The sequence below is a fragment of the Euleptes europaea genome, chromosome 7 (genome assembly GCF_029931775.1).
Source record: "Euleptes europaea isolate rEulEur1 chromosome 7, rEulEur1.hap1, whole genome shotgun sequence".
Classification (NCBI taxonomy): Eukaryota; Metazoa; Chordata; class Lepidosauria; order Squamata; family Sphaerodactylidae; genus Euleptes; species Euleptes europaea.
The window spans coordinates 51,378,630-51,666,987 of record NC_079318.1 but is presented as its reverse complement, the minus strand read 5'-3'; the positions used below and the strand labels follow the sequence as shown (position 1 = coordinate 51,666,987).

The 288,358-nt window shown below is 43.1% G+C and overlaps 2 protein-coding genes across 3 annotated transcripts; one reads left to right on the top strand and one right to left on the bottom strand.

Moving 5' to 3' along the window:
* Positions 1 to 85,086: 85,086 nt before the first annotated feature.
* SMYD2 (SET and MYND domain containing 2) lies at positions 85,087 to 136,145 on the top strand. Its single transcript, XM_056853075.1, has 12 exons — positions 85,087 to 85,265; positions 95,500 to 95,563; positions 111,999 to 112,109; positions 115,149 to 115,209; positions 117,380 to 117,504; positions 118,782 to 118,849; positions 120,541 to 120,643; positions 123,351 to 123,461; positions 124,989 to 125,109; positions 126,600 to 126,774; positions 131,774 to 131,882; positions 135,849 to 136,145. The coding sequence occupies exons 1-12, from the start codon at positions 85,087 to 85,089 to the stop codon at positions 135,927 to 135,929; spliced, it is 1,308 nt and encodes a 435-aa protein (XP_056709053.1). The 3' UTR covers positions 135,930 to 136,145.
* Positions 136,146 to 143,299: 7,154 nt separating this feature from the next.
* Positions 143,300 to 266,264, bottom strand: PTPN14 (protein tyrosine phosphatase non-receptor type 14). 2 transcript variants are annotated; one of them, XM_056853072.1, is made up of 19 exons: positions 266,238 to 266,264; positions 207,297 to 207,619; positions 200,901 to 201,070; positions 179,297 to 179,394; positions 175,290 to 175,357; positions 171,170 to 171,240; positions 170,666 to 170,753; positions 168,607 to 168,695; positions 167,843 to 167,930; positions 167,180 to 167,262; positions 162,863 to 162,920; positions 162,503 to 162,581; positions 159,628 to 161,087; positions 156,981 to 157,124; positions 153,477 to 153,695; positions 151,265 to 151,393; positions 148,229 to 148,460; positions 146,798 to 146,961; positions 143,300 to 143,607 (listed from the first exon to the last, which is right to left on the bottom strand). In XM_056853072.1, exons 2-19 carry the CDS (start codon positions 207,468 to 207,470, stop codon positions 143,479 to 143,481), a joined length of 3,543 nt encoding a protein of 1,180 aa, XP_056709050.1. In that variant the 5' UTR covers positions 207,471 to 207,619; positions 266,238 to 266,264; the 3' UTR covers positions 143,300 to 143,478. The 2 variants fall into 2 exon arrangements, with proteins under 2 accessions (XP_056709050.1, XP_056709049.1); XM_056853071.1 differs by lacking the exon at positions 266,238 to 266,264 and adding an exon at positions 265,594 to 265,689.
* Positions 266,265 to 288,358: the final 22,094 nt, after the last annotated feature.

The following is a 288,358-nucleotide window of genomic DNA, read 5'->3' as shown; positions in this document are numbered from 1 at the left end:
CCATGGCGCAGAGTGTTAAGCTGCAGTACTGCAGTCCAAGCTCTGCTCACGACCTGAGTTCGATCCCGACGGAAGTCGGTTGCAGGTAGCCGGCTCAAGGTTGACTCAGCCTTCCATCCTTCCGAGGTCGGTAAAATGAGTACCCAGCTTGCTGGGGGTAAAGGGAAGATGACTGGAGAATGCCCTGGCAAACCACCCCGTAAACAAAGTCTGCCTAGTAAACGTCGGGATGTGACGTTACCCCATGGGTCAGGAATGACCCGGTGCTTGCACAGGGGACCTTTACCTTTAGGAACATATTTAGAAAAGTTTGCTATGAATGTGCAGAATTGAGGAGTGTGTTTGATATGCACAGGGAAGGAAGGATCCGCCCCCCCCCCCCAGAGAATATCTTGCTGTAACCGATGTGCCATTAGCTGGGTCTAAAATAAAAGACAAACAGCTCATTGCATGTTTGGCAGCACATCACTGGCTTTTGTCACAACATAGAGCAGCATTTGAAATACTATTTGATGTATTTCATTTCCTTGTTAAAGAAAGACAAGAAAATGAAAGGAAGAGGTGTTTCCTCTGATGTTTCTTCACCTCCCTGAATGAATTGTGCCTTTATTTGGGGGTTGTTTTTTTGTGTGTGCTGCCGTATTTATTTCTGCCACCTTCAAATGCATATTATTTTAGAGATCTGATACCATCTACTGTTATTGCCGGCTTTTCACATCTTGCACTTATCAAACAACTACAGTCAGAAACATGTCAAGGTTCACACAGGCATTGCACGTCAATCGGAAAGCTGGCCCTGGCCCCCACCCAGTATCTACATCTACACACCCCACAGTGGAGTGAAATTTATAGCTGATCTAGGAAGCTCATCATCAGGGACTGCCCAGAGGCTCACAGTCTATTCGCTCGTATACCGGTACCAGCTGTTATCTTTTGCTGAGTTTCCCTGCCTGATTTATTTTAGTCAAAGGAGCAAAAAGGACTTACATTGCTAACGATGATCTCTCCCGTATGGAGTTTGTCAATATGTTTCCGTTCAACCTTTCTGGAGAAATATTGTTTCATAGCCAGTTTCAGAGAGTAGCCAGGTTGGTCTGCAGCGGAACAGCTAGATTCAAGTCCAGGAGCCCCTTAGAGAACAAGAAGGTTTTCGGGGTATAAGCTATCAAGTGTCAAAGCTCCCTTTTTCAGATACAAGTTGGAATGGAGATCTCTGAGTCCTTATATCCCAGTCAGAAAGTGAAAGGGGTGTTGCAAAGGAGGAACTCAGGATGCAGAGTTAACAATACACTCAGTAGTCAGCTTGCTTAAAGCAGAGGGGAAATACTTGGGGGCAGAAAATTAGCGTTTATCATGAGATAAGAATCCCATGTCCCTGTTCAGCCCTGGGGGGTCCATTGCTCCGATAGAGATCAGTTCACCTGGAGAAAACGGCCCATTTGGCAATTGGACTCTATGGCATTGAAGTCCCTCCTCTCCCCAAACCCTGCCTTCCTCAGGTTCCGCCCCACAACCTCCCACCGGTGATGAAGAGGGACCTGGCAACCCTAGTCAGGCTCAGTGTTGTCCAATCAGCAATGTCAAAGTTCTAGTGTTGTCTGGAGTTGGCCCCCTGGCTTCCCTGGACATCCTCAGCCCCCCTTACACTCACTGGGCAGTGGTGCGATGCTGCAAGAGGTCCTCCAGGGTCCAGCTGTGTGGCAAGGGGACACAAAGCTGTGGCAGGGGGGCAGCTGGTGCCACCAGACACCCCTGCAGTCTCCTTGCCTCTATCTCAGTTGGAGATGGCCTGAGTGCGGCAGAAGGAAGTGGTGGGGTCCACTTTCCTCTCTCGGCCACTGTTGAGCCCACCCCTGGAGCCAGCAGAAGGCACGGCTCAAGCAACACAGTGAGCAGAAACCGCCAGAGGACTGCCTCACTGGCAAGGATGCTGGGAGGTCAAGCAGGAATGAGGTGGGAATTGGCCAGGGGCAGGGAGGGATGAGCCAGCATCAGGATAAGAGGAGAAAGAGGGTAGTTGGAAGAAAGGGGGTGGGACACCACTCAGCTGAGAAGGATAAGGGGTGGGAATGGAGATGGGCAAGGTGTAGGGTTGCCAGGTCCCTCTTCACCACCAATGGGAGGTTGTTGGGGCAAAGGACTGAGGAGGGCAGTGTTTGGGGAGGGGAGGGACTTCAGTGCCATAGAGTCCAATTGCCAAAGTGACCATTTTCTCCAAGTGAACTGATCTCTATTGGCTGGAAATCAGTTGTAATAGTAGATCTCCAGCTTGTACCTGGAGGTTGGCAAACCTAGCAAGGAGGGATGAGGGAAGATGAAGGGATAAAAGGAAGAGACACCCAGATGGCTGGAGAGAAAACAGGCTGGAGGGTCAGCCAGCAACAGGTGGACCTTACAGCCATGGGAGCCAGGACCTCCAGTTGTCAAGGCCTGCCTCCATTCTGAGGCCAGGCAAAAGGGGCAGGAACCATGGTAGAGTTAAAGTGGCTTGGAAAGACCAAGGGAGCGCATCACAGGTATTTTTTCAGCACTCACGTTCCTACATCTCCATTTATAGTCTTCTTGAGTACCCAGCTTGCTGGGGGTAACAGGAAGATGACTGGGGAAGGCACTGGCAAACCACCCAGTAACCAAAAGTCTGCCTAGTAAACGTCGGGATGTGACGTCACCCCATGGGTAAGGAATGACCCGGTGCTTGCACAGGGGACCTTTACCTTTTTTTTACCTGGGATTTTTAAATCTTTCAGATAATCTATAGTTACTAAAGCATGCCTCTTGCAATATGAAGGCAGACACATCTTGTCTCTTGCTGCAAGTCTAAGCGATGTAGAGGTGCCTGCAATCAATCTAAATTTCTATAAATCTGTATTTAAAGCCTGGCTTCCATAAGTAGTTAGTAATGTATTTTTCACAATGATCTACAAACCCACACTCCAACTCATATTCCTTGCCTTGATAAATAGTTTAGTCAAACAAATGTGCTTAGAAAACCAATCTTACCGGTATGTGCTCTGTGCTTTGCAGTATTTCCTGCCCCCATCCCCCTCAGGTGTGCTCTTCCCAGGAGACTGGCGGTTTAAAAAACAAATCCTGCGGTAAGTCTTATTTTTCCTAGAAAATCTCCAGATAAGCACAAGGTGAATCATGTTTTTATTTTAATCAAAAGCCCATTCTTTACATTCTTTGACACTGGTGTTCTTCTTTTTTTACACTGAGCAAGGTTCTGTAAACTTCTGAATTCAAAAGGACAGAATTGTCATTTGGGATTCTTTCAAGGATTATTTCACAGCATAATAAATGTGTACTTGTTACTCCTGTGTTGTGGGAGGGTTAAAACAAAGAAAATTCCTTTCTATATCAGACCAAAGTTGCAGAATTGGAAGAGCTAGAATTGAGTCCAGTACCTTAGAGCCCAACAAGATTTCAGGGATATAAACTTTCAGGATAATTGCCCTGTCCTGGATAGCCCAGGATAGCTCGATCTTGTTAGATCTCAGAAGCTAAGCAGGGTGGCTAGGGTTGCCAACCTCCAGGTACAAGCTGGAGATCTCCTGCTATTACAACTAGGGATCAGTTCACCTGGAGAAAATGGCCATTTTGGAAATTGGATTCTATGGCATTAAAGTCCCTCCCCAAACCCTGCACTCCTCAGGCTCCACCCCAAAAAACAAAGAGGTTAGTATTTGGATGGAAGACCACCAAGGAATATCAGGATCGCAACACAGAGGCAGGCAATGTCAAACCACTTCTGAACATCTCTTGCCTTGAAAACCACACAGGGTCGCCATTAAGTTGTGACTTTGACTTTCAAGAGCTTATATCTCAAAAAGCTTGTTGGTCTCTAAGGTGCTAGTGGACTCTAATGTAACTCGCCTACTGCAGACCAACGTGGCTACCCTCCTGAAACTAGAGTTGGAAGAGACTTTGCAAGCCATCTAGTTCAGCCTGTTGCTCAGTGCAGGAATGCAAAACAAGAAGATTCCTGAAAGACAGCTGGTCAACCTCTGCTTAAAGACCTCCAGCAAGAAGGAGCCCACCCATCCCTCTCCTAGGTAATTGGTTCCCTTGTCAAACTGCTTTTACCATTAGGAAGGTTCTCCTAATGTTCAGTTAAAATATCCTCCCATTACTTAAGACATTCAGCAGAGCAGCAAAGAACAAGTATATACTTATGCATCATTTATATGTGAAATTTTAAGCCCTCACTTCTCTAAAATGGATCGGAGGTGGTTTACAATGTTATCTAAAACCATAAGAGCACAGAAATAAAACAACTAAGGAATAGTTCATTCCATTGCCACACAACCAGATGCCCTTCTTCAGCCTTAATCTTAAGGCCATCTTCCGCATGACAGGCATTTGAAGAGCACAATTATGCCCCCTCCTCAGTCTTCTCCAGTCTAAATATTTACAGTTCTTTCAGCCTTTTTCTTTCATTGGACTTGTTTCCAGACCATCTTTGTTGCCCTCCTCTGAACCATTGTGTCCCTGTCTTAGATCTGGGCACAACACTCTAGATGAGGTCTCACTAGTACAGGACAGAGTGGAAAAATTACTTCTCATGACTAGAATGCTACTTCAACATCCTGTTTCTCCTAGTGCCCAACCAGATGCTGTCAGGAAACCTACAGGCATGAGACATCATGTCAGTATTCTGTTGGGATGTGTTCTAGGCATGGGAGGATGATTGGAGTAACTGAAGAAAGTTGGAGATCTTTGGAGGAGGGCACATGTGGGGTTATGCCAGGGGAAAAGTTCAGAATGATCCACTGATGCAGGGTTGTTGAGGGCATCCCATGGTCCCATTATGCCATCAGCCGATCAACATTAGTGTGTCTTAATCTGGTATACCGTGCTCTCCCAGCTACCATATTACATGGATCCCTGCAAATGGGGTTTCAAATCCTCTTATGCCCCATGACATATAAACAACTAACCTTTTGACAGGAGGACATGAAGGGAGGGATGAATGGACAGCCTGGGCATTTTACCCAGTCACTTCTACAACTCAAATGGGCAAGAAATCTGCAGAGACAACCCATGGCCTCCTTAAAACAAGGGTTTAAGTCCCACTGACAGGAGGAGTGTCCCTCTTTTTCTTTTGTTTTGTTGTCTGTAAGGGAGGTGAAACATTTCTGTGCTGCCTTTCCACCCAACTCAGGGTCTCCAGGGTGGCTAACGTTTCAAACATTAAAACAACACTTAAAATATAAAAATTAGAGAAAAAAACAAATAAAACATAACAACATAGGCAGAGATCAGTTCACCTGGAGAAAATGGCCCCTTTGGCAATTGGACTCTATGGCATTGGAGTCCCTCCCCTCTCCAAACCCCGCCCTCCTCAGGCTCCGCCCCAAACACCTCCAAGTATTTCCCAACCTGGGAAACAATAGACATTCCTAAAAAGAACAAACAACAGAGACCTCAACAAGATGAGATCCTTGAGATTCATCACTAGATCTACAGACATCATCATTTTTAAAAAATTAGCTGCAGTGAAGGCTGCTTTCTATGGGACTACAGAGTTATTGCACCATGGTCACTCAGTGATATGGGGATATGAATCTGGGTCTTCCACATCAAGTACTCCAACCAATACATAACACTGGCTGTCTGAGCTGATGTTTAATCCAAACAGGATAGAGAGACTGTTGTTAGGAAACACAGATAAGAAGTTGGATGGGGAAATGCCAGTCTCTCTGAAAGATCAGGTTCATAGTTTGTGGGTTCTGTGACCAGAGGTCTCCTTTCCTCTGCATCCCAAGCTGACAAATTGGGGTGGGGAGAAAGGCAATCAGCAGGATTTTTTTATCACCCCCCCAACCTACCTAATTTGCTGCATCGTAGCTAATCAGGGAGGTAGCAAAGTTTCCAGGATGGGATACCAGAAGAACCTGACTTCCAGGAGCTCTTGATTACTCCCTGCCCCTAAAAAACATTGCTGGGTACAGAGCAAAATTTCCCCAGCAAGAGATCAGAAGCAGAGTCCCAGCTGATCCCTCATCAGCTGAGAGTTAGTTGCTTATGGCTACAAATAGTCTGTTCCTGCAAATAGACCGAACAGGCTGTGAACAGCTAAACAGCATCAATTAATTGGCTGCCTGGTCATCACTAGTGTACAAGAACTGAGGTGAACTGTCATGTATTTCAGCATCCCTAGCCCTGACCTGGATGGCCCAGGCTAGCCTGATCTCGTCAGATCCCAGACGCTAAGCAGGGTTGGCCCTGGTTAGTATTTGGATGGGAGACCACCAAGGAAGTCCAGGGTTGCTGTGCAGAGGAAGGCACTGGCAAACCACCTCTGTTAGTCTCTTGCCATGAAAACCCCCAAAAAGGAGTCGCCATAAGTCAGCTGCGACTTGACAGAACTTTACACACACAGTTCTTTCACTAAAATTATGATTTATTAGAAAGAACCCTAAGGAAAAGCTCAAATTTTCTACTTCTTAATATTCATATCGATGTTTATATTTTGAAGTTTCTGCTTTGTTTTGATTGCTTTTACTGCTTTAAGCCATTTTAAAAGCTGTTTAGTTACATAGCAGCATAAACATTCAGTAAAATAAATAAATGAATTCATGTGTCAAGAATTAGAGAATGGGGAAATTTAGTAATGAGAAAATTTTCCTTGATCTTGCAAGCATCAACATGGCTGTTTGGTTGCAATCAGTAAACATCTGCTTCATTTCTCTTATTGTTACGTAAGTGCACTCCAAAGGAAAGGATCATCCTCCAGTGCTCCTTTCTACACCAGTACCATTTGCTTATGATACAACGCCTGGGACGAGAAGTACGAAATCCATAAACCTTTGGGACAAAATCCCAGCATCGTTGTCCCCTCCCATGGCTTTGCAGATGTAGCTGTGTTGGGTTTTCCTGCACAGAAAAGCTGAAAGTAAACTTCATTTATGCCTGACCTCCTTGGCCTTCACAGCTGGAACGTGTTGGGAATCACTTCTGGCACAGGAAAGGTTAATTGTCTCCTGCTGGGAGATAGGAGCTGAGCCGAGGATGCCACATTTGGTCAGAATTAGAGTAAATGAGGTTTTCTTTATACCACTGCTCATTCTCAACATGTTGATAGGGCATTAGTTCACAGTCACTTTTGCTGGAATTATCAAATCTGCTCAGGAAGCTTCATTAGGATATTAAACAAGACTTAATAAGTGAAAGTGATTTGCATTGCTGATAATCATGCGCATTAATCAAGCCAGCTTCTGTCTCCCTCTCTCTCTTCCTCTGCAATATGCTTCGCGTCCCATTGTAAAGCCTCTTTAATTCTGGGCAGCGTCTTAAAAAGAGAAGCGTTTTCGTTTTAGAAAGCCATTTTTATAATGATTTACTTAGCAAAGATCACTATAAATAATGTCCAACTCACTTCTCAGCTTTACCCATCAATATAATTAATAGTGTGTGGAGTTTGTGATCAGGATATGGGCCAGATGTGTTCCCTTTTATCAGACATAGATAGCACTTACTTTAATAAATTCAGACCGGGGAACTTTGGAAGCCAAATAATGGCATTTCACACTTTAATCTGGAGTCACACAGCAGCAGAAAGTCACAAAACAAGGTATATTTTGATATGTTCTGCTGCTTTGTGTTTAACCAATCTTATTGTATACAAAGAAAGCTGAAGCTTGTGCCTAATACTTTTCTGAATGCATTCTAAAATAAAATGATTATTAGATGATGTTGTTTGTCTTACTTTCTGCATGACCTTTCCAATGCCTGTAATATTGTTTCTGATTATTTCTGTTCTTTTCAAACAGCCTTATTCGTCTGATTTAATTGGTAGGTTATCCTCAGAGAGGCAGGTAAGCATAGGCTTACCTAGTGAGATTCATGGCTAAGAATCTTGTGGGTCACCTGTACTCTACTGTGAACACATGAAGCTGCCTTTTACTGAATCAGATCCTTGGTCCATCAATGTCAGTATTGTCTACTCAGACTGGTAGTGGCTCTCCAGGGTCTCAGGCAGAGGTCTTTCACATCACCTACTTGCCCAGTCCCTTTAACTGGAGATGCCGGGGATTGAACCTGGGACCTTCTGCATGCCAAGCAGAGGCTTTACCACTGAGCCACAGCATCTCCCTGCCCACACTGAACTGCCCACACAGGAACTTTGGATCCTGTCACTGAATGCTGAAATAAGCCCCACTGAAATAAATCTTTAGATAGGTTAAATAGTACCATTTATTCCTACATTTTAATATATCTTTCTGTTGCTAAACATCAAAATACTTGTCTGATTAAACACCGTCAGTATAGATGATTATTTTCTCACCTGTATGGATTTATCATAAAGATTTTTTTAATAAACATTTGGGAGGAGATGGAGGCTTCCAACTATGGAGACAGCATAATCGTCCCAGAATCACCTGGTCAGACACTATCCCTTTGACCAACATCCTGATTTTAAATCATCATTCACCTAAGAATAACCTAACCTAAGATGACGATGATTTAACGATGTATATCCTGCTTTTTTATATATAACTGCCAAGCAGCTTACAAGAAAATTAAAAAGTTAAAATGCACTAAAATAAAACAGCCAGTAAGTAACCCCAAAGAGAAAACCAGCAAAGCAATAATAAGAAAAATTGGATGCCAGCGAAAAGATTAGCAAAATACCAGTGACATTATTAACTCAAACCAAAATCCCACCAGGACAGGATAATCTTCACTTGTCTTCTGAAACCAGAAGGGATTGGGAGGGAGTATAAAGTCTCGGTGATACAGCCAGCAGGCTCTGTTGTCACACGTGACCACTCCTTCCAAGCTCTGATGGTGCTGGAACTAGGGTTACCAACCTCTAGGTACTAGTTGGAGATCTCCTGCTATTATAACTGATCTCCAGCCAATAAAGGTCAGTTCAACAGAAGAAAAATGGCTGCTTTGGCAATTGGACTCTATGGCATTGAAGTCCCTCCCCTCCCCAAACCCCACCCTCCTCAGGCTCCACCCCAAAAACCTCCCACCGGTGGTAAAGAGGCACCGGTGGCCAACCCTAGGTGGAACACAGATCGAAGCCTCTCCAGATGACTTAAGTGAGCAGGCTCATGTTACAGAAAGCAGGCTTTAGTCTCAAACCATGTAGGGCTTTAAAGGTCAAAAGTTTCAATTAGCCTTGGAAACAAAGAGGAAGCCAGTGAAGTTAAATTAATCATATGCTCGAAATGACTTGTCCCATTCAACAAATGGGCATTCTGGACCAGCTGCAGGTTTTGAAAAAAAAAATCTAAGTCAAACCATGTAGAATGTATAGAAGTCACCTGTGAGGGTCTTGTGTCTTGGATTCCCCCTTCCCCTCTTTGTTCTTTGCCTATCTCTTTGAACTCGTAAAAGCAGTTCACACCTCCCTATGCCTCCCTGCAACCAGGCGCCTCTTCTGCCTTTCCCAGGTGCCCTCCCCTGCCGCGCTTCCTGTAAGCACTCCCTCGGGCCGAGTCCGGCCTTGAAGATCTGATAGTCCTAGCAGTCTCGCTGGGACCCGTTTGATGTTTTGTATTGCACCAATCTATCTTGTAACTTCCCATAACACTAGTGTGAACCCCAGTGCCCTGGAGTAGATATATTTTGTAACCCTGGTATGCCAGCTCACTTGCAACTTTAAACTCGTGTCTGTCTCATCTATCTGAAGCCTTCAATAAATCCTTTGTTTCTGCATCCTAGCCTGAGCAGTGATTTTGCGAAGTTAGCACAAGAGGTGGGAACTCTCACATTAAGTTGCAAGTCTCTGCCTTTTCGTTCTGCATCTGTACCTTTCGGGACAGTAATGCCAGGCGAGGAGGATACCTCTTCCCCCCCGGGTTCTCCGGAGAAACCCGAGGTTCCGGAGAAACCTGACCCTAACGAGGAGGGTGCCAAGCGGAAGGTGCCCGGTGCCCCCCACCCGGGACCGGGCTTGGGTACGAAGCCCAAGAACACCTTTAACTCTTGGCTGGACTCTCCTAAGGGCTGGTCGCTCTCCCGGACCGAGATGAAGTCACGCCGGATGGCTTTTCCCAGCACGGGACTCGAAGACGACCCCGCGCGTAGGGAAGCCCTGATGGACAAGGAACGGAGGCAATAGCAGGAGGAACGCCAAGCCATGCTGGAGCGCATGGATGCCATGCAGACCGTGATGGGTGAGATGGCTGCCGCCATGGACGCGCTGAAGGTACAGCCTCCCCCCGGCAACCCCCCGGATGGGACACCGGCGACTCCCCCCGTTCTGCCCAGTACTCCGACCCGTCGGGACCTGAAGATCACGTACGACGGCTCCGGGGATCAGTTGACCTTCTTTATGGTCCAAGTGGACATTTTTATGCGGGAGCAAGGTCGGACCTTTACTTCCGAGGAGTCCCAGGTCCAATACGTAGCCTCCCTACTACAAGGTGAAGCGGCTGCGTGGATGGTGTTACAATATGAACTCTGCTCCCCCGTACTGCGGAGCCTTGACGAGTTCATGGTCGCCCTCCGGAACAGGTTCGAAGACCCGAACCTGGGAGAACGGGCCAAGGCCACTTTGATGCAACTGCGCCAAGGGACTAAGTCGGTGGCGCAGTATGCGAGTGAATTCCAGTCCCTTTCCAGCAGGATCTTGGATTGGAGTGAAGCCACTAGAGTACAGTGCTTCAGGGAGGGTCTGAACCCGGACCTCCAACATTGGGCCTTCATGCAAGGTAACCCCCCAGACGTCGAAGGTTGGGTCCGCCACGCTGCCGATATCGAGAATCGGAAGCAACTTTTGACCCTGTCCAAACAACGAGTCGGACAAGATCCAAAGGCCCGGGGTGACAGGACCGGCGGCAGGGACTCCCGACCCATGAGCGGGGGCGGTCCCTCGACAGCCGAGCGCCGCAAGCGGTTCGAGACCGGAGTATGCCTGACTTGTGGAGGTAAGGGGCACTTCGCCTCACAATGCCCATCCCGCTCGGGCCGTCCAGCACCTCCTCGCCAGGCACCAACCGAGCCGGAGAAAGCCCCGGCGGAGGGCCAACCCCGGCGCCGTAGTGGAGCATCGGGCCAGCGGAGTGCACCCTCCGCGCTGCACGCACGCCCTCAAGATGGAGCATCCTCCTCAACTGGTCCATCGGGACCTCGGATTATAAGTACTACCTTCGACTCAGCCGAGTCACGGATTACAACTACCACTGCCTCATCTCCTTCGTCCAGCGAGGAGGAAGAGTGGGAGATGCCGGCAAAAAACGCCGTCGGTCTGCTGTAAAGGGAGCTCCTCAGCAGACCGCCCCAGTCGTTGTGCAAGGAGCTCCACCGATGGTAAGCACCCAAGAGGACAATGTGTATATTCGGGCACACCTTTCCCTACCAAAAGGGGGCCCCGTCTTAGAATTTCCCGCCTTGGTAGATTCGGGGTGCGCCCGCACCTTGATTAGTGAGGAAGCGGCCAAAAGGTTAGGCGTTCGACGCAAACGGCTCCCGGGTCCCCTCCGCTTTTCCCAAATGGATGGCAGTGACTTTAAGAAGGGACCCGTTACTCACCGTACTACTGCGGTGATTATGGCTGTAGGGGAACATTGGGAACGTTTGTACTTTACCATTGCCCCCATAGTTGCCCCCATAGTCCTGGGGATGAATTGGTTACAGGGGCATAATCCCTCGATCGACTGGGTCAAACGGACACTCACGTTCCCTGAGGACCCTTGTGGGGTGCACGACAAGGACCGAGTGCTTTGCGCCCCGGCCGCAGCGTTGGTGGGGTCCCCCTCCCCGATTACCTCTCCGCCCCGTCTACCCGCGGAATATTCCCAGTTCGCGGACGTATTCGATGTGAGGGAATGTGACGAATTGCCCCCACACCGAGACACGGACTGCGCGATTGAGATCGTGGGGGAAGGCAAGTTGTCCAAGGGGAAGGTTTACCCCATGAGCCCCAACGAAAAGACGGTGCTGCGGGACTATCTGGACACCAACCTCGCAAGGGGCTTCATTCGCCCCTCCAAAGCCCCGTACTCTGCCCCCGCCTTCTTCGTTAAGAAAAAAACGGGGGACTTAAGGCTGTGCATTGACTTTCGCAGACTGAACGCGGTGACCCAGTCTAACGCTTACCCCCTCCCTCTCATTCCAGACCTTCTAGCGCAATTGAAAGAGGGCCGGATCTTCACCAAATTGGATTTGGTGGAAGACTACCACCGCATCCGCATTAAGGAGGGGGATGAATCCAAGACTGCCTTTTCTAGTTGTTCGGAATGTTTACCTGGTTATGCCGTTCGGACTTTCGGGGGCTCCGAGTGTTTTTATGCAATTAATCAATGAAGTTTTACATGATTTGTTATTTCGGGGGGGGGGTGGTATTTCTGGATGATATCCTCATATATTCTGAAACCATGGAGGAGCACGTAAGATTGGTTCGCGAAGTCCTCCAACGCTTGCGGGAGCACAAACTGTATGCCAAAGTGTCTAAATGTGAGTTTCACCAGCCCTCCATCACCTTCCTAGGCTACGTGATTTCCCACCAGGGCTTAGAAATGGATCCCGAGAAGGTTCAAGCTGTGCGGGATTGGGAACCCCCCACCACACGCCGCCACCTACAACAGTTTTTGGGGTTTGCCAACTTCTACCGCAACTTCATCCCCAATTTCGCGCAGGTGGCCCTCCCCCTCACTTCCCTTTTGCGCACCAAGGGAAAGGGGGCGAATGCCGCTCTGCCCTCGGCCCGGTTGCAGTGGTCCCCTCCCTGTCAGCAGGCGTTTGACGAGCTAAAATTGCTTTTTTCGTCAGAGCCAGTTTTGGCCCACCCGGACTGCACTAAGCCGTTTGTAGTCCAGGTGGACGCCTCGGACGTGGCCATGGGAGGGGCTCTCCTGCAAAGGGACGAGGAGGGGAAGTTGCGACCATGCGCCTACTTCTCCCAAAAATTCTCCCAATCCGAAATCAATTGGGCAATTTGGGAGAAGGAGGCGGCGGCGGTGAAACATGCCCTCACCGTTTGGAGGCATTTCTTGGAGGGGGACGAGTTTCTGTTTGAGGTGTGTACCGACCACAAAAATTTAGAGGCCCTCAAGGGGGCTAGGAAACTCAACGCTAAGCAGATTTGGTGGGCGCAATTTTTCGCCAAATTCCGCTTCACCCTCAAACATGTCCCCGGAAAAGAAAATGCCCTGGCGGATGCCCTGTCCCGACTGCCCCAGTATCGCAATGATTTTGAACGTCCTGTGGACTCCCTCTTCACCCCAGAAAAACGAGGGGAAGTCCCGGGACTCGCCGTCACTACCCGGTCTCAAGCCCGCCTGCCAGGGAGTCCCCTGCTCAAAGGTATCCCGGAAGCCTTCCAGCAAAGACTCCGGGACGCATCCCTGCAAGAGGTGGAGCGACAAATCCTTCCTGCGGGCATGGAGCAAAAGGACTCCTGATGGGTGCAAGGGGGAAAACTCTATGTCCCGACATCTCTCCGCAAGGAGGTTCTGGGACTGGTCCACGGGGCCAAACTGGCGGGTCATTTTGGTTTTGTAAAAACGCTGCATCTAGTGAGGAGGCAATTTTGGTGGCCCAGTATGAGAGCCGATGTGGAACTGTACGTGCGCAGCTGCCCCATCTGCGCTACGGCCAAGAAAAGGATGGGAAAGCCCCCTGGACTTTTAAAACCCCTGGAAAATCCCACCCGACCCTGGGAGGTGATCGCCATGGATTTTATCACCGATCTACCTCCCAGCCGGGGTAAAACGGTCCTATGGGTGATCACAGACCTTTTCTCCAAACAGGTCCACTTCGTTCCCTGCGCCGGACTCCCCTCGGCCCAGGGGTTAGCCAAATTATTCGTCACCCATGTCCTCAGGCTACACTCGATCCCCAGAAAGGTCCTCTCCGACAGGGGGGTCCAGTTCGTCGCCAAATTCTGGCGGGCCTTCCTAAAACTGATGGGGGTGGAGGAGCAGGGTCTCTCCTTGGCTTACCACCCCCAGACCGATGGTCAAATGGAACGGGTAAATGCAGTGGTCGAATGTTACCTCCGTTGCTATGTCAATTACCACCAGGATGATTGGGTGGATCTGCTGCCGTTTGCCGAATACGCTTACAACAATGCCCCCCACTCCTCCACAGGTTTCAGTCCTTTCCGGGTAGTGTACGGAACGGAGTTCGGTCCTTTCGGTTCCACTCCTGTCACCCCCGAGCTCGAGACGGTCCCAGAGGTCCAAGAATGGGTACGGGTGGTCCAGTCTACCTGGCCCTGGTTACTCAAAAACCTCGAACGGGCCAAACGCAAATACAAGGAACAAGCTAACAAACATCGGTCCCCGGGCTGGGAGCTCAAGGTGGGGGGGCAAGTCTATCTCTCCACCAAGAACCTGCGCTCACTCCGGCCCTGTAAAAAGCTGAACGATCGATACGTGGGACCTTTCCCCATTTCCCGGGTGATCAATGAAGTCACTGTGGAACTAGACCTACCAAAGACCCTTAAGGGCATCCATCCCGTCTTTCATATAAGTCTCCTCAAACCTTACGTGGCCGCCCCCCAGTTCCACTCCCCTCCGAAACCCGAAGTTCCTACTGTAGTGGGAGGGGACACCCATTTGGAAGTGTCCAAAGTATTGGATTCCAAATGGAAAAAGGGGAAATTGTTCTATTTTGTCCGGTGGAAACATCTGGGACCTGCTCACGATGAATGGGTGGCAGCTCCCCACATGGCAGCCCCCCGACTGGTTCACGAATTCCACTGCGCTTATCCCGATAAGCCCCGTCCTCCTGACCTTGCGGGAGGGGGGCCTTAAGGGGGGCAGAATGTGAGGGTCTTGTGTCTTGGATTCCCCCTTCCCCTCTTTGTTCTTTGCCTATCTCTTTGAACTCGTAAAAGCAGTTCACACCTCCCTATGCCTCCCTGCAACCAGGCGCCTCTTCTGCCTTTCCCAGGTGCCCTCCCCTGCCGCGCTTCCTGTAAGCACTCCCTCGGGCCGAGTCCGGCCTTGAAGATCTGATAGTCCTAGCAGTCTCGCTGGGACCCGTTTGATGTTTTGTATTGCACCAATCTATCTTGTAACTTCCCATAACACTAGTGTGAACCCCAGTGCCCTGGAGTAGATATATTTTGTAACCCTGGTATGCCAGCTCACTTACAACTTTAAACTCGTGTCTGTCTCATCTATCTGAAGCCTTCAATAAATCCTTTGTTTCTGCATCCTAGCCTGAGCAGTAGGGCTGTCAATTCGGTTCGGCCCGAACTGAAAATCAGCCGAATTTCCCTTGATTCGGCGGTTTTTAGTTCGGACGGATCCGAACTCAAAAATGGCGGGCAACCGGGGGGGGCCGAATTCAGCGAGTTCGGGAGTTCGGCGAATAAATTCGGCCAATTCGGCCGTCAGTAAGCAGCATAACCGTCAGTAAGCAGCATTCTCCTTCCCCGGCCAATCGGTGGCCAAGCTGGGTCTTCTTCTGGCCAATCAGTCAGGATTGAGTGCTGGAGGAATCAGCTGATGTGCGGCCGGCCGGGGAAAGAGAGAGAGAGAGGGAAATCCTCATGTGTGTGTGAGGGGGTGCTTGTGCACATTCGTTCCTTTCCGTGGCTGCAGGGGGCGCATTTTTTGGGGTACCGACCCCAAACTTTCAGGGGATATTCAGACAGGTTTTTTTAAGAGACCACCCAAGTTTTGTAAACATTGGGTCAGGGGGTCCCGAGATATGGGCTCCCCCCCTTTTTTCTTTCCATGGCTGCAGAGGGCGCATTTTTGGGTGTGGCGACCCCAAACTTTCAGCGGAGCATCAGACTAGGCTTCTTAAGATACCCCCCAAGTTTTGTAAACATTGGGTCAGGGCCCCCCGAGATATGGGCTCCACCCCTTTTTCCTCTCCCCCCTTTTCCATTTTCGTGGCTGCAGGGGGCGCTTTTTTGGGGGTTCAGCCCCCAAACTTTTGTCATAGCTTCAGAGAATCCCTCTTAAGAGACCACCCAAGTTTTGTAAAGATGGGTTCAGTGGGGGCTGAAATATTGGCTCCCCCCCTTTTCTCTTTCCATGGCTGCAGGGGGCGCATTTTTGGGTGTGCCGATCCCAGACTTTCGGCGGAGCTTCAGTCAAGGCTTTTTAAGAGACCACCCAAGTTTTGTAAACATTGGGTCAGGGCCCCCCGAGATATGGGCTTTCCCCTTTTCCCTATTGGGATGAATGGATCACCCTCGAGAGATGCATGCATATGGATCTTATATTGGATACAAATGGGATCATATTGGATTACCCAGCCTCCCAGCCCCTCCTGCTGGAACAGAAGACAGCCACAGTAAGACCCCTTTGGGGGCTTTAATCTATATTTTTTCTTTTCTGTGTGTGTGTGGGGGGGAAAGCAGAGTCTGTGTGTGTGTGTGGGGAGGGAGCAGTTTCTGTGGGTGGGGGGGGGGGAAGCCAAAGGGGGCTTTTGCCGGTTCTGCCTGGGGTGTGTGTTCCCCCTCCAGTCTCTCTCTCCCTGGTTTGAGGGGGGGGGGCTTCATTTTTATTCTTCAGGTTTTTCCTCATTCATAAGATCAGTTAGGTTATTGATGCTTGCTCAAAACTGGTTTTCAAATGGTGACTTAAAGAATGCATCTGCCTGGTCCCAAGTCCAATGCAAAAGGAGACATTCCACCCCCTCCTGCTCATTATGCATAGCTAGCTGCCTCTGTCCCTTTCCATGGTATGCAAACTCCCAGGTGTCAGGTGTTGCTATGCACTGTTGCAAAGGTTTTGCATTGCGTGCTTGTGTTGCTTTGCAGTTGTATTGTTTTGCAAAATTCTTCACACCTGCCCCGCCCTTTGCATATTTGCAAAGGGGTTGCTCTGCAGTTGTGTTGCTTTGCAAAGTTCTTAGCACCTGCCCCGCCCTTGCTCTCATCAGCTGTTTGTCGGGCCGGGAGCTTTGTGCGTGGGCGGCAAGCTCTGCGGAGAGATCCACATTAAGGGTGGGGGGGACCCCTTTCAGGGCCCATATCTCAGCCCCCCCTGACCCAATCTTTACAAAACTTGGGGAGTCTTTCAATATACGTCCTTTGAAGCTCTGCTGAAAGTTTGGGACCTCTAAGCCCAAAAATGCCCCCCCCAGAGCCGCGGAAAGGCGCGGTTGTGTTTTTAATGGCTTTATTCGGCCGAATTTTTTTCCCGAACTTTGAATTCCCGCCGAATTGAACGGATCCGAAGTGGGGGAGTTCGGACTTCGGCACGTACCGAACCCACAAGGGCCAAATTCGGCCGAATCCGAACTGTACCGAATTTTTTTTTTTTTGACAGCCCTACTGAGCAGTGATTTTGCGAAGTTAGCACAAGAGGTGGGAACTCTCACATCACCAAGGCATGCCTGGAAAGGCTAGTTGGCATTTTAGCTGAAGATGGTAATAATCTCTGTTGCCTACTCAGACCTTCTGAATCAAAGCAAAATCCAGAAGAACGCCCAAACTGTAGTTCTGGACCTTTAGAGAGGAGGCACCAGCAACTAAATCTTCAACCCGCAGCAATTCCATTTTGTGAGAATTGAGCCTCCGTTTGTTTTCCCTCATCTAGGCCATCATAGATTTCCAATCACTGGTTAAAAGCCAATTCACAGCTTCCTTAAGACCAGATAAAGAGCTGTCATCTTCATATTGATGGCACTGTACACCAAACCAACAAACTAAAAGGGGGAAAGAAAGGCCCAACCTAAAAACAAAAGCTGAGTACCCAAAGGTTGGGTGGAGAGAGACTAGATAATACAGAGAAATGTGTACACCAAACCTCCTAATTTCCCTCCAGTTGTTTCATGTAAATGTTAAACAGTACTGAAGATGGGACTTTGCAGAACACTACAGACCAAACACAGACAAGCAGCCTCCCAACACCACTTTCTAGACCAGAGATCCCCAGCCTGGTGCCCATGAGCACCATGATGCCTCTTGATATGTTCTCTGGGCCTTTCTTGGTTCTTCCCCAATGAATTCACAAAGCATAGAGCCACTCTAGGCTTTCTTCCACTTCATTGGAGTAGAAGGTACTTCAGAAAAGCCCAGGAGACATCAGTTGTCCATCTTCTGGGGGCACCCATTTAGAAACAGCTGTCTCCATCACAGGAATACTCTTGGGTTGGAACTTTCCAATGTTTTGTGATTGGATCCATACCTCATAGCAGCCACTTTGTGATTGGTCCCACACCACACCGTGGCAACCATTTTATTGTGGTGCCTTCTATCCATACTCAAGATTTCCCAAATGCCCACAGGTTCAACTAGGTTGAGAACTCCTGTTCTAGACGCTTCCCTCCATGAATTATTGGAACCAATATACAGCTGCAATCTATCTGACCTGACACTTCCTAGATGAAGGTCACTGCATGTGGTTTCCACAAAGAGGGAGCCACAACAGAGAATGCTCAGGTAACATTAAACCTATTTATTAAAATATCACTTCTTTTAGAAAGAGCACTGATCTGCATTTGCACGGCCTCCTGACTGAACATGCTTCTCAAATTCACATGTATTTCGAAATGGTAAGCAGGTATTTTTTTAAAAAAATTGAATGATCCCAAACAAATGACTTCAGGTCTGATTCGAGGCATCGATAGCTAAGTGGATGCTAATGATGCAGGTTGGCCATCTTAATTTGTGGTTAAGTTACAGCACGATGGTGCTTGAAAATGAACACCTCCTGTTCTCAAGTTTAACGGCTGCATCCTTGGAACACAGGGGAGCTGGAAACCATTGAGCATGTATTTTTTTAGATGTCCCCTTTACAAGTCAGCCCGCTTCAATATTATTGACCCTTTGATTAGGGAAATGGGCTCTGTTGATGAGGGTGAATGGACCGAAAGATTTCTGCTGGGAGACAGCTCACCAATCACCACCCAGGTTGCAAAATATTGTGAAGTAGCAATGAAGCTACATCGCCTCAATGTTCCCTAATCTGTGGAAGTATAAAATTGGGTGATTCCTAATTTTGTTGGTCTTGGTTGTAAACATCTACTCTGTATAGTCAATTTCTGTTTTATCTGGCATATTAGCCACAAATAAAATTTATTTATTATCCTTGGAACAGGATGAGATAGAAATCTAATGAATAAACTCTGAACCGCTGCCTATGGGCTGCTCTTGAAATTGCCTTGCACAGTAACTTGCTGGTAATTTCTATAATGGTACGCTAATGGCAATGGGTTACTGGACATCTTGCTGGGAGCATTTGTACAATGTGTCAGTATCTGTCATGTCATCATGTCATATCACATTCTGTGTGACATAGCCTTTGGAACTGCATACTTGGAGGTTCAATCAGAACTCAGCCACTGTTTTCACTCTAGTGGTCATTGAAGGGTGTTTGGAACAATGATATTTCTTAACACTTGCGAAGTGATAAAATTAATTTTGAGAGCCAGTGCGGCGTAGTGGTCAAGAGCGGCAGATTCTACTCTGAAGAACCGGGTTAAATTCCCCTCTCCTCCACATGAAGCCTGCTGGGTGACCTTGGGCCAGTCACAGTTCCCTCAGAACTCTCTCAGCCCCATCTGCCTCACAAGGTGCCTGTTGTGGGGAAAGGAAGGGATTGTGATCGTAAGCAGCTTTGAGACTCCTTAAGGTAGAGAAAAACTGCAATATAAAAACCTACTCTTCATCTAATTTTGCATTTCTAGTGAGTCGTTTGGGACTGAAATGGGAAGTGGGAGGTAGGAAAATTGTGCTCCGTGGGTGGAAGTCCTTGTACCTGTGGAAACATTAGTCTGGATCCTAGCTGCTCTAATGAGATAGAGCAGACTGTGTGTGTGTGTGTGTGTGTACATATATATAGATATTTGCTCATATGCACAAATGCTCACTCCCAATTATGCACAAAGGGGCTCACTCCCAATTATGCACAAGTCTGCATCCTTAACCATGTTTAATAAGGACATATACAGTTAGAAAGTTTAGCTGGATAGCCCAAAGTTACCATCCAGGAATTTGTGATGAGATACAGGCAATGCATAAGAGTATAAGGTTCTAACAAAATCTGGATGAGGGAGGGAACAGGGGAATTTAAAGGATAAGATTGTGGGGAGACAAGCTTACTGCCCAGAGAAATAGCCAGCTAAGTTCCTGGGATACACAGACCAAAGAAGCAGTCCTTAATTGGAAACACTTGCAGATATCAGACAAACAGTGCAATCCTATGCAGAGTTACTCCAGTCTAAACCAATGGGCTTAGACTGGAGTAAGCATAGGATTGCACTGTTTGTTTCATGCAGTTCTTCTGGGTGGGTGGCTCTGTCCTGTTAGGTTTTTGGATGACTCCTTAGATCTTGTTGATCTTCCATGAATTCCCTCCTCAAGTATTCCCTCCTCAGGTTGATCTTCCATAAATTCCCTTGCTCATCCAATACTTGATACCAGCAAGATGGCAGCTTAAAGTCCAAGGCTGGACATGGGCTAGAATCTTCACATCCACTAATTTCAAGGACATGAGTGGCGTGATGATGGACTGTAATTCAATTTGTAAATATACTTGTTATTCTTGCCTTCTTCATCCTCACTATCAAAGATTTGGAAAAGGAAAGAAAAGGCAATTGGTTCAACTGGCAAGGCAGGTAGTGGTATTTGCACTAGAATAACAACCACATTCTTTTGGGCCTCTCAGCCATCACACAATGAGCAATGTTAAAAGTGGAGCTATACTAGGAATGCTATGTATTGAAAATCCTCTGAGAGCCAGTAAAACTGTCATGGTAAGCAAGCATAAGGGGAGATAAGAGCTTCTTGTAGCTGACAATAGGGATGTTTTTGAAATTCTCCTCATCTGAATTATTCAGATTTTGGAAGCCTTGTTTCCAGAATTAAGCCAGTGCAATCTCCATTATTCTATTGTTCATTTGTTTCCAGATTTTGTACATAACACTGTACATGTGCGTCTTACCATAGTTTTCAGATCCTTCACATTTCCCTTCCTACGTTTTTCTGATGTTTCTATGTAGTTTGTTTGTCTGTTTGCAGTGGTTTATCAATGTATACATTGTTTCCCATTTTTTTGTATTTGGTGTTTTACCAGTGAGCAGGAGTGTAAATATATATGTTGCCAGCCCGCTTTCGTCTGCACACCCTCCCTCCCAGCCTGAAGGGATGTACGGCCAGTGACACCATGAGCATGTTCCACAGGGCACACAGCACATCATGGGGAGCAACTGCCGTGTTTTGCGCCTCACAGGGAACAGTGCAACGGTGAACACAGCAGAGGATTCTGGGACAAAGATCACAGCAATGCTTCCAAGGAAGCCTCTCTGGGAGAAATCACGGTCTGCCAACAGGACAACAGCAATTAAGCCATGCCAGGCAAGAAGACAAAGATGCCTGTTTCTGTCTTGTACATGATATGCAATCACTGACCATTAACACAATTCAGACATGAAGTGCCCTGTGACAATCTGGAACCTCCAACTCAAAGCTTCCCATTGTCCCCAAAGCTCCTGCCCAAGACATAACCCACCTTAACACCTCCAGCTTTTGTAATCCTGAATCATAATCATATCAAAAACTGCCCTTCATGGCGCCATTTAGTCAGTTCTATAGTCTTCTGCCCCGACCTGGATGGCCCCAGGCTAGCCTGATCTCGTCCTATCTCAGAAGCTAAGCAAGGTCAGCCCTGGTTAGTATTTGGATGGGAGACCACCAAGGAATACCAGGTTGCTGTGCAGAGGAAGGCACTGGCAAACCACCTCTGTTAGTCTCTTGCCATTAAAACCCCATAAGGGGTTGCCATAAGTCGGCTGTGACTTGACGGCACTTTACACACACATTACACACATAGTTTTCTCCTGATTACTCTCAATTATTCCTTTATCCTCTGTCGTAACCTTTTGTTTTCTGAAAAGAACCATTTTATGCTATGTTTTTGTGCCAAAAACAGCATAATTAACCTGGCTTTGGAACCAAGAGTCTGACCCTGGATACCAGCTGAACTGTAACAGATTCCCAACACATACTGGATCCCTCTTCTTCATCTGATGTCTTTGCAGAATAGGACAGGTAATCTCTGCTCTCCCCATGATCTATCCCATGCTATTTTCCAAACCACTATCCCCTATTTTTTGTAGCTTTAGCTCAAAGATTAACTCCTGCTCCAGATTGGAAGAGCTCTGCTGCATATGTGTAAATTGTTGGCTGAGCACAGCAGTAGGGGTAGGGGGTTTGCCAGCCCAGGGCATTAGCTAAGGCAATGGGGGGCAGGTAAGCACCTCTAGCTAGCCCTATGCAAACCCAGCTGGAGTGGGGAAAGGCAAGGAGGGGTTTAAAGAGGAACAAGGCTCAGAGAAGGGAGGGATGGTGCTGAGCTAGGCCAGAATGTTGGGAGCCCCAGGGATAAAAAGGGAGATGTCAGAAGAGACAGGGGAGTTGAGTAGGGTTGCCAACCTCCAGGTGGTGGCTGGAGATCTCCTGCTATTACAACTTATCTCCAGCTGATAGAGATCAGTTCACCTGGAGAAAATGGCTGCTTTGGACTCTATTGCATTGAAGTCCCTCCCCCTAAACCCTGCCCTCTTCAAGATTCTCCCCAAAAACCTCCCGCCGATGGCAAAGAGGGACCTGGCAACCCTAGAGTTGAGGAAGGTAAGCTGGCTGGGAAAGGCTGAGAGGGTGCAAAGAAGGGAGGAAGAGGACCCTAAAGGAGGAGATGGGCCTAGTTTTCCAGCCCCAATCTGCTTCTGTGGTGATGGACTGATGGTTTCTTTTAATTCATACGAGGTTTTTAGTAGCTGGAACGTCAGATTCTCTTGGTTGGTTTCTTTAGAAATTTTCATTTTCTCTTTTGACCACAACCATAGATGAAATCCACCGGTCAAACATGATTTCTCAAGTCTTATCATTTCTGGTTTTTGTATCTAGTCCGTTATCGCAACAAGGGTAGCTGCTTGGTGATATAGTTTTAAATTAGGTACTGCTTGACCACCTCTTTTCTTCTCATATTGAAGTACTGCAAATCTTACTCTGGGTTTTTCCCCCGTTCCATATAAATTTGTTTATCGCTCGTTGCCATTTTTCAAGAGTTGTTTTTGGAATTCTAATGGGTAAAGTCAAAAAAAGGAAATTTATTCTTGGTAAAATGTTCATTTTATTTACAGCGATCCTTCCAAGCCAAGATAGTTGTAGTCGATTCCACCTCTCGAAGTCTTCTTCTATATATTTCCAAAGTTCTTTGTATTTTAAATCAAACAACGTGTCCAGCCCCATGGGAATTTTTATACCTAGGTACTTATGATGCCTTCGTCTGTTTACTACATGGACACTGTAGTTGACACTGGCATTGGACTGTAATTCATTACGTCTTATACTATATAACAGTACATATAGTTGTTTTTGAGTATCCTGTTAACCTGTATTTGTAACCTTGTAGAGTGATTTTTGTATGTCTGAGCATACAATATTACTCACCAGTAAAATTGCCTACAGTTAACCATTTATTGGACGTTGTTCTTTGTTATATTATTTTTCTAGCCACATATGCTGTTGCTTGTGTTAAATTAGATGTATTCAGCATAGATCCTCTTTTTGATTGTTTATCTCTGAATGCAGCCTGCATTTTTATTTATTTGTTTATAGTCCACCTTTCTCACTGGGACTCAAAGCAGATTACCTGAGTGAGTCAATACAATCAACAAGATGGGACATCTGATAATGCAATGGGGTTAGGGTTAAAACCAATCAGAAATCTAGAAACAGAAATGAGGCAAAGCATAAGTACTTACACACTTATGATGCAAAATGATATAGTAGCATCCTACTTACAGCAAGCTATGTAGAGTCGTCCCTAATCATTTATCCAAGTAAGTTTGGAAGTGGCATTGTGATTGCCACAAGGCTCAGTCAGTCTTCATAGCTGGCTAGAGAAAGGGGAAGGAAGTGGCTTCATGCTTCTCACAAGGAGAGCTAGCTAATCAGCACTTTGCACAGCTAGCTTCTGCTGGATACAAAGAACAAACATTTCTTTCCTGAGCTGGATTCTCATAGGAAGGTCGCATGTCTGTTTAAAAAAGGGTAAAGTGAGCACAGATCCACAGTAGACTCATCCTCAAGGTGTGTAAACTTGTACGAAGCCTTAGTTATATGTATTGCCACAATTCCAGACAATCTGGTGGTATCTCAAGCAATATTATAAGTTGAGCCATTCCCATTACCAAGTTCTCCGAACATTCCACTCCATAATATCACAAAGCTCAGAAAAATAGGCAAACGGAAGACATTCCAGACAAAAAAAAGATTTGATCAAGCACATCAAGTGAAACAGTGAAATGACCACCTACATTAGTTCTATGCTGGGGCATTTAGAAAAGCAGCAGTAGAAACTTCACATTCATTTGTTAGAGGTTTCACAACTACAATGTCTCCTCCCTCTCCTAAAAAGGGGGCACATTCAAAGCTCTCCTCCCTCTTTTTTTTTGTTAAAATTCTTCAAATACTTTGCACTTAAATGAATGCATGAAATGATGGCCTTCCACATCTACTCTTTTCCATGAATTGAAACACTAGGAACCAGGTGCTGAGGCTTGAGAGGACATTGTTCTACCTTCAACATCTGGCTCTTTAGGAGGCCATAGGAGAATCTTCAAAGATGCATCTCTGCCTCTCGCATGGTTAGGCTGCTGGTTGCCGGCTTTATCTTCTTGGATGTAATTTTCCCTTTGATTCACCCATAATTCTGAAACGAACTGATGCATTTGTATCCATTTTGAATACAGTTCCATACAAATGCTTCATTTGATCTCAAGGCAGGTCTTTTTATTTCCTCTCATATGATCTCAGCATTAATTTCTGTGATGGTTGAAGAACTGCACACATTCACCATAGTTGATATTACACACAGTACCATTCCCTCCCCCCCCCACCTAAAATAACAGTTCTTGGCCATACCGATGCACATTAACTTTGTGCCCCCCCCAAAAAAAACCCATTCTATATTGTTAAAGGCTTCAGTTCAGATTTGTTTCAAAACTTAAACCTGAAGAAGCAAGTTAAGTTGGCAAGTGTTAGCTAATCCATAGTATGTATTGTGAGCATCATTGTGGTTCATGAATATTGCTGTGGGCTAGAAAGCAAACTGCACAGCCTTGACTCCAGGTAATATTTCATTGCTGCTTGCGCACCCTTGGTATAATTCTGAACTTTCCACTGAATACTTAGCTTTCTTTACCCTTTTACATGAATTATTTCTCTCAAAATGTACAGTGTTCCAACAGTGTTTAATGCAGTTTTTTTCTTACGGCATTAAGAAAGGAAGTATGTACCACTTAATTACCGTATATACCCATGTATAAGCCGACCCGCGTATAAGCCGAGGTGCCTAATTTCTCCCCAAAAATGGGGAAAAATTAGGCACCCGTGTATAAGCCGAGGGTCGGCTTATAACCCCTCCCCCCCCCCGCAGGCTTACCTTCAGGCCCGCCGAAGGCGGTGGCGGCGGCGGTGGCGGGCCCCCCAGGGGCCGCAGGATGCTTCCCTTGGCCCTTCCAGGGCGGGGGGAGCCGGGTGCGCCCGGCGGCGGGGGCCGCACAGCCTTCTAGAGGCCGCAGGATGCTTCCCCCGGCCCTTCCAGGGTGGGGGGAGCCAGGTGCGCCCGGCGGTGGCCGCCGCACGGCCTTCCAGAGGCCGCAGGAGGCCCTCACAGGGCGCTCCTGACCGGGGGAAGCCGCATAAGTGGCGGCGGCGATGGCGGCGGCGGTAAGTTGCCCCCTCCCTCCTCCCTAAATTGGTTGTTACCAAAATAAATTATACAATATTCTGTCTTTTTTTTATATACCTTGAAATATAGTGACAGAATATATTTTCCTTTCTTTAAATTTGTTAGTTTTCAATGGACAATTATTAAACAAGCTGTCTTAATCCAGTAATATACTGAAGGAAAGTGTTTAGATTGCCATAATTTCTACTATTAAAAGCTGTGTACCATCTTTAAGGGTAACACACAAGCAACTGGGCTGACAGCTCCAATCATACCCACTTGGTAGAATAGGAGTAAGACACATCCCCGCCTCCTCCAAAGTTCAGGAATTGTTATTCTATAGAAACACTAATGCAAGACTACATATACTGGCTCCAAGTAAAATAGGTACTGCTTTTTGTTGATAAGTTCTATTATAAGTCAGTCACGGATCATTTATGTATAGGACTGGAATGCCATTTCTTGTCTCCATAACTCAAGAAGAAACTACAAAGAAGCAAAGGGGATTGGAGAACAACAGCTCCCAGGCAAAGAAAGCTATGCATCTCTCCCCTTTAGTTTGTATCAAAGCAACCACCACGCTATTCAATACCTTGAGCCCACTCAGGATGACAGCAAAGTACGACAGATTTCTCCCTCCACTTGACCCAGCTTCGTGTAATTTCAAGAGGCAGAGAGACTCAGAAGAGAAAGCTGCGCAAGTAGGAACCTGTCCTTCGTCACACACAAAAAATACTGAGAGCAAAACCAGCAGTATACAAATTCAGAAGGAAGTGCAGAAGTCGAATAAGCACCAGATGCTTGGCTGCCTGGGAACCTAGAAATTTGATGCTGGTGTCGAGGAATTTAAATATTGACTCAGCTCCCTGTCTAGCTACAGATTTGATCCTGGCTTTCAAAAGTTAAGGCATGGAAACATTTCTTTCCAGATAAGCACCAAAGCATGTATGTGGGGCTAAGCTGCCCTCCAATTAAATAAATTTTAATTGATAAATGAGCTAGATTTTGATCAGTTGATCCATTAACTACATACATTAGAAATTAATAGCATGTATTTACACATGGATAAAAATGTTTCTCAAGGAGATAAAACATAATTTTATTAATCTTGTGCTCTGTCCTGTATGACACTGGAGTTCTGTGACTGGAACTCCAGATATGTTATTTGGCCCTAAAAATAGCCAGGGGCCCAATATGGGTCAAGGCCATGGTGCCAGTGAAAGATGGTTTTAACTCTTCTTTTACACCATTTCTCCAATCAAAAACACCACCCCCTGAGTTCTGCAGCCTTGATCCATATTGGGTCGCATTTTAGGCTGAAAGGACATATCTGGAGTTCCAACCCACTTTGTGTACAAAGCATTGTCTGAGCTAGATGCTCCCATGTGTGTGATGGTTTGCTCAAACTATCCTTCTGTCCCCTTCATTAATGAAGGGAGCAAGATTGTACAAATCAAGACTATGTGTTGTATACACATCTCAACATACATGTGTTAGAGATAAGTGTGTTCATTACTGAATAATGATCAAGGTCTTGTAGGCTGGAGAATGGGCTCTGAGTCATAGGATCATATCTCTTTTTTTCAAAAGAAGATGGAAAATCCACATTTTATTTTGTAACTCAAAAAAGAATGCACCTTTCCCTTCATGCACATCCAACAGCATTTTCTGCAGCAAATTACATAAATAGCTGAGAACTTTCTGTTTTCAGCTGGTTTTCAGTGACCAAATTTATGGTGTAATTTACAAGGTGATTTTAGTTAATAGTCCAAGGATGGCGAATCTGTTCAGGAAATTTTGGCAGATGTTGCTTTTCAAACCACAATACCTTACTAGAATTCCCTCTTCCACCCTATTAGGAGCCCTCATCTATATTTATTACATTTGTATTTTGCTTCTTCTCCAAGTACCTCAACTTGGCATTCTTGGGTGTTCCTCACAACAAGGTAGATTAGCTGAGAGCAGGTGACTGGTTTGAGGTCACCCAGGTCTCCAACACTATAATTCCAAACAGAGTTATACCCGATGGGTTTAGTACCTTAGGATTGCTCTTCACCACTACACCACTCTGTTTATTGTGGAACAGGCTGGCCATCCCAGCTTACAGAATTTTATGCTTTAGATAGCATTTTTTTTAATTAGAGCTTTAAAAAAATTATGAAACAATCAGAGGCTAAAATATACATAACTAAAATTTACTTAGAGAAAATCGGCGAAGCTTCTATCCAATTTTATTCTTTATTTCACATCCACAAACATCATTTCCTCGGTCTTGGCCTAAGGCATTCACTGTTAAGTTTTTTGGCTCAAAACTCTACTGTTATGATGGCTTTTCCCATTCCCCCCAGTCCTCCTCTTGCATTTCATATCCTTTTCAAACAGTCTTTTTCTAGAGCTTCTTGTCAGACCTACTTCCACTGCTTCCTGGAGTGCCTCCATAGACTGTGGCAGATCCTCTTCTCTTCAGTCGCTTTCATATACCACGAACGTGTCTGAATTTCCGCGGTGCTACACTTATGAAGTCAGAGGACAGCATTCTTTTATTAACTGCTGATAATATTGCCTTTGTTTCCTGTGTTCCTTTCTTCAGAAAAGCCACCCGGGATAAGATAACAGCAATTATAATTCATTTTCTCTTCATTTAACTTGATAGTCTATATAATTTCTTTCCAACACATTCAGTCTCTTTAAATAGCTTGACATTAGAAAGGCTACACTGACCTGTGACACATCTACAAAATACCTAGGAGTAACGCTTGGTGTTAACCTTCAATAAACGGATGGATTATATTACAAATAATAAGATGGATAAATATAGGCGCAGACTATGAATTAAACATGGCCCAACTTTGCATGATGCTAATTTATTCTGGCACATCTTGATCATTGAAATGCAGCTGTGTCATTCTCAATGCTTTTTAATTGTCCAGTAGTTGTCCTTTATAATTCAGCTGCTGCCTACTGTACAACATACAGTAAATTGTAGCAACTATTCTACAACATATGGTGCATTTCATAAGACCCCACTTTCAATATAACCATAGAAAACTCAGGCTACAGAACACTGTAGTGTTGCATTTGCAAAATGGGCATGATCTCTTTAGACTGCTGGAATCTCTAAAATCAATGAAGATGGGTCTTCTTAACCATACAACGAGTGAGCAATGGTTAGAGGACAAGAGAACATACAATGCTGCTTTCAATGTATTCATCTCCATTGTGGACATCTCCTGCTCTGCCCAGTCAGATTCATAACAAAAAAGGGTCTTTTACACTCATCTGTGCTGTTTAGTTTCAATGGATAGCTCTTTTAGTTTGGGAGGGGTTCCACTCAAGCACCTTTCAATCAGGGCCATAACCTAAATGGAGTCATATGACACCTTAAAGAGTAACAGATTTATGGAAACATAAGCTTTTATAAGTTAAAGCCCACCATAAGCTAGTGAACTTGCAAAGACTGTATAAATCATCCCTGAATATCCCATGAATGGATTTGGGTTGGATTTTAGAGGCTCAGTATAGAGGCAGTCTTTTCAGTATAATTTATTGTTATTTTCAAGTTCAACTGGAAATTCTGAGAGACCATATGACAATTGGTCCTAAATTTTCATGAATAATAAATTCAGTGATGTAATCAATCGTATTTTAGAGTAAGTATCAGTTTTCCAACATGAATTTTACAATATTCCACAGATAATTACCATTTCTGTTGTAAGTTCTAAGATATGATCTCCCCTTCTCTGACTCTTCCTAACGTAGCAAATGTGTACATTTTCACAATTCCCTACTCATTTAATAACCAGTTATTAACTGAAGGCGATACCAGACTGTTCCAATATTGTATTACCAACATCATTTATTTTGACGGGATATTTAACCCCAAGCAGTTAGGGTTAGGCAGAGCATTTCTGTTACCTTTTGTGGTCTGGTTCAAGCAAATATGTTCATCACTTAATGACTGTAACCTCAGTCAGGTAAACGGCATGTGTGAATGTGCAATCACTGATTTAAGATTACAGCTAGAATGTTCAACTGTGAATTTACTCAACCCAGGTTGAATAAACTAGCAGTGAAAAATCCAATGATCTGTCCACATGTGTGAATGGCACAAGGATACAATGCACAGCTAGTCCTTATGAGGGCTGGCCAGTTAGTTGGAAATGAAACCATCTCCTTGGACTATCACTGTCTCTTATACCTATGTAAAGGTAAAGGTCCCCTGTGCAAGCACCGGGTCATTCCTGACCCATGGGGTGACATCACATCCCGACGTTTACTAGGCAGACTTTGTTTGCGGGGTGGTTTGCCAGTGCCTTCCCCAGTCATCTTCCCTTTACCCCCAGCAAGCTGGGTACTCATTTGACCGACCTCGGAAGGATGGAAGGCTGAGTCAACCTTGAGCCAGCAACCTGAAACCGACATCCATCGGGATCGAACTGTCGTGAGCAGAGCTTGGACTGCAGTACTGCAGCTTACCACTCTGCTCATCGGAGTACCTTATACCGTATGACAGCCTTCAGTATGAACATATTGGTCCATTGGGCTGAATAATATAGAAATATCAAGACATGGCTATTGGTTCTGGAAAATGATGCTCTTTAAGCTGGTAGTCCATATGATCCAGAATCAACATCACTTCAGATTTTAGTATGGTTCACAACGTCACACTGACTTGCAGGTGTGCATAAACCATCACAGTTTTCAGAAAGAACTTTGCAATTATCTGGTATTACTAGAAACACAATACTTTTCAGTACAGCAAGTTTACACAGTTAGCTTCCAATCATCTGATAAATTGAGCAGTCAACTAATATGCATTCAGTTGATAATTTGGCTTTGACACCTGGCAATCACTCTTTTTTGAACTTAGAATTTAAAAAAAATTAAGTCAGTGAAGCAGCCCTGAAAAATAAATATATTATATAAAAACACCTGGGTTTTGAATGAGAAGGTAAATACCTAATCTTATTAACAAGACATGTCCACTCCATATTTACCAAATTCTGATTTAATGTCATTCTGATACATTCAACAAAACGCTTAGTTTCCTTTAAAAAATGAGGAAATCCTATAGAGCAGAAAATAATAAATACCTGAAATTGTATGTTTAATTCATATAGCAAATTACCAGAGATTACTTGTGCAAGTAGCTACAGTGTGTCCTTAAAAATATTCTTTAACTGAGGAAAAGTTTTCTGACCTTTGGAGGAAATGCTTGCTTCTAGCTATGAGTAGAAAGCGATTTCCTTCTTTCTCTGTTGTGTTAAGAATCTTTTCTTCTTATAAAGAAGGCACCACAGTGGTTTATAACTGCCATGAAAGCCTGAAATCCTTTTGAGGTTAAGCTACTCAGCAATTCAACTTTTACTACAGAAACTTTGAAATTCAAAAAAGAAAAAAAAATAATGTAAGTTTTTGAAGGACATGTGTTGCTGTAGGAGATCCTCTTAATTAAAAGTGATTGCCTGCTAGGAAATCATGCTTTTAAAAGTTTCATGAATTTATTAGAACCCTGAAGGTATCTTTGTATGCACAGGACTTTACATGCCATTTATGCAATTTTTGTTTCAGATCTGTTTAAAGCTTCACCAATACTCCCTGAGCAGGGAACAGCTCTGCTGGCATTTGTATGTATTTTGGCTAATTGAATTATGTGAAAATACATACTAATGAAGCTCTACTAGCGATGTTTGCTGAGGATAGCATACGACTCATTTCTTCTCAATTAGGGGATCTCTCTCTCTCTCTCTCGCACACACACACACACACTTTTAGTGGTGAATTAATATGTTTGATAGACAGATTCCTGCAGCACTTTGGGGAAGAAATAACAATTTGTTTCGAAGCATTATACTATAAAGTACTCTTAGAGTGCGTGCATGCGCACCTCTGTGATTAATTTTTTTCTAACAATATATGAATATTTCAACAGTAAGCAAATAAGGCACGATCCAACAAAAGGAAGTATCCATGGAAAGCACAGTCCTAAGCACATGTACTCAGAAGGAAGTCCTGCTCAGTTCAGAGGAACTTACTCCCAAGTAGAGTGTAAAACTGAAACAAACTCTGATTTAATTCCAAATAAGCATACATACATCAGGGTACTTCTCCCCCTCCGAGGTACCATCAGTTTGAGGCATGTCATGGCAGAAGATATAGGTATTTGGACATAGACTTAGCACAATCACGTTTGGGGTGGTGGGGTGGTGGGGTGGTAAGAGAGTTATTGAATCTTTCCCTCATCTGTCATATTTTCCCACTGCACTGCCTTACCCCTCCCCCTGGCAATGTTTTGCCAGTGAGTGGTATCACAGACCTGTAAGGGCCAAAGGATGCTTGGGGAATGGATTGGGGTGTAAGAAGTGGAACAAGGATTTAGTGTCTCTAAGGAAACCCACAATGAAAAGTTTTGAATTATAAAAAATAAAAGTAGGCTACCCAAATTATTTCATGAAATATAAACTATGTTAAAAGAACCTTTCTCATGTTATTAGATCTTGGGGGTCACCCTGTAAAAATGATCAGTGGTACTGTCGAAGGCTTTCGCGGTCAGAGTTCATTGGTTCTTGTAGGTTATCCAGGCTGTGTGACCGTGGTCTTGGTATTTTCTTTCCTGACGTTTCGCCAGCAGCTGTGGCAGGCATCTTCAGAGGAGTAACACTGAAGAGACACTGTCCTTCAGTATTAATCCTCTGAAGATGCCTGCCACAGCTGCTGGCGAAACGTCAGGAAAGAAAATACCAAGACCACGGTCACACAGCCCGGATAACCTACAAGAACCAATGATCAGTTGTACATTTGGAAGAGACAACAGATAGTACTATATTACATGATGTATAGTTGACTTACAAAATACACTGCCATGGGAAGGATAGTGGTCATTAGGTTACATTTGTTTAAGTAGTAGGCAAAATATTCCTTCCTAGAGGCACCTGGTTGGCCACTGTGTGAACAGACTGCTGGACTTGATGGACCTTGGTCTGATCCAGCATGGCCTTTCTTGTGTTCTTATTCATGGAAAACAGGTTTGAGGAATCCAGGCATGACCACCGATTCCTCTTCCAAACTCTCCCATAAAACTTAGGACGGAAGGGTCTAGGGTCTAGGGTGCAGGAACAGAATGTTACTCATCTGTATCCCGAGCTCAACAGACTTGGACTATTGCACTATTTTGGGGGGTGGGGGATGAAAGAATTTCCAGTTGATTACCCTCATGTGCACTCACAGCTTGTGTTCCTATGGGATAAATGCACAGAGATTTGCAAGTTTAATTTAGATTCAAGAATCCAGGTATATAATTGCAGAATTACAAGGGATAACCCATAAAAACAGAAAGCTGGAATTCTTGACCCTTTTAGAGAATAAATAACAATTGCCTATTAGTTTAATCTTAATTCCTATACAATACTGTAACACATAGCTATTTTTCTTTGCGAGCAGATAGAGCACTTTACTACTGCTATTTAGATGAGAGAATAATTGCTTGGGGACAAAAAGCCTGAACTGTGGGAAATTATATCAAAGTAGAAATACATGAAACTAGCTGCACTAGAGGTGTGCTGAGTTTCTCAAAATCCACGACTGCATTTACAATTGGCTAATTTCAGACGAGAAAGTAGCTCAGGTGTGCATGCCTTTTTATTGTTTCAACTCAAAGATTTTAAGAAATGGTTTGGGTTTTTATTTTAAATTTCAGCTCTGATGTTTTGCTCTTAATAGTGTTATATGGGATTGGGACAGACAGTCAACCCGATAAAGGCTTCTGAGTTCATGAAATGAGTGAACCCGACACAAAATCAAGATTTAATTTTTCCCTTATATTTCTTTATTGTTTTGTCCACTGTTTTAGTTCTTCTCTTTTTGCTATGGTGTTTGTGCAATAGCATGTATTATGTACAAATGTTGGATGGGTTTTCCATGCAATGTGTATAGTCATTGTACATATACTATAAATCAATTAGAGGTATAATGCTGATTTACTGTTACAAAAATATGCTGGAAAGTATGTACATTTTACATGAAAATTCAAATAATGTTAAAAATTTATATTTCAATGGAAATATTCTGGTCAAGGAAACAGAAAATGGCACAAAAATAAGGAATCATACTTCAATTTGCTCAAGGGAGAAGTGAAATCAAAATTAGAATTTGGAGGTTGAAATAGAAGGAATGAGAAATTTGAAGTCAACCCAAGTAGGCCATTGTTGATTTTGAGTTGACTGTTGTGGCACTACAGAAAATGGAAATAAATAAATGCACATTCAAGAATTCGGAGAACAAAGGCCACAGCTTTATTGGTTACAACAGATGGAGCATTGGCGAGGCATAGTGCACGGATCCAAGCATCGAGTGACCACCCTGTCATCCGATAGAACGATCCCCATCCCACGTGTTGTGGTAGCAATCAGAGTGGCAAATCAGTGGTTCCACTAGGACATAAATCTCTGAGTGATTCCTACGCTACTTGGGAGTGGAGCTACATGACAGCCCCTGAGCTGGGCATCCATGATAGGAGTCGATCCCAAGACTCCTTATTGGGGTCCCCAAATGGGGGAAGGCAGGCACGCAGGCATATCTTCCCCAAATTGGATCCGTCCCAATGCCAAAAACATCCCAAGCTGTGACAAAAGTAAAATGAACAACCCATAAAAAATGGAGGGGGGGTGTCATGAGTCAGCCTGCAGAGACCTACTCTGACGAAGGGGAATTAGAAGCCAGAACAGAGGGACATCCTCAGGCAGAAGTCCCACAGGAGCAACCACAGGGACTACAGCCTGCCAGAATAGAGGATCAGCCAAAGTCAGGAGATGACTCACCATGCCTGCAGCCTGCCAGCTCAAGGACTCCGGTTGGACCTGACCCCTTGCAACATGCAGTGTCTCCAGAGGCCTCGCCAAGGCCACTGGAGCAGAGAAGAAAACAGGTCCGTCTGGCAATGCAGCAGAGATGGCAGAATGCTAGACTGAAGGCTTTACAGAGGAACCTCCCCAGTAGCAGTGATGAGGAAGAGCAGGGCTGAAGCACCACCTGTGAACTCAGCCTCATCAGCAGCAGCTGGCTCTGCTACAGCAGCAGGGGAAGGGATTTAAGCCATCAGTTAGGCTTTGCTGATGTGCAAGCAACTTGTCACCAACCTCCTTGTGTACCGGCCTTGTTTCCCTGCTATCCTTTGGATTCCTGGTATCCTGACTGTTACACTGACTTCTTGGACTGGCTTTGACTAACACCTCAGACTTCCCTTGCCGGTATTGTGATCTTGGACTTTGCCTGAACTGTGAATGACCTTGGACTGTTCTCCAGACTACGCTTCCAGCTTCCAGCCCTCGCTCCTTGCCTGCACCACGACAGGGGGGGAGTTTCTAATGTCACCAGCAAACAGGCTGTGCAGCCGGGTGAGGAACCTTTAAATAGGCACACGGGGTGGAGCGACACAGGAGCACCTGCGTCATTCCCCCATTCACCTGCCCCAGAAACAGCCCTCTCTCCCCATGCAGCAATAGACTGCATGACGAGAGGGGTGGGCAGGAACCACCTGGCAATGCGGCAAGGCGAGAGCAGCAAGAGCGACCCGCCCATGAAAAGCTCTGTTTCAGAGTGGAGCTGCAGCCCGAGTGCCGCAACGGGCAACCCTGGTAATTTCACGGCCACATGCTTTAGCATGATAGATCCACATGGCCAACAGGATCCAGTGGCGAAACTAAAAGCTTTGATTGCTCATAGGTTCTTTAGTCCATAACAAGAAGGCAGCATATGATTTGGATCAGCATTTTTTATTTATTTACATGCCACTGCCGCCCCGCCCCCCAATCATTCTCAGTGGCATGCCAAGCATGCTAAACCTTCACCGTGGTACCAGCCCAACAACTAAAAGCTGTGTTCTACCCAGACAGCATTTCAGCCTGAAAACTAATACAGAGATTCAGCCGGACTCTGTTATAGAGCTAAATCCCCACCTTGCCCCTGTCTCTGACCTGGAAGAATCTGCTAGTGTTTCTCCTTAACCCATCAGCTCTTGTCCTGTTTCTGCCCCCCTGATACCAGTGATCCTTGATTGATCTGCTCATGTTCTATCTCCCCTAGTTCTGCCCCCTGAGGCCAATATTTTTGAAATCCAAAGTTGGCAGCCCTAGTTCCAAAAGTCAGATCCTGATAATGTCAGCAGATATCCAACAATGGTTCGACTCGACTGAAGCGAGCGGTAGCCATGATGGGAAGGGCTTTCCCCCTGACGCCCATTATGCTGAAGCGGATATATGAATAGCTGTTTGCTAAGTATGAATAAAAACAAAATGATTTACTGTCTTTATCCGTCCCTCTACTATAAAAACCAGAATATAGCAGCTTACCCAAGGCCATCCAGCAAGTATTCAACTGAGCAAAAATTTGAACTGAGGTCTCTCTTATCCAGGTCTAACCTAGCAAGAGTACACCTTTTAGGTATTACTTTCCAGGATTAAGTGGTAGAGCTATTTAACGAGCATGGCATCTGAACAAGGCTGAAAGCACCCATAGGACGAGAAGCAGATTCTGTTAGTCATACACGACATAAGCGCAGTGTGAAATGAAACCTTGAAATCAAAACAAAGATTCACTTGTCGTGAATGGGAAATTAAAGGAGATTTCTAATCCTTTCTTTTTTTAAAAAAAAACACCATTCTGTATCCCTGTTGCCATGTCCACCCTACATCTGAAGACCCACTTGGTGCTAATGTCTTGTAACCTTGCATGCAAAAGGAGTCAAGGCCAACTCAATTCCAAGTTTCCTGGCACTGCTACATGTTCAGAAACCCACAAGTTGTTTTGTCTTGAGGTGGGGGCGGTGGGAGAGGACAACCTGGTCTCCCCAGCAAATGTCAAGACCCTTGTTGAGATACAGACAATGTCTCCAGACTCCCATTATGTGATTTCAGCTCAGAGCTCCAAAAAAAGTATTGATAAGGAGCACAAAATAAAAGAGAGAAATCAAGAGACACTGAGTAATATGTTTGCAAGTCTTCTTTATTGTTATAAACAACTCAAGCCATAATGAGAGGTAGAAAAATGAATCTGGGACTTAACAGTGGCCTTGGGGTTTTTTTTATCATGTCTTTTACTTGGGTGAAGGGAGAAGGTGGAGAAATGTATTTGATACATGAGAATTGTGTAGCTGTCCAGCCAACCAATAAATCACACTTCTCTTGGGCAGCCTCTTCACTCTCATTTGAAAGGGTCAGCCTCAGTCAGGTCTATTGTATCCTATCCCACTGAATTATATATTTGTGGAAAACGAGCTTTGCGGCAAAGACATTTCCATATTGTCAAGGGTTCCTCTTTGTGTTGAACACTTCTCTCTGCACTTGTCAAAATAGAGATGTTTCTTCAGGCCGTAGCAAAATGAGAATATTCAGAAATCACCCTGAATTCTATGAGACACTTTCTGTTATTCTATTTTGCAAACATCTCCCCATGATTAAGAAGGCAGTATTGCTATCCCAGGTGATCTCCAAACTTATTGTAAATTATCCACAAAACTGATCGACATCTGATTTCCAGCAGCACTGTTTGCCTCCTATTTCAGAATAGATGCCAAACCTCTGTTCCATGTAGATAGATCACGATGGGTAGCCGTGTTAGTCTGACACTAGCAGTAGAAAAGACTAGGAGTCCGGTAGCACCTTAAAGACTAACACAATTTCTGGCAGGGTATGAGCTTTCGGGAGCCACAGCTCACTTCTTCAGATATCTTCTCTATTCCATGTATTTGTGTTAGAAAGCCACGAGGACCGGAACACATACATGATTTTAACATGACAAATGCAGGTATAAAACCCCACTTACTTGGAAGCCTGTCCCACTGATCTTAGTAAGAGTTGAACATGACTGGAGAAATCAGTGAACATGAGGCTGCTGCTGAAATTGTACCGACATGGAGCTTCTCCATCTGTGTATCATGTCGTTATTGAAACATGACATGACATCATCATGTGTGTATCTCATCCCAAATAGCAGCCAATAACATGAAGCAGGACAGAGAAACACATAACCTGATGATGCCATGTTACACATGCCCATAATACAGGGAGGGGAGGAACTCAACATGGCTACCAGTTTTGGCAATCCTGTTTTCAGTTTCTCATTCTGCTGAACTTCTTAACAAAAGCAGCAGTGTTACACCAGTGCTTCCACAGGAAACAACAGTAGTAAAGAACAAATTAGGATTGCCAACCACAAGGTACTAGTTGAAGATCTCCTGCTATTACAACTGATCTCCAGCTGACAGAGAGCAGTTCACCTGGAGAAAATGGCCACTTCAGCAATTGGACTTTATGGCATTGAAGTCCCTCCTTCCCAAAACCCCACCTTCCTTAGGCTCTGCCCCAAAAATCTCCCGCCGGTGGCGATGAGGGACCTGGCAACCCTAGAACAAATCCATGTCCTTAAATGCCACTGTACACACAAGGGAACCTGGAATGGGCTGCAGTTCCTCAATGTATGTGCACCTAGGTAAAGTTAAAGGTCCCCTGTGCAAGCACTGGGTCATTCCTGACCCATGGAGTGATGTCACATCCCGACGTTTTCTAGACAGACTTGTTTACGAGGTGGTTTGCCATTGCCTTCCCCAATCGTCTTTCCTAGGTACTCATTTTACCGACCTCGGAAGGATGGAAGGCTGAATCAACCTTGAGCTGGACTGCAGTACTGCAGCTTACCACTCTGCGCCACAGGGCTCCTAGGAGTTTGTACCTAGGAGTTTGCAAAGGTTTTAATACCCCACTAGAATGAGCAACCATCCCCAAAGGTCAGCAAAGAGAATGGCTTCAGCAAGATCTCTCCATCAGCTTGCCCAACAGCAGTGGTTTATAGGCAATACCAGAGCCCTACCCCATGAAGTCAGAAGCCAACTAAGGCACCCCTGGGTCCTAGTGTCTCTCCCACCTACCATCTTCTCCAAGCTGAATATAGGATTCTAGCTAGTGCCTAATTCTTCATACCATTTAAGAGTGTGCATCTCTTGTAACTCCAGAATAACTATGGCAAACAGAATTCTAAATATCAACTGTGGAATGTGTAGGACTGCAAAAGGCCAGCTGCTGCCGCCTTGGTTCCAAGGAGATTAGACACAATAAAAATGTTTCAAATAAATAAATAAATCTGAATATCATTCCTAAAAATATGGCTAATTTGAATGCATAGGAGTTGCCCCTTTCAGTGTTCAGTTAAAGCTACATTTAGCACTGTTGAAAGGTAGAACATATGACACCACAAACCCTTGTCTCTCCCCTGGTGTATAACTGGCCTGCTCAGCTGTTCTTCAAACTAGGCTCTTGAAATGCCCACTAAAGCTTTCAGAATTAATACATGTTATTGCCAGTAGATGTCAGTAAGTGATAATGAAAAACGGATTATGTGAAACTCAGCCAAACTATTACCACAAGTTTAATTTCAGTTGTTACTAGGCTGTAGCCATATCCTATGGTTTCTCAAATGACTACCAAGTACATTCCTTTTCTGGGGGGAAACAAAGATGACTGTTTCATGTTCAACAAGAGGGTGCCCATACTAACCTGTGACTGTCCTTGAGAACACTGTTAAAAGTCAAAACACCGGAAATACGACTTTGCCCACAACAGCCTCCCAGATTCTGACTGCAAGAGCTTTGAATCCAAACTACAGTTTCCAGATAAAACACAATGGTGTTCTCCTCTCAGAACTCTTCTGTGACTCTACTTCCTTCATCCCAAACCTTCCCTGAAATCTTTTAGAGCCCAGTGGCGAAGAGCAGTAAAGCTGCAGTACTGCAGTCCAAGCTCTGCTCACGACTTGAGTTCAATCCCAAGGGAAGTTGGTTTCAGGTAGCCAGCTCAAGGTTGACTCAGCCTTCCATCCTACCGAAGTTGGTCAAATGAGTACCCAGCTTGCTGGGGGTAAAGGGAAGATGACTGGGGAAGGCACTGGCAAACCCACCCCATAAACAAAATCTGCCTAGAAAACGTCGGGATGTGACGTCACCCCATGGGTCAGGAATGACCAGGTGTTTGCACAGGGGACCTTTACCTTTTACAGCTCAAACACTGGGTTTGGGGGGGGGGGATCATAGCACCTAGAATAGCCTCCCAGAGGAGAGAACTCCTAAACTGGCCTGTTTTGGAGGTATTATAAAGCCTTTCTGTTTAAAAAGGTATTGGATGGAGGATGATTTTTTCCCCTTCTTCTGTGGTACTGAGAATTTGGCATACAATACTCAGCCAACCAACAGGACCCTAAAACCCAGCATCAATTAAGTAACAGAAGCAAAAGTCAACATCAACCCAGTAGCCATAACAAGAGCTCTGTTGTGTAGCAGCTGGAGTGGCGGATTGGTGAAACACTAGATTGAAGTCCCCGTTTGGCCATGAAGCTCCTTCGGGGTCCTTGGGCCAGTCACTCTGTCAGCCTCACCTACCTCACAGGACTGTTGTGATGATAAAATGGAGGAGAGATGGACGATGTACACTGACCTGAGTGTTTTTTGGAAGCAAGGGCAGGATAAAAATGTAATTATAAATAAGCAAGTGGGATGCACAAGAATTTGCAGAGGATGGGTATCCCATTCCTCTTTTGCTTCCCCCCCTTCTCCCTACCCTTTCTCTCGCTCAGTCTTTCTTCTTCTCACAGTCATTCTTTCTCTTTCTCTCTTGCTTCACTCAGTCGGTCTTCCTCTGGGTCTGTATATCCCTGCCCCCTTCTCTCACAGCCCCACTCCTCCTCCCTGCTGCCTGCTTTCATCCTTGGCAGCAGTAGTGCTGCTCACGGCTTCCTCACCACCTGCCTGCCAGCTTGGTTGCTCCCCTAGATGTGGTGGTGACCCTCTTGGGCAACATAGTGTTGCAAGATCTCTGCTTTTTCCTGGTAAATTGAGGTTTTGAGGCCTTTTACCTTTTTTTTACCCTTTTCTTTAATTTTCAGAATTTTTCTGCAAACGGGAGGTCCCCCAAGTTTATAGAAAGATGCTCTTTCTCTGCACATGGCCCTGGTCTGCAGATTTAAGTATTTGTAGGTGGAGCCATGACCATTAGCTATATCATCTCCCCACTTTCGATCTTTACTAGGCAGCTGAAGACAGTTTTAGGACTGCATATGACTTAGTTTTTATTTTTTTAGATTTTCTATTGCCTTTTATGTGTTTAACCGTTGTTGTATTTATACTATAAGCCGCCTTGAGTGCCACAAGGAAGGAAAGTGGCTAACAAAAGTTTTAAATAATAAATAAATAAAATATTGATTCCCAACTCAGCATCAATTAGGTTAAACCAAAGCCTCTGATGGTGGTAGCATGCAGAACTATACTTCATAAGAAAACCTGAATGTGTAGACAAACTTATGTTGGAGAAGACAGGCCTTCAGGTATCCTAGTTCCAAAATCAGTTTTTTGAACTTGGGAACATATAGACAGCAAAGTTGAAACAAGATTAGGGATGCCAACTTCGGATTAGGAAATTCGTAGAGATTTGGGGTGGTGCTTGGGGAGAGCAGAGTCTGGGAAAGGAAGGGGCTCGATAGGGGTGTAAAGTCGTAAAGTCCACCCACTAAAGGTTCCATTTCTTCCTCTGTAGTCTGGAGAGGAATTGTGTTTCTGGGAAAACTTCAGGTCCCACCTGGAGGCTGGCAATGGTATGATGTGGTCAAAGCAACTCTTCCCAGACACCAACTAGGCAACCAGTTGGCCCAGCTGAAGTTCCTAAAAAAATTTCAATGGTAGTCCTACCTACAACATCTTACAATAGCACAATATGGACCCCCCCCCAAGATGTGTGACTGTAGCCAGCTCAGATGACCTCATTAGATAGCCTTAGACAAGGAGTGCTCTCTCTCTCTCTCTCTCTCTGTCTTTCATTTTTGAAACAGGAATTGTAATGAAATGCTGGAAGGTTATAAACAATAAAGACAATATAGAACATCTGCACACTGAAAATATAACATAAGCTGATTTACGACAATCATAAAGTCTCTCCTTTAAGCTCCTTGGTGTAGGGATGTACAAACCACTATAAGCATTTGGCAGGCAGTGTATGAATTTATTTTATTTTATTTGTGAAAATATGCATACTTTGACTCTTAACACATTGCTCCCATGATAGGTATTAGCAGTATAAGTGACAATATTAACAGCAGAATACCAATATATAAACAATTAAAAGACCCACAACAAATCCAACAAGTAAATTGTATCAATAGCATCTAAAAATCAGCACAAAGAATTAAAAGGCAGTATGAATGGAGTTTAAAAGCCAACCAAAAGCAGGACACTTACAAAATATATTGATAAATAGCCTAGGGAAGGAATGTTTTTGTCCCTTAAAGCTCAAGGGCTTGAAGCTCATAGGCCAGGTTGAAATAATGTGAGGAGGAAATTCAACAACTGAGGTGCCACATCAGAAAAGACCCTGCTTCTGGTGCTCACCAACTTACTTGTAATACTCACCCAATTACCGTATTTTTCGCTCCATAGGACGCACCGCTCCATAAGACGCACCTAGTTTTTAGAGGAGGAAAACAAGAAAAAAAACTTGTTTTCCTCCTCTAAAAACTTGTGTTATGGAGTGAATGCCAGCTGGGCGCGTGCGCGTCGGGATGGCGCGAGCTGGGAGGCGGGCGGGGCGGGGAAAGCCGGCTGGGCGCGCTGGATTGGGGTGCACAGAGCCATCTCGTGTCATTCCAGTGCGCCCAGCCGGCTCTGTGCGCACATTTGCTCCATAAGACGCACAGACATTTCCCCTCACTTTTGAGGAGGAAAAAAGTGTGTCTTATGGAGCGAAAAATACAGTACATGCATTCTCTGTAGAAGATCTTTTGTTCTCAGGCAGGTTCACACAACCATAGTAATGACAGCTGTAAAAGACAGCTGTAGATGGGAACTGTTCTAAAATTTTACATAGTACACATGATGTAACCATGGACGTTTGCTGTTGCATATCATGACCTGGAATGTGTAGATAGCCCTGTTTCTGAAGCAGGTTCTTGGATTTTAGTCCCTTTCAGCTTTGTGATTCTACTGCAGCAGCCTCCATTAAGGAAGGAACAATTAATGCAGTGATTCCCCTGGTCTGATTTGCACCTCCCTCATATCCTACTATGGGAAACTGAACTGAGGGCAAGCTGTTGACAGGCATGTGAAAAATGACTCTGCTCTTGTCGGGTGGCTGAATAAAAACCTCATGACAAAAGCTTTGAGCCATCTGCATCTGTTTGCGCATTGACCCCTAAGGGCCTCCATCTAAGCCGAACAAAATTCAATAGCATGGAGCCCACTGCTGAACTTTCATGGCAACCTCTGCACAGAGGCATCCTGGAGGAAAGGAGGTCAACATACACAAAGAAGAAGGACTTGGGCTTCTGTCAGTGACTCCATTCAGACATAGTGGGAAAACATGGCTTATTTGAACAACTATCATATACCGTACTTCAAGGGATGTTTTCTTCAGAATGGGCCATTTCCAGCTGATGAGAAAAGTATCACCTCCACTCCAGCTACAATTTACCTTCATTTCAATCCTCCTTCATCAGTATGCTAAAGAAACCCATCAATGACCTCACCTTGGGATGTCAGGTGTAATTTCTCCTCTTCCCGCTGAATTTGGGGGGCAGTTACCTTCAAACTGCCCACTCACATTCAAACTCGAGCCTGATCTGATCCCATGCCAAACTATGAGGGAGCTTGGCATTTAAGAGGGGAATGGTCATGTTCATGGAGGATAGGGCTATCCATGGCTACTAGTCAAAATGAATACTAGTCATGATGCATATTTATTCTCTCCAATATCAGAGGAGCATGCCTATTACTTCAATCTAGGTGCTTCAATCTAATCAGAACAGAGCAGGCCACCCTCCCAGCTGTCCTCTGCTTAGGCAGGATTAGGGTTGGAAATCCCATCAGTGTACTTGGGGAGGGGGATGGAAGGGGGCAATGAAGAGATTTGTTTCCCCAAGTGATTGTCTCCTTCATGTTAATCTTGCAAATTATAACTTCCTAGGGTTGCCAGGCCATGCCTGACAACTAGAAGCAGCTGGGGGGGGCAGGGACATGGGGGGTGTATGTTGTTGGATGCAGCATTATGTCACTTCTAAAGAAAACCAGGAAGTGATGGCTGGTAGCTCTAGGAATCAATGGAAACCATAACTTCCAGCAATTCCTAGAGCTACCTCCTGTCACTTCCATGTTTTCTAGGAAAGTGATGTCACGGGACATGGTTTAACAATTTTTTTTTACTCTAACTGCTGCTCCAAGCAATTGTAGGCAAAGCAGGCTGCCAGCAGGAGGCCTGGGAACCCTATAATTTTCCTTGCTGCGAGGTAGGTTTGCCAACCTTCAGGTGGTGGCTAAAGATCTCCTGAGATTACAACTGATCTCCAGACAAGAGAGATCACTTGGAGAAAATGTCCTCTTTGGAAGGTAGATTCAATGGCATTCTACCCCACTGAAGTCCCTCTTCTCCCCAAACTTGGCAGTTATGGAAAACTGGAAAATTTGTCTGTTTATCTGAAGAGAGTTGTAGTCAAGCCAGCATGGTGTAGTGGTTAAGAGCGATGGTTTGGAGTGGTGGATTCTAATTTGTAGAACTGGGTTTGATTCCCCACTCCTCCACATGAGCGGCGGATGCTAATCTGGTGAACCAGGTTGGTTTTCCCACTCCTATACATGAAGCCAGCTGGGTGACCTTGGGCTCGTCACAGTTCTCTCAGACCCACCTACCTCGCAGGGTGTCTGTTGTGGGGAGGGGAAGGTGATTGTAAACTGCATTGATTCTCCTTTAAGTGGTAGAGAAAGTGGGCATATAAAAACCAACTCTTCTTCTTCAAATTTTCTGGCTCTCACAATAGCCAATGTAGTCAGCTTCATTTATAAAGTAAATAAAATTATTAACATCATTATCTGATATACACAGATAATCCTAACACCCTTAATAGGAGTTTTTGCTGTTAGTTTGCTCCACCAAACTTGTTTTCTAAAGTCAACTCTGGTGTCATAGAGTCTAGATTAAATATATTATCTATATTAAATAGATTGAACGGATGATGCCTTATTGCAGGACAGAGCCAGAATAAGACAAGTTGAGAACGTAACAAAGAAAAAGTAATTTAGTAATTTTGAGGGGAGGGAGTGTATATTTAGAGGCAACTCATCATCTGAGGCCCTAAACTGTAGTTGAGTTTGTACTTAAATCTATCCCTGTTGAAGGATATAGATCCAGTGTTAACATACTGCTCAGCCTGTTCCTAAATAAGTTTATTCAGAAATAAGTTCCACTGAGTTGAAAGGCATTTACTTCTTGCAAGTGCAGCTTTAGCTGTTAGAATAAAAGCAAAAGCAAACAAACAAGGCAATTAAATTAGCAATTCATTTTCCACAACCTAGAACAACGATAAGAACGAAAACCTTTCCTGTAACAATTCCAGAAGATATTACTCTGTTTTTTCCAAACACATGCTTAAACACAACCTCCATCAAAACTCCCAAACACATCCGAATATCACATGCTTGCTTCTTCACAGAGAAGGAAATGACCTCTGCTCCTCAGCAGGAAGCTACTCACACCATCCTGCTGCTCTTTCCACATGGAAAGCCCAGCAAAGTTATAAGAATTCCAATCAAGTGAAAACAGTTTTTTTGTTATTCCTGCTTTTTCAGTGAAGATGTGTAGATATATGTCTACCCCATGGGACTATTGGGCTGCTGCCCTATATATCTAATCCTAATTAATTTTTCCGAGTTCCACTAAATAGATATGATGGTTCCTCCTCAGGTGATCTTCACTGGTGACCATATTAAAAAAACCTTTAGCCATCACGTATTTAAGACCATCATGAAGATTAAAAATGGACTGAAGGCCTCCACCGCAAATCATCACTGCTAATTTTTGGGAGGTGTTGTGGAAGCAATCAATTCAATGAGCAAAAAAAAAAAAAATGAAATGTCTGAATTGTTTCAGATAACAACACCAGGGTGACTGCAGAGGATTTGCTCCACGCACTAACCGTTTTCTAGGATGTCAGACATCAAACTAGGGTTGCCAGGTGTTGGCTGGAGATCTTCTGCTATTACAACTGATCTCCAGGTGAGTTCATTAATGAGTTTTCTTTGTGCATGCACTAATTCTCATGTTATGTTCAAGGCATGTACAACTCAGTGTGTGATTTGAACTCATATTTATCCAGGTACTGGTCTCCGGTTTCATTTGTAAAGTGAGCATGTTAGCTCTTTCTTTCAAACAGACATATGCACATGTGTTCACTTTAACATGTGAACTGGGAATGTATGGAGAAGACAGTTGTCCCCCAGGGGAGACTCCTGCATTAAACTGCTGAATTAGAATTCATCAGTAAGTTTGGTATCTTCTCCCAAGAATGTAATAATGTCCTGGGATTCATCAGTCCTGGGATTTACCAGTTTGCAAACCTAGGGAATTACTTTATCACCAATGACTGCTATTGTGAATGATCTCTGTACTTCTCTTGGTTACATAATAATATTTCACACTGTACTTCCTGCATTTCATGTCCTATCAAAGCTGCTGTTTAAATTTTTAAGGGACGGATCCAGACTAAATTTTCCAGTGGCAGAATGGAACTTTCCTCTTTCCCTCCTTCCTCTGCAGACCACTGATCTCCACTAAATGCTGCTCCTGGAGGATAGGAATTACAGGGAGGAGGAATCAGCAGTAATTGCCAATTCAGTCTGAATCCAACCCTATGCTGCCTTGTGAGGACTCACTTTCACACATCTAATGAAGTGGATTCTAGGCCACAAAGGTTTATGCTAGAATAAGAGCGTGTTAGTCTTTAAGGTGCCACAGGACTTAGGATTGCCAGCTCCAGGTTGGGAAATACCTGGAGATTTTGGGGGTGGAGCCTGAGGAGGGTGGGGTTTGGGGAGGAGGGGCTTCATTGGGGTATAATGCCATGGAGTCCACCTTCCAAGTGGCCATTTTCGCCAGGTGAAGTGATTTCTGTGACCTGGAGATAAGTTGTAATAGCTGGAGAGCTCCACTTACCACCTGAAGGCTGGCAGCCCTAACATGACTCCTGTTTATTTTTGCTGTGATTGACTAACATGGCTACCCCTCTGGATTGATTACCAAGAATATAGAAGATTTTGATTATTCATGGACATCAGTAGTAGACAACTAGCAGCCCATGGGCTGCATTTGGCCTGTACACAGCCACCCTCTGGCCTCTGAATCAAACAAGCAGCCAGATACTTTGTTCTCCTCTCTTCCCTTCCATCTACCCATCAGCAATCCAGATTTGTTAAGAAGAATCAAGCTACGCAATGGCCAGCAGCAGCCCCCACTCAGACCATTTGCACAGTTCACTTCCCTTCACATATTTTTTTCGGAGTAAGCTGACATGTGGTTGGCTTTGAGGCTACAACAACAACATTTCTTGAAAATAAAAAAGACAGAAAAATAGTTTTCTTGTCGCAGTTTAGCAGACCATAAGTGCTTTACAGAAGAATATAAAAGCCTACTATTGGCAAGGGTTAATAGCTAAGTGCTTAACAAAAACTCTACTTTGCTCCTTGACTAGTCCATTTTATTTCGATAGCACAAGATACTTCTAGCTAGCTCCTTGGGTGGAGTACACTCAACCCCTTTCCATTTGCCAAAAAGGGGAATTATTCTTGAACAGAATAAAAATTGCAGCTTTCAATCAACGTACTTCCTATGGTATAAGTAATTGTGATAGTGCATAGGCTAAGTCCTGTTAGGGGAAGGGAGAGGATTGGTTGGAGTGTTAGCCTTTTGCTATCTATTTTGCTCCAAGTGTGTGAGTTGGCCAGGCCCAAAAAAAATGCATGACTCAATCAGCCATGAGGGCCTTGATCTAAGCGTGAGACAATGAGAAGCATTGAAGATTTATAGTCTTGCTACCAGAATCTCATTATTTGGAGCAACAACAAAGATAACACTTGCAGATGATATCAGAATAACAAGAGTGTTTTTCTTCCTGTTGATCATATGATGGTAGTTTCTTTGTTCCTGGTCTAGCTAAAGGAATATGTGGGTGGTTCTTTCCAAGGGAACATAGGTTACTTCAGAATAAAAGGAGAAAATACTTTAATATCAGCAACGAGTGGGCTTCCTTGATCTGCATTAAGATATAGGAATTCTCTACTTTTTTACCATTCTCCTACTTGACCAGATACCCATATACTCCAACTGATAATACCTACAGAGGCAGCCCCTATTTCCTGGTACCCGTTCCTGGTAAACTTTCCTTACTTTGCATGTGATGTTTCCTTTTGTTTGTTTGTTTTTGCTGTCCAGTCACTGTTGACTTATGGTGACCCCATAGGGTTTCAAGGCAAGAGACAATCAAGGTGGTTTGCCATTGCCTGGCTCTGCATCACGATCCTGAATATCCTTGGTGGTCTCCTGTCCAAATACTAACTAGGGCCAACTCTGCTTAGTTTCTGAGATCTGACGAGATTGGGCTATCCTGGGCTATCCAGGTCAGGTATATTTTCTATAGAGTTACAAATTCTGGATTGGGAAATTCTTGGAGATTTGGGGGTACAGCCTGGGAAGGAAGAAGTTTGGGGAGGGGAAGGACCTCGGTGAGGTATAATGCCATAAAGTCCACCCTTCAAAGCAGCCATTTTCTCTAAGGAAACTGATCTCTATTATCAGGTTGTAATTCCAGATCTCCAGGCCCTGCTTGGAGGTTGAGAACCCAATTTTCCTGTAATAAGTCCTTCTATTATTTAGCCTCAACAAACACCGCATCAGGATTTCTCAGTTTCCCAACTTCCCTACTGCACAAGGGATCGCAGATGGAATAATTTTCTGGAATAGAAATTTGGCTTGAATATGACACCTCATCTAAGCCTTGATCTGATGCTGCAGTGTGAGGCAAACTTAACAGAGATGTTAAATTGCTTCAGTCACTCAGGAAGATGCTGAGGGTCTCCTTAAGTGAACTCAGCCAGAAATTTTGTTAGTCTTTAAGGTGCTACTGGACTCTTGCTCTTTTCTAATGGTATAACTTTATTCACAATAAACAAAGATAGGAGCACAAGGCCTACAAGAATCCTGCAGAGCACTTTGTCTAGCACCCTGTTGCAGGTTTGTAACACGTTCTGCATTCAACTACCCAGAAAATATAGGGAGGTTCAATGAAAAAAAATTATTTCTCTTCTAAAGATACCTCCTTCAGCTAATTATCTTCTCCAGTCCAATGGTCAGGATAAACACATGATCCAAAACATTTATTTGTTTGTTTGTTTGTTTGTTTATCAGACTTATAAACCGCCCTCCCTAGCAAGCCGGCTCAGGTCGGGTAACATCATTTTAAAAATACTACAATATACAATAAAAATATATAGTAAAATCCATAATAAAACCATCAATACAATTCGAAAAACCTAACATGATGGCGCACAAGTCTAAAAGCTGTAGGGACCGTACAGATGGTTTTTGTTGTTCCCACTAAGGGGGGGAAAAGGGGGGAAGGCCAGTAGATTGTATAGATAATATGAGCAAATATAGGCGGCTGTTCTCAATTGTAGGCCTGGTGGAAAAGCTCTGTCCGGTGGAAAGGCCTGGTGGAAAACACCAAGCATGTGCTCAAAAAAACTTTACTAATTGGTTCAGATCTCCATTTGGCTTTACATGATTTGAGAAACATTCCTATTTCAGGTCCAGAACCAAGCCCATCAACTTATGGTAGTGCAAAGAGTATGACATCTGGGACCTGCTGCTAGACACCAGATTATGAGGTGTGGTGTCATATTAGGGTTGGCAGGTCCCTCCTCGCCACCGGTGTGAGGTTTTTGGGGGTGGAGTCTGAGGAGGGCGGGGTTTGGGGAGGGGAGGGATTTCAATGCCATAGAGTCCAATTGCCAAAGTGGCCATTTTCTCCAGGTGAACTGATCTCGATTGGCTGGAGATCCGTAGTAATAGCAGGAGATCTCCAGCTAGTACCTGGAGGTTGGCAACCCCATGTCATATACTGTCCTCCTTGATGGCTGCTCAAAACTGGCAAAAATTGACAAAGAACAGGCCTCTGTAGTGGTTGACCATGGAAGAGTGATAGAGGCCTCTTTCCTGGGGTGTCACTTGGCCTGGGAAGCCCACGTCACAGAGGAATGCACATGCGTGTGGTTTTCCCCTTTCGTTGGCACTCACATTCACTACTGCTTTATTATTTATGTATTTGTTCCATTTCTACCTTGCTGCATGCTTCAAAAAGCCTTGGGGCGGTGAAGCTAGAAGTCCTCTATTACCCACTCAGCATACCAGCTTGCAGCTGTAGGACGTAGGGCTGGCAGCAACCAACCTGATGAGCCTGCTCCTATTGAGATTTGCTCATCACTATTAATTTCTTTCCTGCTTCCTGACGGATTCAGGAGCAACTTATTGAAATTCTTCTTCTCCCGCCTTAGTGGAATCCAGCTCAGCTGCTGTCAAATCTGCCAAGAGACACAGCAATGGCACTGTGATAAAATAGGTCCAATTCTCTCCCAATCTTAATTTCCTGGGGAAGAACAGAACTCATTAAATAATTATCGACTGTGACAAGAAAGTAGCCAGCCAAACACTTGCTGCTAATCTAGGCATGACAGCAGGACTATACCTTTCAAAGCGGTAATTAGCTAGATGAACAACAACATAAGTACCAGACAATGACATGGAAAGGACTGTCCCTAAAGGACAGATTCATTATACATAGAGTTTTAGTGTTTGCATGACTTATGAATGGTATTTTGCATTACACAATGGCACTCTTTCTCGTCTTTTTTTGTTCTTCCTACTCAATATACGCAAAGTGAAAAAAGGAGAATATGTAGTTATGTAGTTATAGGTAAATACTGAGCACCAGGTGAAAGGTTATCCTTGCTCACTGCATGCATATGATGGGACGGAGTCATTACTGGTCACAAAAGGATGTATCTTACCACTCAGCATGTTAAAATAGGCATTTGAAGAAGAAGAAGAGTTAGTTTTTATATGCTGACTTTACCACTTAAGGAAGAATCAAACCAGCTTACAATCACCTTCCCTTCCCCTCCCCACAACAGACACCGTGTGAGGTGGGTGAGGCTCAGAGAGCTCTAAGAGAGCTGTGACTAGCCCAAGGTCACCCAGTTGGCTTCATGTGGTGGAGTGGAGAAACTAACCCAGTTCACCAGATTAGTGTCTGCCACTCATGTGGAGGAGAGTCCACCACTCCAAACTACCACTCTTAACTACTACACTATGCTGGTTCATTTGTTTGTTTATAAACTTTCCAAGTGGTGCACTTTCCTGAACAAAATGGGACTTGCTTTTGAGTAGGCCTCCTGAGAATCGCTCTCAAAATGTCTAATCGCAACAACAAGGGACCCAATACTATTGTGCTAGTATAAACTGGCAAAGATCTGCAAAAGTGAATGAAGCTATGCTGGTTATGCCAGCTGAAGTTCCACCTTAATAATTCATAATTTATTTGCTTCTGACTAGCAGAGAATTCATGTCTATGTTACAACAGTTAATTGATTTCCATTTCAGTTGTTACCCAATTTTCTTCTTCAAGAGTCCAAGTGGTCGGTAGACAACTACATACAATAGCAAACAGGTCATGTAGTGGCAGACTGATGAGAAGATCAAATAAGCTTTTGCTATGCCAGCACCCCTAGAGGAATCTAGGGCCTCAGGCCACCCCAGAACATAGAAAAAGGGACCACTAAAGGTGCCCCCACTCACTTGTCGACCCAGAGAACAGACACCAAAAGATTTGGGGGGGGGGGGAACCTGAGGATGGCAAGGTTTGGGGAGGGGAAGGATTTCAATGGGTTATAATGCCATAGAGCCCACCTTCCAATGTGGCCATTTTCTTCAGGTGAAGTGTTCTCTGTCACCTGGAGATCAGTTGTAATACCAGGATACCTCCAGCCACCACCTGAAGGTTAAACCCTATAAGAAGCCCATGACTAGGAATTCGGGCTTGAGATACAACTCTTATCATCCTTACCACCTCAAAAACAATTTACCCTTCAGTCAGTTCATTCGATTAAAAAGAAATTCCTCACAAGTAAAAGACTATGAACAAGCTGCCCAACATTTACAAGTTGACTTGGCCGATAGAGGATATCCAGACAATGTAGTATATCGTGCCAAGCTCAAAGCAGGCTTGAGAGACCGATCCTCAATGCTTATTCCGAAACAGAAATCAAACAACAACAACAGAATCTTTTGTTCACTTACCTTCAGTCGTCATTCTTCCTCTATCCAAAGGATTATTAAGAAACATTGGCATCTTCTATCCACTATACCAGGCTGCTCTAATCCACCCACTTTTGGCTTAAAACGTAATGTCTCTTTAAGAGACCGTCTTGTCCATTCAGACTTTCTTCCCAAGAGACTTTCTCCTTCTATCAATGGACACTTTCCTTGTGGCTCCTGCTCCTTCTGTCCTTTAAGTTTGCCCCTAAAAACTTTTACATCAACTACCTCAAATTTTACTTTTACATTAAATCAATTTTCAAACTGTTCCACTAGTAAATGTGTCTACTGCGTCTCATGCAAATGTGGAAAGCTGTACGTGGGCAGCACGATTCGCCAAGTTAAACTTAGGATAGGTGAGCATAAATCTAGGATTAGACAAAAGGTTTTAGATGCCCCCCTCACTTTGCACTTTATTAACAATAAACACAGCGAAGAAGACATTCGCTTTTTTGTAATCTGGACTTACAAAGGCAATCAATTTGATTTGGAAAATGTACAAAAGATTTTATTACAACAAGAAATGTGCTTTATACATTTATTTAAATCTTATTCTCCATTTGGGCTTAATAACGAAATGGACTTGTCTTGCTTTTTATAGCATTCTTTCAATTTTACAATTATATATGCCAGTGGCTTAAATTAATGATGTGTCACTTTAAGTTAGGTTCCCTCTAAGGTTGTTGTGTTAGATAACTATGTATAAATTAACTTCACCTGTAACCTCATTATCTGACTTTGAACGGAGCAGCCTTTCAAGCGCTTTTGAATTCCCTTGATACTTTCAGAGAATTAATTACTTTGGTATTAAGGTATGTCAGGCAGAATTTTGTTCTTTTTTAAGAATTTTGTTCTTTTTTAAGTTTTATTGTGCAATGTTTAAATTAACCTATTTATTGTAAGCATGAAAGAATATTTATTTATTTATTGCATTTATAGAGGAGCCTTATCTCCCGTCATTTAAACGGTGCGCTGATGAAGCCGCCGCTGCGGCGGTGAAAACGTTAAGTTAATCCGGACTGCGTTTCGATTTGATCACTTCCACCGTCTTTTTAAGAACATTCATGAATGAATAATATTTTGGACTAGCTTATTAATTCCAGACGACTACATTGAAGACTTCTTGAGAGCTATGTATATGTTTATTGTATTGTGTTGTTGACTTGTGTCTCAGTTCACCCTTGCACTTTGTTCACTCTCACTAAAGTTTTGTTTTGCATTATAGAATATTGGTACTTATCCTTTTTGAACTGCTGTACCACCTGAAGGTTGGCAACTAGGGCTGTTGAAAAAAAAATCGGTTAAATTCGGATTCGGCAAAATTCAGCCCTTTTTGATTCGGGAAATGCAGAAGTCTGAACTCCCCCGATTCGGATCCGTGGAATTCAGCAAGAGATTCGGAGTTCGAAAAAAAAATTGGCCGTTTAAAGCCATTAAAAACACATTTGTGCCTTTCCGCGGCTCTGGGGGGGCATGTTTGGAGGTAGAGGTCCCAAACTGTCAGCGTAGCTTGAGGGGACCCTTCTTGCAAGAACCCCCAAGTTTTGTGACGATTGGGGCAGGGGGTCCTGAGTTATGGGGCCCAGAAGTGGCCCCCATCTGCCCATTGCAATAAAGCAGTTACAAACACATTCGTGGCTTTCCGCGGCTCCGGGGGCTGAGCCTTTTTGGAGATAGAGGCTCGAAACTTTCACTGTAGCTTGAGGGGACCCTTCTTGCAAGAACCCCCAAGTTTGGTGACGATTGGGTCAGGGGTCCAGAGTTATGGGGCCCGGAATGTTGGTGTTTGGAAGAAGTATCAGACACCACAGCAGCGAGTAAATACAGCAGAGTCAGCACGTAGTATAAAAGTGCTATTTTATTATACAGTGACAAAATGCTACGCAAAGCAAAATGCTACGCAGAACATTTAGTGACAATTTAGTTGGATTTTTTGGCTTACTTTACAATGCAATTTTGGATGAGGGAACATCCCCGGAGACTTGGTCACATGCATTTATATCATTGATACCTAAAGAAGGAAGAGATCCAGAAAAAACATCCAATTATAGACCTATATCGCTGTTAAATGTGGATTACAACATTTTTGCTTCGGTTTTGGCATGTAGGATAAAACAATTCATTAAGGATCTTATACACGAAGACCAAGCAGGTTTCATACCAGGAAGGCAAATAAAAGACAATGTAAGAATTTTACTAGACTCACTGGAATATTATGACCAGAATATCCAACAAACTGCGGCTTTTGTATTTTTGGATGCAGAAAAAGCCTTTGATATGGTCTCCTGGAACTTTTTGAAATGGATTTTGGATAAATTGAATTTTGGAGATCGTTTTCAGAAAGGTATATCGGCTATTTATACCTCCCAACAGGCTAAAATTTTGGTTAATGAATCAATGTCAGATAATTGCCAAATCACGAAAGGGACCAGACAGGGATGTCCCTTGTCTCCACTTTTATTTTTGTTGGTGTTGGAACCGCTATGTGTGAAACTAAGAAGTATGGAGGACATCCGCGGGTTAAGAATTAAAAAACATGAATTTAAGTTGAGAGCATTCGCGGATGACCTACTGTTAATTTTGGAGAACCCAACACAGTCAATGAATATACTTCGGGAGACTTTGGACGATTTTGGGAAAATATCAGGCTTCAAAGTGAATCAAGAAAAAACAAAGATAATATTTAAAAATCTACCGGAAACACAGCAACAGGAATTTATATCATATACTGGTTGGGAGAAAGCCAACAAAGTTAAATACCTGGGAATTTGGATTACTGCAAAGAATAAAGATTTGATAACCAACAATTACCTCAAATTATGGGGTAAGATTAAAACTGATATGATTATATGGTCAAATAAAAAATTGTCACTAATGGGACGTATTTCAACGATTCAAATGAATGTCTTACCGAGGATGCTCTTCTTATTCCAAAATTTGCCAATAATATCACACACTAAATATTTTGATACTTGGAGGAAAGACATTTCAAACTTCATCTGGCAAGGGAAAAAACCAAGGACTGCTTATAAATATTTGGTGGATCTAAAAACTAGAGGAGGTTTAGCACTGCCTAATTTTCAACTCTACGCTGAAGCGGTAGCTTTAGTATGGCTAAAAGACTGGATGAATTTGTCAAATATACGTTTGCTAGACTTGGAAGGTTATAATAACTTAAGTGGATGGCATGGCTATTTGTGGTATGATAAAATTAAGTTACAAGCAACATTTCGTAATCATATAATCAGGTCCTCTTTACTTCGTATCTGGATGAGATATAAACACATCTTGGAACCAGAAACACCGATGTGGATATCGCCTCAAGAAATGCTAACATTGCGCCCACTTAGACCAGACAAATTTATTACTTATCAAGATCTAATTAATTGGGACGGAAAGAAATGCTCACTAAAAGACTTTCAACTTCTTAAGGATGATTTACAATGGCTCCAATACTACCAAATTAAATCAGTTTTTGTACAAGATGCTAAAAAAGGTTTTTCTAAAGAAAAATCTTCTTTTCAAAGGATTTTACTAGATAATAATACAAAACTGATTTCTAAAATGTATAATCTCCTTTTAACAATATATTGTGAGCAGGATACGATTAAACCAACTATGATCGATTGGGCTCAAAATGTGGGACATGATATTGCTTTAAATAAATGGGAACGACTATGGTCCAAAGATCTAAAAGGAATAAAAGCACAGTCAGTGCGAGAAAACATTTATAAAATGATGTATAGATGGTATTTAACACCTAAGAAAATTGCAAAGATTTATAAAACAATGTCCCCTATCTGTTGGAAATGCAACAAAGAAATTGGTTCCTTTTATCACATGTGGTGGACCTGTGACAAAGCTAAAGACTTTTGGGACATGATCTATAATGAATTGAGACTAATACTACAAAAGAATATACCCAAAACACCAGAAATGATGTTATTGAGTATGATTCCAGACGACTTATCAACACAAAGAACCTTTTTGATTTATGCCACAACAGCTGCGAGACTGCTTTATGCAGCGAAATGGAAAGGGTTAGAAATTCCTGAGAAAAAAGACTGGATTGTTAAAATGTTTGAAGTGGCAGAAATGGCAAAACTCACAGCTATTCTAAATGAAGAAAATGACGCTCGGTTTCTGGGGGGATGGGGGGCGTGGATGCATTATTGTGAATATGAGTTAAAATTGGGAAGAATGGAAGAATATTTTCTAATCTGATCCAGAGGATTATTTTTGGTCTTTTTTATAATGAATAAGCATAATTATATTTACTAACAGATTATGGTTGTTTTTTTTTATATATGGTATTGATAGTTTATTAAGATTAGATTAACTACGACGGGATGAACTTTTTATTAAGAGGAAGATAGAGGTGAAGGGGAAGTCAAAAATTTTCCATTTCTTTTTTTTCCCCTCTATTATATGTTATGGAATTATAACAACTTTAGGTTAGAATTGAAACTTTATATTGTCATAGATGTTGTTTAATGCAATGGAAAATTTCTAGTATAAAACCCAATAAAATTTATATATATAAAAAAATGCTACGCAAAGCATCTACTTCTCACAACCCACAACCCAATACATATATGACGCACCTATATACATATCTGGCATAGTCTCCCAGCCAATCAACTGTTGGCTGCCTTGTCTCCAGGACCATCTAGCTCAGTCCAGTACAAGCCAGTTTTTCTGCTCAGTCATTGAGCTATCATGTGACACCACCAATCACCTGGCTGTCACTTAGATCCTTTACATCTGCTTGCCATGTGCAGTCTTACATGTCAACACTCCTCCTAGACTGACATTGCAAGCCCCAATGAATCCCGAAATTTCACAAATTTCTCCACTGGTAAACATTTAGTAAAAACATCAGCAATGTTGTCACTTGAAGCACAATGTTCCAGTTTTATAAACCCATTGTTCACCGCTTCCCTGACATTGTTGTATCTTATTGTTATATGTTTACTCCTAGTTCTGATGCCTAGGTCTCCTGCCAACTGCTGCGCTGCTGTATTATCACAAAATACCCTTACAGGCAGACTCCATTGCAGGTTTAAATCTTTAACCAGTTGTTGTAGCCACTCCAACTGTATCTCACAGTCACTAATGGCTGAGTATTCAGCTTCACACGTACTAGTGGAGACGTGAGTTTGTTTCAAAGACTTCCACATGATGAGGGCCCCATGCAGATACACTGCATACCCTGTAGTGGATTTCCCGTCTTCCCTGTCTCCCCAACTAGCATCACTGTAAACAGTGACTGGCTCCTCCTCATCAGCTTTGAGTTTTAACTTAGCTGAAGAAGTGCCCTTCAGATACCGCAGCACTCTCTTTGCTGCTATCCAGTCTTTTTCATAAGGACAAACACACCTTTGACATAATAAATGTACAGCCATACAAATATCAGGTCTAGTCCAACAAGACAAGTATAGCAATGACCCCACCAGGGACTGATATAGCACCTTGTTGTGGAACTCTTTGTCATCCACCTCCCGGGCATACCCTGTTGTCATGGGGGTATCAGTGCACTTGGCTTCTGTCATTCCAAATTTCTTTAGAAGCTGTTCAATTTTCTTGGTTTGGTTTAATTCAAAACACCCCTCTGAGTCTCTGGTTATTTCAACCCCCAGATAGTTTTGAATATTCCCCAAATGCTTCATTTTGAACACACTCCCAGCAGCCTGTTTGAACCACTGCAATTGTTCCTCTGTGTGGAACATCAGGCAGATGTCGTCCACATAAACCACCAGCACACATTCCGTGTCACCCACGCATTTAGTGAACATGCAAGGATCTGCCACTCCTTGCTTGAAACCTAGTTTAATTAAGGCCTTGCTAAGGCATTGTGACCATGCCCGAGCACTTTGTTTTAAACCATAGATGGCCTTATGCAGTCTCAGCACTCCCAGCTCATCTTTGCTTGCAAACCCAGGAATTTGTTCCATATATAATTCCTCACTCAGATTTGCATTCAGGTAGGCAGTAGTAAAATCAAAATGATGCACCTGCATACTGTCCCTTGCAGCCTTGCACAGTGCAGCTTTTAAAGACTCTGATTTTACAGTTGGGGCAAACACCTCGTCAAAATCCTGTCCCTCCCTCTGAGAATAACCCTTGGCCACTAACCTGGCCTTCCTAAGGATTTTCCCATTAGGCAGATATTTGACTTTGTATAGCCACCTGCACCCAATTGCTTTCCTTTGATCAGGCAGGTGAGTCAGGGAAAATACCTTATTATCCTGGAGAGAGTCATACTCTGACTTCATGGCTTCAAGCCAACCCTCCTTTTCTTTCCCTTCTAGCAACAACACCTCCTGGTAACTTTGTGGCTCCTTCACATACACATGGTTAACATCATTTGTTTCAAAACCATATCTTACAGGAGGAACTCCCTTGTTGCTCCTGCTTGACACTCTAGGCACAGACCTTCCACCTTGTTCACTCTCTGATGAGGCCCTACTAGGAGATCCCTCCAGTTCCACTTCATTCTCATCATGAGAGCTGTTAGACAAAGGAAGTATCTGCTGAGACACCTGATGCCCATGGATCTTATCCCAATTACTATTTTCACAGAAATTGGCTGATCTGCTGTAACTCAGACAATTGTGTTCATTGGCAAACCTGTAGGCTTTCATGCCTGTTTGATACCCTAGGAAAGTGAGCTTTTTGGCTCTAGCTCCTCCTTTCCTTCTCTGGTTTAAAGGCACATTTACCCAGGCTTTCACTCCAAACACTCTGAGATAGCTCAGACTCGGGTCCTTTTTGTACAGTGCCCTGTATGGGATATCATCTATGGATCTGGTCCAGATCCGATTAGAAATATAACAAGCTGCCTTTAAAGCCTCAGCCCAGAAAGTCATAGGCAGTTCTGCATCTCGCAGCATGGCATACATTTTTGTTTGCAACATCCCACCATGCCTTTCTGCAATACCATTTTCCTGAGGGGTTGAAACATTAGCCACCCTGTGTTGCACACCTTGTTGCTGCAACCACTTGGCAAATGCATTGGACATGTACTCGCCCCCAAAGTCTGTCTGTAAAGCACTTAGCTCTTGACCAAGCTGCTTCTGTACTCTTCTAGCCCAGTACTTGAAGGTCTCAAACACATCTGATTTCTTTTTGATGGGAAACACCCAGGTGAATCTGCTGTGATCATCTGTTAAAATTAATGCGTACCGGTTCCCTGAATGGCTCTCTCTAAAAGGACCTATGACATCGCTGTGATATAACTTTAGAGCTCTTTCAGACCTTCTATCACTGTGCCTAGCCACTGGGTAGGCTTTAGATTTGACACACTTACAGACCTCACAGTCTAGAAACCTTTCACACTTTTTCACTTTCTCTTTACCCAGTAGAGATAGTGTTTTATTTATTGCCTCATATCCAGAATGAGCCAGACGTCTATGCAATAAATGAATGCAGCTGTCATGCAAGCTTTGATTAAGTACTGTCTTAGCCTTCACATGAACATTCTCCACCACATATACATTATGACATAGCTTCCCTCTCAAAAGCACCTCTCCATTCTTTGCTATCTGGCATGATTTTTCAGCAAAAGTCACAGTAAACCCTGCATTATCTAATGCACAGACACTTAGCAAATTTGTTTCAATAGTGGGCACACAAAGCACCTTTTTAAAGACATAGTCCAGTGCAGGGAACCTCACACTTCCCTCACACACCACATCTGCGTTGCTTCCATCAGCCAAGCTTACATGCTTCAGGCTTGAACTGTGTGATTCCTGTAATTGCTCCTTACTCTGGCAAATTGTTTGAGAAGCTCCAGAGTCTAGGATCCACATGCCAGTAGAGTCATTAGTCTCTGTCCTCACTAATGACGCTGTCTGGCTTCTGGCTGCGCCTGCTGATGACTGCTCCCCTCGACTCTTTTTCTTGACGTCAGGGCAGTCGCGTTTTAAATGCCCTTTCTGACCACACAAAAAGCATCTTCTTACATTTAAAGCCACATGTTGTAAATCCAACGACAGGTGCTTTTTCTCTGCAAACTTTTCTCTGTTATCTTTTCCTCCCTCGGACCGGGCAGGCTTCCCAGATGCCGACGCAATCAATCTCCGTTCAAACTCCAACAAACGCCCAGCCGCGTACTCCCATGTCAGCTGGCCTGTGTCCAGAGACTCCAAAGAAGTGATTAACATATTGTAATCCTCCGACAGAGAGCTTAATAGTATGAAGACCTTGTCTTCCTCCAACACAGCTTTCCCCCTCTGTTCCAGCATTTGAAAGCACTCTGCTAAAGAGTTCATGTGCAATCTCACTGGCTCTCCACTTTTCAAAACCGTCCGATACATCTTTCGGGTGATAGCCATCAAAGAGCCAGCTGTCTTTTGTACATAAACTTGTTTAAGGGAATTCCAAGCTGTTTTCGCCTTCAAAGCTCCCGTAATATAAACAAGCTGGTCGTCTGCCACGCTCAGCACTATGGTCGCTAGTGCCTTCTCATCTTTAATTACGTCTTGAGCTGTTTCTGGGTCTGGGGGGTCAGCTACATAATTCCACAACGCCTCTCTCTTGAGATAGTGCTGCATTCGCAATGCCCAGACCTCATAGTTGGTGGAGGTGAGCTTGTCCACAAGCAACGCTGTAGCCGCCTGTGCCATGTCGTCAGCACCCGGCACCTCAAGCTCTGTATCACTCTCCTCCTCCGCCCCTGACAACTCACTGCCAGCAGATAGGCTCGCCTCCTCCTCTGCTCCCGACAATTCACTGCCAGCAGATAGGCTTGCCTTCTCCTCTGCTCCGTCTGAATTCACCTCAGACATTCACTCGCTCCCACTGCAGTCCACGGCACTTGTTCCACAGATAAACCTCTGTTCAGAACCTCCAGCACCTAGTGCAGTCGTTCTGGGCCCATAGCCCTGTTGGTGTTTGGAAGAAGTATCAGACACCACAGCAGCGAGTAAATACAGCAGAGTCAGCACGTAGTATAAAAGTGCTATTTTATTATACAGTGACAAAATGCTACGCAAAGCATCTACTTCTCACAACCCACAACCCAATACATATATGACACACCTATATACATATCTGGCATAGTCTCCCAGCCAATCAACTGTTGGCTGCCTTGTCTCCAGGACCATCTAGCTCAGTCCAGTACAAGCCAGTTTTTCTGCTCAGTCATTGAGCTGTCATGTGACACCACCAATCACCTGGCTGTCACTTAGATCCTTTACATATGCTTGCCATGTGCAGTCTTACATGTCAACACGGAAGGGGTCCCCCCATCCTTAATGTGCATCTTTATTACATTCCCTCATTGGAGTAAAGCCATAAAGCACAGTCGCGGCTTTCCACAGCGGGGCATTTTTGGAGGTAGAGGTCCCAAAATTTCAGCGTAGCTTGAGGGGACCCTTCTTGCAAGAACCCCCAAGTTTTATGAAGATTGGGTCACGGGGTCTGAAATTATGGGGCCCAGAAGGGGTCCCCCCATCTTTAATGTGCATCTTTATTCCAGTCCCTCATTGGAATAAAGTCATAAAGGTTCCCCCCTCTCAAACCAGTACGGCTCGGCCCCAAACGGGAAAAAAACTAAGGAGGAGGAGACGCGGGTGCCGAGCGGCGCCGGGGAGAGACTCATACAAGCCGCACCGTTGCACTCAATCCCAGGCTAGGGGCAAAAAACAAAAGCAGAGCACAGCACACTCCCGCAGAGGCGAGCGGGCACCTCCCCAGGCAGAACGGGTGAAACCCCCCCGTCAAACCAGTACGGCTCAGCCCCAAACGGGAAAAAAACCAAGGAGGAGGAGGTGCGGGTGCCAAGCGGCACCGGGGAGAGACTCACGCAAGCCGCACCGTCGCACTCAACCCCAGGCTAGGGGCAAAAAACAAAAGCAGAGCACAGCACACACTCCCGCAGAGGCGGGCGGGCACACACCCTCTGCAGAACAGGCTACGCCCCCCCACTCAAACCAGTACGGCTCGGCTCAACCCCAAACGGGAAAAAAACCAAGGAGGAGGAGGCGCGGCCCAGGTGCTGAGCGGAGAGAGACTCGCTAGCCGCCGCAGACTCAACTTTAAACTTTAAAACTTTAAAAGCAGCACACTCCCGCATAGGCGAGCGGGCACACACCCCTCGGCAGAACGGGCGAAAGCCCCCTTTGGCTTCCCCATCCACCCACAGAAACTGCTCCCCCCACACACATCCACACAGACTCTGCTTCCCCCCCACACACACACACAGGAGAAAAGGTATAGAGAAAAAAACCCAAATCAAACTGTGTGGATGTCTTCCAGCAGGAGCACAGAGAAGTAAATCCAATCCTATTCCAGTAAGCACCAGCAGCTCGGCCCAGTCAGGAATCGGATCTCTCAGCAGCACCGCCACCAAACTGGAAGGCAATGAATACAGTCGGGACGGGAGGGGAGGGACGGGAGTTTTTAGACTCTTCTCCTGGTCATTTAAAAAGTGAGAATCCCTGCTCTGATCGGCCAGGAGAAGACCCAGCTTGGCCACCATTGGCCACGGGAGAATGCTGCTTACTAACTGACGGTTATGCTGCTGATTCTGAGACCCCAAATTTGCCGAATTTATTCGGCACGCCCTGACCTTGCCGAATTCGGCTCGTCGTTTTCCCGCCTTTTTTTATTTTTATTTTTTATTTTTTTATAGATTTTTTATTTATATAATTGAAGGGGTACAGGAAAAAAAAGGGAGGGGTAAGCGTTGTAAGTATAAAAACAATAGATATTAAAAAATAAGCTCAGTAATATATTGTAAATTGTATATTATAAATTGTATATTATAAAACGATTTCTATGCCAAAAAAAACCAGATTAATACAATATGTCATTCAGTTATTTAAGACAAATTATGTAGTACATTGCCAGCATATTTCATCTGATTAGCTGCAAGTCATATAAGTGTAGAATGACGCCCACTTGTCATCAAATTGCTCTGTGGATTCACCGGATTTTAAATTTATCTCGAAAGTCATCTTAGCCATACTGGCGTATTCCAACAGTTTTTCTTTCCAGTCTTCTATTTCGGGGATGTAAATTTGTTTCCAAGTTCTTGCCAGAACCGTTCTGGCTGCAGTTGTAACATACTTAAAAACATCATGATATTTTGAAGGCAAGTTTTGTGGCACTATACTGAGTAAGTAGAATTTTGAATCAAATGTGAACTTAGTATTTAGCATCGACTGGAGTTCTTGGTGAATTCTTTTCCAATATATTTGTATCTTTGGACATGTCCACCGTTTTCCCGCCTTTTTTTGAATTTGGTTCCATTTGAACTGAAAACCGCCGAATCGGAGAAAATTTGGCTGTTTTTCGGTTCAGGATGAACCAAATCGACAGCCCTATTGGCAACCCTATTCAGGTACAATCCTGGACCTTGCTGACTCTGGATGCACCCCTGCCTGCGTTGCCACTTCAGATCTCCTGCAGGTAAGGGCACTGGATAGTTGTTACCCTCAAGCGTGCCTCTGCATCAACAGCTTCTTCCTGCCTCACATGAGCACATAAAGTTGCTTTAGACTGCGTCAGGCTATTGGTCTATCAAGGTCACTGTTGTCTACTCTGACTGGCAGCAGCTCTCCAAGGTCTCACACAGAGCTCTTTCACCTCACTTACTAACCGTTCTTTTAACTGGAGATGCCATGAATTGAACCTGGGGCTTTCTGCATTCAAAGCAAATGCTCTGCCATTGAGCCACAGTCCCATCCCCTCACACCTCCCTGCACCACCTCACTTGCCACTGCTGCATACGCCTAAAAAGCCCTGCATGCAATAATATACATTTTTATATGTGTGTGTGTGTGTTTGCATTACAAACAAAATCTAAAAGAGGGATGAAACAGGAAAACAATGAATATTTCTAATGCTTACCATTTGAAACCATTTTTTTCCAATCACCTTTTCTTTAACCATAACTTGATTAAAAGTTGGGGCCAGATAAAAGTGAATCTGTCTTACAGGCTATCTGTACCTTGCATGAAATAGTCCATACATACATTTAGGATACTAAACAATGAACACCCCCCCCCCAAAAAAAAAACTTCACTGATGCCACTTAGACAAACAACCTCCTCTCCAATCTTGAAATCCCTACTATCCACAACCCCCCCCTTTCAGAATCTGAGCAATACCTCTGAAATGACTAGGCTAAATTAAACATGGATAAATATTTGCCTGACTGGGAGCAGGAGGAGGCCGTGTTTAGAGTGTGAGAATAAATCCAAGCAGAGATAGATGAGCTGGCGAAATGGCTCAAAGATGTATACAGTTTATCACGCGGCCCTGTTATTTATCACACGATTATTGCAAACAAATATTTGGTGTGGGGGGATATAGATGTACACATGCACACAGAACCAGACAGAGCCAAAGTTTTTTTGGCGCGTGGGTCATGCATTCATTGCAAATTGTGAGTCTGTGGCTAACGCTTGTTCCAGAATTGCTTCTCAGCTGCCAACCCACTGAAGCGCCTCAGGCTTCAACCTCATCCTTTGTTTGCTTGCCCATTAAAGTTCTTATCCCACACTCCCTTTTGGCAAAAGATTCCATTATTTCTGCCTTATGCTGGCCTAGGCCGTTCTCCTGCCTTGCTTTCTATTAACCTGGGGCAGCAAAAGCCAGGAGTAAACTGAAGCAGCTGGTTACAGATTCCACTATCTGACTAGGAAACAGCTGCTTTGCAAAAGGGCCACAGTGGAAAATATATACCACAGCGATGGGTCATATTTTAGGCAGACAGAGGAATAAGAGAATGAAGAAAATTTTCATTTGCACATCTTTAATTGCCGGGGGTGGGGTGGGGAAATAAGAGTTCATACATCACTCTTCCCGAATGTCATGCCATACTCAAGTAGCCCTTTCCAGGTATGTTCTTGGCACTGCCTTGCTCCATTATCTATCTGTGCACCAGTGTCCATTGGCTCTGTTTCATACCTCAGTGTGAAAATGATTTCTGGATTTTCAGTATAAATTAATATTTACTGGTTGGTTATTTTTGGCATTGTTGTCTTTGACAGCATTTAGTGGAAATGGCAAACAGGGGAACCAGATTCAGGTCTATGGGCATTTACACTTGGCTAGGTTCATTTAGATTGGGGTAATAGAGAGCAAAATCAGACAGATTCAAAGCGCTGTAACACACACACCCGTTTTTCGCAAAACCTTCCTGTTTTTCCTATAAAAACTATATCCATGACTCAGACCCTTCTTTATGATATGGCCTGCCTAATAAAGAAAAGAGCAAAGAATAAAAAGAGAAACAAATCACAGAATTCCCTGTTTTAAACAAGTAATAAAACCAATAAAATAACATTACCATAAAAAATAGAAACATAACAGTGGCAAGTATAAAACCCAACAGGGATTTCTATTCCACTAAAATTGAATTATCAGAGACTCCATGAACCTAAGAGAGCTTCAGAAGGACATGACACTTCTAATTTTTTCAAGGGAACTCAAAGTGGCCTACAGCATCATTCCACCCTCCTCCATTTTATCCTCACAACAACAACCTGATTCTCCCAGATCCTTGGGCCAAACTAGATGAAACTGTCTTCCTGAGTTCCCCTTGGCGATGTGCCTGCATTTTGCAGAGTGAATTGCCACTGAGAAATTCCTTAATAGCCCCATGATAGCTTGATTCTTGTCGGGATCGATGTGGTGGAGGGGGAGGAGGGGCTCCTATCTCCCCCATGCCTTTTTTCCAACCCAAAACTGCAACTAACAGCCCCTCTCCACTGTTTCGGGTATGAAAAATGCCATGCCCCGACCAGAATCAGGCCCCTTCAGGGCTGTTCAAAGGAGTTCCTTAGCAGGCACTCACTCTACAAAATGGAGGCACATCCCCAGGGTGAACTTGGGGACACCATCTCATCTTAGTTTGGCTCCCAGTCTGACACTTGGACCATTACACCATTCTGGACTAACTGATCACAGTGATAGAGATGAAATACCGTAGCACACAATTTTCCAAAAGAAAAAAGAGTCTATCATTTTCCAGAATGCCACAGTCTATTTCCCAAATACTTTGCCTTCTATCCACTTCCCCTCTGAGTTATCAGTTGTGCACACCTTTAAAGGGAGGGCCAGAGGGCTGCCAAGCCCCTAGTGGGGAAGGGCAATCCCCTGCCCCAAGCTCCCATTTCCCACTGCTGTTCAGAGCAGTGGTGGAAGAAAAAAATGGCCTGATGGCTTGACAGTTTTACTATAGAGTTTCCAGCAATTCCTAGAGACAAATGATGTCCCAGAAGTGACATCACAATGCTGCCACTGCCTCTCATGTCCCCACGATCCCAGTCACCCAATAGTTGCCAGGCCAGGCCAGGCCAGGCAACCCTAGCAATGATTCAGTAGTAGTAGCTTTTCATGTGGAAGATCTCATGTTCAGTCCTTGGTATCAGCTTTCTCACCTGAGACCCTGGAGAGATGCTGCCAGTTACAGTAGTCAATACAGAGCTAGACAGACCAATAGCTTTACTCGGAATAAGGTATCACCACATCTTCCTTTTTAGTTATGCTTGCCAACTTCTGAAAATTTAAAAGAAGGAAATTTACGATCTTCCCCTTGATTCTGAACTCCCTCTGCTTGACCCAGGATGATCATTAAGTCAAAACCCCAGAGTTGCTAGCTTAATATTTCTATTCATTGAGATCATCATATTTCTAAACAGATGTTTAAAGAAAAATATGATGGTTGAGACTGCCAGGCTTTAAGGATGAATGGTAAATTAAGCATTCTGCTCTGTTTATAAATTCTAATCAAGGCCTCTCCAGCTTAGATTTTTGGCAAAGGAGCAAATTAGGCATTGATTAAGAAAGTTTGCTAAACCTGCTCGCAGGAACCTTGGATCTGAATTCTCTAGCAGCAACAATATAATGAGTACTGTAGGCCTAACAACTACAGATTACATGCAAATGCACATAATTGTTCAACTATGGAAGATTTAGAGAACAACCACTTTGGGTGGTGTGACTTGGAACACTGAAGCAGCGGCATGAGGTGGCAGAACCATTTCCCCATTCCAAATCCCTACCCCCGCCCCCCAATGCCTTTTCATGCAGCAGAGTTTTCACTGTGGAAGAGCAGCCATGAAGGGGCTGGGAAAGATTCTTAAGTGTAAGGATGTGTCGCTGGTGATCAAGATCAGGTTAATTCATGCCATAGTATTTCCTGTTACTATGTATGGGTGTGAAAGCTGGACAATTAAGAAAGCTGACAGGAAGATAGTAGATTCCTTTGAAATGTGGTCGGAGGAAAGTTTTACGGATACCGTGGACTGCCAGAAAGACAAATCAGTGGGTTCTAGATCAAATCAAGCCTGAACTCTCCCTAGAAACTGAAATGACTAGACTGAGGCTCTGGTCACATTATGAGAAGACAAGAGTCACTGGAAAAGACAATCATGCTAGGAAAAATTGAACATCAAGGAAAGAGGATGAGATGGATTGACTCTATAAAGCACTGGTTCCCAACCAGGGGTCCGTGGACCCCCAGGGGTCCGCGAGAACTAAATTAAGGTCCGCGAAACAAAGTTATAAACCCATAATAAATTAATATTTTCAATTAAAAGTTCTCTATTATAAAATATATATATTCAAATATTATTTTAAGCTTAATGTTTAACTAACAGTTATGATTAAAGTTTATTTTCAAATTCTCGGAATTTTTATTTTGAACCTTGGGGTCCCTGCACTGAACAAAAAAGTCCTAGTGGTCCCTGGTCAAAAAAAGGTTGGGAACCACTGCTATAAAGGAAGCAATGGCCCTCAGTCTGAAGGACCTGAGCACGGCTGTTAACAATAGAACATTTTGGAGGACATTAATTCATACCATCACCGTAGGTCGGAAGCGACTTGACGGCACTTAACACACACACATATACTTCACAGTGGGGAGAGCTGCTTGGGGCTGATTTTGAAGCAGTCAGGGGAGAAAGGGTTAAAGTTTCCTGTGTTGCTTCTGATCACATCCCCTGAAAGTGCTTGTCCAAAAAAGGGGTCCTTGGGATATTGTTGCACTTGTATATAACATATACCTGGGGCCTTATTCAACTTTCAGATGACACATTGCAAAGCATGCAGATAAGCTGTGCTGTCTTGCAGTCATCTTCTGTAAATTCACCTCTAGGAAAACTTGCCTTAATTGCCAATCACACAGCCCTGTAGGGGCATTATAAATCATGTACACTGTTGGTAGATACAGAGGAATAGGTAGGGTTGCCAACCGCCAGGTACTAGCTGGAGATCTCCTGCTATTACAACTGATCTCCAGCTGATAGAGATCATTTCACCTGGAGAAAATGGCTGCTTTGGCAATTGGACTCTATGGCATTGAAGTCCCTCCCCAAGCCCCCTCAAGCTCCTCACCCAAAATCTCCAGGTATATTCCAACCCAGAGCTGGCAACCCTGGGAATGGGACTGGACTTGCTGGGTCCCACCACCTTAATGTCTATGTTTGTAGTGAACTCTATGTGCTGACAAGAATAAACACATATGCTCTTCCATGTAATCTGGAAAGCTGCAGAAAGCAGCATTCCCAACTCATGGAGGAACTAAGCATGTAGATTGTATACGTGTAGGGCTTGCTGCAAATGTTCAGCTGTATGCATAGACATCAAGGGTAGGGCCAGTGAGCAAGATTCGACTCTCCTCTAAGCAAGTACAGAGTATGCAGTGTTCTACGTCTGCACAGAGCTAAAGTTCAGAGACCCACAGCTGCAGACAGCATTTGTGGGCCCCAGAGTAGGGTTGCCAGGTCCCTCTTCCCCACCGGCGGGAGATTTTGGGGGCGGAGACTGAGGAGGGCGGGGTTTGGGGAGGTGAGGGACTTCAATGCCATAGAGTTCAATCGCCATGCGGCCATTTTTCTACAGGTGATCTGATCTCTATCGGCTGGAGATCAGTTGAATTAGCAGGAGATCTCCTGCTACTACCTGGCAGTTGGCAACCCTACCCCAGAGTAAGCCTGGCTTGGGTCCCTCCCTTTCCTTGTGCATTTAGAAACAAATCAGCAGTCTTGGAAATGGTCTGATGCTTTCTCTCACTTCCATCCTTGCCTGTGGTTTCAGCCAAACAACAGATCTCCAGACTCCTAGAGTACCAGGCTTTTATAGAAGTCCCCACAGCATGCCATCCATTCCTACAGCAGCTCTGCAAAGGACCAGAACAAAAGCCAACTCAATAGATCAAACAGCAAAGCAGGACAGGAGAAGAACAGCCAAAACAAAAAAAAACTAGAGGGCTCCTGCCCAAAAGCAGAAGAGATGGGTGATGGTGGGGCGTGTATACGCATACTGCAGGATGAACTTGAGTGCATAGATTTTGTTTGTGTCATCTAAATTCAGATAAAAGGCCTCTTTGCCAATAGTTTCCTAACCTCCACTAAATTCAAAGCACAGAAACAGCACTTTGTTGAAGCAGCCTGGATGATCCTATAACAGCCAGGGGTGGGGGTGGGGGGACAGAGAGCGAGAGAAGCATTTACCTTAAGTACCTTCATCGTGCCATGCAGGATTAATCACTTAAGAAATCCTTCAGCCGTTTCTAAAGCGAAAAGAAACAGCAGAGTCATTGCTGGGGCCATGAGAGCCAGGGCTTATTTTAATGAATTAATGGAAGGCAAGTCACTCCAAATGACAGCACCACACCGTTTTCCATCTGGTCTATTGTGTAGCGGTTCCAGGTTACTTGCAACTATAAATGTTGATTCTAAACATGAGGGCCTATATTGTCTAACTCTGTCTGCTGCACACTAAAACATTATTCTGCCATAACAGCTTTTAAGGCCGGCCGTGGGTGTGCAAGCCTGTCTGCTTGAAATGAATGTGTGCACGCCACTCCCCCCTTTTATCATCTTAAAGTGAAACTTCCTAACTGAAGCAAGGCCATTGAGCTGAGCTCTTGGTGACACTGATGAATATTCAGGCCAATGTCTTTCAAATGTTATTGTGATTCACCTTCCCCTCCTTCCTTCCCCGGCTTCAGTCATCTTGCTGGCTCAGAATTTTTACTTTTGTCTCGAACCTCAGCTGCCTTTGGTTTATTGCAGATGACTGCTATTGTCTTTGTTTCTTTTATCCGCTTCACTGTGTCTCATTTTCCTAAAGTACCTGGCACCCATTTTTCCATAACATTGTTCCTTTGTTTCAGGAAAAGCATAATTTCAGGAGACAGCAGAAATATGGTTCCGAAGGCCAAGGGGTGACATCCTCTCTCACCTGATCTTTATTCATATTTGGTTTTAATTGCATTCTTTTTTATTTTCCATTTCTCAAGCACCTTGCAACTCCCTTCCTCCCTGACAGGAAGATGCATTTTCTTTCTCATCAAATTGCTTTCCTATGGCTTTTCTATTCTTCAGAAATCTAAGGCCCTTCTGGCACCTACTGGCTTTCTCTTGCTTACTGAACATTTAGCCTTGACATAGCTCATTGCTGTTCTAACGTTTGATAGTCTCGTCTTTCTTAAGCTCCATGACCTCTACCACCCTTAAAATCATTCCAACAATTGTGTTGAAAATAAATCTTCCTTATGTATGTTTTTAACTAGGCAGTGCTAGACTAATGAATTAGGTGCAGTGGTGACTTTATCAAAACAACCTTTCTCAGAATCATTCCTGATGTGCTAAGTCTTACCAAAATGGCATCTACAAGAAATATGTGTTCCATATAGGGTGGCCAGGTCTCTCACAATAGTGGGAGACCTCTAAGCCTGGACCCCACATTCCCTACCACCACTCAACAGGGTGGCGGGGGGTGAATTGAGGAGGTGAGTCCACATTGTGCCAATGCCACAGTGTCAACTCTGGCACAAACCAGAATTAATCATAGAGTTTGAATCATAGAGGTGAATCCTAGAGCATTGTGCCACTGTGATGATGTCATTTCCTATTCACACCAGAAGTGACATCATGGTGTCTGTATGACACTGATCAGGTAGGTCTCCACCCCCAACAAACTCCCATTGGGTGCCAGCAGTCCATATCTCACAAATTTCACAATGAAAAAGTGGGACACACTTGTATGTGTTGTGTAACACTTCTACTCTCACACAAAAGCCCACCAGATATAATGCTTGGCTGTGATTTATTTTAACTATGGTAACTTCATGAATCCAGGACTCATCTTGCAGACAACCACTCAAATCTTGAATCGCCTCAGTAAATGCTGGTTGTTTCTGCTCTTTCCCCTGTCTCCCTGAAGTGACCTGGCTGGTATACACCCGAGGGTTCTTAAGGAACTCAAATGTGGATCTATCAACCAGCACCTGTAACATCTCTAAAACTGGCCTCCATACCAGAGTAGCAAATGTTATGTGGATTTGTAAAAAAAAGGTTCCTCAGAGGAATCAGGAAATGACAGGCCACTTAGCCTAACATCTGTTCCAAGCAAATTAGTAGAAACTGTAATTAGAGGTAAAAATATTGAGTGCATAGAGGACCAAAACCTGCTGAGGGAAGATCAGCTTTTGACAAGGTACCTCCCCAAAGACTCCTGAGTAAGTTTGGCTGGTATGAGGTAAGAGTTCAGTATAAAGTGTAAAGTGCTGAACATTAGAACAAAAAAAAAAAAATCCAAACTTTAAATATATGCTGATGATGAGATCTGACTTGGCAGAGAGTGGGAGTGAAAGAGAACTTGAGGTTGTAGTGGATAGCTTGATGAAAATGTCAACTCTGAGCAGTAGTGATGAAAAAGTCAAATTCCATGCTGGGGGTGATTAAGAAAGGGACTGAAAACATAATGACCAATATTGTAATGCCCCTACAATGATCTACGGCGTGGCCTCATTTAGATTGTGCAGTTTGAGTCACCATATCGCAAAAAGGAGATTACAGAGCTGAAAAAAGTGCAGAAAAAGGAACTAACTTGATTAAGGGTTGGAGCACCTTTCCTAGGAGCAAATGTCTGGGAATGTTCAGTTTAGAAAAAAGATAAGCGAATGGGACACAGTGGAAATTTATAAATGTATACATGAGGTAGAAAAGTAGATGGAGAGCCTTTTCTACCTCTCCCATTACACTAGAACTCAAAGGGCACCCAACGAAGTTGCAGGGAAACCGGTTCAGGATATACAAAAGGAAAAGCTTCTTTACTCAACAAGTAGTTAAACTATAGAACACACTGCCAGAGGATGTAAAGACAGTCACAAACATAGACGGTTTTAAAAGGAGTTTAGAAAGTTTCATCAATGACTAAAAGATACAGTGAGTAAACAGAACTTCCATATACAAAAGTGGCAAACCTCAGCATCAGGGGAAGGCCTTGGCCTCTAGGTTCTGTTTGTTGGTCCTCCATGTAAATTGGTCGGCCACTGTATGAAATAGGATGCATCTGACAGTCTTATATACCAACCTACATTACAATTCTAACAAACAGAACTAACCAGCAGAGAGGGACTCCACCCCATGAGACTAAACCAACACACACAGATATCAGAGGGAGTTACAGACTGTTCCACTGTAATGTATACGATAAATACACCACATCTCCCTTCTTTACTTCGGGGTGCTCACTCAACACAATTCAAACATTACCTAGATATGGAGCCAGAGGTTGCTAGCACTTCACTCACCATTGGGGTTGGCCTTTACCGATAATCCATCACATAGTCTTTCAATTTAATAGGCAACTTGACCACCCACCCACTCTTAGGTAGAATGTCAGCGGGTTTGGGAAAGATACTTGGAGTGTAACCACCTTCATGTTCTTGTGGGTCTGGAACTTCATCAATGATCTGTCCTGGGATTGCCTCATCAGGTGTTACAACAAGTTCTGCAGGTACTGGGGAATAATATTTTCTGACATGCCTCCTAATCTTATAATATAAATGTCTGCTTGGTGTTTCCAATATATAAGAACATGGTTCAGCCATTGATCCCTTGACTGATGTTGGTACCCATCCTAGTAGGAGTGGAAGAGGCACCCCCTGTTTATCACAGTAGTTCTTTTGTTGACACTGGAGATTCTTTAACTTCCAATGACCTTCAGTTGGTAATCTTGGTGTCAGTGTCACTGACATGGCTGGCAAAGTTGCATAAAAGCAACAGGAGCTGTGCAGGGGCATATTAAACACCTGAAATGTTTCTCAAATTGAGTAAAGCCAAATTGAGATCTGAGCCATCTAATGTCATGTTAAACATATGTTTGATGGTTTGGACCATGAGTTTGATCACTGGACTGGGAATAGCCAGGATTAGAGAGTGTAACAGCAAATTGTTTCCTCATTGCACTAGCAAAAGAAACATGGTAACAAATAAGTTCTTTAGAAATACCATGACACACAAACAAAACTTTCATCTTGGTTACAACCATGCCAGCTGTTTTATCCAGCAATAACATAACTTCTGGATATTTTGAATAATAATCAACAGCCATAAGATAGAAGTGGCCACTGAGCTCCAAAATATCAGTTGTCAGTTTGAACCAAGGCAAGTCTGCATTCTCATATGAAATGATTGGCTCTCTGTAGTTGTTAGGTTGAAAATGAGTCTTGTCGTGAACTGTGAAAGTTGCAGTCCGATTATACGTAACATAGAACTCTGAGGAAGAAATCGAAATAAGGCAAACCGGGGCTTGTCAGTTTCTCTCCATCTACAGCCTTGTGCTGAGTTTTTCTTGAGCACGCAGGATCAGGTTTCCTCCGATCCAACGTGCATCTGCATCTACAGCCAATAGAGATCAGTTCACCTGGAGAAAATGGCCGCTTTGACAATTGGACTCTATGGCATTGAAGTCCCTGCCCTCCCCAAACCCCGCCCTCCTCATGCTCTGCCTCAAAAATCTTCAGGTATTTCCCAACCCGGAGCTGGCAACCCTATTTCCACATATAGGGAATACAGGTCCCTTTTACCACCTTAGCAGTCTATCACTTCATTTTGTGGCATGTATAGACCCAGACTAAGATGCAGCCAAAACAAAACAAAAAACAACAAAAAAAAACCCCAGAAAAGGCACAATCAGGTACATTTTCACTGCAATCTTAAACAAAGCTACATCCTTCTATACACATTGACTTCAGTAGATTTAGATGGGTATAACTCTGCTTAGGGTTGTAGTGTTTGACACAGCTGCAAAGTTTGGATCCTACATTTTGTAGGAACCATGCATAGGATCACAGGTGAGCTAACCTTGTGAAATGACTTGTCTGAGTGGGTGAAGAAGACTCCTATACTTCTATCATTCCATGGAATGTGCAAAACAGAAATATTCTGTAGGGTATTTTTATAAAGGGATTAGAACTGTAGTAGAAACAGTTGAGGAGGGTGCCCTTATAACAGAATAAGATAGTAGTTTACTACTGCAAAGGTTCTCATAGGTATCATCTTGCTTTGACTTCATTGTCTTCTACCTTTCTCATTTCACTTTCTGCATTGTTCATAATATACTGTTCACATTGTTTTCTAAATTTATCTACTGAGATCATGTGCGTGAAATGCTGTGAACACTCTAAAGTGCTATATACATGCTAAAATGTATTATTATCACTGCCATCTACACAGTGTGCAACTTCATCCTGGCTGAAGCCTTAAATTAAGTCTTTATGGGCCTAGTGAGCATGGGAGTGTTGCACAGCATCTGGGTATTTAATATTCATTTATAGTCAAGTAATGTTGCCTGATTTGTGAACACATTGCTTACTGTTGTTCAGGGGGAGGGGGCACAAAATTCCTGAGACGTTCTACAGTTAAGTTCAAAATAGCTGTTGTATGTATGTGTTAACAGCATTTACACAGATAAGAAATAAAATAACCAATTGACTCCTACATGGTCAAGGCATTCATTTTAATATCCTCTTAATGAAACTCTAGCATGTATTATATTATCCATTTTATATGCCCTTGAGCCAGGGTAATTATATTATTAGCTAAGAAAAGGTGGAGGACAGTGGCCACAGCTTTCTTTTATAAATGGCTAGATGGGAAAGATGGAATAATTTATAGAGTCAACAAGACGATAAGTCTCTTCAACCACCGATTCTTTGAACAAAAAGATTCCATCTTTTGTGGCTAGTCCTTAAACATCATATGGTTTCACAAATGTTTGCTGAAGTAAAAAAAAAAAAACAGTATGAAAATGACTCAAAGAGGAACAAAACAAACTGTGCCTTAACAGCTGCCCCCTTTGGGAGGCAACTCAGTAAAGTGCCGGATACCATCAGTGTGATCGCTTTGAATCAACAGCTTATTTTTCTAATGGGGCTGTCCTTGACAGGACACAAAGAGATATGCATAAGGAATGACATGTTAACCATGACCTACTCATCCTTTCAAATCTTTTCTAACTAACAGCCATACGTGGTACTAAGTAAAACACTTCTTAGAACATTCCATAATTCAGTTACATATTCATATCCATCCTATTATTATTATTTTTTTAAAAAAACAAAACCTTTTTCAGCTACATGATATACTGAGAAAATGTATTAGTCCAATGACTGTAATAGTTGTCATTTTCCTAATTATTGGATATCTATAACAATTACTGCATGCTGTTAAATGGTAGCACCCCTCATGAATTAGGAAACAATTTTATTATCATGTGCATCTAGAAAGCCGGTTACCATATGGAGGCAAATTATATAGCAAGACAAAAGTTGCTATAGGTGCATGGTGAATGCCAGTCTTAACTTCCCTACTCTATTCTTAGCTATCTTTGCCTTGTCTCCCTCACCCCGCCCCCCAGTAGTTCCTGCATCCAGCTTGCTTTTTAGAACGTGGAATGTTCAGACATGCAGGAGACAGCATGGAAGGAATTGATTGGTCTACAGGCTGCTGATATAATGTGTGTTATGTGCCATCAACGTGCTTCCTGAGCTTTGTGGTGGCTGGGGATGGCATAGCCAAGACGCCTCCAAAGCTGTTCCCCGTCCGCTTAAAGGCTTCAAAAAGCCTTTAATTTTTTTTCTTACGAAAATGGGGCATTTTGCCCCGTTGAAAACAGTGAGGCTGTGCCAGCAAAAACCTGGCGCAGCAACGCTGTTTCAGAGGGGGGCCTTCCCAGCCCGAAAGGGGTCAGGAAGCTGCCTACTGGCAGCTCTGTCCGCCGGGAAACCGGCATGGGGATTTGCGCTGGTGGGATGCTGGCGGGGGGCCAAGCTGGTATCCCTGGGCCATGCTGCCGCAGCAGCTCAGGGAGGCCGGCGTGACCGCCCCAACACCAGCGTCCCTGACTCTTGTGGTGGCGCAAGTGGCCTGGGCGCCGGCACAAGCAGCCCGGATGCTGGCGCAGCCACTTGCTATCTTCCTGAGCTCTTTTCAGACAAGAGCTCAGGAATGGGCTGCCCTGGTGACCCAATGAATCAAGGACCATGTATAAGACGACCCCTGTTTGTTTTTTTTAACCCAAATGTCCTATCGTTAACAGCCTTGCTCAGGTCTTGTAAACTGAAGGCCATGGCTTCCTTTATTATTCCATCTCATGTTGGGATTGTCTTGTTTCCTGCTGCCTTCAACCTTTCGTAGCATTATTGTCTTTTCCAGTGAATCTTGTCTGCTTCCTGTTTTGCAATGCACACCAAGGTGGACAGGCCACAAACCTGGAATTCAGCATTCATTTCCGATCTCTACTGGGAGCACAGGACCAAGATTGTGACTGCTCAGAGAGCTGTAGCTCATTTGAAGGCAACCCAGAAGTTCTCCTGGAGATGTAATCCATATGTTTTTATTGACTTAAACTCCAACAGGTATAGCAGGGCATGCTTGAGTTAACACAAAATGGCACTTGAGAGGTTGCTGCTTCTCATCAAAGGAAATAATGAACTTGAAGCCATCTGAGCGCTGAGTGTCATTTTCACACTTAACAGCTGCCCTTGCCGTTTCCCATTGACATCTAATAACTGTCATCGTGACCTGCTGCTGAAGCCACATTTGTGTTCCTGTCACTCTGTCTTTGCAAAATTGCATGCGGGCTTTTTGCACTGATACAGATTGCAAGCCTCACATACATCCTATTCAGGGACAACAAATAAGTACACAGGATCAGGTGCAAAACCTGCCATGCTGGTGCTCCGCCAGATGCTGAGGCATGATGGAATCTCCCCATAGTGAAGAATCCAGGACAATGGCTGAGCCGTGCTGGAATCCCTCTCTCTTTCTCTACCATTTCCCAGCATTCTTTCTAAAACGTTGCTCATTCCTTAAAATCACCTTCATTCTCAATTGCTGTTTTTATTCAATTTGAAGTTTATAGGCCACTTTTCCAGTGACCTGCATAAGGCAGCTCAACAAACAGTAAGAGCATAAAGCCCACCAATAAAAAGCAGCTACATAATTAAGAGGCAGTATGGTGTAGTGATTAAGTTGTTGGACTAGGACCTGGGAATAGGGTTGCCAACCTCCAGGTAATAGCAGAAGGTCTACTGCTGTTACAACTGATCTCCACCCGATAGAGATCAGTTCACCTGGAGAAAATGGCCGCTTTGGCAACTGGACTCTATGGCATTGAAGTCCCTCCCCTCCCCAAACCCTGCCCTCCTCAGGCTCCATCCCAAATCTCCAGGAGCTTCCCAACCTAGATCTGGCAACCCTGGCTCCCCATCCCCCACCGGTGGCAGGGGGGCGGGGATTTGGTAACCCTATTGATAGCATGTTGGAATGTACTATTTGATTATAGTAGCTTGACAAAGTAGTGGGCCGTGGATCAGTGGTAGAGCATCTACTTTACAAGCAGAAGATTCCAGGTTCAATCCCTGGCATCTCAGGTAGTAGGTGATGTGAAAGACCTCAGCCTGAGACCCTGGGGTGCTACTGCCAGTCAGAGTAGGCAGTATGACCCTTGATGGATCAATGATCTGACTTTAGTATACTTCAGTATAAGGCAGTTTTGTGTGACAAATCTAATTTGTTTACAAGTGCCCAGATTATACCTCATTTCCTACAAACCAGCACTGTACAGCTTGCCTTATCACTCATAGTAATTGCTACGATAGTTTAGGAGTCAACAAGGCAAGGGCCCAGTGTTCACATTCCATTTAATTCAGTAGGACTTTCTGTCTTTTAGCTTCGTATCCAAAACCTATGCAGAGTTAGACATATTTAAACCCATGGATGTTAAGGGATTTGTGTGCCCAACTCTGTGTGGATCTGGCAGTTAGTTCCCTCCCCTGGGAAATAAAGCATGGTTTGGGCCCAAATATGGCTTCGTCTCCTTCCTTTTCCTGTTAGTCTCCTTGTCCTAAACTCTAAGAAGCAGTGAGAAGTCTGTCTTTTTAATAACTCTGCATATGGCTGGCCGCTTTGGTTTTTCAGCTCTACCAGGACTGTGCATATAACGTGAATTGTCTAACTCATTAGTCATAAGGCGAAACTGTCTCTGGATACCTCTGCAAGCCTTCCAAGTGCCAGTCAACGAGTAGCATTCAAAACTGTATTTTGTGCCTGTGAGAAAATATTCAGGCGCCCCATTTGCTCTGTGGACCCAGCATTACTGCTGGAGAAGTAAAGTAACGCAGATGCGAAAATATAGTTTCTTCCATCTTCATTTAGCCTGGAAGATGACTAACCTACATTGAACTGGACTTTCTGACCACGTGGATCCATGCCATGGTAACAGAGAGGTTAGACTACTGTAATGCACTGTATACAGGTCTGTCACTGAAGTCAGCTGGGAAACTCCAGCTGGTACATAACACTGCAGCTCACTATCAGGAGCTTGGTGGAGTGTGCATATTATAACTATTCTGCAATTACTCCATTGGTTACCAACCAGTTAACGGTTCAATTCAAGGTACTAGCCATCACTTAAAATGCCCTTTATGGCTTTGGATGCACATATGTATAGGACTGACTCTCCTGTTAGGCTTGGCTGTGGCAGCTTCATTCATCCAAGCAAAGTCTTCTGAAGGTACCACTATGCAAATAGGTAAGATCAGCAACTGCCCATACCTGTGCATTCTTTGGTATGGACTCTATCTTGAGGAATAGCCTGCCTGGGGAAGTTAGGAAGTAGGGCTGTTGATTCGGTTCGGCCCGAACTGAAAATCAGCCGAATTTCCCCTGATTCGGTGGTTTTTAGTTCGGGAGGAACCGAACTCAAAACTGGCGGGCAACCAGGGGGGGCGAATTCAGCGAGTTCGGGAGTTCGCGAATAAATCCGGCAAATTTGGGGCCGTCAGTAAGCAGCATAACCGTCAGTAAGCAGCATTCTCCTCCCCCGGCCAATCGGTGGCCAAGCTGGGTCTTCTTCTGGCCAATCAGTCAGGATTGAGTACTGGAGGAATCAGCTGATGTGCGGCCCGGCCAGGGAGAGAGCGAGCGAAATCCTCGTGTGTGTGTGTGGGGGTGCTTGTGCACATTTGCTCCTTTCTGTGGCTGCAGGAGGCATATTTTTGGGGGTACAGACACAAAACTTTCAGTGGAGCTTCAGATGAAGCTTCTTAAGATACCCCCCAAGTTTTGTAAACATTGGGTCAGGGGGTCCCGAGATATGGGCTCCCCCCTTTTCTTACCATGGCTGCAGGGGGCGCATTTTTGGGGGTACAGACCCCAAACTTTCAGTGGAGCTTCAGATAAAGCTTCTTAAGATACCCCCCAAGTTTTGTAAACATTGGGTCAGGGGGTCTCGAGATATGGGCTCTCCCCCTTTTCCCTCCCCCCTTTTCCATTTATGTGGCTGCAGGGGGCGCTTTTTTGGGGATATAGCCCCCAAACTTTCAGCATAGCTTCAGACAATTATTCTTAAGATACCACCCAAGTTTTGTAAAGATGGGTTCAGTGGGGGCAGAAATATCGCCTCCCCCCCTTTTCTCTTTCCGTGGCTGCAGGGGGCGCATTTTTGGGGGTGCAGATCCCAAACTTTGAGAGGAGTTTCAGACCAGTGTTCTTAAGAGACCACCCAAGTTTTGTGAACATTGGGTCAGGGGGTCCCGAGATATGGGCTTTCCCCTTTCCCCTATTGGGATGAATGGATCAGCCGATCCTGTGTGCATCTTCTCCAGAGCAAAACGTCCCGTGCCTAATTGGAATCATCTTGGATTACAAGTTCTCCCCAGCCCCTCCTGATGGAACAGAAGACAGCCACAGTAAGACCCCTTTGGGGGCTTTAATCTATAATTTTTCTCCTGTGTATGTGTGTGTGTGGGGGGGAAAGCAGAGTCTGTGTGTGTGTGGGGAGGGAGCAGTTTCTGTGGGTGGGGGGGGAAGCCAAAGGGGGCTTTCGTCAATTCTGCCTGGGGTGTGTGTTCCCCCTCGAGTCTCTCGCTCCCTGGTTTGAGGGGGGAGGTTTCAGTTGTGTGTCTTCTGGTTTTCCCTGTTGCAAAGGTGTTGTTTTACAAGGTTGTGTTGCTTTGCAAACTGTTGTCGGGGCTGGGAGCTTTGTGTGTGGGCGGCAAGCTCTGCTGAGAGATGCACATTAAGGGTGGGGGGACTCCTTTCAGGGCCCATATCTCAGCCCCCCCTGACCCAATCTTTACAAAACTTGGGGAGTCTTTCAATAAACGTCCTTTGAAGCTCTGCTGAAAGTTTGGGACCTCTACCCCCAAAAATGCCCCCCCAGAGCCGCGGAAAGGCGCGATTGTGTTTTTAATGGCTTTATTCGGCCGAATTTTGTTTCCGAACTTTGAATTCCTGCCGAATTGAATGGATCCGAAGTGGGGGAGTTCGGACTTCGGCATATCCCGAATCTAAACGGGCCGAATTTGGCCAAATCTGAACTATACCGAATTTTTTTAAATTCAACAGCCCTATTAGGAAGGTTCCTACACTTCTATCATTCCACAGACTGTATAAAACAGAGAAGTTCAGGGTAGCATTTTTATAAGGAAATAGGATTGTAGTATAATTGAATGGTTCAGGAGGGCACTTGTTGTATAAAGGAAAGAGGGATGTAATCTGGTGCAGTGCTTATTGTATGTATTCTCTTTTTCTTACTAAATTGTCTCCTACTTCTGCAACCCATCTCTGCATTGTTATGAATGTATGTTATATTGCATACTGTTTTTGTTGCCTTTTGAAATCCTAGTCCTATTGCATTATTCAATGGATATGCTACTTGGTTTTTATATTTTGTTATCTGCCTTGAGTCTCAGTGAGAAAGGCAGGTAAATAAAGTGCCTTCTTTGGTTAGGCTCCACAGACTTTGTGGAGCAGTTTTATTCCAATGGACATTTGCTGATTGATTTACAGTTACAGCATCTGTAGAAGGTATTGTGAGTTCTGGGTGTTTTGGGGGCAAAAGACATGCGTGTAGCTTGAACTGAGTTCAAGTGAATGTTCTATTCTTGTACCAGTTCTGTGTATTATAGAACTTTATTTACTGTTATACACTTTTCCCTGACCTGGGTGACCCAGGCTAGCCCAGTCTCATCAGATCTTGGAAGCTAAGCAGGGTCACCCCTGGTAAGTATTTGGATTGGAGACCACCAAGGAATTCCAGGGTTGCTGTGCAGAGGAAGGCAATGGCAAACCACCTCTGTAACTCTCTTGCCTTGAAAACCCTACGGAGTCGCCATAGGTCAGCTGTGACTTGACAGCACTTTACACACACACACTATACACTTTGACATCATGTAAAAATAGGGCAATAATACCTTTCCAATAAATAAATAACTTGCAGATTCTTGCTCCAACATTTCAGAAGCCCCATTCTGCATTAATGCAAGTCAGTGATTTTGAGCTATGCCCTCATATTACTTTACACTTCAGTAGTACTTACTTATTAAATCTTTCTTCTCATGCCCTCAGGCAACCTTCTGCAAATATAGAATGCCCTCTGCTTACACTCATGAGGGGCGTCTAACATGTTCAGATTTTTCCATGATTCGTTTCATATTTTCCTCCTGCGAATAATTTCATCTTTTGCTGTGGTTTGATTAAAATCAAGACTAGTTTTGCATGCATTTGTGTTCTGAAAAGCATGTCCACATTGTAGTTTCAGTGCCTTGACTTAGAACATAACCACACATTCCAGAAAAAAAGACCTTGTTGTGGGGGGCAGTTCTGTTCTGCCCCTTAGCAACTGGCCCATTGGTTTCCTCAAGCCTCTCATTCCCCATGAAACTACTGCAGAGATCATGGAGTCAATGGTCATCAGTACACAGATAATACTCAGTTCTAGCCCTCCTTTCAAACCAGGGAGGCAGCGGCAGTGCTGGAGGTTGGATGAACTGAAAAACTGAACTTAATCCAGAACAAAATGGGATTGGATTGGATGGAGATCTGACAGAGGAACAGGTGCAGAACTTGTTCTGGATGGAGGTGTACTATCCCGGAAAGAGCACGGTTGCATTCCAGGAGTGTTCCTGGACTCATCTCTGCCCCTAAATAAACAGATGCTGTATATGGCTAGGTGTACTTTTGACACCTTAGGTTGTGGCTTTTTCTGGGGAAGGCAACTTGGGGCCGCTGTCACTCATGCCTTGGAAACATGCAGATTGGATTTCTACACTCTACATGTGGCTGTCTTTGAAAACGATCTGGTGGAGAATGGCATTCAACTGCTTGAGGATGCAGCTGCCAGAATGCTAGGTGGGGTTTGCTGCAAAGAACATGTGATGCTCATTTTGGCTCCCACTTTGGTTCCAAGCCCAATACCACATTTTGAAATGTAAAGCCCTATACTGAGAGCCGGTGCTGTATAGTGAAGTGTTGGAACAGGCCTAGAGAGACCTCTACTTGCCATTAAAACTGGTAATCTTTAGCCAGTCCGTTCTCTCTCAACCTAATCTCAAGTTGTTGTAAAACATAAGGGAGAATAGTGCATGCTAATCTGAGCTGCTTGAAAGAATGGTGGGATAAAAAGACAATAATTGAATATGTATCTGCCTTTGTTTTGAGATCCCATGAGAGGACTCTCCTGCAGGAATCCACAATGGCTCATGAAGATTTGCTGGAGACTTGTACAAAGGCCTTCATTGTGGTTGTGCCTGGACTCAGGAACTCCTCCAGGAGTTGCATTTAGCCCCCTCACTGTAGGATTTCTGAAATTAACTTTATTCAAAAAAATCTTTGAATAGACCCCCACCCCCCGTTTTAGTTACAGTTTTATTAATATAACACTGGTTGCTGAGAATTGTTCAACTTTAAAGTCTATGGGAGAATTGTAGGGATTTGCAGGGAGTTGGAGTTTGCTGTGTTACCTTTCATTTTAGCTAGGGATGTTTTAGCTGTTATTGTAAGAAGCTTTGAACCAAGAGTAAAGGCAGGATATAAATCTTCTAATAAAATAATAAAATCTGGCTGACTGGAGATTTCTGCATCCTGCTCAAGGAATTATTGCTACACACGGGTATGTTTTCTCCACATATTAAAGAAATAAAAGGCCAGTTCTCCCACCACCTATACATGAAGATCTTGAAAGTCCTAAATAGATGTTCACTTACTCTAATATTTGGCCAAAGCTTATTCCTTATGCACAATTAGGGCAGAGAAGGACTCTGAAAGAATAAATTGTTAGGGTTAGGTTATGGACTTGGTTAATGCCAGAACACTGCATTAGAATTGGTGACGTGATACATAGGAAACAGTGCCACCGCAAATGAGTCGTGTTACTAGGGATGTATTAAAACGGAAGAGGGACAAACAAGTTGTTGTAAGCTGCTTTGGGCCCTCATTGGGGAGAAAATACATAAACAAGAAGAATATCCACCGGAAACAACTGAAGGCCCATAACAGGCAATAACGGGAGCCAAGGATGCCAAGAGACTTGAACGGGCTATCCAAGGATGTAATGGGCCAATATTAGACTGAACTCACAAGGGATGGTTTAATAATTATCCCTCATTGAAACTGGGAGGAGGCGTAGTGGTTACAGTGATCTGGCCACCCGGTGAGTTCACAGTGGAAATGTGATTTTAAACCAGGCACCCCTTAACTCTTTGCCATAAGGCTATTCCAGGGCTGGTGCTACCATTAGGCGAACTAGGCGGTCGCCTAGGACGCAAGCCTCAGAGGGGCGCAGAACTGGCCCGAGGGGCACAGTTTTAAACAGATTAGTTTCTTGGGGGGGGGAATGCAACTGACAATTTATATTTTTTATTTTAAGGTAAGTACCACAACGGTGCTATGGAATATAATTAATTATAATGTCTTTATATACAAAGTTTTGTGCTTTTATTTTTTCTACAAGACATCTGCTTTTGAAAGGGGGTTAGCAATGGTGGTGGTGGGGGCACAGTTAGCCTTGCCCAGGGCACAAAAACGACTGGCCTTGGTTATCCTTATTACTATTATGCCCATTTATGAATGGGAGGTTTTGCCTTGGATTTGCCACTTTCTAGATGTACATTTCCCCCATCTGAATTCTCCGAACTCTGCACGGGGGCTTATTGTGGAGTTTCGAGAATTTGGATGGGAAAAACGTGCATCTAAAGAGTGGCAAATCCAAGGCAAAACCTCCCATTCATAAATGGCCAATAACCCCCCATGCAGAGTTTTGAGAATCTGGATGGGGAAAACGTGCATCTAAAGAGCGGCAAATCCAAGGCAAAACCTCCCATTCATAAGTGGCAAATAACCCCCCATGCAGAGTTTTGAGAATTTGGATGGGGAAAACGTGCATCTAAAGAGTGGCAAATCAAAAGCAAAACCTCCCATTCATAAATGGCCAATAACCCCCCATGCAGTTTTGAGAATTTGGATGGGGAAAATGTGCATGTAAAGAGTGGCAAATCCAAGGCAAAACCTCCCATTCATAAGTGGCAAATAACCCCCCATGCAGAGTTTTGAGAATTTGGATGGGGAAAACGTGCATCTAAAGAGTGGCAAATCAAAAGCAAAACCTCCCATTCATAAATGGCCAATAACCCCCCATGCAGAGTTTTGAGAATTTGGATGGGGAAAATGTGCATGTAAAGAGTGGCAAATCCAAGGCAAAACCTCCCATTCATAAATGGCCAATAACCCCCATGCAGAGTTTTGAGAATCTGGATGGGAAAAACGTGCATCTAAAGAATGGCAAATCCAAGGCAAAACCTCCCGTGCATTAACGGGCCGACTTCTCCAGCCCCTTTCCCTCCACGGCTCCCCAACCCCCCCCCCCCAGGTTCGCGGGCAGCTCAAAGTCTTCGCCGCTCCCTACGGGCCTCCCTTTTGCGGCAACCCTGGAGCCACCGCGGCGCTTGGCTCGCCGCTCAGCGCGCGCGCCCTGCCTGCCCGCGTGGGCTCTAGGACCCAGCGGGCTCCCGGCGCGCTTTTCCCAGGGAGCCGGCGGCGGCTGTTGCCCATGCCCATGTAAGTGCTGCGGGGTCTGGCTGGGGCCGGGCGCGGCGGCTGAGCGCGTCCCATTAATAGCAACGGGAGAGTTCCATTAATAGCGCCGACGGAGCTCCTGCGAAGGCGGCCGAGATGCGCTCGGGGGCCCGCTGCGAGTCGGGGCTGGAGCGGTTCCAGAGCCCGGGCCGGGGCCGGGGGCTGCGGGCGTCGCGCCGCTTCGCCGTGGGCGAGCTGCTCTTCTCCTGCCCGGCCTACACCTGCGTGCTGACCGTCAACGAGAGGGGCAACCACTGCGAGTGCTGCTTCGCCAGGTACCGCCCGGCCGGCCCTGTCGGGGAGGGGAAAGGCCGAGCCTCTGCGGCCTGGGCGCCGGGATCCCCGCTGGGTCCTAGCACCGCCCGGGCCGCGGCCCTGGGAAAGGCGCGGGGCTTCCGGGTGGTTGCTTTCCATTGGAGGAAGACCCAAAAAAAGGGGGGGGCGCCTTAGGGCGATATTATGCGCTTTTAACTCGAATCCCCCCCCTTCCATCTCCTCCCTGAACCCACGTAGATTGGGGTAGGCTTTGGCCTAGGGTAGCCCCTCCTTTTATCTCGGACACGAGGGCTGTAGCATTTAGCATCTGCACGAGAAACAGCAAGCCAGCAGGCTGAACCATTCGCTGCATTTCCCCCCCCCCCATGTTAGCAGAAGCCGAACCTGTTGAATGTAACTCACAGTGTTAGTCTGTCTGCAGTAGTAGAAAAGGGCAAGAGTCCAGTAGCACCTGAAAGACTAACAAGAATATTTTCTGGCAGGGTAGGAGCTTTCGTGAGCCACAGCTCACTTCTTCAGATTTGCAGTAGTAGAAAAGAGCAGGAGTCCAGTAGCACCTTAAAGACGAACAAAAATATTTTCTGGCAGGGTAGGAGCTTTCGTGAGCCACAGCTCACTTCTTCAGATTTGCAGTAGTAGAAAAGAGCAGGAGTCCAGTAGCACCTTAAAGACGAACAAAAATATTTTCTGGCAGGGTAGGAGCTTTCGTGAGCCACAGCTCACTTCTTCAGATTTGCAGTAGTAGAAAAGAGCAGGAGTCCAGTAGCACCTTAAAGACGAACAAAAATATTTTCTGGCAGGGTAGGAGCTTTCGTGAGCCACAGCTCACAGCTGTGGCTCACGAAAGCTCCTACCCTGCCAGAAAATATTTTTGTTCGTCTTTCAGGTGCTACTGGACTCTTGCTCTTTTCTACTGTTGAGTGTAGGGTGTCCTAGAGCTGTTAAAGGTACCCCAAAATCATGGCGGCCTGTAGTGGTCCTTTCAGCACCAGACAAGGTGTAGACTGAGGCTTTGATTCTCTTACTGCTCTTTACTACATTGTGGGCATTAAAAAGGAGACATGGTAAAGGTTTATGGGGGTGCAGCTACCACCACCCCATGTGGTGCGTGCTGATGTGGTTCCTTTTTCCCCAGTGCAAAAAGCCAGTCCTAGCCCTGTCTTGCCTCTGCTCCCTGGAGTAGGAGGTGTTTCATAAGAAGCCAGGGGGCATCAGCTTTGTGCCTGCTGGGAGAAACAGTTGCTTCCATTAATGGGTAGGGTTGCCAGCTCCTGGAGATTTTTTTTGGGGGGGGGAGCTGAGGAGGGCAGGGTTTGGAGAGGGGAGGAACTTCGATTCCATGGAGTCCAATTACCAAAACAGCCATTTTCTCCAGGTGAACTATTCCCTAACGGCTGGAGATGAGTTGTAATAGCAGGAGATCTCCAGCCACCACCTGGATGTTGGCAGCCCTAATTATGGGAGGATGCTTGGCTTGCAACCTCTCAGCAGGTTGTGATTTGCCCCGGTACCCCATTAAAACCATTTTGTGGTGGCGCCCACCTGGAAATTCCAAAAGTGACCGCAGGCCCAGTGACACTGGGGTCTGGGATACAGAATGGTTTTAGAGAGAGAGAGTTTGCTTTGGCCGTTTATGCACGGGAGGTTTTGCCTTGGATTTGCCGCTCTCTAGATGTACATTTTCCCCATCTGAATTCTCAAAACTCTGCATGGGGGCTTATTGTTGAATTTGAAGAATTCGGATGGGGAAAATGTGCATCTAGAGAGTGGCAATGCAAATCCAAGGCAAAACCTCCCATGCATAAATGGCCTTTGATTCAGGTCTCACAAAGTATAGGCCTGAAATCTGTCTTTAGTTTACTTCAGTCCTGGGCTTCATTAAGTGACAGCAAATTACCTTTGAGCTGATGCAGAATCAGTTGACCACTGAGTCTGTGCCTTTAGGTTTCCAGGCAAACTTTAGAAATCTGTCACCTCTCATTACCTTATATAGTTTTATCCCACCCTTGCTTTTGGGAGCGGAGGTGTACAAGCGTCTTTCCATTTCTAGTTCATCTTCACAATAATCCTTTGAGTGAGGTAGGATGGTGATAGGGTATCTAGGACAAGGCCGCTCCATGAGTTTCCTGGACGAATAGGAATTTGAACCTGGGTCTTGGCAGCTAGTCCATCGTTCTAGTCACTGCACTGTACTGGCTGTAATTTTAGAAATGCAGCCCTTGCTTGGGAGTATAGTTTCGGTAAAATGAATTTGACTGTCAGGCATGGTGGGGTGGGGGCTAAAAGGAATCTGCAGAAATATGGATACCATGGGCGTTGGAAGTATGGCTACTAAATCTGAAATCTCTTTCTCTCTATCCCTCCCCAAATAACATGGTAGTTGTTGTTTGTCTTCCTCTTATCTGGTATGTACATGAGCTAATGGTTCACAGGCAGCCTGGTCCTGAGCGCTGCTTTAGTGGTGGCAGCTAGTCACCAATATAATAGTGGTGGTGCTGGTCCAATCACTATGGACGTTATATAGGGGAACAAACAGCACATGCCCCTCTGCAAGGCACAGATTGCAGAGCAAGAACCCTGGCAGCACCCACCAATCAGGCAGGAGGACTTGATGATTTCCCTCTGAGTGGCACACAGGAGAAGCCAACCACCACCTGCCAATGCAACCACCCCTCAATGCCACTCCCCTCCATGGAGCGCCAGAGGGCAGAGAGGGAGGACCCAGTAACAGCACTTTTTTTTTTGCATAATACATTTTGAGGGGGTCACTTTACATTCAGTGTTTTCTTCCTTTTGAGTAAATATGGGTAGTTCCCTTTTTCCCCATCAGCAAATGCATGGATGCAGCGAAGGAGTCCTGAAGCACTGCTGGGCCAAGCATGGCCATAATCCTGCCATGCGACAGAAACCAGATGCTTAATCCAGATGAGTCCTAGGCAGAGTGAGGTAGGCCTAAACTCACTGATAGAAATGCACTTTGGTGGATCTGCATAAAACCACACTGTTGGGTCTTGAAATCCACTTTTATTTTTAGTGTACATTAACGTCTTCTTTGATGTGGAAGAATGAGTGAGGCTTAGAAGTCAGTTGCTGTTACTTCCATTTCGCTACATTTCCAGTGGGCCTTTTAAATCGGCACATGAAATTTTAGGGAACTTTTCTATTGTTTGCCAATGAGAATCTCAAAATTGAGCAGCCTGTACTGGCGAAGGCTCTTGTCCCATTCACAGCAGCTTAAGCGCTGTGCTGTGGTTTGAGGCTTCCAGTTTCAAACAGGTAGGTCTCTGTAGCTAATAATGTTAGTCAATATATTTATTATTTCTTGTTCATTTATTATCGCTTATTTATTGAGGTCACGTTTAGGCCTCCGTTCCACTGTAAACTCTGTGAAGTCCCCATGTTGGTAACACTTCACAAAATAGTAATGCTGAAACCAAGACGGGTCCATAATTATTTATGGTCAGGGATGATATCAAGAAAAGGCATGCCATATTTGAGTGTAGAGAGTACATTATTTGGTTCTTCTGACGTCATAGTTGGTTTGTTGATTTACTTCATTTACACCCCGCCTTTCTTCCCTATGGGGACCTAAAGTGGGTTACATTGTTCTCCTCTCCTATGTTTTATCTGTACAACAATCCTGTGAAGTAGGTTATGGTTGTGTATACTTTGTCTCAGTGTGGAATTGAATTTATTTTTGGTGGTGATGAATTCATTTATTATTATACAATAATAATATTGCACAGTCTCTCTTATTTTGGCCAGTTTAGTCTACTTTTGCTCTTTTGCCTAACTTTCTTTTGGCTACCTCTGCTACATGGGAGGGAAGGAAGGGAAAATGATCAGCACACAGCTCCACGTAAATACAAGGTCAATGATTCGACAAAATCTATTTCTCGTGATGATAATAATAACTGTATTAATCTATAAACATGCTTGTACAAAATACTGATATAACCAAAACCAATAAAATGGTACATAAATACATTACTTTCAGTAGGATGGGACAATGAAACTCTCTATGCCCCAACCTAAAGTGAATTCACAAAAGTACGGATGGAGGGGGCTAACACACTGAAGCGAAACTTATTTTTCTGACAGTTTGGCCGGGATTGCCCAAATACTTTCATGCGCATCTTTGTAGGATATGAACTATAAAGTTAGTTTTCTGTTATGCTTTGTTTTTTAACAAGACATCTGAAATCCTCAGGAAGCCCTCTGCACATTACCACATTCTGTGCTCACTTTTCTATGCTCTTGAGGAATTGCAGCATACTGACAGCCTTTGTTAAGTGAGGTATAACCAGATGGTTGTTTCTTACACCATGTAATATACCATAAGGAGTGAAGGAAATGACATGTGAAAGCATAGGAAACATGGTATCATTGTCATCTCTGGGGAAGCATTAAGAATTAAAAATACTTTTGGTTGTTATAAATGCTTCCCCTACTAAGCATATATATCAGAAGATAAATTGATATATTGTGTGTATGAGTGCCGTCAAGTCACTTCCAACTCATGGCAACCCTATGAACCAGTGTCCCCCAAAATGTCCTATCATTAGCAGCCTTGCTCAGGTCTGGCAAACTGAGTGCCATGGCTTCCTTAATAGAGTCAATCCATCTCATGCTGGGTCTTCCTTTTTTCCTGCTGCCTTTAACTTTTCCTAGCATTATTGTCTTTTCCAGTGAGTTGTGCCTTCTCATAATGTGACCAAAATATGATAGTCTCAGTCATTTTGGCTTCTAGGGACAGTTCAGGTGATATATTGTACAATTTAAAGAAAACTAATTTTCTTCTTGACATTTATTGGTAGAATTCTCCCACCACTGGGGCAATGTATATTATAAGTATTACTGTAAGCTGCTGTGTCCAGATATGGAATCAGTCATGGTGCTTCTTGGTAAATTATTGACTGCCCAAGTTATTTATTTTCCAATGGAAGTTATTCTTTGTTACAACAACCTAGTTGTAAGAAATTATAAGATCAAAATAACTTTTACTGGACTAAAATAATTTAATAAGTTTTGCACACTTTTGATGATTGTGAGTTTCCTCCTCCCAGGATCTAAAAACAGTGAGAGTGAGGCCAGAAAAATGGGATTATGGTTGCTTTGATCCGAAGTTGGCAGCTGACATTACTGCATCTGAGTGACAGGTGAGAATTAAGGCAGGTTGCATCAAGAATGAAGGACTATATTATGGGCTACAGCTGTGAGGTTATAATGAACAAGACAAGTTTGTGCTGCACCCAAGCATATGGGCTCACTGAGAAAGACCACAACTAGTCATAGGATGGGTTAGTATGAACTAAGGTAAATGACCTATGATCTATCTACTTCAGAAACATAGGGACAGACCATGTGGGAGACTAGGTTCATATCCAAATGATGCTTATAGGTCTTGATCCAGATTAAAAGATTCCAGGTATGTTGAGTGTGTGTGAAGGTTGAAGCCTGAGGCTTCCATTGCTTATAAAGTCTTTTGACCAAGCCATAGTGTTACTTGCCTGTCAGATTTTTTCAGGTCTGTGTCTTCCTTCTTGCAGTAGAGAGAAGTGAGCAGCAGAGACCCACAAGGGTTGGTATTGGGACTGTTGCCACTTTAGGAACAAATTAAATAGCAATAGTCCCAATACCAGTCCTTATGGGACCCTGCTTCTTACTTCCCTCCATTGCAAGAAGGAAGTCACAGATCTGCCTTTATCTGCGTGGAATTGAGGGAAAGCAGTGTAGTGGCTAAGTTCATGGATGATACCAAATTATTCCAGGTGGTGAAAACCAAGGCAGATAATAAAGACCTACAGAGGAATCTCTCTAAATTGAGTGAGTGAGTGACAGTGTGGCAAATGAAGTTCAGTGTTGGTAACTTTAAATATGTGATGATAGAATCTGAACTAGCAAACACTGAGAGTGAAAGAGATCTTGGGGTTGTAGTGGAAAACCATGTAAACGTCAACTCAGCATATAGTAGTGATGAAATCGACCAGCTCCAGGCTAGGAATTATTAGGAAAGTGATTAAAAATGAAATGGCCAGTATAGCGTGGCTCTTGAATAGATTTATGGTGCAGCCTCATTTGGGATACCATATAGTTCTATTTGCCATATCACAAAAAGGAAATTGCAGAGCTAGAAAAAGTACAGAAGAGAGCAACCAATATGATAAGGAGTTGGAGCACCATTCCTATTGGGGAAGGCTAAGGAGTCTGGGACAGATTAGTTTAGAAAAAAGGTAACTGGCAGGAGCACTCAATGAAATTGTTGGCCAAGAGTTAGAAGACACAAAAGGAAGTGCTTCTTTACGCAATGAATTGCAAAATTGTAGGATTCACTGCCGGTGGATGTAGCGATGGTCACAAACATAGATGGCTTTAAAGGATGGCTTTCCTGACTTGGTCAGGAAAGGGTAAGTTAAAAATCAAATGAATGAATAAATAAATAAATACATATATGCATACATAAAATAAAAGGGTATTAGACAGATCCATGGAGAATGGGCCCATCCAGGGCTACTAGCCATGGTGACTAAAGGAAAACCCTATGGGCCAAACGAAATGTTAACAGTTTCTCTCCCCTTGACTTATTATGACTTCAGGAAATTGACATCTGTCCTTATTACTGAAATTAATCAGTGCAATGAAATAGTACTTTATGCACATGTATGGGTTAGTTCAAACCAATATCATCTTTTGCATCCAAAGCTTCAGGAAACTGAATACCTAGACCAGCACTCTTACACAACATGAATTGACACTTCTTGCTCCCAGAAAAGGAATTTTGCAGCACTGTTATGAGCCATAATCAGAAAAGATAGAATTCATGTTTGTGTAGATCACAACAAATATTCTGTCTACACGTTAGGGAGTTCAGCAGAATTACCTTACTCACTTGCTGTGGGTACATGGGTATATACACCTGACTTAACCAATATCCTCCATCTTATATCACTAGTGATTTTGCCTACATACTTTTTTGTTGAGGGAAGTGTACATATGCATGAACTGAACCCTCTAGTTTACAGTTGTAAACATATAACAGTATCTTAAACTTAATCCAGCATTTGCTGTGCTGTAGAGAGGTAGAATTGTTCTGTTAAAGTATTTTATGGTGTGTATGGCCAAGATTATTGTCTGCACTCAGGTGTAATGTGTTGCATTGCAGATATTCTGTACAGTACAATAGGTATCTGCTGCAATGCAGTGTGTGCTTTGCAATTGAGCCCGAGAACTTCCCTAGGGCAGCCACTGTGGCCGAGATGTGTAGAAGTGTCCCAAAGATGGAGAGGAAGGGTTTTTATAAAAGCAAGTTCATGCTATATCAGTTGGGGCACCCCCCCCCCCCCAAAAAGAAAACTACCTGTGAAGGAAGTGTGTTTTAAATGAAGTCCTCTGGTACAGAAAACACAGCAAGTTAAATAAGTATTTAGAAACACAGCATGTTAAATAACTATTCAGCTTTTAAGCTTGAGGGGCTGGGATTGTTGAAATTATTTTGTATAAACATTCCAATATTAAATTGACAGGGAAATGAAGCCATTGAGCTTCTGAAAGAATAAAATATGTCATGTTAGATATAAATATGTGAGACAAGTAGCACCGTTGTGCTTATGAGATTCAGCTAATTATACTGTGTGGAACATTATAAAAAGATGCTGTGAAGTTTAGGGATAACCATATTGACAAATTAGTTTTTAAAAAGCCTGATGTATCATGACCCTGGTTCACTCTGTTGTTGATTTGGAGATTTTTGATGGAATATTTTTCAGAAGATAGCTGCTTGCTGTCTCATTCAGTGTCAGAAATAGAATATAATCAACTGAACAAAGATGGGGCAGGAGTGGAGAAAGGAGGAAAAAAAACCCACCCCAAAAGAGAGGAAAGGCTAATCGATTGCAAGATAATCTCTTGATAACAAATCAAAGGGCATTTCGACTGAATTTTCATCAGAGGCAGCCATAAAATATGAACATATATTTATGGTTCATCAGTCTATATATGAATACGGTTGTTTATACCTGTGTAAAGAGTTTTAAACAATTGAAATGTAGCATAATGACATCACTTAATGCTGCAAACATGATCACATGTTATGTACTGGTTACCTACTTCTGTAACCAGCAAAAAAGTTCCCGGGGCAGTGCCTGCCTAAGTTTAGTCCCTTTGGAAGGTAGTAAAAGAATCTTATGGCATTTTTGTAATATTTCCTCTATGTAGATGTCAACCTCCACTTGCACAGGGACAGAATTCCCCTTTTTCCATGCCATGCCAAAGAAGACCCTCAGTTTTAGGGTGAGGAGGGCACTCACCTGCTCCCACTCTTGCTACTGCCAGGTGCCTCTGCCATGGTATCTTGGGAATGGTCTGGCCCTGCCCCTTTGGCCTTTCCTGGGGGTGGGCTGACCTCAGACTCCCCCAGAGCTCGCTTTTCAGGGGTGGGGCAATGGTGAGTGAAGGGAGTCTGTGCCAATGGCCTCCCTGGCTGGGCCCATCCTTCTCCTGCCCCACCCTCTCCTAAGAGGGTGGTCTGCTTGCCTGCAGGCCCCAGAAGGCTCCAGCTGCTGCCAGCCTCCTCTGGCCTGTTCTCATGTGCAGGCTGCTGCCTTAGTCCCGCCTCCCTTCTGAGGCATCTGGCTGCTGCTGGTGCATTTCCAGGCATGGCCTTGCCCTTTCGCCCTTCCCTACAGTTTCTAGTTGGGCTGCCTGCCTCAGCGGTGCCTGGGTGAGGCGCTCCTCCATTGGCTCTTCATCTGGAGCAGGTGAGTGCAGAGGTGGAGCTGCCCCCTGGACAGTAGACAAATAGAGCATTGGTGGAGGCAAGGAGTCGTTCTGTGGGCCAGCAGAGCTGGGACTCCACATTAGATCCCAGAAAGAGAGATCCTGCAACTTCTGAGTCCTTCATCCAACTCACGACAGTACCTATCTGCTTTTTTTCTGTTTCTACCCAACTCAAATTGCTGTCTCTTTGGACAAATCTGCCCCTTCCTTTCATCTGGGGCTGGGTGTTGTTTTGATCTCTGATAGGAACCACCTACTGACAATGCAGGCACAACCACAGTTTTTTAAGGAGCAATAATATTGTTTTGTCATAGGCCCTTGCTCCCCTAGGCATACCACTTTAGGCCAAAGGGCTAATTCACAGTAGCCAGACACTAAACCAACAGGTTGGGTACAACCAGCTTTTCCAGTAGTGAAAGGGGGGGTCCTTTTGACCACCAAAAAGGTTATGCTGAGGGTGATGGGAGATGCATGGACCAAAGGCAAAAGATTGAGCAAAACAGCTGGCTGATCTAACCCAGCACCTGCAGTGCAAGAGAGAGAAAAAGGATAACCCTCGAGTATACACAGCACAGAGGGTTTAACAAGCAGCAAACATTTTAGAATTGATTTAGTTGATGGGCTTCACCGCTTGATTCTAAACATTTGGATAAAAGCATTCTGTCTGGAACTTGGATTTTTAGTGTTGCTGATGGTGATCTTGGATAGATTATTTGTTGAGGGGGAAAACCCCATTTCTGGAGTATATTTATATTGGTGAGACCAAATCCACATACACTTCCTTTGTACAAAGTGGAAGTTGTCTCTGAGAGGCATCAGAGTGTTGGCCTCTATGTAGTGCATGCACCACAAGAAGTGGTTCTCAAACTTATGAAACACTTGAAAACAACAACACACCAGAGGCGTGTATTTTCACCATGGGTTACCTAGATCAAAGAGGCATTGTTCAAATTGATGGATGCCTTCTCTTGGTGGTTTAGCCCCATTACTCTAGTTTAGTTTAGCAGGTCGTAACCCAGAGATTATGTCTGCCTCTGCAATAATTCCACTGCTTCAAGGGAGTATTGAACTGTTATTTGTCGGGTACTTTCTTGCAGCCTCCCTGTGAGAAGCAAATGAGAATTCTGTTTGTTCCACAGCAGATAGGAAGAGTGGGAAAAGGGACATGGGGAAGAAAACGACCCCTTCACTAGGATGGAAGAATACATATGGAAAACATACCTCCTCCTCCCAAGCACCTTATTATTATTTTTTAATAATACTACTGTGAGGCATCTGCATCCATTGGTCCCAAGTACACACTCACAGCAAATTTGAATCTGATCAGTTTCTGGGTTGGAGACATCATGGGAAATCCCTCATGGAAGAAACCCTATTATTATATTTGTATTTACCTGGCATATTTTTATTATTCATTGTCAGTGGAAGACATTACAGTGGTGTGTTTATCTCTTTAAGGAAAGAAGGATTGTCCAAATGTGGAAGATGTAAGCAGGCGTTTTACTGCAACGTAGAATGTCAGGTGAGTATCTTAACCGCTGTGCAAGAAAAAATAAGATTTCACTAATGCAAGGACCTGTGACATTTTGAAAGAAACGATAACCTTTACACATTCGGGGGGTAGTGCTGAGACAGGCTGACAGGAGCAGCAAGGGAGGGCTGTTGGGGTGAGTCGCAAATGTGGAATCAGAGTTGTGGCCTGAACCATTCCAGGAATTTGGAAATTGCCATAATGAGTCACTGGGGATCAGCTGTGCCAGGTCATAGTACTGCTGAGCCATTAGATTAGTAGACTGCTACATGGCCCTAATTGCTTCAGAAGCTTCTGCCTACTTCAAGCATACCAGATGGTTTAACATTATTTCACTAAGCTGGTGAAGAAGCTTGTGCCTAGCTGAGCAATCAGAAATGAAGGCTGGATTTAGCTTTTTTTATGGGGGGAAAAAGAAACTGTTTGCAAATGTTCTGTCACTGCTGCTAATAATAATAGTGCTTGTTTAGAAACCAACTGTGCTTCCACTCAGTAGTCATGTACTTTCATTACAGGGGCAAAGGAAACGACAAGTAGGCCTGTTCAGATAATTTATAGTTGCTGGAGAGGCTTTATTATATATTTAAGCAACAACCCCCACCCCCACCCCTGCTGCTTAGCTTGATTCAGTCTAGTATAAATTCAAATGATTGCCACTGCCACCGAGGAAATGTGTTCATGTGCTTATTTCTTCTGCTCAGGTTTTCTTTGGTCTCATTCATGTTATTGGCAAGAGGCAAGCATGTCTTTGGAGGCCGCCTTCATACAATAAGATGAAAAACTTCTACATAAGAACCATTGAGCAGGGCAGAGTTAATGGGGAGGGCTGAAGCTCGTTGGTCAAGCCATTCTTTGCAGGCAGGAGCTTCCAGGTTCAAACCCTGGTGTCTCCAGCGAAAGACATTTGGGTAGCAGATGATAGGAAAAAGCCTTTCTCTGCCTCAGATCCTTGACGGCCATTGCCAGTCAGAGTAGTCAGTACGCAGCTAAGTGGACTACTAGTATGAGGCAACTGTATATGAATACATGAGCTGCCTTTTACTGAGTCAGACAGTCCGTTGGTCAAAGTCAGCATTGTCTACTCAGAGTGGCCGGGGCTCTCCAGGGTCTCAGGTAGTGGTCTTTCAGTTCAGTTACCACCTGGTCCTTGTAGCTGGAGGTGCTGGGGATTGGGACCTTCTACATGTCAAACATATGCTCTGCCACTGATCCATGGCCCTACTCCACCGTTCACATGTACTTATTGCTCTGTGAACTGTCAGAAGAGTGACACTTTAGTTGCTAAAAGTACGCCCTCCTGTAATTCAGAAACTCACGATGAGTATGCGCTATCATATTAGTCATGAACATCTGATTTGTCTTAGTTTAATAATCTGGAAAAAAACAAAGGTTGTTATGGAAGGCTTTAAATATAGCTGGATATACTTACACAGCTTTCTGCCCCCAGCAACATTTTTATTCTTCTTTTTGCCACAGGCACAGTTCTCTATTAAAAGCAGCACTTTAAAATAGCACGAAGCTTAGTGTTCAGAATGCTCATTGTTTTCCTTACTCCAATTCTGCTTTTGTCCTGGTGTCTGTACCTGCTTTCATTTTCTGCTGTCACAAAACAGCTAGGTGAGAGGCTTCCTGTACACTGATCCCTCTGCTTACAAAAATATGAATTGTGATTGCTTTTCCCAGGTCTTATGATCATATGGAAACCAAAGATCTATGTTCACCTTCTGCCACTGGCTGTTTGAGTTCAGCCCATCCCTAGTAGGATGAGTGATTCTGTAATGTGTCAGTGCATCTACAGGTCAATCACATCTTGTGTATGTATATTAGTGGTTTAATTTGTGTGTGCCATGGTCAGAACTGTTGTTTTTCCTTATGACCACTGTTTATATTGATTACTGAGACAAAGCAGTTATATGGATGAACTGGTTGTATTTTGAAGGCTGATGACGAAAAGGATCTTAATTTTTCAGTGACTCCTTGAATACGAAAAAAGAAACATTGGTGTGAAAGACAAGTTTAGCCAGTGGCATTAGTTTCACTTCGGTCCCTTCTTGCCGCACAAGAACAGACATTGGGCAAATAAATGAATTAAAGAGCTTAGTTGGTTTATAAGAATTATTGTGCTTTTTGCTACTGCTGATGAAAGAAAAATCATTCATGGGCTCGAAACAGAGTTCATGAAGAAGTCTCCAGAGTTTCCCTCTAAGATTATCTGCAAATCTCTCTCAACAAGTTTTTATTCTTCTCAGGTTTGATGGAACTACATGTTTGATGGAGCTTTGGACTCTGTTTTTCACTTGTAGTTTTTCTCTATCCATGCTGCAAGTCATACTTTTGGGGCTGAGGGCAGTTTTAAAAACAGTTTGTGGTATGGCATTGAGGACTTTCCTTTCCAAGGAAATAGCCACCAGTTTCACTGGGCTTGCCCAAGCTGTTGGCCATGCCTAAAGTAGTTCTTTGAAATCCCCCATGAAAGCTTCAACTAAGATAAGGGTAGTGACTGCCCTACTTTTGCCCTGTGGTCTCCCATCAGCAACTTCGTTCAAGGTGAGTCACTGTGTTCCTTCCCCACAGTGCCTTTAATGCTGTTTAACGAAGTATTCTTCTAAAAAAGAAAAGTCTTCTACCAGGATGTCTTTCAAAGTTGTGAGAAACTTAAGATCATTTTCACTCTTAGGATGTGCAGTTATGTAACGGTTTAATAAAATCCTTCCTTCAGGTCATAATACACTACATAATGCTTTATTCATTAGGGTTTGAAAGTCTTGATCTTTTGTGTTTTGAACACACTGGTATTGATTCTGCCTTTTCATAATTGTACATGAAGTGCTTAGGGCTTTTTGCTCCTCATCTGGCATAATACTTTCCTTCAGTGTTTGGGGAACCTTTCCAAAGCCCTCACTTGAAATGTAAGAACTTTGTGAGCGCTGAATTCTTTTCAAAGTTACCTTCAAGCTTTATGTTCTTTAGAAACCAGTCTCTGCTGACTAGACGTTCGGTGCTGGCAATCCGTCTTGCATCTTCATCTTTGTCTTCTTCAAAGACTTTTTTTTTTAGCGGCTCAGCAGTTCTGTCTTGAAACTGGGAAGGACATTTGGTGCCTTGATATTGAACTTGTAGCACAGTGATGTGTGGCAAATGTTTCTCTTTCAGACCTCTGTGGAAAGGAGCACTTCTTACTTTGGTTTTCTTCCCACCAAACATGATAAAAACTGGATCTGAACTTAAGAGGTCTCTCTGGCTATTGTGTTAACTTTTGTGTTAACTTTTGAATACATGTTGATGACCATATTTCTTAGCCACAGTTGAATACAATTATCTGCTGTCCATTTAGATGTTAGTGTATGTACAGAGCATCTACTTGTCTCATAGGAGGTGATGGCAAAATTATTGCAAGTTGACAGCTGATCAACTTGTATTCAGTCTTAAGAATACCTGTGTTATTGTTGTTTTTGAATACTTCCTTTTTCTCCATGAATACCTGCACAGAGTCACCTTTCTCTCTTCTAAATCAAAATAAATCTTTTGCATGAGCAGATTGGATTAACACCTTTCACCCTCAACCAAAATTAAGCCAAAGTATATCCCTACTTAGGCACACTGAGGCTGAATGCATGGAGGTTACACCACTGTCCCTCCCTCTCTAACTGCAAAGGATTGTGTATCTCTTGTATATGCAATCAGGTCTGCTTTTTTTTTTTTTTTAAAGGACATGCTCTACGGTATTAATACCTTCCACTGAATCTGTGGAGGTCAGGGGTGCCAGTAGAGGTGGAACCTGTTCCCCACTTTGTGTGTTCATCCTGTGTGTGTTTGAAGGTCTGAATTGACCTTATGTGTAATTGGGGTTTGCACACATTTCTGTTCTTTTCCCTCCCTTTGGCCTCTCCCTCACTACTGAGATTAGATTATAAATTTTGTGAGGGCAGGGAAGTTACTTTTTTGCTTTTGTTACTGTAGTGGGACATAAGTGCTTGCCACTAGTCCGAAGATTTCTTGGTGTGGCCCTTCTGTAATGGCAAGTTGAGGGTAAGTGGGAAACCAGAGTTGATAACGCGCCCCACCTGATATGATGACTTCTTTGCAACCTTCCCATTTCTAGACTTGAACTATAGTTAGGGTTGCCAGATGGTTTCTACAGAAATACTGGGCACACTTGATAAAAATTTATTGACGCCTCCCCCCCCCCAAACAGTATGGAAGTTCAATAACAACATTTTACATTATATCTTCTTTTTTTTTTTTTTTTTTTGTTAACCAATTACGGATCATAACCAACCATTTCAATTTAGGTATATAAAACACTACCGATGCGCACCAGTAATTACAAATAAACCAATACAAATAAAAATATTGTAAGCTGCCTTCAGTTCCGCAAGGGAGAAAAGCAGCTAATGAGTGTTTTACATAAAACAAATGGAACTGATCCTAATTTTTACCATACCTGGACTTTTTACTAGTCCAGAATATAACAAATTAGTTCAGTGAGATAAGTTGAGTGGAAATCATCAGGTATATCTTTCAAGATTCAGTGAGACAAGACTATAAATATACTTTGCATTGATCCAGATTTTCAACAATTTCGTATTTCTAACCAAGATAATTTCTAGATGCCGCAGCAGCAGTGCTTCTCTCCCCCCCCCCCCCCCGCTTTCTCTTTGGCTAGAAGTCTACAAGGATTGCAACCCCCCCCCCCACACACACACACACACTGCTTAATGACTAAGCACCTTTTCTGATTTATCCTCTTTCCTCCTCCTGGAAAAGATGCAGAGCAGACGTGTAAAAAGGAGGAAAAAAACAGAGGAAAAACAAAAACAAAAATTTTTTTTTTGCAACAAGCAGAACAAAAACCCCAACCCACTATCCGTTGCTCTTTCATCAGCTTTTCTTTTAATATTTGGACCAGTAAACTCTGGGGTTCCATTTTGGTCACCACAGCCCTCACTTTTCCCATTTATTCAATTCAGTCAAAACAAGGTATTCACGGTAGCCAACCCAGCAACCACCAAAATCTGAGATTCCTGGCTGTTTGGTCCTCTACTTGCAAAATTTGTAATGACACACCCTCAAGATTCAAAACAACTCCTTTCCCACACCCACCTTTCAGTTGCAAGACCCTTCAAATATGTAAAACCAACCCTTTGGCCAAGCAGAAAGTTCCACTAATGGACTCACCTTCAAGGTTTTTTTTTGTTTTTTTTTAAAGCACTGAATTTGAAATGAAATATGGCCATCTTCTTTTCTGGCCTAAAAAACATACTCTCTATTGCTAAAAAAATAAACACACACCCAGTGAAAAGGCAGTTGAGTAGTGATTCTTTAACATGTCAAAAGCCCCTCACAGGATGATTCTTTTGCACAGTTAAAATATTTGAAGTCTCAGCTTCAAATATTAAATAAATCATCATCTTTAATCATCATCAACCTTTATTGTATTAAAATAAAAGAACTTTGACACAAGTCGGCCTGACATTATTGCTGCACCCCTGGTGCTCACTCACTTGTGAATTCAGTGGGGCATACATAGGTGAACATGCATAGTAGGTTGGTTCTTGTAGGTAATCCGGGCTGTGTGACCATGGTCTTGGTATTTTCTTTCCTGACGTTTTGCCAGCAGCTGTGGCAGGCATCTTCAGAGGAGTAACACTGAAGGACAGTGTCTCGACACTGTCCTTCAGTGTTACTCCTCTGAAGATGCCTGCCACAGATGCTGGAAAGAAAATACCAAGACCACGGTCACACAGCCCGGATAACCTACAAGAACCAATGAACTCTGACCGTGAAAGCCTTCGACAATATTCTTAGTAGGGTTTATAATGCACTAGACACAGGGTAATTTCCATCTGTGCCTGCTCACTTTGACCCAGTCTTCTGGCTATTCCTGCACTTACCTGAATTCTGTTCCCCAAACACTCTTTAGAAATACTCCAGTTTGGTCCCGGTTATCTCTGTGATCAGATAGTCTACCACCTATCAAAATCTTGTTTCAGTGGCCTAGTTTTTGTGCAGATCTTGCTCCCCTTGTCAAAATTTACTCCTCTTTCCCATTCCCTCGGAGGCAGGAGCTTACCTATGCAAGTGCAATGCTTTTGTCTTGTAACTGCTACTTACCACCACGTCTTTCAAGGAACTGTCTTCAACCATGCTGCGTTTGTACTCACACTTCTTTGGGGAGCAAGTCCCATTGATCTTCCTTGTGACTAAAGTGGATTGGGCTGCACTTGCTTTTCTCCCCCCTCTCCATTTAAACCTTATGCGCCCTTCCCCTTTCCTAAATATATGTGATGTCACTTGATGCATGGAGGCACTGTTATCACTGTGGTATGCAGATCTCTGCACCTCCAACACTAAAAAGATGCTCCCAGTCCCTTGGATTATACTTCTTTCTCTCTTTCCCCTTCTCCTTGAAATCAGTGCTCCCATCCCATCCCCTTTCCCTTCACACTCAGGACTGATAAGTTTGCTTCCACTTAATGGCCACACTTCCACTTAACACTACCATTATTCCCAGCCAGACTCAACACAATCTCAACCCAACATGTCTCATTGGACAGCTGCAGGTAGGGGAGGGGCAGGGCCGAAGGCTGCAGAGGCAAAGGCGATAAATCAGGACTCTGCGCATGGCTGATGACACTTGACTGGAGTGGCAGTTGGGCGGGGGATGGAGGGAAAGTGTGGACTATGCCCCCAGGATGGCATCCTGGGTCTTTAAGAGGCCCAAAGGCGCCTCTGCGTAAAGGGAAGAAAGAGGTGTGGGGCGTTAAAGGTCGCGGAGGAGGAGAATGAAGAATCTGAGTTAGATGTGTGGAGGAGCATATGGTTAGATAAGAGAGATGGATGGTCTGTTGGCTTGCCGAACCCAAACAGTGTGAAGCAGCCCCAATGGCAGCTACAGAACAGCTACAACAGCAACCCTGAAAATAACAAGCGTTTAAATGTGTGGTATTTTCTTTCTCTCTTTTTTCTCAAACAGCCAGTGAAAATACTGGACTATCCAGGTCAGTACTGGACACCTGGTATCCCTAATCATGGTTATCTTAGCTAGCAATGCGTGTACCCCCTTAATAGGAGAATTTTGCAAATGGTAGCTCGTTCATGTTTTTCCACCTTTCAAAATTACTTCACAAGGGTTGTTATGCTGCAGTTGTATTCAGATGCTATGTATGGCTTTTAAAAATTTGACTTGGAATTTATTACTGTTCTTATTAAACAGCATTAGATCTACCTCCACACACCTTTGTTTCCTGCTTCAAATACTGGTTGTTAACAGCTTTGTAAAGGGTTTCAAGAGGCAGCATTTTGTAAGTGTGGCTCTGATGAACCCTATATCAGGTACGCAGGTGGCGGCCGCCGCTCTAAAATACACCTATTCAATCATTAATGAATAATTATATTGCCTCTAACCCTGTACTTCTGTTTCCCCCCTTTCAAGTGTTTGAAATAGCTTTGAAAAGGGGAAAACTGGAGGTATTTGCCATTTCCAACCGTTTTGTGCTAGTGATAATATACCTGTTGCTTTAACTCCTTCAAGAGGCCATCCTGACAAACAATATGACTGGAATTAATCCCCCCCAACCCAAATCAATAGCAACATTCAGAAGAGATAAACAGAAACAGTCAATGAATTTACTTCCTAGCGTTGTCATTCTAGTACAGTGATGGCGAACCTTTTAGAGACCGAGTGCCCAAACTGCAACCCAAAACCCACTTATTTATCGCAAAGTGCCAACACGGCAATTTAACCTGAATACTGGGGTTTTAGTTTAGAAAAAACAACTCATACGTTAACATCTTTTGCCTTAAAAGAAAAAACACAATAACAGAGCTTTCAATGATACAAACAACTTTTTATTGAAAGGCATGCTTTTGAACAATTACTGTGATTTTTGCTGTTGTGTGCATGCTGATAATTTGTCTACCCTTGGCTCATACTTTGTAAGTTTGAGAGCAACACATGCAGCATTCAGGTCATCTGTTAGTCTGTTTCTGGTGTCAGATTTGATATAATTCAAAGCTGAAAACAGCTGCTCACAAGCATAAGATGATCCAAACAAAGTAAGGAAAGCAATCCCAAGTGCTTTCATTGACTTAAAATTATTTGGCAGAGAATTCCACACTTTAAGGATTTCATTTTCAGAACTAACTGTGCTATCCTTTGTCATCCATAAAATTAAATCATGACAATGACTGACAAACACTGTACATTTTCCCCATCTGCATTCTCAAAACTCTGCAGGGGGGCTTATTGTTGAGTTGTGCATCTGAGTGGCAAATCCAAGGCAAAACCTCAGTGGCCAATAACCCCCCATGCAGAGTTTTGAGAATCTGGATGGGGAAAATGTGCATCTGAGTGGCAAATCCAAGGCAAAACCTCCTATTCACAAATGGCCAATAACCCCCCAAAACCCGGCAGCGCTGTGAGGGGAGGGAAAGGGGGGGAGGAGGAGGGCGCTTTACCTCACACACTGTCCTGCGACCGGTCCTTCCTGGGGCAGCGCAGGCTTTTCCTTGGTCCCACCTCTCACCTGGAAACCGGGAGAAACAGGAGGCTGCCGCAACGACCTGCAAGGAGGGAACGGGGGCGGGGTCCGGCCGAGAAACCGGCCGGATGATCCAGACGGCGGGGCGGCCAGGAGGGCGGTGGCGAAGGAAAAGGGCGCTGCCGTAAGCCCACGGGAGCCGGGTCGGCGCGCCTCCTCCTCGGGACCCTCCTCTTCCCTCTGCAGGCTGGCGACCGGACCTGGGATCGGGCGCAGGTCCCGGGGAGACGCACCGCGCAGGGCCCAACAGCCCCCAAGAACGCAGCGGACCGCTGCAGGGGCTGGCGCCAGGAACCACGTGCCAAGGGGGAGGGGAGGCGGAGACATGCGCCGCCAGCTTCTGAGCGGCCAGCTGGGCGTCGGACGAGCGCGGGTGGGTGGGGCGGAAGGCAAAGGGTCGGACTTCTGCCCCGCCCGCACTCGTCCAATGCCCAGCTGGCCGGCGGGCCGCTCAGACGCTGGCGGCACATGTCTCCGCCTCCCCCTCGCTCGTCCTCCTGTCTCCCGGCTGTTTGTGGGGAGGTCCCTCGCTGTGCTCCTCTCTCGTGCTGGCCACAGCTCAGCTGAGAGAGAGGGAGAGAGCTGCGTGCCGGGAGAGAGGGCTACGCGTGCCGGAGTCGACACACGTGCCGTAGGTTCGCCAACACGGTTCTAGTAGTATTCTTCTTATCTATGTGGCAGTTTTGAGCAAGTAAAAAGCCCACATTATATGCCTTCTGATAAAAGTTCTACTGGGTATTTTGAAGGAGTTTAATATTGCTGGGGCATTGTACAGGGGTTCAAGGATAGGCCCTGCCCCATGTTCATAGTTCTAAGAGTAATACATGTACAAATGTGAATTGTAGGCTGTAATTCTAGGGACTAGGGTTACCATACTACTGCCAGGGGTGAGGGATTCCCCGCTTTGGACCCCCTTCCCCCGTACTGTTCAGCTGGCTAGCAGGGGTCTTACCAGTGGCAAAATGAGCCCTAGCCCCAGGTCGTTGATGCATTGATGCCACTTCTGGTGCTCACCGGAAGTGATGTTATCACATTGCCAACGACGTGGGGATGCTCTGGAATTTGGGCAACAACTCTATGGTAAAAACAGCTTCTTCCATAGAGTTTTTGCCAAAATACCAGTGTCCCCTACGTCATGTTGATGTGATGTCACTTCTGGTAAGCGCTGGAAGTGACATTGATGTGTCACCGACAACGTTGGGGCTAAGTCTCAGCTACTAGTAAGCCCCCCTCTGCTGGTTGCCAGGGGGTACCTGACAACCCTACTAGGAACACTTTCCTAGAAGGAAGCTGCCTTGAATACCATGAGACTGACTTCTGAATAGACCTCTTGGGTCTGTTGTTCCCTCGTTCTTGTTGCTGAAGAAGCTTTCCTTCCCATTTTCAAACTTCTTCTAATTCCCATGTTTGCAGAAATATATTCGAAAAAGATCTTAGTAGTGTTAAATGTGCAGAAATAAGGAGGGAAATAATCAGAAGTCTAACCAGGCTGCAAACTTTGTTCAACAGAGTGGCTGGATCCACCCCAATAAATGCCCACTCCCAACACACTCTTCTAAAAAAATCTTTGTATAAATGCAAAGAATTGAGTCATAATTGAGAGCAACAGTCTCTGATGCACATTTATGTAGAATAACAGTTTGGCATGCCTTGACCTGGATGGCCCAGGCTAGCCCAATCTTGTCAGACCACAGAAGCTAAGCAGGGTCACTACACAGAGACAGGTGATGGCTACGACCTCTGAACCCCTACGGGGTCGTGTGCAACCTGATGGCAGTTTCCACCACCATAATTTTGCATCAGCCTAATGTGTGAACATGATGTGCAAATTATGTATTGACTTTTAAAATTAATTAATTTCATTTATATCCTGCCTTTCTCTTATATGGGGACACAAAGTGGCTTACATTGTTCTCCTCTCCTCCATTTCATCAACTCTCAACGACTCTGCGAGGTCAGTTAGTCTTAGAGGGTTTGACTGGCCCAAGGTCACACAGTGAACTTCCATGACAGATTCAAACCTGGGTCTCCCAGGTCCTACCTAGACCAACACTGTAAGCATTACAACCACACTAATGCAAATTGGAATCGTCCATGCTTGAATGTTTGTTTGCTTATGTTGATCCTTGACTTGCCAGAACTATGTAGCCTCAGTGGAAGAGGCTTCCTCAGGAGGTGGTAAGCTCTCCTTCCCTGGAGGTTTTTAAGAAGAGGTTGGATGGCCATCTGTCAGCAATGCTGATTCGGTGACCTTGGGCAGATGATGAGAGGGAGGGCACCTTGGCCATCTTTTGGTCACTGGGTGTGGTGGGGAGGTAGTTGTGAATTTCCTGCATTGTGCAGGAGTTGGACTTGATGACCCTGGTGGTCCCTTCCAACTCTTTGATTCCAGTCAAGGAACACTTATGAAGCCTTCTGTTGCAACCTCATTCTAAATATCAGCTATTGGGGACTTTGGTTTCTTTGTGTTTGTGTGTTAGAACCGCAGGGCTTCTAGCAAATCTGTAGCAAAGGAGAACCATTTAGAAGAGTTGAGGTAGACCAGTCTGGTTTTAAAAAAAGAAAGAAGCAAATGCCCTAGCAAACATTTCTAGAAGTTTCCTCATTCTGTCTTAAATCAGAGGGAAATATTGTCTGCACATCCCCCCCCACTTGAATCCGCAGTATCATTAATGCAGCACTAGGGAGTTGGCTAGAACAATACTGCCTGTTACCAATCAAACGGCTTGGAGAAAATGTGGGAAAGAATGTTAAACGCGATCCTGCTGTGATCACTAAAAAGGCCTCTGTCAGAGTATTTCCATGCCAGGTATTGCTCAGATGCTGCTCCCCTATTCCTGCAATGTTCCTGGCTTTTATCTTGTTTTGCAAAATTCAGCCATATCTTGTCCCTTTAACCACCTTACTAGTTCACATAACTCAGTTGGATTCCGCCTGAGGAAAAATTTTAATTAACGATGCGGAATGTTGGAAGGACATATTGGCATTATCTGTTTTGCATCTCACTGATTTTTTTAAAGTGATATGAACCTATGTATACCTGTAAAATTTTTAGAATGGCATTTGTTTAACTCCTACATTTTTATAGAGCTTTTTACAAAGTGAGTGAAGAATCGTAGCGATTACTTAGTGGCACATTCTTGTCACAGTTCTTTCTCTGTCATTCTTCTGTGACAGCTTACTGTGATCGTGAAACATTTTCATTCATTGGAAATTTGCTTTGGGAAACCAGTAGATTTTCAACGTTACTGAATTTCTTTGGATTGCTTAATTGGCAAGTGTATGTGGGGATTGCTGTGAAATGTCTTCCAGAGAATCAGGTTTTTGCTAAGTTCGGTACTGCGTACCTTGCTTTGTAATTTGTGATTTTTCCATACAAAACGTGGAGACTGTCATTATATATTTTGACCCCACTTGTCCCTTTCTCTGCTTGGATCATCTGCCTACTTACATAGAAGTAAAGGCTCTGCTCTCTTCTTTTGTTGTTACTGCTGCATTATCTGGTACTATTCAGGACCCTCTAGAAAGTATTGGTATACAATAGCAGTTTTGTGAAGCTTCTCAAGTGAAACTAAATAAATATATCTAATGATTGTATGGCTGGAGAAATTGGTGGAGGAGGTGGGGGGGTGGAGGTGAAGATAGCATTAAGCATACTAACTCTTATTGAAATGAGCAAAGGTTAACTAGAAACATCGACTATGACACTCTAGTACATTTAAATGCTTGGTCAACCTGAAACAGCTGCGGTGTTCTATTTCATTTCAGTACTGTTGACTGTTAAGTCTTGTCAATGCTTGTTTGGAAGTGCCACTCTTACACGTGTACACTTACTGCTGCTTTGTGGGGAGATAAATCCAAACATGGATTTTAATTAGTAACACTAAATTTTAATTTCTCTTAATTCACCCATTCCTGATTTAACTGGAAAAAGGCTCACAATGGCATGCTTGATTTCTCTAAAGTTATTTATCAATTTAATGTTTAATGCAAGTGAAACTAAAAGGCAACAGATCTCACACCTTGTGAGTTTGAATTTTATGTTTACTTTTCACTTAATACTGCGGGGAGCTGGGAATTTACCGTTACCTCAAGTGATCCCCCTCTTTCCAAATATGTGTGTTCATAAAAGTAATGTCATTGGCACTTTTTCACATTGTTTGAAGCCACTATCATTCTATAGACCTTACATTTGACAGCTTAAGGTGATACTATGAGCCCATTCCTGAAAGGGGGGGTGGATCCGTGGCAGCTGGGAGTGGCGGAGCTGTGCCGCCTCCTCAGAGGCTTCCTGGCTGCTGCGGAGACAAAAAAAACAGTTCAAAAAATAAAAAAGAGGGAAATGCCCCATAGCACAAAGCGAGGCTGTGCCACCAGAACCGGTGGCGCAGCCCCACCATAGCTCGATGGGGTGTTCCTGAATGGGGTTAGGAAGCTGCCCAAAGGCAGCTCCACCTCCCGGAATGCCCTCTCCCCATGCTGGCACTGGCTTTCCGTTCCAGGAAATGCTGGCTGGCGTGGCTGTGCTGGCGGCAGGGGCTGGCGGCTCCCATAGGCTGGTGTGTTTGCCCCTGCACTGACGTAGATGCCACCTTATTCCGTGGTAAGGTGGCACCTACGCCGGCGCAGGGTCACGCCGGCTCCTAAGGAGCTTCCCCTGCCTTCATTAATGGGCTGCCCGTCAATCTCCTGGGGAAGTTATTCTGCTGATCATCTTTTTGTGTGTGTTGGCACTGCAGTTATCCTCACAACCTTAAAACATGATGGTGCGATTTAGGAAATTAATTCCATGCTGTTCTTTCTCAACATAACTTTACATTGTGAAGCACCAGCTTTCCTGCCCAATTAAAGCTAATCTTTGCATCCTCTTAACCTAATTTTGTGCCTTTGCTGATTTTTTAAAAAGTAATTGATGCTTGAGAAATATTTTTTAGTAAATGTAGATTATTATGCTTAATATAAATGTAATTTTATACTTAGATTAAATGGTTTCTAAGTTAGTTGGATTCATTCAATCATAACAGGAGTCTGATTGTCTAGACTCACAGTGACCACCACAGATAATTTTGGGGACAGGAGGAATGCTTTCTTATGAGAGAAACTTTTTCTCCTTGACAAATGTCAGCTTGTACCAATCCAGTAGACTCTGCTACAGATGGCAATATGGCTTCATTTCTTAACTGTGATTAATTTCACCAATTCAGTGGTAATTCATATTTCCATGAGGGGAGCAAGTGGCACCTATCACAGAACTCCCCGGATCATCTCTCCTGAGTCAATGGAAAATGAAGACTGTGCAAGCAACCTTCTGCTACACATTCTGTGCTACATTGATGGCAAAGGCCAAGTATAGGAGTAGGATTTCTGAAAGAGCCTTCAGCACAATGGAACTGGCATGGGTAGTAAAATCCATGTGTCCTTGTCTTCTATATCTAGGGAATGTACTGGAGCTCAGGATCAGGATCACTCTGAGGTCATTGTTGATGCTGCTGAACATAGTTTGTTTTTGTGACCCAACCCTGAAGATGCATACATTCCCAACAAACAAATGATTAGAGTAGGATATGCCAATTGTTGTGTAAATGCAATATCCCGAGTCATGATGCTGCAGAAGCATTACGAGAAAGTTACTTTATGTTGCAAGCACATAATGTTAGCATACATGTGTGGGATCAGGATGCTAGTTTGGTTCTGGTTTTGATATTGTTTATTATGTTGAAGTCTGGGAGAAATATTTTGTAAAAGGCTTGATCTGGAGCCTTGTCACATACAGTTATTCAACCAGCTTAACCATTATGGCCTAGCCCTAGCTAGAGATGGACATATTTAAATATCATTTTATTTCAAAAGAACAGGCACATATGACAAAGGATTAAGATGTAACTCTGGAAACATTTTGGGAGAGCATTTAGGATTTTTTTTAGGAATTTCTGACCATTAGGATTAGCTTTGCGCTTAAAAAAATTCTAAAATCCTAATTACATGAAATCATAATACAATATTACAATGCAACTTTTACAACAATTAATAATTCCAATCAATCAGATGTCATATCGATAATACAGTGCTGATACTAGAGCTGCCTTGATTCTAGTGAGTCTTAGCGTGGATACCTCACCTACATTCACATAAGGTGTGATCTTATTTTGAACTTTATCATTCCAATATCAAATAAACACAGACCATTTCTCCACAAATTTGTCAGAGATGGCTAGGTCTTTAGATCTCCTATAATATGGTAATTTTATAATTGATAATACTTTACATGTTCTCAAACACCATTCCTTAGCACATTCAGCAAATCAGTTTTTTCCCATCTTACTGGTATACACATTTTAGCTGTTAAAAGTACTAGAACCATTTCCAAATCTATTTCTGCTACCATCTCTTCTAAATAACACAACAGTATTACTTTAGCCTGAACTGACCCTAGAAACTAAAATGACTAAACTGAGGCTAACGTACTTCTGTAACGTTATGAGAAGACAAGATTCACTGGAACTAATGCTAGGAAAAGTTGAAGGCAGCAGGAAAAGAGGAAGACCCAACATGAGATGGATTGACTCCATAAAGGAAGCCATGACCCTCCGTTTGCATGACCTAAGCAAGGCTGTTAATGAATAGGACGTTTTGGAGGACATTGATTCATAGGGCTGCCATGAGTTGGAAGTGACTTGACAGCACTTAACACACACACACACACACACACACACACAATTATTTGAATGGGAGACCTCCAGGGAATACCAGGAGTGTGACATGGAGGCAGGCAATGGCAAACCACCTCTGAATGTCTCTTGCCTTGAAAACCCTACGGGGACGCCATAAATCAGTTGTGACTTAATGGCAAAAAAAGGTAATGAATATCCCATCATATTATGGATTTCCTCAATAATTAGAACACAAAATGTCTGGATTAGTAAATGCCAGAAAATATGCATTGTCTTCTTTAAGTGCCCCACACCTCCCACATTTGCCTGAATGAGTGGAATATATCCTAGGTAGATGGTAAGATGTAAGATACCACAGGAACCATATTTTTATAAAGCTTTCTCTCACATTCATTGAAATCAATTTTGGCCATACTTTTTTCCATATCCAGTTGCACTCATCCTGCCTTATTTCTTGTCCCATATCCTTTTCTCATCTTTTCAAAAAACTGTTGACAAATCCATCCAGGTTGAGCAATACAGAACATATACCAGAGATTATTTTATGAGATGAGCCAGCCTTTATCGTTCTTTCAAAATCCATCATATTTTTCAAATTCCTTCTACCTTCTCAACAATGAAAAAGCTATATGGCAGAGTTGTACATTCAGAAAGAGCAATGTTCTTTTCCCTCCATTATCTCCACAATTGGATTGGCTCTGTCTTTTTGAGACCCTTGGACAACTTGTCCTAGCAGGATCTCTTACTTGTGCGGGCAAAAAGTGAAGGGACAGACTGTGAAAGATGGATTTGGGAGCAAAGGGAAGACTTTTTTGTAACATCACAAGGAAGTAATGGATAAACTCGCTTTGTACCGAGTCAGTCTCTGACACAGCATTGCCTCTTGCTGTCTGGAGACAGCTGGGGCTTATGTGAAGTGATGGTCAATATGGCAGCACTAGCTCTTGGTCTGTGGTCATTAAACTGGTTAGAGCCCTGGCAGCTGCTCAAACCCTCCAGCCTTTGGTGGTTCCTAACTATCACGTGATCTCTTAAATGTGATAATATCAAAAGCAAACTCAGGTTTGTCCCGTCTTCAGTTTTCGCAAGTGTCATTTTATTTTTTCTAAAGGAAACATGTTTTATTTGACCTCCAGATGCTGGCAGGGCATATAAAACATCCTCTTCTCATTTACAAAGTGCAACTGCACGGGTTTTTGTCCCCCCTTTCAGAAACAGGACTGGCCAATGCACAAGCTGGAGTGCTCCGCCATGTGTGCGTTTGGGCAGAACTGGAATCCCTCGGAGACCGTGAGACTCACTGCGAGGATTCTTGCCAAACAGGTGAGCAAACCCAAGGCTTCAAAAAGAATGCTGGCTTTTGTTTTGAGAGATGAACAGGAAAGGGCCAAGAAAGAAATCAACTGTTTCTGAAAAAATTCACATTATGTCCATTGGTTTATGTATATTGGCAGCTGCTCTGAGAATTCATAACTTAGCCTACGTTCTGCTGCATGTCAGTGCCATCTCCCCTTGCTTTCCATTAAAATCTTCTGTCAAATTTTATTTCTTGTAAACTCTTTGGAAAGTGGAAATTTTTCTGAACCACCATAATCGTACTTTTTTTGTCCTGCTTCTTTCACATAAGACGGGGGGCCAAGCTAGACGTTTGCTTTTTAAAAAGAATTGGGTCTGGGTTCCCCATAGCCACACAGAAGCCGCGGGGAATGGTTGTTTAAAAAGAATGCAGGGCCCATTTGGGGTTGGAATGCTGCCGGGGCGAGGCACCTGCACGCCTCCCGGCCTTTTCCCCATTTTTGCTGCTCTACATGGTGTATTCCGTGCATGTGGAGCAGCAAAAACAGGGAAATAAGTCCCCCCGCACACACACCAGTGCTGTTTCGGCGTGGAAAAATGGCTGGAGGGGAGGCAGAAGCCTGTCCTCTCCTTGCAGTGGCGTTCTAAGCCCAAGTGGGCTCTGCTTTCTTTTTAAAGAGCCATTTCCCTCAGCTGCTGTGTGGCTGTGGGGAACTCGAGTTGGGTCCAGGGAACCCAGCAGACTTCTAGTTTGGCCCCAGCACAGTTCACGTTGCTTCTCGCACTGCCAAATGATAAGCTGAGATGGAGGGTCAGGGTGCTGTGTGAAATAGAGGGTTGCACAGCCTCATGTCTGACTTTCAGAGATTCACTGTCGCAAAGTTTGAGTGCTCTGGCTTCATATCGGGGAGTGGCCAAACTAACTGGGGAACAGCACCCCCTTATATGATCTATCTCACGCTGCTTGGCTGGGTAGAGTCCAGCTCCTCCTGCAGAATAACCTGCCAGATGTTGCTCCTACTAGGAAATGAGGTTTACTGAAGAGGCCTCTGAAAGGATCTTTGAGGTAAACTCCCATTTTTCCAATGGGAAGAGTACGTCCCAGGTAACAGTGCATTATGCTTTCAGTCAAGCACGAGAAGAAGAAGAAGGTTGGTTTTATATGCTGATTTTCTCTACCTTTAAAGATTCTCAAACTCGTTTACAATTGCCTTCCCTTCCTCTCCCCACAACAGACAGAGCCAGTGTGGTGTAGTGGTTAAGAGCAGAGGACTCTAATCTGGAGAACTGGGTTTGCTTTCCAACTCCTTCACATGAGTGGTGGACTCTAAATCTGGTGAACTGGATCGGTTTCCCCACTTCTACACAGGAAGCCTGCTGGGTGACCTTGGGCAAGTCACAGTTGTCTCAGAACTCTTTCATCCCCACCTACCTCACAAGGTGTCTGTTGTGGGCATATAAAAACCAACTATAATGCTTTGATTAAAAACAAATCTTATTGGTAGGGAGGAAAAATTGCTCCAGGAAGCAGAACTGAATGAAACAGCCCCCCCTGACCTTAGTATTACTATTTGCTGTTTAATATTCAATTTTTTATTGGTAATATATTTATGATTTATTATAATATACTTACTATTTGAATTACTGTTCCTTTTTACACAGTAACCTACTGCTTTTTAGGGGGTAGTCCCTTCCTCAATGTGGCTTAGGCAAAGGGGGAAAAAAGAAGTAATATCTAAAGCAAACATTTAAAAAACACTCGAATAAAACAACACGTCAGTCAATCATATGGACAAGTCTTTTTCCCCAGGAGAAAGTTTTGAAGCTACATCTAAAAGACTGTGGCACTGGGCTCACTCAAGTCTCCCTTGGAAGGGAGTTTCCCGAGGATGGGGATATAACACAAAGCACCCCAAGAGAAAAGGCTTCCGCGCTGATCTCAACAACCAGAGTTTCATATAGGGAGTTTCCTTCAATGTAGATGTTGGAATGAACGCATGAAGCTGCCTTATACTGAATCAGACCCTTGGTCCATGAAACTCAGTATTGTCTATTCAGACTGGCAGCAGCTCTCCAGGGTCTCAGACAGAGGTCTTTCACATCACCTACTTGCCTGCTCCCTTTTAACTAAAGATGCCGGGGATTGAGCCTGAGACCTTCTGCATGCCAAGCAGATGCTCTACCACTGAGCCACAGCCCCTCCCCAAATGGTGAGATGCAAATAGAATATGTTTGCAGGGAGTAAATGGCAAGTTTCAAGGTCACTGTGTTTTATGATGTTTTTAAGCGCCAACTTCTCTTTGCAACCCCCCCCCCAAAAAAAACCAATGCCCTTTGAAGAAATTACTTTTGAGATCTGCTTATATGACGAGGGTGACCCAGATACGGTGTAGTGGGAGGACCTGGTAGTCCTGCTGGGAAGATATCAGGCCTGGCTCCCCGCGCTGCTTTTCTTTCCTTTTTCTTTTAAAATTAAAGCGCAGTCTAGTGGTGATCCACAAACAAAATTAGATGTTTAATGATGAAAAGTCATTGGAATAAATTTTGTGCCTTTATAGCTAGCAGGGAAGTGGGAGGGATCCCCGACGTGGCATATGAAAGCTAAATATGCAAACCATAGTCCCTGAACCTCAGCTGTTCGGCCACCTGCAAACCTGCGTTTAATGGCCAAGATTACAAAGAAGTGGCCTTAGGCCAACACTGGAGTGTTCCTTTTGAACTCTGTCAACATTGAGATGATTCACTTTCCTCAAAGCAAAGTCTGCCTCCTGACTGCTTGCCACTTTTAGCTGCTTTCTGGGAGTCTGCAGTTTGAAACAAGCAGCTGTGTTTTTAAAGAAATGCTTATTCCGTTTGGGTGTGTAAATTTGACAGGCATTCTGGGATTCGAGCTGGTTAATTTCTTATACGGTGTAGGCAAATTTAAACTAGAACGATGTTGGTCGACCTGCCTTTCCGAGGCAGACAAGTGATTTCTTATGCTAGAAGAGACAATTCAGAATAAGATGGTGAGATGTGTGGGGGATTTTTGAAAATGTCTGTGTCTTTTTCCCTCCCCATTAACAGAAAACACACCCTGAAAGGACTGACTCAGAAAAACTCCTTTCTGTAAAAGAGTTTGAATCCCGTAAGTAGAAACAACTGCAAACTGACAAGATTTTTCCATAGGAAGTTCAAAAAGTGAACAAAATCTTTTGTTTGTGCGTGTGGGAACAGAACAACAGTTTTATTCTGTTGCATTTCAAATGTGATGTAAAAACAGAATTAAAATTCTGGCCTGTTAATTACTTAGTCTCTCCCTAGCTTTCCTGGCTAGAGTGACTTTGTGGACTGTAATGCTGCAGGATTTAACATGGCCAGTGGGCGCAAAGTCAACGACGCTGCAGTTGCTTGGTGGTGACAGTGTCTTTGGGGCTAATTGCCGGCCCCTCCAGCGAATAGTTGCTTATCTGTCACTGCCAGTCAAGCCTGACATGTTCTCCGTGATTTGTATTTGAAATTTTGTGTCCTGAATGCTCCAAGAGTGAGCCAAGGAAGGAGAGAAGGTTCTTGCTTCTCCTCTCTGACGTTATTTTCCCCCTTCAAGGCACAGCTAGAAATTGAGCAACTGTTAAGGAGACTGAGCAGTCTAGAGTTGCTGGTGCAGCAGCGTAGTGTTGCTCTCTTGCTTGGTACCGACAGCAGGGAGACGAGCAGGCACTTTGAGGCACATATCGGAGAATTGCGGTGTCTTCAGCTTGCCTGCCACTCATCTGAAATACTTGGAGATGTGATACCTAAGTACCGCTTCACAGCTATCCCCGGGAAGAAAAGAATAGGTGTTTAAACAAGTAGCATAATAACTTCAATACACATTTTTGCAAGGCACACAGTTAATTATATTGTGCTTTTGGCTTAACAAGCCAGCATTCAAAAAGAGAGAAAGGACCATGTTAACGTCCTGGCTTTAGTGTTTCTAGATTATTTCGGTATATCAGTTTCTCAGAGGTCTTCTTTCTGGATTGTGGGCAGGCAGCAAGAGCAAGTGATGGTTTTCCTGTGTCATTAATGAATCTAACATGGATATCTTCTGCCTGGTCCCCGTGCGCTCAATAGCTTACCAAAACCTTGCTGGAACATGTTGCAAAAAATGACTTTTCCCATACAGGGTGCAAAATTCATTTGGTGCCGTGTCAAGGCACATTGGACATACGGTATTTATCTTCTAGTCATAACGTGGCAGCCTCAGATTGTAATTGAGAAGTTTGTGTCTTAATTGTTAACTTTGGAATGTCCACACACATGTTTTATTGTCTGCAAGTATACTGCTTTTTTTTTCCTTCCAAGAATATATTATAACCCTGCAATACCACTTTTGCAGTAGTTTCCTTTAGCATTCCACTGAGGGTTTCTGTCCATCTCATGCTTATAGGTGTAATTACTGCTGCCAGTGGGCTGAGAAAGCTAGTCTGTTTCAGTTTGGGTTACCCTGTTTCTAGGGTTTAGACAATCCAGTGGATTTTGTTGTTCTTGCTTTTGCTGTTCACTAATACCTCTGTCCTGAAGGAGCTGCTAATCCATTTTGATTTTGAGCAACAGGTTCAAGCAGCTCAGAACAGGTAAACACAACCTCTAAACAAAGGGAATGTTCCAGGCAGCATAAAGCACTTGACCTTTCAAATGTGAGAATGTAAGAAAGCAGATCCCCTTTTTCTTACAAGCCCATAGCATGAAGCCATTGTGGAGTGAGCACAAGGTGCAGAATCTGCCGTTCTGGTTATTGCTGGAAAAACAAATAGCGGGAGCCTGTGAATCGGAAGGCAGGTGGCAATCGTCAGTGCAGCTCCACAAACGGAAATAGCCGTTGCAAGCCCAGCCCTGCGGACAATTACAGAGCTGCTTTCCTTGTGAGCGAAAAACATGTTTAGTCTTTGCTGAGCAAATGTGTTTCATTTTAGAAGAACTGTTTGCTGTACAAGGAGTGTGAAGTATCTATACCCAATTGGAGCCAAGGAGGCTTGAAAAATAAAATATTAAGCATTAGGTATTATAAGGCGATGCTTATTTGCCCGTCTTAAATATGAAGTTTTTCACACGCCAGACAGATAGCGGAGTATCAGTTGTTGTTGTTGGCATCATTCATTTGCACGAGGCCTTGGAGGTGAACATTAATTCACTGTAGTACATATTACGTCTGTTTCTTCTTGTCAGAGGCCCTCCCCTCTTTAAGTAGTGCTACCTTGAGGTGGACTTTGCTGCAATTAACAAGCAGAGCGATTTCTGTATTGAAACAGGATTATTTATTTTTCCCTTTGCAGATCTTGATAAGCTTGACAACGAAAAGAAGGAGCTGATTCAGAACGACATCTCGGCTCTCCATCACTTCTACTCAAAGCACATGGAATACCCGGACAACGAGGCTCTCGTGGTCCTCTTTGCCCAAGTAAGAGGCATGAAAATCACAAGTGCTTTTGCCAGCTGCTTAGGTTGCATCCCAGTGGGGGCGCTGGGGATGTTGGAGCCTGCAGTTTCACGCCAAACCAAAAGTGCAGGAAGCCCTTCTGCAAAACCGAAAGCCCTGCTAAAGCTGTTCGGTGTTGTGTACGCTGATCCTTCATCAGTCCCTCCTGTTGACATCACTAATTCTCGAGCGCTGCATTTGGACTTGCACTCCCACTTACCTGATTGTTTCTAATAGAAAGCAGCAGATGCATTTGAAGCAGTGTTCGTGTCACCCCAGATGTTCTCATTGATACAGGAGAAAAGAGCAATTAAAAGCATTCCTGGACCAAAATTCCATTTCCATTCAGCTTGGGAGGGCACGGTGCATAATTGTGATTGCGTACAATTGGTCACTGTAGGTGTTTAAATCGCTCAGGCTTGAGAATAGAGTCACATTCTGGATGACCTTTTTTTTTTTTTTTTTAAAGAAAGCATTCATGTGCTTTTGGAAGTCTGGCGCCTCATAGATCTGTGTTTCCTGTAGAGTTTGGAATCGGTCTTTAATCTATAACTTCCAAATATCCTTCTGCCTTTCTGTTTCTAAGCCTCGCAGAAAGAAGGCGCACATTTGTAACCGCCAATTCTAATTTTTCTGTACAGTAAAAAAAGAAAAAAAGAAGAAGAAAGAATCAGATTAACACTTTCATTGCATTCAGTTTGCTTTTTTACTGCTGTGGCTCTTGCTGCCTCAGTAAGCTGTTTCTTTAGAGATCTGCCCAGGTCACACCCTCCCTGCTGTTTTGATTTTTCCCTGATGAATGTAGCCAAAGTTCCCATGTTCTTGGGCTAAATTCTAGTCCCATGAAGACTTACAGTAAATGTTATAGATTCAGCACTAGCCTCTTCTATTTCACTCCCATTTCCATATGGAATATAATGTCCTCCAAAAATATATATATTTCTCTCTTTCCTCCCAGAAACAGCATCCAGAAGGCTGTCTTTCTGCTGCTTTCCTTTGAGATGCTGAGTCCGTCTGGCGTGGCTCAGCTCGGCTTCCCAGCTCTTAATCTTTCTATTCCATCACCACAAAATTAGGTTGTAAATAACTTTTGACCTCCCTTCTTATAAAGCTAGTCGCTCAACAGCAAGACTTGATTAAGCATCATTCTAATCAGATTAATCAGTGTGGCATAGAGGAATAGGGTCACTTATCATGCTCTGTTAAGCAAGGCAGCGGATTTTGAGTCCCAAGATGTGTTTCTTTTCTCTTTTTCTCAGGTTAACTGTAATGGTTTCACCATTGAAGATGAAGAACTTTCTCACTTGGGGTCTGCAGTATTCCCTGAGTAAGCAGTTTAGATGTTGTATATTAAAACAAACAAAACCGCTCTCGGGTGTTTCCAACTGCAAATGTACAGAAAATTATCGCTTACTTGCAAAGGCAAAGAATTCCTATTCCAACTCTATTCCGTAACCCCACTTCCAGCATCTATCCCTGGGTTCTTAACTCACCATTCTGCCACTGGGTAAAGCACGATGGATTATGCCTGCATGGGAGGATTGAGGGCTGAGAATGTGCTGAAATAGCAATCAGTCCTTCCATGGCCCTTGGTATCCATTTGAGCCTCTAATCCTGGTTGCCCATGCATTCATAGATTAATGGTACAGTTCATGGTTGGCATGTATGAGACTACAGCTTCAGTTCCCAGCATCATCTGTTAAAGGATTTCAGGCTGCAGATCTGGAAAAAGTCTTTTAAGAGAGAACATAGAGAGCTCTTCTCCATCACCGGAGGCAATACTGGGCTGGATGGTAAAAGTCCAGTCCATGTATTTCAGTGATACACAAGAATATACATTGCTGTAAAAATAATCATCCTCTTTGTTTAATACTTCATTTGAGGTGCAATTTGTCACAGAAGATGGACAGAGGTGTTCCATCTAATGAAACATGCACATCCATGTTTCATGCACAGCCAACCCATTTTACCAACCATGAGGATAGCTTCTTCCTCCACCCCCCATACTTTTTCCAAAGTGGAGAAATAGCTTAAATGGCCTTTCAACAAATGAAAGCCTTGTTCATGTCCTAGCAGTTGCGTCCCAGTTTTGCACCAGTACATAGCTTGTCAAACTGAAGCTTTTCTATTTATTAACAGGTGCGTGTACATAACTCATAGGCTTTTAGACAAAACCAAATTATATATAAAATACAGAATTTTAAATGAAACAGAATAAAATATAGAACCCACCTTCCCAGACTAAACACTCCTACAGTCTCTGAAATTAAAAGAAATTGACAAATAACACAACTAAAAAAACTGTAAGGATCTTAAGTAACATAGGAGGCTAAGGTTACTGGTAGTCCAGGGGTTCAAAGCCAAGATCTTATCCCAGCTGTTATACAGACTTCCCATATGGATACAAGCCGTCTGCTCTAAGATGGAAACCACCCAGAGGTCTTTTCTACATGGAGTTTTCGGGGAACCACGCTGCATATCCACCAGTGTGGTGTAGTGGTTAAGAGTGGTGGTTTGGAGTGGTGGACTCTAATATGAAGAGGCGGGTTGGTTTCCCCACTCCTACACATGAAGCCAGCTGGGTGACCTTGACAGCTCTCTTAGAGCTCTCTCAGCCTCACCTGCTTCACGGGGTGTCTGTTGCGGGGGGGGGGGGGAGAGGGAAGGTTGTTGTAAGCCATCTTGATTCTTCCTTAAGTGGGAGAGAAAGTTGGCATATAAAAACCAACTCTTCTTCTTCAACTCTACGTCTTGAAGTCATTGGCTACTTTGGCCTGAACTGCTATTACAAAATTGAAGTTAAATATGCTTTTTTTCCGGTTCTTTCTCTCTCTTCTACTTGACTGTCTTAGGTCAAATTCTTTTGGGAGTAGAGCCAGAAGGTTGCGCCATTATAATGATTTTCAGTATTTCCTAAAGAGGCATTAATTTATTATTGTTACCTGTATGCTTTGGCTTTTCCCTGTTTTTGGAGTGTTGCTGATTGATGAGCATTAAGTGCCCTTTCGTCTTTTTTAGTGTGGCGCTTATGAACCACGGTTGCTGCCCCAATGTGATTGTCACCTACAAAGGGACAGTGGCTGAAGTGAGAGCAGTTCAGGAGATCGAACCTGGAGATGAGGTAATTATTTGTAAACGCCGTGAAGATTTGAGATGGGTACATCATGCCAGTATAGTTCTTGCTGAATGTGCTCACAGTTGTACTTACTGTGTGTCATTCAGGGTTTTTTTCCTGGTACACCCCTCAGTGTTTGTTGTTTGCCATTTATAAAGCACAACTAAAAGATTGTGACCTTAAATGGCGAGGATCAATGGCCTCCTTTTGGGTTCTGACTATGATTTCTTTCTTCTGGAGTGAAACGGCGTGTTTGATGTCACAGGGCTGCACTGTGTGAAGTTTTCTCCTCTTGAAAAGCCATGTAAGCTGTTGCACTGTTCTTAATGAATGTGGCTTTTCCACTTCTACTTCATGGCCTTGATTCTAGAGGGTGACGTGTAGGTGAAAACAACTCTGCATGTAGGAGACTCTCTGCTTATGCACAAGAGGCTGGCCCACAGGTGTAAAATCCTCTGCATGTGACAGTTATGTTAAGGCCACCCTTTCCAGAGGGGGACAGTGATAATGGACCAGGCGCCTCTTTGCCCTTCAGAAGCATCCTTCTCTGAGAGCATCCAGGTGACAATGATATCAATCAACTTTACTGCATTGTAGACATCAGAAAGTGTCTTTTGTTGCTAACACTTTAGGAAAATTTACTTCCTTGTGTGCCTTAAGATGAAGGTTTCATACCAAAGGATTGCTAATGTGTTGGCTGAGCACTTCCCAACAAATATTGTTCTCCACTATTACTGAACTTACAGAAAGTGTTTCTAGCATTTAACCAGAGCATAGCAATAGTAACACATTTGTCTTTCACTAATGAGTGGCGTGGCCTTTGCCTCCACCTTCTGGTTCAACATAGTTATTACATGTGAAATCTGACACAATCGCCCACCGTCTGTGTGTGTGTGTGTGTTTTTTTTTCAAATTGGCTTCCATATTTTGTGCCTGGAGAAAAGCAATTGAGATGCACTTGCTGTCGAGTAAAAACAAGCAACTGCTCACTAAAATCAAGTTGCCTTGGGCATGTTGAGAGAAGGTGAAGGACACAACAAAAACAAGAACAGACTGAATGGAAACTGCATTGCTAGTAGAGCGAATGTGCACTTGCTTTTCCTACCAGGCTGATTTTAGTTTTAGATTCTAAGTGAGCAGTCTAAAAATGAGGATTAATCCTAAAGACCAGAGCTCCCCGTTACTTTTAAACATTTGTAACAGAATACACAGAGACAATATCTCTGTGCGATTTGGGAGAGGGAGGACTGTGTGCGTGTGTTTTATTTCCTTTTTCTGTGTATGCATGACATTTTCCTTGCCAGAGCAAGCTGGGCAGCTGTTTGCCTTGTGGAATAACTACAGTGACATCTACAAACATGTATGAAATGTGTGTGTTTCTGCGGCCACACAACGGATGTTTTAAGTCCGTGCCATGATATCTATTGATAGAAATATATAAAAGCAGCAAAACCACAAGAAATATATAAAAGCAGCTAAACCACAAGACAACTGTCTTTTTCCAAAATGTAATGTGACGGATGCATGCTTACTTTCCTTTTTAGGACAAGATGTTGTTATGTTATTGTCACGAGTTTATTTTTAAAAATAATGTACTGCTTTTCCAACAGAGATGCTGGAGTTTGTCACTTTCCCCTCTTTATTTATGAATAGTGATGGTCTTTTTCAGAACAAGTGCTAGTAAAGACTTTTAGAAAATTGTTCCTAGAAATAATCTTCTTTTATTCCTTATTTATTTCACTTATTGCCTTAAGCGCAAGCATGTTTACAATATTTTACATCTTTTTTTTTTCATACTGTGATCTCTAATTGGCTTCTTTAGTTACTTGAGTGCCACTCACATACAAACACTCACACTTCTAATTTGCAACTTCTTGATTCGTTCCTTACCTTCAGTTGGAAAATAACTGTCTCCTATTCCTAAAAGGCAGTAATATTGTTCTTTTGTGATTTTTTTTTTAAGTCCCAGTCTTTTCCTGGGCCTTAGTCCAGACTTATTCCATGCCAAAATCCTGTAACTTGTTGGTACCAGCAGCCTTGGGAGTAATTAGCATTGTGGATGGGTTTTTTGCATAGACGGGTTCAGAAGAGGGCAGTCTTTTGTGTCTAAGATTAGATATGGATCGCCTGAAAATTGACACTTCCATGCTGCATTGCCCCACTGAAATCCACCCACTATGGAATTCTCATTGATTTTCATGGATCTTTATATACTTTTATTTATAGAGTGAAGATGATACAGAATTCTTTCCCTGCATCCATTTCAGGCCTGTACTTCAGGGGGAAATTCTTTGCTTCAATTGGAAATAGAAATACTTTCTTAAATCAAGTTGACCTTACAAGATTGTTATTACTGTAGAATGTTAGAGATAGCCTCAACAAGAAGACAGAGTAATGAGGCGTCTTGGTAACAGAGGACCTTAACTTGTGGCACAGCTCACTGGGCTTTTGCCTTGTAATGCATGTTCTTTATCAGTGGTGGCGCTGTTACACAGGTTGTGAACCTGCTTTGTATTTCTTTTGTGGACATTCATTTTATGTTACGAATGCATAACCCAAGCCAATCTGTCTACATCAGTTGCTGCGGTACAGATTGCGAGGATGTAATAACGTACAGCTGGATATGAGAGTGACTGCGTGTCAGAGACTTGGTGTTTGAAGGGGTTTGTGGCTGATCTGTGTTTTAATAAAATGATTAATCTTTCTTCTCTAGATTTTTACCAGTTACATTGACTTGTTGTATCCCACAGAAGATAGAAATGATCGGTTAAAAGACTCCTATTTCTTTACCTGTGATTGTAGAGAATGCATTACTAAAGAAAAGGTAATTTATCTAACAACTGACTTGTGTACTTTGTTACTTAAGCATGTAGTAATCTCCCTGCAAAGATTCCATGTATTCTTCATGTTATTTTCTTCATCATCACTTATGGATGTGTTGAGCTTTTTTGGAAAAAAGGTTAAAATAAAATAATTTAATATTGATATGGGGCCTATAATATGTTAGGCCTAAGAACAAATTCGTGACACAAAGTACTTATTTCCAATTTCCACTTGTGTAACTAAGTCCAAGTGATTTATCCATGGTCAGTCATTATGTCTGTGACTGAGATGAGATTCGAATGCAGGTTCAATTCAACCACACATTCCTTCCCTCCTTATTTAGGTTTTTGCCTCCTCTCCTTTTGTTTTCTTGGAACTGTAGCCCTTTGCTTGAGATGTCCATTGGGTTAAAAGCAGTGGAGGACTCTGGGTAAATGGGCAGAGTAATCAAAACAGTATCTTTGCATAACCTGGCAGTTGTGGGTAGGGATGCCATTCCCCCAGTGGCAGTTGTACGCAGGGATGCCCTTCCCTAGCTTTCCTTTCCTGTCGCCATTCCAAGTGGCGGCATGGGAACAATAAAAAATGGCCTCTGATCCTAAGGCATGACACCACTTGGGGGGAGGGAGTTAAGTCATGCCTCTCTAGGAATTGCTGTGGTAAAACCAGAGTTTCTGGCAATTCCTAGAGAGGACTGATGTAGTTTCTGGGGGGACCAGATTTTCCCCAGAAGTGATGTTATGCTGTCACTGATGGCATCCCACCCCCCTGGGTCTTGTGGTGCAGTGCATGGGGGTGGGGCAGAGGGTATGTAGGTCCCAAGCCATTTAGGGCCTTATAAGTCAGTACCAGCAACTTGATTGTGCCTGGAAAACCATGGGAGAATGGACATGCAGATATTAGACCACTAGCATTTAATTCTTTCAGGAACCTATCTCTGTCAGGAAATAGGAAACCACATTTTGCCATTCTGTGTAAGAGCGTACAATACCCTAACCTCAGGGTTATGACTGCATTAATGACAGAATTGGTGAAGAACTTGGCAAGCTACAGACCTGATGAAGCAGTCATTTGGACTGTATGGCTCGGAGAAGAGACCGCTGGTCTGACACAGTATGGCATTGCCAACTTCTGTGCAACCAGCTTTATGTTTCCCACAGACAGGATTTGCAAAGGTGATAGGAAATTGTAATTTTCTCCCTCCCGGCTGAGCTCTGAGCTTGTGTCTGGTCCATTTAGCACAATATTTAAGAATCTTGCGGAGGGTCTTTTGTGCACCCATAACAGTTTTCCAGATTTTTAAATAACCGTAGACTGTACTTTTAAATACTGTTTTAGTGAATAGGTGGGAGAAAATGGAGTCAAATGACATGCTTCCTCCCCTCCCCAGATCTCTTCTTCTAATCATTTATGCTTCTTCACAAAGCTCTCTAATTTTTCTAGCTATTGTCAGATTCTGTGCGGATCTGCTTTTTTGTGTGTTAGAGCTGGAACAGCTCTTCTAACTCTCTTGAAACTCTTCCCCCAGGACAAAGATAAACTTGAAATCCGCAAGCTGAATGAGCCTCCATCAGCAGAAGCTGTGCGAGATATGATCAAATATGCCAGAAATGTGATTGAAGAATTCAGGAGGGCCAAACACTACAAATATATCCTTTGGTGCTCTCTCTTCTCTGTCTCTATGTAAAATGGAACTTTACATTCAATTTAGGAGCCTCATTTTCTTGAGGGGTGTCCAGAAATGAAATTCCCCTACTGTTTTCAGCATTCTCCCTACCCCTCTCTGGCATATGCACTTTGTGTAGGGAACTGTTTCATTTAAATAGAGTTCTAGCAAATATGTTCTCTTTGGAACTGAACTTAGCATAGGGGTAAAGCATGTAGAAATTCATTTTCAGCTGACTTCTTGAGTGTGTATTTATTGATATGCTACTGATTACTGAGGTCGGTAAAATGAGTACTCAGTTTGCTGGGGGTAAAGGGAAGATGACTGGGGAAGGCACTGGCAAACCACCCCGTAAACAAAAGTCTGCCTAGTAAACGTTGGGATGTGACGTCACCCCATGGGTCAGGAATGACCCGGTGCTTGCACAGGGGACCTTTACCTTTATCTTTACCTTACTGATTAAACAAAGAATGGAATGACTCCGAGCTACAAAAACTGTGCATTCTAATAGGGAAACAAGCCTCATCGATTTAACCCTTCCTTGAGACTTCAAGTGAGAGAAATCTGTTCCAGTCAGCCTTCAAGATATTTGTTATATTACATAGTTATTAATTTCCATAAAACTAGAATTTTAATTTCCATAAAACTAGAAAATAACTGGACTGTCAGTCAGTAAAGCCTCCAACCACATATTCTGGAATTGTCCCTTGGATTTCTGTGTGTGCGCTCTCCTTTTTCAGCAGGGTTTAAACCCCAAGTACATTGACCTCTCGTGGCTTAGGCCTCTGGTGGCTTACATATTTATAATGTGCCTTTCCACCATAAAAGCCTTAAAGGGGGCAAGTATAAATACAATAGGATAAAATAGAAAAGGAGTAAATATTGTGAGCCATTTTTGGCCCCATTTGGGAGAAAAGTGATATATAAATGAAGTAAAATAAATAAACCAGTAGTCTTTGCTAAAAAAAACTTTGGACTTCCTCCTAACAGCACTGGGAACAGAGGCATGACAGCAAAAAATCTTGATATTTTTAACTTCGAATATTTGCTGTCTGTCTGAGCTTGCTAGATTAAACTAAGGGTCTATCTTGTCCTGCATTCTGTTTTCAAGAATGCCTAGCTAGGTGCTTCTGGAAGGCCCCACAGCGGGTTGGAGCCAAGCCTTCTGGGAACTCACATTCACAGAAACCTTGCATTTAACCCTTAGTCACCAGCATTTGTTTTCAGAGGTATAACTGCATGTGAACATGGTGAAGCCTGTTAGGTATCGAGGCTAACATCATTGCCACACTCACTTAGTATACTAGGTGCTGGAGACAAAAAATGATGGTGGGTTGTATGTGTGTGTGGAAAATGTATTTTTTATGTATTTTGCTTATAAAGGTCGCCTTTTTAAGGAGCTGGTACAAAGTGCTTATCTTTAAGCTCTATGACCTGTGGTCATGACTAGATATTCCTTGACTCTTGGCTTACCCCCAAATGAACTGCTGGAGGTTTGTGAGCGTAGCCTGGAGAAGATGGGCTGTGTGTTTGAAGAGAGCAACGTGTACATGCTGCACATGATGTATCAGGCCATGGGAGTCTGTCTCTACATGCAAGACTGGGAAGGTGCTTTACGCTATGGGCAGAAGATTATCAAACCTTACAGGTAATGTACAATTACAGAGAAAGCTAGGGACAGTATAGTATGCAGAAGTACCCCTAATGCAGCTTTGGTTTTAATCAAATAATGAGATCTCATTAAGTAATGCTTCTGCCTATAGGCCAGCACTCTGCAGAAAAGAAATGACAATATCTAAAATAATGCAAACCTGTTTATCTCACAATAGCCTCTGATTAATTTACATGTTCAAAAACAGGGCTGTCATATGAGTAAGCCAATTTAGTGGATTAATTATATGGGTTGTAATTTATTGCATAGATTTGCATGTGAATGCAGCAATAGTTTTTGAAGAAAAGTATTTAATTGTAAGTGATTTATGTATGTGTTGCGGCAGCACCATTCTATAGGCATTTTCTTGTGTGTGAGAGGTGTGCCTTGTCTAAGGTGATCTCTGCTGTCTATAGTTTTTATACAGAGTGCCTTTTTATTTAAAGAAGCCTGTTAATAGATTAATTTTAACTTATTAATCAAGCAATACAGTCCGATCTGGAATCTGATCTGGGGGGGAAAAGAGAGAAAGAGTCTTCCATTTCTGGCAACATTGTGATTCCTATCTTTCATCTAGCATGGTGTAGAGGTTAAGAGCTGTGGTATGGAGCGGTGGACCGGGTTTGATTCGCCACTCCTCCACATGAGCGGCGGACACTAATCTGGTGAACCAGGTTGGTTTCCCCACTCCTACACATGAAGCCAGCTGTGTGACCTTGGGCTAGTCACAGCTCTCTTAGAGCTCTCTCAGCCCCACCTCACAGGGTGTCTGTTGCGGGGAGGGAAAGGGAAGGTGATTGTAAGCTGGTTTGATGCTCCCTTAATTGGTTGAGAAAGTCAGTGTATAAAAACCAACTCTTCTTCTTCATCCGAAAATAGTAGGTTGTGTGAAAAAAGTAAACAAAGCCCAGCAAAGCCTTGTTTGCGGGTCCAGGCCAATAAGGGTCCCAGGGCCCGTCTGCTCAACCCAACCATGACGACCAAACACCTCCTCCCCCCGGGGAAGGGGCTGCACTACTCACCCTTTCTGGAATAAAATATGACATAACACAAATATGGAATAAAACAGGCCACAACTTTTTAATATATACATCAATCAAAATATACATCATTAGGCATTGGCAAGCATGGAGGCAGAATCCTGACATCAGGTGACCCGATGCCAGCTGATGTATCCTGTGCCCAGCCCATGCTGGGTACAGCCTGAGATGGCAGATACTGGAACCACATTGACGGCAGCCACTGTGTGGAACACTGCCACTTGGGAGGAGGCAGGCTGTCCCGACTGCCACGGCGGCCAGCCAAACCACAGGCCTCCCCCCCCAAAACCCCTTATTGGGGTCCCCAGCCCCGGAAAAGGGGGCTCGCAGGCCGGCTTTTCCGCAAACAGGATTCTGGCCCCATGCCCAAAACCGCCAACCCCGACAGTTGTGACAGATAATCATGGCAACCAACCATAAACCCCCCACAAATGTAACAAGAACACTTCGAAAACAGCCCGTATGCATATGGAACCACAGCGAACAACAAAACACAACCTGCCCTCAACCCACTAAACCCTATGTACCACCGTGACTTGGCCAAAGCTAAGCTAAAGGGAAAGGGTGGGCGGGACAAGCGTGCAGGCAAACAGGGCCAGCCCGAGCAGGTCCTCCCTTTAAATACCTGCCCGGCGGACCAGACGGAACGCCCTGGTCAGTTAGCGCCGGCCGGGACGCAGGGACTGGGAGTGGGCTCCCATTGGCCCATTTGAAATGTAGGCGGGACAGGGGAAGGCGCGCGGAGACCGGGGGGGGTTCCTGTTACCTACTTCCTGCTTCCCCCGCCGCCACGAGGATCGGAGAGCGGAGCAGATACGCTCCCCACCACACCGCCACCAGCAGGTAGGAGCTACCCCCCCCCGCCACTCGCCGGGAGTCAGGAGGGAGCGTGGGACCCCCCCCCACTCCCCTCCCCGCCAAGGAGCCAGCCGGGCCCAGCCACCCGGCGCGGCCCCACAAACGACGGATCCCCCTCAGCAGGGATCCTCCGCTTCTGTTAGGGGGAGCCACAGTATTCTTTAGAGCATAACACAACCAGGGGGTTACCACTTTATGGTTTCTTTCCACAGTTGCCTTATTTGTAGCTCCCTAAAAGCCTGATTCTCTTGGCCAAGTGATGGTGGTGATGGTGTCCTTCTAGTTTTTCCAGTTTTCCATCCCTGGCAAGGGAGGGCCACTTTCTTGCCCCTCACTTTCACTTAAAGCCACAACAAGCCGGCTTACAACCAATGGGCTTAATGACTCCCCCCCTTCCCACCTGTGGCACTGTAGTGCCAGCGTTTTTATGTGGCTGGCCCCAGGTGAAAGAGGAAATAACCAAATATTAGAGCAAATGAGCATTTGCATAATTTCTGTAATTTTTCTGAGTTGGGCTCTCCTGATCACAGGAAATGTATGTTTTATGTGCCTTCAAATTGCGTTCAACTTATGAAGAAGAGTTGGTTTTTATATCTTGGTTTTCTCTACCAAAAGGAGTCTCAAAGAGGCTTACAAATTCCTCCCTCCCCCCCCCTGACAACAGGCACCTTGTGAGGTAGATGAGGCTGAGAGAGTTCTGAGAGAACTGTGACAAGCTTAAGGTCACCCAGCAGGCTGCATGTGAAGGAGTAGGGAATCAAACCTGGCTCTCCAGATTATGGCAACTCTATGAATTAATGACCTCCGAATTGTTCTGCCATTGATTGCCTTGCTCAAGTCTTGCAAACTGAAGGCCGTGGCTTCCTTTCTTGAGTCAATCCACATCACGTTGAGTCTGCTTTTCCTTCTGCCTTCAACTTTTCCTAGCATTATTGACTTTTAAGAGCATAAGAAAGGCCCTGCTGGATCAGACCAAGGCCCATCAAGTCCAGCAGTCTGTTCGCACAGTGGCCAACCAGGTGCCTCTAGGAAGCCACAAACAAGATGACTGCAGAAGCACCATCCTGCCTGTGTTCCACCACACCCAATATAATCTAGTGACTCTTGTCTTTTCACAATGTGACCAAAGTACGATAGCCTCAGTTTAGACATTTTAGCTTCTAGGGAGAGTTCCGGCTTGATATGATGTAGAATCCATTTGTTTGTCTTTTTGGTGGTGCATGGTATCTGTAAAATTCGCCTCTAACACCACTTTTCAAATGTGTTTTATATAGTCAACACCTGTCAGCTCCCTGATGTCTTTTACCTCCATACTTGTAGCCATAATGTGAAAATTCAGGGCATAATTGAATGGCAGAACACACGCTTGCTATTGTAGGGTCTGCGTTTCAATCTTTGGTATTTCCAGCTTTGGTGTGTTTGAGCTAGGAAGGACTTCTTTCTGCCTGTGATGGAGATGAGCTGCTGATAGTCACTGTACTGGACAGACCAGTAACTTGATTTGGCATAAGGCAGCTCCTTATATGCTCAGACCTGGATGGCCCAGGCTAGCCTGATCTCACCAGACCTCAGAAGCTAAGCAGGGTTGGTTGTGGTTAGTATTTGGATGGGAGACCACCAAGGAATAACAGGGACGCGATGCAGAGGAAGGCAATGGCAATCCACCTCTGTTAGTCTCTTGCCTTGAAAACCCTACTGGGTTGCCATAAGTTGGCTGTGACTTGACGGCACTTTACACACACAGCTCCTTATATGCCCTTCTCCAGTCTTCCCTTTGAGGAAGAGTATATTACTCCTTTTGCATCCTCTTTGTTTTGGGACATTTTAGCTTTTGAATTCATACAGCAAGGATGTTATCAAAGGTACAGTTTTGCAACCCCCCTTGGTAATACCTTCCCAGCACCATAAAGTCTTCACAGAAAAAGCACGTCTGTCAGCAGTTTAACTCAGAGATTGTGTAGCTACACTGTGTACACTATGCTTGAACATAGGCCAGTTGCAAGGCTTCTTGGCAAGCTACTGGCTTGGGGCATGATTTTCTCTCCAGCTGGGGAGTGCAAGCAAGCCTCTCCCTTTGATTCGGGTGCCAACATGAAGTCATAGATCAGCTGGCAGGGAGTGGTGATAGGCAAAGCACAGTGGCACATTCTTCCCCTAGGGCCCAAATCAGATTTATCACCCCAGCGACTCACCTAGATTTTATGGGCACAGAGCCCGTTGTTCTAAGCTGGTTTAGGCTGGCTGTGTGACTTGGGTAGCCTAGCCTGCTGCCACCACTTCAACTCAATCATTGACAGAATGTCAGATGAAATTGGTTGTGTGGGATTACTCTGCTGAAGGCCATGGCAAGTTGAATGAACATCAGTTGACAAAAGATGTCTTTGTAAAAATACTGGGGATGATCAGCTATCAATACATAGAGAGAAAGTGGAGGGGTCTCTTGGCCCTATGAGGAGCGGTTAAAACGCTCAGGGCTGTTTAGCTTGGAAAGAAGGTGGTTAAGGGGAGATATGATAGAGGTCAATAAAATTATGCATGGTATGGAGAGAGTGGACAGGAAGAAACTTTTCTCCCTCTTTCATAATACTAGAATGTGAGATTATCTTCTGAAGCTGGAGGCTGAAAGATTCAAAACAGATAAAAGGAAGTATTTCTTCACACAAAGCATAGTTAAATTGTGGAACTCCCTGCCCCAGGATGTGGTGATGGCTGCCAACTTGGAAGGCTTTAAGAGGGGAGTGGACATGTTCATGGAGGATAGGGCTATCCATGGCTGCTAGTCAGAATGGATACTAGTCATGATGCATTCCTATTCTCTCCAGGATCAGAGGAGCTTGCCTACTATATTAGGTGCTTTGGAACACAGGCAGGATAATGCTGCTGCAGTCGGCTTGTTTGTGGGCTTCCTATAGGCACCTGGTTGGGCCACTGTGTGGACTTGATGGACCTTGGTCTGATCCAGCATGGCCTTTCTTATGTTCTTATAGAGACCGGGGGTTTGGGTCTGGCCAGGCTTGTGTTTTTGAGCTGAGCTGTCCCAGGCAGAACTGTATCACTGAAATGTCAAGCTCTGTTACTTTTTCTTTTCTTTTTAACAGTAAACATTACCCTTTGTACTCCCTCAATGTGGCCTCCATGTGGTTGAAGCTGGGGAGGCTGTACATGGGCCTGGAAAACAGAGCAGCTGGTGTTAAAGCTTTGAAAAAGGTATTCTGTTTTTTGTAGAATAACTACACCAGTTATTGGGTGGTTAAGGTCACCTATGGGGATGTTTTGCTGGCTTTATTTGTTGCCTTCCTCCGTTCTTTAATTTTTGTTTGAGGCAGATGCTTGTGTCTCGTCGAAGGAGCAGAGTTTCAGGCTCTTTTCCCCATACCACAATGGTTATTGTAGAACACTGCATCTAGGCATGGTCCTCTTCTTGCCCCTGCCTGGGTTCTTTTCACCCATTCTGCGTCTCCTTCAATTAAGGTGGCAGCGAGCAGCCGTTTGGTTTAATTCATACATATGGTTTCCCCAACAGGATCCCTTACTGAAAAGTCACCCTCAGTTTCTGTGGTTTGTGTACAATCAAGAGCTGTTCAGAAACTGAATGTTCTTGGCTCTCATGGAAGCTGGCATATGGCACCGAGCAGATTGCATTTCAGTAGCTAACTTGAATATTAGTGCATATGGTAGTCAAAATATTTTTTTTTCTGTAGCTGGAAAACCCGGTGTGTTGGGGTGGGGGGATACGAGCAGTAGATTGGTAAGCTTTGGCAAATTTGGGATTTTTATTTCATACTGAAAGACAAGGAAAGAGAGGTAACTTACACATGATGCTTGCTTTGCATAGCTTCTAGATGCCAGTCGAGCTATATACATTAAAGGCAGGGCAGCCAAGCCATGACAGTGAGTCCTAACCAGTGCCTGAGACAAAGATTTTTTTAAAGGCTGCATTTCCTACACCATCATTCCAAATACAGCTGCTACATGGTTAGTGTTATCGTGGGTTTCGTAGGAAAAAAATAAATGTGTAATTTGCATTTGTTAGAACTCATCTCCCAGTTGGGATGACTTTCATAAACACATTTCCTGGCTGATCCTTTTGGAGTTGTTTGGGATTTTGTCACCCTTACTGATTTGGTGACATCTACAATCCTGACTACTACTCTGCTCTCTCCAAACCAGATGCATAAGTTAAAAAGCACTGACTCCTCAGGCAGCTCCACGTTCTGTTCTTTAATCAGTTATTGATTCTTAACCGGGTGTTTCTTGTCCTTCTATCTAGGGGCGTGCATTCAGATACCTGAGCAGAAAATATACCTGAAAAGTACCTTATCTGTATTTTTAGGGTATATTCAGGGTCTCCCAAATCTATCCGAGAATTTTTTTGGAATATTGAAAAATGGTCCCAAAAAATCCCGAAAATATTTGAAATTGATCAGGAAAACCAGGAACCAGAGTTTGTAGGCTCCTAGAGACTGTTGTTTCTTTTCCATTCCTTCCCTTTGTTTTTACTTCTTGGGGGAATTCTTCTAGGCAGGCTTCTGTCAGTTTCATTTTTTGGGGGGTCAGTTTCAAGAGGTGCCTTTTTTGCCTTTGCAAGTGTTGCTTTGTGTTCCCTTGGCGGTTTTTTACAGCTTAGCTCACTGCTCAAGTGCTTGGATTTGTTTTGCTTTGGTTTGATATTAGTTTTGTTGAGTTTGCATTGCCACAGTGGCATTGAGTTCTGCTGGGCATTCTGTACATTGCCATTTGTTCTGCTGCAAACCCCCTCCCCCATCCCTTGCTTGGATTTGTTCTGCTATGATCCTCTGGCTTGACATTAGTCCTGTCGAGCGTGCATTGCCACCATGGCCCTGGGTTCTGCTGGGCTTCTGTGCATTGCTGTTCTGGGCTTGCAAAAGTGCCCCCCCCCCCGTGTTTCTACTGCAGAGATTGTCTGGTTTGCTTTTGGTTCTGTTTGGCTTGGCACGTCGGCTTGTGGCTCTACTGGTATTACCGGGTTCTGCAATGGTTCTGTTGGGCTTGTTGTGTTGGTTCTGCCATGGAAGGCATGGTTTGACCAGTGATTGCAGCTTGCAGCCATGGAAGCAGCTTGGAGGTATTTTTTTCTTTTCTTCCTCCATAGAACTTAATGAAGGATGGCTGGGAGCACCCTGTACCAGAGCCCATAGAAGTGACCCCTTAGATCAATCTACTAAAAATTTGGGGGTTATTTAAAGGACCTTCAAAAACAGCCCCCCCCCCCCAGCCCCTCGGAAAGTTTTCTTATACAGAAAAATGGACCCGGATCCGAATACCATACCGGTATTGGAATTTGGGGATACTGATGTTTTCCGGGTCCACTCGGAAAAATACTGGGTATTTTTTTGTTTTGTTTTTTTGCACATCCCTATGGCTATCGCAAGAGTGCTCAGTTGACTCAGGAGGCCATGATGAAGGACTTTGAATACTTGGACATTCAAAAAGCCTTTGACAAAGAATTCTAAAAGGCTGTTGATATGAAAGATCCCGTTGCAAAAGTCATGCTGATTTGTTGCCTTTCCACCATATAGTCATAAGAGAATGCCAGTCTTACATGGGCAAGACCATACTGGCCTGTAGAAGATGGTTGATCTCACCCATTGTAAGGCTCTTCCTTACAGAAGCATCTATCCTGCTCCTTTCATGATAGCATCTCCTCCTAACTTATTTGTAGCTTCATCGGCTGAAAGGATCAGTGTGAGAATTTTTGTGGACCATTGTCTTTCATATTCACATCTACGAAGGTTACAGCCCATTCCTGAAAAATGGGCTGAAACCTCTTAGGAGCCAGCGTGACCCCGCCGCCAGCATAAGTGTGGGTAATTGCGTGATTACCCGCACTTACGCTGGTGGCAAAGCCAGGCCCGCCAGCGGCAGAGCGCCGCAGAACCGCACCTCCCCCCTCCGCTGGTGCGGCCTCTCCATGGCACTGGCCATGGCGTAGAGAGGCCATGCCAGCGCAGGGGGGCAGGCCAGGGGGAGGAGCCGCCAGCTAGGCGGCTTCCTATCCTGGTTTGGCCGGATACGCCGGTGCCGGGAGCAGGCTTTTGAGCAGGCTTAGCCTCAGTTTTCAATGGGGCTTTTAGCCTCAGTAAAACAAAACAAAAAAGCCGTGAAACGGCTTTTTTTTTGCTTTACGGCGTGCGTGAATTGGCACCGCTGCGCCTCTTCCATGCCAACTCCACACACTGTTGTTTCAGCAATGGGCTGTTAGTCTTATTACTAACCTTTTGCAGATCAGTCCTACAGATACAGAGTCCCATGGCACAGAGTGGTAAGCTGCAGTACTTCAGTCAAAAGTTCTGCTCACAACCTGAGTTTCGATCCTGACAGAAGTCAGTTTCAGCTAGCGGGCTCAAGGTTGACTCAGCCTTCCATCCTTCCGAGGTTGGTAAAATTAGTACCCAGCTTGCTGGGGATAAAGTGTAGATGGGAAAGGCAATGGCAAACCACCCCATAAACACAGCCTTCCTAGTAAACATTGGGATGTGACATCAGTAATGACCCGGTGTTTGCACAACGACCTTTCCCTTTTCCCTACTGATACAATTCAGAAATGAAATGTAAGTCCCAAGAGAACCATTAAAACTCTTGTTAAGAGAGGTCAAAGACCTTCATGCTGTTTGTTTTGTGACTCGCTGGGATGTGTAGTGACTAACCCTTCAACTTTTATCTGTGGCCTTTCCCATCATCTCTGGGTATTTCTGTAGGCCAACATTGGGTCAAGAAGCCCTCATTAGAGGGCGATGCAGATACAGTGGCAGATGGAAGGTTGTGTTCATTTAAGATATGGATGGCGCATTGCCTGCTCCCATCCACCATCCAAACTCCATCTTGTCCTGTGATGGCCTGAATACCGTCCGGCCCAAACTAGTCTTGGAACTGTTCCGTATTACAGCGATAATCAGTTAAGTTTGGATAGAAAGGCGCATACAATGTCCTTTACCTTTTTTGCTTTCAAAAGGGGCTTGACGATCTCTTAGGATCAAAGGTGCTGTGTATATAATAAGGTTTGATACTTACAATCAAATGGGCTGTTTTTCAATTGGGTACATTTAAGGGGACAAAAACCAGTCAGAGGTTTCTGACTCTTCAGGATCCCTGAAGAGAACATTTCACAAACCAAGGCTGTCTGAATCAATTGTATTTTTTTTCTTTTTTCAGGCAATTGCTATCATGGAGATAGCACATGGGAAAGATCATCCATACGTTACAGAGATCAAAAAGGAATTAGAGGCCCACTGAGTCTTTGAATCTATGCAATCCTTCAACCTTTCTTTAAAAGCCTTGCTATGGAAACATCAGGAGTGCTTTGAAAACTGACATGGGATGAAAGCTTTTCTGTAAAATAATTGGAATGACAAACACGCGGCGCACTTAGGCCTTGCCTCTTGCATTCTCCGAGATTTGTGAAGTAACTTGAGCCTTGACAAATTAATTTTTAATGCTTTTTAAAAAAAAGAAAAAAAATGCCACGGTTTCATACAGGTAATGCCTTTGATCACGTGTGGAGCTGACCAGTTCTTGTTCCCCACAGATTTTAATGTATTGTGTATCTTAGTCATGCAAAGCAGTTAATTAAATTGGGACGCCCTTGCTAGAGCCTGCTTGCTTGTTTGCCTCCTGAGTGCTATTGTGTAATTGCTTTTAGCTTCCAACAAAGCAGGACCTGTGCCCTATTAGGTTTTTTAAAATAACGTGTGTGTGTGAGCACTTGTAAACTCTCATGCCAACATGGGGTATGAACTTTGCTCTTGCTTACAGTATGCATCTCCAGTATCAAAACTCAGGCTGATTGTCCAAGTTATGCTAACAGTGTCTCTGCAAGGATGGTGAATATGCAGCTTCTTGACCCCTGTATGGAATAACTCTGCTTGTTTCTAGTGTGTTGATGAACCTTCAGGAATAAAAAGAAATGCAGGCTTGAGAGACTTTTGTCCTGTAAGGGAATGCTCACACGTTCGTCATCGTCTTGGGTAACAGCACTACAACTGGTCCCTGTTCTTCAGAGTTGACAGCCCACTCACTTTGAAAAAGAATGTGGACAGAATGGAGCGGGTGCAGAGGAGGGCAACGAGGATGTTCAGGGGCCTGGAGACCAAGCCCTATGAGGAAAGTCTGAGGGAGCTGGGAATGTTTCATCTGGAGAAGAGGAGGCTGAGGGGGGACATGATTGCTCTCTTTAAGTATTAAAAGGGCTGTCACTTAGAGGAGGGCAGGGAGCTGTTCCTGTTGGCAGCAGAGTGTAGGACTTGCAATAATGGGTTTAAATTGCAGGTGGAAAGGTACTGGCTGGATATTGGGGGGGGAATTTCCAGTAAGAGTTGTTCGTTAGTGGAATCAGCTATCTAGGGAGGTGGTGAGCTCACTGGCAGTCTTTAAGCAGAGTTTGGACAAGCACTTGTCAGGGATGCTCTAGGCTGATCCTGCGTTAAGCAGGGGGTTGGACTAGATGGCCTGTATGGCCCCTTCCAACTCCATGATTCTATAGATATTTCAGCTGCCCCCCCACCCCCCACCCCGCCAACTCTATGAACAGCCAGAGCTTGCAACAGGGTCAACCGGAAGGGAGCATAGGCCATCTTCACAATTCCTTACTGACAACAGAAGATGTTTCCCTGATATTGTAGCCATAGTAGAATTATCCCAATGGCTCATCCCTCCCAGCCCATGACACCCTGATTCAGGGACCTCTGTTCCACCCCAGTCCAGCCTGGTTCTTCCTCTTTGCTTGATGATGGAAAGGGGGTCTTTAGAGGACATGCTGGCTTCTAGGTAATCATGGTTCAAAATTTATGATACCATTTAGGTATTCACCAAATAGGTGCACAGAAAGGCTGCCAATCTTCCAACAGACAGTGGTCCACAAAGTTCTCTGGCTGCTCCATGACAGTTTTTCATAGGGTTTCTAACCTAATAAGCTCAGCTGCTAAATAGTGGCACTATTGCCCATTCTCAGGCCATTAAGGAGATCCCCTATTTTTGCATCATTATATCAAACAGTTTGAGGCCAGAACAGTTTCGGAACTCTTCTCTGTCAATCAGATGGCAGCTTTATTAATTCCAGACAAATTCAGTGGTTCTTAAGATGGATCCCTCCATTCTAAAGGTGAATTGTACACTCCAAAGGAGTCAGGAAGTCCTCTTACCTGCATTTTTTCCACACCTTAACTAGTTCAAGGACTGGGTCTGGCACAAACTGAATGTCAATCAAGAAGTTAGATCATAATCAAGTGCACAGCCTCCTTCCATTCCTTGGATTTTTGTTCATCTCATACAACAAAAGCAACATGAGAAAGCTTCCAAATCGCCTATTGCTAGATGGATCAAAGCTTGTATCTTACTGGTTTAAGAGGTCAACCTGGATCAGACTTCTCTGCAGTTCTGCCATCTGTATTTTCTAACCTTCCTCTAGTGTTTTGCCTTCTGTTTCCTATACCTCGGCGGGAAAACCCTCTCACTATGCTGCTTCTTGAATCTGTCTTACTTAGGAACTTGGTGAGATGTGAACTGGAGGTTTTGCCTCCAATAGAGCAGGGAAGCTTTGCAGTTAATTTACATTTGCCCTGCCATGGAACAAGCAGGAGGCATAACCCACAGTAAAGGCATCTCCTGATATACGAATGAGAAGAAACTTTCACAGTAAGTTGAAAGTTCCTTCTGTGTACGCATCTCTCGCTGTATGGTGAACCGCATGTGCAAAAAGGTTGTAGCTCTTCCCTGAATCCCCCTACATTTGCCTCATTGTCAGGTCAAGGATTATACATCTGTCCTATTGCTTAATTAAAATTCCTTAATATAGACAGCATAACTTGTGGCACACCAAGCTGACCTCAACCCACCAGCCACGTGTTGTGATGATCCTAGTATTCCATAGTCACCCTTTTTGCTGTCTAAAAAGGGATGGTGAAATTCCAACTTATCTCATTATGGTTGGTATGCCACACCGGGTTAGACTGATAAAACAAGCATTATAAGTATGCAGGTTGCAACACTGATAAAAAGTGTCTGTGTTCATTGTAATCAAACTGGTAAATTGACAACTGGAATTTGAGAAACAAAATTTATTGCATAAGATTAATACAAAGGCTTGGCATAGTCTTTTATAAAAACAAAGCTTTGAGTCAGATTTCTCACATTGGAAAAGCCATCTATTTACATAAGGCAGTGAAAATGTTAAAAAAATGCAAATGATTAATGCTGAAGAACTTACAAAAACAGAAGACCAGAGAACAGTGCAAAAATACTGTCAGTCAGTTGGTTCTATACAAAACATAAAACCAACAAGCATAAGCTTATGTACTGATACGAATATACATTAGTGTACAAAATAGCATGCATAGTTTTTTTTAAAGGCATTCAATAGTACAAAATGGAGCATATGGCAGTCATAGTGAATTAATGGAAATAAACAGTTAACCTCAGTTGTTTACAAAATTTATACATACAAGAGAACTTAAGTCTGTCCAAATAATGGCTCTGGACTTGAGTCAACAGCAAATACCAGATGAAGTATAACAATATTGCAGCAAAATAGAATTAAGTCCAGTGATGTAAAAATCAATTAAGCATGTTAGTTTCTGTAACACAAGTCATACAAGATGATACAGATGCAATTTAGAAACATCTGCATATGTAAGTTTTTCTGCAAAATATCCACAAAAAGATATTTTTGTTTAGAAATGGAGAGAATGTTCCCATCAGTGGTGATTTCAACAAAATTAAGCTGTGTTACCTTGAATACTCTGTTGTTGCTAATGCTGGTTAAAAATGGAATAGTAGCACAAAAATGGAGCTTGATGAGAACAACAGGGATTAAATTAATTTCTGCCCACTTTATCTGGACACTAAATAAACAACTCAACTCTGAGTCTAGCAAGAGAGTCGAGGCAATTAAGAAAATCAATGTCTCACCAGGTCACAATCCACTCTGAATACTCCGCTACAAATTTATATCCAGGGTTTGTTTGTGAATGCAACTACCATGAGACATGCTGAAAATGCAACAGTGGGTAAGTCGTCCAAACTTGTTTTGCAGAATCCATTCTGAAGTCCTGTTATGCAATTTCCATCTCTTTTCATTTCTGTTGTATTTACACACATTTAAACTGGTCCAGGAATCACTGATGCTCAGCAAATTGGGGTATGGCATGATGATGCATGAAAGCACTTAAACTTTTATCTCAAGCGGACATGCTGACCTAAACATTAATTTGCTAGAAGAGCTGGCCTTATTATAAACATTACTTAGTTGCTTTGTATACAAATATGTGGTTATATTGAACCTCAAGTTACACAAGACTTGGGAATACAGGGCATTCAAGTATTCCATTCTCTGGGTCTGTGGAGTGCCAAAAATCCTGGAGTGGATAACATGGATTGTGTTAGTTTGTTCACCTAACTCCAAGTCCATTACTGATTTCAAGTAGTGGTTCAGGATCTCCACAGTTCCCCTGGGAACTAATAGAAAAGCCAGAAAAAGCTGAATACCTTTGGTGATGTCACTTATCTGCATGAGAGCCAGCGTGGTGTAGTGGTTAAGAGCAGTGGACTCTAATCTGGAGAACTGGGTTTGATTCCCCACTCCTCCATGTGAGCAGATGCTAATCTGGTGAAGCGGGTTGGTTTCCCCACTCCTACACATGAAGCCAGCTGTGTGACCTTGGGCTAGTCACAGCTCTCTTAGAGCTCTCTCAGCCCCACCTACCTCACAGGGTATCTGTTGTGGGGAGGGGAAGGTGATTGTAAGCCAGTATGGTTCTTCCTTAAGTGGTTGAGAAAGTCAGCATATAAAAACCAACTCTTCTTCATATAGATGTTTAACATCCTGGGAGAGAAGATGGTTCCTTGCAACACACAGACGAAAGTCCATAGGGTGGAGCAGCAGTATTTCAGCTTCTCTTTGGGCAACATATTCTCCAGGAACAATTGGAACCACCATAAATACCCACCCCAGTCCCATCATGGCCAGATCATTTCAGCCAGGTTCTAGTCTAATCGCTACGCCACGCCAGCTCAGGTAGATTACATCCTGTGTATTAACCATATATTTGTGTTAATAAAGTGATAACATCCAAACAGAAAGTTTCATTCTAAGATTATGGCAAATGAATGTGAAAGTCCATTCTTGAGTCTTCCTGATCTGACTTTTCTGTGTGATTGATGAAGTTGGTTCAGGAAATTCCATTTCCTGTATAAACTTTGGCATGGCAAAAGACCTCATTCAACATGAAATCTTAAATGTAGCCTTTTAGAAGAAGAAGAAGAGTTGGCTTTTATATGCTGACTTTTTCTACCACTTAAGGCAGAATCAAACCGGCTTACAGTCACCTTCCCCTCCCCACAACAGACACCTTATGAGGTAGGTGAGGCTGAGAGAGCATGACTTGCCCAAGGTCACCCAGCTGGCTTCGTGTGTAGGAGTGGGGAAACCAATCCAGTTCACCAGGTTAGCCTCCGCCGCTCATGTGGAGGAGTGGGGAATCAAACCCAGTTCTCTAGATCAGACTACACTACTCCAAACCACTGCTCTTAACCACTACACCACGCTGGCTTTACACTCTACATTGCTCTACACAAGACATTTTATTGAATGACAGTGAATTCATATCCCAGTCTTGTAATGCTGAACTTACCAGAAGGAGGGGAAAAATTGTTCAAGATAATGCAACAACCTCTTGCTTCAATGTTAACAGACCTTGTCAAGGTCAAAAGTCTGACGTGACCATGACACTAAAATTTAAAGTGCGTTTTAACGGAAGTCACTTTGAAGTCTATTGCCCATTTTAGGAACAGATTGAAAATAGTTGCTTATTAGACTGGTAACTGTTAGGCTCATAAATGAGCATTGTATTTCTCCCCCCCCCCATTTTGGAAGGCCTGCAATTCTGCCTGCAAGATGTGCACACTGCGACAAAAAACCTTGGCTGCATGGCTTCGACTTTTGCCTCTTAGCATCCATTATGTATGCTTATTAAATAACCTTTTCCCCCCCATGCACTTCCCGGAAAGCCAAGAATATATTCGTTTCAACTGAGATATCATAATAATCAGAACTTGGAGCAGACTGTTCTCCCCCCCCACCTCCATCTTACTCCCTACCTGTCAGGCCAAATGGAGCAATGGGGCTTGACAGCTCTGGGTTCAAACTTAATTCATCATTAGGAAATTATTCAAAAAGCTATAATGAGATAACTAATTTAATACACTTTGCTTCAAGGTTTATTCCTTGGCCAGCTTCCCAGATAGAAAGCGTCTCTGTGCAATTATCACGCAGATGCCACTAAAAGACTTTAAATGGTTGCAGCTAATTTAACAAGAGATATGTTGGCATCGGTAAGGAGGTGCTGGCCTGAAAACAGGAGTTGACTAAAGAATCAGCACAATCTCTAAAAGAACATCAACAAGAGACTCCCCCCCCCCAACATTTTTAATGCTCTCTTCCCCATATCATTTGGGGGAAGGAGGGGATTTGAGCATCTCTCTTTCCTCTAGCAATGTTTACTGTTCATTATGCCCCAAGGCTGCCCTTGGGTAGGAAGGTGCTTTGGCCTAGCTCTACCCCTTAGCTGCATCCCACCCACTGCACAAGCCAAGCCCTCTGCTTCAGCATGGCTGTCTCAAACTGTATACCCCTCCCCAAAGCGGAAACAAACAGCAGATTAACATAAATGCCTAACTTCAGGTGCCATACCTCAGCGGCAGAGCACACGCAGACGTTCTCGGAATCAAGTGCCGGCACTGGGATTTCAAACACCTGAGCTAAGACGGAACTCATCCTGAGACTTGAAATGTTGCTGACAGACGGACGAGAAGGCCCTGGTCTGGAGGCCAATGAGCTGACTGTATGAAGCAGCTTCGTATGTTCATCTGATAAGTCATTGTTAATCAGAAGAACAGACTGCAGGGAATGGAATATGACCTATAAAGATCTAGGGCACAAATTGCTAAGACGTTCTCCTTGCAAGTTCCACAGAATTGAATAGGAGCTGCTGATGTAGTTCAGCTTCCCAGCAGATTGTCGCTTAGAAATGCCTAGACAAACCCTCCCCCCACCTATTTGACATTATATACTATCGAGTTAATAAGATCGGTTTCCTGAAACAGGAGAGCAGGATTCACTGTAATTTGGGGAACAAAGGTTCTTAGGCAGTTCCAGGACCTCCAGATCAGTTTTAAGACTTACCTTGTTACAACAACTGAACGGTGTCGTTGTTGCATATGTGGAGGCATTGTGGGATGCTGAGGATTTGCACTGCAGCTACCTGATGTTCAGATGTAATTCAAGCTTATTCTGTCCCATAACTATAGAAATTTACGTACTTTCAGATTATTTGGATGATATGAAATCTATAGTAGGATCTTCTCTCCTATTTGCATGCCCCGGAAGAAGGATGAAAAACAATGTTGTTCCTTTAATGAGCCACTGCCTCACCTGTCGTATAGTAAGTAACACAAAGGTCAGGAGAACTCCACCATCAGATAGGAACATCTTCCCTCACAGTCATGTTACAATGCAGATCAGTCATTTCAAATGTGGTTCAATTCCAAAGTTATCATGTTTCACAATTTTTTTTAAAAAAAATCCACACATCAATTCAAGACAATGAAAAAACAATAAATTATCTCATATAAAATAATCTTGGGAAGGACACGGACTCCTTACAAGTGAGGCAATTTTGGGAGCGCCACACAATACTGAAAGACATGGTTATCGTCGGAGAAGAGATTTGAAAAGCCACAAGGTTGCAGGCGCGATGAGCGAAGAGAGCAGGAACAGTCTCTTCAGAGGATGCTAAATAAGCCTCGAGTTCTGTAGGAACAGGATGAGCACTTGATAGACAAATTTGTACTGAGCAATGGTTTGGATCATGAACATTCTCTGTTCCCTCAGGCACTGCAGCATCATTGGCACATCCACCTTCTGCAAAATTGAAGAGAAAATCCACCTCAACATTTTGCATATGGCAACTATAGTTAATGGCAACAACATGGGGAGGGGGAATGCCACAGATCGCTGCTACTTTTCCATTTGGTTTGTATCTCCATCTGCAACACATCAAGAACCTGTATGGTCTGTAAGAAGGGAACTTCTAGAAGCAAGAATAGGAGAAAATGCTGAATCAGTACACCCGGCATCTGCGAGCCTCACGGGGGCCGTACTAATTCCAATGCTGAACACTGCTAAGCTAAACGAATTTAAAAAAAAAATCAGCATGAGGGATGGCGGACGTTGGCAAGCGCAACACCCAGCACCAAGTCCTAGGCTCGCTGCCGTCTCTTGTCCGAGGCACCATTTCACTCGCTTCCTGTTCAGCGCTGCAGCTACTGAGGAAAGGTACAGTCTAGACACACACCCAGAAAGTTATCCTGGGCTATTTGCCTGTTAAAAACAGGAAGCGTTTTATCCCTGAGTTCAGCGACTTACTATTTGTGCAGCGGCTGCGTTAACTCAATGGGGGCCAACCGGGGTGGAGTGGGGGGCAAAGGCACCACAAATCCAAAGTTTCACTCCAGTTTCTGATCAACCCCCCCCCTCCAATTTGCTGCACCTCAGCAAGTCCAGGGGGCAGCAACGTTTTTGGGCATGGGACATCAGGCTCCAGATCCCACCCCACCCCGAAAAACCATTGCTGGGCCCAGAGCAAAATTTCCTCAGCAGGAAATCAGCTGGGGTGTCGGCTTCCACTGATTGCAAGTAGCCTGTTCCTGCAAATACACCTGAACAGGTTGTGAATCATCCATTGATTAATTGGCTGCCCACTAGCAAAAGGGAAGTATGCCCATTCAGCAAGTGTTCGAGCACCCCTACTCAAAAACTGATAATGAAGGCTTAGGAAATTATATAAAAAAATACATTTTAGGATTCATATGACCAGATGTTTCCCCAACAAGCTATAATTTTTACAGGCACTAATAGTGTGAAGTGAAAAGTTTTCTAAACGTGTCCACATACAATGTAAACTGACTTTGTAACTGGCCCACTTTGGACAATATGTAAAAATCTAGTTTGCTGAAATCATGGTGATAGGCAACTCAATCACTCTCAGGACAATCTTAAAACAAGAGAGCAGCATCTGACTTCTATTCCTTGTTGAGAGAGAAAAAAACACAGGAAGGAATTCAAAGACAATGCCATATAAAAGCACAGAAACCTGCCACCAAAACAATGTAATTATTTAAGTTATGGGGATGTGAATCAGTAGCTATCAAAACAGGTATGTGAATGAGGTTATGTGAAACAGAGAAGCTTTTTATATGAGGAAAGATTAGGGTAATCTGCAAATACACAGTAGCCATTAAAACATTTATCATCTTTATTTTAAAAAAGAGAATGGTAAAATGAAAAATCTGATTTTCACAGGGCAAAATGCCAGTTTTTATTTCAGATTATAATCTGGTCCATCTGACAGTGGTGGAGAATTGCTTGCTCTGGGTCAATGGTCTTGGTTCACTCACGAGGTCATTTATACCTCTCTATTCACCAACCAAGTTTTCTACCCCTTTAATGTAGCTCTGATCTATTAACATGCTCCTCACAGCATCGATTCTCTCTCAACGTAGCCTCCGTCACTGCCATCACCTTGACTGGAAGAGTCACATGCTGGGGGGGCATTTACTTGGCCACTGTGTGCAACAGGACTTCAAAAAAAATTCAGGAAAAAACCCTCTCAAATCTGAATTCTGAAACTGTATTAGGTACCCAAATAATCCAGAATACCAGCATGGAAACAGATCCAAAACCTGAATTATAACTCCCCCCCCCAAGCGCATCGCCCTACCCCCTGATGGCAGAGCCCATCGAGGCACTGTTTTTTGACCCAGTCCTATTTCAAACATGTGCCAATAAGCATGCAAACTTTTTCTTCTACACTTCATTATACTCCTGTACTATCCCAAAGAATGTTGCCATGTGGAATCTGATCATTAGCTCATGACCTAATTGCCTTACTAGGCCAGTCAGAACATGGTCCTGGTCTGAACAGGAAAAAAAATGCAGGCCAGTTTAGACTCGTACAGCCTAGCCCAAATCTTAATAGCTGAGCATCTGACAGAGGTTTGGGATATCCTTTTCTACTTGGTGGAAAAACAATCAGTTACTACAACCACACACACATACACACCCATGTCAGACTTTTGTGCCTTTTAGAGAACTGGGACACATTTTTTGCATCTCATAGTATCATTCCTTATTTCCATTTTGTCTTGTAAAAATCTTGCTAATCCATCTCCAACTGCCTTGATTCATCCCTTAATTCCACAAAAGAAGCACCTTTCTCTTTAGGGGGAGGAAAAAAACCCTTGTGCAACCCTAGCAAATCCCATTGAACACAACGAGACAGCTCCCCTTAGAATCAAGGCATAAAATCTATGGCTTGGATCCACAGGATGATTTTTACATATGTTAAGGGAGCATTTTGGGGGGTTCCCAGTCCCTCAGGACATTTCAGGGGCACTTTGGGCTGCAGCAGCAGGGGGGAAGTCACACTCCACAGAGAAAAAGATGGTCTGTCCGCAGAATCATTCAGGTGGACCCAAGCCTATGTAAAGGCAGATTTCATACACATTTGAGTGATAAATTCAATAGTTGATGGAAATTTGTAAAGTGGAATATAGATTTAAAAGATTGTGGTTAAGACATCTGCTGAACCATTGCACGTTTTATTATTATTATCTAGAGGATATAGTAGGAAAGAAAATGTATGATTAGTTTTGCATTTGTTAACAGCTGCTAAAATAGTGATATAATTTCATATGGAAAAGTATGTTGCCCACCCTTTGCTTACATTAACAAAGCAAACAAAATGCACTAAGGTAATCCATATTCTTCACAGACACATTCCCAAAAACTGGATTTTTGCTCCTTTTATCAATTTGGCCAATTTGCAGCGATTTTCTCGTTTTACTTCGCTTATTTCTCTATTGCTAAGCATTCAAAATGGGGGGGGGGGAAGGAAGCGCCATGTGAGGACAGTCAAGGCCCTATCCCATCGCCTGGAAAGGCTACACAGCCCATTTCTGACTCCTCAGATTTCACCACACATGCTCTGAGCTGACCTTTGCTGCAGGGCTTGCCCCGGAAAGAACTCCTGATGGAAGATGTGTTTGCTTACCTCGTTGTGCTCCAAACAGCTAATCATGAGTTCCGTCAAAATAACTACCCCTGTCCTCCCCACGCCAGCACTGCAGTGCACCACAATGGGAGGGTTGCGATTGTTGCTGCTGTCCAGAACACTGTTGGTATGGCGGCGCACGGACTGGATCTCTTCCAAATAGGCTGCAAGGGAGGGGAAAACGAAAATTACAGTCCCAGACCCTTCATATAAAAGATGATGAATCTATGGAGAAGCACGTTTCCTTTCAAATTATCATAATTTACATTTCTTATAAGACACTAATTATTTGGCCTCTGGACAGCAAACAGCACTGAATCCAGCAAGTACCAGCAGGGTGTCAATTACTCCTTGGAACTTTGGTCCTTTAATTTAAACAGTTCTTTAAAACACATACATATCTTCTCCCCCCCCCCCCCCCCACTCCCTGCAAATCCCCAGGTCCCTTAAGCAGATGACTGTAGACATTACTTACAGCTATTCCTGCTATTAACAGGCTGGGATCACAACAGCAGCAAGGTCCCCTTGAAACAAATGCCTGTCAGCGCCAGTATCTAACGGAAAGGGAGCATCCATCTGGTCCTTCCCTTCCCTTGCAGAAGGAATCAGAATTTCAAACATATCTCTAACTACGCTGCACTAGCAAGAGTTAGGGCTGTTTTCAGCAAGAATGGTGCGGGGTAAAAAAGCGTGCCCATGTCCGCTGTCATGTGTGAAAAAAGACCATTTATTTTGTCACAATTATGTGTGCTTGGAAGCTACAGTGTAATAAAACAAAACAGATGCTTGCACAATTGTTCACACATGATGGCGTATACATCTAGGCAAGAAATAGTTTTCTGACAGGGCCACGAAGTAGCCTACTGCAAGTTCGGTTGCCGTATACTCCCACTTCTTTCACCCTGCCACATCCTCCAGGCCTACATGTTGGAAGCCAGGGCTGTGCCTCTCAGAAGACCAGATCTGGCCCAGGGGCTTCCAGCCTGATTATTGTCAGTGACTGGAGAAAAGCTGAAGTGATGGGCTACATCAGGGGTGTCGAACTCAATTGTTACAAAGGCCGGATATGACATAAATGTCACTTGGTCAAGCCAGGCCATGCCTCACCAGCCCAGACTGAAAATGGGTGGTGGTGGAGGCTGCCTTGACTGGCTTGCAGGCTGGATAAGAGCTCTCAAGAGGCCGGATCTGGCCAGCAGGCCTTATATTTGACACCCCTGCCCTAGGATTACCATGGAGACTAAAGGCATTAAACAAAACGCTGGCAAAGGCTAGAGGTGATAATGCAAAAATGTTGTCAATGCCATCAAAAAAAACCATCCGTTATGCAAGTTTCTCATTGTAAACCATTCTGATAAATACTTATTCCCCCCCCCCCCCCAAAAAAGTAGCGGGAATCACACTTTCGCATAATATGGAAAAAAAACTTACAGAGAAAGCCTTGTTCTTCTGGACAGCCATGATCTGGCCAGTCAGTGTACTGCAAATGCCATACTGTTTTTTCCTGCCCCAACAAAAGGTGCTTGACCTTCAGACCTGTCGTGGCGTAGCAACCAGAATCGGTGCGGAATTTGGTGGTCACCTTGAACTTCCCATACGTGGCTGAGCTGTGCTTGGAGCCCAACTTTGGCCAGTAACGGTGGCTCTTGGCTCTTCCTCTTTCCTATTCCGTAACGAGAGAAGCAGGAGCAAAATTAGTGCGGCTTGGCTCTTATTGGCCCCAGCTCCAATAGTCACAGAGAATAATTAACAGTTTGCCACTGCAAATCAGATACCCCCTCTTGTTCTCTGATCCAGTACAAAAATGGGCCCTGTAGAATTAATAACGTTCACAATATTCAATTGTTCAATGAAAGGATTGTACCTTAGGTACTTATATAAAGAATATTGTATACATCAAGGATGGTCAATTTTCCTGTTCTCAGAGGTCAAGGATTAGAATTATATGAGCGGCTGCATGAATGGCTCCCCTTACATCCTGAATACATTTTTTCTATCCCTTGCAAGTCTTGATTAAAATTTGGTAAGATCACCAAGGGCCAGATAAAATGACTTCAAGGCTCAAATTTGCCCTGTTGACAACCAGCTGGCCACCTCTGGAATACAGAATGCTGCAAAACACCATTACAGGTGGAGAATCAGGAGGTACAAATTGAGCTTCTCCAAAAAATTCACAACCACAGCCTGCTCCTTCAGCCACTTAAAACCCGAAACACGGCTTCAGAAGGAAGGTCTTTTATTTTGTCACTTGGTGTCTTTATGAAGAGATCTGCTCCCAATGTGGATGGAAAGATCTGGAGGTACACATATGGAATATTGGGAATTAACAGACTGCTTTAAAACTTCCTTCAGTTTTATGATTTTATGCATGTGGGCTGACTACAAAAATACTGTCAAAAAAGAATGCCCTGGTTCTCCAGACAATTTTCTTAAAAAGTGTATGGCTAGAGTATTACGGCATGGGGGCATTTAGTTGAGAGAAAACAAAACAACTGTTTTGTTTGTGATTGCTATTCAGCCAGCCACCCAAGGGCATCATTCTGTACTCTCCCAGAAAGCTGGCCAAGAGGGGACGATACTGCATGGCTGTTCCCACTCAAATGGAGAACATCTTCCTTGCTTCATGGCAAGCTAGGGTGCAGAGTTGTTCTAGAACTGCCCTTTTATCATACAGCATGCCTTCCCATTACTGTGTGTGTGTGGGGTGGGGTGGGGGGGAAGCCCACCATCTCGGGACAGCAAAGATTCCCTGCTGCATCTATGTTCACAATGAATAACAGCCTTATTATAAATGCATGTGTATAGTCATAGTTCAGACCATGAGACAGCCCAAGTCTCTGCCCTTTTTTTAGGCAGAGGCTCCCGCCCCGGTCAGATTATTCTGTAATTGTGCATTAAGTGGACTCTTGCTCCCCCTTCTGAACAGCTGACACTGGTAAATGTTTAAAATGGGAAAGATCAGGCCATGCCACTAAAAAAGAAGAGGCTGTGCCTTGGTGGCTGTAAAGGCAGCAGAGCTCTGGACTGGATAGAGGGCTGGTTTTACAGCACAACATACAGTTCTGGGATCAGAAAAGAAGCAACTGTGATGCTTGGCAAGAGAATTAAGAGAGATTTTTTAAAAAATGGACACTTTTACAGGAACAACAGCTCCTGGTCTCTTGCAGCTGATAAGGATGCTAGTGTGCAGAGGTGGCCTTGGATGAGTTACGAATGCCATTCTTTGCAAACAAGAGCAGCTTGGCTTTCTCAGATGTCACTGGAATTATCTTTGCTTTGTTTGGCATGCTGCAATCTTCTAATGCAGCTAAACATCCATTATTACATTATGCGGCCAGCTGAATGCCAAAATGTTACAAATGTGGTTGTAACTCTTTAGTCCGCCTAGGCTGAAGTTCAAAAGGAACTTAGGGGCAATTTTTTTTTCAAAAACAGTAAATAAAAATAACAAAGGCCACAAGTAGATTATTACAGAGGGGGGCTTCCTATATCACAAAAACAACCCCTTTAGCCTCCACTATGAAGGACAAGCTCATATAAACAGTGAGAACCAGGCTGCAGGGCGCCTGGGGCATGAGGAGAGATGGGGAAGAGGTAGTCAGAAGGCAGAACCAGCATCCTCCTTCACCTCCCGTTCCTTGTCCCAGGATTTTGTACAAACCTACGCCATTACTCAGATGCAGCGGAATAAGCCAGAGGAAGCTAGGATAACCCTTGCAAGCCTTCCCATGCCTTCTAACTGGCCACTGTTAGTTACCTACAACCAAAAAAGAGCACCGAACGAGTATGGACACTGGTCTGTCCAAGCATGGAAATCAGCGTGTGCTTCTAAAAGACACTCAGGATGGGGCTTGAGGGAAGAAAGAGAAGGCACTCTGTTCGCCATATTGGTTGGAATGGAAGCAGGGCCATCAAGAATGGTGGACAAAATTCTAGAGACACCATTATTGCTCGGAAAAATACTGTTCTGTGTGCTACAAATTCAGCAACTATGCTGAAGGAACAGTCGTGGTGGTAAAGTGTGGGCAACATCTCTTGGCTTGTACTACATCATATGGTTATTGTGAGGGGGAAATGGTAGACAGTGTGTATGGTGCCCAGTGGCCTTCGGAGAAAAGGCAGGGTAGAAAATATGTATGTGTTGGGGGTAAAGTGTTTGGCGCATACAGAAAGAAACAATTATTATTACCCTAATCATGATAACAGGGAGCCATGTGATATTGGGGTTGGATCATGGTGACAGTAGAAGGGCCGCAGATAGAATCTTTGACTGGGGGACTATGGTAACACTTGGCAGCCTGACTGAGAGAGTGGGTTAACCAACATACATAGAGAGAAAGGGGTATGTGTGGGGGAGAGAAGATCATACCCCTCAAAACTAATCCTTTCAGGGAAGCTACCTTCTCAGTCTGATAATTATTTTATAGAAGCCCCACTTTACAGAACCCCCCCTATGATTTCACATACCTCCTCTGCTGTCACCATGGCAATCACATTCACTCCTTCTTGCCACACCATTTGCCAGAAATCGTGGCAGGTGTGTGGCAAAGGTCCTTGTGTGGCGATATAGTGCCACTCTTCCCCACCTACTGTAACCTGGGGGGGAGGGGAAATGAGAGAAAGGCGGACTGCATTAAGTTAATTGTAGAACAGAACATCTAAATCTATTTGAGGATTAACTCCTGTTGAATCACCAAGTACTAACAACATCTGGGTTCTCAATGTCAATGCCAAAACCTATCTTGATCAGCTCAGTCATGTAGCCTGTTATGCAGCAGGCTGGGAAATACATCAGCAAACCCCCGAAACTGTTTCTAGAGCCCCAAATCAGGTTAACATGTGGGATAGATGGGGAACCGTCATTGTATGCCCTGTGTAAGTTTATTTCAGTAAGATATAAAGCCATTTCATCGTACCATAATGTACAAATATTTTTGTTGGTTTGAGTGAGTTCCAGTTGAAGGAACCCTGTATTTTAGCAGATTTTTTAAAAAGGAAAAGGTTATGAATTGGGAAAGGGGGAATGTATGCGGTAAGGAGTATTCACACTGAAAATTAATATATTTTTTTACTATATTCAGACAGAATGTGTATATATCTTAACAGCCTGGACAAAAAAAAATTAAAATGCTGACAACCCCAAAGACTTCAAACTTAGTAGCAATGTGGGAGTCCAGTTTGAGATCTTATCAGGATGATATGGGAGTTTCTTTGCCTGCTCAATCCTAGCCCAACTGCTCAGCTTCCTGGCACAAGGCAGAAACAAAACCCCATAAATAGTCTAGAGGGAGTGCATTGCCTGGAATGCAACTGCATTCTACTGCCCTGACGGCAGGATATTAAAAATTGATAACTGGGTGAAAACCACTTGCTGTGTGACTGAGGTAAAATTTGCAGATGCAATTTCACCTTCTGAGCAAAAGAACATCTGCTTGGCTTCTGTAACAACCACTTGGAGTGAGAGAAGAAAAGTACTGGCAGGAAACAGAGTTGTATACTAAAAAACATTAGCACATGTCGCTACATGCACCACAGAACAATGCGCATATGTCCAGTGCTGACACACAAGATGAAATATGGACTCTTAAAACTGGCTGGGGAAAATTCTTTCTTGGACCACGCCACCTCATGGGACAAAATTTATGCTTTTAGAAATGATCTCTCCTCCCACAAACGGATGAAAAAATTAAATTCAGTAATCAGTCATCCGAGCTGCAACTGATAGTGCCAAAAAACCACAGTATCTGCTACCCACCAGGTCCTTTGGCAGAAATCTGACAGGATTCTGGTTTAGAAAGGTGTTTTGACTCAGCAAGGTTTAGCACAGTAAATTATGACCCAAACTGCATTTGGAATGTAAGTAGTAAAATATGCTTATAATTTAAACTGTTTTGACCAGCAACTAAATATATCATAAAAGCAGACAAGTTCAAATTCTATTACAATAATGCAGTTCATACAGCAAACTCTGTTTTGTTTTCTTTCAAAGGTTCATTTCATCTAGGTATACATGTACTACCCAGAAAGTAAAGAATGTTTAGTTTGTATTGAATAAACTCCCCCCAATATTCAGCTTTTCAAATTAAGGGTGAAGAATGAGATAGTGTATGATGCTGGGCCAACACAAATTTGGGCTCCAACTCCCAAGTAAGAATCTAGATGCCCATTCCACAAGCATTTTACCTAAAAAATGGTTGAGCATGGCTAACACTGGGACAGAATGAACCCCCAGTGGGCAGATTCTAGGCCTGTTCTCAAAATAGCTGCACTATATGGATGGCCTTTTAGCACATGTTTGGAATGGATTAAGCCATTCCCTTTAGATTCTGTAACTCACCCTGAAGTTTTCCCTACCATGAACTCAGAGTGCCCTCAGGCACTGATAATCTTTCTTCATCTGTAAAATGAGAAAATAAATGAGTCACCCCAGTAGGAGTTAATGTGAGAATGAACAAGGGAAAGGAGTAGAAAGCATTTTGCATATAAAAGCAATAATCCTACACAGATTATTCCTCCTATTGTACCTAAAAATAACAGAGGCCAAATGGACATAACTGTCAAATGATTTTCCCATTAAATTCACATTGAGTACAGATCCGAACTTTGGTTTTGTGGATATGGATAGCGGACTGGAACCAGGGAGACTTTCAACTACAGTGGTTACTTTCCCAGCCTTTACCTTTATGTGGGAGGCATTGATGTAGCCAGTATTGTTTTCTTTGGTTGGGACCAACTCCACTCGGTTCTCCTCATATGGAATGACTTCCCTCACACGGTTACGCTCTGCGTTCTCTGGAAGCATTGCTGTAGTAAAGCTCCCATCTGCCTTCTTCTTTGTAATCTGCTCATATTCAGTGAATACCATTCCCTCCTCCAGTTTTCTCCTCAGGATTTTGCACTATTATGTTCAACCCCCCAAAAGAAGAGAAAGATATTGTAACTCAAGGCTAACTTCACATAGTTGCTATATATCACTGTCTTCCAATAAAGGCAGAAATCTATGTACTACATGTAGTTGGAAGCAAAAAAAAAAATACCGTTGAAATCTGCTAAATATTACATAGAATCCCCACAAAATCTTCTGACTTTACACTTGATCTATTCTATTAATCATCAGAAAAGATTCCTCTACTGTTTAAGGATCAATAATTACTATTATTACTATCTTGTTAGAATTCAACTTCAGTTTGAACTTGCAGCCAGTCCAATCCTGGCCACTAGGTAGTGGCTTAGGTGGGAAAACATAATGACATTGGCTGAGAGTTGAAATAAAATCTACAGGGTTGTATTGCCTCTCCTGGTCTCCAGAGGCCCATTATCCCCAACAGTCTCCGTTCCATGACCAGGCTGGAAGCCTAACTACAGCAAATCAAGAACACCTGCTTTATCCAGAAATGCCCGTTCTTGTGAAGCAACCATGTATTTAAACAATTTTTCACCCAAAGGGGAGACATTGATTTAAAAACAAAACAAAACCCTGTAGGGCTGTCACTGCTTAAAAGATGGCTTTTCCAAGGTGTGTGTGTGTGGGGGGGGTTGATTACCATTTCCTTTAATATTCCTCTCCTGGGTGATGACTGACAGCATCAAAGCCCCAAGGTCTTCTGTAGTTGGTGAGCTTTCACCAAGCAAGACCCAAGGCCAGTATGTACATGGTAGGAGAACATACCACAAAGCAAAGGACAAATGTGCTTGTGTACAGAAGCTTTTTGTAAATTGCGGCTGATTCATGTCAAGACGCAACACATTAAGTAGAGTGAGGTCATGTAAATACAGTATGTCATGGCAGATTCATTCCATTCGCTTGAACATACTTTTGTAGAAGTGATTATTTCCAGGTCAGCAGAAAGTAATATTGTCGTAACTGAGGGCACAGCTAGCCATTCCCCAGGGTTTGAGTAGGGGAAGCTGCCACCATTTTGGAGCTAAATGTGGGCTGTTCAAAAAATGATGAAAGGGCCCAATCTTGATCGGACCTACAACATGGAGGGATCAGTTGCTCTTCCTTTCCCCCAATGCCTTTTCAAGTTCCAAAACAGCTGCGTGTGTGTGTGTTTCAGCACTTGAAAAGATGGGGGGGGGCTAGAGCACCTGGTCCCCCTAAGCTGCCCTCATGGCATTTTTACATGGCCTACATTCAGCTCTAAAATGGTGGTGCCATCCCAGAGGATGCTGTGATATCTAGTCATGTCCTGAGCTACATATGCTTGATCCCGAAGGTTACCCTGGTTAATCCAAGTGCATTGTGTTGACAGTCTGTGGAATGACATTTTTCCAACAGCCCATAACCGCGACAGTGGCGTTATTTCCATAGCATCCATAATCATGTGAGAACTTTTGATCACGGAAGCGCCCTTTCCATACAACTCTAAAGCTAAACAGTTAATAATGTGGGCTAGCTGTGCACTTCAAAAAACTACAGCTTTAATTCCATATCAGAAAGTCGCAAAGGATATGATTTCATCTTGGACTGTACATTAGCAGTGACAGGGTCAAATGGTACCAGGGTGCTGACTTGTCCAGTTGTTTGGGATACTTTTTAGTTTATCCACTTTGAAGATGAGGACATGATGCTTCAAGGTTTGAGGCTTACCACCTTCTTCTATGATCATTTCCCTTCCAGGCTATTTAAATCCACTGGGGAGAGGACTGGCTGACTAGGTCTGAGCAGCAGTTAATCCCTTCTTGAGAGGGGGTAGTCGCCCTCACCTTGAAACAGACTGGGTCCTACCCTGAACCCAGGAGATCTCAATAACTATTCACTAGTTTAAATGTTCCATTCTTGAGCGAGGTGATTGAACAGATGGTGGCTAAACAACTTCAGGCTTTCTTGGATGAAGCAAAATGTTTAGGTCCTTTCCAATCTGGTTTCAGGCCTGGTTGGGGGACTGAAACAGCCTTGGTTGCCCTGGTAGATGATCTGCACCAGGAAGTGGACAGATGGAGTTGATTCTCCTGAACCTTTCTGCAACATTCGATACCATCCATCATGGTATCTTTCTGGAGCACCTTTCTGCAGAATATTTCTATTTATTGGGTGTGAAATATCAGAACTGGGAAATACTGGGAGTGCCTTTTGTGGTATCGGATGTTGATCTGGTCGCAGAAATATTGGGCATTTTATCAGGTCAATAATATTAAACTACATGCTCCCTACTTGGGTGCCGACAATGCTTACAACCAGAGTTCAATGCAAATGGTGGCCTAATGGTAAAACTGAAAGACACCTCAACATTCCTGAGAGGTCCTAAGAACCCTTTGTATTGTGCACCACTTTGCAAACAGCATTTAAGTCCAGAGTTTAAGGGAACAACCAGACAAGATGCAAGAGAATTATGACTGAACCCTCCCAACTTCTTTCATTTCATTTAAAAGCAGCCAGGAGGGAAGAAGTGGATTTGGACTGGGACTGCGGCAGGGGAATTTAACTGCTCCTCCCCCCATTTCCTAGATGAAACCCCAGTAGTTAATTGCCCCAGAATGGGGGGGGGGGGAGACAGCGATTTAAACAGCCACTTAGGGGAGGGCAATTCCTATTTGAAAAATAGTCGGGGGGGAATTAAATACCTCCCATCTCAGCACCGTAGCCCTGCTCCCACTGTTATTTACAAATGAAATTAGACATTGGCAAACCTGATCACAGATCTCTCAAATCTTGTCTGCCAATTGGATGTCTGACTCAGGACATGGAAATATCGGGAAAAGGGTGATTGAAGAAAACGTACTCAGGCCTCCCATACTTGGCAAGGTGAGAAATTTCAACATAAGCTCATTAAAAGAATGGGAAGGAAGGAATTTGTGGGAGTCGCCCAAGTTCAATTCCATTTGCTAATAAAACATACCCAAAAAAAGAAAAGGTCTGTTGATTTCATTACTCAAAATACCTTTCAGTGTTCACAGAGATTAGTGTGGATAAAGTACCATTCTTGTGTGAGGGCGAAAATTTCGCTCAAGGGGGCACATGTTGTCTTCTGTTTCAAGAGCATGATTTTGATGTGCCAGCATTCAGCCCCAACATTTCACTCCTGAATTAAGCCATTGGGGACCTTCTGTACAGAGTGCTGCTTTTGCAGTCATGCTTTGTTGGGTCTGTATTTTACACAGCTTTCTTTTTAATGCTTCAGAAACCGTTGCTAACAGAAAGTAAAACCAGTGTGCATTGTTCTGAGAGTCCTATCCTTACCCGCTCATCCATTGGCACCTTGGCTACTTCATCCTGGCTATCCTCAGGCACTGGAACTCGAGCAACTGAGAGACCATTGAGCGCTGCCAACATCAAGGGCCTCTTCTGGGCCTCCAGGCCTGCCATCTTCTGTTTCTCTAGATACTTTTGGCAAGAAAAGGCACGCTTTCATCTCGGGGTGATTAGAAATAACGCCAACAGAATGTTGGAATGTCTTTTTAATCTCCCAAAAAATCTACAACTCGGTTCGAGGAGTGCAGATGATTGCCATTAGCAGAGCAAATTCAAATGCGTCTCCTAAACTTCCCATTATTTCCCTGGGGGGCCTGTTCCTACATGAATGCAGAGTTTTAATTTCAAAGGAACAGTCCCACAGTACAGAAGACTTGCCATCAAAGACAGGCATCTCTCTCTCTCTCTCTCTGTAAACGGCAGACTGAGAGAACAGAAACAAATGAGCCAAGCAAATCACAAAGATGATACATAAACCCAGACTGGTGGTGGGTTTTAAACAGTGTTGTTATGCTGAAAGAAATACAATGAGCCCCATTAACAAACAAATACTTTCCCCAAGACTAAGCCCATAAAAAGCCAACTGGAAACTTGTTTCGTTGCCACCAGGTAGATAATGTGCCGGGGTGGGAAGGGAGAGAATTCAAAACAAAACAAAACACAGAGCTCTGTCATATCTGAACAAGACACAAGGATTAGGTTTTTGTCTAACTAAACTTGCTAATTCAAAAGCCAGAAATGCCATCACCTCTCCTTGGTGTAAAAGCTACACTGGTTGCTTCTCTCACCCTTAGAACTGTAGACTGGAAAAAGAGCTGCCTTCCTGGAACTTTACATAAATAAGAATGGTCAGACCCAATAGTCCTCAAGATGAGACCAGTGAGAGCCAGCATGGTGTAGTGGTTAAGAGTGGTGATTTGAAGCGGTGGACTCTGATCTGGAGAACCAGGTTTGATTCCCCACTCCTCCACATAGCAGCGGACACTAATTTGGTGAACCAGGTTGGTTTCCCCACTCCTACACATGAAGCCAGCTGGGGGACCTTGGGCTAATGACAGTTCTCTCAGCCCCACCTACCTCACAGGATGTCTGTTGTGGGGAGGGGGAGGGAAGGTGACTGTAAGCCAGTTTGATTCTTCCTTGTGGTGGAGAAAATTGGAATATAAAAACCAACTCTTCTTCTTCTTGTAGGGGAATCCCATACTATGACCTCCCAGGTGGCAGCAACCTCCCCAACCTCAGCTCCCTTCTCTATCCCACATGCAAGAGGAAGACACAATGGAGGAAATATGCTAGATGGCAGGCATATTATTCCCGCCCTCCACACGCAGAGACTGATAAGAGAGGATGCTTTCTATGACATTGTCAACCTCCTTCTCTCATGACAGGGATGGTCAGCCTCCTATCCACCTCCTACCTGTGCCCTTCACTGGCTTATCTTCAGTCAGGTCGTAGAAAAAAAGGCTTGATTCCACATCAGCCTGTGCTATCCCATGACAATCCCTGCCTCAATGCAGAAATGACAGGCAGGATTCTCACTAGGGTTTAGAAGCTAACATCTTTTTGCTGAAAGTAGTGCCCAAAGGTCCTACAGAGCCTTATTTGCCTCTGTATGCAACGCCACTGCCCCCACCCCCCCTTGGCGTGGGCAACATGAGTCATTTCAAACAAGTGTATTCTCTCTCTTTTTAATGCAGATTAGATAGAATGTCTTCAGCCATTTCATATCTGTAGTTGATATTAATAATTTCTGCTTTCAGCTAAGGAAGTCCACACTTCTAGCCACCTGTTCAGTGCAATGGCATACAACCCAATGTGGGAACTGTGAAAATAAAGATGATTCTGAGCATGATCCAGCTAAGCTGAGCTGACTTTGCTGTGAAAGATACACATCTCCCACTGAAATAAATTGGCCTTCAAAACGCCAAGCTATGTCTGGATTGCACCTTCTGTTTTGCAAAGATGGCTTCTAAGGTAACTTGTCATTCTTTTGACACACGGCTTGGATCCAGTGATGTGCAAGAGGAAACATAAATGGACTAAGCACAGTTCTGCTTTCTCAAGGTCTTGTGGTACACCAAGTGCTTCCCTCCCTATATATTTTAGCACCCAGAAACTGGTTGCACAAGTGGAAACACATATGGTATACAACATGTTTGACTAAGCACCAGCATCTACCACAGAATTTTCTTCAGCTTGCACACGCAGAAATTGTATACTGGATCCAACCCAAAACCTGTGTTCTCATTAAGTACACATTTCCCATCCCGAGAGAAACTATCCCCAAATAGTTACACCCTCGGAATCGTTACTCAGGAATTTCTTGTATCTTGGAGATAGGACAAGGAATTCAGAAAATCTGCAAACGCCACAGCAGAGCACAGAACAGGGAATGCAGAAAACAGTCAAGCATCTTCCACAGAATCTTGAGAATCTTAGCACCTATTGTTCAAAGTAAGTTTCTAATTATAACAGCAGTTTTATTAAAGGTACATCCTTGATCCGACTTGCTATCACCGAATGCTCCCACAAAGAAATTCATGTACTCCTATTTCAAAATCAGCTTTAACAGAGTACTGCTTTTTAGCGGCACTGCTGCTATTGTTGCTAAGTTCAGAAATGAAAGCGTACTTACCCTCATCTCTCTTTCTATGATACTGTCTTCAATAGAAAACATTTCAGATACAGGCCTCTCCTTCACTGGCTCTTTCTTGACTCTCTCTTTTACGATGGTTAGGTCTGGTTCTGAGATCGAGGGGCCAAGCGAAGAGCCATTCAGTGCTGCCGGATCAGTCCGACATACATTGATCGCTTTTGTAGGCCCTGGTCTCATGGCCTTGGCTCGAGATATGGCCAATGTCACGTTCATCTGCTCATTCCTCAAGGCTCCATTGCTAACACTTTTCCTGGCACCGGGATACTCAGGGGGAGGTTTGTTTGGTATTCTGGCCAAGGCAGCTTCCAGCTGGGCACTGTACTCCATGTTTTCGTGGAATGCTGCCATTGAGGAAACAGACTCGGAGGCTTCTTCCTCCTCTTCACTTTCACTGCTGTGTATCAGCATGGTGGCATCCGAGAAGGTCTTCTTGTGATGGTAGCGAGGGAGCTGCACCACTTCCTCTGGCTGCACCTGCTCTCGCAGAGTATTTCTGCGCGGCAAAGGGGCATTTAGACTCTTCAAAGTCATGGCCTCTATGCCCCGCACCATGTTGCTGATGACTTCCAGACTCTGCCGCTTGTTGACAGGCACATGATGCCTGACTGCCCTAAGGGGTTCGCTGACTTCCTGGAGAGACTGGTGGATGACTGGCGAGCTGTCCTCTTGGAAGGTCTTCACCAAGATCTGGACTTTCCGAGTGACCAGGTCAGGGCTGCTGCCGCTGACATACTTGTGGCGATGGCTGGCTAGATCGGGCGTGCTGGTAGCAGGGCGCGGACGGGGATATGGGGGTGGTGGCCTGAAACGGTAGTTTTTTAGGACATGGGCCGTGCCTCCTCTCTGGTTATTTGGCACTTGCATGTTGGCCAGCTCTGGAGTGCTAACCGTGTGGGAAATGGCACTGGGTGCTGCTTTAGTCTGCGTGGGATTTACGGGGTTCATTTGCTCAGACGGAGCGATGTGTTTTTTGTAAGTGCCTTGGGGCCCATAGGTTATCGTATAAGGAGATCTCTCCCGAATTTCTGGTTGGCTATATACAAGGTCTTTGGGGTGGTTGTAAGCATGAGTGTTCCCGATGTTGAGGTTCCGCAACGACTGACTTTGGCTGTCCGTATGAATAATCCCTCTATTCATTTGCCTCATTACAGTTTCATAGTCTGGCGTTGGCCGATAGGAAGGTACAATGATTGCACTATGTCTATGGCTAGGGATGTAGTCGGCTCTCATGATGTCACTCCCAGGGATGCTGAGGTTGGAGGACATTGGAGAAGCCTGGATGAAATTCTGGGAGCGGTTGAGAGAGTTCATACTTTGGGCACTGCACACACTGCCGTTGGGGACGTTGCCATTCAAGTAGCTGTAGTCCATTGCACATCTGTCCAAGCTAGTCTGAGATCGACAGTAAAACATTTCTTCATTTCCATGGACAATGCTGTCTGAATACATGAGGGGGGAAATTGAAACAGGTAACAAACAGGATAATATAGTGAGTAAGACACAGAAGGAAGGATGTAGAAAGCGTTTGAGGGGCCATGTTATGATTTCCAGCTATGGAAGAGGGGGGGGAATCCAATGCACTCATCGTGATTGTTGGCTGTGCCTACCGTAAGGTGTTGGTTTGTAAGCTGCCCAAGACTGCCTATGGTAACCAAGTGAGGTACAAATAAAACAAAGAGCTCTATGTGCGATATTGCAAAGATGGGAAACAAAAATAAAAACAAGAAACAAAACCTGGGATGCAATTAGAGGCCTTTGGTTACAGCACTCATGAATGACAATGTAGAAATTTATGGATCCGGGTCAACAGAAGTCCGTTTACCTGCCCCAACCCACCCGTAACTAAACAGAAACATTATTTTAAAAATAAATTACATAAACAAGGCAGCAAGTGGAGATGGAAACCATTCCCTTTCACACCCATGATATTTCTCCAGCACACCAAGTTAAGTGTTAGCCGTTTCCCCGGTGAAAAGCCTAAGCAAAGTACCATGCTTATAGGTCAGTTGACTTCAACAGACTCAGAAGGATACTGCTCTGCTTGAGACTATACCATTCATAACAAAGCTGCAAACCATAAAGTATCTTGTTCAACTCCCAAGTACAGTTGCCAACCTCCAGGTGGGGCCTGGAAGTCTCCCGGAATTACAACTGATCTCCAGACTACAAAAATCAGATCCTTTGGGGGAAATGGCTGCTTTGGAGGAAGGACTCCATGATATTATACCTCACTAAGGTCCCTCAGGCCCCGTGGCGCAGAGTGTTAAGCTGCAGTACTGCAGTCAAAAGCTCTGCTCACGACCTGAGTTCGATCCCGACGGAAGTCGATTTCAGGTAGCCGGCTCAAGGTTGACTCAGCCTTCCATCCTTCCGAGGTCGGTGAAATGAGTACCCAGCTTGCTGGGGGTAAAGGGAAGACGACTGGGGAAGGCACTGGCAAACCACCCCGCAAAGTCTGCCTTGGAAACATTGGGATGTGACGTCACCCCATGGGTCAGGAAAGACCTGGTGCTTGCACAGGGGACCTTTACCTTTTTTAAGGTCCCTCCTCTCCCCAAGCCCTGCTCTCCCTAGGTTGCACCCCCAAAATCTCCAGGAATTTCCCATCCAAGAGTTGTCAAATCCTACTCCCATGTCTGCAACTACCCATTCACTGACCACAGGGCAAGGCTCTGTCTCTCAGCCCAATCTCCCAAAGTCTGCACTACACAGATAACAATATTGATCTGTCTTACAGGGCGGTGGTTAAGGCTTACCATACTTACATTTGTCAAGTGCTTTGAAACTTCTAACTTTTGTAATATATGCATCATCATCATCATCATCATCATCATCATTATTATTATTAAAATACCTTGTGAATTGTGAGTTTCAGGGTAGGGTTCGCCACACTGGACATGCATAGGAGGCAAAATAAATGGGTGCTGCCTTGGCTAAAATTTAAAAAGAAAAAGAAAACACAATATATTCATAGATAAAATTGTATATGTGACTCTGCAGTAAGCATTCCACAAAGCAGTGCTTTACTATTTACTACATTTTAGACATTTGTCCTTTGAGAAACACCTGGGAGAAGTGTGAAAGGTTAATTATTTTCTTTAAAATATTTGTGTTCCACTTTATGGCACCTGAAGTTGCCTGCAATAAATGCTGTTGTTGTTTTTTAAAGAGTAATTACTACCCATCTAGCTCAACACTTAGCCAAGATATTTACCAAGGATGATTTACTCCAGGTGGGCCGCCGTCTGATGGGAGGAGGAGAATTTGATTGTCTGTGGGTGAAACATGGAAGAAGTTATTCCAAATATAGCCCATTCTACCAATAGCATACTCTACTTCACAAAGTTAAAAAAGGGACCTTCACATATTGTAATTATTTGGTTTGTAATGGATGTAAATTGGATAAAAAAGGATGCATTAAAATCTTTTATGAAGAAACAAACACACACACATGCCTTTAAAAACACACACACACAACCACCACCATTGAACTACTTTATCCTGAAAATGCAAGACAAGAACTAACTGGAAGTACATGTTCTGTTGAATGAAAACTGAACCTGAATGGCACACCGTTTACTACATGCCTTAGGCAAAAGGAACAAGAATGAGATAGAGAGCAGAGAAAGGTTCCAAAGAGGCTATATGCACACAGGCCAAGAAAGAACAGAGTAACCGAATAGGCAAATGTAGACATGGATATTAGGAGAGCAAGGTGCATCACTTGGGATGGAGAAAACAAAAAGGGGGGGAAAACATTCATAAGATCCAGTTAAAGTGCTTACGTGGAGAGAGGAAAGGCAGAATTGCTCCTCTTACAGTTTCTCATCTGGTGAATGATGTAACGGGCAATGAGAAAATACACACCCACATAAAAAAGAAATGCTAGCACCAGAGACATTTTCAAAACACACAGAATGGGAAATCACAGGTACAATCCAATCAGTACTTATCTTAGGATCCAAATGTAAACCTTGCCTCTTAGCCAAGAGTCCAAGGGCAGTTGAACAAAATACAGTACACAAACACCAGAGCGAGAAAAGAAATATTTATATATTTGATTTTGATCACACTTTTGTCCAAGGAGTTCAGAGAAGTGCACCGATTTTTGCGACAACCCTGCACTTTAGGTTGAGAGATAATGACTGCTCCAAGGTCACCCACTGAGCATCACGGCTGAAAGGGGACTTAAACCCAAACCTCCACAGCCTTAGTCTGCCATTCTGCTCTTTGCACCACACCTGCTCACCAGAAACCATTAATTCAACCCAACCACCGACACAAACAGGGCAAAGCCATAAAAACAACCTTTACGATTATAAACATTAATTATCCTGTGAGGACAAAAGCTGTACAGAACAAGAATGTTTACCATCTAAATGTTTACCTGGTAAAGCCAAGCAAAGAACTGGCCAGGTAAGCTTCACTGGACAAAAGAATTTTGTGCTTGGGGTACCACTGCTTAGAAAGCCCAACGGCTGACAACACCCACCATAACTCAGATGGCATGGGCATTCACAAGGATTCCTGAAGGTTCCTCACAAAGCAATCCTACACTACAGAACTGCTGTGATGTATGAAGTAGAATCATAGAACAGAATCATAGAGTTGGAGGGGACCACCAGGGTCATCTAGCCCAACCCCCTGCACAATGCAGGAAATTCACTCCTCCCAGTGACCCCTACTCCTTGCCCAGAAGATGGCCAAGATGCCCTCCCTCTCATGATCTGCCTAAGATCATAGAATCAGCATTGCTGACAGATGGCCATCTAGCCTCTAGGGAAAAACTCCAGGGAAGGAGAGCTCACCACCTCCCGAGGAAGCCTGTTCCACTGAGTAGTATTGGCAAGTATTGACAGTAGTATTTGTAAGTATTTGCCTATCCATGCAAACAATTAACAAGGGAATTAACCTTTCTATCAAGCATTCCCCACCTCTCTCACTTCTTCATGCTCTCTTTCTGTGCTGATATATAAGGCAGAAGTAGAACTCAAGCTGGCTCACAGAAAAATGCATTTTTTTAAATACAACAAAGAAGGCAAATAAACAGCAGATATAATCACAGAGTAGCAGCAGCAGATGGCAAAACCCACAGCAAGTGACAGCAGCAGCAATTAAAAAAATAAAAGTAGATCAGACGTACCCACCTCCAAATCCCTTCCAACAGAAACGAAAGATCTTAACAGAATACAGAAAGGCATGGAGCGAGGGGGTCAAGTTGGTATCTTGGGGCAAAGGATTCCATCATCTAGGTGCAACAAAGCCCTACCCCCACTGCCTGCCGGTGTCACCTCTCTTAGTGTGGACGTGCAGAACAGGTCACCAAGAGCTGCTAAGAGCACAAAGCCAACCATTTCACCTGGGCAGGTTTGAGCAGCATAACAATGAACCGCATTCTGAGCTACCTCACTGATCCTGTGCTAGGCCTTCTCATCTCTATTGGTGAAGTGGGAGAAACAAATCTAAACACGGCCTTACTCACTTTTGCTCACCACATCCTGTCCTACACTTGAAAATCCTCATGCAGCTCACCCTAACTAGATGTTTCCTACATCAAATTATGGTCCCTGTGTCTTACACAGAAACAGTTACTCAGGTACAGAGAATTATTTCAATAGCCTAGTTTTGAAGCCCAAAGAGATAACACATTGTTGAAAAAGTCCCTTCACATCAGGTATATCTGCTAAGGGCAAAACTGCACATCCCTTTGGAGCTGCACTGCTCCCACTGTATAGTCTGGCACTAAAAATGGCTCCGGGGGGGCCAGCCGGAAAGGGGGCTCAAGTCCTCCTCTTGATTTCCTTAGTTAAAAATGCCCTCTCCCAGGCTGCTCTGAGCTCCATTAGTTGGGGGGGGGGGAGAAAGACTGCACTGGACTCCCCCTCCCCCGGGCTTAATGCAGTCTAGGAGGGGGCACACTTTTGACTGGATAAATAGCAAAGAGCAGGAGAAAAAGTTAACTTCCACCACTTACCCAGAGCTGGGGCCCTAATTCATAGCCCCCCACCCCAAAGCTATAGTTTAAAGCCAAACCACAGGTTGCATGTTCCAGAGACATCATGCGTAACTTGGACCATAGTGAACCAGAGGCATGGGCATGCTTGTGGTAGCTTGGCTTGGCTCTCTCTATCCCTCTGCTCTTGTGCTCACTCAGGCAGTCAACCCACCCCCCTTAACACTATGAATCATGAGTATTGGGAGGGCAGATAAAAATACAGCAGCTCTGAGCCCAACCTTCGGGTTGGGGAGAGCAGGGTAGAAATATGATAGATAGATAGATAGATAGATAGATAGATAGATAGATAGATAGATAGATAGATAGATAGATAGATAGATAGATAGATGTTCTCAGACAAATCAACCTGACAATGCGGCTGTGTACTCTAACTTTTCACTCAGACGGCCCTCAGGAGAGCGGGTCACACTCTGTTCAAGCAGTGATGGTAAGGCCAAGCAAGCATGAATCGAGTACGCCACCTCAAACAGAATTCTGTGTAACATATGCATGTTATGGCAAACATGTAGATGCTTCTGGATAGACAATCCAGGAGAAGTTTCCTGAAGGCAGTTTCCCTACTTACCTTGTCACCTACAATGATTAAGAAATATTATGGTAATTATTTCTTAATCATTGTAGGTGATCAAGTGACTATTTAAAAGCCTAGAAATGTGGTGTTTGAGGAGAGTGTTACAGATACCATAACAAAAAACAAATTAGTGGGTTATAGATCAAATCAAGCCTGAACTGACCCTAGAAGATAAAATGACTAAACTGAGGCTGTCATACTTTGGTCACATTACTAGAAGACAAGAGTCGCTGGAAAAGACAATCATGTTAGGAAAAGTTGAAGGCAGCAGAAAAAGAGGAAGACCCAACAAGAAATGGATTGACTATATAAAGGAAGCCATGGCCCTCAGTTTGCAAGATCTGAGCAAGGATGTTAAAGATAGGACATTTTGGAGGACACTGATTCATAGGGTCGCCATGAGTCGAAAGCAACTTGACGGCACTTACGCACACACAAACACAGTAAGTAGAATAGCGTCTTTTTATGTGTGAGAGAGAAACTTTATGGGGGGGGGGGTGAGATGTGGTAGATACATACTTTTGAACTCTAGAAAAGACCCCATCCAGGCCCCATTTCTACAATACTGCAAAAATAATGTCAGGTTTTCCCCCTACAACCATGAAGTCTCCGATTTGATTTTTGAAGGGGATAAAAAAGAAAGTTGAAGTTGTTAGTTTTCTATTGTGCCTCAGATTACAATCATAAGCATATAGATTTTAGACCACTCCTCTCTTCCTTTCTATGCACCTCATAAGTTTCTATGCACCTCTTAAGAAATCACACATTAATTCTATAGCAGCTGCCTCTTATCTCTGAACAAGGACTACTTCTTTTTAATTCTGCTGTAGCTACAAAGAGCCAATGGGGAGCAAATGGCAAAATACCCTTAAAAAGCCAGTGCCCATACCAAACCAAGATTCCACATTAAAGTGAGTCCGAATTTGCAAAGGGTATATACTCACTCTGTGCAGATTTTATTCTGTTTGTAAAACTTGTGCTTCACAGCAAACAGGCGTGAAATGTACTTGGCATTTTCAAGGTCATCCTTGAAGGGAGGGCATAGGAGAGAGAAAACATCAAAAAAAAGCCAGTCAATCACAGAGCAACTAGTACAGCAAAGAGTTATCCAAAGAAGGCCATGTTATTCTAAAATATTCAGTAGAAATAATACTGTATTCAGGAAAGATGCACAAACAACATCAGTAATCAGCATCCAAGTTACACAAACGCTAATGGAACCTTGCTACACTGTCTAGGACCTAAATATCAGGCCAACACATGCATGATGCATTGTGGAAATGCCTGAGAGCTAGCAGCTTGCAAAGGAGAGAAACACATAAGTATAAAAACACTTCAATGAATTATCCAGACTTATGAATGGTAAGTCTGGATAATTAAATGAATTATCCAGAGGTCAGCTGGGGTAGAGGTCCACCCTCTTTATGATGCCAAAGTGCTTGTAGATAGGGGCACCACTGCACATGGCATTGAGGAAACTGGCCCAGATAACCTTAGGAAAAGGGCATTGTATAAACTACCCAGTCTGGATAATTCATTTAAGACTTACTGTATGGCTTCTCTCCCTCCCCCACCCCCCAATACTGATCTCTAAATGCTTTGCTTACAGTGTGGAAGAGCACAGTTTCTTCCTTGTTGACGAGCTCCACAGCAATCGAGGACCTGTTGTGTGTTATGTTTCCGATATCATTCCACCTGTGAGAAGCAACATTGCTGAAACAAACATCTTATTGCAAAACAGCCAGAACTGTCATACAAGCTTATTCCATTTCAAAGAGAAATGTTGATTAATAGCTCGGCTCAACCAAGTTCCCTTTCACTTAGCTTGGATACATAAATTTGGATGATACTATTGCATACACAGAGTAATCAAACAGCCTATCCATCTAAGCAGTAAAACAGATAACGAAGCTAGTATAACTGTTGTAGTTATGCTATGAAACAAGGATCTTTATTGTCAAGAATAATTAATAAGGAATCTTTCTTTATAGAAAAGCAGCTGAAGCACAAATGAAATCTTAAGAGTATGATGCAATATCCTTTTGTTCAGAGGTTAAGCAGAACAGAATTGTAGCAGGTTCTCAATGGCTCTGTACACTCAACCTAATACTGCAAAGCATCTCCAGCTACTAAATAGGCAGAAGAAAAAGTCGGAGGGGTAAGATACTGAATAGAACTAGCCAGCAGGATTTTTATACAACAGACAGGAACATCAGAAACTTGGAATCTCAACAGCCTTAGAGGTCTACCATCATCTTTAACTTGCTCTGGGGCAAATACTGGGGGGAGGAGGGGGATGGAAATTCTACTACTGAAATTAAAAATGCTCTGGATATAGCTTACATTTACTTTTATTTTATTTTTATTTTACCTGTAGATCACTGTGAGCCTTCCAATTCTGTTCTTTACAAAAATCCCCATACAGAAAATCCCAAGATGCATGTCATTTCCATGATTGTCCTACATGAAGAAGAAAAAAACCCCAACATGTAATCTTACATCAAAAATACTGCTAGGTGAAAAGGAAAAGATTGTAACACATGGCTAATCAGCAACAACAACAATCACTTCTTTAGGTACTAGTGTGGTGTAGTGGTTAGGATGCTCTACTGGGACCTGGGAGACTCAGACTCAAACCCCATTCTGCCCCATTAAGCCGCTAGAGGTATAATGTACCAGATATATTATATGAATGCATGGGATACCGCTATGGCTTAAAAAAGAAAACAGTTCTTAAATAATCTCAGCCTATCCTAATGCATTCAGTTAAGTTCTACACTTAACAGAACCCCTCGTTTGTCTTGCATTGCATGGAATCCACTTTGGTGCATACCAAACATTACCCGCAGTGAAGTAAAACTAGAAGATAGTTTATCAAATTGATTGACTGCGGCACAGAACTTTAAATCTGCTGCGAGCCTTTGATTTCTGTCAGTTGTGCAAAGGCTGGACACGGAAGACCACAACATTTCTGCCTTCCAGGGCATAAGTCATTAACTTTGATGTAGGCTGTCACAAGTTCCAGAGTGCAGAGCTAGCTAAATTCTTTCTTTCCTTCTGTCCCTTTGGGCTAATTTGAGAGCTGCCCTGATTCTTTACATCAGCCAAAGCAGACACAGGGTACTTCTTGAGCTGGGATGTGCCTTAGGGCAGAAAATGAACTGCCAATGGCAGAACAGGCTACTGAGAAGCTTCATATCTGCAGTGACAATGTGTGTGTGCGGGGGGGGGGGGGGAATCAATGTTTAATTTTTTAAAATAAAAGTTTTATATTTTTCTGCAAACTAGCCACTCAAGTCAATACATACTGTTCAGCCCTCCTTGGGTAAAAAGAGTATGAAACCTTACAGCAATCACATGCCTAAAATAAAGAAAACTTAAGAGACTAAAAGCACAAAAAGGTAAATAAATTCATGGTATGTTTATTTCTTTTGAGCTGTTCGTAGTGTTTTAAAGTAATTGTTCAAAAGCCACAAATATCAAGCCCACTAAAATCTGCCAATGGAAACGTTCCTAAGGATGCAACCCAAGATTCTACAATGCAGTAGAATCTAGCCAGCATGGTGTAGTGGTTAAGAGCAGTGGTTTGGAGTGGTGGACTCTAATCTGGAGAACCGGGTTTGATTCCCCACTCCTCCACATAAGTGGCGGACACTAATCTGGTGAGCCAGGTTGGTTCCCCCATTCCTACACATTAAGCCAGCAGGGTGGCCTTGGGCTAGTCACAGCTCTCTAATCTCTCTCAGCCCCACCTAACTCACAAGGCGTCTGTTGGGGGAAGGGGAAGGGAAGGTGATTGTAAGCCAATTTGATTCTTCCTTAAGTGGTAGAGAAAGTCATATAAAAACCAACTAGCTAATTTGTAACATTTTAGCTGGTCCTAATAAAAGGAAAAGCATTTCTGTGGTTTTGGGTTTGGCTTTTTCACCCCAGAAGGAATCAACAGGAATGTTTTTATAGTTGTTTACATTGTCTGCACCAGCTGCTTGCACTACAAAACCTTGTATCGACAAGGTCAAACGCATCTCCCCTTCCATCCCACACTATATTTTCTTTTTATACTGACTCTAGCACCTTAATCATGTATTCTGTTAGTAGGGTTGCCAACCTCCAGGTAGTAGCTGGAGATCTTCTGCTACAGCAACTGATCTCCAGCCGATAGAGATCAGTTTTCCTGGAGAAAATGGCCACTTTGGCAATTGGACTCTATGGCATTGAAGTCTCTCCCCAAACCCAGCCCTCCTCAGGCTCCACCCTAAAAATCTCCAGGTGTTTCCCAACCTGGAGCTGGCATCCCTATCTATTAGACACACAGGCCTTAATAAAACAGGTGAAATACTTCTGCAGTCTGGCCTAGATGTCTCATATTTCCCTGATTATGATAAACTCCTTTGTCCAAAACTGAAACCCCAGTTCCTGTAGCACTTTACCTTCACAGGGAAGCTTTCCTGACCAAAGCCATCCAGACGTTCAACTTCACTGATGTAAAGGAATTCTGCTTCTGCTGCAGGCGTACCACTGCAAATTAAAATTAGCACAAGCTAATTGCACAGACGATCAAGGCTTCTAGTCAGAGCAGTGGGGATAAATTATCAATAGATTGGAACTCCTGCTAAAAGATGTTGAGGAATGTGTGGCAGGAGTGACTTACCAGGCGAGGTGGGATTTCTTATACCCTACACTTTGTGGGGCAAATAGTCCCCATTGCTCATAGGCCTACTGAAAAGATTACAACATGGTGATTTTTGTCTTTTGCTTCCTGCCCTTCAGCTAGCATTTCCTTCCAAATACCTGCAAAATGCGTACAACAGAACTGCTGGACAACAAGGCTACTGGACAAACAAATATCGTTGACTGCAGGAAAAAGCCCTGGGGAGTATAGGACAGCCCAGATTTACATAGACATTTAGGCACATTGACATTTTGGGACTCACCTGTGATTTTTGTGTTCCTGAGCTACTTTCTGAGTGAGTTCCTCTAGTACTGCTTCATCTTGGGTCCAATCCTATAGACACACAAACAACAGTACTGTTCTAAGTGACACAAAGAACAAGGGGAGGTAAAATACAGAATGAAAACTGCATGGAAATGCTTTTAATTTTACAGCGAATGTGGCTTTATGTTTGGGTACAGAAATGAGACTGGCAAGCCTGTTTCATAATGGTGATTGCGGCTTTTCATTCTCCTAGCTATAAATGTGGACCAGGTCTACTGGACAGGAAGAGCTAAAGGTGGCTGGATGTGATCTCAGAAATATTTCTTAATCATGCCACCCTCATGGATCAGAATCAGATTAGCAACACAAATATGAGATTCAAGGAAAAACTGGAAACTTGAGGGAGGAGATACAAGTGTATTCAAACAGAAGCACTGGGTAGCTACTGTAGTCTAGTCTACACTTCCAGAAGACTGAGGTGAAGTTTGTTAGACTGCACTATACCAATTCAGACTGATTCTGCACATAGAAAATTAGCACATGAAGATCAGGGTTCTAGCTTAGCTCTCATGCTTCGTCTTCTGTTTAAAGCTTTTATTTTTTTCTAAGGAGTGGATCGATGAGGCGGTCCCCCACTTTCAGTTCTGAAGTGGTACAGTCCATGCTGCCACCTCATCCTCCTGCTGGTGTAGACTAGGGTTGCCAACTCCAGGTTGGGAAATACCTGGAGATTTTGGGGGCAGAGCCTGAGGGGGGCGGAGTTGGGGAGGGACTTCAATGCCATAGAGTCAATTTGCCAAAGCGGCCATTTTCTCCAGGTGAACTGATCTCTATCAGCTGGAGATCAGTTGTAATAGCAGCTAGTACCTGGAGGTTGGCAACCCTAGTGTTGACCCAGTTGTAGTATAGAAAAAAATTCTATTAGGGTCATACAGTTGATTTGTATATTCATATGGGTACTAAATGACATTCAGGAAGGAAGGGAGGGGAGTCTCCCACATTTAAAATTATCTAAAGGGTATTATCAAACCTTCCCACTGATATGGTAGATTTCTATATTTATGGAGGTTTTTTAAGGAAAATGAATATTTCCAAAATGCGACTTGCATTCAGAGATAGTAGAGTTCCTCCTGGACAGTAACATGATTTTACTGTATTGTCCAGTCAGCTCATAAGGGGTTACTGACATTCCTTCACAAACCTGTCTGTATTACCCAGGCCATACTGAACCAAAAGCAGATACATGGGTGAAAAAACTTACCAAGCAAGCAGTTCCACTTAGGTTATACAAAAGAACCTAGTCACATATTTTGCAAGGACAGGTACTAGCTCCTGCTACAAAATACTAAGCCAATGATCCCAGGGGAGCAGGAAATTCTTCTTCAGCTCAAAATATAATGATCTCTATTACTTCAATGAAATGCATTCTAAGGATATCATATGGAGTCCTATCACGGAAACAAATTAGAGTTCAATATGGATCTAAGAGAGAATGGGCCAGAAATGTCATAAGAATGCAAAAGGAGGGGGAAAGCTGAATTAATCTCAGCTACATGCATGCCTGTTAGTACCAACTTAGAATTATGTGATCAAAAGTTTTGTTGTCACTTAATGGTGGACTTGTAAAAAAAACTTTTAAAAAATTGGTCACAATTACATTCTATAATACAGAAGATTTTAAAGGTTAAAATACAAATGAAACCAGATATTTATCTTTTGAGTTTTATGGATAGCCAGTTTAGGGGAAAAAATGGATGTTTGTTTTTATATATGATTTCAGCAGCAAGAATATTACATGCACAGAAATGGAAAAATCCATCTATACCTACAATAGAAGAATGGCTTGTCAAGATGTTGGAATTAGCAGAAATGGCCAAACTGACTGCTTTGATTAAAGAAAATAACTTATCTAAGTTTGTAGAAAATTGGAAACCCTTTACTGACTTGTTGCGTAGTACGGGGGGCGGGGAGGAATCGATGAATTGTGGGTTTGAAGATGAGAAGAATAAGAATGTAGGCATGATAGAGAAAAGTTTGATTTTTAGTTGTAAGAATAATTTTAAAAGATATTTCTATATTTGTAGCTAGAGAACAGGTAGCAACTCTTTAATTAGATTTATATTCGATACAAACGGAAAAAGAAGTATCCCTTTGTCTGTAGTTTTATATTCTTCTTTTCTTCTTCTCTTTTTCTTTTCTTTTTTTATCTTGTTTATCGCTTTTCTGTAATTTTGTTAATATTAAATTTAATAAAATTCTTTTTAAACGTTTTGCTGTCTATGTTGTTTAATACATGCAATATAATCGACTCATAATTTCAGCACCTAGGACAAATATGCATATTATGTAAAGGTAGCTTGTATGTATTTTTGAGTTTTTCTTTTAAAATCATTTGGTACAATAATACAAAATGGCATTTCTGCTTAATCTCAAAAATGGGGGGGGGAGTTAGCATACTCCCCCAAGTGATTACTTCAGAATGCCTAAAGGCTGTGCGCATTTGTAGCTGACTAAACTGTCTGTTTCTTCCTCATTGGGGGCCTCCCCGTAATATTTGTTCCTGACACTGAAAAATGTGAATGCCATAACGTGCTAATGAAAAATGGCATGGTACGTGTCTGTACACAGCTACACACCTGTGAGGCGTTCTTCTGCGTACATAACTTTGTTCTTTTCACTGTTGAAGAAATGCTGTTTGACATATATTGTAGCTGCACAAGATCAAACAAAGTCCAAGCACAGCAATCCTCTCACCAGTTCAGAAACCCCCTGGGATAGTATTCAGTTAATAAGGCTTACTGTTAACTTGGACAATCAACTCATTAACTGTAAACTCGAACGATCCTACTTGGACGAGGCAACTGAATTGAAAATACTGGCGATTCAAACACATTAAAAGGCAGTGACTGGGAAACTCACGTTCACTTAGCCATTACATTTTAGCCTTTCAGCTTCACAAATCTCCAAGAAGGTTAGTCTGAGACAGTTCTTGCCCAATGATATCCAAGACTGAACAGAGACCTGAACCTGGGTCCTCCGCTACACTTAAGCCCAACACACTCTGTTCACAGAGTTCATTGGATGGCTTTGGGTGGGTCCCCATGACTTTACCGTCACAATAGTTCTGTGAAGTATGCTAAAGGCTACTCTGGAAGCAGGCAGCAATACAAATGTACCCAAATCAAGAAAAGGCAAAAGAAAAATGGCACCTTGGCTTCTGAAGCATCCTGGGAAACATTTTATGTCTCCTACTGATAATTCTAAGTGCAATGAGTATCACATTGTGATTAAGGGCACATCCCAATCTTAAGCAAAAGTACAATGGATAATTTCCCCCCATATTTACAGGGTCCCTCACTCCATACTATATGTTCTATTTATTTAGAAATGTGTGTCCAACCTTTTATAAATAATGCTCACTAGCAGTCAGACATCTGATATACTGACAAATGCTCAGCAGAAGCACATATCAGATCATCCACGGGGATGATTCTAGCAGAGGCTGAGCTACACAGCATATTGGGTGGAAGATCCAGTTTTCCCTCCCAAAAATCTGTACATTGTTTCTTTCTTGTACAGAAATTGGACTAAGAACTACAATCAACTCACATATGCACTTATCCAGCTCCAGTTCAGTTTCTCAATTATCACCTTACGTATGAACACATGAGATTGCTTCACACTGGGGCACACTATTGGACAATCTACCTCAGTGTAGCCTACTCTCTTAGAATCTTTCCACCTGAAGGTTGGGGAACCTGATCCCTGGGGCCTTCTGCTTACAAACCATGTGCTCTGCCACTGAGCTATGGTCCCTCTACTAGGATATGAGGGAACCCTGAAAGCTTATTTTTTATATATACACACATACAGATTGTGCAACTAAAAAAAAAATACACCAGAGATGAAAATACACCAGAAAAAAAATACACCAGGTGTGGTTACATGAATAAAGTGCTAACTAACTGAGAACAAAAATGCAGTAATTATATATATATTTTCCAAATGCAGCACTAATATTTTATTGGCTTTTGTTTGCTCCCACTCCCTAAATCCATAACCAAGCAAGAAGGAATTGCATAATACTTTGAAAGAAAAGTCAGGAGGGTTTAACTCACCATAGGAAACAAAACATATTCCCGGAGAAAATCGTGAGATTCAAAGTGACTGTAGTCTCCAAAATCAGCTGTATGGGAGAAGGAGAGAGAAAAGAAACCACATTGGCTCTGTTAAACCTGGACATGAAAACTTTCATCCTGAAAAGTTACATGAATGCTTAACATGTAGCTCCCTGGAATATGCAATCTATACATGAAAGCAAAGTCTTTGACTTTGGGCTAAACTATACTGGGAGATACATGGTTAATATGGCAAACTTAAAGAAAAATGCAATAATGTGGGGGACTAAACTTGAGCAGGGAAACTGGGCAAAGACTGAGCGGTATTTAATATTTCTCTACAAGCCGTTACCCTGCTCTCTCATGACCCCCTTTAATCCACTACTTGTTTCATGAGGGAAAAACCAGACAACATATATCATGCCTGTGCCTTTTCTTCACTGATAACAGAAAGAAGAAGCACAGAGACATGGGGGGTGGTGGAGATTAAACACCACTTCCACAATCAAATCAACACCCTTCCCCATTTAGTTAAAAATGTCAGCAGAATTTGTGAACTACCAAGGCAAATGCAACTCATCAGCCCAGCCATACATAGCTGCACCTAACCCTGCTTTACGTAGAGTACAAAACAGCAGAATTGACAAGTTCCTTGGCAGGCCGTGACAAATTGGATGACGGTGTTTGGCTAGGTGGGTCACAAGTTCTGGAGAACATGTAATGATGCCCACTCTGAGAGAAAACTATTAGCTGAGACAAAGCAGTGCAGTTCTTTAGGTAAAGACACAAAAGTTGTGTAACTAACTCTTTTCTTGCTGATGTCTACCAATGTCTCTTGAACTTTCTTCTCAGGAAACATACACTGTGAGTGAGTGAACAAACTTCAAGACATTGCATTTTAGATTCTGGCTCTGGGTTGCTATAAACTCTATTCAACTGTCTTAATGGAGTCTGTCTATTTCATAAAGCTATAAAATGGACATGTTTTAACTGAGCCCAAGTACCACTTCTGATCCACTAAACTGGAATGCAACTCATCAGCCACATGTTCTTGATCTACCAGATGCTTGACAGTTTTTGCAGTCTCAGACAAGAGACACGAACAAGAGGTTTATTCAAGCCCAAATGGATCCATCATGCATGGCTGGATGGCTTTATTTTGCTTTTTTGGACCACAGTCAGTGCAGATGTGTTTAAAATAAACAAAGATACAGTTCATAGCCCAAATAAAAGCACTGTTAATTTAAAGGCAGAATTAGGTGCATGCTTCTAATTCTCGACAATTGAAATCAAAGGAACCTTCCCTTTTTCCTGAATTTGGGCACTAAAGAAACTTTAAAGTAGGCAGGGTTCCCAACCTCCAGGTGAGGCCTGACAATCTCCCAGAATTACAACTGAACTCCAGAATATAGAAATCCGTTCCCCTGGAAGAAATGGCTGCTTTAGAGATGGAGTCAATGGCATCATATCCCCACTGACCTTTATCTCCTCCCCAGACACCACCCTCAGATCTCCAACCCTAAGTTGGCAGGCCTACAAGGAGAAATACTTTGAGCAGTAAACATTATGGTCAAGCTTTGGTGACTATGGTATGCGTTCAATACGTGATAGCACATCAATTTTGTATTTTCATTTCAAAACTGTGTGGGGAATGGAGTGGAAGTGTAATACTGCATTTAAACGAAGAACCTACGTATCTAAGCAGCTTAATTTTAAAGGGAAGAAAACTGCCCAAGGGCTTTTATTTTATTTTAATTGATTCAGCTCGAACACTGTCTAAAAGATTCTCACATGCAAGATGCTGGAAATTCCCATCGTAAATTACGCTATCCAAATATTGTTGCAAACCCTTCAAGACAGTTTCACATTATTAGGGGATGCCGAAAATGCCATTTTACTTTCTTTAATCACAAACGTGAAGGAAGCCAAACAAGCTAAAAAATGTGCATTTTTTTAAAAAAATCAATCAGTACATTAAGTTTTTCAAAAACTATAAATGAAGCAATTTCCCTTCCAACACAAACAAACAAGCTGTAGTAAGGCCTAGAGATGTGAAGCCCCCTCCCCCCAAGTCCCCCCCCATTGAATTGTTTTTAATTTTTCTGATGGAAAAATTGGGGAATGTGGGAGAGTAATGGGAAAACCCCTCCCATATTTTCTCTTTTTGAGTGAGGAAAACTTTTTTAAAAAAAGCATTTCACTCATTCCAAATATACAGCATGAAAAAGTCTAAGGACTTTCTCAACTTTTCCAGTGAAAAATTGAGAAACTTTGGGGAGCGTTGAAAAAAAACCAACACAGTGAAATACTTTGCCTTTTGCAGTAAGAGAAATGCTTTAAAATATTTTTCTCAACTCAAAATGCAAAGTATGAAAAAGTCTGAAGACTTCTTCAATTTTGAGAAACCCTGAAAAAACTCTTTAGGATTTAAAAATTTTTTGGAATGGGTGAAATGAAAGTTAATCAAATAGATTACATTATCAGAAGCAAAAGATGGAGAAGCTCTCTCTGTTAAAACAAGACCAGGAGCTGATTGTGTTACCGACCATAAATTGTTAATATTGAAAATTAGAATAAAGCTAAAGAAAAACACCAAAACACCCAGTGCCAAAATACAATCTAAACAACATTCCTGAAGAGTTTAAAGACCATGTAAAGAACAGATTTGCATTACTAAATTAAAGCGAACGGCAATCAGAAGAAGTATGGCTTGAGCCCACAGATATTATCAAGGAAGAATGTGCAAAGACTATTCCTGTAACCAAAAGAAATGAAAAGCCTTGATGGATGACTGATGAAACTCATAAAATTGTTAAAGACAGATGAGAAGCAAAAGTAAAAGTTGACAGAACTCGAATGAAGTGCAGCATTCCAGAGACTGGCATGTAGAGGCAAAGAAAACTATCATAACAGCCGGTGTGAAGAAATAGAGCCCTGTGGTGCAGTGGTAAGAGGCAGTACTGCAGCCAAAGCTCTGCTCATGACCTGAGTTCAATCCCGATGGAAGTCAGTTTCAGGTAGTAAGCTCAAAGTTGACTCAGCCTTCCATCCTTCGGAGGTCAGTAAAATGAATACCCGGCTTGCTGGGGGTAAAATGTAGATGACTGGGAAAGGCAATGGCAAACCACCCCGTAAACATAGTCCGCCTAGTAAATATCATGATGTTACATCATCCCATGGGTCAGTAATGACCTAGTGCTTGCCCAGGGGAGTACTTTTACCTAAAGAAATAGAAGAGAACAACAAAAAAGGAAGAAGACAAGATCTGTTCCACGGGATCCAAGAAATAAAAGGGAAGTGTAAAGTAAGGTTAGGCATGCTGAAAAATCAACATGGAAATACATTACCTAAACAGGGCAAAATAACAAAAAGGTGGGAACAATACACTGAAGAACTATACAGAAGAAATGAAAGGATGACAGATTCCTTCAAAGAAGACTCTTTGAAGAACCCGCAGTTTTAGAAAGTGAAATGAAAGCTGCACTGGGAGCAATTGGGAGAAACAAATAATCAGGAGTCACTTGCCCTTTCTTGCTACAAGAGCAACAAGAATAATGCCAACAAGATCCAGTATCATTTAATGGTTGAGTAAGATGCTCCTTACTGAAGGAGGAAAATAGGTTTAGTTAAGAATTTCTGATACTGAGCTTTCCTTGACTGGAAAACTACAAAACTCAATGGGGAGGTTCTCATATTTAAGCCCCCATTTAGTTACAGAGCAGGAATCCTGAGCTCCACTGTAGACTGGGGTAAAGAGAGAAAAAAGATATTGAATCCTTCCAAATACATTAGGAATAAATTAATAGAAGCTGAATTCAATGAACCATTGTTATTTCCAAGCAATATACTATTGTGTGTGTGTGTTTTTTTAAATGCAAACCAGTGACTAGGATCACATAAGCTTTCATGCTGAGGACATTTTCATCACTATCCCTGTTTATCCCTGTTATGGTCTGAGAAACAGATAAAACTAGAAGAAATTAGCAGGCGTGCACTGCTCACCATACCTTGAACAGCCAATGCAGCTAGCCTTATGCCTTGTTCCAGTGAAGATCGCAATCGTCCATCAAGAACATCTTTTTTTACTTGTAGGTAATACTGGTACCTGCAAACAAGAGATACAACAAAATGAAACAAACAGAGCATATCTTTGGATATTTTCTGGTAGAACCAAAAAAAAAAAAAAATGCTGAGGAGATTTTGTTTCTGTTCAAACGAGATCTGTATATGCTCATGAAAGATGCCTACTCATGTTAGCAGTGTAACATTTGATATAAGGACAAGTGAAAGACTTCAGTGGCTCGTTTAAGGATTAGAACAATACATCCTGCAGTGTTTTAAATCACTGGAGTAGCCACTGTCATCTTTATTTATGCTTATTGTTTGCCTTCCTCAAGAGGACTCAAGGTGGAGCATACCAATATTTAAAACCTGCAAACATTACTAAAATTAAAATATCTGACACCAACATTAATCAAAAATTTAAAACTAATAACAACAGTAACAACAACAACAACAACAATCTTTAAAACAGTGAACCGATTACAGAATGAACCTCCTAAAATGTTTTTGGAAAGACAGAATAATGAGGGCTTTCCTAACTTTCTCTGGTAAGTCTTTCCACTGTGTAGAAGGTACAACTGGAAGGACTGTAGGATCGGTGGCTGTAGCTAGGGTTGCCAGATCCCTCTTCGCCACCGGCGGGAGGTTTTTGGGGCAGAGCTTGGGGAGGGCAGGGTTTGGGGAGGGGAGGGACTTCAATGCTATAGAGTCCAATTGCCAAAGTGGCCATTTTCTCCAGGTGAACTGATCTCTATCGGCTGGAGATCAGTTGTAATAGCAGGAGCTCTCCAACCAGTACCTGGAGGTTGGCAACCCTAGCTGTAGCAGATGGCACTTTCTCCAGGGAGGGATCTTCAAGAGACCCTGCTCAGATGAATTGAGCTGCTGCAGGCAGAGAATAATAGGAGAAGCAGTCATGGAGATATGTGGGCCCCAGGCCGTGAAGGGCTATACAGGTAATATCAGCACCCTGAACTGAACCCAGACACAAGAAGTCAATAAAGTAGTTGTAAAATTGGTGTAATATTACTGTTCTGATGTACTAATAACAATAACCTGGCTGCAACCTGGCTCAAGATCATTATGGGAGAATCAAGTGGCTTAGATGAAGAAAGATACAGGTGGGTGGCAAATATGTTCCTGCATTCAATGATAATTTAAACACAAAAATACACCATTTTTGAGAAGCAATGTCTGCACCAACTCTGTTCGCATAGCCAAGTTTCAAAGTTGAAAGCTGGAAAATAGGAAAGGGGAATAAGAAAATCTTCTCACGTGCTTTGTATACTTTGAGTAACACCACACTGAGCAGTGTGCTCGCACCCCTAAGGCATTCACATCATTCACCATTATGCCATTTCTCCCTGACGTTTCTCCCAAATCCATCCTTATCCTTATATATTTAAGTGTAAAACATACGCATGATTTATAATAAATGTTTATTCGTTTTATCAGTGGGAAACTTCAAAACGGTTTCACTTTAGTATATTTCTGTATCATTGCTGCTGTAAAATAATAACTAAAAGTCCAGAATATATATTAAACGACTGAAACACAATAGAGACACCAGGGGTTTTGTTTGTTTGTTTGAAATCGAGCACTATCCTTCACTGTAGTCTACACGAGTAAAACCGAGATTCAAAAACCTGCCACTAGACAGCACCAAAGTTCCGGTCAAGCCTTGGTTTTCTCGCTTGAAACACAATAGTGACACTATTATTAAGAAGCCACTTCAAACCGTTGCTGCGTACTTAAAAAACTGTGGCAGTGTGCTGTAAAATTCTTAAGCCTTTTGGTCGTTCTGAAGGTCTGTAGGGATTTTTGTACGACAATATGTGTGTGTGGGAGGGGGGAATTAACACAGAATCACCCAAGAGTCTGTGATCCTAAAGCTGCCTTGTTGGTATTCCAAAGTTGTTTTGGTGAAACATTTTAGGACACATCTGCACTGAGAGTATGTATGTTGGCACTCCATTTATTTATCTGGCAAATAAACTAAATTTCTAGTTTAGCGCTATGGGATCAAACCGGGAGACTCCTATACAAATGTACCCTTAAAGACTCACTACAAAAGTTTGTAATGATCCTGTTAACAAAGCACATTTTATCTAGGACTGGCATAATCTTTCTCTCATACATGTACATAAATCACTGATGGCCATATTCATATAAGAGATCTTTGCTGTTATAATCTGCCCCACATCCAGCTAACTACTGCAAACAAAGGTGAATTCCAGATTCACATTGAGAGAAAAACATTGTTTAAGGCATCTGTGATTGATTTTGCGTAACCATGATTAACATTATCTGGGGGGGAAAGCATTCATATTTTAAGACATCACAGCTTCACCTAACATAGAGTGGTCCCCTTATTTTAAGACACAAGAGCTTAAATGCAGAGAAGCCATGCAGAAGAGTAAGCCAAAGAAAACGAGGAATGCTTACCACTGAAAGCAATGGAATTGAGGGAGGGGGGAGGGGCTGTGGCTCAGCGGTAGAGCATCTGCTTGGCATGCAGAAGGTCTCAAATTCAATCCCTGGCAGCTCCAGTTAAAGGGGCCAGGCAAGTAGGTGATGTGAAAGACTTCTTCCTGAGAGCTGCTGTCAGTCTGAGTAGACAATACTGACTTTGATGGACCAAGGGTCTGATTCAGTGCAAGACAGCTTCATGTGTACTTACCCTGAAATTTGCAGGTGATCAACCACTTCTTATTGTAATATATATTCTTTATATTTTAGTTCTCAGGGTTGTTTTTTTTTAAATCTAACCCTATAGAGATCAACCTTTAAAGATCTGTGACGCACATTTTAATGCCGAAATGCCTACAAATGGAATCCACTTTTAATTTGATCGTTTGTTTAATTTTATCTGATGATAATGGCTATATCTGTGTCCGTCTTCTTACTCAAAACCTCCTGTTTCTCTCCTTTACGGAAAGTGAGCCCCTTTCCCCATTAGAACACAAAAAGCAACTTACAGGTGATCAATATAAAGTGGTTATCTTTCTCCACCCTCAGCCCCTTCTGTCCATCTTTCTCTTCCAACTGATGGTTGCACAAGAAATACGCAGCAATTACTCATTTTTTTAAAGGGGGAACCAGACCTGTTTCCCCAAGGCTGTGCTCTCTGTTGCAGTGATGTTTTCCCATCACTCAAACTGTAATACTTTTGCTTTTGGGAAAATGAAGTCCTTCCCCCAACTAGTACATCCATTGCAATTCCAAGAGCCGTGGTGCATGGACACATATTGCATATTGTATCTCTCCATTCCCATACATCATTAAGAACTTGTTGAAGTATTATCGTTTTCATAATCTTAATTCTTCCAAAGCAGAGTGCTCTTCTGTTGGTCTGCTCAGGCATGGGAATGATTATGCACACTTTCCCTATTTTTAAAAGAGCTGAATATCAGCAGTGCTATTCCCCTTATTCAAATGGACCTTTAACTTTAAAAAAATAATAGTTCTTTGAAGGCTGCATACATCCAGTGATCCACTGCACATTCTCCCCAATTATTTTTAAGAAGGGGAAGAGAAGTAACTATGCTTTTGTAACAATCATACTTCCCTCCTTTGTCTGGGGACAGGAGATCAACAGTGGTGGAGTAAGGGCTACTATGAGTAGCACACACAAAAGCCCTGTGCTTGCATTGCAACTACAACATTTGGGGAGGGGGACTATTTTAAGAAACCACTGCTGCTGCTTATGACATTCTTATTTCCATATCCGTGGACTGAGAAGTAGTAAAACACAATCTAATGGTATAACCCAAGAATGGAGGCAATCTCCTCCTTTGGAATTCCTTGCAAATTATGCTTTGGGGAAAAAAGTAAGAGTTTTTATGCTTTGACAGTAAGACTATTACAGATTGCCAATCTCGTTCCAACGGGTATTTATGGGAGTGGAAAGCAAGTCCCGACAAAGACGTAATAGCAAGATGGTTATTTCCCTTCAGCAAAAAAACATGATTTGTAACCTTGCACATTATCAGATGCACATTGTTCTAATTACAATAAAATGACAGGATTGTGCTTCAGAATCATCAAAGCAGCAGAGAGCAAAAAAGCTTATCTTATCAAAGATGGTGCCCTCATGAATGTCTTTGAACCCCTGTGAGGTTCTTTGCTCCCATTATTTCTCCAAGGAGGATGTATTCTAACAGGGACAGCACTGTCAATCAGTGAACACTTAATGAGTCTGTTGCTTGTCAGCAGAATCCGACGTAAAGCCAACAACAAGCAAAGTGGATTACGGGATCACTTACAAATAGGCATTTCAGATGAGGAGATTCCCTTGGTTCCGCTACATTATTATTCTGCAGTTCCATGACAATTTGGGTTCAATTATGGTTGTGTTCTGGCAACAAAGCATAATTTTGGCATAATAACTGAGTACATGCAACAGAAGTTTATTCCTTTGAAATGTACAAATGCATTTTAAGAATCAAATAAATCCCTTTCCCAAGAGAATTTTTTTTTTTAATTTCAGGTTGCCTTTCTATAGAGGTGCAACAGAATACAACCCCTGCACAACAAAGCCAGCCACTTAAAAGCTAACCACTTGTGTGCCGGAAGATGTACTGTTTAGTTTTTAGACATACAAAGCTTTTCAGAATGAAAGATGTGAAATGCTGGGGGCGGGAAAGTTCCAAGAGTCGTTTTTCCAGTCTTTCCAATGGGAAAAAAATGAATTTTGGAGAACATTGAAAAAACTTGCGAAATGTTTTCAGAGGAAAATGCTTTTTAACCAAAGGTTTTACTCACTCAAAATGTATAGCATGACATTATCACGTAAGGGAATCTACAGTATTAGATAATTCCTATAAATACTATGTAACACATACTTTCAATTCTTCCTAATTAACTAAGTAAATATGCATTTGTAGCCATATGCATCATGTGGCTACAAGCCCTAGGCAAGCCCTAACTGCTGCAGTTAGAGTTGCCAAGTCCCTCTTCGCCATCAGTGAGAGGTTTTTGAGGTGGAGCCTGAGGAGGGCGGGGTTTGGGGAGGGGAAAGACTTCAATGCCATAGAGTCCAATTGCCAAAGCGACCATTTTCTCCAGGTGAACTGATCTCTATCGGCTGGAGATCAGTTGTAATAGTAGGAGATCTCCAGCTAATACTTGGAGGTTGGCAACCCTAGTTGCAGTATATTTATCTCTCTTTTAAGTCAGAAAGTCTTTTCACCCTCAGAGAGTGAGTACAAGGCTGGTCAAGTGATTAGGATTTTTTTGTGATTAATAAGAACCTGTAGAAGAATGAATAAAGTTAAAGCCTCAATTAAATTTTTTTAAAACAATATGAAGAAACTGTGGGATAAAGTGACCACTCGTTAAAGGGAAAGTTCTTTTTTAGGTTATTTTCCCCCCAAGCCTGGTTACAGTAACGCACATAGCCACAACACAACCAGCGTGCCCTTACATTGCAGATCCACTCATTACGCAGTGAACCCTTTCATTGATCAGTCCTCCAATTCAGCTGGCCAGAACTCAACTCATGTGAACACAGCCTGTGCGGTAGGTTTCTATAAGCTTGCTGAATGCCTTCAGTAGGGTGTATTTGAAAGATAAGTGTAAATACTTAATGGTAGCTTATAAACATGTGCCTTGGTTGCCAGCAAGGTACAACTCCTTTTAAATTCTTCCTAATTATGTAATTACTGGATGGACCTGCAGTTTTTAATATCACTCTGGATCTGTTCCCATCTTTCTGGTAATTTCTTAACTGTGCTGCTTTAAAAAAAAAAAAAACGCAGAAGAAAAGGAAATTAATTCAGTGAGTCACAGAACCGATTAATATTTTTGAAACTGGAGTAAGCTGGTCAGCCTAGACCATTTCCCCCCCAGTATTTCGGCAGAAACTACTTCATAACTACTCTTTTGCGTGCTAACAAAAATAAAGCATGTTCTTTAGCACATAGAGGTTAAGTATTGAAGATGTACATTTTCTTCTCCTTTGTGAGTGTGCATTCTAGAATCAATGGTTTCAATATTATGCTGTGGTACAGAGTGTTAAGCTGCAGTACTGCAGTCAAAAGCTGTGCTTGCGACCTGAGTTCGATCCCAACGGAAGTTGGTTTCAGGTAGCCGGCTCAAGGTTGACTCAGCCTTCCACCCTTCCTAAGTCAGTAAAATGAGTACCCAGCTTGATGACTGGGGAAGGCACTGGCAAACCACCCCGTAAACATAGTCTGCCTAGTAAACGTCAGGATGTGACATCACCCCATGGGTCAGGAATGACTCGGTGCTTGCACAGGGGACTACCTTTACCTACATATTTCTAGCAATACAGTACCAGAAAAATCATCACAGGATGATTTCTTAAGGATCCTTAGTTTTCAGTAACATGGTTAATGTTGATTTTCCCTCGCAGGGGTCCTGACTGCACAATTTGTGTCCCATCAAGTTGAACAACCTACCAGTTATGCTAGGTGCTTGACAATCCTCCTGGTTTGGCCATCCCAAGCAGACATCTGAGCAGGAATTTTATACAGCCACTCCATCAGCAGATGGAGGCCTGTGTTTGGTTTTGTGGTCTCAAGTATTGCAAGCCTACTTGCGCACTGGACAAGCAGACCTTTTAGCATGCGAACAGCAGTGAGAGCAGAATAGAAATACAGTAACAGGAAAAGCCTGACCTAATAGATTTTGGCCATCTAAAAGCTTTTTCTATCGCCACATCAGCAAGAATTTCAGTATGTCCAGTCAAAGACTCCCTGACAGACAAGAGAAAAGGTTGGCAATACGAATTGGGTAAAAAACCCCTAATTTTCATAAACTTTTCCATTTTTCTCCTCACTGAATTACACATTTTGGATATGCTCTAAACCGGTGGTTCCCAAACTTTTCGGGCCACCGCCCCCTTGGTTCCACAAACTCAACCCCAAAGCCCCCTACCCTATAAAAAGCATTATTCAAAATAGGGGTTTGCATGACTCGCTAAAGAAGTTAATAACAATAAAATTTCAAAACAATTAATTGCACATCTATTCAAAACTTAATTAAAACTTTTTAGTTGAAATTTATTCAACAAAACTGATGAACTTGATCCAGTGGTACCAGCTCTTCGAAGTCTGGGGGGGAAATTCTGATAGTTTCCACCAAATTTGCCAGCATGGTTCCATAGCTTGATCTATAGTAAATTAGTGAACAACACAGTTGAAGGGGCCTACCACTAGCGCCCTCTGCAGCCCCCTTGCTTCTTAGTGTCCCCCTAGGTAATCCCACCGCCCCCCAGGGGGTGGTACTGCCCACTTTGGGAACCACTGCACTAAACAAACTCCAAAAGAAGCACATCAAGATAAAGACTGTTTTAAAAAGGGACCATAATAGTATGCTTTTGCAAGAAACCAAAAACATGCCTCAACCCAGTTCTTATTGTCTGCCCTTGGACTCCTGAATGAATTATAGCAAATTACAGGGAGACCAAGTGCAAGTTATAAGCACATCACATTCCCTTAATAACCACCTATAATTGAATCAGAGCTAATTCAAAATACCAGGAGAATTATTCAGCACATTACAGAAATATAGTTCACACACACACACACACACACACACACACACACACTTGTGGAAACTGCTCCTCTCTAACTCTTCTCTAAGGCATTTTTAAGCATACCTCAATTGAACTGGGCTCATACATTTTAACAAATCTGAAACAAGACAACAATATAGCATCCACGGAGTCCAGTTCTATTAACTCAACTGGAAGAACTGCAATTTACAAAGAGGAAAGGCAAGGGAAACCAGAAGGGTTAGAAGAAGAGTGCATTTCCCCCCATAACGGTCTGAGTCGAGCATTATGCATTTCACAGAGCCAAGGTAACTGAAGAATCTGCCTGAGGCTCATGGCTGTCACCACCGCCTGCTCAGCGTGTTGTCCTTTTATTTATATTCTATTATACTAAGTTTGCACATGTCCACAACTTAAACCAACATAGTACACAACTAACCATCTACCACACATTCAGTGCCACAGAAGGATCCACAAGGATTATAAAATCATAGAACCATAGAGTTGGAAGGGACCACCAGGAGCATCTTGTCCAACCCCCTGCACAATGCAGGAAATTCACAACTACCTCCCCACACATCCCCAGTGACCCCTACTCCATGCCCAGAAGATGGCCAAGATGCCCTCTCATCATCTGCTTAAGGTCACAGAATCAGCATTGCTAACAGATGGCCATCTAGCCTGTTCTTAAAAACCTCCAGGGAAGGAGAGCTTACCACCTCCCGAGGAAGTCTGTTCCACTGAGAAACAGCTCTAACGGTTAGAAAATTCTTACTAATGTCTAGACGGAAACTCTTTTGATTTAATTTCAACCCGCTGGTTCTGGTCCGACACTCTGGGGCAACAGAAAACAACTCGGCACCATCCTCTATATGACAGCCCTTCAAATACTTCAAGGAGGGTGACATTTTTGCTTGGGTGCTCAAGGATTGTTTTATTCTTCTTAGCTATAATTTATACCTTTAACCACTGTGACACCATTTCACCCTACCTGCGTACACACAAAGTACATCCACACTGTGGACAAGGGAACATGAGAACCATTCAGGGTAAAAAAAAATGTCAGTGTAGCATTTGGCTGTTATACCTTTCTGTGAGAATCCATTATTTCACTGGGGTTGGCAGGGACCAACACACCCTTCAGAATCTCCCTGCTCTGGGGCGCATCCAAGCCTTCCTCCTCTCCTTCCACTGCTCTCCTCCAGTTCTGACTGCTTACATTATCATCCCTTTGATCTGAGTTGCCCTGAACTAGAGGCTCCCCCGGTTTGGTTTGTCCCAGGAAGTTTCCCAGTGCCTAACAAATCTAACACCTTCCTCCCAACACCACTTTCTCATCTACTTCTTGACTTATATGGAAGTCCTGTATTTCACACGTGTATGGAAATAAATACATCCTGGAATTTAACTACCTAGGTGTTTTTTTCTCCTAGAAAAAACTCTATTTGTGCTTTCAAAATCTAAATACTTAAGTTTGTACAGATGCTAGTTTATATAAAACGGTGTTTGTGTAGAATATACATGTAGTCGTAACTCAGAATTATACACCAGTATTCAATTCTTCAAGGCTTAAAATAACTGTGGTATATTTCTACCTAATCACTTTGCCAAATCTGTGGCTAAAATCTTCCTGAATTAAGATCCTGTTGAATAAGGGAAATGCAAAAATGCAAGGAAATCGTGTAAAGGAAAAACAACTATCGGTAATACCTCACAGGATAGCATTCAAAAATTATTCATTAATCAGATACAACTAATAAGTGCACTTCTACATTAATAGTGTAAAACTGATCTATTCTAAATTGCTACTAGGTATTTATTTAGAAAATGTATATGCCTCCTCTGCAGAGATGTCGGAGGCAACCTGTGATATTAAGATTATACGTACCTAAAAAGGAGAATAATTTGCACATTTTTCTTGAGTACAAGGAAATAAGGCAAGGCATACATTTTTAAGAAATAAATCAAATGAACATAAAAGGTCCTGACTGCATACTGTCTTTTTGGTTGATGTGCCTCTTTGGGTTGTTGGGCTTCCTTATAAAGAAAGAATATTTATCACAATTTCTTTTAGAACATTTTCCTCACAATTGCAGCTATGAATAAATAAGTAATGTTCATGAATATCTCTGTTAACCTCCAGTCATTTTACAAAGAATTAAAGAGCAGTTATCAGTTTCACAACTGTATCCCCACAGGTTTCCATAGTTGTCTCCTACGCAAGAAACACCCCACATGGACAAGGTATGCTTGGGACATATTTCCTTCTCCATAGGCATCTATGAATGATCCCATCTGGATCACAAAGAATTCTTGCTATCTAGTGGTACCCTTCTACTACTGCCTAAATAAGCCACTTTAATAACCCATCATTTACTGGACTGTTATTACCGCTTGATCCTATCCATGCTATGTTCCACCACGTTCAATGGCGTTTGCTCCTGAGTAAGAACACACAGGAGCTCTGTCACACAGTCAAAACTCTGCTCATGACCCGATTTCGATCCTGACAGAAGTCGGTTTCAAGTAGCCAGCTCAAGGTTGACTCAGCCTTCTATCCTTCTGAGGTCAGTAAAATGAGTACAAACATAAGAACATAAGAAAAGCCATGCTGGATCAGACCAAGGCCCATCAAGTCCAGCAGTCTGTTCACACAGTGACCAACCAGGAGTACCCAGCTTGCTGGGGGTAAAGTGTAGACGACTGGGGAAGGCAATGGCAAACCACCCCATGCACACAGTCTGCCTAGTAAGCATCGCGATGTGATGTCACCCCATGGGTCAGTAATGACCAAGTGCTTGCACAAGGGACTACCTGTATGTACACATAGGACTCCAGCTTTTGTTTTGTACAAAAATCCTTTGAGACCTCTGACAAGTGTGGGTCAACTCTCAAATGGGGGTTAGGTAAAAGTCACCTCCTCTTACTCAGCAGCTCTGCTCTGGAATGTGTTTACAGCTAAGTACTGAGCTTAGCCCAGATACACCACAGGTCTGGGCAAGTGAACGGAATTCTTTTTGTTAGTCATGGATCAACAGTGGTGTTAACTAAACCTGAACTTCAGAATCACCTGTACAACAACATTGTTTTGAAATTATGTATTCAGTTTACCTTCTGATGACCTGATTACCAGCATGGTTGTGGCTGATTCATTGGTAGTGAAGTCTCAAGACAACTGGCAGAGGAGGGAAGAACTCAGGAAAGACATAAATGTGGCTTCAGCATGATCTTCACAATTAATGTAGATGTGGAATGCTAGTATGGAGGGTATGTAAAAAAGCATCTTTTTATTTGTCATAAGTCATACTTTATATATGGAATTCTCTTAGACATTAATGTCTCAATCCTCGTAGCCCCAAAGCATTTTATGCTTCAATTATGCTCACAAAGACAGGGAATGGCAGTAGGCAGCACTGCCAGAGCAAGCAGGAGAACACCATTATGCAATTATTTAAAACATTTCCATGCCACCTTTCCACCCAAAATGGGGACTCCAAGGCAGTGAACATCAAGGCATTAGAACGTTTAAAATATTAAAACAGCATTCAAAATTAAAATTATGACAGCTTGAAATGCATCTCCTTCCCTGGACCTTTTTTTTTTTTTGTATGTTACCCCAAATATGGACAGGGTACAAAGGTAACAAAGAAAGGGGAGCTAAACTGTCCACCTACCAGTACTGGTTGCTGGGGTGGATTCCTGGTTTGGGCAGTATATGAGGAATGTTGGTGTATTTATGTAAAAAAGAACAGAGGCACAGTCTCCTCCTGATCTGCCACTGCTGTTCATTGCACAGAGTTCCCTCCCAGGTTCTACCTGGTGGTGTTCACTGAGCAGGGAAATAACAGGACTACTTATTTGTCCAAAGCAGAGATCTACAGCACCTACAAACCTGATGCATTGTTCCTAGAATTCTACTTTTGTATATACAGCAACACCAGGTGAGCGGATTGATTTGGGAATAAGATTCCTGAATAATCAAGCTTTTGGGTGATCCAGGGTCTTCGCTTTTATAAACAATCCATTAGGAGCTTCATGCGGACAACGTAAGCATTTTTTACAGAGATTCACAATGATATTTTAGAAATACAAAGGTGTTATTCCCTATCAGCTTATTACAACTGAACTGTTTTAGATTCAATCTGTTTTGAGGCATGGCAACCTTATGGAAAATTGTTTATGAAAACTGCATATACTCAATTTAGACACAAAGAAAGCCCCACCTAAAACAATTTACTACCACCATCTGATTTCACATCACATCAAGGGACTACCCTGTTTTCTTTTTCTAGATCACAATATTAAAAAGAGGAGGCAGAAATGATTACGTAGCTACAAGTCTAAGGAAAAACAAGCCTGTCCCTGCCTTTATAGATACAACACATTTTTGCAAGGGCTTGAATGATAAGCAGGTTTCCTGTCTTCTTAACTTGTTCAAACGAGGTTTGCTCTGATCAGTGACTCAGTAATGTTCCCATTCTGTGCCAAGGAAGGAAACCGTAATACCATGAAAGCAGGAAGCTTAATTTTTTTTTATTTTGCTCTTGATCAACAACCATACAAGAGCCTGACTCAGACCTGCTGATGGCAAGAAGAGTAAATAGATGTCAGCAACTTTGACGACAATGAATTAGACCTTTATATAGAACAAGGGTACAGTGCATCCACATTCTGGACACAAAGCCACTCCCCAGATCCCCTTGAATTTTTCCCCAAACTACAATAAACCATCTGTCATTGGATTTCATGTAGTATTTTAACATTTGGATTACTGTGGACAGCTCTGGTCACTGTATCTCAAAAAAAGATATTACAAAGATGGAAAAAATAAAGAAGAGGGCAACCGAGATGAGTAAGGGAATGGAACGCCTTTCCTATGACATAGTTTTATGGAATTATGGTTTTAACTGTAGAACTATATTTTTGTATTTTAATGTAATATGGACTATATTGTGAATGATATTTGATGTCAGCTGCGCTGAGCCCGGTCTTAGGTAGGATAGAGTGGGGTATAAATTTTAAAACTAAATAAATAAAAGGCTGAAGGGCCTGGGACTTTTCAGCTTAGAAAAAAGGCAACTAAGAGAGAGGCATGGGGGAGAAAAGTAGAGGGAGAGCTTTTTCTCCTTCTCCCACAATAATACAGCCAGGGGGCACCCAGTGAAGTTGATGGGCAATAGGTTCAGAACAGTGGAAAGGAAATACTTCTTTACTCCATCAGTAATTAGATTTAAAGAATTCACTGCCAGTGGATGTAGTGATGGCCATAATCACAGATGGGAATTAGACAGATTGATACATAGGTCTATCGATGGCTATTAAGCCATGTGAGTAAAGGGGAGAAAAGGGAACTTTCATATATGAGGGAACCAAACCTCTGAATACCAGAAGTACATTCTAAACCAACGATCTTAACTTTAACTATTTTCCTCTTAACATAGACTGTTGCTTCTTGAAGAATTCATTTCATTAGTGCCCTATCATTAACTTAATGTGCTAGTAAACAAACATGTGCCCTTTTACACAGCCTTTAGGCTACAGTTTTCAGTCATTCATTCAGGAGTCCACTTTCTTCACAACAACTGAAGTACAGAATTAGATTTCCCATTGCGGGGGTGGGGGTGGAGAGACACACCCAGGTTAACTTTCATATATTTTATTTTGGTGCAAAGCATCACAGGGAACATAGAATATCACCAAAATGTAGGGCTCCTTTCTAATAATTTATTTAAAATCTTCAATGAGGCATAAACCAATCCATGCAAATTGAACATTCAAACTCTGTTTCAAAGGTTTTGGGAAACAAGTAGTATTTATTACAACAGTTGCCATAAAAAATGGAAAAAAAACCCACACACTAATTTTTACCCAGTACCTTAAAATTGGGAGGGGGGGGGAATAGCATTCCATTCATCCAATCCAGAGCTCTGACTCTGATATTAATCAGATCAAATGTATATAAGTAAAATTGGAGGGGGGGAGATAGCAGATACAGGCATACCTCGCTTTATTGCACTTCACAAATATTGCATTTTTTACAGTCAGCAGCCATCAACATCAAGGCAAGACCCTCCATTAGCAAAGATTATGACGCACTGAAGGCTCAGGTGATGGTTAGCATTTTTCAGCAATAAAGTATTTTTAATTAAGGAAAAGTTAGGAAAAATCGAGGGCAGCAGGAAAAGAGGAAGACCCAACAAGAGATGGATTGACTCAATAAAGGAAGCCACAGCCCTCAATTTGCAAGATCTGAGCAAGGCTGTCAAAGATAGGACATTTTGGAGGACACTGATTTATAGGGTCGCCATGAGTCGGAAGCGACTTGACAGCACTTAACACACACACAATTAAGGTACAAACATTGTTTTTTAAACATAATGCTATTGCACACTTAATAGACTACAGTGTAGTGTAAACATAACTTTTAGATGCACTGGAAAACAAAAAGAATTCTGCCACTCACTTTATTGCAATATTTGTTTTATTGTGGTGGTCTGGAACCGAACCCTCAATATCTCCAAGGTATGCCTGACTCTATTGGCAACACAGCGCTACGAATCCTTAGTGGAAAACTGAAATCAATGTTAATCATTTTGAAAGTTTAAGCAATAGAACATCCCTCTTAAACCTGGAACAGGGCTTGAAGGCGCCTCCACAGCTACCCTTTTGCTCTATTCTTTTTCTCTACTAAAGCAACATCCCCCAACTACAGGGATTAGTTCCCATCGAGAAAATGGATGTTTTGGAGGGTGGACTCTATGGCATTATATCCTATTGAGGTCCCTGTTCTCCCCAGGCTCCACCCAACCTGGAGCTGGCAATCCACCCCCATCCGCCACCAATGTCCAGGGGGGACCTGGCAACCCTAGTTCCAAGAGATCTCCCTCAATTCTACTACCCATTCCATCTGTCCTCCTACAAGGGTTGCCAATTCTTGGTGGGGAAAATCCTTGAAGCAGAGCATGGGGAAGGCAGAGTTAGGGGAGATGAGGGAGCTCAGCACAGATGTGAGGCCACAGAGTTCATCATCTGAAGCTGAACTTTTCTCCAGGAGAACTGGTCTCAGCAGTCTGGAGAGCAACTGTAATTCCTGGAGAACTCCAGGTGCCCCCTGGAGAATGGCAACACTACCTTCTTCCCATCTACCCCTTGAAAGCAATTCCACCTTGCCCCATTCCTCTATGCATCTTGTCAAACGTATTAGTCAGATGATTTGGGGGGCCCTTTAGAACATACAAGAATGCCAAAATCAATTTAAAACAATTTGTTTGCAACAAACAATGATTAAAAGCCACTCTACACAGCGTGTGGGGGGTACATTAAACCAAGATGGGAAAAAAAGCTGGACACACAAAACCCTGGGAGAATTATGGGATAGGGGGGAAGAGTCTTGACCTGGTGCCATCAACATTCAACAACATGGGTCTATAGGGTCAGTTCAGCCTGTTGTTTACTCCACTTGTTCTTCCTCTCCAGATGTGCCAAATAAGATCCTTGGCTGTCAATACTCCTCTTCCATTACTACAGCGGCACTAAGATGGTTTTAGTTTCTAGTGCCTCATTTCAGAATGTTACTAAGAAAAAAAATCAAGGGTACATGCAAGTTACTCCTTACTTTAAGCAACACAGACAGAATGTTGAACTGCTGCCCTCAGCATCCCCAAAATACACCCTTAAAGGAAAAGGTAGTCCCCTGTGCAAGCACTGGGTCATTCCTGACCCATGGGGTGACGTCACATCCCAATGTTTACTAGGCAGACTATGTTTATGGCGTGGTTTGCCATTGCCTTCCCCAGTCATCTACACTTTACCCCCAGTGAGCTGGGTACTCATTTTGCTGACCTCGGAAGGATGGAAGGCTGAGTCAACCTTGAGCAGGCTATCTGATACCGACTTCCATAGGGATCGAACTCAGGTCGTGAGCAGAGCTTTTGACTGCAGTACTGCGTCTTACCACTCTGTGCCATGGGGCGCCTAAAATATGCCCTTAAAAGGTTCTTAACATTAGGTGCTACAATGCAATCCATCTAACCAATACTATCAACTTTGACTGGAGACGGTTCTCTAAGAATTAGGGACGGAGATGTTATTTCATGGTTCAATGAAGGGGAAAGAAAGGAAAAACAACTTTAGAAAAACAATGAAGGGGAAAGGAAAAACAACTTTAAAAACAACTGGCAAGGTTTATGCCCTCTACTTGGTTACATCTGAGATTAAAATAAATTTATTGTGGCTACTTTTTATGTCTCCAAAGAACTGGACACATAGGCACTCCTGAGGAATGAAAATAGTTAGTCCCCACCCCAGTTTAAGATAACCTCCCTCCTCAGTGAGATACTGGGCAACTGCTTCTTTTGCCTCCTGGATACAGCATTGCTCCTTGGAGAAAAAGATGGGCTACACATGTAACAAATACAGCTCAAATTTAGTTCCTCAAATCATACCCAGGGTTGGTATGTCCAGCTTGACAAATTACAGTGAAACTAAATTGATAGACATTGCTACATTGATAGGTTGCTGCTGCAAAGAAATGTCTATTTTGTGTTAAGTAAAGTGCATTTCAATATTTTCCACATATATTCCACCTGTAGCTCCACAATACATGTGAAAACCAAAGTTTTTTTCCCCCTAAGGCTGAGGGCCTAGCGGAATGTCAACAGCGTCTTAAAATATCTAGCTCAAAGAGTTCAGTTTTCAGAAATCAACACAATGAGAACAAACTCCTCATTCAATGGCAGAAGTCAGCAGGGAGAAGGGTTTGCAATCCTCAGCAAATTATTGTACAAACAGGGAATTAATGCCTTCATGGCACTGCCATTCTGAAGCCCACAAGACAAAGTTTTGACTCTCAGGATGAACCCCAAATAATGAAATCTAAAGCACTGCATCAAAGCCAACACATGACCCCACGAAGTCTGTCCCATAAATCAAGTCACGGGAATTGCACACAAAAGATACCCCAAGATGTAATGATTAAGCCAAGATGAGCTATTAAAATTGATTATGGGCCAAAAATTAGCCCACCCCCAATCATACCCGGCACCATAGAATAAATATATATATATAATCTATGTCATATAATAAATACTAGAGGAGAAAAAGTAGGTGTGATAGCTGGAAGAAGTAATATGGGTAGTTTAACAGTTTTAATATAGATATTCAAGACCCCATAGAAGAAAGTAAATTATACAAGGAAGTTTTATTATCATCATCACAGAAAGTAGATTTTAATATAATTTCAATGATTAATCTTAAATGATATGTAATAGTACATAAGGAGAAAAATAGATAACATTATAATATGATATTATGAAAAGAAAGGTAATAGTAAGAATATTTGGAATAGTTGGTCAATTTAGGAGAAAGTAAGGCACATTTGTGATGTTGTGTTACGCTGGATGTTACGTAGTCAGGTTGTACCGTATGTTATATTCAACATACATATAAAACAAAACATACAAGTTTAAAATAAAAATTATAACAAAAAAAGATCCATGATGAATTAGGAAGCCCATAATGAAGCTGGCCAATTTTTAAACATTTTTTTATGCCAAGGACCTCCTACTGTTATACATTTTGCCTTTTGGCTCTGTCCTTCTTCTGACTTCTTCCAACCTGGCTTTGGCCATTCCTTAATACAGCTGAATAAATCTTACTGGGAAAGAATGAGGTGGAACCCACTAATTTCTGACTTTATGCACACCCAAACTACTAAGATCATAAGGGGCAGTTACTTGAGGCCAGAGGTTCTCAGGAAAGGCATGTATTACAAGATATTCATGTATTACATTTTCATGGTGATCCCCCGTAGGCTCAACACTGTGCTCGGAAAGCGTTATGACCCAGGTATCCCATATTCTTAGTCCATACCTTTAAATGGGTATGTCTTAGATTAGCCTCTCCCCATAGTAGCCCAAGTCTTTCAAAAGCCCTCTCTGCATAAACTTTGTTCACTGGTATGGAGACCAATTTCTTAGCAGATTTTCCAGCTCTGCAGAAAGACACTGTTTTGTCAGGAGGTAAGAGGCCTGTACTGGAAGACCATTAGGGAGAGTAGGCGTGCTTCAGAATGTGCTCTATCTTTTAATGTTTGTTTTAATTTGTTTTATTGTAGATTCCTACTCTGAAAGGATGCTGTGAGCCACTTTAGTCAATTGTGGAAAGAAAGGATATTAGTGCTTTGCATAAAGAAGCAGTTTGAGCTTTAAGCATATTGGCATTTTCTGCAAACCAAGTGAACATGTCTATAATATTTTTCTTCCCTTGTCTTGCAAAACCCCAGTAAAATATAAGCATGTGTCATTACCTTTATTACACAAGAAACATGCATTTACTAATGCTATCACATTAGTTGTCACACCTTATTTCTTTAAGCAAGTAGTCTATGAGCTGCCATTAACAAGACTATTCTGTCATTTTTCTTGACATGTATGATAAGGCAATCAAGATATTTTTAGACCAATATCCATAATGTTGTAGTGGAAAGTGCTGTCAAGTTGCAGCTGACTTATGGTGACCCTCTCATGGGATTTTCAAAGCAAGAGATGAACAGAGGTGGTTTGCCATTGCCTTCATCTGCATAGCAATTCTGGTCTTCCTTGGTTGTCTCAGATTCAATTACTAACCAGGGCCTACCCTGCTTAGCTTCCAAGATCAGACTAGCCTGGACCATCCAAGTCACGGCATTCATGATTTTACATTAGCCAATTAACCTACTTTCAATTCTGAAACATGCTGAGAAATCTACTGCTCTTCACCAAAAAGAGAGAAAGAGATGAGCAAGATTGAAAAACAAAGCTGCTGGGTGTACACCTATTGCCACAGTAGTTCCACAACACTGACTGAATTTTCCACAGGGCTGGAACCATAAGATATGTAGCCTTACTAAGATACGGTAAAGTACTATTTAAAAATGATAGTTACTTGACCAAAGTGAAATCAAAGATTATTTGTACTAAAAAAATCTATAGGACAAGAAAACTTTTAAAAGTAATGATTTCTCACTGCAACAGTTTGAAAACATGCCTGGGGTGTAAAAACAAAGCAAAGCTAGATTGAGGAAATATATGAGCGACTTTTTCCTTGATGGAAAACACTGTTGATGGGGGTGGGTGGGTGGCGGCACTGTTTTTCCTTCTTGATTTATATTCCCACTTGCCAACACAAAACAGAATTTCATCCTGCATCCCTTTCCAGGAAAGTTAGAATGACAGGAAGGGAATAACTTGACAATATGTAAATAATGATAGAACACTGAGCATGTTACAAATGCTTGGCTTTATCTTACTTCGCTTCAGATGCTGAGTGGGGTGGAGGGAAACAATCTGTGAAGACCGATCCATGTTAGAAACATGTACAATAAAGCTGGCAAAAAGAAATGGAATTCACAAAGACATATGCATTCAATTAGTGCCATTTGGAGGCCCTTCAAAATGCGGCATGGCAGGTGAAATTGCCAATCTCCACAAGAAAATGCTACAATTGCTGTGTTTTGCAGATGACAGACCTTTGCAAACGCTAACTACGTTTACACATAATCTTTATAGCATGCCTCTCTCACTCTTCTGTGTCCCTATAAAAATACTGTGCAGGCTAATGGGCAGAACTGGGAAACAGCCGATCCAATCAAACACTCAGCCCATTAACAAGCCAGGCACAGACATAACAACTAATCTCATGACCATATGAAGCATGACAGCATGCTAAGGGTTCCATACTCCTTCATCCATCTTCTTCTCCCCTATGTGAAGTCCTCCTTCCTTTCAAGGCTTACTTTAGCCATTGGTGTAGAATTAATTAGTACTAGCAATAATCAAGTTAACAGTAAGCAGAGTTTCAAACCACATTACGAGGAGACTGTATGTAATTAAGGCTAAACCAATGTAGCAACACTATACTATGGTCCAAGAAAATGGGGGGAGGGGTGCCATGAGGTAGAGTTCAAGGTTTTGACCTTTAAAGCCCCATGTGGTTTGGGACTGGGTAGGTGAAGGGCCATTTTTGCCCAGGAACTAAGATCACAGGGAGAGGCTCTCTTGACTGTCCCATAAACCAAAGAAGCTTGTCTGGTGGTTACTGACTAGACCTTTTCAGATTATGGAACAACCTCCCTAGGGAGCTGTGCCTGACACCCTCACTCTTGATCTTTAGGATGCAGCTAAAGACAGTTTTATTCAGGATGACATTTGATTAGCTCTTCTGCCTACCAGCAGTTTTAAATTATTGATTTTAACTAGTGGTTTTTATGGTATTTATTATTATTTACATTGTAAGCTGCCTTGAGTTCATATAAGAAAGATGGCCAATGTTTTAAATAAATAGAGGAAAATTATTTGTTTGCCTTCATGTATACCCCGCCTTTCTCCTCAATTGAGACCCAAAGCAGCTTACATCATTTTTCCTCTCCTCCACTTTTTCCTCAGGATAACCCTATGAGGTAGGCAGGCTAGGGTGAGGTTAGGCTGAGAGGTAGGTTAGGCTAAGAGCATGTAACAGGCCTGAGGTCACCCAGCAAGCTTCCATGGCAGAGTGGGGAATTGAACCTAGGTCTCCCAGATCCTAGTCCATCACTCTAGCCACTATACCACACAAGGGCATGACGAGGCCTTAGAAGACCTAGACAACAAACCGTAGGAAAAACAAAATTACCACACAATGTAATACCTCTAGCAGTTTAAGGCACCTGAGGTAAGAAAGGCCCCAATTCCAGTTATGAAACAGGGCATCTGTTTATTGGTCTAAGCACAAAAGGCTGTATCTATGCAGAAACAGTAGCTCAGGAACTAAATACAGTGAATCCCACAAGAAAATATCTTAGTAACCTGAGCAAAAAGAGCAATGACATACGATGGATTTGGTCTATACATCAGGAGAAAAGCAAGACATTAATGGTATCTAAAACATTATAAAAAGGAATCTATTTCAACACCAAGGGATGTATTGCACTTGAAGAGCCAACTTAAATTAGCAATCCAAGCAAATATCTACCCTTCAGAGGACCATAAAATTGTTTTATGTTGAGCAGCTATTCAAATTGCAGGTGCTTCAGCTATGCGAACCAGTACTGCATCTCCACCTGGCAATACAGAGAACAGCTGGATGGCCACAAAGTTGCTGTTTAACGTGTCTGTAATTAAAATAGTGCCTTCCAGGAAAAAAAATATATTTTGAAAGCAATTATGCCAACTTTCCTGTTTCCTGTACACAGAACATTTCATTACACAGAAAGCATCAGGTAGCCTCCATACATGCAGAGTTCTGGCTTATGCCCACATTTTTAAGAACAATCTTTTCTGTTTTTTTGTATAAACAAGATGGAACAACATGTAGAAAACCTATTCAGTAAATATAAGCTCTTTTTAAAACCATGTTTTCTGTAGCTTTAAGGAGAGAAAGAAATAGCTCAAGAGAATCTGATCTCTTTCTAAGGCAAACTCCAAAAGGTCCATGAAAAAAAATATGCACGTATCATCAACAACTGAAATTCAACTTCACTGCAATGGTCTAACGCAGACATAAAACCGTCTTCCTGAAAATGATAGCTTTCAAACCAAGATCTGAAGCAACTTCATAATATCTGGTTAAGATGGAATCTACGTAGTGTTAGCCACAATAAACTGTGGCAGTGACTTAACGCTAGGTAGTGATTAAAGTTAAGGATAAGAAGGACAGGGAGAGGGAAATTCATGCCACAGAGAGGAGAAAGACTGCAAATTTGCAAGCTGTGGTAGGTTCCTCAGTAAAATCTCCATTGCTGAAAGGGATTTCCATCAGTGGAGCGTCCTTTCTCTGTATCCCCTCTCCTGCCCAAATGGCCCCTGAAATACGGCCCCAGAGGACAGGAGACCCCCGGAACAGCATGAGGGGAGAGATGGAGGTCTGTTGTGGAACAGGGGGGAAATCAGCAAAAATCAACTCCCTTTTTGATTACTGGAAATATCTACTGGATCCAACCCAATGGTTTGTAGGAAGCCAACCTTTACATCTTTGACTGGCCAATGTTCTTAGGTGCAAAATATGTGATCAGGTACCTTGTGACTTCTTGCTGTAATCGAGCGACACTGGGCACATAGAACATGACTCCAAAGAAAAGCAAAGGCTCGCTGGCAAATTTGTCCATCTGCTTTTTCAGAGGTTTCTCCAGTTCCACCCATCGCACTTGCTGGCTCTTGCTGTGAAACCAAAGGCCAAAGTAGTGTGTCTAGAGAAAAGAGAGTTTAAAAAGATAAATTTATTGTCTAGCAAGTTAATAAGAACTAAACCCTTTTCATCTATTCACCTTCCATATATGTTAAACTCACCCTTTGAACATGACAGTAACAACATCATTTTCCTTCTTCCATCCCACATCAAAGTGCAAATCTCTTATGTTTTCCAACTCTTGTGGTTCAAGCTCTAGATGAATGCACATGACTCTTTACAGTTACTTAGTGATGCTTCCCAGATAACATCTAGTCATGTGTGTGTGTAAAGTGCGGTCAAGTCGCAGCTGACTTATGGCGACCCCTTTTGGAGTTTTTATGGCAAGAGACTAACAGAGGTGGTTTGCCAGTGCCTTCCTCTGCACAGCAACCCTGGTATTCCTTGGTGGTCCCCCATCCAAATACTAACCAGGGCTTGTAATCAGGTTCAATATTTGGCATAGAATAAGACATCCAACCAGCCCAGTGGAAAGCAAGGCTCAGACTTACCTACAAGCCCAGTTTTCTGGCATGCACTGGTGGGGGGGGGGGTTTGAGAGCTGGCACAAGGTTCAGGGGCTTGTCTGGTGAGGCGGGGGCTCAGCTGGGCAGCTAGCATGCTACCACAAAATGGCTGCTGGTGGGGAAGCTAGAGAAGGAGCCACAGCATTTCTACCTCCAGCTGGAACTTTTCCTGCCCTCCTGCATATCTTCCTGGCCCGCCCTATATTTCAAATGGACCAATCAGGCCCTGGCTCAATAGGGGTGGGGCCGGCAGGCAGGCTCAGACCTGAGCTTTTGCACTTGGCTCCTCCGGCTAGGTATTTAAGAAGCCGCCCCCCTCGCCCAGTGGAAACAGGCAATTCCTCTGATAATGCCAGTTGTCAAGATGAGAACCTGATATTATCCTGACCTTGGAACTGCCATATTATCCATAAGTTTTGGATATGAAGAATTATCCTAATTCATCAAACTGTTTGTGAAGTATTCTTAGCTAATTTAATAACCGGTTATACACCAGTCATGAAGTCCTTGATGAAGTCACAGGCAGCCAGAATTAGAATGGCAACCTGAATGGCTAAATAAATGGCCATCAATTAGGGTTGCCATCCTCCAGGTGGGACCTGGAGTTCTGCCAGAATTGCAAACGATCTCCAGATGACAGAGGTCAGTTCGGCCTAGAGGAAATGGCAGCAATGGAGGTCAGACTCTCTGCAATCACATCCCTGCTGAGCTTCCTCCGCTGCTCACACTCCATATTCAGGCTCCACCCCAAATCTCCAGGAATTTCCCAAACCAGAATTGTCAACTCCACCCTAAAAGCCTACATAATTCCTGTACCTCTAAATATTGTGGACATCTAGATTTACCATCTACAGAACAAGTGGTACACATGCAAAAAAATACCTTGCATATATAGAAAAGAAAATGAAATCTCTTCACAAAATGCAATACTAATAACCCTTACTACTCACCAAAGGAAAAGTCTCCACAGATGCTATAATAAATCTCCCTTCCTCCACTCCCTAGTTTTCCTAAAGGTCTATGGATATTTTTATTTTCTTTAATTTACTTTCTAGTTGACTGCTCTGTTAAATGCATAACACATGCCATATGTTTAAAAAAATAAAATTGTTATTGCAAAGCCAACCACCCCCCCAAAAAAACCAAGTTCGACAAAGCAGATTAAACTACAGATAGGATCAGGTTCCTAGACTACAACTCAGAGATCCTGCCTGCAATATTGAATGTTTTAAGGTAACAGGAGAGGAATATGGTAAAGATACCAGTCCAACAACAAGGCACGGTCATCCACTATTCTTTAAAGAATATTCCACAGGGACCTCCAGCTTGTGGTTTGTTCTGGTTGTACACAGAAGGCAGCAAGAAAGAGAGATCTGTGAGGCCCAAGTATTGATGATATACCGGTGAAATTAGGTCTCTCATTATACTCATCTGGACAGCTTGTGCAGGCTACCAGAAGTGCATTTAATTCTAAACCTCAGATGGCCCATATCTCAGTGAAAATATGGTTATAAAAATTGTGGGGGGAGGGGAGGCAAAAAAACAAACAATAAATGCTATATATGTTTGCAGCATTAAAATGATTCCAATCAACCAAAGTGATGTGCGGTTTAAACTTACATCGGTTGGTGGCAAGACTAAAACAATACAGTAATTAAAAGCAGATTTAAAAGAAGTAGTTTTGTGCTGTATATAAAGAAAATCAGATGTACTACAGTGGAGGAAGACAGATACCTAAATCTTCAGAAAGGAGTCCAGAAACTGACTAACCTTTAAAAAAAAAAAAAAAAAAAAACTCAGACAGAAGCCCTTCCAACATTTCGAATAAAAACAAGCGAGCACAAATTTCTCCTTTCAGTGTCTCGCAAGTAGCAGCGGTTGTACATATCAGACATTTCTGTGATGACTGTACCACAACTTCTGAAGTTGGGATGGCTCGTTATGGAATGCAGAAGCAATAGAACTTATCCCGCATGAAAACATATTGCTTAACTGAATAACCAAAAGCTTCACTTGCGAGTGCAAGGGTGAAGAGGTCCACTGAAAAATTACATTAATTACCTCTACTACCCCAGCTACTTTGCTATAACTAGGGTTGCCAGGTCCCTCTTCGCCATCGGTGGGAGATTTTGGGGGCGGAGCCTGAGGAGGGCAGGGTTTGGGGAGGGGAGGGACTTCAATGCCATAGAGTCCAATGGCCACAGCAGCCATTTTCTCCAGGTGAACTGATCTCTATCGGCTGGAGATCAGTTGTAATAGCAGGAGATCTCCAGCCACCACCTGGAGGTTGGCAACCCTAGCTTTCCTGTAAACGTCACTGCTTGTCATGTATACAGCCTGATATTTTCTTCAGGCTTGACAAGGGGAAAAAAGATTCAAACATACAATGTGTGAACCAACATCCAAGAAACACAGGCTGCTGTTTAGGGTCCCCAGGATTACTAAGAGGTCTGTGACTTTGCTGAAGACAGAATCTCACCCTCACAAAATAGCATAGGGTAGGGATGGGCATTTGTATAATCCTAGTCCAAATATATATTTGAAAAATACCTTACTGGTTTTGACTTGGGAGGGATCTTTATTGGACAGGCAGGGGTAGGTTCCCTTCAATTTGGGGTTATTTACTTGAAAAACAGCCTCTCCGTCCCCCTCAGAAAGAGACCCCCATAGGGAATAATGGACCTGAAATTCTTTGGTATTAAAAAAAAAACAGACAGACAAACAAAAAGCACCCCAAATCCAAATTCCAAAACAGTATTGGAAACCCAAATAATCCAAACTACTGGTATAGATGCCCTTTCTGAAATCTAAAAAAATCCAATCCCCCCCAAGTCCGCATCCCTAGCACAGGGGCAACTAAAGGTCTCTTGCCCAGGACCTATAAAATTTAGAGGTGAGAAAGAAAAAAACAACAACAACACCATAGTCTTTGTTCAACAGATCCAGAACACTTAGATATCAACCATATCAAGGACATTTCTATTACCTTCCTAACGAAGGAATGCAAATTGAATGCCTCTTCATTCCATTTGAAAACCAAAAAGAGGGATAATGTCTCTCTCTACTATTAGTAATAACTCCAGATTTGCTTCCATCTTAACGTTCCTTGCACTCCAGAAAGAGAGGAGCAACTGCCAATTCATGAAATCATCTCAACCCTTGGATTAGCATCTCTTTTTCAAAAGCAGCTGTAGCTTGCTTGAGGAACTGCAACTGCCTTTGCCCAATAGTAAGGGGAGATTAGCTGCTGCCTTTCACAATGCTACTGCGAAAGACACAGTCCCTGGGTGTCTTTCTTCTCCAGCACTGCAAGGTAAACTTTAGCACTGCTAAAGCAAATCATGCCATTCTATTGCTCTGTTCCCTGTTTTGGAATTCTAAAATACACCAAGGGAACCTCAAATAGACACATTTTCTCACTTGTAGGGTAGCATGAATGGGCCACTCTGCCAAGTTCTGCGCATGTATACCCAGAAGCAGATCCCATTGAGTTCAATGGTACTACTTCAGGGTCTACGCTTGAATCTGATCTAAATGTGACCCTGACAGGATAGAAGCTCTTACCTGTCGGGCTTTATAACTGCACACAGCTCCTCAGTTAACTTGGGCAGCTACAGCTATGCACATTAGAGATTCTTAGGCAAGTGTTACACAGGCATGCTAATTAAGCACACACGGCTGCTTTGTACAGGTAGCGGAACAAGATGCCTTGCAAGTGCCATATTCCACAGGAAAGGGCTTTTATACCATCAGCACTGTGCTTAAATCAGGCCTAAATTGATCCGTTTTGAGAATCTAGGGGCACATGCCAAAGCCTAGTAGTTTGCTATATTAGCACAACACATCAAACGGGTGCTAATGATGTCTAAGGGCTAGGCTGCCTTTTGGACTCTTCTAATTCAGGTTTTGTGATTCCTCCACTGGGCATAAGGAACACTGCCCATATGACGACATGGAACAAGACAGCCCCTATATACACACCAAAATTCTGCTGGAGCAATGTAGGAACGTTTGAATAGCAATCAACACACACAAGCTGCTATAATCATTTATCTTGCATCAAAGATGAACACAGTAAGCATTTTGAAAACTCCTTTCCATGAAAAACTCATTTTCCTAATGCCTTTGCTACTAGAGAAAATTTGAGTTCAGCTTAGAGGGAGGTTCATTCTCAGCTTGCCCTTTAGGGTCAAGCTGGATGCAACACCATTAAAGCAGTGAACTAGATCTGGAAGTTTCATAATTGCATTCAGCCCAAACATACCCTTCCTCTCCAAAGCCAAGCTCAATTTTATTTTGCCATATTCAGACCTCAGCTTGTCATGATGGGCATGAGCATAGATTGTTATCATGCTCCCACACTGTCCCACACCTCCTTCCCCTTCTCCCCTGTCACCTGCAGTATGATCAAAGACTTCCTGATTTGGGAAGCCGCGAATCAAACTTCAGTTTGGTGTGGTGTTTGAATGTAGGTGCCTGGGCAAACTGCCCATAAACTAGAAAAGCTGGAGCAGTTTTGTATTACTAAAAACAATTTAAATTAATAAGGCAAAGGATGTGTGTGTGTATATATATCAGAGTAAACATAATGAAAATTTTTAAAGGTTGGAAGCCAACCTAAAACATGTGAAGGGAGATAAGACTGTTGGTTTCATTCAGTTAATTGATATGTATGTGCATCAGGTGGAGTTGTGAAGTCAGGTGGAAAGCGGGATCATGCCATGGCCAAGGAATCTGCTGGCTACATTCAAATTCTGCTTGTTGCCAAGTATGCCTTGCTTCTCCTATCTCCCCAAGAGAAGTTCAGGCAAAAACAATCTCGTTATCCATGAATGCAGACACACAGGTTACCCAGAGTAAGTATTCTCATCACTAAACCTGGATTAAACTCTGGTTTGGAATCCCAGTTCGTGGGTAGAAAGTTAACTCCAGATGACCTCCATATCATGAGTAACTGGAATTAGCTTTTAACAGCAAATCTCCATGCGGAAAAGCAGGAAAATAAGTGAGATGTGCACACATTTTTACTTAACTGTGACTTCTGAATGCAACCGCCGAGTTCCCTTTTGGTATTAAGTCTGCGTCTTCACCCGGGGTAGGAGCTACAGTCCCTTGCACCTTTAACTGGGACTGTATCATACTGAACTTGTTGGGGCTTACTTCCAGTTAAGAGTGCTCAAACTCCAGCAAATGTTGGTGGAGTCCCTGGATCACTTTGAAATCTACAAGCACACTCAATCAGCCCTAATCTTCAAGAATTTATTATTGAAAAAGGGGGGAAACAAGCTTTTGCTTACCAAAAAAACAAACAAAAAAAAAAACAAATAGGAGAAACGTACAAAAGATACAGCTGCCTCAAATTACAAGTGGGAGTCTGAACATGTTTGATGCCATGCCCAAATGTGGAAACATCAGCTGCCCACTCAAAATGTAAATAACACAGTTATGCAAAAAAAAGAGAATCAAGTTGCCTTTCAGATCACTTTTGAGTTTGCCCCAGCAGAAAATAACAGTGAATCACAAACCACACTGAAGGTAATGGACGGTCCTCTGCTTTTTATGTAACTAGGATATGTTTGCCAAAGTTCCATTCAGAGATAAAATCAGGCCTATTCCAAGAATAACATGATTCTAATAAACAGATTCCAAATGACAAACCGCTTGAGCTAAAAATATGCCAAATGGCAAGCGACAGATGGTCTTTTCCTGGGTTACCCTCACCTCTCGCAATTCCAGCCTCTGAGCTACGGCCTCCAGACATTCTTGCCCAGTGCTCTCCACGGACAGCGTGCACTCAATCACATTGTTGTCCAACAAGCGAATCCGGGTCATGAAACAGTTTTTGCTCCGGACATTGTAGCGCCTGGTCCTCCGCAATTTCAGCCCAAAAGGCATGGCTGCTGGGCCAAGACACTTGTCCCTCTCCTTCTCACACCTTAGGTCTTTTCAGCAAGGCAGCTGTAAACGTGACACCTCTAGATACTGATCTTCTCCACCAGGTGTGGGAATGGTCGCCCATGCCAAGACAGATCCCAAAGCAAATTCTGGAAAACATAAAATGACAAGCGTGGTTATTTCCATGGGACAAAGCACTTGCCTAAAACACAAGTGACAGCTATTGTATACAAGTTTTTCACACACAGTTTAAAGTACAATCCTCCCATGATTTTTTTTTTTCAATCGCACCCTCAATGTGCTTGGAGCTCTGCAAAGCACAAGATGAGAGGCCCATGCCCTGAGGAGGTATGGGGCTAATGTAGAAGGAGGATAAACCGAGGGGGGGGGGGAGGTATTCCAGCACTTAGTCCACATTCTCTCCTGAAGCTAAGCCTAAAGGGGGTGTTCAACAAGGTTCAAGGTGTAACAGATGTGAATGACATGAGTTTTGGGAGGCAATTCCAGGTACAGGGGCAGAAAGACAGAAAAGGCAGGGTTATCTGAAGGAGCAAGAGACCTCCAAAAGACTGACACTGGTGTAGGTGGAGAAGCCATGGGCAAGGTGATATTGGGATAAGACTGCAGAGAGATTAAGTGGAGGGCTTTCAAGATGAGGATGAGTGGCCCTGTCCTGGACAAGACACACATGTAAGAGATTTAAGGAGGGTTGCCACACAGTCATAACCAAAGAGGCAAATGAGTTTGGTGGCACAGTACTAGACAGAGGGAGTTGAGGTGCAACAGCAGAAGTTGAGAGAAGAGGAGGATGCCAATAGAATTGGCTTGCCACAACCAAGTCAATTAACTCCCATTCAAACACAACTAGATGGCCACAAGCAAGAAATGACTACCTACATGCATAACCCCTCCCCAGCTGCAAGCAATACATCCTCTGCAGTCATAACCATGCAGGCTATACTGGCCCATTGCAACCCTCAGCTCTTTGCTACCACTGATTTGCTTCTTTGGCCCTGATGGAGACAGAAATATGGAAATTCAAAACAGAATTTAACAGCTCCAGTGCACATCCAACAGGCACTCTGTGAGCTATGGTTTCTACACAGAAGGCCAGCCTGGGGCACACACTCTTCCTTCCTCCCTTGCTCTCCAGAGCAAATTCTCCCTGCCCTTTCCTTGCTGGCATGAATCACTGGGAAAAGTTGTGCATGGAGGAGAGGGGTATTCATAGCTACTAGTCAAAATGGATACTAGTCATGATGCATACCTATTCTCTCTAGGATCAGAGGAGCTTGCCTATTATATTAGGTGCTTTGGAACATAGGCAGGAGAATGCTGCTGCAGTTGTATTGTTTGTGGGCTTCCTAGAGGCACCTGGTTGGCCACGGTGTGAACGGACTGATGAACTTGATGGACCTGGGTCTGATCCAGCATGGCCTTTCTTATGTCCTTAACCCCTGCTGATCATGGCTGCCTCAAAGACCAGAATTCAAAAACTTCTTGTGAAGATTAGTATTAACTCTTGTTAGCATCAGTAAGCATCTAACTCCATAAACATAATTAAAAGCATCAAGAATGGAGGAAACATACTCTGAAGCAGGGATAAAAAGACCGTGCAGTCTCATGGATAGCTCCAAGCTAGCACACCATATTTTCCAGACAGCTGCGGTGATTAAAAGAGATTCCAAATTCTAAGCAATATTTATTTTCTTAAGGACATAAGACCTTTAGTTTTGAGACTATGCCGAAAGCTTTTGTGTATCCTGCAATATGCCCAAGAAAACATGGTCTGGAATTAAATCAGAGAGAGAATGAAAGGAAACTAGACAAAAGGTCATCAAGGGCTGGACTAAGTTTTATCTAACCTCATTGTTTAATTAAAATACTTTTTTTTCCCACCAGCACATCTTAATAGTTCACTGGCTACATCTTTTTTTAACTCTTATTTTTCAAAAGATGCAGGAAGAGGAAGAAGGAAAATGGAAACCAGCAAAAGCAGCATACCAGAAGGATACTGGAAAGCTTATGGAGCAGGGGTCCCCAACATGGTGCCCACTGACACCTTTTCTGGTGACCGTCAAGTGTCTTTAAAAAGTGGGTGGGGCCGGGTAGGACTTTTGCCCAGCAATCAAACTGATTGGCTGTTCAGATTTTTAAAAAAATGTTGCTTTGGCAGCAGTTGCCACCCAAACACAAAGATCTGCGCTGCATTACTGAAGTTAAGCTGGGGCAATCATTTTGTGGCTGGCTCTGCCTCCTGCGGCAGACATTTTGTGGCAGCCATTTTGTACGCTATGCACACCATACCGGGTCAGATTTCTAAATGTGCCCAAAGACTCAAAATGGTTGGGAACCCCTGTTATGTATAAATAAGTCATAGAACAGTACTCACTTTGCAGCTCACAGACAGCCACATTCACAATTACTATCAACCAAAACAGCCACATAACTACAGTATGCCCTGTATACCAGCCCACCAAATCCACACGTACAATAATACAGTGTAATATTAAATATAGAAGGAGCCCCTTGGTGCAGAGTGGTAAGCTGCAGTACTGCAGTCAAAGGTTCTGCTCACAACCTGAGTTCAATCTGGACAAAAGTCGGCTCAAGGTTGACTCAGCCTTCCATCCTTCCGAGGTCGGTAAAATGAGTACCCAGCTTGCTGGGGGTAAAGGGAAGATGACTGGGGAAGGCACTGGCAAACCACCCCGTAAACAAAGTCTGCCTAGGAAACGTCGGGATGTGACATCACCCCATGGGTCAGTAATGACCCGGTGCTTGCACAGAGGACTGCCTTTACCTAATATTAAATATATAACTACAACCGTTTTAATTATCAGCATGTCTCTGGGCATGCAGAATTTTCTCTCCCCATCACTGTTGAACACAGAGAGCAAGATGGCCACAGAGAACAGAGAGTAAAACTCCCACCATCCCAATGTGGCCAGTTTGTTCTGTCCCTGGGTAACTGCCATAGAGGCAGTGTTGATGGTTTTGCTTTCCTCTCTTGGCCAGCGGCTAGCTTGCTCTCTGCCCAGCAGCTGCCCAGGAGACAATGAGCCCTCTACTAACTTCTATGGCACAAGGCCCACCGCTCAGGGAGATTCACAGCTTATCCACCTGGAAGTGGCTGTTTCAAGGTGCAAAACCACCTGCCAACTACAAGCTTTTCAGGCAAGGGCCTTGCCCGCTTTCCTGAAACATCAAGCAGGTGCCACATTGGGAAGAAGGGCCACGGGTGGCATGTCAAAGAGCCACATGTGTCTCCTGGGCCAATGAGTATGTACCAATGGCACAGAGTAAGATTTCAAATCTCATGTTACACAGACTTTTACAAAATCCAGAACTAGGTGCTTTTCTCCATCATGCACTCAGAGTTAAATTAACTTATATCTCAGAGACTCCATGAGATGTAACAAACAAGTGTTTAGAACCCCAATCACAAAACAAATACAATTAAAAATTAACATGGCTTCTTTTTTGTTAAATTTATTTATGCTTTCAAATAATTTGTGTGTACGAATGAACACGCAAGATGCCTTTTAAAATTGTATGACACATCGATGTAAAACAAGCTGTGCTTGTAAAGTGATTTTAATATTTTGATCAGCTACCTTACTTGATGTGACATCACCCCATGGGTCAAGAATGACCCGGTGCTTGCACAGGGGACCTTTACCTTTACCTTTTTTTACCTTACTTGAACATGAACACACCGGAAGGTGCCTTATACTGAATCAGACCATTGGTCCATCAACATCAGTTTTGTCTAATCAGACTGGCAGCGGCTCTCCAGGGTCTCAGGTAAAAGTCGTTCACCAACACCTAATCCTTTATTTTCTTTTGACTGGAGATGCCAGCAACTGAACCTGGGACCTTCTGCATTCCAAGCAGATGCTCTACCCCTGAGCCATAGCCACATCCCATAGCTTATGTAAAGACCTCTAAATTCCACCTATATCGTCAGAGTCCACATGCATCATTTAAAATAAAAGTATTTGAAGCCCTTCAGACAGGATTTGATATGGGCACCTTCCCACTCATCCTTTGTTTAGGGCAGACAACCCATGCCTTTCTGCAGCAGTTCCTACCTATTTTACAACCACGTATCATGCAAGGCAGAAAGCTTTCAGTGATATAATCAGTACTTACATCAATTGAAGCCCTATGGAAGATTAAAAATTTGCCCATCGCATTAAGCAACCATACTAACACTGAGATACATACCATTACACAGGCAAATACAGGTCTAAGAGCCAGTGTGGTGTAGTGGTTAAGAGCAGTGGACTCTAATCTGGAGAACCAGGTTTGATTCCCACTCCTCCACATAGGTGGCAGACTCTAATCTGGTGAACTGGGTTGATTTCTCTGCTCCTACACATGAAGCTAGCTAGGTGACTTGGATACCCCCACCTACCTCACAAGGTGTCTTTGTGGAAAGAGCAAGAGAAGAAGATTGTAAACCGGACTGATTCTCCTTAAAAGGTAGAGAAATCAGCATATAAAACCCAACTCTTTTTCTTCTAACCTCCTCTTTTGATTTAAAAAACAACAACTAAACGATAGCTTTTTACTTCCAGTTTACATCCAAATATAGCAGTTATGTTGCATTTCAGTTTTCCTTCTAAGGATAAGAACCTCACAGAATTCAAGATCGCAATGCTTAATTGAAATCAACATCTTTGTTACTTCTTTTAAATCTTCCCAATATGTTGCTGGGATTTGAATATGTTCTCTCCTGTAAAAAAAAGTTACTCTGGACAGATGTGTTACTTTAACAGAAAATATTCTACATTTCATATTCCAAAACTGATGAAAGATATACCAAGACAGGCAGCCTTTCCTTGCAACAGGGTATAGCAAGTTGGATCACTTTTAAGAGAAAACATGATCTCCAATATCCTCAAAAGCACCTGTTTTGAATTTTCCAGATGCAGTGTGATACAAATTGATGACTTAAAATAGCACAGGATAACATCCAACAAAAAAAAATTACAGAAGAACAGCTAGCTGGGGAACAATTTAGAGGCACTAGAGCACGCAAACAGTCGATTCATGAGCTGGCACCTAGCTATAATTTTAAATACCTTCAACATGGTACTTCTTAGCAATTCATTAGGCCAGCATCCCAAAATGTGATCCTTCAACCTGCAGTCTAAACAGACAGACCTTTCTTCCACCTCAGTAGTTTTCCACCTCATTCTGTTTCAACTGCAGACCAGACTTATAGCTTGGTTCACACATGGAAGAGAATAAGACAGGAATGAGGTGGTAGAGTACAGTGCACCATTTAGAATAGAGCTGGAAGGGACCACCAGGGTCATCTAGTCCAACCCCCTGCACAATCCAGGAAATTCCCACTACCTCCCCCACACACACCCAGTGCCCAGAAGATGGCCAAGATGACCTCCCTCTCATGAACTGCCTAAGTTCATAGAATCAGCATTGCTGACAGATGGCCATCTAGCCTCTGCTTGAAAACCTCCAGGGAAGAAGAGCTTACCACCTCCCGAGGAAGCCTGTTCCACCGAGGAACTGCTCTAACTGTTAGAAAATTCTTCCTAATGTCTAGATGGAAACTCTTCTGATTTAATTTTAACCACGTTGGTTCTGGTCCGACCTTCTGGGGCAACAGAAAACAACCCGGCACCATCCTCTATATGACAGCCCTTCAAGTACTTAAAGATGGTTATCATATCCCCTCTCAGTCTTCTCCTTTTCAGGCTAAACATACCCAGCTCCTTCAACCTTTCCTCATAGGACTTGGTCTCCAGACCCCTCACCATCTTTGTTGCCCTTTTCTGGACACATTCCAGCTTATCTACATCTTTCTTAAATTTCACACTGCAAGGAGAAGATCACCCTATGGAATGTTCCCCTTGTTAAAAACTTCCTGAAAATAGAAAGCCAATACAAGCAAAGACAGAGCAAGGACAGAACATTTCTCTGTTTATACTAGTGGTCTATCTGCTTGCATTTTTAACACAAAAAAACATCTTGAAGCTGGAATCCACTGCCTGCACTAAGAAGTGATAAAATCCATTCTATCAGTGCAGGTCCCTGCCACCTCAATCTACTGAATGCCTGGACCAAATGTAAGACAGCAGTCTTAGAGGGTACCGTATATGATACAGACAAGAGTCACAAATGTGTCAGCTTGGGAAACTGGGGAGGACAACACGACCCCTTCTGTGGACTACATACTATTCATGTTCCTATATGTCAACCATCCCACAACTAACTTGTACCCTAATTCTACATTCACTTAAGTCTAACCAGATCTGTGGGGTTTGGCCCCACATAAGTGCATGCAGGAGTGCAGCTCTGACACAATATCCTTTGATTTGCTTTTCACAACCCTTGCTTTCTCTTCTTCAGGTCTACAGAAGGTACAAGAATTGTCTCTGAATACTTTCATACCCATACAGTCAGTCTCCTGGTTGTCTGGCTCTTAGTCGCCTATTTAAAAAAGGTGTTTATGTATTTCCCTCCTACATTTTAAAAACTGAATTTACTAACAGACTCTGGAATTCTTCCAGCATTCCACATATTACAGAACTACAGCACACCTATCAAAAATATGCAGTTCTGGGCTGGGCATGGAGAAGGGGATAATTAGCACAACTTGCTTGATGAGGTACAAGCCTGCACTTTTAGGAGACGGGCATGAAACCTGTGCCAAATACCAGAGGCAGGTCTCATCTGGAAAAATTCTCCAGCTTACCTGCTGCTGTACCTGTGGCTCCAGGAATAAAAACATGTTTTAAAAGGAGCCATGCTTTGAGCTAACTAGCTATAAAGAAGTTGACAGATCCCTAATAAACCAATTAAATGTGCACATTTAAGTAAAATGCTAACAATTTACCCTTCCTCCACCCTCAAAGTCTAGTTCAGATGCAACAGCCACAGTGCACGCATGTTCCCTTTGCATGTGCTCTGATCTCCCCACACACACACACACACTGCCTTGTTTGCACCAATCCCAGCGTACCTCCAAGCCAGGATTTAAAAAATACATAGTTTGAAGTAAGTTTCTAATTCTGATTTTGAGGCAAATCATAGTTTGCCTGCTGCCAATGTCATAGAAATTTACAGTTCACACAATTATGGGAGGGGAATGGTATGTACAAGCGGAAGGGAGGAGATGACTAAGCACAAAACCCATTCACCATGGCCAAACACACCAGGCAAAAGTACCAACTGTAGAGTCCCCAGCCTTAAATTTGTCATCACCTCGCTCCTGTAAATGATTGAACTTTTCGGCCCTGAGTAGCCTAATACACACCCAATCTGGAAATAATATTGGCCTCCCCTACAGGCTTGATATAAAGTTCACTAAAAACGTATAACATTCACACCGGGCTATAAAAAGCAATATTAAAGACAGGGCACCTGGGAAGAATTGTAGGCAATCCAATCCTCCCTTTCATGATTGTCTACATAAAATAAATAAATGAACAGGTTGATTTCTCCTCTCACCTTTTTTCTCTTCAGCAGCCCCCACCATTCCCACCTGTTGAGGCCAGTTTGGGAGGGTTTTCCCTCCTTCTGGTAAATGTACTCGGTCACATTTTTCCACATACCTGGGAATTCCCCCAATTCCCTATCTTGTCTGGGCAACCTAGATTTGATATTTTCGTTATCATAATGGGAGCCAGCTACCATTAAATACAGCGATGATAGAAGTTAGAAACTGCTTGACGATAAATACAGAACAAACATATCGTAACTGATGACAGAATCTGCTAGATGCTAAACAACTGTACTCTTGTAAGCTAAAGTATTAAGCAATATAGAAATTATACGAACACCAGTCTGGCTGCCAGGCAAGTAAGAATCAGTCACAAGAAGCATCGTTCCCCCCCCCCCTCTCTGACAGGAAAAGAAAACTCTGTTCCAACCCCCAATTGCCTTGAGACTGTGTAAGAAGAAGGGGCGCTCTGATATCATTCACCAGCCAGAGTGCTAAGGGCTACAATATAGTGTAATCATTTCTGTCCAACCAAGAACAGGACTTAAGGATAACTATGCTGGCCCAACTGGACAAATCTTCTTGTAGAACTAATCTCTCCTCCCTACCACTGCCCTCTACTCCCCTTCCCTTCTTTTCTTAAACCTGGATAGGGCCTGCCTCTATTGATGTAAGCCCTTTGGAAAACAACTGTCTAAATTGCAGAATATAAATTTTTAAAATATTAAGATAAATAACAATAATAAAATATAGGGGAAGAGGGGCTGTAGACTGGAATGTGATGTTGACGCACTGCACATCTTTCTTACCCCCATTGAGTACAGTCGAACTCCCCCTGAGCTCACCTCTGATTATTTATTTATTTACTTTGATTTGTATTCTGCCCTCACTCCCCCGCTAATCATTTAAAAACCAATCTCTGTTGTTGGCCTTCTGAAGTAACTGGTTGGCCACTGTATGAGATAGAATGCTGAACTAGATGGACCACTGGTCTGATCCAGCAAGCTCTACTTATGGTCTTAATTTCCATACTTTACGTTTTCTTTGTTTGGTTTGCTAATCTATTTCTTGACAAAAAGAGTCAGATTTACAACATTGAATCTTAGGCTTCATTTAAACATGACATCCGGTTAGCGAAAACTTACCCACACATCTTATTTAAACTAGTTTGCATTATCTGTATATGCAGTGTGCTGGCATATTAATACCACATGCAGCAAGCTGAAAACGATGGCATGCTGTAAACAAAATTCCCAGCGCATGCAAATGCCAGATAGCTAATTTCTTGCTACCCAGAGTCACATTAAATTAGCATAAAATGAAGCATAATTGATCCAAAATTATATGCACATGGAGGCCATTGCCCCAGAAACCATTACTCTTCCAACTCCTCCTTAACACACATTTTATATTACAACCACTAGTGGCCGACTGTTGGGGGTATCTTTGCAGCCTCTGTATTATCACCAAGGCTCTGACCTAGATGGCCCAGGCTAGCCTGATCTCATCAGATCTCAGAAGAAAGCAGGGTTAGTCCTGGCTGGTACTTGGATGGGAGACCACCATGGAATACCAGGGTTGCTATGCAGAGGAAGGCAGTGGCAAACCACCTTTGTTAGTCTTTTGCCTTGAAAACCTTATTGGGTTGCTGTAAGTCAGCTGCGACTTGATGGCACTTTACACACACATATCACCAAGAGCTTCTCCAGCATGTCCCATTGGAATGAATGGGTGACTAGTGGACAGCACCTCCACACACATGCACTCAAAAACTTTATTGCCACGAATATGTCAATTGCCACGAATGTGTCTCAACTAATAAAATTATTTCTGTATCTTCCCTCTGAGTAACTACATTTTTCTAATGAGAAGTATAAAAGATGGTCAAATTGCAGCAGTTATGGCATCATTCTGGTGTCATTCCTCTATCAGGCCTTGGAAATAATTTCCCTAAAAACACCAGTGGTAAAAAAGGACACCTCTTTTAGCACCTCCTGGTTGTATGGCTGATTTTAAAAAAATCAACAACAAAGCTTCCCTCCTGGAATACACACAGTATAGCCATTCATTCCAGGAATGCTTTGTTCCTAGGGAACTTCCCCCACCACCACTTTAATGAATACTGTGGAGTTAACCATTAAGTGATCACCTTGGGCTATGAGGCAGTCGAAAATTCAGCAAAACCAAACCAATACTGTGGCCGAGAGCCATTTCATACTTTAGCCCAAATCGGTTCGTGGCTCCGATGCATGCACACAAGCGTTTAATGATGCGCCATTTTCAATTGCTGCATAACATTTTAAGTGGCCCAGAGCTGTCCTTTAGCAGACAAGGCTCACTGCAACAATTCCGGCTCTGGCCTTCAACTGGTCGGTTGGGATGCACCTGTGAAATGTGACAAACTAAGGCAGGTTGCAATAGTAACCTCTCCACAATTCACATTGCTTCTTGTACTGCCTTCTTTTTGGAGAGAGAGAAATAAAGAAGTGTGTAAAAAGGCAACGGTGAAAACCAAAAAGACCAAGAATTGGAAAAGACTGAGGACTTTAGAAAAATAAGATGGAAATTTTATAGTTAAAAATGTTGCCACCTGGAGATAAAGGTAGTTCCTGAATCTACAAATGTGAACAGACTACACCATAGCCGATCAAACATCAGTTAGAATGTCATTATTGGTGATGCCTTGGTTGGTAATTTCTAGACATTTTAGATGAAATCCAAGACACTTTTTTCACTGCAGAATCCCCCCCAGCTATTTCCAAATATATCTGACATACTTAGTTATAGAAAAGTGAATATGAATTTACTGAGGCAAAAAATATGTGAGAATTTGATTATTGGTTAGTTTGAGTACAAGGTCTATACAGTTTGCAAGACAGAGCCCATGCTGAAAATTTAGACTAAGTTTCTATTTTACAACTCAGGTGTTGCCTAAAAGCTTCTCTCTCTCATCTTAAACTGGGCACAATTCAGCAGGGAAAGAGGTATTTTCTTCAATGTAATTGCTAAATCTTCTCTTCATGCATCTTCAAGGGACAGAAGTCCTCTCTCTCTCTTAGAATAGGGCCTCCCCCTCTGCGACCAGTCCATAAAGGCACATGGAAATAAATCATTAAAATCTTTTTCCAAGGACTTCTCTTGAAGGTCTGCATGAGACCATGCCCCTAGCTTTAATTCACAGTTTAAAAAGCCTCAATATAAATCACACAGTTATGACATGAATGTGTGCTTGTTCCAAAAGCAAGCCAGAAATACCACCTCTCCTGACAAACAAAGCCACAACAGTTCAGCTAATGGCCTAGTCTCTTCTTTCATCCCCTCCCCCCTCAATATTAAAGCATTGTTTTTCGATGCATGATGTGTGGGCTTAACTAGCCTGATACAACTCATACACTTTAGAAGCAAGATTTATTGCTGAAAATGAGAAGGCCAGGGGTGGAAACTGCTCTTTGAAATGACGGCAAGCTTTGGCTGGTTCCAGTGCATCGGAATGCTTTAGAAGCAAGGCCTTTTATGTTAACCACACTTCATCCTTCTCTTTCAACAGTACATGGCTATACCATCTATCTTTGAAAATAATAAGATGGACTCTTGCAGATATAAATCGCATATATAAACTATGGATATCAAATGGGAATCACTAACTGCTCCAAGAGTAGAGCATAAAACTATACTGAAGAATAGAAGCGATGGCCAAATGTCCTTTTAGGCACACTTTTCAAAGGAGAACAGTCACAGTTGAGATTTACTGTATCTGACCCAAATGACTGTAAATCCCAACTATTTAGATTCTAAAAGCCTGCAATGAAAAATATATTTTCAGTCACATACCTGCCACAATTAAAAAAAAAAAAAATGCTTGAAAACCAGCTTTCCACCCATATATCATTGTTTAACAGCGCATTCCTGAGCCTGAAGGGCGAAAGCCCTTAGGAGGCCAGCAGGGCACTGTGCCAAAGTTCGGGGGGCCCGCGCTGGCGTCAGAGCAACTGACACCAGCGTTAGTAGCCCGAACACTGGTGGGAAGGCCTGGAAACCAGTCGCCAGGCGCTGCTGCAGCGCTGCCCAGGGATACCAATGGGGCCTTCCTCCTGGGTCCCACTAGCGTAAAAGCCCGCGCTGGCATCCTGGTAGGCGTTCCTTTCGGGCCGGGAACACCCCTTTTTATTTCCGCAAGATACGCCACCTTTTCAAGCGTATCTCCCGTGCGGGTTGCACAGATTTTTATGCCGCGAGGAGGTTTCGGGGGGGGGGGCTTTTTGGGAGGCAGCGCAGCCGCGCTGCCTCCTATGACTGGTGCAGACATTCCTTTAAGGAATGTTCTGTTAGAGACATAGCAAGATGTTTTGCAGTGCCCTGAGAGGGGGGATCCCTATATATCACGAAACCAGGGCACACGCCCAACACTACTGTCAAAGGAACAGGAGCCGAGCTGTTTATTTTCTGCACCCCTTCCATCAAATAGCAGATCCACTCCACCAAGGGCCTTCTGAAGAGGCAACATTTCTCCCATTGACTTGGTAGCTGCTGCCAATGTGCTTCTAGCTTGATGAGCACAAAAAGCACCAGGTTCATGCTTTGTCTTAGTGGGAGTAGGCCAATAGAAAACACAAGTTACACAATGTATATGTTTTTGGCAGTATCTCTTCTATCCTATAGCTCCTGCTCAGGCAGTGCCTAAAAAGTTCCTTTCAGTCCCTAGGACAGGCACAAGTAAGCAGTGTGCCAAACAGCAGTAAACGAAGAGCCATATTTAGCATTGAAATATCAATGTGCTACTTATTGATGTACAGTATTGTACAAGGAAAATGTTAATATCAAAGAAAATGTTTGGAAAATGCATGGAACTAGAAGCAGGTACTAGAAGCAGAATCCACACTGTTGATTTTTATGGGTATTCATAGGTCCAGTTCAAGCATCAGCCATCATGGGATGAGCTTATCTTTCAGGTTAGTATGACAAAATGTTAATATTCACAGTGGCCAGGCTACCAAGTGAAAAGAGCAGTTATCACTCACTAGTTTATAAACAAACTTTAATTTATACTTGGTTGCCATTTGATATCAACAAATGGGAATACCTCCTTTACCATTTCCCAGTTCAGTTCATCTTACAATTTACAGTAGTGCAACAGTTGCAGCTGATGTAGTCTAACCAATTCAGGAAGTATAATATGAAGGGTCTTGAATTAATGTACGGTAAGCAGTTTCACCATGAAGCTTGCAGTGACTACCATTCACATAGCGAAAACAAAATATTTCTATGATCAGTCAGGAGATTCCATCTTTAAATATTGTTATGGCACCTTTTTATCTTTGGTATGATGTACAACAATTACTGTCAAACCCAGTCTTATTTTTTTATTTAATAAAACATTTCTATCCTGCATTTCCTTTTGGTTCAAGGCGGCTTAAGTAAAACACCCCCAGCTAAAACCAAAGATAAAATTATAAACCTCAAATCCCTCCCCACCCCCTGCACTTTAAAAGATGCCTGCTGTTCAAACCCCCTCAAAAGGCCTGGAAAACAGGCAGGTCTTGCAGAGCCTCCTGAAGATCTATCTCCAAGGAGGGCCCCCCTTGGCTCTTCAGTGAGCCCATTCCACACAGTTGGAGCCATGATGGAAAAGGCCTGAGCTCTGGTGGATGCCAGGTGGGCCACTCTAAGCATTGGGATAGCCAAAAGATGATTGGCTGATAACTAGGGTTGCCAACCTTCAGGTGGTGGCAGAAGATCTCCTGCTATTACAACTGATCTCCAGCCAATAGAGATCAGTTCACCTGGAGAAAATGACCACTTTGGCAATTGGATGCTATGGCATTGAAGTCCCTCCCCTCCCCAAACCCCACCCTCCTCAGGCTCCACCCCAAAAACCTCCTGCCGGAGGCGAAGAGGGACCTGGCAACCCTACTGATAACCATCGTTGACACACAGGGATTTCCCAAGTGTCAAAATGATGCCATCTTGTCCTTAAGAAAATGGTAAAGGCTCATCATGTAGATGTCTGGAGAACTATTTAGTTGTTGTTTTTTAAGTTAAAAATGAAGAATAATAAAAAATTGTATGAAAAAACAGTATGCAACACTTCTCTTTCTTCATTTAACCTTGCCAAATACATTATGCTGCATAAGGCTGCTCTTTTTTTAAAAAAGTAAAAAGCCTAATAAAATTCAAGTTACTTTCATTTTAAGTCTTGTAAAAATTACTGTTTTTACACAAACATCCTTGGTGCTTTATATGATGCAGGCTACATCTGGCATACATTTCCTCTCATAGATATTCAGATGTTATTTATCGAGCATGTTCACTGACCAGTTGCTGTCCGCTTGTTGAACTCTGATCTCTTATTGTAGCCAATCAACAGCAAGCACCAATGCTTAAATTGTCTACCTACAAGTTAGGCCGGGGGGGGGGGGGTAGCTCATTCTCTTTTCCACTCAGACAGAAATACCTAACAAGCAGTTGCTTCTTACCATCACTTCTTCTCTCTTAATCTGCAACAGGAGGAAGAATTGTTAATATTTCTAAATTTAGATAACTATGGATACATATAATACTTTCCTCTGGTTTAACTTGGCAATGTAAATTGCATATGAAGAAGAAAAATGAATTTCATTACAGGAAGAAAGAGCTTAGGCTGGTGATTTATAAAAGAATAAAAGAGTGCATATATTGTACCACTTCATTTTTAGCAGCAAGTATTCATAAGTGAAGAGATCTAGACCAATTGTTTTTGCCTTTCTGTCCTTGTGTTTGCTGAAAGCCACAGTACTTAAATGAGGAATCCATATTTCAGGGTTTGTAAGTTTTTCTCTCCAACATATATTCAAACAAGGTTTTGCATCCTTCTGGAAAGAATGATATAAAGGGGAAAAACATTCATATTTCAGTCTCAGAAGAGACCAACCTCTGGCAAGTTCAGGGACACCTCTTATTCAAATGGGGTTATGGGAGTACAATAGAAAGATGCATGGGATCCCACCCCCAGAAAAGAGAGTTGTAAGTATGTAACGTTCAAATAAAAGATTTAGGTTTTAATGGAAAATGAATGAGTGGGAAGTATAAATTGTGCCAAACTTGGAAACTATAGTCTGCACAGGCAAAAGTGTATTCATCTGGAAATCCTGCCCAAAGCATAGACTGATAACATGTAAAGGGTTAACATATTCCATGGCCCAGCATTTATTCCCACTTGTGGTTTTACTTCTTCTGTTCAGGAGTTCTGCCTTCAATTATAAGGTAAACGTCACATCCTGAGTTTCAGTCATCAGATGTTAAAATGTGTCCCTTTAGGAACTTTTATGGAAATCAGGGTATTCTGGCCTAGGAGAGTACCAAAATGCAGCACTCTTGCAAGTGTGGGAGTTTGAAGACAAAACTTACCTGATTACTTTAAAAAAAATCTTAAGGAGGAACATCTGTATCTTGTGCTACATTAAATGTCAAGCTCTCTGTATAGAAGGGAAGATCTTTCAGAGCTTCAGAGTACAAGTCCCCTGTTTTGAGCTGACACATACAAATGTTTTCAGACTTTTGTAGTAATCAGCCTGCACTGGATTACACATAGGGTTGCCAATTCTGGTTTAGGAAATTCCTAGAGATTTGGGGGCAGAGCCTGGGGAGGGCAGAGTTTGGGGACGGGAGGTAGGCTCAGCAGGTATGTGATTCCTTAGAGTCCACACTCTGAAGCTGCCATTTCCTCCAGGAAAACTGATATCTGCAGTCTGGAAATCAGTTAAAATCCCAGGAGAACAGGCCCCACTAAATAATGGCAACCCTAACTACATGTACCCTACACTTCAGCTAAATGACACACAAGAATCACAATAATTTTGCTTTCTGAGTAAGGCACAAGCAACCATATTTTAAAAAAAGAGGGGAAACAGTCTGTTCTTAAGCCTAGTGCATGCTACCCACAAATTATTTTTGTACCTTTTAAGTAACTTAAGTATAGTGCTAATGTTAGGTAAATCGCATCTTTTGGAAGATACATGAGAAATCTAAGGAAGTTACTTTAAAAAATCCATTCAATATTTTATAATTTGCTTCCCCATCGCTGGAAGAAAATTGAAAATTTTTACTACATACTAAGGAAAACAGAGGATGGGAGGAAAGAGGGCGCTGGGTCCACGAGCATTAAACATGGGGATTGAAAGGAGGCAAGAGTAGGGTTGCCAACCTCCAGGTACTAGCTGGAGATCTCCTGCTACTACAACTGATCTCCAGCCGACAGAGATCAGTTCACTTGGAGAAAATGGCCACTTTGGCAATTGGACTCTATGGCATTGAAGACCCTCCCCCTCCCCAAACCCCACCCTCCTCAGGCTCTGCCCCAAAAAAAACCTCCCACTGGTGGCGAAGAGGGACCTGGCAACCATAGGCAAGAGGCTATGGGATGATATAGAACCAAATGGAAACACACCTAGGCAGTGAGCCAGAACTGATGCCGCTCAGTCTCGGAAGTAGGAGTAAATTGCTTGCGAGCTGTGGAATGAGCGTGGGTGGCTTTCCACAAAGCAGCTTTGGAACTGTGAGCCAGGGTCAAGCTTACTGAAAAGCCTGTACTGTCTGAGGCATCTTGGAATAACATGGCTCATACAGTGGGATTCTCGTTCTCACCACGACCCCGTTTCTGATCACCGTGCAGCATGTTTGCATTAAAAATATATAGTCCTGTCCCATGTGTTTATGTGTACAAGCACTATTCTGGTTTTTGTTGCTTATCCACTCAAATTATTTTAAACAGTTAATAATATTTAATTACAAAGGGATCTAGAAATATGTCTGGGCATGATCACACCCTACACTGCAGATTATAGTTTACTGGCACAGAAGGTGGTGGCTTTTTTAGATTCCCAAGAAACTGAAGAGCAATTTTCTAACCAGCGTGGTTAGATGCAGGAAAAATGAAAACCACATGAACAGTTTCTGCTAAAGAGTCAGAATCATAGCTTAGGGAAATGTTCAAATACTCCACCCAAATATCTTTTCTTGGACCCAGCCACCTCAAGACATGTACTAAAAATGGCCTCATGATGCATAAGATGCTGTAAGTGGGCTGAACAGTATCCCAGGCTCCAGAGATGGGAAAACTGGTTAGGTGAAAGCTAGACAGCTGAATGCATTCCTAGGTGGTTAACATTCAACAGCCCTGTGGAATGTTACAAGACTAACACATCTTTTATTTATGATGTGCCAAGCTTTCATGGGTCAGAGTCCACTTCATCAGATGCATGAAGTGGTATGGGTAGAGAGAAGAAGTCTGTAAACAGTGGGTTGAAAGACTAATGGAACACCAGGACAGAAATAAGCCTATCACATGTTTATGCACCTCCCAGATGTATACAAGGTGAAAATCAACCAATCCTACTTCTACAGACCATTGGTTAATCAAGACGTTTTTAGGCTACTTCCTAACATAAAACTTAAGATGTGAGGCTAAGAAATTAGCACGGGCATTTTCCCCTTAGTGGCCAGTAAAGACATCTTCACTCTTCATTGCGACTTCTGCTTCCTTTCTAAGAGCAATGCATGGTAATGTCATTAGTTCCTAACCCACCCACACCCAAAGTTTTTTTAAAAAAAATCAAAAATAGGTATAAATGTAATTTTTTCTATTTTTTTCTGATTTTAAAACTGTGATATTTAGAATTTTTAGCACCAAATTCTAAGACCCAACTTCTTACCATTCACACCAAGTCCAGATATTACTTTGGGACTTGTTTAATCTCTTAATTCCAAGAACAAAAAGCCTGAAAGAAGTCATGGTAAGTAGGAAGTTGTCAAATTGTGAGCAACAGAAGGCAATGAACCAGAAAACCCATCATCCTGTGATTCAGGCAAAACTAGAATTCATTTCTTCTCCCCGGAAAAGAAATAGTGACAGGTTCACAAATGCATAACCACATACTTTTCAGCTTATGCAAACATCTATTTGCGTTGGACTCCAAAACCGAACCCAGTAAAATCCCAGAAGGTGAGAACACTACAGGACTTTCACTCTGCAAATGGAAAGTCAGTGGCAATAAAATTCTTTTTTATATGAATTTCCTTCATGATAGCAGGTTCAGACAATCCAACCAACTTGGCAACGTTAATAATTTATAATTATTGCACAAAAGTTACGTTGAAATTTTGACTGTTTATTTGAGCAACAGTTATTTAGTATACAGAACTCATCAGTATAACGCATCAGTAGAACACAAACAAAGAGCCTTGTGGCACAGGGTGGTAAGCTGCAGTACTGCAGTCAAATGTTCTGCTCACGACCGGAGCTCGATCCCAACGGAAGTCGGTTTCAGGTAGCCGGCTCAAGGTTGACTCAGCCTTCCATCCTTCCGAGGTCAGTCAAATGAGGACCCAGCTTGCTGGGGGTAAAGGGAAGATGACTGGGGAAGGCAATAGCAAACCACCCTGTAAACAAAGTCTGCCTAGAAAACATCGGGATGTGACATCACCCCATGGGTCAGGAATGACCCAGTGCTTGCACAGGGGACCTTTACCTTTAGAACACAAACAGGCCATATCCGAACCACTGATACTTATTCACAGAAGCAGCTTCCCCCCTCATTTCCCTCTGATAAGCAGGGCCTTCTTAGGTAAAAGCCTTGGCAGTCTGGGTACACTCAACAGGCTACCAAAAAAATGAACACATTTTGGACTGAGGAAGTGTTTTCCTTGTAAGAATTACTTTTGTATGGACTTTAAAACTGACAAGATGATGACTCAGGGCCCATTCATGATGTACTTCAGCGGTATGGGAAGCAATGAAGTGCAGCCCGCAGAAATATTATGCCTGGCTTACAACTGAAGAGAATGAGATGATCGAATTCCAGGAACAGACCACATCATTGCACACGGAGGCTTCCAGTTTTGCATGTTCACTGTCATAAAACATTTCCTGCAAAAAGAAAACTAGCACAGCAAAGAGGAAGGTTCCAGCCACTATGCTTGGGGGATGTTCACCATTTACAGGGTTTTTTTTAATGTATGGGAACATTCCAAAACAATCCCATTCCATTTGAAAAATGCACGCAATAAAACAATTACTGTAATAAAATAAGATGATTTTGTCAGGTATTAATTATCCATCATAAATACCTTGTTAATCCCCTAAAAAACTGCTATAGCTAGGGTTGCCTGCCAGCAGGTGGCAACTGGTGGGAAAGTGGGAGGGCTGCCTGTGACACAATAACATTATGTCACTTCCTGGGAAAACCCAGAAGTGACATCATGACTTTCTAGGAATCACCAGAAACTGTGGTAAAATCATACAGCTTCCAGCAATTCCTAGAGAGGCATGGCATCACTTTGGGGTTGTCCCAAGAAGTGAAGTAATGCCTTTACACCAATGAAGCGGATAACAGAAGCTGAGAGAGGGGAAGATATCCTGTCCCCCAGCAGGTAACTGACAACCCTAGTTAGGGTTGCGAAGCAGTGCCTGGGAACAGGCTGGAGCGCCTGTAAACTGGTAGTAGGGTTGTGGGGGGGGGGGCAGCACCCCGAGACAAAACATTAAAAAGAAAAATAAGAACATAACAACAAAAGAAAGGCCCTGCTGGATCAGACCAAGGCCCATCAAGTCCAGCAGTCTGTTCACACAGTGGCCAACCAGGTGCCTCCAGGAAGCCACAAACAAGACGAGTGCAGCAGCACCATCCTGCCTGTGTTCCACCGCACCCAAAATAATAGGCATGCTCCTCTGATAATAGAGAGAATAGATACTAGAGAGAATAAGGCCTTGTCTACTTGTAGGAAGTTTTGACTATAAAGTTCCTGGAGATTCCTAGAGCTACCTTTTTTTCTTTTTAACTTTTCTCCCCAGGACGATCCCACCCTTACCTTCAGCCCCAGTTTCCACCTGCTGACCATCTGAGCATTGGTGGGCAAGGGCCACAATTACCTGGAGGTCTCCTGCCATAAGCGGGCAAATGGGAACCCTAACCCTAGCTATAGCCCATTGCTGACTACAGAGACAGCAATATCAGACATTTGCTGAAGCATAAAGTTGTAATTAAAGTATCCATCTAAGAACTGGGAAATCCAGGTTCAAGTTCCTGCTCTGTCACAAAGCTCAACTGGCATGACTATGGGCTGATCTCGCTCACAGCCTAAACTACATCATGGGGAAGGGAGGAAAGTACCACATACAATACTTTGAACTACTTGGAGAAAGAGCAGGATAAATTTTTAACAATAAGAACTGGTCAAGGGCCCACCAACTCAGCAAAATTGCAATTCTAGCTTTGCATAGAGTACCCAAGGCCCTGCAAAATAATTTGTTTACATGCGGGGCCTCCTCCAGTTTACACAAGGTCTTTTATGCAGGAGTCCTACAATGCTGGGCAGAGCTTCGATAAAGCTTGCTTGCTTGCTTTCCCTTTTAATACAACAGATAATTAAAGTTAGGGTTTCCATTTGGTGACAACCTGCATCAAAACTGCCATGCATTCTGTTCAGGGACCTGAGAGCATAATTCTTTTTCGTTGTCATGGCAGAGAACCCAGTAATATTTTGATGACTTGCTTCTGCCTTCAGGCAATTAAAAGAAATGTCACTGTAAAACAAAGGCAGCTGACAAGTCCCGAGGAATCCAATCAGATAATCAGAACGGCTTTTATGGTACAACTATTCTTTTCGTGTAAGATCAACACTCAAGAGAGAATTCACAGAGTTTCATGATCTTGTTTCATCTGATCTTGTTTCTGTTCCTTGGATGTTGACACACCTAAAGACCTAGTAAGAGAATTTGGTTTTTTGGAAACTTTTTAACAAATGAAGCCAGAATACTCTAATAAGAAGAATACTTTTCAGTTTTGCATCAAGATAATCCAAGCTCTGCAACCTCAAATGACTGTGCTTTCACTCTTCTTGCACCTTATGCCTTGAATACCTCTCCCGAACATTCATCTGCCTGCACCTCTCCCTTCCCCCAGATCCCTCTTCAAAATTCATCATTTCTGTTCTGTTTTGTCTAACCCTCAATCATTTTCCTGTCTGTTATCAAGCCTATATTAACTGTGCTTTATCACATTCACTCTTTGGTAGAGTCTTCTTCCTTGCCCTTCTCATCCTATGTTGACTTCTCCACTGCTGATACTTTAAAGACCGTAAGCTCCTTGGGAGCAAGAAACGTTCTTGTTTTTCTCATGAAACTCTGTGAAATGCTTTACACGTTGGATCCAAAAGATGTTGCACCTATCATGGTCTTGTGGTAAACTCAAAATAACTTCCTGTTGGATTGTCCCTGTTACATGCATAACTGTGACAGAACCCCAAGGAATTTTCCAAATCTTGCCAGACCACAACCTGCCAAGTTCTGAACACGCAAATAAGGTACAAATTACATTCTTAACTAAGTTTACCTTTATTTTCTATGAACCTGAGAGTGCTGAATGTCTTTTGTCATCTATCCCTGAGTTACAGCTAGTATTGCGTCCCTGGCATCACTGTCGAAAGTAATATGAAGCACAAAAATCAAACACCCTTAAATTAAGCACAATATTTGAATGTCAAATGATGGCATAGCATATTCTGTACCCAAGCCCAAATAAAACACATTCCCCATTGTCTGATGGTCTTTCTAGGTAAGTGCAGCTACACAACATCAAGTCATCTCTCCCTGATACTGCAAAACTGAAAATTTCAATTTCCACTATAGAGATTCAAACTCTGAACAGTAGCAAAACACCTGTCTCATATGTTTATATGTCTGTTCTTCTCTGGCTGTTGTACAAAATAGAAGAGAACATATTTCACAATAGAAGAGAACATATTTCACAGAGGTATGCCCCCACTAGTTCTCCTTTGCCTTTTAAATGAATATGTATACACTGAAATTAAGAGATTACAGTTCAAGGTTTTCATTCTTCTGTAGCCACACATACAGGGGGGATCACAACAAGGCTAGAGGAGATAACATATTTGAAAATTCCCATCCTCAGCCATTGGTCCTGGCCCCCACCTGGTGGAATAGCCTCTTGAGTGAGACCAGGGCCCTGCGGGACCTTAAGGAGTTCCACAGGGCCTGTAAAACAGAGCTATTCCGCCAGGCTTATGGTTGAGGCCAGCTACGGTTTCATCCATATGAATTCTGACTTCCCCAATCCTCACTGTATCTTAATCCATCTGCTCACCTAGTTTAACCTTTTAGAGGTGCCTAAGTAGCTTTAGGATTGGTTTTAGAATTTTAGGGTTATTTTAAATGCTGTTTTAAATGGTTTTATTGATTAAATGGGTTATTATTCCCCTGTAAGCCACTCTGAGCTTGGTCTCGGCCGGGGAGAGCAGGGTATTAAATTGAAACAATATAATAAATAAATCTCTCCCTCCAGGATACCATTAGTTCTTGAGACTTGGAACAGGCGAATTTCCTCATGCCTGCACCAGAGCATGCTGACCCACGCACTCTTACTGTATTCAGACAATCAAGGGCACAGGTATGCATGTTGATTTTGCCCTTGTGATTGGGATCATCTATTCCCAAGCATCTCTCCCTTGTATACACAACAGTATCAGTGTACAGGTCCACCATATGTAGAAAAGCCAGTGTGGCAATAGTGAGAGTGTCAGACTGGGATCTGAGAGACCTGGGTTCAAATCCCCACTCTGCCGGGAAGCTTGCTGGGTGATCTCGGTTAAGTCTCTTTCAGTCTAATCTACCACAAATTGCTGTTGTGAGAAGAAGAAAAATAGAGCAGAGGAAAATAGTGTTGCCAGCCACTTTATTTATTTAAAACAATGTTAGGCCACCTCTCCAGGGAACCCGCCCAAGGCAGCTTACAAAATAAAACTTAATGAAAACAAAACATTAAAAGTTATTAATTGAAATCCAGCACTAAAAATTCAACCGCAGCATAAAAACATAGCCCATAAAACAGATCACTGAGCAGCTTAAAATAACAAATCACAATGACATCTGCTTTGAGTCTCAGTAACAAATAATATGCATAAATAAAACAGTTTTCAAATTAAAATGGTATGAAAACCTCAACCCCTTAACTGAAAGCTTGGGTGAACAAACATTTTGACCTTATGCCTGAAAGAGAGCAATGTAGATGCTAGGCAAGCCTCAAGGGGAATGGCACTCCGTAAGGGAGGTACCACTACTAAAAAAAGCCTTGCCTTTGGTTGCCATCCACCTCAGCTCTGAAGGTAGAGACACTGAGGGCAAGACTTTTGAGGCAGATCTTAACTGGTGGGCTGGAGAACTATGAGAGGAGGCAGTCATTCAGATACCCTGACCCCAAACCATTTAGGCTTTTAAAGATAAGAAGCAGCACTTTGAATTGCACCCAGAAACAAACGGGCACCCAATGCAGACCTTTTAGGGCAGCTATGATACTATCCCTGTAACCCACCCCTGACAATAGCCTGGCTGTTGCATTGTGGAAAGGCTGTGGTTTCAGGGTTGTTTTCAAAGATGCCCCCACATTGGGCATATTACGGTAATCTAACCTAGATAAATCAGAGCATGGACCACTGTGATGAGATCACACTCCGCAGAGGAGACCGGACCCTCTAACGCACTGGTTCCCAACCAGGGGTCCGTGGACCCCCAGGGGTCCGCGAGAACTAAATTAAGGTCCGCGAAACAAAGTTATAAACCCATAATAAATTAATATTTTCAATTAAAAGTTCTCTATTATAAATATATATATATTCAAATATTATTCTAAGTTTAATGTTTAACTAACAGTTATGATTAAAGTTTATTTTCAAATTCTCTGAATTTTTATTTTGAACCTTGGGGTCCCTGCACCGAACTAAAAAGTCCTAGTGGTCCTTGGTCAAAAAAAGGTTGGGAACCACTGCTCTAACGATAGACCAGGATCTATCAGTACCCCACAGCTAGGAACGCTGCTCCATCAGGGGACTGCAAGGAGGGGACAGCAACCTCATCAACCCCATCTAACTCCTCAATCCTTCAGCAGCTTTGTCATTTTCTGACCAGTTGGCAACCTTGTGTAAGAGTGGCTCAGTTCCCTCCAATGCACATTTGCTGTTGGGGACCCCTGGTCTAAACGTTTTAAAAGATAGCACGTGAAGTTAGGTCTAACCCCTTGGTGATATCTAAAACATGTCTCTAGTAGGACAGAAGAATTTACATATGCAACTTTGCAGAGATTTGCATTTTGTTCAAACTGGGCCACCATTTATACTATCATCCTATACATGTAACATTAGTGTGCCAGAGCAATACCCACCCAGGCTAGCATGCCAACATTTTACTCGTAGTGGCTAAGAGCCCAGTTTTAACAAGATGCCAGGTACATGCAAAGTCACACAGTGAGTTCCTGTGTCCTCCTAGCATCATGCTTTTAAATCAGGCCTAATTACACCATTATGAAAATAAGAAATTACATTTGTTTATTAAAGTAGTGCTGACTGCTAGCAATTATGCTATTCCTTGACATGAGAGCGACAGGCTTATAACTAATGGTAAAGGCTGAGAATAGTGAAATGTAATAACTGGTGATCAAAACTGTACTTCCACAACAAAGGAACAAAACCAAGTTTCTGTAAGGCCACTAAGATTTTCCTTCATTTTCGAGCCAAATTCCATTCTGAAGAAATTAGTCAGCTGTGACAACAAGCAAGATTAAAGTTATTAACAGCTTTTCACTGGAGGACTGAAGCTCTTTCAAGGGGTAGATATATTTACCTCTTTTACAATTAACCAAGTCATTAACGATCACTTATCTTTAAACAGGCTAATTAGTAACTAAGTGCAGAGGGAACAGGAACATTTTTATGCACCTTTCACAGCAGAAAGGAGGGGCGGAATTTACCTCTATTCTACAGGCATGTTACAAGCCACTAACAGTGCAATCCTAAACATACTTATATCTTTTTAAGTTCATTTACATCAATTGACTTAAGCATGTAACTCTGCTTAGCATTGCACTGCTTACAGATATATAAGCATATTTTAATTCACATATTTTAATTCAATGGAGCACATTTCAAATTCAAAGCCATACATCAGAACTAAATTGGGGGGAAAAGAGACATTACATACAAGGACCAGCCAGAAAATTATTTCTTTGGAAAGTATTAATAATGCAGCATTTAACGTACAACTTCCACATAATAAGATGCAATGCAATCCTATGCAAGGTTAACCATGTCTGATTTTACATGTCACACCCCCACTCAGGGGGAAAGGCAGGATGAGTAGAAAATGTTGGGTTATTTTATTTCTTAAGAATACACCAAGCATGAACTAAAACACTTTCATAAACCAAAATCACTTCAGCACTGAAGTCTGCTAAATGCTATCTTGAACTGCCATCTCCATTTCTCTCAGAATGCCACACGGTTCAGTCCTAAAGGGGCAGATGCATATAAACAAACATAAAGCTTACATCAACTATCACTCCCTGTCACACTCTCCCCCCCACTGATTTCATACGATTATGTGTAGGATTGTATTTTTATTAAACTATAGCGATTGAGGGACTGAGCTAGGAATCAAGAAACCCTTGGTTCAAACCTCAGGCATGAATTTTTAAAAAATCAATGGCTTCAGGCAACCTGCTCTCTCATCTATAACATAGGTATAATGATGCTGATCAGTTTTACGCGGGTTGATGCAAGGATTACAAAGGCAATGTATGCAAAATACTTAGAATACTTGGAAATGCTGTTTAAGTAGACACAAACATGTTATTTCCCTTAAGCAGTGTGCTTTAATTTTAAACCGGGGCGGGGGGGGGGGGTAATGCCATTTACCTGACCCTCCTTCCATTGTCTTCCACTCTGTTAACTTACCACACCATCTACCCCACAATCCCAGAGCATTGCAGTTTTCTCACACAGTAGATCCATCTTGAACCAAAACTTTACATCTGTAAACTGTCCAGATGGCATCTCCATGTTGTTACAGATTTCCCCGTTCCCCAAACACACACACTGGACTTTCATGCAGCTGCTTCTGCTCTGCCATATTTTCTACTTAAACAACAGAGAGCCTTCCAAGCTATCAAGTTACTGGCTCTCTTGGGCCATCAGCAAAACAAAAGAAGCCACCAAGGAGCCTTCGAACACCTTGCAGGAGGGCCTTTTTTGGTAATTAAATTATAATTGTTTACATAGTACCATCAACACACCTGGCACTTTACAGCTTAACCCAAGCCACCACTCAAAAGACAATGATCTTGTGGCGGAAGGCCAGTGGTCCAGTTCATGCAGTATTGTCTGCTTTGTCTGGCAAAATCTTTTCAAACTCTCTAACAGAGGTCTTTTCTTATCTTTAACTGGAGATGTCACCACTGGGGCATTCAACTTAAAAACCCCAGCTAAGGATGTCAGCTCCGGGTTAGGAAATTCCTGGAGATTTGGGGGTGGAGACTGAAGAAGCAGGGTTTAGGGAGGGGAAGGACCTCAGTGGGATGTAATGCCATAGAATCCAGCCTCCAAAGCAGCCATTTTCTCCAGGGGAACCTATTTCTGTAGTCTGGTAACCAGTTGAAAATCCAGGAGATCTCCAGGCCCCGTATGGAGGTTGGCAACTCTACCTCTTATGGACATATACCACTATATATAATACAATATATTATATATATTTGTGTGTGTGTGTGTACAGAGAGAGAAAGAGAAAAGTCTTTCTCTTGTACTTCTAGAGTAGTAATACACATGTCTGCAAATAGGGGCCCTGATGCTGCATAGTCATTATGGTATATAGCAGCAAGAGGGACCAAAATAAGTTTGCTTTAAAAGGAGCTAGTATTTTCCCTTCCACTTGGGGGAAGGAAAGGGAGAAAGATTTTCCCTCTCCCACCACAGCTTAGCGAAAAGTAAGAGGAGCTCTGGCACTATACCTAGTGAAAAGTTCACAGGACAGCGTTCCCAGTTGAGTCAATTTACTTTGGAAGAGAACAGTAGCATGCCATTTGAATTTTAAGGGGATTCACTGACCATGATGTAATGAAGTCACAGCACAGCGAAGGAATCCCATTCACTTACACTGTCTTTTTTCCTCTTGGTTATTCATAAGGAGAAGCAGACACAAGGTCAGTGTAACGACAATGATCTAAAATCAGAGCCTTAAACCCCTCACATGCCCCCCTCCCCATCTTACATAAGGTTCAAGGATGGAGGGAAGCATGAGGGAGATTTGAATTAAGACCAAAAAAATATGAATTTCTCACTATGCATCAGACATAAAATATTTAAAAGCAAATTTATAGCCACCTGTCCAAATGCCATAGTTCATCAAGTGAAAAGGAGCAAACTACCCTTGCACGATTAAATCCTGGAGTATCAAAATAAAATCAGAGTTAATGGATTTTACCTCAATGCATGATTAAACTCTCATATTTGAAAGTTTTTACCTGATTTTTAAATTTATTTGAAACATGTAGAACCTGCTTTTCTTGTGCATAAACTGGTTTCTGTCAAAACATATTAAAACAGCAGTGGTGTGTGTGTTATATATATGTGTGTGTGTGTAGGTATATGTGTGTGTGTGTGAACTGAAAATTTATAAAGGCTTTTTAGGTCATTTTCAGGTTTATACTCCCACTGAAATACTACTTCTTCATACCGCACTCATGAAAAATATAATACATACAATTTGCCTGTGAAAATGAAGGTAGACAAGCAGCCAGGGTATACAAAATAATCTAAAGTCTCTGGCTAGTCAATAAAGAGCCTAATTTCTTTTCAGCATTGTGTGCTTTTGCAAAACCAGCTTGCTAAATCAAAACCATGGAAGTGAATCATTTCTTTTCATATACAGATTAGTTTGTCTGAAACCAATGCATAAAGTACTCTGCCATAATCACAGAGAGCATAAAGTACTGGTCAACGTGTTTATTCTTTTCTATGAAAAGAGGAAGATGTTCTTTTTGAACACCCAACGTTCTTGTATTCACAACATGTTAAAATCCGTATTTCTACAAAACCTAAATTAAGACATTCTTGACACTGTGTTTTTTCCACATCAATCTATTTTCATGACCTGGCATTCTTATTCCCTGCTTGTCATATTTGTAATCATGTATATAACACTTTTATTTATGTACTATATTTATAGTACTGTTCAAAAGGGGCCTTTTTGGTTGTGGCACCAAAATTATGGAACTCCTTCCCCAGGGATATTCATCTGTCCCTCTCTACCACTCTCTCCTGCCAGTGGATGTAGACTTTTCTTGTTTCATTTGGTCTTGTCTCAGTTATCCCTCCATCATACCCTATGTTTTAACTGATGTGTCTATGTTTTATACATGTATTTTACTTATGGTTTTAACTGGTCCTACAATGTACTTTTATAATGCTCTGTTTTTAATTCCTAGTCACCTTTATGGCCCTCATTGGGCAGAAAGCCAGAATATAACTTTCATAAATTAAAAAAAAATCATCCTTCACTGTGTTCCTATTTATCAGACTCACATTAGGTAGAAGAGAGAATCAAAGTCTAAACAAAATGTTTTTTTCAACACTACTGGGAAAATAACTTGGCTTGAGTGAAATATAGAATACTTCACTAAGATTTATCCTGGCTCCTGTCCATCCAGGTCAAGAATTATCCGAGCCATATAGCGCTTACTTATAAGCATGAGAAGGGCAGCATGCCAGCATCTCCTAGAGAGGCAGGAATGTGGTTGGGGAACTGTACTGAATGGCTTGAGGTGGACCAGGTCTCCTCTGTTCTACGACTGGGGTGGTCAGTGTTCCACTAGCATATCCGTTCCACAGTTCCTGTAACAGCAGCAGGAGAGTGCTGGGGTTTTTTTCCCCCTTTTTTCTCTGGATGGATTGCAGGCTGCGTCACTTGGCTGTCAAAGGTGCACTGAGAGAAGAATGGAAAGGCTTGGGGTAGAAGGAAGCAGACCAAAGAAGGGACAAAACCGGTCCACCTTTAAAGCATGTCACGTATAAGGGGAAGCAAATATACATGGGTTCCCCTCCAAAGAGAAACTCCCTAAATAATGAAGCAGCCATGCTGCCCAATGAAGCACTTATGGTGCTAATGTATGAGGAAAAGATCGTGCAGGAAGAGGCTGAGGTCAGAGTATCCCCACTCCCACAGAAGTTTGGGAAACTTTCTAAAAACCCAAGGATTTAAAATTGCCAGTGTGGTATAGTGGTTACAGTGTCAGACTAGGGTCTAGGAGACTGAAGAACAGACATTCTAGCACAGTGCCCGTTCTCATTTCCCCTGAAACGAATAATTATTGGATTGAGGGAGGGGGAGATAGAATCAGGGAAAGCATTCTGATCCAGTGAGGTGGAGGAATTGGGGTTTGGGCCCTCCCTCTATCCTGAAGGGATTGTGGGAAGAAGGAGAAACCTCCTTGTAATGGCTGAGTAGCAAGCAAGATACTCAAGCCCTACTGCCAGCCCTCATCTTCAGAAATATTTATACTAATCACAGAAGAAAGTGATGTGAAAGCCAGGTTTGCAGTCAAGCTACAAAAAGCACTTCTAGATAAATAAAACGTTCTAATGCCTGAATTAAACTGCACAGAGGTTTTAAATGCAGACCTGCTGGCTCTCTTATCGAGGCCGGCTGCTTGCCCGTACTAGAAGAACTGGAGAAAAGAGACTGACCTTGGAAGGAGCTTTTTTTAGGCACTTGCAATGATGAAGTGGTACTGTTATTAACTTACTTGCAAAGGGCCTCTTGATTTATAAACTGTGGTCACAGTTCCCATTCCTTATCATTTACTCTTTGTGAAGCAATGGCCACATCTGCCTCCACAGATGTGAACCCATACAAATGAGGCATATGGGCTTAAGCTGGCATTAGTTTGCGCTCAGGAAGAGTTCCTGGCATGGGAGACTAAATATAAACTGTTCTGCAGGCTGGCCCTCTTAACCCATCGTTGGTTGGCGCCTGGGCACTGTTGAAAACCAGTAGGCTACTTTCTCAGTGGGCCCAAGTCCAGCCTAACAGATGGGCAGCCAGGAAGGCATGCCAAAGAACCAGAATGTGCATCTAATTTGATAATTAAGGGCTGTATTCCCCTCCAGACACCCTGAAATGGAAGGCCACACATCGTTTCTAGGCATATAGTTAGGAGAGCAGCCCCCTAGTTCAAAGCTGAACTAAATTTCAAAATTAAAGAAAACTACGCCGGTCATTGGCCCCTGAGGACGAATTACAAGAATACAGCACTTCAAGAAGGGAAGGAGGAGATGGAGCAGGGAAAAGATGAGCATTAACACAGAAAGACTTGATCCAAAAGCTGATTTCCATCAGAGGCACCAATGGATTTTCGCCAAAACAATACTGTGTTCTCAATGACTTATTATGTTTAATAAAAATAGAGACCAAAAACGAATAAATCCTTTACAGACATCTAAACTCAGTATGTCGGTCCATAAGGCTGCGCTAATGTTGGGTTATAGACCGGAAGGATGCTTCCAGTGGATAGCCATAAATATATACTATTTCTGTAAAACACTTCATTTTGAAGAAGAGAAATGGAGCCCCACTGGCTGAAAAGTGATGCCCTAGATAAGTCAAGTTCTAAATATTGGTAGTCTGAAAGACTTGCAGTATCTTAGCCCCAGTTCAGACATTACTAGCATAACCATGATTAAGAGATAGGGAACATGCCACAAACTCGTACATTTTCTTTTCCTTGACAGAGCTAACCACGGCACACTTTTGGTCTGCACTAGTTTTAACACTAACTGTGGTTAGCTTCAAAACAGTGATTCCAAACAGACACAGAAGGGGAGTTGCAAACTGCCAGTGTCAGCAATTGTGCAGATGTACCATGGTTACCTCCAGAGAGGGAAGGAAGATTAAAAAGCAAGTTTCACCCTAGCTCAAAATATAAGCATTTTCAATGGTTTACAAACAGTTCTATTTAAAAAACAAAGCATTCAGGAGCCTTGTGGATGGAGAAGCAAATCGGTGCTGTTGCTAGGAATGCTTTTTTAATACTGGCTTTTTCTTCAGTTTGGGAACGGCAATGGCAAACCACCCCATAAACATAGTCTACCTAGTAAACGTTGGGATGGGACGTCACCCCAAGGGTCAGTAATGACCCAGTACTTGCACAGAGGACTACCTTTACTCTTTTCTTCAGTTACCTTTAGCTCAAAAACTGCATCCCTCCTAGATATGGCTGATCTAGCTAACCTCACCCATGCTACTGTAACAGTGAGGCCAGATTACTATAATGGGTTCTATGTGGGGCTGACTTGGAAAGAAAATTTGGAAATTTGAAGAAAACTTGGAAATTTCAGGATGCAGCTGCTTAGCTGCTGATGGGAGCCAGCAAATTTAGTCGTATTACTGAGACCTCTGTACTGGCTGCCAGTCCGTTTCGGAGTTCCACTCAGAGTGCTGGTTTTAATCTTTAACGCTCTTAAGGGCCTGAGACCTTCATACTTGCTGGGCTGCCTCTGCAGGTATTAGCCTTGGAGAGTGCTAGATTCATCACAGCAGGGGCTGCTTACAGTCCCAACACCAAGGGAGATTAGGATGGTTTCCATATGCATACTGGCTTTTTCAGCTGCAGCCCCAATCTTTCAGAATGGGTGCCAAGAGAAGAGCAGGAAAGGCCATCCCTAACTATCTTCCAGAAGAAATGTAAGGCTGCAACTCTGAGAGGACCTCAGGAAACTGACCTGCTGTTGTACTGATTTCTAAATCTCTTTTTTAGTGTTTTAATCTTTATAAAAATAAAACCATATTTGGAATTTTCTTTGAACGCTACCACAATGCTACCAGTATATAAATATTTTAAATAATCCCTCCTGCTCATGTCTTATTTCTACAATTTATTAATCTCAAGAGTTATTTGTAACAATGTGTGTGTGTGTGCGTGTGTGTTAAGTGCCGTCAAGTCGCTTCCGACTCATGGCGACCCTATGAATCAATGTCCTCCAAAATGTCCTATCTTTGACAGCCTTGCTCAGATCTTGCAAATTGAGGGCTGTGGCTTCCTTTATTAAATCAATCCATCTCTTATCGAGTCTTCCTCTTTTCCTTTTCAAAGTGCCTTCAAGTCGCAGCTGACTTATGGGGACCCCTTTTGGGGTTTTCATGGCAAGAGACTAACAGAGGTGGTTTGCCAGCGCCTTCCTCTGCACAGCAACCCTGGCATTCCTTGGTGGTTTCCCATTCAAATACTAACCAGGGCTGACCCTCTTAGCTTCTGAGATCTGAGCAGATCAGGCTAGCCTGGGCCATCCAGGTCAGGGCCCTCTTTTCCTGCTGCCCACCAAAAATGGTTATTTCTTGGTGTGAAGATATTTATACTTTGAAGAACTCCTGGACTGTGATGGAACTGTAACAGACCAAATTCTCATGTTCCATAGCACAGTAAGTATTACCACATACTGACTTTATCACTTCACTTCTGGGGCTGTATTCCACTTGAAATCACCTTCCAGTAGTGACAACTGTTAAGGACCATACTATGGCAAACCATTAAACAAGAAGGTTTTCCTGAATGTGGTAAAACACCATTTCTCACTAGGTCTCTTCCAAGGGTGTATTTTAGTTACTATAACTGATGTAAAAATCACTGTGCAGTAAATTTTATGCTAGCAAAAATGATCAGAATCAGTTCTCAGATGAACTCATGTTGACTGGAAATTCCTATTGCTTTTCTAATGACAGTCCCCTTCAGTTTCAAAAGAGTAACTCTTCCCTGTCTTCTAGTACCAATAAATAAAATACAAAGAAAGTCGCTACAATGTATGAAGGAAGAAGAGTTCAAGCATTCATTTATTTACTATGCTTACACAGCCATTTCAACCAGATCAGTTTCCACCTTGTGACTAAAATCCATACCAAAATACAAATAATAGCAACAACTGCTGAGTTCTCCCTTTCCTATGCAGTGGCAGCTTTTCACATTTGAAGGGAACTCTTTCTTATACTAAACAGATTATATTCTATAGCAGTTGTTACACTGGAAACAGGGAGCAGATGGCTGATGGATAGTGCCCTTCCCAGAGTGTTTGCTGTAGTCTTCTCTACAATACTCCTAACCAGGAGGAGGGGCTATGGGCTAACTGATAGAGTGTTTGCTTTGCCTGAATGAAGTCCCAGGTTCAATCCCCGCCATCTCCAGTTAAAAAGGGTGAGGCAGAAGATGAAAGACCTCTGCCTGAGACACCGAAAAACTGCTGCCAGTCAGAATAGACCAGCATTTCTCACCCTTGAAATAATATTCATGTCTCAGGGAACCCCTACATATGATTACATATTATTTACATATGACTAGCCTATTCATCACTTTCTCGCAGAACCCCTAGCGAACACTAGGGTTCCGGGGAACCCTGGTTGACAAATGCTGGAATAGACAGTACTAAGCTTGATAGGACAGTGGCCTGGCTCGGTATAAAGCAGATTCATGCAACCCAGTTACTGCTGCTATTCTTTCCTTGATCTATGGAGCTCCCTCCACCCCCCAATACTCTTAACGCTCTCCAGTTTCTGGACCATCAGCTGGTTTGTTTTTACAAGCACACATTTATATCCCAACTTACCTTCGTGGAATTTAAAGCAACATACATTGGGTTTCTAGGAGTTCATGCATTTGGTGTTATTTCTGTTTATACTGTCACTTTGTAACTTTAGCATTAGAACAGACTAACACAGTGGTACTCAGTGGCTTCGGAGCCACATGCGGCTCTTTCACATGCCATCTGTGGTAGTTCTGAGCACCATTCCCCAGTGTGGCATGCACTCTGTGTTTCAGGAAAGCATGCAAGGCCCTTGCCGAGTGGCACGTCTAGTTGGCAGGTGGCTCCCATCTTGAAATAGCTGCTGCTAGAGGAACAGTTAGGTTGCAGACTTCCTGGAGTTGCAGACCCATGGCAGGGATGGAAGTGGATGTGGCTGTTTTGGTTGACAAGCAGGAATGCAGCTCTCCGCAAGCCATGGAGTACCACTAACACAATGTGTCTTTAGGCATCATCCTCATAAAAAAAAATAGCATCTGGAGTTACTCTATTGTTTTGGTTTACGCTTCATCACAGAATTTGAAACCAGAAGACGCTGACATTGCCAATGCTCAGACAGCTGATTTCCAAAATCAATGGAGAGAGATTTTCTTCTCAAAAGACTTGTAAAAAAAGGGGAGGGGGAAAGTGTGTGGGTAAATCCCTTGAATGTCTTTGAAAATTTCTAACCAGGTTGTTTTCCCAATGTAGGTCTTTGTCTATGAAACTGGCTCTCTCTGATAGCCTGCCAGGTTGGATGATCTTGTGGGCATAACATAAGGCTTCCTTTTGTTGTCAAAGCTGGCACTGGAGGACTACAATCAAGACAAGCGAGCTCAGGTGCAGAGCCGACATTGGCTGGGTTTCACCGAGTTGTCCATTAGGAACATCAAATGGGCTTGTTTGTTTTGAGATGAGTTCTTTCAAACTGATTGTTCATAAAATATAGGGGGGGATCATTAGAGACTTCAGCTAGGCCTTTACCAAAACATTTCCCTCTTTTCCCCCATTAATGCCGCAAAGACAAATGATTGATGCTTCATAACTAGTAAAGTGCGTTGAGGGCATGATATGCCCACTGAAGCCTGGGGAATGAAATATATGATTCATACCGCTCCTTCCAGTAAATGTTCTTACCTCCAGGTCAAGGAATAAAGGCATTCTAGTGTGGTACACCCAAAGGTCAGCTCTTCTACTGACATCACTATATATGGAAACATACTAGGCTGTAAAGGCAGAAGAACTGCTCATATATATTTTATTGAACCAAGCTACTTTGAAAATATTTAGATTTGCCTGCCCCCAAAAAAGTGTATGTCCCTGATCTGAGTGGAAGAATGTACTTTCCATTGTTCCCAATTCTATGAACTAAGTCTAACCACTTAAGAAGGAGAAGCTCAGAAATCTGAGTTGCAGTGAACAAAACCTCCATCAGAAGAGTGGTTTGTGCAGAGATCTAAGGATCATTTAACCCAAATGCTTCTGGAACTCCCTTTCCCATCGACAGACTCAAGGTAAAGAAATTTATTGCTATGGCTTGTACTCATGGTCTTGTCAGACAGAAATTCACATTTACTTCAAAACTTTGTGTGAAATGAATGGAATGACGAATTTCACAGTGATTCTCAACGAGTGAATGGGACTTCCTGCTGGAAGTCTAAGCATTCCAGCAGGACAGGATAACCTGGCTATTTGTCAGCTCATACCAATTATACCATAACCTGAAAATCCAAAATTACCATCTGCAAATCTGGCAGAGAAATCCTATATATTCACAATAACACAGGTTAATGTTAATGGCTGAAGCAACAAAGCAGCACAATTTGTGTCCCCACCCCTTGTCAGTTATCCTAACAGATTAATTATCAGTTGGGTGACAACACTAGGTTCAATTTCCAATGCAAAAGGCAAACAACGGTGTACTTACCCTTCCAAGAGTATGCATGAATAAGCCATTCTGAAATGACTGAAGTAATACGAGAAGCATATATTTTTAGAAAATAAAGTAATAATTATATTGCTAAAAATGCTAAAGACTTTTTAATCAATATATTAAATATACTTATTCTGCAACAGTTAAATTTTTTTTTTAAAGAACTAAAAATCTGACAGGCAGAAAGGAATAAAGAGCAGTGTTAACAAGCATAATGAATGGTCTGGGACAGAAGAGACAGAAAAAGAATCGTTAGAAGAAAAGCTTAGGCTGAAGTTCCAAAATACCAAGTTCCTTTTGAGAGGAGATGAGCTCCCTATCAGAGAAACCAAGTCACGGTCATCATATCTTTGGATATGTTTGCAACTTGAGAGCTAATGGTCCTGTGGTATTTGCTGCTGGAAAACCAAATTCTTTGCTGATATTAGTGAAACCAGCAGTACGTAAGCAAATGTATAAATTCATACAGCTGCTTAAGGGCATGCTATCCTGAACCTGATATTAGAATTATTGGAGTTTGCACTGCACTGAGCAACTGAGAGATGTGCCAGTATCAAAACGATACAGCTTTCAGGAAAACACATTTGCAAACATAGCCTCTTAGCCATAATGCCTAAAGGCCCGGGAAGTCAGTCTCAAGAATCCAGCTTCTCCAAATAACCAAATTCCTCTTTACGCTTACACATGCAAAGAATGACAAACAGCCCTGCCCAGAGTAATATTTACAGTATGCAAAGGGCAACCACATAGCAGCCACTGTGGCTGCCTCTCTCGTGTGGTCAAATAGCCTCTTCTCCATACTTCCCAAACTGTGTCGCAGCAAATTAGCCTACCATAAAAAAGACCTGTACAGGATTGGAGCAGCCCTGACCTGGATGGCCCAGGCTGGCCTGATCTCGTCAGATCTCAGAAGCTAAGCAGGGTCAGCCCTGGTTAGTAACTGGATGGGAGACCACAAGGAATACCAGGGTTGCTGTGCAGAGGAAGGCAATGGAAAACCACCCCTGTAAGTCTCTTGCCTTGAAAACCCTACGGGGTAGTCGGCTGTGACTTGACAGCACTTTACAAACACAGGATTCTATGACCTTAGGCAGATGATTAGGAGGAGGGCATCTTGGCCATTTTCTGGGCATGGAGTAGGGGTCACTGGGTGTGTGTGGAGGAGGTAGTTATGAATTTCCTGCATTGTGCAGGGGGTTGGACTAGATGACCCTGGTGGTCCCTTCCAACTTTATTTTCTATGAGGATGGGAGTTCTGTAAAGCTACCAGAGAAAAGGTACAGTCTCACATGGGGGAAAGGGCTGCTTAAGGTTCTCAGACTAGCTCCTAACTACTGGTCAAGCAGCACCTTGAATTCTGTTCAAAGAGAAATCAGGAGCCAGCAAATTCCTTTCAAAATTGGGGAAACAGGCTTCCTATCACTAGCTGCAATTAGCAATACAGTTGCCGTATTCTGGACCAGCTAAAATCTGTCAGCTGTTTTCAATGGAAACCCCACATATAATGCACTACAGCAGTGGTACTCGATCTTTTGAAACTTGGGATCTACCTTTTACCCTGAGCACGCAGAACAGAAACCACACAAGCAAGCACATGACAGGAAGTAATGTGACTTCGGTATGACTGGATGAAGGAGACAGAGGCCAAGACAACAGACCAAGAGAATCAGGGACAAGAAGCACACCGAGCACTAGGAAGTATACCACAATCCAAGTGTTAGAGCCATCACCGAATGGCCTCACCTCATAGCTCTGATGCTTATCTCAGCATGCACTAGGACAGTAAATGTTGCACCTTTGCTCTCCATACACATGCACTAGATTCAGGTCCTTCCAAAGAGTGGCAAACAAACTGCCATTTATGGGGGCTCTCACCCAATCAGGTGCGGCTCTGCAACTCACCTGAGGGTCCGGATCCACAGACTGAAGTCCAATGCATTGCTATAATCAAGCCTAGAAGTTGCCAGAGCCTGGATAATAGTGACAAGTTCAAATTATGGCCACAGCTGACATGCCAACCACAGCTGGTATAAGGCACACTAACAAATGCTACTTAAGCATCTAGCCATGAAACCAGATTTAAGAATACCCCAAACATCATGCCTGGTCCTTAAATGCACATCTGTCTAGAACAGTTTCTGTTTTACCTGTTTTATTAAATAATAATAATATAATAAATAATAAGAATTTAATATTATTATTACAAATACCTTTAGCTTGAAATAATTGATCCATGGCACCTTGATCTGATCTGGATTCAGTTTATTGTCCCTCATCTGGCCCATTACGGACTTCAAGCATTCTTATCCCCTCCCAGTAAAATAATTCAGTCCACCACAATCTCGGTATAAATATACGAACACTAGAATTCTATTTAGAAGAAAGTGTGGGTAAGTTCAGATACAACACCACGCCAAAATCAGGAACATTCTACATACCTCTGTGCTCACTCGTACCTCCTTCGTTCTCATATGTCGTTTAATTTGTCTACTTCCTAGTTTTTGGGAACTAAAGTCTGCCATGGCATTAATTTGATAAACTATTGTTGGTGCCCACTGCATCAATACTGTTCTTTGAAAGCATGGTATGAATTTGGTTTGCGAACTGTAGTTTGGAAAACAGTAACAACTACAGTTTGCCATGACATCACTGGAAAGGTGGTGAATGAAAACCATGAAGTGGAAAAGGGAAAAAGAGCATGTGCCAGAGGCTGTAGGGATACTCTGATCACCAGCCATGATTTGGAGTTATGTCTGAAGCAAGTTTGTGTCTTTATTAATAATTTGCCTTTGATTTGACTGGTTGCACACACAATATCAAAAGCAACCTTTGCTTTATTACTGCTGGGTAGAAATATTTTACATTTAATTAGTGAAATTGATTACACTAATATATTTCACATCACTGCTAATTAAAATTGGCACCGCTCTTATTCTAAAAGCAAACTTTTTGTATGTAGCAATGAGGAGGGCACTCAATTTTACTCAAAAAAAAAAAAGGTATGCCATGACTATCAAAACTACAAGCAACATAGCTCAGCAGGGTGAGTTCTGTGCAGGAGTTCTTCTGAAGAGGGTCAAGATGAAAAAAAGAGGGAAAAGACCATCACATCCCCATTTGGGACAAGACCATCTCAAAGGCTACTGGTGCATACCCAAGCACTTTGCATCATCCAGGAAGCACATTTCCTGTTATATTTAGCATAGAGCAGAACCAAGATCATGTGAACAAACGGATAGCATGTGATTTATGTACATGTAGGAGAGTGCATATTTGCATATGCAGAAGTACAAGCCTGCAAGAGAAACCATTCACATACATCTTTCCTGACTACAAGGTTGTGAGACTTCTCTTTGACATGAGACTCCAGATGCAGGGGAAAAGAGTTTGTAGGTGAAGGGCATTAGCAAATAGGATTGAAGGACGTGAGGAAAGAGGCAGTTTGAACTGGAAGAGACATTGCCCAGGGAGGAGATGGGGATAGAGGATGCTTCTTTCAGTCAGAAGTGGGTGCCCTTAATTATTCTGTAGGGGCTCTTAAAACATCATGCCACTTAAATATTTAAGACATCTATTCTACGAGAATCATTTTTGAATTGTCATTCTGGATGACAGAGCCCTAGCCCACACAAGAAAGTAAATATATCTGTAAAATATTATTCATTTTTGTTATTGAAAGTATTTGCCTAACAACAGCATAGGGGAAAGGATGGAAGGGAGAAGCAAAAGCTGGAGAATTTCACTACTGTCAAAGCATTCGGCACTTGAGACGGTGCAGCTCTTTCAGTGGCATTAGACCGTCACCCTAGGCTCTGCTTGGACTTGCCCCAGAGGTTAGCTTAATAACCACAATCACCTGAAGCCCAAAAGAATTTTTCCCCACAATGCTCCTTGAAAGAAGGGAGTTCTAAGATAAGGGCTAATCTGAGAAACCTGAAGAATGCAAAGCATTTTCCCTTGTTAAAACACACACACACACAAGCACAAAGCAAAAATGACTGCGGGTGACCTTGCTTTCTTGTAGAGACAGGGTCATCACAGGTTAGAGCCCACCGTCCACTGGATAAGCCTAGGAATGTCTAAGAGGAGATTGTGCTAAGTGAAAACAAAATACCTTTCATATTTTCACAGATACCTGGGTCTTCTCTTAAATTCTGAAGGATAAAAAAAAAAAAAACTACAGGTTGACCACGAAGCAAGTCCCAAACTAACCTGACTTCCAGCATGGACAGGATTATTTTGCAAAACACAGGAAAAACACACAGAAGAAAGTCCTAGAAATGCAAAAAGGAACTTGCATCTTTTTTTTTTCTCCAGACACAGTACGCCAGCATCTATTTTTACACATGGCAGTGCCTATGTAAAGTGCTCTATCAGAATGGCTACAAGAGCACACCTGTGAACTTCAGGATGCTGCCCCAAATCTGGCAATATATACATTTGTCTCAAAGCTGGTTTGTTCAGAGCCACCTTGATCCCTGCACAAGGCATTCTGTCCAAAAGAGCTGATGGTGACTAGCCTAAGGTCGCCCAGCAAGCTTAGGAGTGTCTTCTGGGTTGGCATATGCCTCCCGAAGAGTAAACCATCAGATTTGCAACTTTCAAGTAAGCAACCTCAAGACTGTAGAGCAGGTTAAAAGGATGAAATCTGACTTAAAGGGAACTTGAATTTACTACCTATTAGGAAATTTACAGTGCGATCCTAAGGGTGTGTGTGTACCAAAAGAGCTTTGGAGGTGATGTGAGCCTGGCGCCAGTGTAAATTCCACTTGCACCGTAGAAATGGGCATTTATGCTGGCGCTGGGCACTAGGGAGCAGCACAGCAGCGCCACACATGGGTGCTGGTGCTGCGGTGGCAGCAATGCACCACCAGCGCAAGGGCTCACGTTGGCGCCAAAAGGGGGTATTCCCAGGGGAGGATTGACATTAGTCAGCTCCCTGAGCCCTTTCCTCCCGGGAACGCCCCCTTTTGCCAGCGCAAACTTAACGCCAGCTAAAATAGTAACGCAGTTCATGGAACTGCATATAGCAGTTTCACAGGCTTTCCGGGAATTTTCCTGTTTGGCTTGCTTGCTGCAGCGCAGTAAGCCACTCAGGAGGTGGCACAGCTGTACTGTGGCTGCACCGTCCCCAGGTGGCCGCAACTACTCCCTTAGGATTGTGCTGCCCTTCTGGTATCTAGTCTGAATCTACCTTCCAGAAGTTTCAATTCAATACTCTACACCCTGTTCTTCAAGGACAGACGTAACAATGGTTAGGTTTCCCCAAGACCCCCAAGAGCCACAACAGGTTCCCAGATGAAGATTCTCTCTGGACCTTCTTTACCCTATCCAGATCCAAACTAATAATCATATGAAAATAAATCACATGATTTGCCCAGATCCATGGGCTCCCAGGGTGACTGGGGTCCCCAAAAGTTTGTCCCCCAGCTTCTGGTGGACTCAGCATGTCCTCTTTTCTTTACAACCTCTCCAATATTTAAGTGTCATCAATATTTTTACCTCCCCGAAACATTATTTCTCAGCTCACCGAATATGACCAATCCTAGATTTGTTATTACTTGTCTCTTCTGAAATTTACCAGAGAGCTTTCACAGATAACACATTTCTTACGGCTGCAATGTCTAGACAATCAGTTGGATTAATAGATTTTAAACTCATGATCAGCTATGAGGTGTTCCAATTAGACAGGCAGATTAAAAATGTTTTATTACTTTTAATATAAGTACTTATATAAAACTGCAAATGGCATGCCAACTTTGAAGAGGCATTCCTCCTTTTCACACAGGAGGAACTGCTTCTTGGGAAATGAAACCTATTGCTTTCATCCTCAAAGCCAAAAGAAAATATTTTCTTCCAGAACTGTTTTTCTTACTGAAATGCAATTTTAGGGAGATTTACAGCACAATCCTCAGCAGAGTTATTCCAGTCTAAGCCTATTGGTTTCAATTGGCTGAACTGGAAGAAGTTCTGTTAACTGATTCACCTATTAAAACTCAATGATTCATCAGCCACCCTATTTACATGAAAGGAACACTAGGTTCTTTTACGCATGTGCCATCAAGACAAAGAGGGGCTGTCTTAACTTTGCATAAAAGTTACAGCAGTATGTGCAGTAGTAAAACCCTTTGGTGTATAACTGTTTTTAGAGAGACCGTCTGATGTTCAGGATCCGTTGGGATAAATACAGTAAAATCTCCTTAACCATGTGACAACGCTATTCTAAGATTTCCTTAATCCTGAAGCAAGCCTAGCTTTCTCCCAGTCGCAGAACAAATGCATTTCTTCCAATATAATGCATGCTTTTCTCAATGATCAAACATAAACTTCCTCCCATAGTGGTTTCATGACTGCTTCTCCATTTTTATAGCATCAATTGCCACACTTGAAGAAAAAGTACAAATGTAGAATAGCATTATGAGAAATTCCCCTGCTTTGTTTGACAAAAGAAGTACCGTACATGCACACTATCGTGAACATGAAAGGACTGCATAGGGCACATAACCTGGGATGTGGTGGTGGTGGTGTTAGTTTGTACATGCGGTGTTTGATTTTCCTTACTGTATGCAGCCCTGGATCCTTTTGGGAAAAAAGCAGGGTATAAATACTTAAATACATTAGTAGTTGGCATGTCTTGCACAGTGGTTGAAGGCACAAACTAGTAGCGCAATCCAAAGGGGGGAGTGTTGCGATCCAGCCAGGGACAGCGCAGCCATGGCGCATCCGCACTGCCTTCTGAGCAGTTTGCTGCGTTGCGACCAGCAAACCAATCAGGAAAATCCCCCGAACGCCCGTGAAATTGGTGTATGCAGTTCCATGAGCTGCACCACCATTTTAGCTGGCATAAGTTCATACTGGCACCAAAAGGGGCATTCCCAGGGGTGGGGCTGGCGTTAATCAATTCCCTGAGCCCTTTCGCCTCGGGAATGCCCTCTCCCCCAGGATTGCACTGTTAGTCCTAAGAAAATAGTTACTAGTAAAAAAAAAAAAAAAAAGTTAATAACTTCTATGCACTTAGTTACAGGGCTGACCTAAACAATGGCCAATTGAAACAACTGGATTCTTAAGAAGCCCAGCTTTGATATATGCAGTAAAATTAATTATAGAAATATTCAAGTTATTCCTCAAATGACTGCCATCTGAACACCAAATTTTACTCTTCCAAGACCCTACAAGACCTTAAGATGGCTGTGTTCCTTCTTTCAAGTATAGTGACAACCAACATTTAAAGGCTGCATTCTCCAGACAACAGGCAAGGACTTGTCATTTCTGTACTTCTATGACCACAGGCATCTTCTTAGTTTTTGGCAGCTGTTATAGAAGATGCCTGCAGCTAAACTCCCCAACTGGCAGCAGTCCAACAGAAGCAACAGCAATCCTGCCCAGTAAAGTCCCTTTCTCCACCCTTCTTCAACTACAAGATCTTTCACCAACAATCGCAGTCTAAACCTAGACAGTGTGAACCTAGTCACACGTTCAGGCCCTTCCCACAGAAACCCCAGGCCCCAGCAAATTAAAAAAAATCCAACGTTATGCTGCACAAATTTGCATAGCTAATTTAACATGCATAATATATTCTGATCACAGATTTAGAATGTTCTTGTTGCGTGACTTGAAATTGTTTGTGTTCTTTCCTAAGCAACAAACACCGATGTGACTAACGTTTACTTTGTGTGCCTTGTTTTAATAAATTCCAGGAGAGGGGCACAGCTACACAGAGCAAACTATTTCTGTTTGGCCTAGATACCAGTTACTCTAAGGAGTATGAATTTTTAGCATAGAGCAGTGATGGCGAACCTTTTAGAGACCGAGTGCCCAAACTGCAACCCAAAACCCACTTATTTATTGCCAAGTGCCAACACAGCTAGAAGTCCATATGGGGCTAGGGGTTCCCAGGTCCCTCTTTGCCACCTGCGGGAGATTTTGGGGGCGGAGCCTGAGGAGGGGGGGATTTGGGGAGGGACTTCAATGCCATAGAGTCCAATTGCCAAAGTGGCCATTTTCTCCAGGTGAACTGAAATAGCAGATCTCCTGCTATTACCTGAAGGTTGGCAACCCTGCATGGGCGGCCGAGCAGGGGAAGGAAAGCAGCTGGAGCATAGCCCCCACCCCTTCAGTTTGGTTCTTTTCCAAACTGTTATCATACAAATTTAAAAAGACTGTTATGCGGGGGGGGGGCTGATGGTGGGGACAGCCCTCTGCATGCGCTCAGAGGCACCTTCAGTTGCATGAACGAGCAGAGTGGAAACCCCAGCTAAGCGAAGGGCTCGGCTCCAGCACAAACGCCAGGCGGGCCCCTGTTCGGCCCTCACCGCCAATCCCCCGTGCTGCAGTCACCAACCAGCCCGCCGCAGACGGCCGTCCAGGCGTCCCACTCCCAGTCCAGCCCCGTCCCAGTTCCGCCTCTTCCAGTCCTCGGCAAAAGGCTCATCATTGTCTTCACTTCCAGAGCACGCAGCTGGCGACTGCAGAGAAGGCACTGGGAAGGAGCCGGGAAGGCACCGCTGGTCCCCAGCCTCCTCAGCCGGGGGAACGAACTCAGGCGAACTCTGTGCTGGGGCGATGGCGCGCGTGCCCACAGAGAGGGCTCTGAGTGCCACCTCTGGCACACGTGCCATAGGTTCGCCACCACTGGCATAGAGGGACTACCAGTAGGTGCTAAGTTGCTCAGGACAATATCACAAAATGTGCTATGATGTAACATGGAAGAATGGAAAGTGGGTCACCTTGGCAAAATCTGCCCAGGGAATTACATCCTTGTGTCATGGAGGTGGATGTCATATTTCTTAAAGGTAGTAGAGCAAGAGAGCGCTAGAAAGTCCATTCAACCTCTACTTCTTAACATGACACAGGTGTAGAAGAAACATATCCACGGTCTTGGGCTAAAAAAAGCCAAGCAATGAGAAAGGCAAACACATACTCTTGAATATAAACGTGTGTGGACATAAGCATAGACCCCATAAGCATTATTCCATCATAATACCCTCACATCATTCAGTGTAAATTACAATGCCCTGGATACCCTGGCCCATCATCAGGCAACAAGTATTGATTTAAATGTGACCACGTTATAAAACATCACAAAGTACAAAGGCCATACTGCAAACACACCGAAGTATGCTTGAACCAACTAACTCTAATTTTCGGTTCAGCTCTACTATAAGCTTTTCCATCAACCACAAATTGAAAGGAAAACAGACAGCTATTTTTAAAAACATGAAAGAAGGCACACCGATTAGTATCTTCACCAAAACATGAAGCTAGGGCCACAAGTGTCATATCACATAACTAATCATGCAGAATTTTGGCAAGCATTTTAAAAAAATAATAAAAACCTAAGAAACACAATACTTGACAAGAATCAACAAAGGACTAAAATAAAACCACATGCAAAGAAACAAAACCACTGTCAGCATATTGTTCAGAGAGGGAGGGAAAGTACTATCTGAATCTTCTCCTTGGTAGGCCAAACACACACTGAAAGACGGACTGTTGTGGCCAGCTAATGGGCAAGTGCAGACAGAACAACACAGCTTTCCTTGACCCATGGCTTCCCAGCCTTTCACAGAAACCAAAAGCTGGGACAGGAAGAGAGAGACTCAGGAGCAGGCAAAGTTATGGGGATGCTGCTGATAGAGCAGGACGAAGAAAAAAAGATGCTCAACCAAACTTCCAATCTCATTTACTTCATCATATTTGCTCTCATCTTTTTCATTAAAATATACATAATGTATGTGCCATCAAGTACATGTGTGCCATCAAGTCACAACCAACTTATGCAGACTTCAGCAAGAGGTTTTCTATGCAAGTGAGAAGCAGAGATGGTGGTTTGCCATTGCCTTCCTTGATGGTCTCCCATTCAAGCACCGACCCTGCTTAGCTTCCGTGATCTAAGCAGACAGACAGCATGGTATAGTGGTTAAGAGCGGTGGTTTGGAGCGGCGGACACTAATCTGGTAAACCGGGTTGGTTTCCCCACTCCTACACATGAAGCCAGCTAGGTGACCAGCTCTCTTAGAGCTCTCTCAGCCCCACCTACCTCACAGGGTGTCTGTTGTGGGGAGAGGAAGGGAAGGTGATTGCAAGCCAGTTCGATACTTCCTTAAGTGGTAGAGAAAATTCAGCATATAAAATCCAATTCTTATTCTTCTTCATCTGACAAGATCGGGCTATACCATGCCTCCTTCCCTAGAGTCTGCAAAGAGAGGGAGTTATGGTTATGGATAGCAGCTCTGCAAGACTGTATTCTGCCTCAGATCACAGAATGCTGGACTATGATTTGAAAGACCCAGATCTGAATCTCCACTTTGCCATGGAAGGTTGCTGGATAACCTTGGACCAGTCATGCACTCGCAGTCTAACCTACCTCACAGGGGTATTGTGAGGACAGAATGGAGGAGGAGGAGAAAGGTGGGGTATAAATGAAGTAAATAAATAAATATGGGGTGCAACACAAACTGCAGCCGTACTTCTGGGCATCTCAACATGGCGCCAAAGGCTGAAATCCTAAGAATACTTCCCTGGGAGTAAGCCCTATTGAATAAAATGGGACTTACTTCTGAGTAGATCTGCCTAGGACTGCATCCAAAGTCCCTTAATAATTACACTAATCCTTAAAGTAAAAGCTGCAATTCTAACAGAACAAGTTTATTATCCTCATGGTTAGAGAGTAGGGAAAAATCTAAAAATAGCTGGTATTTTCTGCTTGAGTGCTAACACAGGAGATCCCAGCAAATGTTTGATATAAAGTATAAGAACTCACACTTAAACTAAGGAAATACACACAGAAAATACAAAAAGAATTTATGAGTTTGATCTATGGCCCCTCAACAGTTGTCTACTAATGGTTACATTGAGCAGGGATCTTTCAGTAACAGTGTTTGGGACTTCATCCCTAGAATGAGTCGCCAAGCTCTCTCACGTAATCAAAATGTACTTGTGCTAAAAGCCTATGAGTAGTTTTAGTTGTTTCTTACAAGGCTGGTTCTGAGTGTTGTGTTGTTTTCGTTTGTTATACATTATATCCTTGCCAATAAGCAACACTAGAGGACCGACAAAAAGGCAGGGTGTAAATAAATTAAATGTAAGAGTACAATCCAGGCGTAATAAAGCACTTTAAGCTTAAATCATTTTTATAAAGTGCTTCACTTTATCATTAATTTCACTCTGATCTGGAGAACCAGGTTTGATTCCCCCCTCCTTCACATGAGCGGCGGAGGCTAATCTGGTGAACGGGGTAGGTTTCCCCACTCCTACACATGAAGCCAGCTGGGTGACCTTGGGCAAGTCACAGCTCTCTTCGAGCTCTCTCAGCCTCACCTACCTCACAGGGTGTCCGTTGTGGGGAAGGGAAGGTAATTGTAAGCCAGTTCGATACTTCCTTAAGTGGGAGAGAAAGTTGGCATATAAAAACAACTCTTCTTCTTCTTAAACAGTTGCCCATAAAACATTCCACTTTGATTCCAGAGGATACTGAGATTACATCCAGGGAAAGACATTTCAAAGCAGCCATCAGAAAATTTCCTCTGGCTGTACTTGCTGAATGGATGGCACTTCCAAGAGACAACCAGCCAGATGAACCGACTAAAGGGGGTACAGGAAAAAGAGGTGGTCTCTAGGGTATTTAGGACCAAGCCAGATATGAGAGAAGACAAGAATGTGGCTACAGAACTTGGATCTACCTTTACCTCTAGAATCCAAGTTTAACTCAAACAAGAAATACACAGTCCTGTGAAGAATGCTAATATTATTCCTGAATGATGTCAACTTAGCCAGACCACAACAGAAAGTACTAGCCAGCCAAGGCTTATATCGGAGCCAACTCTGTCTTCAACTATGCCAATAACCTTTCAAAGATCTTGAATCATATTACAACTTAGTACAACACAGAAGAATGTTAACTTAATCAACTCCTGCCCACAGTAGAGGGGGGAAATGTGACAGCATTTGCTTCTGTAATCTGGACTGTAAACTTACCTCGACAGCCTGCAAACTGTGGTTTGCAAATCATAAACTAACCTCATGGACACAGACTCTTTTCCCACCTCCTTCACTGGCATTAACCGTGGCTTGTATCACGATAAACACATACAATCAAAGAGTTGGAAGGGACCCTATAGGCTATCTAGCCCAACGCCCTGCTTCATGCAGGATCAGCCTAGAGCAGGGATGGGGAACCTCAGGCCCGGGGGCCATATGCGGCCCCCAAGTACATTTTTTGTGGCCCTCGGGAGCTCCGGGGCCCTGCCGCGGAGGCGTGGTGCAGGGCGGCCCTCCCTGAGGCCACAGCTTGTTCCTGAGGCCACAGCTTGCAGGGGCGCTGCGGCGCCCATTGGCTGCCCTCCAGGGGAGGAGGGGGGAGCGGGGGCGCCCTCCAGGCCTTCTCTGCGTGGCCTCCCCTGGGGTTGCCAACCTCCAGGTGGTGGCCGGAGACCTGGCAACCCTAGTCTATCCCCCCACCCCCACCGGGAGATCTACACCTGGTTATGGCCCCCGAACAATGTTATAAATGTGCAAATGGCCCTCGGCAGGAAAAAGGTTCCCCACTCCTGGCCTAGAGCATCCCTGACAAGTGATTGTCCAGCATCAGTTTAAAGACTGCCAGTGAGGGGGAGCTCACTACCTCCCTAGGTAGCTGAATCCACTTTGAACAACTCTTACTGTAAAAACCTTTTTCCTAATATCCAGCCGGTACCTTTCCGCCTGCAATTTATACCCATTATTGCGAGTCCTACCCTCTGCCGCCAACAGGTACAGCTCCCTGGCCTCCTCTAAGTTACAGCCCTTCAAATACTTAAAGAAAACTATCATGCCCCCCCACGAACCTCCTCTTCTCCAGACTAAACATTTCCAATTCCCTCAGTCTTTCCTCGTAGGGCTTGGTCTCCAGGCCTCTTATCATCCTCGTCGCTCTCCTCTGTATTCGCTCTATTCTGTCCACATCCTTTTTGAAGTGAGGCCTCCAGAACTGCACACAATACTCCAAGTGTGGCCTGCCCACTGCAGTGTATAGCGGAACTATGACATCTTGCGATTTGGATGCTATGCCTCTGCTGATACACCCCAATAGCGCATTAGCTTTTTTGTCACTGCATCACACTGGCTGCTCATATTTCATTTACAGTGCATATTTCATTTACCCATACCCCAAGATCTTGTTCACACACCCTGCTACCCAGAAGTGCATCCCCCATCCAGTATTCATGTCCCTCATTTTTGTTACCCAGATGTAGAACTCGGCACTTATCCTTGTTGAATTGAATCTTGTTCACATCTGCCCACTTTTCCAGTGTGTTCAGATCTCATTGAATTCTATCTCTATCTTCTGGTGCGTTCGCTGCTCCTCCCAAGTTGGTGTCATCTGCAAATTTAATGAGCAGTCCCTCCACACCCTAATCCGGATAATTGAAAAGTACCAGGCACAGAACCGAATTTTGTGGCACCCCCCTGGACACCTGTTTCAATTCAGATGAAATGCCACTGACAACTACTCTTTGAGTGTGATTCTTCAACCAGTTCCCTATCCACCTAACCATCCTAGGGTCCAGTCCACAGTCCTCTAGTTTACCCATCAAGCGCCAACACTAGCCACAATTAACACAAACCAAGTTCCCTCATAATTATGATTCATAAAATCCATTTGAAACCTTGGCTACAACGGCACAATACTGGGAAATGAAAGGGGAAAGCACTCGGGGTGGGAGTATACATTCACCAGATTGCTTTTCAGATAATTAACCATAGATAGCAAGCAGCTGGCATTTCTCTTGCAGCTAATTGGAGCTACACATACCAACCAGGGTTGCCAGCTCTGGGTTTATTTATTTATTTTAAACCCCTCCCTTTCCCAACCAAGTTGGGTTCAGGGCAGCTTTCAACAATAATACATTACAATATAAAAAAATGATATGTTAAAAACACACCATTTAAAACTATAAACACCAATTTAGTTTAAAAGATGGTATTCTAAATTTCATACCTACTATATAGAATATACTAATTATACTCAGTGGTGGGTTGGTTCATAACGGTGGTGAAACACCTGGAGATTTTGGAGGAGAAGCCTGAAGAGGGCGGGGTTTGGGGAGGGGAGGGACTTCATTGGGGTATAATGCCATAAAGTCCACCTTCCAAAGCGGCCATTTTCTCCAGATGAACTGATCTCTGTCACCTGAGATCAGTTGTGATAAGCGGGAGATCTCTAGCCACCACCTGGAGGTTGGCCATACAAATTGGAATTTTGGGTTTATATATGCTTGGATTTTAACCTTTATATATGCCTGGTTTTGACCTTTTAAAGCCTTACACGCCCTGGGACCTTCATATCTGCGGGACCACCTCTCCTGGTATACCCCCCCCCCGAAGATCTTTACGGTCATCAGATAACAACTTATTGGTGGTCTCTGGCCCTAAGAGTGTGTGGCTGTCCTCGACAAGAGCCAGGGCCTTTTCGGCCTGGTGAAATGCTCTGTCTGATGACCTCAGGGCCCTGCAGGACCTTAAAGAGTTCAGCAGGGCCTGCAATACAGAGCTTTTCCGCCAGGCCTATAGTTGAGGACAGCTGCGGGTAGCTGAGGACAGCTGCGGTTATCATCCTCTGCTGGCATCCCTATTCCCACCCCCCTTGTTCGATGTTACTTTCATTATTGGGGGGGGGGGCAACCTACTGCTTATTACGCACACTATGGGTCAAATTAAGCGCCATTTGGAGTTTTTAAGGGTTTTTAATTGGGTTTTATTGTTTAATTTTAGAATTATTACTTTTATTGTTAATGTTGATATGTTTGATGATGTTCCCCGCCCTGAGCCTGGTCTTGGCAGGGGAGGGCGGGTTATAAATTGAATAAATAAAAATTAAAAAAATGTATATGTATCTTTGGTTAAGACATACGTTATACAAAACTGTGTGAACAGCTCTGTTTCACAGGAGTCTGTCCCATATTTAAGCAACAAAACATCTGCTACCAATTAATGGCCAACTGAGAAGAGCACTGAGACTCTTTAACACCAGCTGCTTATTAATTGCTCCCATAAAAATTGTTGCACCTAGGCCATTACTGCTACCATAAATGACCACTGAAAGATGACAGAATCAACGTTTTCCTGTTTTAAAATAGAGTTGCCAGTTACTGGTTGATGGTGGGGCATCACTTGCCCCCCAGCTCCTGTTGCCCGCTGCTGCTCCAGGGCCAGCGAGAGGGGGAAAAAGGCCAAAAAACTTCTTGGCGCAACAGCACTACATCACTTCTGGGGAGAATCCAGAACTGATGTCCCACCTTTCTAGGAATCACTGGAAACTATGGTAAAAACCACAGAGTTTCCAGCGATTCCTAGAGAGGCATGATGCCACTTCTAAGTTTTCTTCAGAAGTGGCATAATGCTGTCATGCGGACGACAACCTCTCCCCCCACCCCCATGTCCTTGCCCCCACAGACTCCCGCCAGTTGCCAGTCACTGGCTGGCAACCCTAGTTTAAAACATCTTGGTGTTTTCCACAAAGGTGCAGGCTTATATGGTTCTTCTGTTGGTGGTATGGGTGCCAATACAGTGTAGCAGCAACCGGCTTCTACTCAGCAGGTTCCCCTGCATTTTCCCCGTCCCAGTCCCTTGACAGCAGCCATACCTGAGCCAATGGGGCTTTCATTTTTTTAAAAAAATGTCTATTTTTATATTGCTATAGCAATAGTTGTTATAACAATCTATATACCAGGTTTGATAGATTTCTAGCTTTCATTTTAAAAATAAAGTCTCTGCCCCCTTTTAGTTGACCTTCCTCTTATAACTCTGCAACAAAAGGGCTGTACACTGACTGTATCTTTGAAATGAAAGCTGGAAATTCAGACAATGTGATACACAGATTGTTATAAAGGAACATTAAATAGCTGTTGTTGTTTTTTAAAAAAACCTGGGTAGTGGGGGGGATGGCTGTCATGGGGACTGGGGGAAGGAAAAAAGCTGTGATGTGGGCAGGATCATGAACATCTGAACCTTTCCACATACGTGGCAGCCATCCAGGTTTTGAGGAAATCTCTCCCTAAACTTAACAGCAAAGCAAGTTTGGAAAATGTCGCGGAAAAGCCAGGGAAAACCATTATAGGTATATGAATGCACCATGATGCTACAGTTCCTAGAGAGTGTGAAGTCTCTTTTGGATTGTTCCCGGAAGTGATGCCACGCCGTGACTGACGGTACCTGACATGTTCCTTCCACCACCACCCCATTTGCAAATGACCCAAGTGGAAATGGGCTTTGTGACCCCAGAAAAACAAGCACACTACATTAATGATTATACTTGTTCTTCAGACAGGGTTTAATTCTGCAATCAGTTAGCAGCTAAGATGCTACAGAACTTCAGTCTTCAGGGTCTGCATGGATAGTTAAATGGTGTACCAATTTAATTGTTTTAACTATACAAACTGGGCCAAAAATCTGGTTTGCTTAGCTAGCTGTGGTCTCTTGACTCAAACCACAGAGCAATCACAATTATAGGATGTAGGTTAGTCAAATGTTAGCTCTAAATATAATCTGATTTCAGCCTTAGCATTCCCCTCATGCTGCAAAATAAAACCAGTTGCACATTGCAACCACCTGCACACCAAAGCCCCAGTCCTACAAGCAAGTTCGCACTGAACGTGCAACCTAGAACAACTATGTCAAACCTTAATACTCCTCCTATCAGCGTGCTGCACACCAGCTACATAGCAAGACTCACTGGGTAAGTAAAATGGTTGGGTTATTTATGGCTTTTTCTGTGCTTGCAAGTAGCACAAAATTGGCCTCTGTCTTGTTTGTGAGCCAGCGAAGTATAGTGGTTAAGAGCAGCAGACTCTAATCTGGAGGACCAGGTTTGATTCCCCACTCTTCCACATGAAGCCTGCTGGGTGACCTTGGGCCAGTCACAGTTCTCTCCAAACTCTCTCAGCCTCACCTACCTCACAAGGTGTCTGTTGTGGGGAGGGGAAGGGATTGTGATTGTAAGCCATTTTGAGACTCCTTAAGGTAAACCAGGGTATAAAAACCAACTCTTCTTCAGCCAGGGCAACTGGCTGGCTACTGTGTGAAACAGGATGCTGGACTAGATGAAGCACTGGTCTGAGCACATCTTAATGATATGTTCTTAATATATGTTTCCACCATATCAAATAGGTCTAATGTTTACCAGCCTCCATACACATACAGTCCCTGGATAGTACACTGCATTGGGCCTGACTTGCAGACACACACACAACTGTCTAGGACTGCAGTTCTCAGCTACAGTGTACACTAATCCCAACACTGAGCACTAGAATTCAATGTCCCAAGAGTTCATAAAATCACATAGCACCAGCATTAAACAAACAAGTCCCCACTAAAAAGCTAGCTTCTAAACAGAATGCATCTTTCATCAATATAAACCAACCTATATGACATATACAGACAAAAATCAATCAATACATAAATACAGCAACTCTTGGAAAATTGTGTTTTCCATATCCTCAAGTGAGGGAAGGGAAGGGATTGTTCAGCTACATCACATGCAGTCAGTCTGATTGTAGACCTGCCGTGCAGTCCTGATACACCATCGATTTTTGGCCATTCAGTTGTTTTATGCTTGGCCATCTTCTGGTCACTGGGGGCATGGGTGGGGAGGTAGTTGTGAGTTTCCTGTACTGTGCAGGGGGTTGGACTAGATGACCCTGGTGATCCCTTCCAACTCTATGATTCTATGCTTCTAAATCATCAATAAAAAGACATTAAATGTAAACTTCCAACTTTTCTGCACACAACTGGAAACACTATCAATTATTTTTAAGGGTTTCACTGGCATTCAGTCTCTCTTCTAGTACTGAACATGGCACATAGGTGATCTACACCTTGAAGACACAGATATCTTGTATGCCACAACTGTGATTAAAAGTAGTGTTAAAGTTGACAAATACATCATGAAAACACGTTCATCTATGAATAGGAGTAAAAATGCCCGTAGAATTTTGGAAGATAATGGTGTATAGGAGGCAAGTGCTCAAGAATGGAGCAGCTGAGACACAGAACTAAAACTAAGGACTGGAAGTTCACCAGAAGTTCAATAGCAATAGAAAAACAAGATGACTGACAGACAGGTAGCCAGTCTCAAGCAAATCACAAGGAACAACTGTGTACAAAAATCAAAAACACAAATGATGAAAACAAACATTCAGATACATCTACAGGAAACATCTCGGCTAGCGGGGCTTCTCTAAACTAAGATGTTTTAAAAATGTTTCCTAGTTACAAGCAGGACATGCTAAATACAATTTACTGAATATACAAAGACGTAAAAGTTCTTTAGCTACCATTATAGACATTCCCTGAAGAAGAGGCTTCTCTTCAAAACAGGAAGATTATCAGACTCCTGTTACAAAACCTATGCATAAAATTGTTGCATCTGAACCTTTACATTTTATATCAATCCCTATATAACTTGAGCAATACACATTGTACGTTTAAATGTAACCAGCATAATCCAATCGCTTCCCAGTGCTGGCAAAACCACCCCTCAGAAGTTCATGAAAAGCACATTCTGTGGCTGAGGAACTGAACTTTAAGAGCCACAATACCCAGCTTCCTCAAGTTCACTGTTCATATTCAGTCCAACCGTTGAAGGATCTTTCAGAACCTTGACAGCCCCGGTACACAACTTCCCCCGAGGAACAAACGCTGCCAGATGACCATGCTAGCTCGTCCTTGAAAGGGGGAATTCACAAAACCATTTTTCCAGTTATTCTTATCGCAATGAAAACACTTTGGGGTTAAAGGTTCCTAAAGTTTGTCAGACACCCTTGACCAGAGAACTTGTAGCATGTAAACAGTAAGTAGTGATGGAGAAACTTATAACACAGTGCTGTCCGATCACACAAATCAGGCCTTACAGCCTGATCTACAATCCAGTTAAGTCCCAGAATGCTAAAGGCCTGTGAGGAACAAATCACACAAAGCAAGACCTCTGATCCGCCAGAGATGACCAAACACAATTCAGATGACAGCGTGCACAACAGGAGAGGAAGCCCACCACAAACACAGAGCAAAGGATTCCATGTGGCTTAAGCCAGTAATCCACAAAGACCTATGCAGCCCACCAACAGTTTTCCTGGGCCCCGCTTGCAGCTTGAATCCTGAAGGTAAAATCCAAAGCGTGTTGAATGGAACGGGGGGGGGGGGGAGGAGAGAGACTAGCAGCCCATTCCTGAGGTGGGGGGCTGAAAGTGGTCTGGAGGCAGTGTGACCCCACCGCCAGCATAAGTGGCCTCTTATCATGGAATAAGAGGCACTTACGCTGGCAGCAGGGGCAGTTCCACCGGCGCCTGGACACCACGGAGCTACACGCCGCTCCTGAGGCCGCAGTCTCTCCAGGACCTAAATTTGTTTCCCTGCACATGAAGCCAGCTGGGTGACCTTGGGCTAGTCACAGCTCTCTTGCGAGCTCTCTCAGCCCCACCTACCTCACAGGGTGTCTGTTGTGGGGAGGGGAAGGGAAGGTGATCGTAAGCCAGTTTGATTCTTCCTTAAGTGGTAGAGAAAGTTGGCATATAAAAACCAACTCTTCTTCTTTATAGAGTTTTAAACTGTATTTTATTTACAGTGGCTTTAAACTGTTCTTATTGTATTAATTGTATTTTTATTATAAACTGAAAGGATTTTATTGGTTGTTGTGAGCTGCTCTGAGCCCCCCTTTGCATTGGGAGGGCGGGATATAAATTTAAATAAATAAACAAACCTGAAGTGTCAATAATCCCCACCTCTTCCAAGAACAAGCTGACCGAACACACACATCCACCAGATCCTTGCAAATAAACAATTTATGTCACAACATCTTCCTGTATCTCTCCCCTACCCTGCTCCATGTCATGCCTTGCTAACAGAACTTCCACCCCATTTTTACTGCTATCGCTGTTTTATCTTGACCGTTACAGTTTTCATGAATGGTGTTTCATTGCTTGGTTTTATTGTAAGCAGCCTCGAGCATATTGTTGGAGAGATGAGATTTAAATATGTAAATATTAAATAAAGAAAACACGTGTGTTATCAGGGATCGGCAAGCCCTGGCATGCATGGCAAAGAGCTGCATGCGAGACCATTTTGCTCAGCATTCACACCTGGTTCTCCAAGAAAGCAGCCAAGACAGCTTCAGTGCCACAGGCGGGCTCATGCCCACTGCTGCCTCCCAAACAGCCACCAGCTGGGGCCAAGGGAAGCTCCTAAGGAGCTGACACCACCACCACTGGGGCTGTATTTCCTCCCAAAGTGCCTGGCCCAACACTCAACTTTCCACCCCCTGTTCTATTTGCCAGCATATCACAACCTTCACAGGTAGAATATTGAGGGGTGTGTGTGTTGGAAATCAGGCCAAAAAGGTTGCCTACCTTTAAGTTGCAAGGCAAACAGCAAAGGTGTGTGTTCTTTTATTTTACTTTTGTACAGCGCCTAGGCAATTGTATACATTGTTTAGATAATCGCCCTTTTTATTGCCGTCAACTTAAAAGTACAATTGTCAGCAGACTTCCTATAAAGTTGGACCGACTTCAAAATAAACATGTTTAAGAACCAAGGTACTAACTCAGTTTACTTATACCCTGTCTTTCTCCCCAATGCGATCCAAAGCAGCTTACAACATTCTTCTCCTCCCCCCCCCCCCCACTTTAGCCTTATGACAACCCTGGGAGGTAGGTTAGGCTAAGTGTGTACGACTGGCCCAAGGTCACCCAGTAAATTGCCACAACAGAGTCAGGATTAGAACTTGTATCCCCCAGATCCTAGCGCAACACTCTAATCGCTTTTAATCAACTTAAAACGTGTTCCCTAATAAGCAGATATTTTTGAAAATGTTAATTATATTTAACATAAGAGGCCACATACCTCTTAAGATGACATCTGCCACAATAAATGCATGTATACGTTAAAGGAAGAAAATTTGCTTTTATCTTTCAAAGCTATTGCTTTATTTATATGCAAATTTAAGTAATTTAGCCAATTCACATTTATATAATTAATCAACCTGCACTGTGATCCTAGACATGTTTAGTTATTACTTTAGATCAGGAATAGGATCCATTGAGTTCAATGAGACATACTCAGGTAAGTGAGCATAGAATCATATCCTAAAATACTCATGAATGGATGATGGATGGATGGAATGTGGAGTTTGATTGTGGGACACCTCAAAGGCCGGTAATCCACTTGAGGCAGAGCACTATTTCCCAGCCTAAGTTACTTCATAGACTGGCTGGCTCACACATGCTGTGTCGGTATTCCATGACTGAGTACAACATCAAGCAATGAATCACATGTGTGAACAAGGCTATCAAAGATTCAGCACGATAGAAAGTGCATTCATCCTTGCTTGTCTGCAGCAAAGGACCCTCTAAAGCAGGGTTCCCCAACCTTTTGGCACCTGTGGGCACATCTGGAATTCTGACATGGCATGGTGGGTACAGCAACAAAATGGCTGCCACAAAATGGCTTCCACAGGAGACTGAGCCAACCACAAAATAATTGCCAAAGCTTAACTTCAGTAACACAGTGGGGAGCCTTGTTCTGTGGTGGCAGCTGCTGCCAAAACAACATTTAAAAATCTGCACAGCCAATCAAATCTCCAATAGTCAATCAGAAGAAGCAGCGTTGGTTTATATACCCTGCTTTTTCTCTACCATACGGAGTCTTAAAGCAATTTACAATCACCATCCCTTCCCCCCCCACACACACACACACAACAGGCACCTTGTGAGGTAGGTGAGGCTGAGAGAGTTCTGAGAGAACTGTGACTAGCCCAAGGTCACCCAACAGGCTTCATGCGGAGGTATGGGGAATCAAACCTGGTTCTCCAGATTAGTCTGTCACTCTCAACCACTACACCACGTTGACTCTCAATCGTAAGTATTGCTGGGCAAAAGCCCTACCTGTTGGGCAAAAGCCCCACCCACTTCCTAAAAATACTTGGTGGGCAAAAGAAAAGGTGTCAGCAGGTACCCTGGCACCCATAGGGACCACGATGGGGAACCCTGCTCTAAAGATGCTAAAAATGTATATAAATGCATTAAAAATATTCTCCAAATTATACAATGGGCCTCATCAATCCCATCCACCCAGAGAGAGTAAACCATCATATACAGACGCTCATTGCTTTTCCATCGAGGCAGTTCACACTTGCAGCTGCAGGTTTGCTAGTGTATAATAATGAAGTGAAGAGAAATTAAGTGGAGCATGAGATTGTATGAATCAGCCAAATAATAATGAAATAATGATATAACCCTGGGAGGGAGGGCAGGAAGGGTTGCGTCAGTGTTTGGCTCTCGTGGCCCTTTCTTCCATGCCCAGGGTAATGCCGATTGCCACTTTGGGGTCAAGAAGCAAGTTTCCTCCAGGCCAGACTGGCCAGGGATCCTGGAGGGTTTTTTGGGCATCTTCTGGGCATGGAGTAGGGGTCACTGGGGGTGCGTGTGGGGGAGGCAGTTCTGAATTTTCTGCATTGTGCAGGGGGTTGGACTAGATGACCCTGGTAGTCCCTTCCAACTTTATGATTCTTGGATCAGGGTGGGAGGAGAAAGGCCTCATAAAAACATGATTTTTCCATGCTCTTGCCCCCACCTACACATGTCCAGAATCCAGTGGGTTGTGCCTGGCAGTAACATTAAGTGGAATTAGTGATGAACCACCTCAAATACCCACTGGGAATTACAGGTGGTAATAAGCTAGCTACAGACTTGTAGCAACCAGTCCACAAGCAACTATGTGAAACCAATAATATGAGTCTGTAGGGGCAAATGGGGGTAGGGACAATGCCCGTTGCCCTCCTCACATCAGGGTGTACACTGCTGGAAATAGGACACTGGTCTAAGTAGATCTTCGGTCTAATCTACTACACCACTTTATGTTCTTGACCTTTTGTAAGGCCTGAAAGCCACGCATACACACAAACACAGTCAGAACTTGCAAAAACCCAATGCGTAAAAACACACTTGTTTATTAACAATTCCTGGTTCTGCATGAACTCCTTCAACTGTACACCCATTATCAGGAATGAAGCCATCACAAGATGTGTGTGTGTGTGTCAGACACACACACACAAAGTTAAGCAACACTTTACAAATGTGATTCTTCTTCCTTTCATGATCAGCACCTTTCATTATGTACGTTGCTCAAGATTGCAGAGACAAACTTGTAATCAAAAGGCCCTTCACTAACATTACCCACAGAGTTCAAAAGTAGCAAACCTCATCCCATTTACAATCCTTAGACCCACGTACACACATCTATTTTGTACATACTGTATATCTGATGACTCATACCTTCAAAGAAAGCTTTGGAAAAACTTTTGAGATTAATGGGTTTCAGTCCTGCAAGGAACAGGAACAGATCCCACTGCATTCCTAACTTCTTGTCACACTGTTTGCCAAAGACAAATGACCAGTACAGACTTGACTGTTAGCTAACAAAGAGCAAGAAGGTAAATCCACCCAGCAGTGTGGGAGGGTGGCTGGAAGCTGAGCAAAGAGTCACGCTGTGGGGTTCAGAAGCTTAGGTAAGCGAAGAGAAAAGTTATCCTGTTTACAGGCATTTAATGAGGCAGGGACTAAAGTTTTCAAAGTGGGGGTGGATGGGTTTATACTTGGCTCAAAAAAGCCTCCACTTCCCATTCAATCTGCGCACACCAAATCAGCAAGTTAGCAAATCCAAACCGAAATAAAAGTTTCAGAAAAACACAAGCACCATCTTGCCTCAATCCACATTACAGACAGAAGGGTATTTTTTTAAAAAAGGAAACGCAAAACACATCACAAAAGTGCTGTATGACAAACTTGTGTTTTCCTGTCGTTAAAGGATGTCCTGATAGAGCAACAGCTAACACAGCAAGCCTGCCCGGAATTCAGCTCCAGAAACTTCAAACACCCCCCCCCCCCAAAAAAAAAAAACTGTTGCAGCTGCGGCTTACCTGCTTCATATGTCTTTGGGTCACCCGAAGGCAATCGCTTCTCCCCAAGACGCAGAGGTCACTGGAATCCCCCCAGCTTCCCCCCCCCACTCGGAAAAGGGGCAATTCAGGCTTTGGTGCAAAATCCCGAGGAAGCTTGGCCAACGATGGACGAAGCTTTCCCGTCTTAAACCAAAGAATCCAAAACGAAGGGGGAGAAAAGTTTAACCCGAGCTAAGCGCTGCCAAAAAAATTCAAAAAAAATGTATATATGTGTGTGTGTGTGTGTATATACACACACACACAGTGGGGTGGGAAGGGAAGATCGGGATAATGGCTAGTTTTCCGGGGAGAGGGAGAAAAGGAATATTGAAGGGTGGCTCCTCCTCCTCCGCCTGAGAAACCCTGGCGTCCCAGCAGCGCTGGGGAAAAGTTTGGAGAAGTTTGGCGAGGAGGCAGGAAATTCACCGGGGAGGAGGGGAAGCGGGCCGGGGAGGAGGGGAAGCGGGCCGGGGAGGAGGGAATGCGCCCAGGGCCAGGAGGGGGGGGAAAGAAAGCGAGGGAGGGTATTGTTGCCTGAGCCTCGAGCGAGGAGACCCGGAGGGGCGATGGGAGCGTTGCTCTTTCTCTCCTGCAACGTGGAGCGGCTCGGAGAAGCCGCCGCCGCCGACCTCGGAGTCAGAGCCCAGGAATGCCAAGAATGCGGAGCGGCCGCTGCGACGGCGGGGCTGGAGACGGCGGGGACCGGGCTGGGGACTGGCCTGCCCCTCCTCCACCCCCCCCCACCCCCCGGCTTTAATTTTTATACTGGGAAGGAGGAGCCCACCTAAAGGGAGCCGGAGGAGGAAGCCCACAGCGATGCCTTTGCAGGACCTCCCCCCCCCCGCCAAACCGGGGGCGGGGAAGGGTCTCTAAGTAGGGTTGCCAACCTCCAGGTACTACCTGGGGATCTCCCGCTATTACAACTGCCCTCCGGCCGATAGAGATCAGATCCCCTGGAAAAAAGGGCCGCTTGGGCCATTGGACTCTATGGCGTCGGAGTCCCTCCCCAAACCCCGCCCTCCTCAGGCTCCGCCCCCCCCAAACCTCCCGCCGGTGGCGAAGAAGGACTTGGCAACCCTCTGCAAGGCGAGCCAGCAGCCGACCCCCCCCCCCCGCCATTGATGCACGGGAGGTTTTGCCCCTCTTTAGATGCGCTTTCTCCCCATCCAGATTCTCCAAACTCAACAATAAGCCCCCCATGCAGAGTTTTGAGAATTCGGACGGGGGAAATGTGCATCTATATCCAATGCAAAACCTCCCATGGATAAATGGCCGGGCCCGTCTCGCCCTCCCAACTACAGCTCTGGGGTCTTTTCCCGGGGGCGTTGGGCACGTGCGCGGCTGCTGCCCCGGCCGTGGCCCGTTCGAGGGGGAGCCAGCCCGGGGCGACGGAGACTGGGGGGGCACGTCGGAGGCCGGAGCCTCGGAGGGGTTGCATCTGGGGGTGGGCGGGAGGAGCCTCCCGTGCCTGGAGGGCAGGGAGGTTGGAGAGGCAGCCTGCCAGAAGCGGGAGCCGCCGCCGAAAGAATGCGCTTTTCCCGCGGGCTGGCGCAAAGCTGCAGCGGGAGGCGGAGCCGGAGAGCGCAGCAGCCATTGGGCCGCCTCGTGCCCTGCCCCCTGGATGCCCTGGCTCTTCTCTATATAAGCCACATACCCCCCCCCCCCGGCCTTGGGTCTAGTTTTAGGCGATTTAGGCATGGGGAGTTTTGCCTTGTGTTTGCCGCTCTTTAGATACACATTTTCCCCATCTCCAAACCCAACTGCTGCATTACAGTTGATATCCAAACTCAAGTCAATGCGTTTGCCTGGGCTGAATCAAGACCTTGCATTCAGGGCTCATGACCAATGCGGATTTGCCCACACCCATCTCTCCCCTGGACATCACAGACTCTTCTGCACACCACGCCTCATCCCATCACGCCTGCTAGTCACATTGACTTGCTGTTAACATTGACATACTAATGCTTGTCTGAATTCACTCTCCTCTACTGAAAGGCAGATGGATTCACATTCTAGCTGTATCTGAAGAAGTGAGCTGTGGCTCACGAAAGCTCATACCCTGCCAGAAAATATTTTTGTTAGTCTTTCAGGTGCTACTGGACTCTTGCCCTTTTCTACTACTCAAAACTCAACTGTAAGCCCCCATGCAGAGTTCTGAGAATTCAGATGGGGAAAGCGTGCATGTAGAGCAACCTTTTTTGCTCCGTTCCCCCCTTTCACCTTTGCTCAGAATATAATCCCTCCTTCCCAAAATAGTCTATCTCAAATGGTGCATTCCAAATAATAATGTACTTTGTTGAATAGTGGTCCCAATTCTCCCCCTGGAACCCTAAAATCCCCCCCTGGGGGGAATCCCCCCCTTGTTGAGAACCGCTGATCTAGAGTGGCAAATCCAAGACAAAGCCTCCCATGCTTAAATGGCCTTAGTCTTCTGACCTGCATCTGATACTTAATAAAGTCTGTGGGGCTAATTCCTCAAAGTACCCTTAAAACCCACCACCCACCATAACAAGTGTCCCTCCACCATAGTGATAGACTTCCGGAGAAGTGTCTCAACAGTTTAAAATTAAACACTATAACAATATTTTCAAATTTCTAAATTATATCTATAACTCGTTCACTATATTAGTAAAATTCATTTTCACCAGTTTGTCCCAGTATGCGAAGGCCTTTGACCATGTATTTTTAACTTCTTCTAAATCCTTCCCATGTAGGGAATCTGTTAGTTTGGCCATCCGCATATATATATCCATAATTTCTCTCTCCAGTCTTTAATTAGAGGTTTATTTACTTGCTTCCAGAATTTAGCTATTGTTATCCTTGCTGCTGCAAAACTATATTGGCATATGACTATCACATTTATTCATTTTGGCTTCAGGAATTCCCAGTATGCAAAAAGCAGGATCCATTTTTACTTTGATGTGAATCAAATTATTAGTCTCATTTAATACCTTTCTCCAAAAAAAGTTAATTTTTTTTACAAGCCCACCAGGCATGCATAAAGGTTCCTTTTTCCGTTCCACATTTCCAACATAAATCCATAGATCGGAATAGTCGGAGCTTTTGGTTGTGTATGGGAAGTTCTAAGAGTTTTTCCAAAGTTCTTCCCACCTTCTTCAGCCATCCTCTGGCTAGAAATTATTAAGCAATAAGGAAGTGAAATTGAGTAGATATTGTAGTAGCTGTAAAGAGTCACTTACCTGTTGAGACCTGACCATGTTGGCCCATGCACAGTCAATACAAGCACTTTTCCCCCTTAAATTTGCTTTTAAAGATGTCCAGGGACGCCCCAAGCACAAGTCTCCTGGACTTCTCCAGGAGGGGCGCTGAAGGCACCTTGTTCCCCTTGCGGTGCCTCCACCATACCCCCAAACCACACCAACCCAGGTGTTGTCTCTGCACTTACCTTCAGGTGGCTCCTCAACACCCCTGTCCTTATCGGCCTGGCAGGTAACTCCTCAGCCGCCCCGCACTCTGAGGGACTGTCTTTCCCAGCAGCAATGGCAAGGGGTGGAAAGGGCAAGGCACTTCTTCCAAGGCTGACAAAGAGGAAGTGCTGGGAGATTGCCAGTAGCCTGCAGCCAAAGCAGAGTAAGAAGGCAAGAGGACCTCATGACGGAGCTCCACTGAGCATCAGGGAACATTTTCCACAGCCAGAGAAGAAGAGTTGGTTTTTATATGCTGACTTTCTCTACCACTTAAGGAAGAATCAAACCGGCTTAGAAACACCTTCCCTTCCTCTCCCCACAACAGACACACTGTGAGGTAGGTGGGGCTGAGAGAGTGTGACTAACCCAAGGTCACCCGGCTGGCTTCATATGGAGGAGTGGGGAAACAAATCCAGTTCACCAGATTAGTGTCCGCCGCTCATATGGACGAGTGGGGAATCAAACCCGGTTCTCCAGATCAGAGTCCACTGCTCCAAACCACTGCTTTTAACCACTACACCATGCTGACTCTCAAAGCAGAAGAAGGTGGGAGCACCTCATGAGAAGCCCTATTGGGCATCAGGGGAATATGCACCCCTGAGGAAGGTGGAAGCCAGGAATCCTGTGTGTGAGGGCAGACAACCAGGTAGGGCATGGCAAAGGATTGGACAAGGGGAGTAGAAGTTCCTCCTTTGGAGAGAGAAGGATTTTGGGAGGAGTAGGTCCATTGTTGAAGGAGTAAAGGGGGTGGAGCAACTTCCCTTTAAATAAGGACTAGAGCCAAGGCCAAAGAGGTGATGTGCTGGGGAGAGAGAGCCTATGGTTCAGAGAACCTGCCTGCCAGGGGTTGGATGCCGAATGGCTTTTGCTACTCCCATCCATATAAGGCAGTTGGAGCTTATAAAGGTCCAGTGTGGAGGGCCTGCGTCTGGACACGCCTGGAGGTACGCCTCACAAAAGTATAGTAGATGTGGTCCTTACTGTATTGTTTTGCATTCATTAGAGGATAAAGGCCTCCATGGGGTCTATTTGTCTTGTGGCACACCTTAAAGAGGGGGTGTTGAATGCATGGCAGGCACCAGCTAAGGGCTGAAGTCCATGAAAATTTTTAGATAAAAATGAGTGTCCCTAGGTTTCTAGAATTTATAACCACTGTACTACATAGTTGTGGCAAAAGTACACTTGATACAAATTGAAAATGAAACCTGACAAGACAGAGGTAATGCTGACTGGGAAGGCTGAAGTCTTGAGGGATATTGTGTTCTCCACCATTGATGGAGTCCAGATGTTATTAATGGACTCAGTTAAGAGTCAAGGAGTTATACAGGATCCAGCACTCGAAAAGTAAGTTAATGCAGCTTCAGAAAGGGCATTCTGCTAGCTTCTTTTAGCCCAGAAGATGGCCCACTGCCTTCACTTGGCTGATTTGGCCATGTGGATCCATGCTATGGTTACCTTGAGGCTAGACTACTGTAATACACTCTACATTGGTCTGCCCTTAAATACAACTCAGAAACTCCAGTTAGTACAGAATGCTGCAGTCCGGTTGCTATCAGGTAAACCAGTGGAATGTACATGTCATATCCATTCTACAGACACTCCTTTGGTTATGAATCAGTTACCGGGTTCATTGCAATGTTCTGGTTATCACTTGCAAAGCCCTGAATGGACTTGGACTCACATACCCATAGGACTGCTTCTCCTGATCTGCTGCACTGTGACAGCTTCAGTCACCTGAGCAAAGCCATTTAAAGGTGCCACCCTGAAAATGGGTAAGATCAGCAGCTGCAGTCTCAGTGGTGGCTTCCTAATTTGTGGAACGGCCTGTCGGAGGAGGTCAGGAAGGTTCCTGCAATTCTGTCATTCCGCAGATTGTATAAACAGAATTGTCCGGAACGGCATTTTTATAAAGAGAAGTATGGCTGTACTATAATGGAATGGTTGAAAATGACACTTTTATAAGGGAATAGGATTGTAGTATGTTGTACTGTTTATTGTAGTATGTTTGTAGTATTCCTAGAACTGTTTATTGTAGTATGATTGTAGTATGTTGTGCTGTTTATTGTTTATCTTGCTTGCACTGCCTTGCAATTTCCTGGATGAGGCCAATTGTTTTGGTGCTTTCCAATCTGGCATTAGGTCTGGTTATGGAACTGAAACACTTTTGGTCACCTTGGTGGATCCTCCTGGATCCTTCAGTGGCTTTCATCATGGTATCCTTTTGGATTGACTTTCTGAGTTTGGATTGGAAGGCACTCTTTTGCAGTGCTACCTGGATGATTGGTTTCAGAAAGTGGTGCTGGGGCTTTGGCTTGTGGGGTCCCATAAGGTTCCATCTTAATCCCCAGGGTTCTTTAACATCTACTTAATACAGCTGGCTGTGGTCACCTGACGTTTTGAGCCAGGTTGTCACCAATGTGGGGATGGCACTCGGCTCTGTCTCGTAATTCCAGCTGATCCCAGGGAGTCTGTAGAAGCCCTAAACTGGTGCCTGGAGGCAGTTTAGGAATGGTTGTGGGCTAATAAACCGAAGCTTAATCCTGACAAGATGGAGTGGCTATGGGTGAGGGGAAGGTCTGACCGGGGATTTAAGAGGTCACTCATTCTGGATGGGGTTGCACTTCCCTTGAAGGAACAGGTCCATAGTCTGGGGGGCCTCTTGGACCCAGGCTTACTGCTGGATAAGGACGTGGCAGCTGTGGCCAGGACTGCCTTTAACCAGCTTTCACTGGTTAGCCAGCTGTGGCCTTTCCTGGGCAGAAAAGATCTGGCCTCTGAGGTGCATGCCCTGGTTACATCTGGATTAGATTATGACAATGCGCTTTACATAGAGCTGCCCTTACATAGAGCTGTTCTGAAACTTTAATTGGTGCAAAATGCTATTGCCAGGATGTTGACTGGAGTGGATTGTAGGGACCATATCACTCCAGCCTTGCCCCATCTACACTCACTCCCAGTTTGTTTTTAGGCACAGTTTAAGGTACTGACCTCTAAAGCCCTATGAACCTACCCAACTACTACAGTCGTCTTCGGAGGCCTGGCACGGGTACCCTCACCTTCTGAGATTAGGCTGGCTGCAACACGGGAGAGGCCCTTTTTAGATGTGGCAGCAAAACACAGGAACTCTCTTCCCAAGGAGATTTGTCTGTCCTCTCCTGTTGCCATCGTCCGCCAGTGGGTAAAGACATTTTTGTTTCGTTTGGCATTTCCTAAGTGATCCTTCCTGCTCAATGTTTTAATAGTTGTTTTTATGTCTTTGTATATATTTTAGTTTTGGTTTTAATTGTTTTTGGTTGCTTTAAATGTTTTTTTAAAATGTGATTTTGTTACGCATGTTTTAATTTGTTAGCCACCTTAGTGACCCTTGTGAAAGCAAAAAAGCTTGATATAAATTTTGTTCAAAATTTTAAAAATTGTTTTTACTTTTAAAAATATTTTGATTATGGTACGCCATTTCTTGTACTGTTTTGTTTCTACTGTTTACTAATTCTGTAGTTCTGTTGTATTGTCTATTGGATGTCTTATGCTGTATGATTGCATTGTTATTGTATTTTGCAGTCCTTTTTGAGTCTCTGCAATAAAGGCAGATTATAAATAAAGTAGCTAAAAAATAAAATATACTCACATAATGAACACACAATGGATCACAACTCCCTTGATACACACACCTTGCTGCTTCTGTTAAACTTTCTCCTTTCCATCTCCCCTTTTAAAAGATGAGTATTATAACTGTACCTCTTAACATCCTAATTTTCATACAGGCTTTGAAAATAAATGTACAAAAATATAAATTTTTAGGAATAACTGATCATTTGAAAGACATGTGCTACCTGTTGCCTGCATTTCACATCCCTATTTTGAAACCTTTTTAGACAATTTCCCTGCTTATGACAACAGAAGCAAAACATGCAAAACTTTGAAGCCAGTGATCACTGAATTAATATCTACAGAGCTAGATACTACAATGAAGGACTGTGGGAGGATTATACTCAGGAAAATGGAAACATAGAGCTGAATGGTATCTCAAGGGTCATCTAGTCCAACCCCTGGCATAATGCAGGAAATTCACAACTACCTGCCCCCACACCCCCAGTGACCCCTGTTATATGCTCAGAGGAAGGCAAACATCTCCAGGTTCCCTGGCCCATCTGGCCTGGAGGAAAATTCCTTCCTGACCCCAAAGTGGTGATTGGTATTAACCTGGGCATGTAAGAAAGGGCCATGAGACTCATCCCTACCTGCTCTCCCTCTCATGATCTGTCTGAATTCACAGGATCAGCATTACTGTCAGATGGTCATCTAGCCTCTGCTTTAAAACTTCCAAAGAAGGAGAGCCCACCACTTCCCGAGGAAGCCTGTTCTACTGAGCAACTGCTCTATCAGGAAGTTCTTCCTAATGTTTAGCCGGAAACACTTTTGATTTAACTTCAACCCGTTGGTTCTGGTCTAACCTGTAGCAACAGAAAACAACTCTGCACCATCCTCTATATGACAGCCCTTCAAATACTTGAAGATGGCTGTCATATCACCTCTCAGTCATCTCCTCTCCAGGCTAAACATTCCCAGCTCCTTCAATCTTTCCTCATAGGACTTGGTCTCCAGACTCCTCACCATCTTCATTGCCCTCCTCTGGACACGTTCCGCCTTGTCAACATCCTACTTAAACTCCTGTGCCCAAAACTGAACACTGTACACCAAGTGAAGTCTAACCAAAGCATAGTAAAGTGATGCCATCACTTTGCGTGATCTGGACACTATACGTCTGTTGATGCAGCTCGAAATCGCATTTGCTTTTTTAGCTACTGCATCATACTGCTGACTCATGTTCAGTGTATGATCTACTAAGACTCCTAGGTCCTTTTTGCATGTGCCAAGACAAGTGGCCCCCATCCTATAATTATGCATTTGATCCTACCTAAATACAGAACTTTACATTTATCTCTGTTGAAATTCATTTTATTCGTTTTAGCCCAGTTTTCCAGCCTGTCAAGATCATCCTGTATCTTGACTCTTTCTACTGTCTTTGCTACCCCTCCTGATTTAGTATCTGAAAATTAATGAGTATCCCCTCTATTCCTTCATCCAAATCATTTATAAACATGTTGAATAACATATGTGCTGCTCTGCTTTGCATGTTACAGTTTCAATAGCTACATAGTTACAGCGTGTCCCCACTACAATTGTAGCATGATGAGTCTTCAAAAAAACAAAAATGCACGGTTGAAACATAAGCTAAGGAAGTGAAACAGAGATAGCAGAAAAATATTTTAGACTGAATGGAGTTTTTACGCTGAGAGCATTCTAAGCATGTAGCATAAAATGAAAGCCAGTGCAAAGCGCCTGCATTTCCATTTGACAAGCAAAACAAGGTTGGAGGGAACACCATTAAGTGGATGAGCATCAAAAAGAAGCTACCAGAGTCCTGAAAGCATAGCCAAGGAATGAAATGTATACCTGGCAAACGAGTATTGTTCTAATAATTGTGTACTTTAGTTTTTATTTGATTTTCATTGTAGATTATTTTTCTATAAACTGCCTCAAGGGCCTGTCATGGCAGAAAGGCAGGATAATTGATAATGAAATCCCTTATTATACTTCACCCCCTTAAGGCCTTGCTAGGGAAGCAGCATGCCCCATGAGTTTCAATGGACTTGAGTAGATTCCAGGGTGAGGCTGTTGCTTACCTGGAAGTAAACGCCATCTAAATCAATAAATCTTGGATTGAGATTAAAGTTTGTTTTGGGGATCACAGCTTTAAAATGCAATCCTGAGCATACTCCCTTCAGATGATGAGTTCCCCTTCAACATATGTCCATGTTGAGAAAAAAAGTTCACTGATTGGTTCAGGACTCTAGGAGCTTATTAACTCCTTTGTCAAAAGGTGGCATTCTGAGAGTTTAAGAGTCTCACACAGAGGGGCTCTGGCTCAATGGTGGAGAATCTCCTTGGCATGCAGCAGGTCCCAGGTTCGATCCCTGGCACCTCCAGTTAAAAGATCAGGTAGTAGGTAATGTGAAAGTCCTCTGTCTAACATGCTGGAGGGCAGCTGCCAGTCTTAGGCAATACTGATCTTGGAGGACCAATGGTCTGATTCAATATAAGGCATCTTCACATGTTCAAGAATGATAGCATACTTTCGGTTTGTCATCATTCTCCCTCAAATCCAGTTTTGCTCCAACCTTCAAAACTTTATCTTTTATTCACTATGGTTTGTTTGCTTATTAATTACATTTTTATGCAAATGGAAAATGTACAACCTCCATAAAACAACATCTTAACTAAAATCAGGAAATGGTAAAGTCCTAAAACGCAGCCATGATACAACTCATACTACTAATAGCCAGTATGATGTAGTTGAGACAAGGAACTGATAAATCTTCATTCTGCCATGGAATCTTGCTGGGTGACCTTGGGCCAGTCACATTCTTAGCCTACCTACCTCACAAGGTCATTGTGAGGATAAAATAGAGAAGGGGAGAATGTTGTAAGCCACTTTTGATCCCCATTGGGGAGAAAAGTGGAGTATAAATGAAGTTAATAAATGGAGGAAAAACTCAATCATTAAAAAACTGTTAACACAACTTTGCATCTCTTTCTATATATCTGTCAAGAACTGGATCTCTTTCCCTCCTCTGCCAATCTGTTGCACAGAATGTACACCATAAAAGAGCGATCATGGGTAGTGGTGGAGGATGCACAGACAGCCCTTAATGAAGCAACGGCAAGACATGACTTGACAAACACAGCAAGCACTCAGGTTCATATTATTTTCTCCTTTTTACTCACTGAACTAGATGCTGTAACTCAGGAAAAGTCAGAACATTAGAGGCACCACAAACACACGCAGATTATCATGTACAGATTATAGTGTTTCATGTATTATACATGAACAGCAAAGGCATGGCTGCAATTGTTCTGCCTCCAAGAATAGCAGCCTTTATTCTGGAAAAAAAAATCCCCGTCATTGTGAGGACTAGAAACTCTATAAAAGTGTGAAATCTTAATTTGTTGTCGTCGTGAATAACCAAATTCCCAAACAAGACTGAATAAACACACTGAATATACATATTGACAGACCTGAATGCAAAAAAACGTTTCTGACTATTTCTGACTAGAATTCAGAATCCTGACAGCGTGTGTCTACCAGGGCACAAGCCAAGGCAGGAATGGCATTTGGGGGAGATAAGTATGATGACAAACAAAGATACATGAAACCTGACAGTTTGGGTGTTGCACTTCAGGCATGTTCTCACAAAACACTCACTAGAGGCAATGATGGACAAATGGAGTTTTGTGGACCTACAAAGAGGCTGCCAAAAAAAAAAAAAGGCTTTCCTGTGGCAATGCTTCCACACTGTACAGTGCTTAAAATCTCCTTACAATATGCACCTTCTCAATCGCGTTCAGAGTCTGAAACTAGACACACACACACACCCCGCCAGGAGCACATGAGATGAGGAGATTGTGGGTTACTCTCCTTACACAGAGCCCCCTTCCCGCAAGGTCTCTTGGGGCAGCTTCCACGTATGAGCTTTAATGTTTACATTAGCTGATAGCGATTGCCTCCAGGGCATTCATTTTTGGAAGATCTCCCAAGTATGTTTATAAGAGTATTTATTCAAATGTAAACGTGAATCCCATTTGGAACTGCACAGCTATCCCAGTAGGTTGGAGCATCGGAGAACGCTGCGAGGGAGGCATGTGCTGAGGATTCATTAATTATCGTACGGTGCCTGGGCATGGTTTACATGTCACACCCTGAGTGGAAGGAAAAGAAGACACATTCCTGAGCAGGGCTAGAGCTCCTGCAAAGGTGTACTGATAAGACCTGGATAAGCAGGTCTAAGAGTTTGTGGAGCCACAAAATGTTACATTTCATGCCTTTATATTCACCCCTTTTTAAGCTGGGATAAATCTTTGTGGTATACAAACACACACACACACAATACAGCATTTGACCCGCATTTGTTAATATATTCAACGTTCAAAGGTGTGCATTCCAGGATTGTTGTACAGAAATAGCAATCTTTTTCTGCTTTAAAAATAGTTTCTGCCATAACACATTTGTTAGTATGTTGTTTTTTCCCCTAAGGAATTGTGAACACTGTCTGTGCATTCATTGATTACCAATGCCTGAAAATTCTTCCGCTTTCCTGGTCAATCTCTAGGGTTGGACTATGGGAAGCCAAACTTGAGGAATGTAAATGTCATTAGCCTGTAACTGAGGTCAGATCATTAACATTGATTTCCAATATGTCCGTCCTGAAATTTACCTAGAAACAGGTTTCAGATATGGCTGATTCTCTTTAACTCACTTCACTCTTGCAGTAATCGCTTCAACCTATAATAAATCAAAGATTGAAAGTAAATATGAACTAATCCTTACTTCATATTTTATGTTCTGATATGGCTCTCAACTAGAAATATACATGGATCCAATCAAATGTAAATTAAGAAAACTTTGGTTCGTGTAGGTTATCCGGGCTGTGTGACCGTGGTCTTGGTATTTTCTTTCCTGACGTTTCGCCAGCAGCTGTGGCAGGCAACTTCAGAGGAGTAACACTGAAGTGTTACTCCTCTGAAGATGCCTGCCACAGCTGCTGGCGAAACGTCAGAAAAGAAAATACCAAGACCACGGTCACACAGCCCGGATAACCTACAAGAACCAATTAACTCTGACCGTAAAAGCCTTCGACAATATTAAGAAAACGTCCTTTAAACTACTAGCCTGATAGTCTCTCATCCACCATCTGAGCATTTGAAAAGAACACATGCTGATTTTTTCATACATGCTACCTTCACACTTGATGAAAAGTTTATGTATTTTGTAATTGGACATCCACATGCTGTTACAAAACTGTGTTTCAGTCGTGAATTTTTCTGTTACTCCGCCTGGGAGATGGAAGACATAATTCTCCTTACTTCATCATTCCCCCTGGTCTCTTTTGGAACAATGGCAAGTTACACACACCAATTCCTGAACTCTCCTGAGATTCTTTTCTCAGAAGAGTTCAGCCACCATTTAACAGGTTTACCAGGACAAACAAAATGGTAGCCAAACTCTTGCAAAAGAAGCAATCTCATGAAATTTCAGGAAGTTCATAGTGGCCAATGTGCAGCTTCCCACTCTATTTTTTTAGAGGGATGGAGCTGCAAAGAAGTAAAGGAGGATTATCTCCTGCTTGGACAGCAGTAGTATTGGAGAGTGAGCAGGGATTATTGAAGCAGTAGAAAGGCAGCGGCCGAGAGAAGAACCCTAAGCAGGTCTACTCAGAAGTGAGTCCTATTTTACTCAATGGGTGTTAATCCTGGAAAGGTGTTTGTAGAATCGCAGCCAGCATCTACTCCACCATTGCATCAGATGATGAAAGATCTTAAGCCACCATTGCTGTTAACAGTGCAAAATGACTGTTCCCACCAAACGGAGAATCTTGAATGTGAACAAGAGCTTATACAAGTAGGCCCATAAGATCCTTCTATGCCTTTCTCATGGCGGGTGACTTGCTAATAATATTTAGTGCATACACACACACACACACACACATTATTAAAAATCTTTAATAGCCACCTTTCTTCCTTACAGAGGCCAAGGCGGCTTATAATATAAATAAGATACATAAAATAGAGTATATAAAAATACATTAAAGCAAAATTTAAAACCACAGTTTATGACGGCTTTAATTAAACGTAGTGCTAAATATAACTCACTATTTTATAATCCTTACATTTACAATAGGCTTGTAAGGTAGACCAATATTATTATGATTGCATTACGGGTGGGAAGCTAAGGCTGACAGTCATCTGGTGAGCTTAAGCAGAAGCAGGATGTGAATAAGGCATAGATCACACTTTAACCTTTAGGCATGGTGCTACCCCAGAACTGAGTGAGCAGAGTTTACTTACATAAGCATTTATATGTGTAGATCGAGTTGTTACTCAGTATTCTATGCGGGAGGGCAAGGAAGCTCAAAATTTGCACTTCATATACAGTGGACATATGCTGGTACTATGTGGTTTCTACTTATGCACATACTAGGTCTTTGGCACCATCCACTTTCCAGACTGTAGAATGTAACACAGGCCAATGCTATTAATGCCCGATGAATATAACGTTACTGCCAGTGCTATTCACACTTTATAAACTTTTTTAAAAATCTTACTATAGTTAAGACAAAGTTTACTTGTTTAATGTCTTGAGTGTACATTAATGGTTACATTTACTAATTTTTTTTTCTTGGAAAAGGAATTTGGATTACACAATCCTGGAAAACAAACCTGTTGTTATAAAGCATGAGCTAACATGTTCTAATACCTTGTGGCTTACAGTTACTAAAAGAGCACCCTGAGCCAAACAGTTTTGTAGTGTGTTATCTTCCATAAAAATAAATAATGCATTGACTGAAGTTATAGAATGGACATTTAATTTACAGTCTCATTCTTTTTCTGAACCGTTTGGGATATGAATATAAAGTTTATTCAATAAGATATTGGGACTTTTTTATTATGAGGGAGTGATTATACTGATCTGCTCTAATTTCTATTGTTATGTTTAATCATTTTTACTGTAAACCTCATTTTTAAGCAGCAGATACATGAAAATTGCTCCAGGGAGAAATTCTTGGATTATATATCCTTAGGACAGAAACCATCATTTTTTAAAAAGTCATAGTTCTGAACATCTCATTTAGCTATTATTAATTTTTAGCCTCAGCATCTATATACACATTTTTAACAGTATGGTGACGCAGAGGCAGGCAGTGACAAACCACCTCTGAATGTCTCTTGCCTTGAACAGCCCTCCATGGGTCACCAAAAGTCAAATGTGACTTGACAGCAAAAAAAAAAAAAAAAAAGGAGTTTATTGTTTTTGAAATTACTACCTTGACCAGCATAGATTCAGGATCTTCCTTTATTTGTATAAGTTGGCAGCGTGTGAGCCTAGGGACAAGCCACCTTTTTTTCAACAATGATTGGGTTAACTGATTTCCTCCTTTAGTTTAAGCATGTTAAATTCTATTCAATACTTTTTAATTGAGTTTCAGCATGAATAATGGGAGAGGGAGGGAGCAATCTATACTGCCTAAGGACCAGTCACAAACAGAAGGCTAAAAGGAGACATAATAACAGTTTTCATACACTTCCAGTGCAATCCTAATCATGTATACTAAGAAGTGAACTCAATGGGACTTGCTTCCTCGTGTGCTTCAGATTGCAGCCTTACGAATTCAGAGAATAAGAAACATGATGAAATTGTAGAAAAAGTGCTCATAAAGTAGTCATGAAAAAAAAGAGGTTATGTGTGTCAGGATTGATGAATAGCACTCACTTAATTAGAAATAATTCTCCTTAGTGCTGCTGATCTTCTGCTGTGCCACCAAGTTCAATGGGACATTCCCTGGTAAGTGTGCGCAGGATTGTACCCGCAAAGACAGCATTCCAAGCACCTCCACTGCACAACTGTGTCAGGGGCAGAGAGAGGCCAGGGCAGCATTTTATGGGCTTAGAGTGGCTAGGTTGCAACTTGCAGAAGGGACTTGAACGGTAAAAGCCTAAGCCATAATTGCCGGAGAGGCACACAGTGTTCCCACACTGTGTAAACCAGGCTCTGCATTCATCTCTCCCTTTGGATCTCACTATGTCGCCACACAGAAAAGGTAGCATAATAGCAAGCAAAGGTATCTATTACGGTCCATGACCAGAAAAAAGGTAGCATAAGAGTTGTGTCCTAAATATAAGAATATAAAAGTTGTGTCCCAAATCTAACTTTTTTGTACTTAGTTAATTCTTAAGAACAAAAAGTTAGATTTGGGAGACAACTCTTAGGGCACTTTCACACAGCCCAAATAATGCACTTTCAATCCACTTTCAATGCACTTTGAAGGTGGATTTTACTGTGTGAACTGGCAAAACCCACTTGCAAACGATTGTTAAGGTGCAGTGAAAGTGGATTGAAAGTGCATTATTTGGGCTGTGTGAAAGTGCCCTTATATTCACTAGTTTATCCCACATTAAAGTCTCTTCTTCCCACATAGCAACAAGTTGCATATAGGAGTCAGCTCTCTGAATGTCCACCAACCATTAAAAACAAATTTGTTTATTTATAAGTCCACCTTTCTTGAAGACTCAAGGAGATTTATAACATGCACACATTTGCAATCAGACAGCATAAAACATCCAATAAACAATGCAGTCGTTTGCATAACCAAGCCACGGCTGTGTGAACAACTATTGCTAATGGAAGGAACAAAGGAGCAGGCGAGCGGGGTGTGTGGAATTTCTCCTTTTGCTTTGGGACTGTGAATAGACATTTTAAAGGTCACATTTTTTTAAAAAGAGCTTTGAGCGAGCATCAAAATTGACCCTGCATAAATGGCCTATGTCTTCCTATAGGACTCATCTGCTCTAGATCCTTTTCATTCTGATTTCAGGCTAGGCTATGGGATGGAAATGGCACTGGTGGCTTTACTTGAGGATCTCCTCCATTTGAATATAAGGGTTGCACCTCTTAGTCTTACTGGATGTAACAGCAGCCTTTGATCTTGTTACATGATGCCATCTTGTTGAGGCATTTGGAGGTAGTAGGTATTAAGGGATATGCTTTAGGTTAGTTTAAATCATAACTTATGGATGAGATGCAGAGGGTTGCTATGGGAGACCAGCTATCGTAAGTGTGGGAATTGTTCTGTGGAGTTCTACAAGGCTCAGTCTTATCCCACATGCTATTTAATCTCTACTTAAAGCCCTTAGGAGAACTCATTAGTGGTTTTGATGTAGACTGTCATCAATATGCTAATGACACTCAGCTCAATATTTCTTTATTGGAACTAGACTACTGCAATGCACTCTACATAGGTCTCCCCACAAAGTAAGTCCAGAGACTCCACCTGGTACAAAATGTCACATCTTGGTAATTATCAGGAGCCATGCTTCGCAGTCACTTCCTGAATGACAGTTCAGTGTGAAAAACTCAAAAAAATATGCAGGGCACTTCAGCCTGGAATGCACTTCTAATAACCAAGCATAAACGGCCATAAAGTTCTGCAACTCCACTCTCAATCTTATTGCCCAGAAAGGGAAAATTAGAGACTGCACCGTAATGGGCCACATTATTTTTCAGTAGCAATCATTTCTGAAGTAATGGATAGATTACCACCTGTTTTAATAACCAAGGAAAAGTGCCCTGAGTCAGTGATTGATTTATGACGGGCATCAGGGACTTGTTAATGTGATCCTCACATGATTTCAGTAACTAGAGTGGACAAGGATCTAGAGTACAAGTGGTGGGCTTCACAGAACCCAAAATCTTGTTATCATCCTATCAACAAACAAGTCTGTAATGATCTGAGGGCAAGTGCAGTTCTCACTTTTTTGTTATTAATGGTTCTATACAGTTCTATACAGAGTTAGTTGAGATCAATTATCTTTGGAGGGTCTACCTTTGAAGAGGATTAGGCTGTAAAACCCAGATTAATAGGCATCTCTTCCAGTTCCTGCCCCACCGTTGCCAACAGTTTTGAATACTACTGCACATTCTGCTTCAGTTTGATGCTCTGCCAGATCTCTTCAAAGAATAATATAGGTCCACAAATCAACCAAGGGTTCATAGTTTGCTTAGAAGTAAATTACTTTTCTCTGGATAACTAAAAATATGCCACTACTTTTACATTTTAAATGTCTGTATTCTATTAGCCATATAGCGCTGTATTTGTATAATGCCAAGCTTTTAAATAATTTAAACATTGGGAAATTACTAGCAAAACTTGAGATAAACGGTTGTATCCAATGCTATTTTCTGCCTGTGGAAGGCCACTATTCCCCTCCCATTATAAGTCCCTATTTCACATCTATAGCAGTCTGTTCCTGGGAGTTTCTTGAATCTCAAGGGTAATACTGTAGCAGGCTGCAGAGGGAGGGGGAAGCCGGACATTCGGGTGGTCTTTTTTTTTTGTACAATCCAAAGTTCCCCAGGAAATCCCCCACTATAATATAGTTTGATGATATCCTCTGGACAGAGTCATAACTAGTTAATGTTGTGCCCGAGGCAAGAATATAAAATTACACCCCCCATACTTTCATTTTGCAGAGGAAGGCAATGGCAAACCACCTCTTAGTATCTTGCCTTGAAAACCCTACTGGGTTTCCATAAGTCTGCTTGATGACACTTTACACTCACATGCATTCATAGTAGTTCTTTTTGGTAAAAAGATAAATATATAAATAACAAGAGTAACAACATCACAACATTTATTTTAGTCATGATATACTTTTCCTTCGCCCCTCAGCTTTGTGCACCTGAGGCCTCGGCCCTTGTTGCAGCTCCGACTCTGGAACTAGATTGCTCTCTAACCCTGCCGTCTTTCTTTCCTTCCCATTATCTGAAATCCTAAACTCTTCTTAGATGTTCTTTATTTCCACTTCTACATTAATGTCATACCTCCAACTGTGGAAAGGGAATTATTTTTTCTGCCTTTTCTGTGGAAAAGGGAATCACCTAGTGGCAAGAAAGAAAAAGGTTTATTTCACAGATCTTTATAAAAATGTTGATGAAACTGAAGCTTGCCATTAAAGCAAGGTTATATATAGTCATGCACATGAACTTACTGATTTGGCACATATTCTGCTTACTAGTCACAAGCAGGGAGTCATTCAGTAAACTATTCAGATGTGCCTAATTTGTACGATTAGTTCCTTCTCACATGATTACACTCCTACTTCTCAGTGTGTGTGTGTCCCCATCTGCTGCTGTTTCAAATGTTCAAAAATGACATTGTGAGATGGGGTGGTCCAGCACAGGCAGTGGAGAGTGAAGGCTGCTGGCACACAGAAAGGGGCTTGCCCCCGCAGTTGCTTCCTCTTCCTCGCCACTGGAGGGGCCAGTTGTTTTCTGCCTCCAACCTGCAGATGCCTCAGACCTGGAAGGGAAGCTACTACTTTACCCAACTCCTCCTCTTAAAATATCATTCCCTGAACTCTCTCTTCTCTCTGAGTTGCTGGCTCGGAAAGACGAGTGAACCCAACTTTGTCCTTGGCTTGGAACGAGGGAGCTTAAATAGCTCCTCACAGCCCCTGAAAACCCCTTCCTTGGGATCCATGTCTCAAGGGACAGTCCAGTCCTGTAGGGTTCCCCCCCCTTCCTTTCTGACAAGGCCAGGGGCCTACCAGTGCCCCTTGTGCTTTGCCGATCACTTGCTTCCTCCCTGACGGACCCTTCTGAGTCACCATTGGCCCCTGTGGGCATGGCCTGGCTGGCTGGCCTGTGGTAGACCTCATGGAGCTATCAGCAGGTCTCACACCCTGTTCCCCACTGCCAAGCTAGGAGACCAAGTGAGGGTCCTGTTGCCAGCTGTAATCTGTTATTGTGATCATTTCTTAAACAGATGCCACTGACTGCACAGATATAAAAAAACAGATCATGTCTCTGGTGTTTGTCATGTATTTGACAGCACAGACCAGCAATTCTGTGCTTTATGGAGATGAAGCTATTCTGTGCCTTACCCAAGTCAGCCCCCAGTAACCAGTCATGAACTCAGAGGATACATACCTCTTCTCCAGCAACTGAGGTCATTTAGGGAACAATCTTAAATAGATCCATTCAGAAGTCCTATTTTATTCCACGGGGCTTATTCCTAGGCAAATATTCTTAGAATTGCAGTCAGGTTAGTTCTTAGACTGGGCAAAAGCAGCCACAAGGTACAATGGCCTAAAAAGCATCCGGCTGTCCTCGACCAGGGCCAGGGACTTTTCAGCTCTGGCCCTGGCCGGGTGGAACACTATGCCCAGTGAGATTTGGGCCCTGCAGGACTTAAAGCAATTCTACAGGGCCTGTAAAACTGAGTTGTTCTGTCAGGCATATGGTTGAGGACAGTGATGGTTTTCCATCTGACTGGCCTCCCCTCCTTCTCACCTCTCCACCTCTGCTGTTCCCGCTAATGATATGTTATTGCTGCTTATGTTTTATTATTATAGATGTATTGTTTGCTGCTATAGTCGAGGGTGCCTGGTTTTATTAGTGTAAATGTTATTTAATTTATGGATTGGTTTTAAATTGTTTTAAAAGGTTGTGAACTTCTCTGAGCCTGGCTTTGGCCAGGAAAGGGCAGCCTATAAATGCAATAAATCTAATCAAATAAAAATCAATATTTTTATTTTTATGTGCAGTGTCATATTTATTATCTCTGTCAACGTATTAGGCTTCACAAAAGGGGGGAGGTTTCCTGTGAATGCATAAGGCATTGTCTTCAAAAGTAATAGGCACCTCTTCCCATGGAGTATGATGCTACGGATCTTGTGCAATTACTTGAAAACTGTTTCCAATGCTTTTAAGTGAACTATTTGATGGAAATGTGCCTAGCACACAATGACCTGCGATATAGCTGAACACCTGGGAAGTTCAGAAGACATTTCATCTGGAGAAATATAAAGTATTTGTTTTTTCACCAAGGTTTTTCAAACATTTTCTTGACAATTCATATTTGCTGGTCTGCAGGCTCAATCAGAGAGGAGAGCGCTCTTCCAAGACAGTAAATGCAGTGCTGGGAAGTAATAACAGGATAGAGGGGCTTTGGCCTTCATTCTCTACTTATAGGCCTTAATTAAATGTATTTACAATATTTATAACCTACTTTTTGCTCTATCAGTGGGCCTTCTGGGAGCATCTGGTTGGCCATTGTGTGAAATAGGAGTATAGACCAGAGATGAACCATTGGTTGGAACCACTATAGCTGCTCTATAGCTGACCCTTTCCCCGTTAGTGAACACATACAACCACAGTTAATTAGCATAAAGATTCTTATTTTACAGATCAGATTCTAGGAAGTTCTTCAACAAGGATTCTTGTTTTTGTATTGCATCATGTTACATATTTTGAATATAATTGTGCATCAGGCCTTGAACTGGATAGCCCAGGCTAACCTGATCTCGTCATCTCAGAAGGGTTGACCCTGGCAAGTATTTGGACGGGGGAGACCTCCAAGGAATACCAGGATCGTGACACAGAGGCAGGCAATGGCATACCATGCCTGAATGGCTCTTGCCTGGAAAACCCCACCAGGGGTCACTATAAGTCAGATGTGATTTGATGGCAAAAAAAAGTGCTTCAGGGGTATGCTTTACATCAATATCTCTTTTTTGAAACTTCAAACATCGTCAAATATACACACACACTCTCTGTGTCCACCAATTCGTATTTTTCTACACCTAACCTTTAAGCTTGCCTCCAAAACACTCAAGTGGTTCTGTAGCAAAGGACTGGCCTCTTGTAACTTCATACACCTCTGTGATGTGTGTTTACGCATAAGTATCCCCAACAAGGAGCTTCCTTCCAAGTAAATGTTCACAAGAACTGCAGCCCTGCAACCCACTCAGTCCTATTCGTGCTTATCGGAAATAAGTTTGGTTGGGTCTAACTGGGCTTACTCCAAAGTAGGAGTAGGCTTGATTCAAGCGGGGCATCCGTGTCAGTTAAGTTTCAGCAAGTATTACCAGGAGGCTTGTGTGGCAGCCTAATAAGTTTTTATCTTGCATAGTATTAAAGGGGCAGGAACTCCGTCCTCCTTTGCAACGGATCCATCCTACCGGTCCGTGGCGTTACTTTAGGAACGAAGCGGTATTCACCCTGATATCACTAGTTCTGTTGCAAGATTTTTGGCGGAGGTGATGTCGCTCAAACATCAAAACAAAACAAGCATGTAAGCTGCGAGTTGAATGATGAAACAAATTTTGTGATTTCAATGAGGCTGGTACAGGGGGAATATATTGTTATGGTATTAGTGATGCTATGTTTAGTAATTGTTTTCTACTGTGTTTTAACCTTAAGTATACGTTGGGTATTATATGATCCTAAACTATATCTATTGAATAAAACTCCGGATAACATTGACAAGGATCAACAAGATATGCTAAAATACTTAATTATAGCTGCAAGAGTAGTTTTAGCATCTTTATGGAAAACAAATAGAATACCACAAATCGAGATTTGGATTGATAAAGCATACGAATACATAACAATGGCACAGTTAACTGAAACATTACAGAAAGATACCCAACAACGAAATAGAGACAAATGGAAACCCTTCTATGAATACATAAAAACCAAAAATAATAATATAACCTTATGAGACTCAGCAGATTCATACTTGAGATCAAACTTAATCAGTTAATAATGTAAGGTACTATGACACTTTACAAAGGGGCAGTACTACTAAATATATTAACGCTGTATAATATCTATGTATTTATTTATATATGTATATATATATTTTCTTTTTTTTTACCCCATTACCCATTTTTCCTTCTGTATCCCATTTACTATTAAAAACCAATAAAAATATTTATTTTAAAAAAGTATACGTTGGGTGTTGTAAATTGATGATTTGGTGTTGTATTATGTATTATTGTTATGGTTAAGCTCAAGACCTTTGGTCAAAGGAGCTAGTAAATAAATGGAATGGAACGAAGCGGCATCATCCTTCGACCTCCGGCCGCTCTCCTGTGACCTTCTTCAGGCTGTGCATACAACAACTCTGCTCGAAGCCAAGCAGAATCTTTCAGAGATCGACCAAGAGCAGCCTCTGGGTGCAGCGATTCTCCTTTTGAAAAGCATTTCTACCACCCCACAAGTGGGCCACTTATGCACGGGAGGTTTTGCCTTGGATTTGCATTGCCACTCTCTAG

Excerpts from the sequence above, each read along its gene's own strand:
- PTPN14 (XM_056853072.1), bottom strand. The coding sequence starts at position 207,470 with ATGCCTTTTGGGCTGAAATTGCGGAGGACCAGGCGCTACAATGTCCGG. Across the intron at positions 201,071-207,296 it reads AGAGGCTGGAATTGCGAGAG|ACACACTACTTTGGCCTTTG; the intron begins GTGAGGGTAACC and ends TCTTTTCTCTAG. Across the intron at positions 167,931-168,606 it reads AGGCTCACAGTGATCTACAG|GTGGAATGATATCGGAAACA; the intron begins GTAAAATAAAAA and ends TGCTTCTCACAG.
- SMYD2 (XM_056853075.1), top strand. The coding sequence starts at position 85,087 with ATGCGCTCGGGGGCCCGCTGCGAGTCGGGGCTGGAGCGGTTCCAGAGC. Across the intron at positions 115,210-117,379 it reads TGTAAAAGAGTTTGAATCCC|ATCTTGATAAGCTTGACAAC; the intron begins GTAAGTAGAAAC and ends TTCCCTTTGCAG. Across the intron at positions 123,462-124,988 it reads AATGCATTACTAAAGAAAAG|GACAAAGATAAACTTGAAAT; the intron begins GTAATTTATCTA and ends CTCTTCCCCCAG.